Source organism: Haliotis cracherodii, unplaced genomic scaffold (assembly GCF_022045235.1).
Source record: "Haliotis cracherodii isolate W230 unplaced genomic scaffold, xgHalCrac1.p SCAF_4, whole genome shotgun sequence".
Lineage (NCBI taxonomy): Eukaryota > Metazoa > Mollusca > Gastropoda > Lepetellida > Haliotidae > Haliotis > Haliotis cracherodii.
The window spans coordinates 15,098,139-15,338,116 of record NW_027266297.1 but is presented as its reverse complement, the minus strand read 5'-3'; the positions used below and the strand labels follow the sequence as shown (position 1 = coordinate 15,338,116).

At 41.3% G+C, this 239,978-nt stretch overlaps 1 protein-coding gene across 7 annotated transcripts; it reads right to left on the bottom strand.

The window, feature by feature from the left end:
• Positions 1–3,820: 3,820 nt before the first annotated feature.
• Positions 3,821–198,935, bottom strand: LOC139479924 (receptor-type tyrosine-protein phosphatase mu-like). Of its 7 annotated transcripts, none has more exons than XM_071262856.1 (36): positions 198,370–198,935; positions 153,728–153,751; positions 105,178–105,336; positions 99,371–99,616; positions 96,375–96,512; positions 90,956–90,985; positions 89,641–89,931; positions 86,330–86,662; positions 85,195–85,286; positions 83,504–83,741; positions 80,210–80,433; positions 73,589–73,658; positions 63,826–63,932; positions 62,795–62,996; positions 62,454–62,544; positions 60,935–61,199; positions 60,509–60,551; positions 57,400–57,511; positions 56,289–56,389; positions 56,100–56,126; positions 54,201–54,382; positions 52,997–53,084; positions 50,670–50,746; positions 49,948–49,984; positions 49,081–49,178; positions 48,734–48,853; positions 46,152–46,300; positions 34,498–34,633; positions 25,607–25,756; positions 22,162–22,261; positions 21,810–21,883; positions 19,783–19,917; positions 15,077–15,208; positions 14,320–14,477; positions 7,829–7,964; positions 3,821–6,449 (listed from the first exon to the last, which is right to left on the bottom strand). In XM_071262856.1, the coding sequence occupies exons 1-36, from the start codon at positions 198,440–198,442 to the stop codon at positions 6,375–6,377; spliced, it is 4,713 nt and encodes a 1,570-aa protein (XP_071118957.1). In that variant the 5' UTR covers positions 198,443–198,935; the 3' UTR covers positions 3,821–6,374. The 7 variants fall into 7 exon arrangements, with proteins under 7 accessions (XP_071118957.1, XP_071118951.1, XP_071118954.1 ...); XM_071262850.1 differs by lacking the exon at positions 90,956–90,985 and adding an exon at positions 90,716–90,862; XM_071262853.1 differs by lacking the exon at positions 90,956–90,985 and adding an exon at positions 90,716–90,862 and having other exon boundaries at positions 54,201–54,337.
• Positions 198,936–239,978: the final 41,043 nt, after the last annotated feature.

Below are 239,978 nucleotides of genomic sequence, written 5' to 3'. Positions count from 1 at the left end.
CTGATCTCCTGATAGTGGTACATGTTCAATCCGAAACTTCAGGTAGGACTCCCTTGCCAAACGTGAATCACCCCTACGACTTGCCATACGATACATGTACAGTCAGTGAGTTGGGTTTAAGGCCGCTTTTAACAGTATTCCAGTTATATCACGGCGTGTCAGCTTAATGTGGGAGGAAAGCCCGGAGTTATGCAGGTCTCAGACGTTTACCACTTCGGTGAAACCCATGAGCACAGGTATGGTGCTGACAAACCTAGGGACATAATCGGGGCGAACCGGGTTCGAACCCACAATCGTAGGTTTCTGGCGTGCCCAAGGGACGCAACTCTGCACAGCGAATCGCGGCGCCTAAGACGACTGGGCCACCCGTGCCCCCTAACACATTAGAAACATCCTTGTTGTGGACTGCTTTCAGATGATCTGTATAAGCCTGACTTCCAGATACCGATTTGTCGCATGTGAGCACTGACGTCACTAATCAAGGTTGTATGGAAAACTGTCACAATCAATCATTGTCCAACAACGAGGAGTTTCGTCTACAGTTTGTTTTTGGATCGAACCCATGACCTCAACTTCTTTATAAGAGCATGGGTTGACTTTAACAGTATTGCCAACATCAATTTTGGGTTTGAACATTGGCACGACTTCAACCATGTGATATGTGTTTGCTTCTGTTGTAACCTTTCTCAATTTCACACGGTCATCGCGTTCACAAGACACAGCAGTGTGAATACAATCACGACAATGATCACCACAAGCAGGGGGCACAGATGATTTTGTTTTTCTGTCAACAAATGTTTTTCTATTAATTTCGTAACGATGGATTTGGGGATTGTTTTTCCAAGTTCAAAGTTTAGTACCAACCAATCAATTACCTTAAATGTGATGACGCCTCATTTATATATTTCGTTTTGGCATTGTATCTTATTTCCATGTCGCGTAATACCAATTTCATATCAATATCCACCTTCCATACATTCAACTAAATTTATGTGAATGTATATCTCCTTTTTTTTTTTACGTATTTGTCGCTTCCGTTCATGCGCAGTTGCAACACAATGGCGGCATATTGTGTCGGTGTTGTGTGCGACTGATAACTACATTTTGGTACGATGAGTGTTTTTTCTTTATTTTCATGGATGGTTAATGTCCGTCGATGTGCTGATCGTACAATCGGTATTTTGGGGTTCCGCTCACAAAACCGAAAACGTTCTCGTATAGCCCAATTGGGCTGTCCTCACATAGGCCGAATGGGCTTTTATAGCCCGTTTCGTAGGTGTTCCCAACCTGTATTACGTGCCTTCATCCGTTCACAAAGAACCCTTTCCTACGAAACTGTGCATTTTGTTTGCATATAAAACAAAAGAAACCTAAAATAAGTACCAATAATTTGGGTTATAAACCCGTAGTCTAACATTTAGTCCCAGTATTAAAGACAACTTATTTAAAAAAAATATATTACCAACATAAAAAGTAACATCCAAATGGAACCCAGAACGATGGTTATTTTCGCTGAGGCAATATAGACTTGCCAATTCATTCTAGACTTGAGTTGGATAAACTTTTCATAAATTCTCTTGGATCTGGGAGACAGACTTACCAGCCCCCTATCAACGGACATGGATGTTCTAGGATGTTACATACCCTTTTCATTAGACGTGACAATGGAAGAAACTATATCAACAATGCAGTTACAGAAAGTGTCAATAGTTCAATCACTGCTGTACTTACATTTCATAAAGAAGTACGATAGTTCCGAGAAATCCAGGCACAAGGAACACTGAACTATAAAATACAATGGACGAAATTCTATCCAAGGAAAGGATAGACCCCACATCATAGTCTCGTGCAAACTGCTTGCGCACAGCCTCGTGACTCATCCCGACACATGGTCGCATGCACAGTTCCCGCGCTTTCCACGCGGTGCTCGTGCGTTCGGGGAAATGTCATATTTCCTTCCAACTGTTGATTTTTATTGAGTTACTTACCTACATCAATACGTGTGACGCTTTATTACACAGACATAGACATTATATGAAATATATACCGGTTCTCTGATAGAAAAATGTCCGGCATATTAGAGTTCAATACTAAACGAAGTTTCCAAAGATTGTTGTAGGGAAATCTTATTTATCTCACTGTGCCCAGAGACCCGTGAAGATCCGGGGTAGAATAGGTCTTCAGCAACCCATGCTTGCCGTAAAAGGCGACTATGCTTGTCGTAAAGGCGACTAACGGGATCGGATGGTCAGGGTCGCTGACTTGGTTGATGTATGTCATTATATCCCAATTGCTTGGATCGATGCTCATGGTGTCAGTCACAGGATTGTCTCGTCCAGACTCGATTTTTTATAGTCCGCCGTCATATATAAATATAGGTATGGTATATTGCTGAGTGATTATATACTATTTCCCCAGTAACATATACAGAGGGAGGTTTTCTTGAAATGACACTTCAAATCCAAATTTCTCTCATGAACAATGTCGGAGAAGAAATTTAGTCATTTAAGCTATATGTTCTCAATTGATCGAAATCATTGTAAATGATGCCTAGAACCTCAGTGAGTATGGTTTTACGCCGATTTTAGCAATATTTCAGCACGGCGTGTGACACAAGAAATAGGCTTCATAAAGCCTAAGACGTGAATAGCACCCTGAATGAGGTAATGCGGTGCGGCGTAGAAACCTTGTTTGTTTCTTGACGGTTTCGTACACTTCTGTAGTTAGTTTATTTTAAAAAGTGTAAAAATAATCTATGAAACAACAAACCCAGTTTCGCGTATCTCCGAAGGCCACGCAATGCGCTGGGCAGAGTTCAGTCGACAATTTTACATTTGATCCGATTGTGATTTTCGATAAGTTAGCATCACACTTGTGCTAGTTTGAAATCTCATTAAAATCAGACCTTAGTTCTCGCTACCGCTAAACAAAGACCTAAAGACCATTTGGAGTCACGTAAGAACGACCTTTCATCCGACTAATCACAGCGTCGCTTACCAGATTATGAAAGTGACAGTCGGACTGTGATTTCTAATCATGCAGCCTCAAAAGCTTTAACATGGGGTATTCTGAACGATAGTTACGGGTTTAACGACTGAATCCATACCATCTAGACCATCTATTAGCCATTCCAGAATGTTCTTTTGATCAGGTTTCAAATTTGTAATCGAAAATTTATCAAAATATGTTTCGTAGCGTTGTCGCCAATTTGAAATTAGTGCCGTAAAGCACGAGAAAGCTGCCTTCTGATTGGTCACTCCATTGGTCGGTCAAAGTTCGCGCAAGGTCGGTCTGACTTGACCCGTCATGGGAAGTCCTCAGATCTTTGTTTAGCGGTAGCGAGAACTAAGATCTGATTTTAATGAGATTGGCTAGTCTGTTTAAAAAAAGTGATAATAGACAAAAAACCTGTATCATGTTATGCTTTTCGCCAACATTTAGCCGACAGCGATGTAACTGGAAAAACTGCTTAAAGCGTCCTTCAAACCTCCCTCACTCACCTCCATAGCAACGATGGTTACGTAATGACGTGATCGTGCATGGATTTACAGAGCCTGTGGAATGCCTTCAACTAGTCGCCCATCTGAGTTTATAATTAATAATTGTAAATGCAAGTAATAAATAAACGCTCAGTACAGCTTTGATAATACAAGCAGATGTGTGTATATTGGGTGCCAATGTGTGTCAAAGTCGTCTAAAATACATCTTCCGAAGTCGCGGTTCGAACATGCATTCCCAGCTCTTCACATTCCGTTCACCGTAACGCTACTTGCAGCAGTTACCTCCCTTTGACCACAAGACTCGTATTTAGGACAGGTACATTTATTTTAATATTGAAACATGTCATGGGAAATAACAGGCGATTAGGATTTGATAAAATAGTCAGCCTATATTCATATATCATGGCTGATTAATATCAATATACAGATACACGTGACTAGCACATTTAATGATCACATTTATACACTATAAGAAACTCACGTCAAATAATAATCTATACAGTACAAGTCACATAGGCAATAAATGAGTTGACTAGAGCATCGATCGTCAGCAGTGTCACGTCTCATGCAAATTGGAGATATTTGACGATTTTAATGATATACAGATATACTGTTCATTTTGGCGGATTAAATAAGTATTTATTCACAAAAACGCTGTTGTGATGTCAATACTTGATAGCATACACATTTTCATCCTCGGTTATCCAGGGTTTATTATATCCATCTGGTTAGGATATATACCCTGACCCATTCGCCACTATGGGCTTATTGACGTTAGGGGGCGGTCGGGTAGCCACGCGATTCGATTACCCATAGGTACAATGTGTGAAGCCCATTTCTGGTGTCCCCCCGCCGTGATATTGCTGGAATATTGCTAAAAGCGGCGCAAAACCATACTCACTCACTCATTGACCATGTCCATCTCTCTCATCCCTTACTTGGCACGGAATTTCTCTCGCTCATTAGAACAATTTGATTGGATGGCTATTTTTAGCATCGTGACGTCCGATTCTGATAGTGAACGGGTCCATGGAACATATCCTAATAGAGTGGATATATAATTCACTGCATAATCAAGGATGATACATTTAAAACAATTCATCGTCATATTTTAGTCAAGCGTGTACTAAAAAGATGAGTTGATTAAATAGCACTTACGGTTTCAACATGGTAAATGATATTGAAGTCAGGTACTGTACTATCTTCAATACAAATTTTCACTCCGTTTAAATAGAATACATTTCTTTCAAATGATTTTGAAAAGTTCTGATTTCGCATCACAAATTTTGTTTTTATTTCATCAAATGCCATTTATAGTTTTACATCATCAGAAGAGGATGATACGAATGAATAAATTAATGACTTTAGTAAATACCCCGACTGACTACGAATGAAGCACTCTTTCTATATCTAACAATCCCAGAGGCCACATGGCAAAGGCCCAACACTCTTATACCTTCATTCGGAACAAATCGGCATACTCCAGAAAATTTAAACCGTATGATGACTTTTCACCATCCATTTTAACAATTTCAACACACGTGAAATAGGCTGACAATATACCACAATGATGATGAAAGACGATGCAGTTCGTCAGATTTTCATATTAATATCTGGGTTAAAAATACAAACAAATCGTCTTGAAGTTGTAGAAGTGTGTCGTGATGCTCTCACGAAATAAACTAATGGAAGAACGTCAGTTTGAAAACATCGTCAATTCTCTTCATCTGTAAGAAGTGCTGCACGAAATGATCCGAATGAGGTTCTCTTCACAAACGCTGTTGACAGAACACTGGTTACTACAGCAAAGCCAAGGGAAGTAACCGCGATTGTTTTCATATCTTCGATACTGGCAACATGTTTATATACAGGTTCTTGGATTTCATTCAATTAATTGATCTACACAGCTCTACTGCCCATCTCATACAAGCAAACTATCACAAACACACGTCCAGAAAATAGGATTCATAACAGATGGTGGTTGACTAACGACTACTTTTCACTGTTGGCTCGATCCTCTGTTGGCTCCTCACTGAACCGAGGACGTCACAACCATTTCTCTCGCAATGATGTTATCTTGAAATATACTATTTTCCACAGCACCAATCAGCATCCAGTTTTCGTGTTCATTCATCATTTCAAACGTTTTCCATGATTCATGAAAATACTGTGTTGTAATCGAGTTGACACACTTGTCAGATTGTCTTGGTTTAATGGTGTCACCACAATTAATTATTAAATCAGATAAAATCATGAGGCGTTATATATAAGGAACAGTTAATAGTGTTGTCATGGAAACTATTTATGCACATCCGTGTGAATTTCGTTCCCTTTTCTTCCGTCCGACTTAAGCTCATGTTAGGTGTATGGAAACATTATTAATATTGATTTGTAGAAAATTTATGTAAGACTTTGCTGTGTGTTGATATTATTGTGCATTTCGACAAAGATGCCATGTAGTTTTTACACATTGTTTCATTATTCTGTAAAACTATTATTTGTGATGTATTGAATGAACATAGCACCTTATAATGGATTACCAGACAGTCTAGGCCTTGGCTAATATACTCTCTTTGGATTGAACTTTGAATACTCTACATCTCTTTCGAGGTAGAGAGTAAAGCCTCGTTTTCATATTCACTCGCCCGGATGTTAATAAAATGGCGTCCATGAACACGACCTAAACTTCTGACGCAGAGCAGAATTTTAAGACCACACTTTGTCTTTCAAACGGGCAACAATATTTGGACGGTTCCCCTCAAACCAAAAGATTTACATTTTCTTCCCGTTCACAGACTCCGATAACTGAACAAATCCTCTGCGCAGATGCGTAGACCGCTGGCTATGTTAGTGACTTCCGGTTTGGCAGTGACGTCATGAGAGAACGGAAGATGTTTCCGGAGATGTGAGGAAGTCCAGGACGATCTCGTGGCAGAATTTGTATTGTTCCTGTAACGAAATAAAAGTACACGTTTAAATGGCCGTTACAATGTAAAACGCCAACGTCAGAGAATAATCTTTCCGATTTTGAGAAATTGATCGGACCAACTCTTTGATCTGTCGGTCGCTGTAGCGCCATGTTGGTCACCACAAAGCTCAACACACCATTTTGGCGGCCCCGCATTGTTATACGACGCACTGTTGCCGTGTTGGGAGTACTGGCCAAAGGTTATTGCATTTGTTAACTTTTGCGACAGTAAGATCTCGTGTAGTCGCAAATGACTCACATAGATGTATTCGTAGACCTTCATGACAGCTGATACGAGTGAAACACCCTTTTTTATTAATATATTGTACATATACAGTTTAAAAATCAACACAACTATCGGGCATGTATTTTCTAAAAGTTAACTACCCGAGACGAAAACAGCCCGTCTTGGACGGTCGGGGAGGCAGGTATTTCCAACGCTGCTTTTGCAAGTAGTTTCTTGAGTTGTATCGATGTATGGAGATTTTAAAAGTAGTTCCTGTTATGTGACCTCATTTGCCACTTTCCTACCCAGAGTTCCATGCGACCAGCATAGACTCTTTAGACATAACATAGTCCATTCAAGATAATGAATATGTTTTTCATCAGTTTCATTTTTGACACATCTAGATAACATGTCAATAGAATGTTTAACTTTAATTGCGAAAATATCCTAAAACGTGAAAAACTATTTCCATTTGCGTAGTTATCCTTTGTTTATATTGGTTGTACGGCTCCACGTGCTGTCATCGAAGTCCTAGCTAGCGATTGGTCACATTGATGTAAAAATATATATTGTCATGCACTCACTGTTGCAGTTGTATCAGCATATCTATATAATTATGGAAAACAATACGTAAAGCGCCCCAAAATACTTGCATTAGGCTAATCTTTTCTGATTTCAGAATAAGAGAGTCTGGTCACGTGATATGCAAATTACCACTGCGGCGGAGTGTGCTCATTTGCATATTTATCGGACCGTGATAAGTTTATCGAGTTGGTAAATCGCACCTATACCACTATCTATGATGTAGTAAGTTTAGGTGATCCTGCATTGTAGTCACCAGGGGGCACGGGTTGCCCAGTCGTCTGAGGCGCCGTGATTCGCTGTGGAGAGTTGCGTCCCTTGGGCACGCCAGAAACCTATGATTGTGGGTTCGAATCCCGGTTCGCCACGATTAGGTTTCTAGTTTTGTCAGCACCATACCCGTGCTCGTGGGTTTCACCGAAGTGGTTAACGTCTGAGACCTGCATCACTTCGGGCTTCCCTCCCACATTAAGCTGACACGCCGCGATATAACTGGAATACTGTTAAAAGCGGCGTTAAACCCAACTCACTCACTTACCCAATTGCACTCACCATGTTGTCAATGAGCTGCGTCCTGTTCAGACGGAGCTGCTTGACTGCCTGGAAGACATCGACTTCCTTGTCTCTCTTCACTCTCTCCAGGATGCAGCTCACGGCACAGAAGAGACCAGCGCGACTCGCGCCGTTCCTGAAAACACCATCCTTGTTAATCGGGGGAATAGCAATCTCACTACCAACCCATACACGACCAATACTGGTCAAAATCACATTGTTGTCATACTAAATGTTATACATGAATACTGATATGGTGTAGATGACTTGTTGTATCCTGTGCCAACGTTCTGTCCTCTTTCTGCAGGATACCAAACGTACCATTACGTATCCCCTCCCAATAATTTCCGTTGGGTAACAAGTCCCCAGCACACCATGCTTGTGCAACAGCCGATTATCAGGAATTGTTGTCACAATGCATGAATGACATGGCTTCCATGAAAATGTCATCATTCATTACGATGACACGCGCGCGCGATCGCACACGCACTGGACATGTCCATTTACTGAAATCGTAGGTTTTCAACAAAAAAACAAAAGAAAATGATCATAAGTGACACCATTTAATAGTTTGTTGTTTTTTCGTGGGAGGTGGTGGGATTTTTGCAAGAGACAGGATATTATTCGGTCACTGCTTCAAATGTTATATTCTTGTTCCAACACATCTTTTCCCAGACATCAGACATGAGGACAGAGGACGATATCCTATCAAAACGGTTCTTAACATGGCTGAATCTGTATCCAAACCCTGGATCAGCGGTGCCCGTTCTACAAAGCGATCTTAGTCGCATGAACGTCGAAGGTCAATGTTAATGCATTGGAGTTACGATCGTCTTAGCGCTAAGATCGCTTTGAGAAACAGGGCCCTGGAAGTTAATGAACATTACTCATTGAGCAGAGGCGCCTATTCCAGGATCACCCTGTCGCCATCACCAGCATAAACATACAGACGTTTGTCAGATGAGACAGACCAATTCTCGTCCTTTTAAATCTCTTCTCAATTTGTAAACTATAGAAAATTCTACATCACATTTCATATTCTGATCAACTCTAATATTTGATGACTCAATACCCTTATTAATCGCTTCTTTTCAAAGTGACTCTGATTCATGTTGCTCCGCTATGCCATCCTGTGGTCTTCCATAACGAACAAATATGTTGATTCTCCAACTCCAGCTTTAACTTCTTAACATCTTGCAGCACGCACGCGTCGCGAGACATAAAGTGTCAGTGACTCAATACGCTCCAGAGGTTCAAATCTCAGACCGAAAATATTAAACCTCTGTGATGCAGTACGAAATCTTCATAATAATCCTTGGATACATAATGGCTAGCCTCCCTTAGTTTAATATGATAAAATTTTATTACATGTCATGGTTTATATAAATTGTTGCCAATCCGTCATCTAGGCATGAGTCACTGGATCCAAAGAAACATAACTCAGGACGCAATAAGCGTCCAGCATTGTCCTGAATCCCAACACATAATATTCTTACTGATTTACTGTTGGGAGGAAACCTTTAAAGGCATCGAGTAAAGAGGTTTCAACTAAAACACTTAAGCTATCTTTTCATGACCTTTTCTGGAGAGTGATTGGTATGATTAGCTTGCAAATGTATTGAACGTGCCTAATCAATTAATTATGTTAACACTATCATCGTAATAGCTTTATCTAGAACTGTACACAACATCCGTTCTGCTGCAAATGTGATAACGCCTATATTTTAAAATGGGACTTCGTAACATGGGATCTGTTTGTATTGCCCTGGGCCCACTTGCACAAAGCCATCTTAGCGCTAAGATTATCGTAAATCTATGTTAAAGTTTGGGAGGTACGATCATGTTAGCGCTAAGATCCTTTATGCAAGTGGGCCCTGGTGTCATACAGTTACGGCTGTCGTAACTCATATATTTTAACGTGAAATTCGTAGCTACGGTCTCTTTGGGAACATGGGCCCTTGGTCCAGTGCTACAAAGTAATTTTACGGATACAGTTGTCGTGGCTCTTATATTAACATGAACTTCGTAGCGCTAAGATCTCATTGTACTGCGACCCGTGAAGATCCGGATAGAATAGGTCTGAAGCAACCCATGCTTGCCGTAAAAAGCGGCTATGCTTGTCTAAGAGGCGAACGGGTGGTCAGGCTCGCTGACTTGGTTGAAGCATGTCATCGAATCCCAATTGCGTGGATCGATGCTCATGATATCAATCATTGAATTATCTGGTCCAGACTCAATTATTTACAGAGCGCCGTCATATAGACGGAATATTGCAGAGTGCGGCGTAAAACAAACAAACAAACAAACAAATCTTTGTACTGCCCTGTGTGTAGGGCTACGGCTGTCTTAACTCATCTACTTTAACGTGAACTTAAACGCTTCGATTTCTTTGTACTACCCGGCGACTTTGGCTTTCCTCCCATATCAATTTGACACGCAGTGACATAACTGAAATAAACGACATTCATACTCACCCACACACTCATACAAAACTAAACAAGCGGCTGGCTGATCAAATAGTAATCAATCTTTTTCAGATCTTAAATATTTCTGATTACCAAGCCCATATTAGTCCGAACATACATGCCATGGAATCACAAGACTTTTTTGAACGCATACTTATTAGGGTTACCTTTCTCCAGACTACTACTACTACTACTACTACTACTACTACTACTGCGACCACCACTACTACAAATTCTACTACTACCTGACCACCACCACTACTACTACTACAACTACGACCACCACTACTACAAATTCTACAACTACCGGACCACCACTCCTACTCCTACTACTACTACTGCGACCACCACTACTACAAATTCTACAACTACCGGACCACCACTCCTACTCCTACTACTACTACTGCGACCACCACTACTACAAATTCTACTACTACCGGGCCACCACTCCTACTCCTACTACTACTCCTACTACTACTACTGCGACCACCACTACTACAAATTCTACTACTACCGGGCCACCACCACTACTACTGCTACTACTACGACCGCCACTACTACACATTCTACTACTACCGGACCACCACTCCTACTCCTACTACTACTACTACTACTACTACTACTGCGACCACCACTACTACAAATTCTACTACTACCGGACCACCACTCCTACTCCTCCTCCTCCTACTACTACTACTACTACTGCGACCACCACTACTACAAATTCTACTACTACCGGACCACCACTCCTACTCCTACTACTACTACTACTACTACTACTGCGACCACCACTACTACAAATTCTACTACTACCGGACCACCACTCCTACTCCTCCTCCTACTACTACTACTACTACTGCGACCACCACTACTACAAATTCTACTACTACCGGACCACCACTCCTACTCCTACTCCTACTACTACTACTACTACTACTACTGCGACCACCACTACTACAAATTCTACTACTACCGGACCACCACCACTACTACTACTACTACTACTACTACTACGACCACCACTACTACAAATTCTACTACTACCGGACCACCACTCCTACTCCTCCTCCTACTACTACTACTACTACTGCGACCACCACTACTACAAATTCTACTACTACCGGACCACCACTCCTACTCCTACTACTACTACTACTACTACTACTACTGCGACCACCACTACTACAAATTCTACTACTACCGGACCACCACCACTACTATTACTACTACAAATTCTACTACTACCGAACCACCACCACTACTACTACTACTACTACTACTACTACTACTACTACTACTACTCATATTGCCCAAAATCCATAAACAAGGTGCATGCTCAACGTGCTGATATTTATTACCCCGGTCAATGGATCAGTGTGCACTCGATTTTCATTCTCATCTCCCCGGGGAGTATACGAAATGTACACGCATATTTGTACATTATTTATATTTGTATATTCCCCAGGGAGCTGAGAATGAAAATTGAGTGCACACTGAGTGCAAATTCAAACTGGTGCTTTGATCGGGGAAATCTTAATAATTTCATGTCCTTTGAACTTTCTGTGGAGCCCTTACTCTAGATAATTATCATTTTAAAAATAAATACACAACACATAATGATTATAGGCATTTTGAATCAAATCTTTAATTTGAGAATCTTGAAATAGAAATTAAGGTTTATTTTCGTAATTATCTAAAAGAAACAAGGATCATAATCTGATGACTCAGAACCATAGCTAGTCACACATTTAAATCCATCATGGTAACTTAACAAGAAACATCGCATGATTTTTGAAAAAAACAACACATTTCATGATGAAACCACTTTGATCATCAAAGTGGTTACCTCAGGATTTACTTAATGTTTTTGAATGCAGACAAAACACTCTCAAAAGCAAATGTGTCTCTTTAGTTTGACAAATAACTTACTGAATTTCTCATTCATCAAAAGTAATTTCCTCAATTTTGACAAATTTTGTAATTCCAAATTCAATCAGATGGGTTTTGGAATAAACCATCTCCTTAACTACAAGACATGTCGGAAATGGGTGCCTTGTCATAACGCTTTCCAGTTTAGAATTACATGGATTCCATCGCTTAATAACGGCAAAGGTTTTGTCAAAATTCTCAATCATAATTTGGATTGACGTGCATTTCAAACATTTGCGTTGTCACATGTTAATGACAAAAAAACCCGCGCTCCTTGCGCCGGAGTCATATAACACTTCGCCAAGTCGTGTTCTATACTACTCAATAAGGTTAAGGGCCACCCGATTATTTCATATTACTACAGTTAGTCTGTCGTGCTAGATACTCACACACAGGGCAGTACAAAGTGTGACGACAATCGTATCCTAAAATTGCTTTGTGGTACTGGGCTAATGGTTGAATGGACTATTCAACACGTAAACTAACATGGCAAACACACTTAGAGTAAATTAATACAGGTTCTGACCAAATCATCGCCTCCGTGGTCTAGTGGTAGAGCGTCCGCCCGGAGAGCGGAAGGTTCGGGGTTTTGATCCCCGGCCGCGTCATACCAAAAGACGTCAAAAGATGGAACTTGTTGTTACCCTGTCTGGTGCTCGGCATTAGGGGCTAAAACAAGGACTGGTCGGCTCGGAATCAGTATAGTGTGTCAGAGTGAGGTATTCATGTTGAACCGCGGCGTGGTATCTCATTGGGCTAGCACTATAAAATCGACATTAGTCCGGACTTGTACAAGCAGCCACACACACACACACATGCACGTACGCAAGCACGCTATATAATGAGTGAGCGAGTGAGTATGGTTTTACGCCGCTTTTAGCAATATTCCAGCAATATCACGGCGGGGAACACAAGAAATGGGTTCCACACATTGGCACGCTATATAAGTGCAATAATCTTGGACGCGACGTTAAACCCCATTTTACCTCACCTCACCCCACCTCAGACGAAATCGGGTTTCACAAGTGGTAAACGTCTGAGACCTGCATCACTGCGGGCGTTCCATCCACATTAGCTGACACACCGGATATAACTGGAATACTGTTAATAGCGGCGTTAAACCCACCTCACTCACTCACTTAATCAAAATCACTCTCTCTATTACAATTAAGAATTCGACATATACACCAATAACCAAACTGGGAGGATATTGTCATCTGCTCGCTTCGCCGTCTAGTGTACCGGGAACAAATGGCGGATTTCAAACATGTGTTTCGTCAAGTTATATTCTCTTCCTGAGGGGTGGGGTTTATGTCCCTACTAACTATATCAAGGTAGGGTTTTTCGCCATATGATATACTGCTACTGACAATTATTCTAACCCGTGTCCATATAATGTCCCTATTCTGTACCGCATAACGAACAATCTCCACATGGTAACGATTACACTGACGTGTGTCAGACATCTGAACATATTGATGGATAAAACAGCTGACACTAATGTAGTTTGGTTATTCAAGACAGACATTGTCACAGACTATTCCGATATACAGCCTTCCAGACAACTGCCCACAGGCAGAACAAGTTCTGATTAGTTTGTCCTTATCCAGACAGGTTCCAGTAATTTCATACATTCCTAACTCCAAAAAGCCCACACAAATGTATTGATGGTCCCCCGTTCCGTCCCGTCTCAAGGACATTCCACATTCCCCTTACAACTACTCCCAGACTGTTGTCGCCTGGTTCTCAAATATACTATTTTCCTACAAACAGTTCTAACAATGAGGCACGGTCTTTAATCAAATACAACATTCCTGACAACTTATCGTATAAATATAACCCTGACTATATTTTCTAATATTCATATGATTGTTTATACTAGTATACTACAGTCCAATAACTAATTTTTGGTGACGACATTTGACTCGATCTTGAACAAATATACACATTTCGTAACAACTACTCGCACGGAGTCAACCGTGAAATTCGGATCTCAGCACCGAGATGAACACATGTATAATACTTGTCTCACAACTAGTGACAACAAAGTTTGATATGAACCAAAATTTGGAATCTTTTAAAAACATTTATACTCACATGCAATGAATTGTTACTGGCTTATTCTCATACTGGTGCTGCCATCTCTCTACCATGTCCAGGAGCTCCAACAGAGCTATCTTGGAGCTGGGAACGTTCTGCCCCTCAGCCCACCTGTGGAAGTGGAATTGTCGGACAACTCGGGGGGAGTCAGACGGCTGCAACAAACACGGGGAGTTTTTTTACAAGAAACAATCTCTCTAGAACAATAACAATAATTAATCAAAACTACATATAAACAATGTCCGAATTACATCATATTTCTCGTGGTCGGTGTGTTCCGAATGAATCTCAATATTCATAAGGCTACGTCCCTCAACACCGAGTAAATTGTTAAGTAAGGAAGCTGCGATAATCGTAGCGCTTAAAAGCCGCTTATTGACAGCGTTCCTGGGGAAAAATATCTTATTCAAATTTCCGAGGTTCATTTCATTTCTCGTCGTTGGTGTGTTCCGAATGCTTGTTCCTCAAAGCAGAGTCTATGTTACTGTGTGGAACGTTCGAAAATCACGGCGCAAAATTACTTCGTGAAACGTGTTTTTCTAATTCAAACAATTATTAAATTTCATAATAAAAAAAACACACAAGTGGAGGCTAGTCGTCAATAATCATAAACCTTTCTATACAAATATACAAACCAATAATTGTTTGTTGGTAATAGTGTCACATTTGTGTTTTAACTATTTATTAAAAGTGGCTTACCAACAAAGTGAATCGCGCCATCCCTTTTTGCAGACGTCAACGTTGTAAGACTTACCATCTGTGTGTTGGTGATGGTGAAATCCCTGACAGTGACGGCAGGGTCAGACTTGATCTCGGCCGTCGTCTCCACGATGAAGGGTCCGTAGTTGTTACCGCAGGTGTCGAGAGTCCAGTACTGTTCGCACGTCTGGAAGACAGAGTAATATGTAGTACGAGGTCACTAAATGGATCTGGAGGTCAGGCTCTGTGATTGAAATGTCATCGTGACCCGGCGGCGTGGAAGCTTGCTCGTAATATCAATCACTGGATTTTATTGTGTCAGGAATAGATAAGGATACCTCGAAGACATTGCCTACTACAACTACAACTACAACTACAACTACTACTACTACTACTACTACGACCACCACTACTACAAAAATTCTACTACTACCGGACCACTACTACTACTACTACTACTACTACTACTACTACTACTACTACTACTACAGAAACCAATCATATTACATCAACAACATCCCGATCACTGGATTGTCTGGTCTAGGCGCCGTCATATAGCTGGAATAGTGCGGCGTTAAACAACAAACCAACCAACCAACATCAACACCATCCAACTACAGTGCGTGAGGAGTGAGCGAGTTCAGTTTAACGCACTCTGAACAGTATTCAGTAATAACACAACATGTCACCTTAGGAGGAAAATTGTAAGTGACGTAAGTTGTCATCGTTTACCGCATTTTTGAAACCTACGAGCACGTGGACGGTAAAACACCAAATAGAATAATCGAATCCAATCAAATTTGGGATTCTCACCGTCGATCAATATATCTTGGCAAACCTAAAGAAGCAATTCTGCAGAGGGAGATAGCGCCCTTCAGGTCAGTGCCCTCGCCTCCTACTACTGAGACAACTGACATTACTACAAAACAAAACCGCCTCCATGGTGTAGTGGATAGAGCGTCTGCCTGGAATGTCGGCGGTTCGGAGCTGAACGTCGTTAGTTCGATCCCCGGCCGCGTCATACCAAAAGACGTTAAAAAGATGGCACTTGTTGTTACCCTGCCTGGTGCTCGGCATTCAAGGGATAAAACAAGGACTCGTCGGCTCGGAGTCGAAAACTGAGTGTGGTATTCATGTTAAACCACGGCATGGTATCTCAATGGGCCAGCACTATAAAACCGACATTGTTACAAGCAGACATGCATACAAGTCGATATACTAGTGCAAAAATTTCTGACGCGAAGTTTACCCACCCACTACTACGAAAACAACGGCTTCTACAAGAACGACTACTGCCACAATTACCCTTCCAGTTATAACACTTCCCCTCTACTACAACAACTGCATATTCATGTGCAGTTGTCAAAGAATACACACGGACTCATTATTGAAGCTTGAAATGTTAATCAAGTGGACGAGACCAATTTATCAGTTTCTTAAAATCAACTCAGGCGAAACAGAAAGAGGATAGACGAAAAGTTTAATTGGATATTTTAGCGCTTATCGATTCATTTCAATTAACCACGATTTCTTTCACCAAGCCATGCTCAACGCGTGAAGGCCTGACAAGAAATATCAATAAACGGAAACTTGAAACGCAAAAAGCACATCTCATTTTTTTTATCCAATACCTTAATTCATTTAACAGCTGTTTGATATCAGGATAAATGTACTTGAACTAAATGCGTGTCTAACCCGAATATTGAAGTCCACATTATCAGCTAATGTGAAATGTTTGTCGATGGTCACGACGGCTCCTGTCTGGTCTGTAGAGATTGGTCTTAGTCACCATACTTAAAGAAACGCAAATTTACAATGCAAAGATCCCCGCAACAGGCTGAATCAGAGATAGTAAAAATCCAACTTTTAACAACTCCCATGATCGACAAAATAAACTGAAAAAGCCCTGACTCATCCCAAGCCAAAATTTCAAACAACTGTAGAGTAATTTGACCTCGTCTGACGTATTACAGAATGAAATGAGAGCGAAAAAGGCATGTTAATAAACTGCGTCCGATGATTGAAGCCAGTATAATTACATGAATATCTTAGTGTAATTAAAGCGGCGTGGTTGATAACCCCTTGCGGCGATGAGAGCCAGACAAACGAGCAGCAATACCCCTTGCAACCTTAGACTCATCTGTAAAATTCTGGTGTAAAACATTCAATATCAATGCCAACTCCCAGATTTTCTTCAAACATAACCTTTTCCACTTTCGAGATCGATCAAAATACCAGGCGATATTTCATACTTGCTGGGCTTTTTGTATTTGTTCTATGTCCGCATGTCGATGTTACGCTTAATTAATATCCCTGCACTTGCGCGCTTATAATCAATAAACACGGAGGTACATGACACCCTTGTCGGAGAGCCTACTCCAAATTGATATGTCTTGTTAGTGTGTGCAGTATGGCTGGCATATGTTATGAAACAGCGTGATTTTACACGATTTCTTGGTGTAAAAGAGCTGATAGATATGTTGGTTAAAGTTTCTCTCCATTTATTTGGGAAATGCTATTTTTAAATACATTTGAATAAACGTCAGCATAGGAAATGCATTACATCGATCTGAAATAAACACCGATTCGTTATGCGTAGCTTCTGTTAAGTGAATGTTGCTGAACGCCGATGTTAGCAATAGTTCAGGTACTTCATGGCTGCAATAAATAATAGAGTCTTGACATTGTGGTGTGAGTAGGAAGCATTGTTGTGAGGCGTTAGGAAACAAACACACTTTTTACGCAAATTCTGTGAGTGGCGGGTGCTACCGATAGAGCAGGTCACACTTACCCTTTTCGCGAACACCTAGCGTCATCACTGATTTTCAGTAATCCATTCATACAGTTTTCACCGCTATTTTCCCTTTTACGCTTAATGGAATCTGTAACGGCAGACAATTGAGACTGGTTATTCTCTGGCGTTGACGTTTTATATTTACGACCCGCACAGTCAGTGTTAAGTGACAAGCAAACGGCCAGATCACAGACTGTAATCACCAGATAATCATATGAATAGGCTGTTCCAAGCAATCTTCTGATACACTGAGTCATGTTTGATAAACTACTTTTATCAACACCACTGGGAGCTTATCCTGCCCAATGGTCGTGGCTTCATCTTCTCGAGGCAAGGGAGTTGTCTGACTTTAAAAGTCCAGTTTCCACCCTTGCCGAACTAGGTTGCAATTCCTGGGCTCGATCGTAATGCCACCAGTGGCTATTACGAGTTATGTCCCTTCTATGCCTCTCCTATGGACCAATCAGATTCCAGCTCACGCCTCACATGCATTTGCTTCAAACAAGACGGGTTTGCGCCCAGTCAAGACGATCTGATCGATAATCAAGATCAATATTGTGGTAAAACGGGTCTTACATTGCGAAGTGCATCAAATCACGTGAGCACCTTGTTTAAAAACATGAAACGATTTGGAAAACAGATGTTTACAACAAGTTAGCGGTGCACATTCTTTGCAAATCCTGCAAGCGACCGAAATCTGTATCACAGTTCGCGAATCGGATTTCGATTTCGTTGCGTGATTGTGATTGGACCATGCATAATCTTGTTAGTACAGCCAAATTGTAACTCGATGATACCAGCCCAGTTCGGCAAGGGATGAAACTCCATAATACCCACCTAGTTCGGCAAGGGTGGAAACTGGACGTCTATAGTCAGTTAACACCCTTGCCTCAGGAAGATGTCGTGGCTTATACATCCCGACATTGCGTTCATGAGGGGATATGTTTCTATAGGTCACATGGCAATCGGACAGCTGCATCAGAAAAAACAGTAATGAGAAACACTGGACTACAGCGCGAGTGACGCACCACACAATCTACATAGCCACTCTTTCAGCCAGGTCAACCTCAACGTTAGTCATTCCCAGTGACCTCCACAGAGTGTACCCGTCTTCCATTGTGACCACCCCGTTCTCATTCCACAATATTGGATTCTTGAGACATAATCCCCCGTCACATGCAAACACAATTTATTCATGGAGATGTTACTGTTTATGATTGACTTGGACTTTTTCGTTAAGAATTGAAATCACACCATTTTCACGTGTTCCTTATGAATAGGATTTCCTTTGAACTATGCTTCACCCTATCGCCCAAGCGGTACAAGGAATGGAACTCTCTATCGTTAAGGCCAATTGGCATGAATCTTTTTTTAAATGTTTGTTTACAAGAAAGAGATTATGTGAAGAAAATCAATTACCAACCGGGCGGAAATATTCGTTATGGAAATGAGCAATGACTGTTCAAACATTTTCCTGAATATGATTCATGGACAATAAAAAGTGAAATAATACATCGGTTTTCTTCCGAGAGAATTTATATTTTTTTTATTTTCAAAGTAATCAAAACTCTTTCGTCAAAGACGTAATTGGTGTCAGCACTTTGTTGGACTGTGTTTGCCATGAAATCTGATCCCTGTTTTCATAACATTCTCCGGCAAATGATCTTTTTTTCTATATTTGAAAGGCGAGAAGAATGAGTTTATTATATTGGACCTGTAGGGATAATTGAAATCCATTGTGCGTTTGAGTCAACGTATGTCCAGACAACCGTGAAATTAACTGTCAGAAAACTTCCTTTTTCGTTTTCTGACAATGGCGCCGAATCTGTTTGTTTAACGTTTTTTTTGTCTTGGATACAATTATCGTAGGTCTCACCGAAGTGGAAACAAATCTAAGACCAGCGGAGTAAAACCAAACTCACTCACTCACTCACTGAAGTGGTTTTTGAAATACATTGTACACGTACCTCATCCTTGTCATCAATCTCGTTCAACATGACGATGCAGAAGGAGTGATGGTCGTACACCAGCCTCCAGAAGTCGGCCACCGTGTTCGGGAGGGGCATCTGAGTGGTGATGAAGGCGTCCTTTTGACGGTAACCCTGGAAACAATTACATACACTTTTGTCATTTCTATCCGTAGTTTAATGACGATAAATTCACTCATATCAGTATTTGTATTGCAAAGTACTCATCACAAAATGTTTACAGAAAAATAGGGTGCCTTAAAGGGCATCTCCCAGCATCAGCCAAACGATTCCAGGGTGGCAACATTACAGGTCTAAAACCGTTTTGCAGAGGTAATTGTTTATTTGGGGTTCGAACCCATGACCAGTGTGTATAGCGAGGGGGATATGTACCGAACCAATACATGTATATTCATTTGGTTGAAAATCTATTCAAGGTAGCTTTGTTTTATTGTTGTTTTACATTGCAGTCACTAAAATACCAGCTAGACCAGCTATATCGGAGTGGTTTCTTGGTAATCGAGTCTGGACCAGTGATTGATATTATGAGCAACGAACGTACCATGCTGTACGGGTATGTGGCATCAATCAACAGGGTCACATGGCCTGACCACCTGATCCAATTAGTCGCTTCTAGCCACAGGCATTGTCATTAGGCACCAATTGCGACCCGGTATCTCTCACGAGGGTGTGGTGGTAAAATACAATAGCACCCAATACCCCCTTAACATCATCGGAACGAGTTGGTAGAGATGGGATGTTGTGAGGGTGGGGATGGGGTGGTAGAGATGGGGTGTTGTGAGGGTGGGGGTGGGGTGGTAGAGATGGGTTGTTGTGAGGGTGAGGGTGGGGTGGTAGAGATGGGTTGTTGTGAGGGTGGGGATGAGGTTGTTGAGATGGGTTGTTGTGAGGGTGGGGATGAGATGGTTGAGATGGGTTGTTGTGAGGGTGGGGATGAGGTTGTTGAGATGGGTTGTTGTGAGGGTGGGGATGAGGTTGTTGAGATGGGTTGTTGTGAGGGTGGGGGTGAGGTTGTTGAGATGGGTTGTTGTGAGGGTGAGGGTGGGGTGGTAGAGATGGGTTGTTGTGAGGGTGGGGATGAGGTTGTTGAGATGGGTTGTTGTGAGGGTGGGGATGAGGTTGTTGAGATGGGTTGTTGTGAGGGTGGGGATGAGGTTGTTGAGATGGGTTGTTGTGAGGGTGGGGGTGAGGTTGTTGAGATGGGTTGTTGTGAGGGTGAGGGTGGGGTGGTAGAGATGGGTTGTTGTGAGGGTGGGGATGAGGTTGTTGAGATGGGTTGTTGTGAGGGTGGGGATGAGGTTGTTGAGATGGGTTGTTGTGAGGGTGGGGATGAGGTTGTTGAGATTGGTTGTTGTGAGGGTGGGGGTGAGGTTGTTGAGATGGGTTGTTGTGAGGGTGGGGATGAGGTGGTAGAGATGGGTTGTTGTGAGGGTGGGGATGAGGTGGTAGAGATGGGGTGTTGTGAGGGTGGGGATGAGGGGGTAGAGATGGGTTGTTGTGAGGGTGGGGATGAGGTGGTACAGATGGGTTGTTGTGAGGGTGGGGATGAGGGGGTAGAGATGGGTTGTTGTGAGGGTGGGGGTGGGTGGTAGAGATGGGTTGTTGTGAGGGTGGGGATGAGGTGGTACAGATTGGTTGTTGTGAGGGTGGGGATGAGGTGGTAGAGATGGGTTGTTGTGAGGGTGGGGGTGGGTGGTAGAGATGGGTTGTTGTGAGGGTGGGGATGAGGTGGTACAGATGGGTTGTTGTGAGGGTGGGGATGAGGTGGTAGAGATGGGTTGTTGTGAGGGTGGGGATGAGGTTGTTGAGATGGGTTGTTGTGAGGGTGGGGATGAGGTGGTACAGATGGGTTGTTGTGAGGGTGGGGATGAGGTGGTAGAGATGGGTTGTTGTGAGGGTGGGGATGAGGTGGTACAGATGGGGTGTTGTGAGGGTGGGGATGAGGTGGTAGAGATGGGTTGTTGTGAGGGTGGGGGTGAAGTTGGATTAGTTATAATTGTACTCACGTTGATGTAGACAGCGTTGATGTAATCGTTGCTGCCATCACACGGAGTCATTAAGTAAGGTCGACACCGATTGGCTGAAACGGAATATGCATCTCGATAATGCTCAAATCAAATGTACTCTCAAAATGGCAAAAACAAAAGGACATGGGCACAATCTAAGATTAATGTGAATATGCTATTGGGATCGATGACATGAATCAACCAAGTCAGCGAGCCTGACCACCCGATCCCGACAAGCATAGTCGCCTTTTACGGCAAGCATGGGTTGCTGAAAACCTATTCTACCCCGGATCTTCACGGTTCACGGGTCGGATCATTGCGTACATTCACCACAAATGATCATAATAATTACCTGGCGTTATGTTTTTACACCTGTTTTTGAATATATTCTCAGGGCGCAGCGCTGTTGTCGTTTCATCACGTTCTATCGTCGTCGACAGAAGTTTCAAAATCTGAAAAGAGACATTAAGTTACAATGACCTTTCTATGAGTTTAAATTAAAATCGATAAATTTCTTGTCATTTTCACTCAATTTTGTCGACATTACTCTTTATTCACAACCTAATGGACAGGCCTGATTTGTATTCCACGTATACTTTACGTATAAAAGGACCACTACTAAAAAAACTTGACGTATAAAAGGACGACTACTAAAAAAACTTGACGTATAAAAGGGCGACTACTCAAAAAACTTGACGTATAAAAGGACGACTACTAAAAAACTTGACGTATAAAAGGACTACTAAAAAAACTTGACGTATAAAAAAGGACGACTACTAAACAAATTTGACGTATAAAAGGACGACTTCTAAAAAACCTTGACTTATAAAAGGACGACTACTAAAAAAACTTGACGTATAAAAGGACGACTACTAAAAACACTTTACGTATAAAAGGACGACTACTTATCGATCTCTGACAATACAAGATAGTTAATCGCTTTCTGTGATGTAGACGCTGCAATTCAGAAACCATTGCCACACGCTACAATGTGATGGACTACACCTATGCATTATACAATCCAAACGCTTCCTGTGACAAATCAGCCAAGAATTTGCAGCAACAAATTAAACCGAATCCTGAATCTTTGACAATGACAAACAGCTGGATTTTGTCAATAGAACTGGGGTAAAAAAAAGCCTCTCTGCAAATTGCTATTGTAGAATGGGCTCACTGAGCACATAGGATATTGGAAACTCCTCGAAAAAAGGACTTTCGAGTGCTATTACAGGCAGATGTGCCGTACTCGTTCCGACATCTTGGCGACTGAAGAATCTTTTTCCTCGTTTCGACTTATGTTCAAGAATTGTGTATCTTGTCTCCGTGCAGAATCCAAAGTGGTGGTTAATAGATAGTGCAGCAGATTGTACGTATACAAAAAAACGAAGAATCATTTGAAGTCTAATCTAACTGTCCCTTGAGCACGCCAGAAACCTATGATGTGGGTTCGAATCCCGGTTCTCTCCGAATATATTCTAGGTTTGTCAGCACCATACCCGTGCTCGTGGGTTTCACCGAAGTGGTAAACGTCTAAGACCTGCATCACTTCTGGCTTTCCTCCCACATTAAGCTGACACGCCGCGATATAACTGGAATACTGTTAAAAGCGGCGTTAAACCCAACTAACTCACTCATCCACGTTGAAACGGAACAAATGGCCACTGACTCCCTATATTACACATTGGAAGGGAAAAAAATGTCTGTCAATGTCTTCATTAAAAAAATGCCGCACAAAAAAACGCCGAGACCTGCCTTAAAGTGACATATTACCCTGTCTGGCGCTCGGTATTAAGGGGCTAAAACAAGGACTGGTCGGCTCGGAGCCAGTATACTGTGTCTGAGTGGGGTATTCATGTTCAACTGCGGCGTGGTATCTCAGTGTGCTAGCACTATAAATCGGCACACACACGCACATACACGTGCATGCACGTCGCTATATAAGTGCAATAATCTTGGACGCGACGTTAAACCCCATTTCACCTCACCTTAACAAGACAGATGACCGTATGTCTGCCTATCAACACATCCATAAGAGAGACTGCATTGAAACTAACACGTCCTTCATATGTGAGCACTATATTCACATGAACACGGTTTCATCTTAAACAGGCATTGATTAGGCTCGCTACTCCTAAAACATTTCTAAATCCTGCCTCTGTCCAATTTTGTGAAACATATTTCCCCTGAGGTTACGAAGATGACACTTAGTGACTGGTTTCATGAACAGCTTTCGGTATTCATTTGCGCCCTGATTTCATACCTTAGGCATTTATTGTCTGTGAAGTAGACATAAGACGGAACCTGGTATAAGTATATTTGGCTTTGCAGACAAATGTTCCAAAATGACAGTGACTTCTAGTACCAGTATATAAGTGATCACGGTCCTTCAAGGCCACCGTCTTCACTTTATGCAAGACCGCCTCCGTGGTCTAATGGTAGAGCGTCCGCCCGGAGAGCGGAATGTCCGGGGTTCGATCCCCAGCCGCGTCATACCAAAAGACGTTAAAAGATGGTACTTGTTGTTACCCTGTCTGGCGCTTGGCATTAAGGGGCTAAAACAAGGACTGGTCGGCTCGGAGTCAGTATACTGTGTCTGAGTGGGGTATTCATGTTAAACTGCGGCATGGTATCTCAGTGTGCTAGCACTATAAATCGGCATCAGTCCGGACTAGTACAAGCAGCCACACACACACACACACACACACACACACACACACACACGTGCATGCACGTTGCTATATAAGTGCAATAATCTAGGACGCGACGTTAAACCCCATTTCACATCACATCACCTCACCTCACTTTAAGCATGTACTTTAAGAACAAACCAAACTATATGATATATAAAGTAAGACAATCTTTTCGTTAGATGCATCAAAAACGTAAATCAATCATGCATCGTGTTGACAGGGCAATGCGACCCCTATGGAAGGTTGTACTCCTTTGGATGTTCATCTTTCTCTTTGATAAAAAAACGTATTGTAAACACACTCAGTGCACTTTTAATGTAATAATTGTAACTGAATTTCAAGTTGAAATGAAGAGCTTAAGAAATATTAAGTCGATTATAATTTTATCCTCGATAGCTTTGTTGAAGCCATATCTAGCTTATTAAACCCCGAGCGACGGATTGCCTTCCTTTTTACACACTGTCACAAGGAAAAAAGTTAAACCTGTCATCATTATTTTGATGGTATTAAGTCTTCAAAATCACTCACATCGGTTATTAAATCTGCTTAACTTATATTTGATACAATAGTGCAATGCATTAAGGCTTCGGTGAGTGGGTGCATGTTGTTTAAAGGCGCACTCATCAATATTCAAGCTTTAACTGTCGTTGTGAAAAACACGAGTTACCTCCCTTCGTTTTGTCAGAATACATATTTCTTACTTAAAATATGTGCAACAAAATGGGGCGATATGCATTAATGACTAATGATAGGTAATTATTCTGTGAATGGAGGTTCTGTGAAATATGTATGTGTAGATAATCGAATCTAGACGCGGCAAACCAGTGACTGAAAGTATGAGTGACATGGGAATGATGACATGTAGTCGACCCACTTAGCCTGCCGATCTATCTCCAATTGATGCAAAGCCCACTGGATGTCAGTCGTCTCAACTCAAACTTGTGTTGGTGGCTACGTTGAAGTTTGGGTTGAGCCGGAAGCAGGTTGTCGTAGAGGCTAGAGGTTTAGGTTTGTGAGATGTGGTTGGAGATGTGTAAGAATGTGTACGTAGGTGCAGGCGTTGTGGTGTGGTGTTTTTATACAGTAAACACAGGTGCAGCAACTTGCCTCAAACTGTTCCTCAATCTTCGTTTTGCCTATCTCCGAGTCGAACTGACACATGTCCGAATAGCTGTCGACGTAGTTGTGGCTGGTGACGGTGGTGTCGCCGCAGATAAGTGCCTCCAGCAAACAGTCGTACACGAAGATGTACTGTTCCTGGAAAAGCAAAGGTTGATGCTAAATGAATGTCAAAACTATATGTTGTAACCAAACTGAAGGTCCAGCTGGTGTCCTCAGAGTGTGTGACTGAGTTACCTTTAAACGTTTTATAAAATTAGATTACGAATATGTAAAATAGCGGCGTGTTAGCTTAATGTGGGGAAAAAACCCAATAGATGACACAGTTCGTAAACGTTATTACGTCAACGACATCATGCAGACAGGGGATCAAAATCAGCGTGATTACTCAATTCGAACGCATGACCAGCTCATCTTGGCACGACTAAGGGACGCAACAATGTACAGCGCGTTGCGACGCCTTATGTAAATGGGTCACCATAAGAAAGTAAAAATAATACATCCATAATGTTATTACAATTGGAATGAATAAAATGTAATGCTTCCTTGGTTAATATTAAGTAAACATAATACTTATATACTTAAGGCTGACAAGTATGTTTTTCCAACCACCATAAATTATTCATATAAGTCAAATATCAACGGTAACTATTAATTCCTTAAAACTGTTATAGTGTAGTTGACCCTGTCCGACGTCCAAGAGGATCAGTATGATCGCCAACTGTTTCAAGAATAAGTACAATTCTGTAAATGATGAGGGCGGTCGGGTAGCCTAGTGGTTAAAGCGTTCGCTCGTCACGCCGAAAATCAGGGTTCGATTCCCGACATGGGTACATTGTGTGAAGCTCATTTCTGGTGTCCCCCCGCCGTGATATTGCTGGAATATTGCTAAAAGCGGCGTATACCATACTCACTCACCTACTGTAAATGAAGAACACAGAAATATCGCAAACTGTTTTTTCCGGAACGCAAGACAGGGCCACATGAGACATCTAGACACAGCATGGCTTATCAAAGTTCTCAAACTTTCTTCCAAAGGAGAGAAAATTAAATTAGCATCGGAAGAAGTCCGAATCGTCAAAGCAATGAAATCTCTTCTCACACTAACAGTATCTCCTTTAAATTAGGATAATATCAATCATTGCAGGCTAACGTATATATTTTTGCGACTCCTCCGAAGACATAATCGTTGCTCCGGCCAAATGAAAGTGATGTTTTGACTGCGCCGTTGTCAACGCTCGGATCAGATGCCAAGAAGTAATTGAATTGTGTCTGAAAAGGTTCATGACTCAAGAAATCAATTCGTGCTTGTCTCTTGGACAATAACATTCATTATAGATTGCGATATAAGTCAAAGATTTTACAAGATTGGACAATTCCGCAAAAAGGTCATCGGAGACTATTTTTGATGGAACCATTCTCCGGAATGAGACCCTCGGGAACGGGTATTATTTACGCTCGGAACGCCTTGGTATTTTGTTCTGGCGCTATGCTCATGGCGCTGTAAGCCTAAATCGATGTCTGTCATTTCTGGAAATGAAAGCTCAAGTTTCTTTATATTTTCCACTGACGCCTACTTTAGCTTATTATCGATATAACTGATGAACATTTTAAGAATAAAGGTTGCCAGGGAGAAATAAGGGGTTGATGAAGTTATAAAATAGCATTGGTTCCCTGTAGAATGTCTCGCAAATAAACAATCTAATAACAATCAAATCTTTGCACTCGCTACCGCTGAACAAAGATCTTAGGACATCCCATTTCATGATCACGTCACAACGACCTTCGCGAACTTTGACCAATCTATGAAATGACTAACAAGTTGTCGACATTAACCAAGGTGTCTCCAGGTTTATGGTATTAGTTTCAAACTGACGACTACGCTTTGGAAACATTTTGACAAAGTTTCTCGATTAGAAAAAAACTGATTAAAACAAAATGTTGGATTGTCGAACAGATGACAGAGATTGTACAGCAGTACTTCCCGTGGGCTGTCGAGGTCTTTTCCGTGTCAGTGTTTGTCCCATGCATTGAAGCGAGAGACAGACGAAGATTTTGACGGAATCAGCCGTAAAACCCGTAACTGTCGTTCGGAATACCCCGTGTAAACCTTTTCGAGGTTGAATGATTAGAAAAAACACATTCCGACTGTCACTTTCCCGATCTGGAAAGAGACGTTGTGATTGGTCGGATGAAAGGTCATTCCGACGTGACCCGTAATGAGATGTCCTCAGATCTTTGAATAGCGGTAGCGAGAACCAAGATCTGGTTTATTGAGATTGGCAAATATATTAGATCACTTGACATTACCAAGTTAATGGTGGCATTTATCTGTAGGAGTATCCATATAGAGTTACAAATGTTCGTAATGTGACACGATGAAAAGGTGGCCCAGTGGCCTAATGCGCCAATGTTGGTCAATTATTCATGCCAAATCCGCTAATCGTGTGTTCGAATCTTTGATTCAGTCTGATAATGATACTGGGTCTGTCAGCACCATATCCGATCTCATGGGCGGTAAACATCGTTGAGCAAAACTTGAAGAGCCTTCAACTCACCCAAGTCATAGGACATGTCCCGGAATACAGAGCGCATATAACCACCAACAGAATCATCAGGATAGGACATATCCCGGAATACAGAGCGCATATAACCACCAACAGAATCATCAGGATAGGACATGTCCCGGAATACAGAGCGCATATAACCACCAACAGAATCATCAGGATAGGACATATCCCGGAATACAGAGCGCATATAACCACCAACAGAATCATCAGGATAGGACATATCCCGGAATACAGAGCGCATATAACCACCAACAGAATCATCAGGATAGGACATATCCCGGAATACAGAGCGCATATAACCACCAACAGAATCATCAGGATAGGACATGTCCCGGAATACAGAGCGCATATAACCACCAACAGAATCATCAGGATAGGACATATCCTCCTGATCTGGTGCAAATCGGAAACAGAGTTCGGCTACTTATATCCCACTGTTGGTTCATTGCAATTGAATACCTTCAGTTCAGCGAAGAAAAAGATAATTCTGGTCAGTATTTTCCAGTATCACCAAATCATCAAAAGGCACCACTTCATCACTAGGCCGCTCTGGATAGCAAGTTTCATCAAGATATATTCAGCGGTTAAGAAGTTCTGCTCGTGAAACGAGCACTACCCTCATTTTCAGTGAAGTCAAACTTGTGTTCATGAAAACATAAAAAATAAATATCCCAAATCATCTAGACTGTTTTGGAAAGCAAGCTCCAACAAGAAATATTCAACGGTTTAGGAGTATATCTCTCCGTTTTTCCTACCAGGATGATGAAAAGAACAATAGAATCAGTTGGAACTTTCAAACTCACGCAGTCTATAATGTCACATCGACTGAACTTTTTAACAGTGTTTACTGTTGCAAAAAATGTCTTTCTTTCGTGCAGGCACTTGTTTAATGAGAGTTACATATTCATCAACGAACCAAACCCTTTAACAATTAATGCTAAGCCCCTTACGCAAACGTGACATTCTTCGACTGATTTCTTTCGCATGACAGATCTTTACAAATGTAAAATAAAATACAAAGCACATTTTCAAGCGTAAGTAAGAGTTTCGAAAAGCAACAGCAATTTGAAAGTTCCATCTGAATGGCCGAACATCTAAATACATGACGCACGGTTACAAAACAACCAAAGGTCGACGTAAGATCATGGTTCATTGGAAATATCAGTCTTATAGCTACGAAATGACACGACATAACAGGTTTACTCCAGTAATATGAAAGAATCGGGTGGTCCTTAACTGTTTTTCTGTAGTAGTGTACATATCAAAGCCATCTCCATCAATTTCAGAGTAGAAGTCTACAGAGCCAAATATGTATTTTGAGAGAATTCAAGAGCACGACCAAAGAAGGTAAAATTAAATTATTGCAAAAATGGAACATGTGTGTGGAATACCTCAACTAAAGAATTAACAAATATCATTACATTTTGTTAAAAAATGGCCTTGTAATGGACAAATATAGATTATCTTAACATGGCTGCTGTTGTGGCCATATTGAAAATCAGATTCAAGCCTATTGTGGGTGATTGAGTATGGTTTTACGCCGTTTTTAGCAATCTTCCAGCAATATCACGGCGAGGGACACCAGAAATTGGCTTCACACATTGTACCCATGTCGGGATTCGAACCCGGGTCTTCAGCGTGACGATATGCGATTCCAGCTTCATTGGTCCATTGGCTTCTGAGGCGATGGTGTTGACAGTGGAAAGAAATGCATTTCGAGAGAATTTAGGAGCATGGCGAAAGTGCGAAGGGTTATGTTGCTGTGCTTAGAGTAGACATCGGGGACTGGAAAATGTTCTGTTGTAAATTGACACGATGTTTTAAGAAACCTTAAAGTTCTACAAATTGCAAAGCCATATTCTACACAAATTAAGTGAATTTATTTGTTTCTTCAAATCCTTTACATTAGATCCTACAAAAATGATTGTTAGTTGTGTGTTTTTCTCGATGTACGGGAGAATATAACGATTTCAGAACTTGACAACGTGTATTGTTTTCAAAGGCTGGAATAGTTAGATACTTTCTTGGCAGAAGTTATCTCGCAAACTAAAGTGTACAAACAATAAGGTGTTGTTGACTGAGCTGTTGTTTAGATTGTTTGTCTGTAAGCGCCATTGGATATTTTATCTGTTTTTCGTTTAGCGCCGCATTCTTCTACCAATATTAATAGCCTGTAAGCAGTCGAGTCTAGACCAGACAATTCAGTGATTGATATTATGTCCAACGACTTTCGCCGTCGGGGCTTTGGTACTTGACAAGTAATCAACCAAGTCAACCAGCTTGACCACGCGATCCATGAAGTCGTTGTAGATGTAGTCTAACCCGGCATGCCCACGGGGAAGTGGCATTAGCAGAGTTGGTACTCAAGTATAGTGAACCCCTGTCAACGCCCCAACTCACATTGCCCAGATTAGTGAGTGAGTGAGTTGGGTTTAACGCCGCTTTTAACAGTATTCCAGTTATATCGCGGCGTGTCAGCTTAATGTGTGAGGAAAAGCCCGAAGTGATGTAGGTCTCAGACGTTTACCACTTCGATGAGACCCACGAGCACGGGTATGGTGCTGACAAACCTAGAAATGTAATCGGGGCGAACCGGGATTCGAACCCACAATCATAGGTTTCTGGGTTGCCCAAGGGACGCAACTCTGCACAGCGAATCGCGGCGCCTTAGACGACAGGGCGACCCGCGCCCCCCTTGCCCAGATTAACACATTTCCGGATAAACAAAGCAAATAAACGGAGGACTGTGATGAATAGATTCAGACGTTCCAACTAACAGTGGCTTAAACGTCTGTGGAATTAGTGTCTATTCATCAATACAAATCGTCACCAAACACGCCAGGATGAGGGAATTTCCCCAAAGTAAATAAAAAATTGGACTGCAACATGCACTACTATTGAGCTGATATTGGACTACGACTGAGCTGATATTGGACTACTACTGAGCTGATATTGGACTGCAACATGCACTACTATTGAGCTGATATTGGCCTACTGTTGAGCTGATACTGGACTACTACTGAGCTGATATTGGACTACTATTGAGCTGATATTGGACTACTACTGAGCTGATAATGGACTACTACTGAGCTGATATTGGACTGCAACATGCACTACTATTGAGCTGATATTGGCCTACTGTTGAGCTGATATTGGACTACTACGGAGCTGATAATGGACTACTACTGAGCTGATATTGGACTGCAACATGCATTACTATTGAGCTGATATTGGCCTACTACTGAGCTGATATTGGCCTACTACTGAGCTGATATTGGACTACTACTGAGCTGATATTGGACTACTACTGAGCTGATATTGCACTACTACTGAGCTGATATTGGACTACTACTGAGCTGATATTGGACTACGGCTGTGATATATACAAACGGACATTCAACTGATATTAGACTGACACAAACACATTAAGAGTCGTTTCATCGTGTATTTATGATATGGTCATATCATGTAATTCTGAAACGGTTTAAGTTGCAATATATATGCAGGGCCAGTGATAGAGGACATGGCTATCTTGCATGATATGGTTATTAGAGATAACAGGTTACTTGAAGACTGACATTCTTGAAACCAACAACAATTTGTAATTCAGTATCGCGGCACTGAAGTGGTTTCACGACATTCTTGAAAAACATTGTATCAGATTCTGTCATAAAACATATCCTCATCGTCAAGTTGCATAACTTCAAAAAATCGTAACCTAGCAACAACATAAACAAGAGTGATGTGAAGCCCTACACCTTTCCAGCGCGTGTTTTATAGTTCAGTTTTTACGTTATTAAGCTACTTTATACAGCATGTTACATTGATATAACCATGCAACCTGGCACTGGCTTCCTAACAACATATTCTTTATCATGATATGCCGAGAGAGAAATTGGGTCCGGGTCCAAACGTCAATCGAACAGAGCTGAGCATAACGGCGTTAACATAAAGATTGTATGAGCGTAAACATAGTTAAACCGCTTGATGGTCATTAAGTGGGAATTTGATACATCACTAAAAATCTAATAAGAGGATGTAAATCACGACAGCTATCAGACTCCCGCGGTACTATTGGAATAAGAATACTTTGCCCGACGAGTAAATGTTGATTTTATTCTTCTAATATCATAAGGGCAGCAAGGTGAAGTCTCCCATATTCGTCCTCCTCTTTCCCTTTGTGTAATGCTGTTGTACTCCGTCTCTCTCTTCAGCTCGTCTGTCCATCTTCTTAAACACTTCTTCTCCAATGGATTAGGTGAGGTGAACTGAGGTTTAACGTCGCGTCCAAGATTTGTGCACTTATATAACGACGTGTGTGTGTGTGTGTGCGTGTGCGTGTGCGTGTGCGCGCGCTTGTAATAGTCCGGATTAATTCCGATTTATAGTGCTAGCCCACTCCAATGCATTAATTATTTCTTTCTCTTTTTCTTTTGTTGTGGACATCCCCTAACGGATTGTCTCCTCCTTTCGGAGAAAACAAATGTGTGTAGAGTAGTGACAGAAATAGCCTGTCCCTAACAAAGTCCAGCCCCCATCCCCTTCCACCTCCAATCAGAATATTAAAGGGCCGCTTTCTTATAACTGTTCCCCAATCTTCTGCTGACCCCCTCCCTCTAGTTCTCCCAACCCTCCCCCTCCTCTTCTCCCAACCCTCACCCCTCCTCTTCTCCCAACCCTCTCCTCTTTTCCCCTCTTCTTCTCACGGCCCTCTCCCCTCCTTCTCCCAACCCTCTCTCCTTCTTTTCTACCAACCCTCTCCCATCCTCTTCTCCAACCCTCTTCTCCCACTCCTCTTTTCCCAACCCTCTCCCTTCTCTTCTCCCAACCCCCTCCCCTTTTCCCACCCCCCCCCCCCCTCCTCTTCCCCCAACCCTATCCCTCCTCTTTTCACAACCCTCTCCTTCCTCTACTCCCAACCCTCTCCCTCCTCTAGTCCCATTCCTCTTCTCCCAACCCCCTCCCTCTTCTCCCACCCCTTCTCTCAACCCTCTCCCTCCTCTTCTCCACCCCCCCTTCTCCAAACCCTCTCCGTTCAACCCCCTCCCCTTCTCCCAACCCTCTCCCTCCTCTAGTCCCACTCCTCTTCTCCCAACCCCCTCCCCTTCTCCCATCCCTCTCCTTCCTCTTCTCCCAAACCTCTCCCCCATCTTTACTGTCTCCATCTCGCATATCCGCATCTTTATGTATTCTTTATATCATATTTTTCAACTAATCTCACAGCAGCAAACACACCACGTTGATAAGAACCTGATCATAATGATTCATAGCACAATAATTGTCCACGGGGCACATCATCACAGAAGTAATGTTCACGTGGGATAGCAATTCTCCCTATGACCACTCTTGCCTTAATTCATTGCGATAGACACTGACGTTGCCGCCATGATGTATTGAACTGACGGTGTTACTCACACAAACGAATGCAATAAACCATGCTATTGTGATACAGACGTGTAGAAGCAGCCAGAACGTTATATTGGGAGATGTTTCTTGCTAAACCAACACGACGTTGATGTAATACACGCTGCTGAAGTAGTCGATGTAAACGCCCAGCGTGTTTTGATCAGCGTCATAATGCGTGAGAATCCCCCTTATACTTAAAGAAAATAATACATCATCTGACGATCATATTACCTTGGAAACACAACCTCCAAATTAAACAAAAACAATGGCCGACTTAAGTTTAGTCATAGGCAGTCGGAGCCTTTTGATATCTGACTGGGATTTTAGCATCGCTGACACACAGTGCAGCAATATTGTGGAGGGGGTTAAACAAATGAATTTCACAAATACCACTCCGTCACCGGTCTTCCATATGAACCGACCCACCAGGAACAGACCAGTCGTTTTGCATTGAAACTAGTTCTGAAGCTCACCTTCATTCTTCTAGAAAATCTTGAAAATCCAAACAATGAGATATTATTCCGCATACAACATACTTACGGAATATCAAATTTTATCATAAAACATGCAAAAATAAATGAGTGAAGAAAGATATGACGAATCCAAGATGGCTGCCATGGAAGTCATGACTAAGTTCGTATGAGCAAGGTTTGGACATATCATTGCTTTGATCATCCATTCCAAGTTTCTGCATAATATGTGTGAAGCCCATTTGTGGTGTCCCCCCGCCGTGATATTTCTGGAATATTGCTAAAAGCGGCGTAAAACTATACTCACTCGTTCTGCATAATAAGACCATCTGGTTTCCGTCAGGATGTCTGAAAGTCCGCCGGACATGATACCACAACATTCGGTCAAGGTGAGCTACAATGATACTATCTAAAAATAAAACCGACAACTTACCAGAGTTTGGACCATATTGACCCTCTGTGCCCTCATCAACTTTACGAAGTTATGAACGTCGATTATGCCTTCTGATTTAGCCTTCTCCAGCTGCGTGTCAATGGCGATATATGTGCCTGTCCGGCCTACGCCAGCACTGAAATATACATAAGACATTGTTAGCAACGATATACAAACAACACTCAAATATAACCCCTTTAATCAGAACAGGATCACGAAAGTCGCCCGCTTCATTTGGTTGTGGAATAACGCAAGAAATACGATGTAGGTAACGCAGACATCACTAACATCATCCCGATTAAGGAGAACTGACTTTTTGAAGATTCTTGCTTCGTTCCATGATGTCTTAATTTTGAAATGTTAAGCGTCTCCTACTACGGGCGTGCAATAAAGCGGCTGTTCAATCAAAGAATTTCTCGTGTCATCAATTTTCATTGCAAGATACTTCGTTCTCAATGTCTTTTGATATTTGTCGCTTTGTGGTCTTCCATGGTTCATGCAATCAGTCAGTCACCAATTTGTAGGTATGTGACCCTTTGGTTTCCTTTAAGGCTCAAGATATAAAAGACTTGAGATGGAATGAGAAGATTAGATTGACCTTTTACATAAATATTGAAGTCTAGTATTCGTTTACCAAGTATGTACATATCTACTTTCGTGCAAATTGCTTTATAAACTGCTTGGCGGCGGTCGGGTAGCCTAGTGGTTAAAGCGTTGGCTCGTCACGCCGAAGACCCGGGTTCGATTTCCTACATTAGTACAATGTGTGAAGCCCATTATTTCTGGTGCCCCCCCCCCCCCCCCCCTCCCCGCCGTGATAAGGCCGGAATATTGCTAAAAGCGGCGTAAAACCATACTCACTATTTATTGTTTGAATTTCAATTTTCAAATTTAAATTAAATCAGGCCTCGTTTTCTCTGTGTGACTTTTGTGGATGGAATTCGAATATGGTGGTGTCAGAGACGGGGACAATAAATCTGCAAGACGGAATGGGATTGTTGTGGTGTGTTGGATAAAATAACATCTATTTGAAAACATTATCCTTGCTAGCCCACACATCGCTATATGCATTTAATAGAACCAGAGTTATGCCCATTTGTTGAATTAATGGATCTCATGTTGAGCCCAGGTTAGAATTTCAAGACACTGTGGCTTATAGAGCATGACAGACACCCAATTAGCCATAAATAGAGCTAAATGTGACCAGGGCTTAATATCAAACAAGATAGGGAGCAGCAGACATCCCTGGCGTACACACTTCATTTCAAAGGCTTGAAAATAGAAGGGTTTCTCTGACAATTATATTAAGGAAACATCATGGGTGCTTGAAATTTATTAAACAATGCCCTCGCAGCTCGTCTTTGTGTGAAACGGGCCAAATTAGGCTGACCAAAAACCAAATTAATGTTGAAGAGTTAATCATGTGAAACGTTGGAAATTCCTCAAAGGCGATTGCTGTTTGCGACCGAAGCCGTTCCCTTACAGGCTCTACAAATCGATAAACTGCAGCTGACACTAGGGTGTAACATCAATTATTTCATTAGGGCCGCGCCGGTCGAATTTTAGCTAAAAAGGCCAAGCTACTTCACGTTTGATTGAAATAATACTCGGTGATGAACATTTCCGCTTCTCGGGAGCTTTCTAAGGGAACAAAATACACTTGTTCGTAGCACAGAACCTCGCATGCGGATGGGCCTCAGCTATAACATCAAACATGATGTAATTCAAAACTCAAACATGGCATATGGCGTTTTGGAACCGGTAATTTATTTCTGGCGGACGTGAGGGTAATTTGCTGGAGTGGTAGTCAGTCTTTGCAAAATGTAGCTCACATGACAAACGGAGATGCCTTTTCTATAGTCTATGGACCTTGGTTCTCGGCATTAGAACTCACAGCTAGTTATCCGGGATTCGTCATCAAAGATAAGATTAGCTATGACTTGCGGTGAAAGATAATGCTCAATAAGAATACATCTTTGATCCTAAGCTCTCTGCTGTTTCGCGCACAATCGTTTGTTCATGCTGAAAATAAGGTCTGATTTGTGACAATATCATTAAAGGTTTGCACTGCAAAGGCAGCAAAGGTGAGCTCAAAAATGAAATATATTGTCAGATTAATAAGAAGCCATATCAATCTTGTATTTTCTAAAACGATTTTCTTTCCTGAATGCATATTTAATGCATCCCTTTTGATTATATAATTCATGAAGGATTAATTCGAGGAATTATTAACATTCCAAGCGTAGAAAATACCCTTCAAAAGAAAGAATGTTCTTTTAAACAGGCTTATCAAACTAATCTCTACATAATTTTCTCCCCTATCAACATGACAAATTACACATTCAATGTGTTTTTTCAAAGTTTTAGTCCCAAGTGGAAAATCATGTTATGGAAAGCTGCAAAGTAACATTTACGAAGGATTAAAAATTTGAAGTTGCAAACAGGGGACTAGAGTTATTGTATTACATGTTTTCAAGCATTGGCTCTGACTGTAATATCCGATATTGCATGTTTGCATTACATACATCACATACAAAACATCGATTTTTGCGGTGAAACAATATTTATAATGACAACATAATCCTTAGTTCCAAAGCGGGACTATTAGATGACGGTAGTACATTATGGGATGTATGCAATCCTTCACGAAGAGCGTGGATCCCCCATTACCAATATGCCACGGAATGTGATCGTGGCGATGTGTCAGATACACTGTGTTCGAGACTCTGTGTTCGAGACGCGTTTGTGTACGTTTAGGTTTCAAACGGGACAAAGCATTTGGAAGACGGAATGGGATTGTGGTGGTGTGTTAGAAACGACAAAAACATATTAGGCAGATGTAATTTAAACATGGGGCTGTGTTGGAAGGTAGGACAATAACTTGAGTAGATGGGATGTGATCGTGGTTGTGTATGCGACGAGGTTATTACTTGGGTAGATGTGATGTGATCGTGGTTGTGTATGCGAAGAAGTTATTACTTGGGTAGATGGGATGTGATCGTGGTGGTGTATTCGATAGGTCTTTAACTTGATTAGATGTGATGTGATCGTGGTGGTGTATTCGACGAGGTTATTACTTGGGTAGTGGTGTATTCAACGAGGTTATTACTTGGGTAGATGGGATGTGATCGTAGTGGTGTATTCAACGAGGTTATTACTTGGGTAGATGGGATGTGATCGTGGTGGTGTATTCGACGAGGTTATTACTTGGGTAGATGTGATGTGATCGTGGTGGTGTATTCGACGAGGTTATTACTTGGGAAGATGTGATGTGATCGTAGTGGTGTATTCAACGAGGTTATTACTTGGGTAGATGGGATGGGATCGTGGTGTTGTATTCAACGAAACGAGGTTATTACTTGGGTAGATGGGATGTGATCGTGGTGTTGTATTCAACGAGGTTATTACTTGGGTAGATGGGAAGTGATCGTAGTGGTGTATTCAACGAGGTTATTACTTGGGTAGATGTGATGTGATCGTGGTGTTGTATTCGACGAGGTAACTGACTTGGGTAGATGGGATGTGATTGTGGTGGTGCGTTAAAACGACGAAAATAACTCGGGGGAACACCCTAACATATTAATGTGATCACTCGAGTCATCAGAACCCCCAATCATCTGATACTTGTACATTAATGCAAATACTTGTAAGTCCACAGACATCATACATCAGTCGTTTATTTATTAGCTATTTGTTTTAATTTGCATTGTATCTCTAAGAATTATGTATCATTGACACTGTCGTGTTAAACTAAAACTGTGTAACTGTAGAATTGTATTGTGGTGACGTTCATTAAGCACGTTCATTGTTGCACTATGAGCCTGTGCTCTGAGAGTGGTCCCCAAGTTCCTTGACACATGTGCTGGGAAATGCCCCTGTTCAAGCCACATGCTTAGGCAATAATTCAGTTTGCAATAGATACCGCACCACGTGCTATTTCACGTGCCAATTGACCGAAAACATCCCGCTAACGAGACGCCAATTAGAAACGCCACGCCACAAGAGGGTTAAACTATTGCCGTAATTTAGTTACTCAAAATGAGCTTGGGAGGCAACTTCAATTTCACTGTCATAGTCATTTTGATGAAGCTCTTCCAGGACCATTATGATATTGATTTATAACGACACAAATACATTATTTGTTTGACAATGCAAATACATCTTATTTTAGTGCTAGTTGCTTTTCTTGCGAAAGGCATGTTTCTAAATCTTAAGAGACAAAGTTATTCCCAAGTGTTATGAAAGTCTTACATTAAATGTTTCCATTTGACAAATCAAAGAAATTGGTAAAGAAATCGATGAATGAAAACACACAAACGTTCAGCTACGTAGAAGAAAAAAGGGTTTACGGACTCGGAAGCAATTGTCCATTGCACATTCACAAATTACGTTTCGGTGTTTTACACCACACAATTCGACATGAACACGAAATAAATCTTGTCAATAACTTGCCCGTGACACGTTCATTTCTCGCCAACCAGTCTTCGCGTCATGAACACGAGGCATGGCGAGATCTATGTCATCTGAGGGCGGGTTCGCCGATCAGCAAATTAAGTCTGGAGAGAGCATGGCACCTTGCCTCATGCCATGCAATGAGTTATGTATTCTGTAAACACATTCCCGTTATCCGTGACCTCTGGAGTTGCTGACTAGACATTGTGACCGAACAAAGCACCCCTGGGTTTGACAGATAGTATTGATCATATTAGTACAATATTTGTACATGAAATATTTTTCCAGGATATGAGGAACGGTTTTTCAACATCGCCCTCAGAGCGTGGTACCACTAATGTCAAGAAATGAAATACGACCAAATTGGATCGAACTAAATTGACCAGATTAGAGAACCTAGGGCGCCACCGTAGGTCGACTTAGCGAGTCAGGACAGAAATTAATACACGTTTAAACATCGTTATTGGATCAAACATGCTATCAATGTGTTCTATGGATGCTGGATTTCTCTAAGCTAGGGGCAATAATACTGATTTGTACGAGAGCGTCCTGTTGTTGTACGGAAATGCCAATCTACTGTGACCTATTGATGCGTCTCTTGTGAGATACAATATTATCACAGCTACAATGACACATGATAAATTGTATGAATGAATGGTACTTTCAAGCAGGTATAGGGCTGTGATTAGAAGTATGATGTTGTGTAATCATTCGACTATTTGACATTAAGCTGCAGTGGAATGGCTCAGCGGTTAAGGTATCAACCCCACACGTTGCTACACAATTGTAGTGCATGTTGCTTTTAACATCGAGGCGTCGAACTGGGGACATGTTCCAATTGAAATAGAAAACATCAACCCGCAAGAACAAGCAGTCTCCTTCATCTGTGGGGACAAAAGAATGGATCACTGTAAATCAGTGATGACAGCAGGTTCTCGCGTAAGACGTTAGCATGTCCTGCTCTACTGGTAGCACATGCCTCTCACATAAACCCTCTTTAAAAGTATTTCACTGACAAATGTGGTGCGGTGGGGTGGCTTAGTGGTTAAAGCGTTCGGATCGGATTCGATGCCCGACATGGGTAAAATGTGTGAAGCCCATTTCTGGTATCCCCCGCCTTGATATTGCTGGAATATTGCTACAAGCGGCGTAAAACAATACTCACTCAATCACAAAAAAAGTGTGTCAAGGTTGTCAGAACTTATTGAAATAAATCGCACAGAACACATTTACAAACGTAATAATTACTATAGCGCCAATAATTGGTTTAGATTACACATTTATATGCAGACTAAAGACGAAGTGAATTTTCTTCCTTTGGTGGAGTGAGTATGGTTAATGCCGCTTTTAGCAATATCGCCTTGGCGCAAATCAGAAATGGGCTTCACATATTGCACCCATTTCACCATTAATTTTGTGCAAAACATTTAAATAACATTTCCTGACGTCATGACAGAAAATAGAAGGGTCTGGAGTCACCAACTGTCTTCTCCGCAGATTGCGTCGGCGGCTATCTCGATGTCAGCACTTCGCGTCTATAATTACGATCAAATCACGAATGTCTAAACATCAACACCGCGTATCTCTTACGTAAACCGAGTGACACCTATTAATGGATTAGCGTTCAATACATAGCTGTGATTGCGTTGTGTTATTTTAGGGCTGCAGTGTGCAACTTTTAGTGCACGTATATTTCGAAATAAGACAAAACCAAAACGTCACTTTTTTCAGCGTTAATCAAAACAAGTTTTGTTTGTTGTTTAACGCCGCACTCAGCAATCAGAATATTCCAGCTGTATGACGGAGGTCTGTAAATAATCGAGTTTAGAACAGACAATCCATTCATTGATATCATGAACATCGATCTAGGCAATTGGGATCGATGACATGCATCAACCTAGTAAGAAAGCCTGACCACCCGATCCCGTTAGTCGCCTCTTACGACAAGCATAGTCGCCTTTTACGACAAGCATGGATTGCTGAAGACCTATTCTACCCCGGATCTTCACGGGTCCAATAGACAGGCAGATATCGAGAAAAGTGAGTAAAATTGAGTAGAGTGAGCGTTAAATGTAATTATCACAAACGTACAGCAGGGAATTGAAAGAAAACAGAAAGGAAGACGAAAACCGTTTACTGGACGAACACACACGCCATCGATGAATTAATAACACCATCTCAAGAAGAAATACTGAAAAGTGAGACATTCAAACAGTTAACAAACATGACACCTAAGCACCTAAAGAACAATCTTTTGACAATACTGTGGATTAATGATGTGAAGCAAAGCGCCAGTGCAGTAGAACAGGCTAATAATTCGGATGACGAATGCAGCTAAAAACTTCGATCAATGACTAGTGCCAGAGCTGCCCATTCATCAAGTCCTACGCACGGTTATGATATTGGGATAGCAACGTCCAGTCAGTCTGGCCAGAGTCCCTTATAATGACGAGTCGGGCGGGAGTTTAACCCAATTAGATTAAGACTCCTGATAATCTTGTGAAGGGGCTGAGTGTTCATTTTGCCAGAAATATAACCGAATTTGGAAGCCAAAAAGAGATTACAGGATCACCCAGAATACTGCCCCATGTTGGGAGACGTTGACACGCTTCCATGGCACTGCTGGGTCATGGGCTCAGCTGATGTGATGCTTGATAGGAAAACATGAATTAACTCTCAAAGAACGTCTGGCGATAATTGTCAATAAAGCCCGAATAACATTTCCATGCTAGTTGGTGTTATCAAAGTCATCATTTAATGCATTGGTTCTTTTTCCATTCGATATTTCGTGTTCGGGTTCTAAATGAAGTTGAATGCTTCAAAGTTACAGGGGGCACGGGTGGCCAAGTCGTCTTAGGGGCCGCGATTCGCTGTGCAGAGTTGAGTCCCTCGGGCACGCCAGGAACCTGTGATTGTGGGATCGAATCCCGGTTCGCCCCGATTATGTTTCTAGGTTTGTCAGCTCGCGCTCGCTGGTTTCGCCGAACTGGTAAACGTCTGAGACCTGCATCACTGCGGGCTTTCCTCCCACATTAAGCTGACACGCCGTGATGTAACTGGAATACTGTTAATAGCGGCGTTAAACCCAACTCACTCACTCACTCAAAGTTACAGAAGACATATTTGAGTTATCTCCATTTCACCCTGACTCTATTTTGACGCTTTCACAACCTCGATTATCCAGAGCATTATATTTCAACTCTGTTATGGTAAACTACGGTTATAACGAACTAACAGGGGCCACATATTTTAGTTCGTTATAACCGTAGTTCATTATACGCATATACACATCATATATACAGTAAATGGCCGGGACCCCAAAAACAACAGTTCCTTATATCGCCTGTTCGTTACAAGCGTGTTCGTTATAAACGTAGTTTACTTTATATACTAAAAACCCATTCGATACCGAAGCTTCGTTTTGAACCCGAATGACACTAGGCTGAACATAGTCTTCAGATCAAATTGAACTGATTTGTTTATTGGGTGATCAGGCTCAGCTTTTTGAATCTGAGGCATACTATTGTGATTTGAAAACCTCTGATTGACCAATCAGAACCGACTATTTAATTACTAAGCACTGTAACTATTTTAAACATCATGATGATCTTACCATCTGTCACTGATTTTCACTGATCCATTCACTTATTTTTCACCGCTATTTTACCTTTTAAGCTCAATAAAATCTATTTCATCGGATAATCAAGACACTTATTTTCTAGCGTTGTAGTTTTACATACACATAGTGTCAAGACTAAAGCGTACGACAGTTGTGATCATACATAATAGGACATGTCGTTTGCATCCGGCATTACATTTTATACTCTATTTTTGCGTCAGTGGTTTCCAAAGGCTAATGTAACCTAAAATACCTATAAATTAGATTAAAACACATCTATACTAAATACTCTTTGTGGTCACCTGGTTCCCGATTTAGCAACGAATGTACGTCAAATCCAACAGAAATCGACATTCTGAACAGCAAAGACGTGTTTCTGTACGTCAATGTGCAAAATGAAAATGTCTCCGACAGCATGATAAAATGGTTGTCACATAATACTGAAACGTTATGGAAAACATAATGGGCTTGCTTGATTACGTCGTCTCCTTATCAAAATCCAAAACCGCCATGACACTCAAGTAAAAGACCATAAACAGCGAAGGAATGCGAACATCATAGTATAACACAAATCCAATTACAATAATTTAGCCCCCCCTCACTAAATATTCTCAAATGATATGCAAAACCATATTAGCCTGACAGTTCATATCACTGTTCGTGATAATTTACGGTTGTCATTAATAACGGTTTCCGGCAAATATGCAAATGAGCCTCTCCATCAAGTTCTGTCGGTGACATCAATGTCTCTAGACAAAGAAAAAGGACACCATTTTCATCAGTTATAAGAGTGCCCCCCTCCTCATAATACCTCTCTGACCAGCCTGGCGCTGATCTCATGAGGTCAAGTGACCTCTGGCCAGAACTGGACGCAGCAGTGTTGTTTCAGATGGGACCACCAGATAATTGGGTTACGTCTAAGTTCCTGTCAATCTCTGGTCAGAGCATTATGAGCGATAAAACATGCGCCACAACACACCCGCTGTCGCACTGAAACAATTCGAAGCATTTGGCACTGATCTAAGAGATACACAGACATCAACTACTGCCCCTTGGCAACCATTAAAGGGATACTATTTGAGTCTGGCTTCTTTTCTTGTAATGCTGGCAGATCAATGTTAGGGCTGTTTTTATTGATTGTAAAAAAATCCGCTAACATCTCCCTTACAAGCAGTTATACATGATGCACTAGAAAACAAGTGAGAAGTTTCAAAGTACTGGCAACAATGGGGTGCCTTGAAAGTAGGTTCGTGATATTTGGCAGTCTACCGGAAATAGTATACAGCTATTTTAGTGATAGTAACTATGCTCGGACTTGAAAACCTTGTATTCAGTCTTTTAAAAGTTAAACAGAGATACGAAGCGATAGGCGCAGCTGGAGAGTGATTTTACGACTTTCGAAAAGAGGGGAACAGCACTAGTCTGGTGAAATTACTTTATTTGATACAGAGACGGATATAGCTGTTGTCGGACATATATGCATTTGATGAACACAGTTTTAGTCTAGTAGTATAGTAGTCCTAGGAGATTTTCTTTTCTGCTTTTAGTAGACTGTGGAAAACGTTTTATCACTTTATTTATTCGACATAGCCATTGGACGGACACAATTGTTGCCTTGGCGTTTTTTTACTTTTCTTTTCAACTTTTTCTACTTTTCTGCTTTTAGCAGAGATGTCTTATGACATGTGAAAATGGTTTGGTCGCTTTATTTATTGACATTGGCATTGGATGGACGCTTTAGTCTTGACTGACACACGCCATACCTGGAAAGTCAGTTAACCCGGAGATAAGCAGGTCGAAAAATGCATTGTAGGCTTGACAAAACTAACTGAAGCTGTCTTCAAATTGTATACGTTGATAGTGATTATCACAGCAAAATCTATAATGCTGGCGTCTTGGTCTTATAGTGAGCTTTTAGCAATATTCAGAAATATCACGTCGGGGGACACCAGAAATGGGCTTCACACATTGTACCCATGTGGGGAATCGACCCCGGGCCTTTAGCGTGACGAGCGAACGCTTTAACCAAAAGACTCCCCAACAGCCCCCTAACTCTCACAGCATTACCTACACAATAACGGACTATATATTCCATCTGTACTACTCAATAGAAGTTAAAGAACATCCGATTCATTCATATTACTATAGTTAATCTGTCACGACATGACAGATTAACTATAGCAACATGAAAGCATCACGCGTTCTTTTCAGTAGTACACGTTAGCTGTGCAACGCGTGTAGAAGTAGAATATATTGTAAAATTTTCATAAAATGTCGAGAATAGTTTCAGGTTCATATAGTGTTCTTAGTCGTTTACACTGTAAACTTCTCATTGTAACATGAAGTTTAGGGATATTAAAGCGGTTTGTGCTTTGCGTCTAAATGCATGTATGTCAGATGTATATTTCGATAAACGCTTTTTGTTTTTAGGAATAAACCTTTCAGAAAATGAACGTATATCTACAGTGAATCCAACCTGACATATACATGTTTTTCCAGCTGGTCTTTAATTGATTTGTTTGGCATGAGAATTCGCTTTTTCTACAAAGTGTTTGTAATTGCCTCCTTACCGTTTGTTTCCATAGGAACAAACCACTTAGCAAACTTGCATTCTCTGCACGCCAAGAGTTAAACAGAGGGAGAGAAAGAGAATGAGTTGCACACATGGGGAATATGACAACGAAGGGAGTCACTATGTCATAGTTGGTGCGTCCATATTTTTTCCTTTGTCTTCAGCTACCCGTGGTTGTTGTTGGCGACTAACGGGATCGGGTGGTCAGGCTCGTTGGTATCCCGATTGCATAGACCAATGCTCATGTCAACCGCTGAGGCAGTTTAGTCCAGACTCGACTATTTGCAGCTGACCGCCGTTAAACAACAACAACCAAACACACTTGTACTTTAACATCGTGGTTTTGTCCTTTGGATTTGAGGTGCGTTGCACTGGTTTTGTGTTGTTGAACACGTGACTGACAAATTTGATAATCTCCACTCCCAACAATCTGATGAAGTCAAAAGATTAGGAAAGCTTTTGCATTTCCAAAACCAAACAGGTCTAATCTCATGCGCTCAAGCAGAATGACCAGAAACAATACAAGGCTATGATTACATCGTTTGGATAGGAGGATAAGAATCAAAGATCAACATTGTGTGACCATGGCCTTCAGTCATGACGGGCGCTTCAGGAAAGGCATATGTTCACCCGTTTCGCGAACATCGGTGTCGCATTTTTCTTAACCTTTTATTGAGTTCCTCCTTTCCTCTTCTTGCGACAGACAAACGAATAAACCGTTATGACCCAATAACCCGGGTTAGAATAGACCTCCAGCAACCCAACTTACGGAATGATCAATATATCAATCACTGGATTTTCTGGTCCCGACTCGATTATTTACAGACCGCCGTCATATAGCTGGAATATTGCCGAGTGCGGCGTTAAACAACAAACAAACAATCACAACTTTTAACGGATGCATAAGTTTCTTCTCCAGCAATACATTATTTCTAATATTCTTTGCGTTGAACATGTTACCCGGAGATATCATAAACAATGCCAATGGGGGAGATTTTTTAATGGTTTTACCTGCAGTGCACAATTACTGTTCCATTGTCAAGGCTGTCGTACGCCCGGATCTTCTGGCGGAACAACAACAAGGAATTGCCGAACTTTGGTACTCCGTGGTCTGGCCACGTGGTATAGTGGAACTGTTTAACGTATTTGGACTGGCTCTCCTGAAAAACAAATATTCATATTTAGTCAACAGTCATTAGAACTGCGTGACATCAATTTCGCACATCACTGAATTAAAAGTGGGTGAGTAAGGTTTTACGCCGCTTTTAACAATATTCCAGCAATATCACAGCAGGGGACACCAGCAATGGGCTTCACACATTGTACCAACTGAATTATAAGGACGAAGCTAGTTCACATAATCTTATGCCTCACATGAGAACAAGTGAGCAAGTCATAGATCAAACAACATTGTGCTTTGTTTAACGCCATTATACCAGCTCAATTTGTGAGGAAAGCCAAAACGTATGAAGGTCATAGACGTTTAGGACATTCAGAAATGCTAATGGGTGTGGAAGCAACAGATAAAGGATTTTTTTCAGCAGATCCTAAGGGAAGCACTCTCCATAGCGAGATACGGCGCATACAACACTAGGCCAGTCAGAGTTACACTAAATAGTCCTATCACTGAGATCGCTTTGTGGAACATGGCTCTAGGCTTTCTATCCACCAATCCTCTCCCCTGTTTAATTATCCTTGTATGATTTCGCATGGTGACTCCGTTAGTCAAACCTTTTTATGGCGAGCTTATGACAATAATACCAGACTGTATGTCAGAACGTAACTTTTAACACAATGATTACTCCCTTGTTTACGAATGCATGCCGGGAGATACCTCGGGCGACACTTCCGCTTTAGCGTGTACCCACGCAGCACAATGATGATTAAACAACCAGCATCAGGGCTATTACCACCCTCACCGTTGTTATTATAGGCCCGCGATACCACAAAGAGAAAATCAAACACTACATCCAAGGATGAGGACCAAATTAACCTTTCATAACGTAATGAAACTTTTTTGTGACTTTATTCTAAACACAAATAATGTGCATGCCGTTCAACTTAATTACAAAACCCATTCTGATTTCAAAAGTATTTGTTATGCGTGTGGAGTTTCAGAAATGACAAAACAATGAAACATTCGGGGTTCAACAAGCACGTCTTTGCTCCCGCTCTTCCCAGCATCATATCCGTTATATTTGACTTGAAATGGTTCAAATGTTAGGTTATGCAGCATAATGACATGGGATAATAGAAGTATTGTCTGACCTTAAACAATTTAATACAGTGAGTCACACTAAATTTTATTCTATGTTAAATCTGGAAGCTCTCTTGACCCATTCTATTTGCTTGCACAGTCAAGTCCTTAATGCATATAATTACATGCTGAAACACTAGGCACATTCATCCCCATTTATCATTCGCTGCATATGATTTGAGGTTAAAATTGAGTTTGAAGAAACGGTATAAAATTTCACCTAAATTATACAGTTATAAAATTATTTTAAGAGATAATTGATGAAGTTAGTCATACGCATTTAGCATGGTATTTTTGGGCATGGTATTCCGTCTCACAAGGGCATGAATGAAAGGCTAAATGGTTATGGATGGCACGGGTGGCCCACTTAGGCGTCGCAATTCGCTGTACAGAGTTGCGTCCCTTGGACACGACAGGAACCTATGATTGTGGGTTCGAAACCTGGTTCGCCCCGAATATGTTTCTAGGCTTGTCAGCGCATTACCCACAGTGGTAAACATCTGAGACTTGCATTGCTAAGCTAAAACGCCGTGATATAACTAGACTATTGTTCAAAGTAGCGTCAAAACGAACTCACTGACTCAGAAGTGATAATCAACTTTAGAGGTTGTAACACATTTATGATTTTTTGTCGATTTACTCAAGGGGCAGTTTTATACACGTGTGAGTATCGTATAAATGAACTGTCACAACACAAGACACCATATAACAATATATCATAGTCGCATCTCTGGGGACTTCGCTATTATACTTTACGCCAACACAATGTAACGTGTCTACATCCCTGTCCGAAAGAAACAACAGTAATTCCACAAGGACTGATTCCGTTGCCAAAAAAGTGATGACTCGTAGCTGGTTATTCGATTTAATCTGAAGTAAATTCTCATGTGAAAATGTACCCAATATCTGAATTATTAAACTTCATTTTCGTTCTTTTTGAGTACTGTCGGTTAATGTACACACGAACAAATACGCATTCCCTACAACACTAGTGTAAGGTCATTGTGACCTGTTAATTAAACGAAAAAGTACAAGATTGCTTCTAGACAGACAGTTCACGCCGCGTATCAACACGCTGATGTTCAAGTCGTTTTGTATCCAAATAAAAAACAAACATATGTTGTTGCCCGAGTGAGTTTCAAAGACCAACCATCGCGAAATTGTGAAATCGCGAAAAGACAAAAGAAAACTCTCATATACTTTTCTTTATTTGTACAAAAGTTCTGTAATTGATATTTCATGTAATCATGTAGCAAAACAAGACTGTACGCATTCATTGTTATAGGTTATGAGAATACCAGCAAGAACCTCAAATGATTAAAGTACCAAGGCTTACCTTAGACAGTAAGAACGTCCTGACAATAAAGTCCGGCAGTATATCGGTGCCAAGTAGCTGTACCGATATATTGCCATATTGCTCGCACCCATCGTCAGGCCAATACTGCTCACACTTTTTCTGAAAATAAAATACGAATTCAAAACAATGAAGAAAATTTATGCATCACAGTTAAGGACCATTATTTTCTATTTCAACTTTATACATACAGCGATAATGATGCAGAGATGAAGCTGTTTAGCACTCCAGGACATGTTAAAATGTATTTAGTACTATCGTGATTATTAGCATCAATATCATCACCATCATTATTACCATCACCATCATCATCATCATCATCATCTTACCTTCCCCGTCTCTGTAGCGTTGGTCAGCATGATGAGTGTTTTTGAATTTTCCTGCCACACCATCCTCCATATATCATTAATAGTTGGTTTTATTGGTCCTGTGGAGAAGAGTGAGTGAGTTAGTGAGGTAATGTTGTTTTACGCCGCAGTCGGCACTATGACATCATATCACGTGACTGAGTGCGCGATACTGGACCAGGAAACCAGGGACTGAAAGTAGGAGCACCGATCTCCGCCACTGGGCACTGACACAATCAGCCATGACACAGCGCCTCAATTTTAATGGTCTCAAGGAGAGCATGAGGTACAGGGTACCTGATTCCTAACATTATACCAGATATATACCAAATATTAATAACCGTCCTGAAAACTCACGTTCACAAGGCATGTTTTTTTTAACAATTGACTTGCCTTTGCATGTGTTTGTGACGGGTGCCATTGGTGGAACTGGATACGCTCACCTTTCCGCGAACACTTGCCATCATCACTATTTGATAATGATTCATAAACACATGCTTATGACGTGGTCCTAATCGTGCAATTAACTCTGCTTACAGCAGAAATATCTTTTCATCATATTGAGTGAATTTGATTTTACGCCGCTTTTAGCAATATTCCTGCAATACCATGGCGCGGGACACCTGAAATGGGCTTCACACATTGTACCCATGTCGGCAATCGAACCCGGGTCTTCGGCGTGACGAGCGAACGCTTTAACCACTGGCCAACCCGACCGCCCCCTTTTGATCATAGAAAAAAAATAGTTCACCTCTATTTTAATATTTCTTTGTCTATTACTTAGTCAGTAAAATCCATTTCTTAGAAAAATGAAATTCGTTTTGAGATGTGAAGAAAATATCAACCCACCTTGTGCTGCTATATATGCTCTGGGTTTGTGATACCCCTGCAAGACAAAACAAAATATATCACAAAGGTTATTTGGTAAAGCAACTGAGGGCATTTCACGTCATTGTTATTCGACCTTTGATAATACCTTTGGTATAAATAATCACCGTATTAAAATAAAAAACAGTTTAGTTACATCTTTTAAGCTTTATATAACCTTCTACCGAGACATATAAAGTGAAACACCCTTAATGGGGACAGTGCTATTCCATGTGAAATCTTCAAGATTAAGCTAGTTTTGTGTAAAGGTTGTGCTTTTTACTCAATCGGAAAAGAATTTTTTTGCAGTGAGGTTTGTTCGAATATTTCTTTTAATTGTCTTTTTAAAGTAATATAATAGCAGTCAGCTTTTGAAAGTCCAAGCTTACAGGTCGCAGAGCTCTGCCATTTTAATGGCACTATAATATACCTATATAGGATCTTAAATGGGAAGGTCCTTAAATTTGAACCCACACTTAGTAGATCCTGGTAGTTAAGGGACATAACTCTGAAGGGACTCTTGTGGTGCCCTAAATCACATGTGCCCTTTCAGTGTAATAAACCTGAAAATATACTACTCAAAAGAAGTAACAGATCACTCGATTCTTTCATATCACTATACTTCATCTGTCATGGCACGACAAATTTACTATAAGAATAGGAGTAGGAAATAAAGTGTGCGATCTATGTCCATAGATACTCACATCTATATAATTGGCATTGATATAGTCATCTGTTGGGTCGTCTCCTTCCAACTCCAAAACAACTCGAGAGTGATCATCTGGAAATAAGAGCTGAAGTTAAACGTGTGATCCAACAAGGTCTCCTTCCTACCCCAAAACAACTCGAGAATGATCATCTGGAAATCAGAGCTGAAGATAAACGTGTGATCCAACAATGTCTCCTTCCTACCCCAAAACAACTCGAGAATGATCATCTGGAAATCAGAGCTGAAGATAAACGTGTGATCCAACAATGTCTCCTTCCTACCCCAAAACAACTCGAGAGTGATAATCTGGAATTGAAAGCCGAAGCTAAACGTATGATCCTACAACGTCTGCTGACTTCATGTTTTTTTATAATTTATAGAGTCGAGACATATTCAGCTGACACATTGGGTAGTCAAGCTGGTCCTACACCTGATTTGACGACCGTGATTAACGATCAAAAGGGTCCTTGATGACACAAATGGTCCCTCTGGAACTGTACAAATCATTTTGTTTCCACCATGCTGACACACGACCCCCCCTCTCCGTGTCACTAATAATTAGGCTGTAAGATCAACTCTCCATAAATCTAAAACCAATTCAAATCAAATCTCCATGTTGCAACATCCGGGGAACAGAACACCTCCCAGCCATACCAATCAGTGGTGTGCACTGTCTAAAACACACGTTACAATTAACGCTATTGACCTCCTGGTTCTTAAGTATTTTTAGCAATCGAAATGAAATGAGCTTGTACTAAGCTTAAGAAAATTAGCCTCATTTTCCAAATATGGGCTATCTGTAGACTCATTGTCTGTACCATAATAGCCGATTCCAATATGTGTGTTGTTGTACGAGGTAAGGCGTAGCAAATCCGATACATCAGAAAATCACGGCAATAACGTTTTGGATTTCAACTATCCTTGTGTAGGTTAGCTTGTTTGTTGTTTAACGACTCGTCAGTATTCCAGCCGTATGGCGTCGGCCTGTAATTAATCGAGTCTGGACCAGACAATCAAGAGATTGACATCATTAGCATTGATCTACGCAATTGGGACCACAGTGGTGGTAACAGCCCGATCCCGCTAGTGGCCTCTTACCCCAAGCATAGGTTACTGGGTAGCTATTGTAGCCTGGGTCATGATGGGGGATTGCGTAATGTGAGTGAGTGATTGGTGAGTTGGGTTTAACACCGTTATTAACAGTGTTTCAGTTATGTCACGGCGTGTCAGCTTAGTATGAGAGGAAAGCCCAAAGTGATGCAGGTCTCAGACGTTTACGACCTTAGTGAAGCCAACGAGCATGGGTAAAGTGCTGACAAACCTAGAAACATAATCCGGGATTCGAACCCTCGATCATATCCGGCGTGCCCAAGGGACGCAACTCTACAAAGCAACTTGAAACTGTGCTTCTATAAAGGGGGTCATAAAGAACAATCATTTCACCATTAACAAGTTTCAAGAACACAAAGACAGCTAGACGTAGTTGTATATGTTGAAATGTCAAATAAAGATTTACAGAAAACCTATTGCCAACACCAGTCGGATCAAACAATATCTAACGTTACGTTACACAGGACCTGAGTCATCTTCTCTAGAACACATGCTAGATGATAGAGTCGGAATCATACAATCGACTCTTCTTTCAGCAGAGATGATTATGAATACAGAAAGGTTGTGTTGCTTTGATCCAGTATAAAGTTTAAACAAATCTCAAACACTATCAAAACTGATCAGCTTCTTTCACCTTCAAGACGTCTTGTCACGATAACAGAGTGAAGTTGTAGATGCATATACATCATATGCTTCACTCCATATGATCTACATGTTGCTGAATAATTACATTGTTGTTAATGTCAACTTATAACAAGTAAACAAGTCTCACATTCAATATACTAGTCTTACATTCAACATTCAAGTCTTACAATCAACATTCAAGTCTTCCAATCACATTCACGTCTCACATTCAACATTCATGTCTCACATTCAACATTCAAGTCTCACATTCAACATTCACGTCTCACATTCAACATTCATGTCTCACATTCAATATTCACGTCTCACATGCAACATTCATGTCTCACATTCAATATTCACGTCTCACATGCAACATTCACGTCTCACATTCAACATTCACGTCCCACATTCAACATTCAAGTCTTCCAATCAACACTCACGTCTCACATTCAACATTCAAGTCTCACATTCAACAATCACGTCCCACATCCAACATTCAAGTCTCACATTCAACAATCACGTCCCACATCCAACATTCAAGTCTCACATTCAACATTCACAGCAGAGGAACAATGACACAGAACTTACATGCTATAATGTTTCCATATCTATTTTTGGCCTTATTTTCCGTTCTTTTCGCAATCTCGCAGCCAGCAGTCAGCCCTGGGGGTATAAGCTGTAGGGAAAATCACAAATAAGATTGTTATTTCAATTCCGAGATTAAAAAAAGGTAGTTTCCATTTTAAAATATATTGTAAACTAAAACACTTCAGTTATAAGTATGTGATGGTGTTTCTTGTTACATGCAGCACTCAGCAAATATTTCAGCTACATGATGGCGGCCTGTAAGTAATCGTGTCTGGATCTAATGAACGAGTGGTTGATATTGTGAGCATGGACCACGCCGTCAAGCTGTAATGACAAGCATACCTCATCCATTAGGTCGCCACTTACGACAATCATAGACTGCTAGGGTACCTGAATCAGGACTACCCCTTGTTCAATGATATTACAGCTGTTTCAGTGTTCGGTTTGTACATCGGTTTGGCAAGTCTTAAAGAGCGCCATGACGGATAATATACAGCTTCAGAATTGGTTCAATAAACTTAAAGTCCTTGAAAAATAATTCCGAAGCTTCAGAAGTGGGTTTCAAAAACGCTACTAATTGAGGAATTGAACACCAAGCTTCATAATGGGTTTCACAAATTCTACTCGTTGTGAAACCGAACATGAAGCTTTACCAATGAATCATAACAAACACATGCTTATGACATCGACGGAATGTACAATGGACTTTCAGCAGATATTTATTCTCGATAACTGAATTGGTATTGTAGCTTTATATATATTCTACTGAATCAGAATCGTATAATGGACTTACTGCAGAGATGAGTTTACGATTATTGAACCGGTACTGTCGCTTTTATTTCATATTCAACTCAGTAGGGAATAAATTGCGCGGGTTCACAGGACAACGAACGAGGAACATTTCTTGAAATTGTATGGAATAATTCTGGTTTGGGTCCTTATAGATATTATAAATCTAAAATATGACAGCGGCATTACATTGTCATTTTTATTCTGAAAGAGGTCTTTATCGTCGAGGCCATAAAAAAACATTATTATTATGATTATACATATTTTCTGAATTTTAGATATATAAGGTCGGCGGATCTGTAAGTCAAGCAACATAATCCTTGTGGTCAGTCGTATGAACGTGCCACAACTTTTTTTAAACTTGTTTTTTTTGTACTTTTCCGTATTATTCGTTGGCATGTCAAGGTAGTGTTACCTTATATTCTCTTTTTAAGCCATCATAATCGTTTTCCTTGCTTGCCCGGATGTAGTCCCATAAATCCTCCACTTTGATTGGTGGAATCGTGATATTTCCGACATTTCCATATATGGGCTCAGACTCGAGATCGTTATCTATAGATGGAAGAATGAGAGGTTCTGCCTCAATGTTAATTGTACCTGAAATGAAACAAAATAAAATTATTCCAAAGAAACACAACTGCGTTATCACAACGACATGAATAGCCAGGAAACATGACCAACAGACAAAAAATATGTCTTAAACAACACATTCAAGTTTTTACATATTTTATTAATCTATCAATAGAAACATGATATCACGTTAATGAGTGGTTTGTCAAAATGTGAACGGAATAAACACAATTGATCGGTTAGATAAGAAAGGTAGATACAGAAAGTGCTTCAAGTGATGCTTAAGGAAAACGCAGGAACACACTAACAGAATAGAAGTTGAAAACAAGGCCATACATAAAGGTATAATAGACATAGGCAGATGTGTAGAACAAAATAGTGCTAGAATGGTGCGAGGATGACGAAAGTATGACGTCAATCATGACGTCACAGAAATAAGTGTACGAAGCTGCTTCAGCTAACTACTGTAACAAGTGAAATAGAAATGACACAAGTGCAGTGTTCTGAAAAAAGGATAATATCTTTCAATAGTTGAGAAGAAACGAAACCACCTCGTGTGATTTAGACAGTCTGATGGGTTTACCACCTTGACAAACACCCAAACAACCAGCGGATCCTGACACAGTGAAGGGTTGCAACTCTGCACAGCGCCCCATACAGTTGAGTCTTACCCACAGTTGCAATAACGTATCTGTAACTTTTGTATATAAGTCCAAAATATTCAACCCTAGGATAATAAAGAACTGAGCCAAATCCCCGAATTCGTAACCAGATAGGACTTAACGCAACGCTCCAGAGCGCACAACACTTCAGAGCACACAACACATAAAACCACACCGACACTTACCTAGACATAAACATGCGTCGGTGTCTCGGGAGGCGGAAGTCAATGAAAAATGTGCTTTAATTTTCAGTAGAAACAGGAGTACGGGCACACCACGCGACAGATCACAACATCATATTAACAAATTCAGAGTTAAAATAGTGTTAAACGTGTATCCGAGGATAAAGGGAATATATGATCAATATGCACAGCAACCCATTGTACGACGGAGACTGTCTCATGTGAAGAAAGACTTGTGCACTGGTCACAAAAGCAACATGAAGCCACAGTGTGCCAAAAAATGTTAAAGAGGAATCACTAAAAGCTTGTGATGAGCAGCATGGAGAAAATCGTTGTTTAAAAACTAACTTGAAAAAATGTTTAATGGCTTCCCTACATATGTAGCACCACAGAGTTCACTAAGGAATACATTATCACGGATATTAGATGAGAGAGAGGAACGAAAATATGAAGGTAAGATGACAACGTTTATTGTTTCAGAACAAATTCCTAAATCCAATAGTAACTTGATATGTGCACAAAAACATGAAATATAAAGACCTTATTTCACTCAATTATAAAAATGCAATTAAATCGGAATATCTTAAAAGGAAAGTTACTTGACACATACGTAAATATTATCATTGTTGATGTCTTGATCTATATTTGTATACACAGAAAGGAGCACATCACCAGCACATAGTCTGATTCTGTCAACAACTAATTGTTTTATTGCCTTATTAAAACTATGTGCCTTATTGTATGATTAATGCTTTATTAATGTAGAAAATGGACATGCACAAATATTGAAAACGAAGGTTTAATTGTTTGCGTAAACAAAATTGCATACTTGTGCAACTGAAGGTTAGCGCCACGAGGGTAGCACCAGAACATGAGGATATCTTGAAAAGAACAACTCACCCAGACTAAACTTAGTGTAGAAACCTCCTAGACGCATGAAAATAACAAGAATCGTTACAAGATGGCGCTGGATGTTAATAAACGCTATACTGGTTATGTGTTAATGGTATTGGTTGATGATATTTTATTATACCGTGTTAGAGTTGTTAGTTACTATAGATATTGAGAGCGTCACGTGACTGTACTGACCAATGGGAGTAGGCGGAGGGGACGTATCCGGTTCCGGTAAAATGGTTGGACCAAATGATGGCAGATCTGACTTCTCTCTCTCAGCTGACAGATGACGTTTTCTGGAAACAAAATTATATTTAGTCTTGTTTGTTTGTGTGTTTGCTTTATGAAGGCGGTCTGAAATAATCCGAGTCTGGACCAGACAATCCAGTGGTTGACGTCATGAGAATCGATCCACGCATATGGGATACGATGACATGCATCAACCAGGTCAGCGAGCCTGACAACCCGATCCAGTAGAAACAGCTTAGGACAAGGATAGTCGCCTTTTACGGCGAGCGTGGGTTGCTGAAGACCAATCTACCCCGAACTACACGTGTCTAATTTTAAGTATATCAGTTTATGTTAAAAACAGTAAATTAATGTTGTTCTCATTCACACAGGGATATCTTAACTCCATTTTACATAGGTTTGAAACAATGACTAGACTCGTAAATCATTATTAGATTAAATAAAACAAGGATAAAATACTCATATCCCGCGCCAATGGTCTGTTCTACCCGTCAATGGTAGATTTAAGCACCTGACTAAACACGCTGTCTGGGACTTGTTCTAAAGAGTCAATAACACTTTATCAAAAACTGATTAATTAGCTGCTAGCTGCCTGGGGTATTTAGTCATTTCATTAGACTGGTGTTACTGTGAGAAGGTCACTGGGAGCAGTGGCTATAATTTGGCAAAAAAATAAAAACATACATAAAAAGTAAACAGCTGTCAACTTGATTGATTTGTGAGGAAATACAACTTGCTCATCAAGAACCGACAATAAAAGATTCACAAAACTACTAAATACCAAAAGGCACCTGTTCATGAATAGATTGATTCATGTGCAAAATTTGATCAAGAAATATTGAACGTTCTTTGAGTTATGCTCCGGTAACAAAATGTGAAGACAGAGGGACGGGCTGACAGCATCTCTTCATATGTCCCTATCCTACTTCGTGGCGGGGTATAATTAAAGTAAACCTGAAGATCAATGAACGTACACAACTAGAAGAAATATTATACGAAACTAAAACTAAAATGACAAATAATGATACGAAACTATCATGTGGTATACGAAACTTACCTCCACACCAGCAACAGGACAGCGAATGTTATGATGAGGAGGATGAAGACGACGAGGACGCCGATGATGACGGGAACATGGCTGGTCTGCGGCGCTGTCTTAACGGGGCGAACTGAAACAGACACCTCCCAATCAGGACCCCTTTACAAGGCTAACTGCACAACGCACAATATTTGATCCTTAGGTTGTCATTTGTTGTCACAAACATGCTTATCAGATGACCTTAATTGTGAGTGAGTGTGTTGGGTTTAAAACCCACTTCGAATAGTATTTCAGTTATGTCACGGTGTGTCAGCTTTATGAGGGAAGAACGCCCGAGATGCAGGTCTCAGAGGTAAACCACTTCAGTAAATTCTACGGCTATAGTGTCGACGAACCTAGAAAAATCATCAGAGCGCACCCATATTCAAACTCCGTTAAACATTTCAGGCAATTCCGCAGACTAAATTGGGGTTACTTTCTAATGATTGTGGTATTAGGGAGTCTAAAGGACCCATGGCTAAGTCTATTTCGCGGGAAAAAAACAAATCCAATTTCATATACTATTACATTTTTCCTTTTTTTCCCTTGCCACATTTCCTTGTCAACACTGCTTATAAACCTACCACAGCTTCACTAATTAAGATTAGGCTTAAAGCATTTTTCATTACACAAACACTTTACATTTAATCAATAACTATTTAATATTATTCAAAAAGTTAACAGTAACAAATGTTGTTTGAATCTGTTAGTTGTATGGTTTTATTTTTATGATCCATCAAAGATTACGCGGCTGGGCAATACAATTAAACAGTATTTTTTCTGATTGTAGATAATGGCCCTCAAACTAAAAATCCACAAACAGAAATATAGAGTCACAATGCCCAGTAGTTCACATTAATTAGGAATAAACAATTTTATGACTCTTCAGCAATATTATGGTGTAATACTAAGTCAGGTTAGCTAAACATCAAAAATGTGTCGTCGAAATACTTTAAATTAATGTATCACCAGCATACTATCGCCTGTTCACCGTCAGCGTAACACCTAGTAGGTCACCCGAATTGGGAATAAATAACTGCATGACACTTTAACATTATTATGAGTGAGTGAGTATGGTTTTACGCCACTTTTAGCAATATTCCAGCAATATCACGGCGGGGGATACCAGAAATGGGCTTCACACATTGTACCCATGTCGGGAATCGAACCCGTGTTTTCGGCGTGACGAGCGAATGCTTTAACCACTAGGCTACCCGACCGTCCCAACATTATTATGACGATAAGGGGTTATGGGTGGCCCAGACGTCTAAGGTGCCGCGATTCGCTGTGCAGAGTTGCGTCCCTTGGGCAAGAAGCCTATGATGGTGGGTTCGAATCCCGGTTCGCCCCGATTATGTTTCTAGGTTTGTCAGCACCATACCGTGCTCGTGGGTTTCACCGAAGTGCTAAACGTCTAAGACCTGCATCACTTCGGGCTTTCCTCCCTCATTAAGCTGACACGCCGCGTTATGACTGGAATACTGTAAAAAGCGGCGTTTAACCCAACTCACTCACTCACTATTATGATGATAAAGTTTTACTGAACCAGGTGAGCGAGGTTACACACAACACGCCAGTATATACACGTACTACGATACCAACGTTCTGTAGCAAGTCTCGCAAGATTTAAATTTCCACCCAAAATAACTTTAATTTACCCTACGGATCGCAAACGAAATCAAAATTAAGTCAATCCGCGAACTGAGTACACGCAACCCAACCCAAACAACCACCGCTCCCATGTAGGGGAGCTTGCTTCCGTGGAGATAATAATCACGGGTTGTCAAATTTCGTCGTCCATCCCTTCTAGTCGCTGAACACAACGCTCTAACGCCTGTCTTGTGTGAGCCTCTTCGCCGTGAGGAATAAGGTACCATACTGTACGTCGCGGCGCTGCTATATGTGTCCTCGATACAATCACAGGCGGGTTGGAGCATGAAAAATGTGCTGAGGTCCCGCGGGTACAGTCGGGAAGAGTGATATGAGATCTGGATTACCGCGTTACTGTTTTTAAGTCGGAACCAAGGAATTGTGTCCAAAAAGGTCATGAGGTCAAGTGTCCGAGTTGATATTCGTTGATAGTTTGTAGTCAAAATGAGAAAGAACTTTTTCAAAACAGGTTGTTAAATCCCAAATAATCAATGTCTAATTATATTGGATTGGAAAACCTTCGATATATTTGAGTGTGTGAGTGAGTTGGGTTTTAACGCCACTTTTAACCGTATTCAAGTTATAAAAGGGCGTGTAAGCTTAGTGTGGATGGACTTAGACCTTTACCATTTTGATAAAACCTACGAGCACGGTTATGGTGCTGGCAAACCTGGAAACACAAACGGGGCGAACCGGGATTTGAACCCGCAATCATAGGGGTCTGACGTGTCCAAGGGACGCAACTCTTCACAGTAAATACAATTGCATTAAGAGAAAACGAGTGTTGGGACACGCCGCATTTAGTACTATTCCTGCAACTTCACGGGAGAGGACACCAGAAATGGGCTTAACATGTGTCGAATCGAACCGGGGTCTTTGGCGTGACCAGCCAACGATTTAACCACTAGGCTACCACACCGCCCTTAATCTATAAAGAGAAAAGAGTGTGTCCTTATACATTGAAAGACCTGTAAAAACTTTATTAAAACATATATATACATATATAGAAAATATATTTGCATGAAAGTGACCTATTTGGTTTGCTGTTTGGAGTATCTTGTATTCGAGGAGCGTCAAATACGCAGGAGTATTATCTGGACAATACCCGAGGCGAATAAACACAAATGCCATATCCCGAACAAACCTGGATCAGCGGGATAGCCTTGTGTTTAAAGGGTTCGCTCGTCATGCTGAAGGTCCGGGTTCGATTCTCCAATTGGGTCCAATGTGGGGAGTCTATTCTGGTATGTCCCGCCGTGATATTGCTATTGCGTATCATATTATCCCGATCGTTAGATTATTGCTCACACAGGAGCAATTATTATCAATCACAGGATTGTTTGGTCAAGACAAGATTATTTACCGCCCGCGGAGTGCGAAGAGCATGACTATATGGTACCGAAGAACAAACATAAACGGTTGGTACTTCCCAGCTTACCTAATACTGGTCTCTCAATCCTGGAGAATGTTTGTCTTTCGGTCTGAAAAAAAGCAATGGCAAAAGTGTCAAAAGCAAAAGACATCAAAAGCGAATACAATTTCCACACTACTTTATTGCGTCAAAAAGCAATAATTGTTTTTTTCAGTTTCTTTTGAGCACACTTTAAGTAACCTTTATCACCTTTAACAAGAAAATATACTGCTTAAAAAAGACATCAGAGTATTAAAAAGTTTCATCTTATCCAAAAAATCTTCTTCTTTTTTTAATATTGTTAAAACAAAATTTCTAACGGTGTTCGTTGAAACTGAATTGAATATCAATTTCCGATGACATCCCATGTTTTAATGCTGCTGATTTGCCCAATTTTAGTTGAGTATAAAATTTAAAATATTCGTAACGTATAATAGTGACAAGGTTACTCACTCCATCAACAACAGAGAAGGCCCCGAACCATATATTATAGGTCTGGTCCCGCTGTAAGGGAGCGTTGTAGAAACCGCCGTACGTGCTGTTGTCGCCGACGACGAACTTCCCATTGACGGCACCTCTTTCGAGCTGGGCGGCGACATACATCCGGGTTCCGTGTCGACTTGCCCGTTGGTAGTCGTCTTTGATGTTGAGATGTTGGGGCGTTGAACGTTCATGACGTAACTTCTCGTACAATAGCTCCACTATGAGGCGATAGAAGCTGTGGGCGACAGGGAAGGGTTGGATGAAAAGAGTTTGTTTACAGATATTTGACAGTAAATGGTGCTATATTAATTTCTCCATGATTGTGTATTACGCAATTAATCGGCCATACTGTCTTCTGTGGACCATCAATTATACCATGGACCTTTGGGCTACGTAAGTGCTGAATAAAGAATACAACTGGTCCCAGTAATGAATTTCTTTACCTTTACCTTAAGATGGAAAAGTTGAACTACATATGAGTAAGATATTTTTTCAACTTATATTTTAATATTATGAAGTCGCATTTTCAAATCAGTGCTGCTGATCAAACACTACAGTAATTACCATAATGTACTACTGTTATTACCATCATACACTATTATAATCACCACCATAAACTATCCTAATTACCATCATACACTATTGTAGTTACCATCGTACACTATTGTAATTACCATCATACACTATTGTTATTATCATCAAACACTACTGTTATTACCATCAAACACTATTGTAAATACCATCATACACTATTGTAATTTCCATCATACACTATTATAATCACCATCATACACAATGTAATTACCACCAAACACTATTGTAATTACCATCATATACTATTATAATTACCATCAAACACTATTGTAATTACCATCATTCACTATTGTAATTACCATCATACACTATTGTTATTATCATCAAACACTACTGTTATTACCATCAAACACTATTGTAAATACCATCATACACTATTGTAATTTCCATCATACACTATTATAATCACCATCATACACAATGTAATTACCACCAAACACTATTGTAATTACCATCATATACTATTATAATTACCATCAAACACTATTGTAATTACCATCATTCACTATTGTAATTACCATCATACACTATTGTTATTATCATCAAACACTACTGTTATTACCATCAAACACTATTGTAAATACCATCATACACTATTGTAATTTCCATCATACACTATTATAATCACCATCATACACAATGTAATTACCACCAAACACTATTGTAATTACCATCATATACTATTATAATTACCATCAAACACTATTGTAATTACCATCAAACACTATTGTAATTACAATAAAACATCATTGTAATTACCATCATTCACTATTGTAATTAATATCATACACTATTGTAATTACCATCAAACACTACTTTAATTTCAAAATAAACAGAAGATGTTCCATGGACAATGGTAAGTTCGATACTTGTGGTGAATGTCTGAGAGAATCACCTGACAGTTAGGTCCCCGGCATCACGGAGGTCAAGGGTCACGGTGTGGTCGGAGACTTCAACGATGATTGGCTCCAACGGTTTCTTGGGATCTGCAATGCATTATGGGCACAGTAACAAACTGTCATACAAATCCGGCCGTTTTGGAAAAGCTCGATCACTCATTTAACGCCCAACACATTCAACATACTGTAAAAACACTTACGCTTGTGGCATTAAAATCTATCTCAGAAAGATCATACATTCAAAAAATATATCTAATTGGCAATCCATGGACTAAATTGACCTCAGCGTCCCTTTTCTATCACAAAAGAAACGAGTTGTGTTTTAATGAAAGCTTACCTGGAGCATCTGTCCACACAACAACTCTAGCCTGAGCTCCTGACCCTTTGACCGTGCTGGCGTTAACTGTGCATGAGTACTGCGTGGCAGGACGTAGCCCCTCCATCTTGTATTCATACGTGTCCACGGGCAGTCTGATTTCCGCTTTGTCGTCGTCGTCGTAACTCCTCTTCGAGAGGGTTGTAATGGGCGTGCAGGACACCTGGGGTACAGATATTATGACATGGCGTTAGAAAGATTTTTAAAGGATGTTCCGTGTATTTTCTCAATCAACCTTACATCACGTAACACACACGTCTTATACATGAATTGTGGATTTCGATACTTGTTTTCGATTTGGTTTTCTGTTTGTTGTTTAACTCCGCACTCAGAAATGTTCCATTCATATATGGGGCTCTGTAAATAATTGAGTCTGGATCAGCCATTCCAGTGAATGACATCATGAACATCGATCCACGCAACTAGGATACGATGACATCAACCTAGTCACCGAGCCAGATCACCCGATCCATTTAGTCGCCTCTTACGACAATAATAAGTTGCTGGGGATCTATATTCTTACCCGGAATCCCCACATGCTAACGCATAGATGTTATTTTCTTTTTATAGGCATAGTTAATAGTTATATGTTGATGTATTGCATCGCAATTGTATGATCAATATTAATATCATTATCATACACGTAAAACCTTTAAACACATTTTCAAATATCAATTAACACAAAGTCAATTGATCATTCTAAGCACACATTACAACATTAAGGTTTAGACAAACATATAATGCCACACTAACCTTTTTATAAAAGATCAAACTTAACTTTTGACCGAGGTCTTACACAGACATGAAAGCTTAAGTAGAAGACGAGGAAACTCGCCTGCAGCGTTGTAAACGTTAATCGAAAAACAGCATAATGACGTAGCTTCCAACATCTCCATGAAACCAGTAAATAAACCAATTTCCTACTCTGGGACATACACCAACAGGACATCAAAGCCTGGGTCCTAAAAGCATTGACGTTTTAACACACTTACCGTGAAGTAGCGCAGCTCGCCATTAAAGTCAAGAGGCCGGTCCCACCTGAGGTGTATTGACGTCGTCGTACGTGACACGTTCCTCAAGACGCGCACAGGACCTGGAACTGAAGACGAGGAGACTGAGTGAAGTGGCGTTCTGCTTCACGAGAAACTTTTAAAGACTACTAACGCCGCTTTTTCAAATAGTCTGTAGCTTGTGAATTTGACCGAACGAAGGCTTTGATATCGCATCTACTTTAAATCGTGATTTCGGATGTCCGTTACACGATTCCATCTGAACAGGGCGTCTGATGTCAACAGTTAAACTTCATTAGTTCTGATTGCTCCCTCCATCCAGACGATTGGTTTGGGGACTGTCTATACATAGATATGATGAGATAATTTGAAAAGTTGTTAAAGTTCTCCATTTCACATTGAAGGGCATCGTCAGGTTTAATGGTGTTTCACCGCGGTTGGCGTGAGTGAGTGTGGTTTTACGCCGCTTTCACCAATATTCGAGAAATATCACGGCCGGGGACACCAGAAATCGGATTCACACATTGTACCAATATGGGGAACCGAACCCTGGTCTTCGGCTAGACGAAAGAACGCTTTAACCACTGGGCCACCCGACCGCACTACTGTGATCGGAAACAGCCTGACATCACTGCCAAAATGCAAGTTGATACATTCTCCGATTAACCTAAACAAATTGAACGTTCGGAGAATTGTCTAAAGTCTTATATGAATTCCCTAATACTGTTTGGCAGTTAACCAATAATTCCGAAGTTGATTTACGAGCAGTTATGAACATGGATTGACGAATGTCTGACCTCTCGTTGGTCCTAGGAGCAACCTTCTATCACCGAGCTTCATCTCACTTTGAACATCGCAATCATAAAAATACCTTCACATTCACGAGATACGCCACATCCGTTTCATGAGCATCTGATGTCATATTCAAAGTCATTCCTGAGTGAAGTCTTTTTTGTGTCTTATCCATTTAGTTTGGCCTCTATTTCCTTTCTTGTGACAGATCCGACATTGTTCACACATACGATATTGCGTTATTAATTTAAAACACAAAAAACATACCCGATCTGTTTAGGCAAAGAAACATTCTGGTATCTTCCGAATAAAGGTATATAACTTTTATAAGTTTAATATAGCTACGGTTATTCGGTATTCGTGCTATAATTGAGTGAGTAAGTGAGTATTCCAGTTATATCACGGCATGTCAGCTTAATGTGGGAGGAAAGCACGAAGTGATGCAGGTCTCAGACGTTTACCACTTCGGTGAAACCCACGAGCACGTGTATGGTGCTGACAAACCTAGAAACATAATCGGGGCGAACCGGGATTGGAACCCACGATCATAGGTTTCTGGCGTGCCCAACGGACGCAACACTGCACAGCGAGTCGCGGCGCCTTAGACGACTGGGCCACCCGTGCCCCCGACACTAAAAAGAGACTGACAGAGTCATATCTAGGAAATCTATCAATGTTTTTAAGCGAAAGTGCAATCATATGGGCCTGTCGCTTCCATAACAAAGCCTAGCAACATGATTTAGACCAGAGTGGTGCCAATACCACAGGCGCCAGTCGTGTTTTCACCAACACCTGCTAGAGACATATCGGTTTTCCATTACCGATCTCGCGAGGAAGGTGAGGAGTATTTGTGGTGCCAATTTTTCTTAACACCTATCGGCCTTTTTTTTGCCAAACTCACTTCGGATCTCAGACTTTGAGGTGGAAATTCTTCAGGGAGGCGCTGGGAAATAAACCCGTAGGACTATGTCTGTTACCATTATTCTATCAAAGCTTGTATAGTGAAAACTATGAGTCATTAACTGGTAGACTGGCCCTAAGTATTACCCAAATCTGACAGCTAATGACTTTGGTAGTTTTTGCATGTCAGCAGAGCCAAAACATTACGGGAGAAAATTCGTACATGGTGTATATCAAGTCACAGATTACTGACAGCACCGTTGGCAGTTTTGCTGTTGGTTTAATCAACACGGTGATGTAACTGACGGTTGCTTATAAGAATACTGGCCCACAACCGTTACATGAAACTCAATGTTGGAATAAATATCAGACTAATCTGATTTGCGAGTGAACGTTCGCGCCCGATTACAAATGAAAATGTAAATCTCAAAGTGATTCTGAAAGCACTAATAAGTCGACAGAGGTGGTGATTCGACGTGGATGCAAGGAGACAAGTTTTGAATTTGATAGAAAAACTATCACCCTATCGAACTGGTAGAAGTTTCAGCTCAGTTGAATTTTCTTGTCCAATGAAAGATCAAGATGCTTGATCACGTGGAGCATGTTTATTGCCAAACATGTGTACGACAGCCTGCAAATGGCATGGCTGCGTGCTTGAACGTGCTTTCTGTGAAAGTCGTAAAATAGTGAGCATGGTTTTACGCCGCTTTTAGCAATATTCCACCAAAATCAAGGCGGGGGATACCAGAAATGGGCTTCACACACTTTACCCATGTCGGGAATCGAACCCTCGTGACGAGCGAACGCTTTAACCATTAGGCTACCCGCCCGCCCCCGTAAAGGAGAACTGGAGATTATTGTACATTATTGGCAGAGTAATCTACAGCAAAAAGAATACTTTAGCACGTGCGCTTTTATATGTGAACAATGTTTTTGGTATGTTTATTTTCGCCTTAGAATTATTCATACCATATCGCAGTGTCTGCAAACAATGATATCTGGGATAAGCAAACCAGTGGTTGATAGCATAAGCAACGCCCAACGTCAGGTTACGCTGACACAAAGTGAATCATGTTACACAGCCCGGGCACCTGATTATGAGTCTTTACGAGCATGTAGTGAGTGAATACGGTTTTACGCCGCTTTTAGAAAGAGTCAAGCAATATGGCTGTAGACACCCGAAATGGGTTTCACACATTGTATCCATGTGGGAATCAAACCTGGGCCTTCGGCATGACGAGCGAGCGCTTTAACCACTAGGCTACCCAACCACCCGCATGTAGTACTGGGAACTTTGACTAACATTCGAGGCAGTCAGTCACTTATCTGCTATTACAAGCATGCTACATTTGGTATCTATTCGGAATCCACAAGGTCAGGCACATGTCCTGTCGACCTGTGACGATCCGGGGTAGAATAGGTCTTATCAAACCATGCTTGCCATAAAAGGCGACTATGCTTGTCGTAAAAGGCGACTAACGGGATCGGGTGGTCAGGCTCGCTGACTTGGTTGATGCATGTCATCGATCCCAATTGCGTAGATCGATGCTCATGATGTCAATCCCTGGATTATCCCGTCCAGACTCGATTATTTACAGACCGCCGTCATATAGTTGGACTATTGCTGAGTGCGGCGTTAAACAACAAACAAACAAACTCTTGATAAATTATTTACCCAGGGTATCCTAAGAAAACACCTATACTGGACTCCAAGGGGTGTTATAAATAACATTTGTCCATCTTTGAAATAAACAAGTTGACCTTTTCTACACTTTGCTCGTTTGCTGGCGTCAGCGTTTCGTTTTTTCAGTCGGTGTACTCAATTTAGTCTCATCAATGTTAAGGACTCCGAGATGAAACATCGATTCCCTTGTACTTGAACGGATATCACATAGATCTGTGTCGTTTCTATATTTACAATCATAGAAAGGTTAATATGCTTCTCATGTTAGCAATGGCATTGTCTAAGTCACATACAGAGTTGTTTCTTCAGGTGTATTACTTGAATCTGAAGTAGGATCTGTCGATCGTGGGTTTCGAATCCTGATACTCCCCGAAGATGAATTTATTGCACCAAACATATATCGTTAAAAACCATGTTACTGTATCGCGACAGCAGCGCTCCTATCGACGCCATTGTATGCTAACAACTCTAAGCTTGACTACGTCTGGTAGATCTTCAGCAACCCATTCTTGCCGTAAAAGGCGACTATGCTTGTCTAACGGGATCTAACTAACGGGATCGGGTGGTCAGGCTCACAGACTTGGACGATGCATGCAATCGTATCCCAATTGCGTACCCCGATGCTCGTGATTTCAATCACTGGATTGTCTGACCCAAACTCGAATATTTAAAGACCGCCGTCATATAGCTGGAATATTGCTGATTGCGGTGTTAAACAACAAACAAACAAACAAACAAACAAACAAACAAACAAACAAACTGCATAGTGATGACAGAACCCTCATCGACGCCAGGATGATAACAATACTGAGCTTGACAACAAATAACAGATCCCCGATCATCCTCAAAGCTTTGGCTGCGAATTGGTTCCGGGTATGTATGAAATAAAAGTTCGGGTGTTCTTTTAACTTCTTATGAGTAGTATAACGATATTTCGCTGTTTGGGTTGTAGACATAAATTTCATATAAACTTAAACGAAATGCAAATCAGCAAAATTGAATTAACATTAGTCATTTATTTACTCTTATAATTTAGACTAATTGCAAATATTGAGCAGGTACCATTGATCGAAAGTCCAAAATTCTGGCAATTCAAAATTCCAAGCAGTTTTTTCTTAAACACTGACTAGGATGCGCAAGGATCAAAATGAGCTGAAAGCCAGTGTTGTGAAGAAGAAAAAAATATACGTTTAATCCTTTTACGGAAAAAGACATATTGGCCGCTGCTAAATTTAAAACACGGAATTTCAATTTGAAATTAACCTGTCATATTTATCGAACTTGAATTAGGAGCATTAGATATTGGACATTCCGCGCATGCATTTATTGCCTGATGCGGATGGAGACTCCCGGTGATGGAGCAGGGGCAAGGACGCCGCCTTGGGAGAATCAACTTCAGGGAAAGCTATCTGCATCTGCCTTGTTTTAGAAGAAGATAATGAGGAGAAAATTCAATTTCAAATTGCACTGGATTGTTCAAATTGGTCGAAGGATGAAGGGGGGATTCAGTCAACATCAGACCGTCGTTTTTCAGGGGAAATGATTGAAAATTCGCGAAAATGGCGGAATAGGTCGCTGAAAGCGCTACAATTGAGACCAGTTAGATTGGTGTCATTCAAAATACATTTGACAATGATTAAAATGAAGAATTCAAAATCATGTTTGTTGAGAGTGGAACTGTTTACAAAACGTCATGCGATGGTCCTCAAATTACAATTTCTCACAGTCTAGAGGTGAACAACTTCAATTTCCTGAATCACTATCAGCGTCATCAAAAGGGAATAGATAAAACCGGAAAGAAATTCCAATTGGAGATTGTCTCACTTCCGGTACATCGTTTCGTGACATGATTACTAATTTCACGTTTTATTGACATTGTATTAAAAAGTTCTTGATCCTAAAACACACCGTTTGTAGTGTTTCACGCCAGTGTCCAATTTGTTCGTGTCAGTGACGCGTTCCTTGTGCAATTTCACTTCAAACACCTTTCATGGTAACGTCTTTATCCTCATCAGCCGAACTCTCCAAGTGTCACGACAGGCTATTTAAGGTGACAGCAAACCATTTTATGCACAAGAATGCGTTATTAACCCCCATCATGACGAAATTAACTACACAAGCCTTGGTTGTGTGACGCGATATTGTTCATGCTGAAATACTATCTTTCAGCTTCTGCCTCTCCTCGGTGTTCTCTTACTGGAAACTTCTTGCTTGTCTTATTATAAAAGTTCTTTAAAGTGGTGTTGCGTATCGCTGTCTTGTGATTCGATACAGAGCTGTTTTATTTGGTTGCGTTGTTAAAATAAAACAGGAGGTGTTTGGAGTTTTTGCCCCAACTCGCAAGAGAGATTCGTTTTGTTCTGTTTGTTGTTTAACGCCGCAATATCTAAATGTCGTTCCCAGTAAATAATGGAACCTGGGCCCGATAATCCAGTGGTTGATATTGTGAGCATTGTCCCACGAATTCGGAGTACGATGACACGCTCCATACCAAGTTACCAAGTCACCGAGCATGACCATTCGATCCACTTCGTCGCCTCTTCTGACATCATTGGTTGCTAGCGACCGATTCTAACCCGGAATTCCCAAGGGTGGAGTACACTGTGTAAGGCCCATTTCTGGTGCTACATGTGTGTCCTTTTTATTGGATAATAGGCGGGAGTGACCCAAAGTTGCGTCCCTTAGATTTGTCAGGATCCGTAACTGTGTCACTTGTGAATTTCCCCACACTAAGCTGACACATATGGGGATTCCTGGAAAGAATATAGGTCCCCAGAACCTAGGATTGTTGTATGAGGCAACTAACTGGGTCGGGTGGTCAGACTCGGTGACTTTGTTGATTGCATGCCATCAGGAAGTCAATCATTGGATTTTTAAGGTCAAGATTTGATAATTTACAGACCGCCGTCATAAATAGTGCTGAGTACAAACAAATAACACCCATTAAGCTAACAATCAGTGATGTACCCAAATAGTACACAAAGCGGCGTTAAACCCAACTCACTCACTCATTCGGAAGTGGATAAAAAGATACATGACAATACGTTATCTGGACAAAGTCAAGGCTGCTGAAACACCGCGAGCGTTGTTTTTATGCGACCGCCCCTTTATGTCCCGATAATGCATTGTAACGAGTTCTCTGTCGCACTTACAGAGCAGCCATAAATCACAGGGCGCATATACCCTGCCAATAACACTCAGTCCAATGAGGCAACTGTCTGCAGTCCATTTCCCGGATATACATATGCTCAACACGTGATCAAATGGCATTGGACAAGAGTGTTTAGTTGAGCTTCACTATCGTCTCGTCGGGTAACTGATTAATCAACGGAAATTTAAAGACGTGAAGCGCGTTTCAGGGTATTTAATAACTTAAGTGTATGATTTGTTTGTTTGATGTTTACTACTTTTAAGTGTTCACCACACGAAACTGAAGAAAACATTTATTGTTTTTGAACTTCGCTGCTTCGTTTTTCACAGTTTTGCCTTTCCTTTTTTCACACCGAAACACAAACATTCTCTAGGATTGAGAAAGCAGTATTAGGTAAACTGGAAAGTACAAATGAACAAAGTCCAACCATTTACTCTAGGGTTCTACATATTCATGCCATTCGCACACAATATTCCAGCTATATGACGTCGGTCTGTAAATAATCGAGTCTGTACCATACAATCCAGTATCGATCTATGCAATTGGGATCGATGACACGCATCAACCAAGTCAGCGAACCTGACCACCCGATCCCGTTAGTCGCCTCTTATCCTCTTATCACAAGCATAGTCTCTTTATACAGCAAGCATGGGTCGCTGAAGACGTATTCTACCCCGGATCTTCACGGGTCAATTAGGGATTCGAACCTACAATCATAGGTTTCTGGCACATAAAAGGGACACAACTCTGCATATTCACGTTACTCAGATGCACGCCTGTGTTTCAAGACTCTGTTGTAATCCTTTCTGTATTCAAGAGCAAAAACAACACACGCAATTTCCAAGTGAATGAGTACGCAGGGAGCTTGTTGCAAGTTTACATCCATTTCAAGACGGAGGTTTCACACATTGTACAGAATCGAAGACGATTTCACCACAAGGCTATACCCTCAGTGGCGCTTGCTGTCTTCTGTACTGACCCACGCCGTGTGTAAATTAGGGAAAATTAAACCCGACGAAATGGTTCGTGCAGTTGTGTGCCCTAAGTAACGAAATACCTGCAGCCATCATACTGGACATCAGCCTTTCTCAATACACGCTAATACGACACTCGCTGTAGATGTTCGTCTTTCAGCATCTTTCCGTCTCATTACAAAATCTACACGAATACAATGTACTTTCTCATTCGAGCTTGGGAACGGTGTAAGAATCTGAGTCGAAACGTCTGATGATTAAGCCAGAATCCATAAAGTAGGTATTTCTTATTGAATACAATACGGTCACGCATGAATTTTGTAGACTTAACAGTCAATCCGAACACCAGTAACGCATATTTCCACCCATCCCAACATCCATTTTCTTTTATCAATTTACTTCATTTTTAAGTTCCGGGTACATTCCCCTATTAACCCTAATCGCAAAATAAGACTATGTGGACCGGGTAGTCAGGCTGTGTGATTTTGCTGCCTGCGCGTTCTGGTGCGCACCGTCGCAATAGTCCTGTCAGAGTGAACATTGATTCACTCACTCACTCACTCACTATCTCAAACGCTGAGGACGAGTAATGAGTATGGCTCGACGCCCTGAACGGCATTTCAGTGTCAGTATATTGGCAGAAAGGCTAACTGTTAGATCTTAGAGGTTTACCACTATGCTGAAAATCCAATCACTGCTATAGTGCTGTCAAACCAAGGATCATAATCAGGGCGAATCTGGAACTGGAACCCACAATCATCGGATCTTTGTGCGACCAAGGGACGCAACTCTGCGCAGATAATCGTCGCTCTTAGACCACATTATTAACCGTTTTGCACATTAATCTAACTGAGTAGACAAGTAACTGATGAGTACCATCGTGGCTGAGTTCATTGCCCTGATAGCTTATTCCCGAGGGTGAGTATTGTTGCCACACTGTAACCATCCCTAAGTAGCCACCATGCTAGAAGCATAACCAACCATAATCACATGCTACAAGCCCGATTTCCCCGAGGTGCTCAGTCAATACAGGAAGATGAATAACACACGTCAGTGCTTCTTCTACTAAACAATTACTCTTCCCTGAGCATAAGAAACCCAAACTCCAATGAACTTTGTTACGATTCTAATCGTTAATGAATCAAAATCAGGATATTTCTGTTGTTGATATGAATTCACGTGTCTCAGCCTGGTTACCTGGCTATGCTGCGCTGGCGCTACACTGCCAGCGCAGCATAGCCAGGGAACCAGGCTGTCACGAGTCTCTGCGTTAGCGTAGTTTCGCTATTCAACCGGTTTTAATGCCAACATGAACTGGGAGCCGTGATGTGTTTGTTCTTATTGCGCTGTGACTGATTTAGATGGGCATTTCAGATACTAAATAGTCTATCCTTCCCCCGGTGCTGCGTTCTTCTTGTAATAAACACGTAGAAATAGGTGCCATGTCTAGGGAATCCAACGCGTCCTGATGGCAATAACACTTAAATGATTTTAATCTATTTTAGATTTTTTTACTATCTCTCCAACGAGTAGGACAAAATCTAAAAATATGTGAAATTCGAATCGGAGCTTCGTAGAGATTGGTCTTTAAGAACACGAGGCCATGCACGACATTTCTCAATGAATCGTTGTATCAGAGTAATGGAGATATAAATCAAATGCGATTAGCTTAAATAAAGTCAGAGTTAATGCAATTCAAGATAGATGAGATTTGATAATAGTGACCGAAGTGTTAATAAAAAAGGGTATATGTTCGTCGAAACAGCCGCATTTTTTGTCCGACAGGACATTTGAACTTTTGCGGTATTTGTAGCCGTCACTTTTGGCAAATGGAAACATCGGTAATGAAATACATGTATACTACTCCGGCTTCGATGGGGATGTTTTGCATCTTTCGACGATACACAAACCTGATAACTCAGGTGTATATCAAAAGGTGAGTAGTATGTACATAAAACATAGCATCAAATACAACAAACTATATTCCAGTGTGATTCAGGGTAGAATTAAACAACCCCTTGGATTTTGAATGAGTATGCTCAATATTGTTCAACGCTGCTTTGAACAGTATTCGAGTTATATCACGGCGTGTCAGCCTATCAACCACTTTGGTGAAACCCCGAGCAGGTTATGGTCCTGACCAAGGGTAATAATCAAGGCGACTTAAGGGATTCGGGCTCGCGAACATCGGATCCGGACGTGGCTAAGGGGCGCAACTCTGCAGAGTATTGAAGCTAGACTTACCACTCTCCTCTGTTCTCTCAGACAGGATGGGGCTTGCCTTCCCCGCTCCGGCGTTATTTACTGCCCGAACCTGCAAAATAAATAAACTGGCTTTACATTGAGTCGCAGTCAACATCTCGCAGTGCAATGAACCAGTAATATACCACTATCGGTGTGAACCGATATATAACCATGGCACTATAACCGACGTTAATTCGGGAGGTTAACCAGTGGTTGGTAGCATGACAACGTTTAGGCCACACACATCCAACCGATCCTTATCAATCAGCCCCTACTATAAGTAATGGGTACTCGGAAAATAACCGGAGACGGTTCCCAACGGTCGAATACGATAGCAAAATTCTGTGTGATGTGTATTCAAAATGGCATCACAGCGAATTCGAATTAATCTAATGTGCCTCCATTGCCCTAGGGATCTGGCCCCTTTTCACCAACCGGCCACAGCTCGAGGAATGTCGTAAGTCTATGTTAAAATATAGGATAATCGTAGCGCTAGGATCACTCTCTAAAATGTGACCCTGTTTCTGAAAGAGATTTCAGCCCGAAGGCAATCAATCGTAACCCCAATACGTTGACTTGCGATCGGTGTAGCGCTAAGATCGCTTAGTGAAACGAGGCTCTGGTACAATAGTATTTTCACTTTCATTACTGAGTTGCGTCGGTTGTTGAAATATGTTCAGTCGTGCATTGTAACGAACCCATGAGAAAAAATAGCAAAAACATAAAGTTTTTGGAACCATTTGCCCCTAACAGGGTTCCTGAATTGTATTTTACATTTTACGATGGTATTGGATTCTATGTCATGTTGTGTTTTCCAACTACAATTTGTTTACACCATTGGACCTCCTCGCCCATCATGGGTTTTTGCTTTCCATTGACAATCGCTTCTGCCCATGAGCTCCGAACATATTGCACCAAAGCAATAAAGCCTAAAATTGATTTCTGTCGCCAACTGTTGATGTAAATACCACTGTCGATAGCTAATAACAGTGTCTTCAGAGATAATTGAAAACATTTCACGTATTTCAGCTTCACAAATTCAACAGCAAAATTGTTTCATACAAAAAAGTCCCTACCTTTAATCCACAACTCTACCCTCTTCCTTAACTAAATTACCCGCGTTAAACAGATTAAAACATATTAAAAACATATAATCAAGGTCTATAAAATGATGTCTCTTTATATATTAAAAAAAGTTCCACATTTACAGATCACCCCCCCCCCCACACACACACCCCAACCTTTTCTGTCCAATATTTGTCGAATATTTGAATTCATAACACCAACTTCCATAAAAGAACAAAAACGTGTTCTCTGTCATGTTAACGGTTACCAAACCTATTTAAATTGCGCTTGCTTGGCGCCAAACGTCTCACTAATCCCTCAAGGCTTACACACCGACCAAAACATTGAGACGAAGTAGTGAGCGTTAGAAATAAATCGCACAGCTAATTCTTGAAATCGGGAATCATTCTTATTTCGCGACTTTCTGACTGCCCCCACAGCTTCTTCGAGCTTTCGAAGCTTGTGTATGTACGTGAAACAAGCGGTTGTAATCAAATTATGTCTCAGTCTGTTTAGAACTTGCCGACTCTGCTACCTCCCTGGATCAGTGTAAGGAGCTCGTGTTATATATCGTCAGTTTTTTCTCTCTGCTGCGACAAGGTGGTGTTAATTGAATGCCCCAAAGTCGGACCTGTGATCAGTTTCGTATACGTGGTAGACGGTTTTCATCGAATCACAATCACTTATTTATCTTGGAAGTCTATAAACCTGTCTGTCTAATCAGGAAATATATTTTGAGTGGAATAAAGAATAAAAGGCTTTAAAAAACGACTCCGTAAGGAATTAACTGTCCTGGTTGAGAGATCATACTTTGTCTGTTGTCTAATATTTTATGACCGTGTTTGAAATATTGATACAGATTAACGGCCGTGTCCTTGTGGGTAGTCTCTTTTATATTATCAGAATTGTTGTTGTTGTTTTTAAAATAAAAACATTAGATCAATGTAGTAGCGTTAAAAGACATAAGATGTTCTTTGTCTATGATTTACTCTTTCACTTTTTTTCTAACAGAAACCATTTCAAGTAATGTAACTTCTTATCCATCACCTATAAAATTACCCATATAGCAATGGCACCTGACAAAACTAGATGAGAAATATCAAAGTAACGAAGCCATATAAAGTATTGTATCATCAAAGCATTAAAAACATTTGGAAAAAAACGAATTGACAAAAGCGTTCAAATCTCGTTCCAAAACAATCGATCAAATGCCAAATATCGACAAACACGAACAAAAGCTGTTTATAAGGTTGTCACAAAATGAATGAACTATTACATACATATCACAACCATTGCACTGCCCGTTTTTTCTGACCAATCTCATCATAGGTAGGTTGTTGCGTTAGGTGAACATTTTAATCAACCAATCGGCGTTGAAGCTTATAAATTCTCGGTACAAGTGAACGAAGCATTCAGATTTCTGATTTCTGTATCAAGAAAACGAATATAATCGGAGTGTTCCGAATGCAAAAGAATAAAACCGCGATTTAATAGTGGTCTGGATATTTATACAACCTGCCGTTTCTGAACGCCATGGCATGTGCGTCTAAAAGAGTGATAGATCTAAAATACATAAGAATTCCTAATGCAAAAAAGCTACAACCTTTCATCTTCTACCATCAATCTGGTCTGATATCATTAATTCAATCACACGCCACCGGTATCACTTATGATATGTCATCGTAGTAATATTTGCATCTCTTCTAAAGCCCTCCCAAACCCCCGCATGTAGTGTGGTGGAGTAAATACAACAGTTCCAGCGTCAGCAAGCATAGGAAGGGGACAATTAGTACCCATCTCCCTACTTCCCCGTTATCCAAGCATCAGCACGATACACCCCAGGGCATAATTATGTCCCCTGTGTCCCACATCAAAGGAAACGCTAGGCAACTAACGATCTGGCTTATAGTCGAACATGTTCGATGACTGAAAAATACTTCGTTTCTTTTGACATGGGTCGGAGCCAGATATATTTAGGCTAAAATTATCTACAAAATATGTATTTATTTTTTATCAAACAGAGATGAATGTATGTGATGATATGGCACTTTTTGTTGTGACAAGTATTATCGAGATTTTATAGTGCTGTACTGGCGTGGTAAATATTTTTACTTCAAAGGTAGTTTTGAAATATACACTTTGATATGACAAAATGATGACAGGCTACTATATCTTCAAAAAGAAGTGTCAATTTTACGTTTTTGATATAAGAATATGTTCTTTTTAGACTTTGGTCCATTTCACCCCAAAATGGACTGACTTCATATCTTTATTGTTGCATGTGATGTGCTGTTCCAAGCAGTTTAAAGAAATTCAACGCAAATTTGAAACTGATAATGGTTTATAAGTGTTAATGTTAGTCATGTACATCCTGACAAACACGTCAAAAAAGGTTTGTTTGTTAAAAAGTGCTAAAATAAAAGTTTGAATGTTCTCTTGGAAGTGTTTGATCGTGCCTCTTCCTTAAGTATTTTATAAAAAATACATATATATCCACCATCGAATTGGATAAGATTTTTTAAGAAATTCATCCTCCACAAGCAAACTACATGGTCAATAAGATCAAATATGAAAACAAACAAAACGTATAAACTACGTCAAAAAGCTCAAAAACAGATAAAAGGGCGTGCTAAAAAAGCCATAGATGACTAAATTGAAAAATGACCGCAAGTGACTCAGACTTTGAGTCGCATGGTCATGGGCAATCAACTATACGGGAAATCAGATGTATTACAAAATAATTGCAACGCCGGAGAGGGAGGGGGTGCGTTTACTTGTTGTATTTGACTGAGCCTCTAGAGTGAGTTTTTTCTTCTGATCGATTTCAGTAAAGTTTATTGAATCCATTCAGGCTAAAGGCACCAAGGTCTGTCTGACAGGGCCAACTAGAATCTGACAGTGACTCAACCTTCTGTGCGACACGTGCATCGCATTTGGGAGGTGCATTCCACCTGAATCACCATGCTAATAGGATTTTGATATAGACTGATTAATTTGGATGTTCACTGCGTCGGACAAGAGTTATGCCATTTTACTGGGAATCTAACTCCACTGAGAATAATTGAATTTTACAAGATTAAGTGTTAGGAGTCTTGAAGACGCAACTTTTTCTTTGAAGATTGTGTTAGGCTTGAAACAGACTTTGTTCGTCGATGTTAGAAAGGGATGTTTGAATTTAAATATTTCAAAGGAATAACGACCTCAAGATTATTGGTCAAACAAAGCCTTTGGTATATAGCCGTATATTCGCATTGGTGTAATCTTGTATTGAGTACGGAGAAACCTTGTCAATTCGACCTCCTGTAAGTCGATATGTTGTGTACGACGATGTAACGTAATGTTTCCCGAACAATCCCTATTTCCAGTAGGGGCGGTCGGGTAGCCTAGTGGTTAAAGCGTTGGCTCGTCACGCCGAAGACCCGGGTTCGATTCCCGACATGGGTACAATGTGTGAAGCCCATTTCTGGTGTCCCCCGCCGTGATATTGCTGGAATATTGCTAAAAGCGGCGTAAAACCATACTCACTCACTCACGTCATCACACCAGTGCACAACGCGTCTTTTCATCTCCCAGTTATTACAAACATGCACATTCACCGCAACCATGAGTAAGATCAGTCTCCGGCAACGGAGCCAGACATATATACTGATGAAATCTGATCATTCCCTGTGTTATCCGTGCTGTGCGATGCAAGAATATATCTTGAACCTCTCGGTATTGTTCGAATGTCTGCTACGTCAGAGACATCCAGACAACTTTGTTGGTCCTGATGTTGAGTTAGTGTTCATGTCCATCTATTGATGTTCATTGGCTTGTGGCATCCGGCAGGATAACATCATGCAGAAAGCTTGTAATCAACATCGTCTTGTACTGATGTTAAGGTCTACTTCGTTGCATGAATGTCTATTAATTGTTATTTCTCTTGGTGAGTTGTCTCTTCAGATCACTTTCAATGGTGTCTGTCTGTTTGAAATGTAAACATTTCGTGTAGACAGATAATTAATTGCTATACTATCATTAAAGTTCGGCCATCGTTTCATGGTCATACCGTTGTTGCTAGGTAACTGATAAACAACATGGTTCTTTTTGTATTGATTGTACATTATCACATTTAGTTCCCAGACACATGTTTAGGATAAAAAGTGTAAAACTGCCAGTAAAACACAATTACGTTGTGTGTTTACTTGTATGTAGTGCAATACAGCGGAACCTTGTAAACACGGACCCTGTTTAACCGGTATCTGCCTTGATTTCATTTTGGTGTGGTTAGTTAGGTGAAATGGGGTTTAAGATTATTGCACTTATATGGGGACGTGTGTGTGTGTGTGTGTGTGTGTGTGTGTGTGTGTGTGTGTGTGTGTGTGTGTGTGTGAGCTTGTACTAGCCGGACTAAAGCCAGTTTAACATGAACACCCCACTCAGACACAGTAAATTGACTCCAAGCCGAACAGGCCATGTTTTACTCCCGTAATGCCAAGTTCCAGACAGGGTAACAGTAACCACATTTCAACGTCTTGTGGTATGACACGGCTTGGAATCGAACCACCGACCTTCCGCTCACCCGGCAGACGCTCTATCCACTAGGCCATTTGGAACGACTCCATCCATACATACAGCTCATCATTGCTACATGATTCGTTAATCCGGTTATTTCTTAATCTGGAAGCTTAAGGTTTGATCGTATATGTTCATATTGTTTACTGTTATATGGACACATTTCATGATTTCATCATGTTAGGTAAGTAGATTTTATGATACTTTCTGTTAATATTTATATTTTGTGAAACGGTATTTTCAGCCCTTTCCAACCTGGCTTAAAAAACACATTGACCATAGTACCCTAAAATGAGGATCGGGTGTTTACAATGTGGGACCTGGCTAATTGTGTGTAATGTAGTCCGACAACGCCAGGCGTTGCTCATGCTATCGACCACTACGACCATTGGTGTGCCTGTCCCCACCTGGTAATTTTACAGATCCCCGTACTACATGTGGAACAACAACTGGGTGCAAATAACACTCAGTTCCTCAATCCCCTAGAGGAATGGGGTGTGTTGTGTTGTGTTGTGTTGTGTTGTGGTGGTGTGGTGTGGTGTGGTGTGGTGTTGTGTTGTGTTGTGGTGTGGTGGTGTACTGTGGTGTGGTGTAGTGAGGTGTTAGTGAGTGAGTGAGTGAGTGAGTGAGTGAGTTGGGTTTAACGCCGCTTTTAACAGTATTCCAGTTATATCGCAGCGTGTCAGCTTAATGTGGGAGGAAAGCCCGAAGTGATGCAGGTCTCAGACGTTTACCACTTCGGTGAAACCCACGAGCACGGGTATGGTGCTGACAAACCTAGAAACATAATCGGGGCGAACCGGGATTGGAACCCACAATCATAGGTTTCTGGCGTGCCCAAGGGACGCAACTCTGCACAGCGAATCGCGGCGCCTTAGACGACTGGGCCACCCGTGCCCCCGTGGTGTTAGTGAGTTCGTAACCTGTAAAAACATATTGTACAGTGAAAAGAATCACAAAAACAACGTTAGTATCAACATGAAAAAAAATAAAACTATTCACCTGCACTTGGTATTCGGTGAACGGTTTGAGCCCCGTCAGCACAAACTCAACAAACTGAGTGGCTGCATAGTGCTCAATCCCGTTAGCGTTCGCCGACCCAGCCTCCCAGTACATGATCCTGTATGATGTCACGTTGCCGTTAGCCGGTTTAGGCCTGTTCCACGACAATGTTATACTTCGAATGTCGCGCTTGCGCACTGACAGGTGGGTTGGTGGACCAGGTACTGCAAAAAAAAGATAATTTAAAGAGTGAGTGAGTGAGTTTGGTTTAACGACGCTTTGAACAGCATTACAATTATGTCAGAGCGTGTCAGTTTGATGTGGGAGAAATTCCCCTTAATTAATGAAGACTATCGCGACACATGGGGATGAACTGAGAAAACGTTTTAAATTTGTTTTCAACAAAGCCGTGTTAGACGTAATAATTAATTAGTGAGTAAATGGACCATTACGCCGCTTTAAACAGTATTTTGATATCCCACTTATTTCACGGTGTCAGGTTAATGTGGGAGGAAAGCCCAAGGGAATGCAGGTCTCCGACGAATACCACTTTCGGGAAACCCACGAGCTTGGGTATGGCGCTGACAAACCAAGACACACAAATCATGGTGAATCTGGTTGGGTGGTTGGTTTGTTGTTTAACGCCGCACTCGGCAATATTCCATCTATATGAATGCGGTCTATAAATAATCGAGTCTGGACCTGACAATGATTGACATCCTGAGCATCGATCCACGCAATTGGGATCGATGACATGCATCAACCAACTCAGCGAGCCTGGCCACCCGAACCCGATAGTCGCCTCTTACGACAAGCAAAAACGCCTTTTACGGCAAGCATGGGTTGCTGAATACCTATTCTACCCCGGACATCTTCACCGGTCTGGTGAATCTGGGATTCGAACATATGAAAATAGGTTCCTGGTACGACTACGGGACGGAACTCTAGAATTACCGCGCCTTAGACGAAAGGGTCATCCGTGCTCCAAAAACATATTAACATATCCACAACTTCAATAATTCAGACGGTTTTTCAAGAACCAACAGAGTCGTTCGGATTATTAAAGTTAAACCGGTAATGTCCACACGGTAAAGAGATTGAATACATCGCATCGATGCGGCGAGTCCAGAAAGAAACACCCTTGCGTATTCATACGTATGAGGACGTATTCAGCAGGCGTACATGAACCTTAACAATGTTAAAGCATTATTTTATGCTGATGACAGCTTTGCAAGGGTGAAGTGAGGTGAGGTGAGGTGAGGTTAGGTGAACTGGGTTTTAACGTCGCGTTCAAGATAATTGCACTTATGAAGCGACGTGCATGCACGTGTGTGTACGGTGCTGCTTGTTCTAGTCCGAACTAATTTTATAGTGCTAGCCCACTGAGATACCATTCCCAGTTTCACATGAATACCCCCCTCAGGCAGAGTACACTGACTTCGAGCCGACCAGAATTTGCTTTAGCCCCTTATGCCGAGCGCCAGACAGGGTAGCGCTCAGCACGGGGTTAACTGGGCTAGGCAGTAAACAATGTACGAATTATTTATTGATCCAAAAGAATCATAACATTGTGGCGATGACACAGTTCCGCCGGTTGCGTGCGTTGTTCAATAATTTGATGGTACTAGATATACGAGAGCTGGAATAAAACAGCAGCATGGTGAAAAAAAGCCTTGCCAGTAGTTCACAATACGTCTCCACGGAATAATAAATATAAATAATTTGTTTGTATTTATCAAATCGATGTCGATGGGTATTGTGATACAGTCTTGTGACAATTAGTAAAAGGTAATGGCCTTTGTAGATCAGAGAGACTGAAAAAAATACAGTTCCTGGGGACTTTTTCAAAGCTGTGGTTCTGTCACACGCTTCTACGCACAAATCATAAAAGCTTAAATTACAGCACGGTTCGGTGCGTATGGATCATAAACGATTCTGATGAATCTTTTCATAATTCGCACACCAAACAAAGCAAAGTTCAAACTTTTGACAAAAAACAGCTTTTGTTCTGAGTTTGACTATCGATGCGTACGAAATACTATCATGCACTCGCACGTGCTTAATCTACCTGCCATGAGACGAAATTGACAAGGCTTTCAGTGCATACGCGCAGCACATTTCCATAATGAATAGCTGAAAGTATTGACATTGACAAGGCAGGATTATACTGCACATCAGGTGTGATCCTTTGAAGACACACAACGTGCCTTGACTGGAACCACGTGATCGATGACTCGACAGGGCACATATTTAAGATAAATATTTGTTTCATTTATTAACTTTAATTAATTTCGTTTTTTAAGAAGAAACAGGGTTCGTGATAGAACCATCTGATATTAACTTTCATACGATTGTTTCAGTCAACCATAAACCAGTTTGGAAACAGAACGAGATCATGACAATATGATTTTTTTAAAAGTTCAATGATTTTTTTCTCTTATGAGGTCACCTCGGTGCAAGAGAAATCGATAAGTTAAGTAAGAAACCCAATTTCATTATATCATTGATTGTGAATTGTAGAATATAAGCATATTTATAAATTCTGATTAAAGATATGTTCGTTAAAATATTTCTTTTTACAACACATACAAGTAAATTGGTTAATTATACATTTTATTGAAAAAATGCCATTTACGTCGGCATTCAATATCTGTTATGAAAGACAAAGTAGTTTCATTGTACAAAATCGATAAACAGAGCAAAATACCATTTTGTGTGTCCCTAATTTGACGTAATGCCGACACGCCCTTGATATTAATGGTTTATCGCGAAGCCTTGTCATCAATTATATAATAATAATACTCAGTTGGCATTGTTAGCTACCGATCAACTTCTTAGAAACAATTTTCGACATCGCAATAGTCCATTTAATAAGTGATTGAGAAATAATTAATATTTGTTACCGTACACACTGAAAAAATAAAAAAAAGAATAGTTCGGAAGACGTTCTTGGAGGAACATGTGAACTATTTTGTAAATCAAGCAAATATTAACCCTAGGGTAGAAACATCTCTTTTAACGGAGTTCATGATTTGATGTGTTCATGAAGAAATTATGAGTCTTCATCATCATCATCAATTTTGCTGTCATCATCATCATCATCATCATCATCACTGCTTTTGCTGTCGTCGTATATGACTCATAAATAAAACACTTAGCGCTCAGTATGGGCAATGTCAACACGAATTCACAGCATTTAATCCTATCTAAACAATCCATTTAACACAATCACTATTTGAATATTTCATGCGTGTGTCCCACATGTCAAGAACCACAGCTTGCCGGCGCACTTACATGTCTCGGGCGTTTTCAGGCATTGTCGTTCCGAATCCGGACTTACGAATCCTTTGTTGGTAACATAACGGACTTGAATGCAGTACTGAGTGAAGGGGCTAAGGTCCCGGATGACCATCATTCTCCCTTCACCCCCCGGGGTTGTCCACGTCTTGGTCGTCCCGTCCCCCTCAGGGCTGGTAACACGTACTTTGTATTCCTTCGCAAAATCACAATTGAGGTCCTCTGGGAGTGGGTCCTGTGTCACATAAAAAAAATATTATAAATAAAGTGTAGTTTTAATAATTAGGACAATTGCCTTTCCGTGTTCGATACGGTCGTGTAGTTACTGCATAATTATTTGAACACCTTTCCTTATTAGGCATGCGAGAGGTGAAAGGTAACAGATTGACCGCTATTGTTCGTAGGGTTTTATCTTCACGCAAAATAAACCCACGGGGACTGTTCATTTCAACGCCATGTTGTTAGATGCCTGGCTGTAAGACCCAAGTGAATACATTTGGGTTTTTTAATATTCACAAATTAATTTTTCATTTGTGGCATGCCATTTCCGTGAAGCACGTTAGTGAAAATGAAAGAAAAAATATCAAGACCTGGCTATACAATCACAAAAAGTCAACAACACCAACAAAACATGTTCCGAAAAATCAAAGGGTACAAAGGAAGCATTAGCGCAAACATTTTACATTTGTGATAGCGGCTGTTAACTTTGTTGACTTTACAATTATCTCCCTTTGTTAGTTGAAACGGTGAGTAATTTATTGAGTTGTAACTGAACTTCTCCCCTTAATGAATTTATTATTGATACTACCAAGCTCACAGTCAGTCAAATAACGAAATTAAATCAGTGCCACTCTGAGAGAATGAAAATGACATGGAACCCATCTGGTACAGTGCGAAGACTCAGAATGCCACCTGCAGATCAATTGTGCATGCTGGGTGACAACGTTTATCAAATCTAAACACGGTAATTAGTTAATGGGATGAAATCGTTATTGTCATCAATAACAGACCGCGGTTATAGCCACGGGGCAACGTATACATCACTTAAATCATATATTTTTTTTAATTATTGCAACTGAATCACTGCTTGATGTTAAACCGGGAAATACGTCGGTTGATTGGAGAAAAAATGCCTCTCAGGCAATGTATTGTAGAAACCTAGAACAAGTTCATAAATTGTGATGCGATATGTGATGGAGTGAGTGATCGAATGAGTTTAGTTTTGTTTTGGCTGCTTCTGGCAATATTCCAGTCATATATATCATTTCGAGGGCACACCAGAAATAGGCTTCAGATAATGTACCCATATAGGGAAACGAACCCATGCCTTCAGGTGACGAGCCAGCACTTTAACCATTACACTATCCCACCGCCTCTCGGTGTAAGTAGTATGTGAGTGAGTGAGATAGGTTTTATCGATGAAAGTACCAAAAATATATGAGGATCCTCATTAAAACATTCTTTTCCTTACCCTTCCAAATTCACCTCCCCACCAGCTCTCCTAATATTAATTATGTCCACAAAAATAGTTTTTTTCAGAACCCACCCAAGACTTTCTTATTGACGACCCATCCCTCAAGCCAGCTCCTAATTGACAAGATATGAAATCCCCACGTCATCTTCGTCACGTCATATCAATACCTCATTATGGAGGTGATGTACGTTCATATAGATTTCTGTATACTTACAATCCATTTGACGGTGATGACGGTTCTAGGGACTGTGTCGTTCACCTGTATCAGTGTCTTCACCTCCTGTAACGTGGGTCCAAGGCGGGGCTCTGAAACGCGGAGAGTACATTGAATATCACTATCATCATGACTGATTTGTCAGAGTAAATCTTTCTTTCAGAGGCATTTTTAACACTAACTTGCTACGACTCTCTTAATGGACATTGAAAATTACCTAGACGTATTAATAAGAAGGGAAGAAGGCACATACAGCTTTTGATAGCATAGTCAGTATCTAGTTGTTACGACTGCGTCAATAGTGACCGAGTTGGGTTTAACGCGTCTTTGAAAAAATATTCTAGTAATATCACAGCTTGGGAAGATGGGCGGTAAGAAGGTCTTTGGCGTTTACCACTTTGGTGAAACCCATGAACAATTTTAAGGATATGGTGCTGATGACTCTAGATACACAACCAGCACGAAGCCGGATTCGAACAAAAAGATCACAGGTCATTGATATGAATGACTAAAGGATATGGAATATGTCATAATTATGTTTAGGTTAAGAGACAGGCGAAGAAGAAGAACAAAGATGCAGCTATTTCACCCTTGCCCAGTTTGAACATTGTTAGAGGCTTTGAAAATATAAGCTACGCTATGTATTAACAGGTTACTATTATAATGAACTATTACAGGCTTGGTATACTTCAACATGTTTTGTTCTGTGGACTGTTTTACCTCCCACGGTCGCCATTTCATAGTACATGTACTTTCAATTCCTTCCTTTCACCTGACAGTTATCTTTATGTCGAACTCGGTTGTTTCGAAGTACTTTGTGTTAACCAGAGTATCATGTTTTCGTTATATTGCTTTCCAATTCTATCCAATTCATGCATAATGCTGACAACTTTCGTTATATCGAGCTAATGCCTGACTCTATGACTCTATCGTCCGTACATAATCGAGTCTGGACCAGACAATCTAGTGAAATTCATCATGAGCATCGATCTACACAATGGGGATACGATGACATGCATCAACCAAGTCAGCAAGCCCGACCACCCGATCAATCTCTTGGGATAAGCATGGGTTGCTGAAGACCAATTCTAACTCGAATCTTCACCTGTTCTATACGACTCAGTGACGCACCCACCTGCACATTTAGTGTTGACGTGTATTATAGGCCCGGGGGGTCCTTCCCCTCCCTCCGCTTTGTTCCTGGTGACCACGTAGATGGCGTACTTGGTATTGGGGGTCAGCTCCGTGATTGTGAAGGAACACATGTCCTCACAAAAAGTATGGTAGACCAGTCCGGTCATGGTGTACATCTTCTCTCCCTTGGCCTTGACATTGATGCTGTACCACAAGATGGGCCCGTCCCCCGTGTCCCCTGTCTTGTCGTTCCACTTATGCCACTGGATGGTGATGTTAGTGGCCTTCACGGACCCCTCCCTGACCTGCGGAGCCCGACTCAGACGCGGGGGTTCTGTCAAACCAAGAATTTATGAGTGATTACGTTTGCAACAGTTTTTGATTACGTTTGTGACAGTTTTTGATTATGAATGTAACAGTTTTTGATTACGTTTATAACAGATTTTAGCTTCTTCGATTGTCAGTTTTATGGCGCATGGGACCCAAACCCAAGGTGACGCTGGTTGGATGTATTTTTACCACCATGGTGAAACCAACCGGTATGGTGTTGACAGACCATACTTCATTATTGGGGATCCAAACCCACGATCAGCGGATCCTGGTCGGACGAAGGAAAGTAATTGTGCAGCAAATTGCGGCGTCTAAGGTTACTAGGTTATCCTAGTCCTGCACCATGACTGTGGAATATATTTATTTTATGAAAGAAAATCTAGAAACGAATACAAAGGCAAGTCTAGACATGTCTAGCTAGCTCTATTCCACAGCGAAGCGAATTTCTTTTGTTTCTTAAGAGAGCCAAGAAGGGTATTGTGTAATATGAGATTTCATAGACTAAATTTTAGTCTAAGGTTATCCGTGAGTCTTCATTTCATTTCAAAATTTGGATATGACATGAATACTTCACCGAATTATGAGCATATTCGTAAATTTAGTAAATAGGTCTAAGGATGTAATCAACAACATTTACAGGCACAGAGCTTTTGAGCATAACTGTGGTTGAGCGTGTGATCATTTCTGAACCTCTGAATTACAATGAGAATTTCATTTTTTATGACAAAAAAAGGTCTGTAAATGGTTATTTATATTTTCAACAAAACCATAAAACATTTCTGAATATTTTACTCCCGGTAAGGAGACTGTTATAACTTCGCCCTTTTCTCCACACTTGATCGGAAGCACCACAGAAGGCGCCGACACTAAACAGCTAATTAATCTATGAGGACATATTGACTGAAAGGTCGAGTTATGTGTCTGGATCCCATCGCGGCTCAGACAGTGTGCTGAGGAGGTTTTCTTTCCCACAAACCGGTGATTTAAATACAAAAGAGACCCTTAGTCAGCACGAGCTACATGGAATACCCATTACAAGCTTAACCCATGAGGACTTATATGTCGCCTGAGAATCTTACAACCTGACAATAGTTCGTTCCGAACTGTAACACCGGTCTGCTTTTTGTAGCCCCCGACATGTTTGTTGTTTACAGAAGCCGGGTAAAACCACGATATTTTTAAAACCTGACAGGGGCTCGTTTCGTTTTATTCCATCAGCCTTCCTTTTCACGTAACCCGGAAAGTGGACAAAACCATGACATTTTAACCTGATGCGAACAGCGCAAACAAGGGCATCTTCTTTGACTCCGAGACGCAAAGGTCAGTCTCGTTTGTAATGATCTTTTATCAATTAACAGCTTCCAAAGGGAAATCGACAACTAATGAAAGAAATCAATTGACACAAAATTACACACGACCTTCATTTTGGCAGGATCAATGAGGATGTGCAGGACATGAGAACAGGACGATCGTGAGATCAATCAAGCAACTGCAGCCAATGTGTGTACATCAATTAGGACCTCTAAGAGGATTTATTACATTCTGTTTGGCAAATGTCTTCTTTCCTTTCAACTAGGCACAATTTGACGTAATGAATATTCAGAAATATATAACCTTTCCTCGCATTATCAAGCTCTCAATACCTCGTGTTTATATTTTCCTAGATATCGAATAATGAAGACGTGATATTTACACAAATCTTTCAATTAGATATTAATCGATAAATCCCGGAGCGCTCTGTAAATATTTTTTCCCGAACCCTGCTGTAGGATTGTGCTTAATCTTGACAAGAAAAATATCTGTTGCCAATTATTCCATAAAACTAACATGATCCTGATAAATTTAGAACCTAAAATCCCAACTGATGTCCTTACATAAACTTCACGCGGTCGTTAACCTTTGTCTAACAACAACAGCTCATGGAATATTCCTAATACCCGGCTCTGTATTTCAGATGCCTATGCTGTCAGTAAATATTACCCGCCGGGCAAATGGTGTCATTATTAAACTCAACCATATCAACCGTTTCCGATATTTATTCAGACACCGCTGAAAGTTTAATTTGTGAAGTTCAGCATTAAAGAACATGATGTGAAAGTATATTTAACTTCCTTATCACACTGAAGACAATTTCATAGTGAAAACAAAGTCCTCGATTTTAATGAAATTTTAAAAATCTTATTTGTAAGATAATTCCATCGAGAAGACCTTTATCAGAACAAACAGAAAATCAATATCTAGCCATGCTACTCTAACCAAACCAGCCATTCTGGTGGCATGTGTTTCCCTTTTGCAATTATTAGTTCTGTGTCACGGAGCAATCAATAAGATTAGGGTATATCTGGCTTACTGGATGATTTTGGACAAATGTTTCTCAGAGAAATCTACAGCCACACGCTTTGATCTGACGGGAGTTCCCTGAACCTCGCCTGTCCCACGCAAAACAAGTATCAAGGAAAACCCGGCTTTACGGCAACACGTCGGGGACTTTGTACCAGAAATATTTCACCAATCTCTTAATAAATGACCATCATGTAGGATTATTTGAGAGGATGGCCAAAATGGTCATTCGCATGCGAAGCCTTGTTGCCATGGGAACAGGTATCTACGAGATTACTTCAAAGAACGATTTGTAGTTTTCTATTATCACATGTGTCATTCAGATCAGTGGGATTTACGAGAAGCCTCGCAACATGACAAGTAATAAATCGGTCTCCGAAGTGATATTTTTCTCAAATAAATCCGTAAGAATAAGACCGGGAGACAACCCGCTACATCTGTGATTGAAGTTCCACGTATCGTGTGATAAAGGTCATCCGTTCAAGCAAAGTTCCATTTCATCGAACGGGTTTTTTGGTGCCTGTGACCCCAATTCGCTTACACTTGGAAGTCATTACCTCCCAATTCCGCAGGTCAGTTTCAATCGTTAAAGTAATCATTAATTCCAATTCATCCATCCAAACCAAACCTTAAGGGGCTTACCGTAGACTTCGGCCAGGATGGTCATCGAAGTGGACCCTGCCGTTGCTTGGACAAAACACGTGTATCGTTCCCCTGTCATGATGTAGTTGACCTTGAAGAGGTTGATCCTGGTGTACTGGTACTGATCCAGGGTCTTAGACTCCAAGAGGGTGATTCTTTTACTGGAGGGACCTCTTAGCTGAATTTCACTCTCGAACGGGGTAGGGAAGGCAGCCACGGTACAATTAAAGACCGAGGGTTGCCCTGGATTCACGACCGTGTTCTCGAAGGCGACAATACGGGGAGCGGTTACTGGAAGTTAAAGTGGGTTTCGGATGTCAAAACACGTGTAAATATGTTCCAACGAATACAAATGTTAGAATTTGTCCAAATGCACAAAATGGTTCAAATTTGGCTTGAAATTAACGAATTAAAATGACATTTCAAACATGTAAATACGTAGTATTCAACAAGTTTTGTTGAGGAAATCTTGGTCCAAATGAGGAGAATTATTTCTTCACATAGTTTTATGCAAGCCAGATTTGAATTAGATGTCAGTGTTAGTGTGCGGAAACTAGCTATCATGCTTTATTGTTACGCAACATTCCGTGAATTTAAATGAAACATGGTTGAAGATGTCAGCAGCCGCCATATTGCTGAAACAAATGCGTCTACTACGAACAAAACATGGTGCAATTTGGTGCACAACTAGAAACCAAAACCATGCAGTTCCACCACAATTGTTTCAAAATACTAATTCCTGGTAATGAAAGTCGTATCAAGTTACCATCATAACAGATATTTGTCTCTTGAAATGTTCTTAGATTTCTTTAAACGCGGAAACAATGCATTTTATAGATTACTTTTTTTCACGATAAGAAGTTATAAAGACATTGCACAAAAAAAACCACCAAAAAAATCCAAATATATCTTTTGCGAAAATTTGTGAATATATCTATGAAATGTTGAATTTTGTTTTAGTAAAATCAAATGACATTCCAAAGGTCTAACAGAACAAAAACGAAAAACCACAGCTAAAAGCCGGCGACGTTTAGCGACAACAACGAAATGTTAGAATGACATGTTCGGAAGTTACCTGGTTCGCAAAGCGGAGGGTTAAAATATCCCTTCTTGCATTTGCAACTGGACTTAGGTCCAGTGAAGCGATCACAGTCCTTTTTATTTTTACACTGGCATTCCTTGGCGCAGGCCCACCCATACCTGTTGGCGGGGCAAGGAGTGGCTGAAATGTCAAACTCAGTCAATCAACACACCACGTCAAACTAGTCATGCGTTACATGCTGTGCCAAGGGGAGATAACTCTAAAGTGTCATACCCGTTTCCGGCATGGACCAAGTTCGCCTCCCTATAACCATTACTGTCATCCATTACTGGTGTATGAAACTAGGCATGCCCACATGAATGTCAAGTTTTAAGAAATAGGAACTATATAATACAGATGTTTGTATTCAACCAGTACACATCGTCACAGTATTCAGCAATATTTCAGCTTCATTTCATTACCCTGCATGATATGGCGGTTGAGCCATAGCTACGGGAACGATGTACCTCGGTATCAGTGTGACGTTGAATTCCAAGGTGGTTCCCCCTCCAAGATGTATCAACATCTAACACTCGTTGTAACCATCGAATCCACATATTTTACTTAATGGAACAACAGTAAGATCTGTCCGTACTGTTGTATTTTCGTTATTTCTAAACGAAAATCAATACATATTTACGTTAAAATAATTAACCAGTACTAATGCATACTGGTTAATGTACAACTTTAGAGCGAGTGAGTATGGTTTCACGCCGCTTTTAGCAATATTCCAGCAATATCACGGTGGGGCACACCAGAAATGGGCTTCACACATTGTACCCATGCCGGGAATCGAACCCGGGTTTTCGGTGTGACGATGTACAACTTGATTATTACAGGGACATTCTAACATCTGAATTTTCTAGCCCTCGGTTTTTTTCTGGCGAATCAGATTTGAAAATAGTTATGAAGTACAACCATAAATACTAATCAGTGAACGAATACCATTCTAGGTAAAGCGAATTGCTATTAGATAATACTCATGTATATTCAAGTGGTTCAGATAGCAGGATTGTCAGCATGTGCACTAAAGGGAGGGTATGCATCCACTAAGTGGTCTATATTCAGCAATCAAAACCTTTATCCGTCAATGGTATTTCTCTTTAACTTATTGGAAACTCACTCAAGTGTGTTCCTCATTAATGCAGTTTGTGTATGTGCATGTCCAATTCAAGTATCGCAGTCTAAGAAATCAATCAGCGAGTCCTTACACCTACAGCTGGAGATCGATCGTCTATAATCTCATTAATCAACTGTGCAAATCACGCAAGCGAGGTCAATAGACCCAAAGGAGCTAAGTCATATTTGGTGATTGATATTTTTGTGCGCCACTATAATCATGTATATATAGTCACTGAACCGTGGGTTCTTAATTAAAGATTATTTAGTAAGTGGTTCATGACAATTGATGTTATCTTCTATAAAATGTGTCGTACTTGACTGTTGCTATGTATAGCCGGACTGACGGCGCTCCCTGGAAGAGCAGTTCCATGTACACGTCGCGCGGTGACAACAGCTGAGTCAAGCATTTGTTTATACAATGTATTTTATAGGGCCCGCCCACTACGATATAACGCCACATGGATACCACATCCACATTATACTGACTGAGCCGACTAGTCCTTGATTTAACACATTAATTCTGAACGCCAGGCAGGGAAACATCAAGTACCGTCTTTTAACGTCTTTTTTGTTTAACCCTTCCAAGGGATCGAACCCCTGATCTTCACTTCTCCGAAGGAAGTTGAATACTATGCATATACCTCACTCGTTAACGTTTAGGCACACATAATTAGACATGGATTTTAGTGATGTTTCAGGAGAGGTACGTTTATTATGGTAGTTAGCTCACTGGGTATTATAGTTATATCACGGCGTGCCAGCATCCATAAAAGAGCAAAATGACGGAGGTCGTTGTTATATACCGCACAGGTATAATACTGACAGACGAAGATAACAATCAGGGCCAATCTGGAATTTGAACCGACGATCAGCGGATCCTAGCACGACTTAGGGACGCAATTCCACACCTCGATTTCCTGCTTCTTAGATGACCTGGTCATTTGTTTTTACAATTGGTAAACCTATCCTTCGTGAAAGTATGTCATATTACAGCGACAGACAAGAACTGAAAGTATGCCCCAATTATGCTCACTGGCGTTTCGTGAAGATCTGAGGTAGAAGAGGTCTTCAGCCTCCCTTGGTTGCCGTAAAAAGGCGACTGTGATTGTCGTAAGAGGCGACTAACGGGGCGTTAAACAAAAGACAAACAAAAATCAATGGCGTTTCAATCACAACACCCGTGCATGTGTGTGTCACCTGAATCTCTTTTGGCAAACGATCAGCGTCACTGTGGACAGTCCCACAAGACTGGATGTAACTTACACACATGTCCTGTTGGCGGCGTTAAACCGTACTAGCGCATTACTCCCGGGTACCCATGGTACGGAAGGGCAGACCAAAGCCTCCATAACACCTAGGGCTAAGTATTCCAGCGACCCATCTTGAGAACACTGAACTATTTTTAAAGCATTACGTAAGAATCATGTCGGACGCAACGTTTATTATCAAACGCATCGCGTGTTATCGGACGGGTGTGCGCGGTATAGATAAACGCAACCTTTTAAAAAGTATATTCACAGCATAAGGTTATCGGTGTCGGAGTAATTCTTTTAGAATAGCGATATGATTCATCACATGCACCTTAAAGTGTATTATCTGCTGCAGACATCTTTGACAGAAGGGATGAGGAAACGATCACTTCCAAAACGTTCCAGCAAAACATCCCCATAACGAGATATAGCATATAATTGATGCATTTATGACGTTAGAATCCAGAATATTTCATATGCTATGATTAACGAGATAAACAAGAGTTATATAGATATGGAAGCTGATATTCCCTAGTGTATATACCCAATTATGGAGTACGGAACGATATCGGGCCTGTCAGTGGATAATTCATCATACGTTGTGTGTCCAGGGTTAGATGTCGATATGGATGATAACAATAGCCAACAATTCCTTTGTTGTTTGACTCTAGCAAGAAGAAGGCAGAAAATAAATAAATGATAAATGAAATAAAGAAATTTTGAATAAGCAAGAGATAAATCATAGAATTGAGAGAGAGAGAGACAAACAAAAGAGAAAAGGAGCGACACAGACATACAATGAGAAAGAGAGACGAGAGAGATTTCGCGAGTGAGAGACGAGGGACAAAACAGAGAAAAGAAGAAAATCAAATGAAATCAAAAAGAAATCATAAACGCATAAAACACAAACCGAGATAAATATCCAAATATTTGTCATAATGCATAGCCATGTGCAAAATTCCAGTGTTGCATACAAACAGAGGGCATAGAACTATCAGCCAACAATAGTGCCACACGACCATCGAGGAAAGTGACTAAATATCCCTGTATCAACTACAGAACACCCAAGGGGCAACACAAATAACATGACTGATAGGCGATTGTACCATAACGGCCCCTTTAATATCATGGAACAACTGTGATAGGTCTATATACTCATTATTGGCTCGTAGAACCAGCTCTCCTCAAGAAGGGTCTACGCTATTGACCAACTCTCAAAGATAGATTAAAGCATAAATGTTTATAGAAGGCAATCACGATCTCTTAAACCGCCTTGGTTCGACTATTGTCACACAAGCAGTAATTTCCTACAGGTGGCATTAGTGTCCATCGCTTAATAGCGTGTACATCTGACCAGAGAGAAGGCTCGTGATGGGAGAGAACATGGCTTAATCAGAAATGTGCTTTCTTTACCATCTGAGAGACTGCGACTCGCGGAAACATCCTGTAAGGAAGGTCCCTTGAAGGATGCATTACTGGTGTCACTCTTGCGTAGACTAAACTGATTGACTAGTCTTTATCAACGTTCACAAGGTCTCGACAGCTCAATTATTGCCGAACGGGTCTAGAAGGATTCAATTTCTGTAAATTCCAATCCTGAAAAAGGTTGCTTTTGTGAAAGGACAATTTTACTTTTGGTATCAGGGCTGAGTAAATAGAATTATTCTTGTTCAGTAAATCTAAACAGTGACACAATACAGTGGAAGCTGCTGGAAGCTTGGCGGTGTGGAATTGGTGTTCGCGAGAGGTCTGTTCTGGTCTGGTTGGGGACAACGTACTGAACATCGATTATGTTGTATGGCTGATTTTATTTCATAAATACCTTGATAGCCTTGACTAAATCATCACCCCGATTATACTTGCATTAAAAACAATAATTTTGATAATTACAGGTCAACTATACGTTCGAAAATCGAAGAAAATTAGATTTGTAGCGAAGGAAAAATTTTACAGGAGCCTGGCATTTGCAGAAATTAACACAGTATTTCCCGAAACGAGATTTATGTATGGCAGGATTCTGTCCAGCGCTAGTTATATTCAATCAAAGACGATCATTTTCAATCACAATGAACAGCCTTGAGAATTATCCTAATTATGACTCAATAGAAGTGGAGAGAACGCAGGAATAATCACATTACAAAGAGTGATTTGTATCTTTACGAGCTTACGTCGGGGGTGAGTTAGAATGAAGTAGCCGATTCTCACACGTTCTGATCGGTAATATTATGCTACAGCAAGAGGTGGCTCCAATCTGAAGGACTATCTCATAATTTAGTCTTATCTGTGGCACCGTGTCAGGGCGCCTTATAATCAACCTGTGTTTTATTGCACGGCCTAATATAACGGGCGTCTCTCCCTGCCTGCATCGGTCCAGTTATCAACAATTCTTGTTGCCCTCTGAAAATATTTAGATTTAATTTTGTACATGATGTTCAAATCAAGACGAGTGGTACAAGTGGTAGAGCTATTTGTTCTTTGATTTAAATCTCTCCTATCATTTCTGTGAAACACGCTACAAATTGCGATTTTTTGTTTGAAATTTTCTCGAGTCTTCTGTAATCTTCTATGATTTAGAGTCAAGCTGTTGTCCTTTTTCATCATGGACCCACGAATATCCCGTAAAGAAGACACTTTTTGGACAAATTTTTCTGACATTTAAGTCAAACTAAATCAATCGATTTTCAATGTCTCTCTGTGGGCTTAAATTAACTGTTCCAAGGCTCTGGTGTTTTTCGTAATCCTGTTAAGGTTTTGGTAAATACTTTACAGATGTTGAGGATGGACGCACACATTGAATCAAAACTTGTTGTATTAGAATGAGATGTGTGCATGAAAAATTAAACTGGCATAAGTGGTCTTAAGGTTTGCAGGAAGCGACTTAATTACAATACTCAAGTTTAATTTTGTTTTAGAACACACGCCACGCGATATAAATACACATACTCATTCTTTAATGTGTTAATAAGGCCTCATATTGCAATATTTTCCTTGAAACTACACACGAACATCTTTCAAGAATCAGAAATGTACGTTCGAAACTCTCTGCAATTGAAAATACTTTTCTATATTATTATATTTATGAAATATAATCATTTAAGACATTGACATAAAATAAATATATAATATTTATTTAAACGTTTATTTAATTTGAGAACCACTGAACTTTGCTTTTGCTGTAAATCAATCTCTGGTTATAGGTGGCATGAATAGGTTTTAGCGCTGACTCTAGTTTCACTGATCCCTATGCAAGAAGACGCAAGCAGTGCGTTTGGTTCACTTACGTGTTTGACAGTCGTAACCAGTCCAACCAGCAGCGCAGCCGCTCTTACACATTCCCAGGATGCTATCACAGTTCTCCGAGTACTCCTTACAGTGGCATTCCTTCCCACAGTTGATGCCAAATCGGGCTGGGGGGCAATCTGAAGGAGAGAAAGCAAATTGATATTACGCTGCAGTGAGTTGGATAATAACCATTATGAGTTGAGTCGTTTCGAGGCCGGTTACGGAGAGCCAGAGGTCGATAGTGTGAACACCCATCAGCGTTTTAAATAGGTGTTACACTGAGGTGCTGCCTGGGGTTGTTGTCGAACGCTGATATGATAGTATGGGCGCTGATAAACGACAAACGTTCCACGGTAGGGTGTCACACATGGACGACCAGGGGGTTGGGGAATGTTGTCTTACACCGCAGTTGTGATGGATTAAGAAAAAGTGGCGGAAAGTGCGAGCAACTATCAACGTTTCGCAGGTGAAATGTGGCTTAACGTCGCGTCCAAGAATATTTCACTTATAAAGCAACGTGCACGACGTTGTGTGTGTGTGTGTGTGTGTGTGTGTGTGTGTGTGTGTGTGTGTGTGTGTGTGTGTGTGTGTGTCTGTTTGTACTAGTCCGGACTGATGCCCATTTTATAGTGCTAGCCCACTGAGATACCCTGCCACAGTTTAACATGAATACCCCACTCAAGACGCAGTATACTGACTCCGAACCGACCATTCCTTGTTTTATCCCCTAAATGCCGAACACCAGACAGGGTAACAACAAGTACCATTTTTTAACGTCTTTTTGTAAGACGCGGCCGGGGATCGACGCTCTACAGGCGGCCTCACAGGTGTTGAATCGATAAACGTTTCACGGTAGGACTCTGTTGGGAGTGGCAAATGTCTTTCATGCCGTAGTCAGCAATGGTCCAACAATGACAACAAATAGTCGAGCCCCGGTAAACCAATGGTTGATAGAATGAGCACCTTTCTACTCCCTTGGGCTACGATGACACACAATCAGTCAGTTCGACCATCACATCACTTGGCTCTAACTGCAAGTACCACCTATGATCAGCTGTCGGGAGTGACTTTCATTTTACGGTTATATTACATGCTTGTTGTTTTGTTAACGCTGCACTCAGCAACAGTCCAGTTATACGACGGCGAGTCTGAACCAGACATTCCAGTGATCGATATTGTGAACATCGACCCACACCCTCGGGGTACGATGACACGCAATCTACCAAGACACCAAGCCTGACCACCCGATCAATTCAGTCGCATCTTACGACCAGTAGAGGTTGCAGAGGATACAGCATCACCACGGGTGGTTCCACATCTGTGTCTGGACCAGACAGAGAAGTGTTAATTGCCTCGCCAACGATCCGCCGGGCTTCGATGACAGTAACCATTAGTCTCCCTGCAGTAACCAACATTGCCACATTCTACAAAGTGACCCCACCGCTTAGACCATTGTAAGTCTCATACTTAAAACACAACTTACTATCATCGTAACGCTAAAATCGCTTTGTGGACCGGTACCTAGAACCACGCTCTACATAGCGAACTTACGGCTGCGACTGTTAAATGCATGGCTGTGTTAAAGTCTGGTTGGAATCTGATGACATCTGTACGTCATTTTGCGAGGGTAACGAGACACATCACGGCATGAATTGTGTCAGCACACAGTATTTACTGTTATGTACTAAATATCAACTCAATCCGTTTTCAATATGTTTTGTGTGAGATATTTATGTGAGTGGGATCGGGAAACAGTGTTTTGTTTGTTGATTCGTTTTTTACGCCACACTCAGCAATATTCCAGAAATATGACGGCAGTCTGTAAATAATGGAATCTGGATCAGACAACCCAGTGATTGACAGCATAAGCATCGATCCACGCATTTGTGATACGATGATATCCATCAACCAAGTCAGCGAGCCTGACCACCCGATCCCGTTAGTCGCCTCTTACGACAATCATAGTCGGCTTTTACGGCAAGCATGGGTTGCTGAAGACCTCTTCTACCCAGGGAAACAGTGCCTCATACAGTCAATGCAACGTTTATCAAAGAACCATATCGTATCGATTGGGCTATTGCGAATACCGAATTGTCATTATCGAAGATCTGGATTTCTACGGTCGATAAAAACCGACGAAAAATCCCGAATATCACTTTCCCTCAAGTATATCGCACACAACTGTGCGTCCCTTGGGCGTGTCAGATCCCTGTTCGAATTCCTGTTCACCCTGATTATGTTTCTAGGTTTGTCAGTACCACACTCGCGCTCGTGAGTATCCCAAAAGTTGTAAGACCATTCCTGCATCGATTCAGGCTTTGCTCTTCATCATCAAGCTGATGCGCCATGATATAGCTGAAATACTGATGCGCCATGATATAGCTGAAATACTGATGCGCCATGATATAGCTGAAATACTGATGCGCCATGATATAGCTGAAATACTGTTCAAAGAGGCGCACAATAAAACTCAATACAGACCCTGAAAGCAAAATGGTAAAAACTCCAAAGCAAGTCCACAATACTTTGGCAAATCTCGATGTCTTTAGTTTCAGAACTGCATTGTCACACTGTTCTTTCAAAAACATAAAATACATGATCAATGTCCCGAAACCATTCTTAGACTTCTACAAAAGACGTTCTTATGACTTGCTGGTTTGATAAAACAGGGTTTTGAAATACGGGGATCTTTTTCCTGTTGGTTTCCAAGCAAAATAACCACGAGGACTCCTGCAGTGGGCTTCACGAATTGTACCCACATTTGGAATCGAACCTAGGTCTTAAACCACAAGGCTACCAAGCACCTGCATCATCACACTAGCAAGAAGTTCGAACTCGCTCACCCTGTTACCATACAACAAAGATTGTTTGATGTTACCCTTATGGCTGAGGCTGCTTAGGACTTTTCGCTGGGCGAGTATAGCGTATGAATACTTGCAAGGCAGTGGTGTTTTTAATTAACTTGTTAACATTGCAGAAGGTTGCTGGAACTTACTGCAGTTGTTGATGCTGCAGTACTGCCACCTAGCCCGGGGCTCTGTCGTGTAACACCAGGGCTGGGAGGAGTCGGCTGTGGTCCGGCAGAAGTTGTTGGGGAACACCCTGTCGGGGAAATCCCGTTGTGTGTAGCTGTGTTTCTGGGGAACTTGTTGGTCCCATCTCTGGCATGTGTAAAGTTTGGTGGTCATAGCCTTGGTCCCCATATAGTTTCTCTTCTGGCCATTATAGTAGCAGCTGTTGGCTGAAAAAATACATGAAGTCATGTAAATCGCAATTTTGCAACACTGCCATTTTGGAATCAGTTTGGGATCAAAGAATTTTGATGAAATCGTAATGTAATAGTATTTGGTATGTGACAATTAATGGCACTGACCCACAAATGGTATTTTTTAAATTTATTGTTATATTTAAAATTCTACTTTTTCTTATTTTGTTTTATTTTCTGACTTTTCAATTACAGTAAAGTACGGTTATAACGAACTCAAAGGGACTACTAATTTTAGTTCGTTATAACCGTAGTTGGTTATAAGTATATATACAGCATAACTACAGCAAATAGTTGGGACCAAAAAAGTAAGTTCGTTATATCCGTAAGTTCGTTATAATCGTGTTCGTTATAACCGTAGTTTACTGTATTTTTGGAAGTGAGGGGGAATTACAGTGATGTGAATGGTGCGAGCTCCTGGTGGAGCAGAACATACATTTACCTTACACATACACTTTTAACACCACTGGAAATAGGTAAACGAAGACAACACGAGCATATTCATATTTTAACTGCAAAACGTTAATCGTTCATACTATAACAATACAATTTGACCACTGGTATCAAATTGCACGTCTTACGCCCAGTGCCATCGAAACCTGGTGTCATCATCGAGTTTCAGTGGTTCATTCTTATAAGTTTCATCACTATTTCGCCTTTTACGTCCAGTGGGGTCTGTATCTGCGGGTAATGCGAGACCAATCATCTTCTGTCGTTGACGTTTTAGATTTATCATACATTACACCAAGTGAACTCAGTATTATTTTAAAACTCAATACAAGATATATAATTTCAAAATTACACTTTTAGAACGTTTCCTAACTCGCAACTGTCACATCGATCCCACCAGTAACACTTGAACCTGTTTCTTCTCCCGTTCCGTTTTAATACAATTCCTACATTCCCTTGTGAGCCCAAAATAAAAACGCCAGTCAGTGTTATCTAATTCTTATCACTCTTTTCACCTTTCCCACTTTAAGAAATTCCACCAAGATATTTCAATACATACCGTCAAGTAATGTGTTTTGACAAGTTCACGGCGGGTGATGAGAACCTTTTCCATAGAGTAGCACGTATGACTTCACATTATCTGTTCAAGTCTGACGTTTGAATGCTACCTAATCTGGGAAGTCTAAACGAAGTTAAATCAAAAATGGAACTCGCTTTAGACGTATTTGACAGTAAAGAGTACATTTTATGCCACCATTCGAAACTTGGGAATCAATAACTTTGGCGATGTGTACTTTGTTCCAATTATCTTGTCATCTTGGGGAATAATACACACAACAAAGGCAACAATTCACTTGCATCTTAATAATTACAAATTTGCATCTACTATCATAGTTAAAAAACCCATTTAATGTTTGTATGTTGTTTTACGTATCACACAGCAATATTCCAGCTATATGACGTCGATCTGTAAATAATCTGAGTCTGGAAAAGACAATCCAGTGATTGACATCATGAGCATCGATCTACGCCTTTGGGATACGATGGCATGCATCAACCAAGTCAGCGAGCCTGACCACCCGATCCCGTTAGACGCCTCTTACGACGAGTATACTCGCTTCTTTTGGCAAGCATGGGTTGCTGAAGACCTAGTCCGGATCTTCACGGGTCTCATTTAATGTAAATCCAAGGGTTCAAGGTTTCAATTTAAAAAAGAAACGAATGACAACTGCAGGATCGTCTCAAATATTGAATGTAGCGGGGCAGTTCAAAACATTTGATCTGTTTTAACGGTTTGAAATCCTGTGTCGAGCTGTACCATTGGAAATCCAAGATAATCCGTCACAGTTCGACACCTGGTATCAAGCTACACTACGAAATCAATTATCAGACTGAACAGTTCGAAATCCTGCATCTTGTGACATAGTTCGAAATACTGTTTCCAACTACACAGTTCGAAATGCTGCCTCTATTCGTATGTATTGGCCAAGTTCTTAATCCTAGAAATCCTATATTTAGCTGCATAGATTGAAATCCTGCGACCCAGTACGAAATCAAGTAAAACAATTCGAACTCCTGCAGCTAACGACCCAGTACGAAATCCCGAAGTTAACGACGCAGTTCGAAATGTGATCCATTCACACAGTTCACCACTATTTTGCCTTTAACGCCAAATGGAATCTGGTTTGACAGATACTCAAGACTTAATGTTCTCCTGCGATGACGTTATAGATTTACTGTAGCCTGTTAGTTTGAAGATGCGTATAACCGGGTATACACATGGACACTGTAATCATAGACCAAAGTTTGGTCAAGTGTGGACAATATTCATATATCTGAAATATTTCGTATCATCTATAACAACCGAAGTTGAGAACCTTAAGTAATACTGAAACTATGTTACATCATTAACTGTTACAAAAAGATTCTTCCTTTCTGGGCGTTCTAAAAGAAAAAAACATTAATACGAAATATCTGAAAGTTTCAGCTTCATTCATGAAATAGAAAAATTCCCTTTCCGCCAAAGTTGTTATACGACCAGGATGTGATGGAGAAACCAGAAGCTTCTAATCATTATTACCATGATTACCTGTTACAGAAACGTGATCTTTCAAGGTCTTGTTCAAAGAGAAACATTAATTTACTCAACTTTGAATCATTTTTCAATATTTACACGAATTCTTTCTTCACCTTCAAAAAACTTGGTCAGGAAGATCTTTAAAAAACGGTTCAATCCATCAAACGGTTCTTGAGCAAAAGGTGAAAATGTTGTTCATGTCGACCATGATGCATTGAACACACACGAATCTTCTTATAATCATTACCACTCGTAGAAAGTTGCAACTTTCTGTGGTTTCGGAGAAAAGAAGTTGAAACATTTTTCAAATTTTAACTATTTTCAAATTTTAATTTTCTTTAAATATTGATGTCCCCAAAAGAACGCGAGCCATGTATGGCCAGGAACATGAAAAAATGACATTCCGCTCAATCCATTATGAAACGTTTCGACAACTTGGAAAGTTCACAGACGCGTGTCGCCTCGACATAAAACTCCTATTGCAATTCTAGACAGTAAGGTAAAACACACATAGGTCAGATTTATCTTTCTGGAAATATTCGATACAATACATCACATATTCCACAGACAATGGCCGTTAAGATTCCTTGTTTTAGAGCAATCTCGCGGAAGACCATAATTACTTGCTTATTGCAATCATAAAACCTACCTATCACCGAAACAAGGATTTATACGATGTCTTTAAGATTCATCCCCAAATATTGACGGGCTCAGACAGGGATTTCGATCCGACGCAAGGGATTTGTCTACTCCTGGTGCCGGACAAGACGATTGCTCGAGCCACGCACATGAAACACAAGTTAACAATGTGCTTCAATTCTCTGCACAACATGTAACCTCCCACCGTGTTCTACCTAAGGGAAAGATCCCTTTCCACGTTTCTCTGGACTAAACACCAATGTGTTACAAACAATTTATTTGTCTTGAGTAATGTTGAAAGAAACGCGTCTGGGTTTGGGAGCCTGGTTACCACTAGAATGTTAAATCCGACGATTCTCCCGAGAGCCTCTTGCGTAACTTAGCCAATATCTGCCAAGAACAGTCATTCATCTAGCGCGTTGAGATGAGGACATATGACTTTGGGCTCTGCATGGGAACTTGATGAGGAGTGTTTTCCCTTGCGAGGGTCTAAGGGCAATTTGGCGTTTCTGGGGTAGTTTTTGAAAGGCGTTCCTCGTTGAAACTAATTTCCCAGGATTTGAAAGTTTGACATTGGCTTATTGAATTAAAGTTGTATTTGTATGGCCATGCTGGAATAATCTGTTGCATTTAAGTCCCTACTCTAGCTAGACTGAATTAATCAAATTACTCTTATAATGTACGCAAGAAGAATAGCTGTCGGAAGGGTGTCGGCTGACTTGAAAATACTGCCAGCTTGCATTTGGGACTTGTATGACGAGAGGATTGGGCTGACTCTAGCTAAGTTGAAATATTCACAATCGGGTTTATAGTTTTGTTAAAGGGAGTATGCTCAGACCAACAGACAGTTCAAGCAAGTTTGATTCAACGCCTTCAACGCCAGTGTCTCGATTATCCGCCGTCAACTAGTCAATCTAACAGTTAATGCACTCTGAACAAGATTGGCAATTTCCGATGAAAAGCGGGTACGGAAAGTTGCGAGGTTGGCCGATTGCAGATTCTGATTGCACTTATGACTACGAGACAACGTGATGGTTTACACACGGGCAACAATTACGTCTAGACCTACACTTGAAGTGGGCACACACCTTGGAACAAAGTCCCCTTTAAGACTAACTTTATTGGGCATTGGTGGCCCAGTCGTCTAAGGCGCCGCGATTCGCTGTGCAGAGTTGCGTCCCTTGGGCACGCCAGAAACCTATGATTGTGGGTTCGAATCACGGTTCGCCCCGATTATGTTTCTAGGTTTGTCAGCACCATACCCGTGATCGTGGGTTTCACCGAAGTGGAAAACGTCTGAGACCTGTATCACTTCGGGCTTTCCTCCCACATTAAGCTGACACGCCGTGATATAACTGGAATACAGTTGAAAGCGGCGTTAGACCATCTCACTCACTCACTTACTCACTCACTCACTCACTCACTCACTCACTGGTGTCATCACTAATTTTCAGTGAGCCATTCATATAATCTGCGACGCTATTTGCCTTTTACGTCCAAAGGAATCTGTTTCGTCGATTAATCAAGATTGGTTATTCTCTGGCGTTGACGTTTGATATATTTAATGGCATGAACTAATTTCTTGAAAACTTGATGTAATTATACTCGATGAATTAGGTTTTAGTGAACGCTATGATAGTTATGATAGTGAAGATGTTATGATAGTTTAATGGATGTGTCTGATGCCTGTCACTAGTGATACCATCTATCATAACTCGTGGGTTGCAAGAAGAATCAAAATCCTGTGATAATTCACACCGTGCATACCCATATTACGTGCTCACCACATACAGTGAAGTGATCACCGCTAAAACAAGTCAATGGTGCAATAACGTGTATTGTGATTTGTTTTATCCAAGATGGCGGATATTTCTGAGCGAAAACGTATATAACGAACAATGTACATAACGAACTGATTTCTCCGGCCCTTTGCAGTTCGTTATACCCATGTTCTTACTGTAGTTTCATCTACTGTGAATCCGCGACCAAACTTTTTTCTTTTCACAAGAAAACAACAAAGTTGTACGCCATCCCAAGTATTGCAAAGATAGACAGAAACTTGTCGATACCTCGTAAATTCTTGAACAGATCTGTAGGGGGTCACGCGAGATCTCGCGAGATCCACCAGATGCATAGTGATGGCAAATTACCCCAACCCTCTGTAATCCGAGATTAACGATGACCTTTCGTCTTTCGGACAAATCCAGCAAACTTTTATAAAATTTGATTTTGTGTCCAAATCGAGACACACTGAATTTCCTATATCTGTTGTGTCAGGCTCCTTCCCAGACATAAAATAACGTTTGGCCTTTAACCAGTCCTGCAGGTTAGGAAGGGGAATTGGTGAGTAAATAAACTCAAATCAACTTACTGAGCTGACATCCGGGCCCCCAGAAGCCTTCCCGGCATCCTCCTACGCAGTTGCCATGGACCTTGTCACAGACCTCGCTCCTCCTGCACCGACACCGGAAGCGACACTTGTAGCCAAAGAAGCCATCTTGACACCGGCTGTGGAGATCCTGAAGGCCGTCTGAAAACGGAAAGAGGGACATGTTAAAATGATAAATCAGTATGTGTTTACATTTTAGGGCACATATTTCACCGACGGATGAAAGTTTGTGTATTTTGCAAATTGGTTTATCATATTTTCAATTGAAAGATTTTATGTACCGCGTGAACCATACTTGTCCAATGGCTCAGGATGGTCTGATATTGCAAATATTCATTTCTCTACAGCAAATATTTTGTTTTGTTAGACAAATCCACGCATTCCGGGGGTTATACTGCTGATACTTTCGGGGCGCATTTAAAACCTTGGGGTTTTGCGTCTTAATTCAATGTTGACACTTGTCGAGTTGTGAGACAAGCTACCCCTGGCCATCAGAGTCAAATACATCGTCACATCTTAGAATAGTGTTGCCACATAATGTATCCCGAAATACAGCTACACGGGAATAGGCTGAACTTACGTCAACCTTAACCAGAAGTATACATGTAAGTATCTGTATCAATAATCTGTATTAATAATATGTATCAATCATCCCTTCATCACAAAGCACCACCACATTCGTGGTCTAATGGTAGGGCGTCTGCCTGGAGAGCGGAAGGACGTGTTTTGATCTCCGCCACGTCACGATAAAAGACGTTAAAATATGGTACTTGTTGTTACCCTGCCTGGCGCTCGGCATTAAGGGGCTAAAACCAGGACTGGTCGACTCGGAGTCAGCATATAACTGCTTCATGGTACCTCAGTGGGCTAACACTATAAAACTGTCATACGATCGGACTAGTACAAGTGCACGCACGCACGCGCACACACCCACACACCCCCCACACGTCCCCAATACATCCGTGCCTCTAGGTTTCAGTGCAGCAGCAGACCCTTTACAACGTACGCCAACTCCCCTCCCACTTGAAGCTGTCATTCCGTTAAATAACCGAAATACTATTGAAAGCGGCTTTAATCCCAAATAACTAAATCCCATTTATGTGAAGGAGCTTCGTTAAATACAGAAACATAAAAAACATTTAATGAAATTCAATTTTATGACATCCTTCTTCTTAAGTCGGTAGGAAGTCAGCACTTTATCTGTTTAACCATAAATATCTATTATTGAAAAAAGAAAAAACCTTGGCCATTTCGAGAAATAAAAGTGAGAAATAGTGCCGTTTATTTCACTATCCCTGCAAATCATTCGATATGAATCAGAACAGTTTGGGGTTTTCAATTCGCCATGACTCTTGGATAATCATCTATTCTGAATAGCACATAATAAAAATACAGTGAAAGTGTCGTTGATAGCGAAGTTCGTTGTCGATCACGAAGCTTAGTAGAAAATGATTGCATCGGAGTACCATGTAACCGTCGATATGGAAACGCCTTAGTCATACATTCGCACGTCTTGAGGAAAGAATGAGAAATTTTACAACTGAGAGTGCATTTAGTGAAAGTTTGCACTTCACTACCTCATTTCATTCACTTCTTATTCTTCAGTTTGGGATTTGGAAGCACGAACGCCTAACAGCACAACGCATACTCAGCTTCGTTTCCACTGTAAAAAGGGCCTATATCTCAGGCGGTCGATGAGGAAATCTGACAACGCAAACTAGCACTGCTAAGCAAACGTGACGGTAATAACCGAACATGGCCGCGATTACGCAAAACGTAAATCACCAAATCGTTCATCTCCATCCGATATTTTATTGAAATAGACGACATAAGGAATTAAGAATTCAACAGCTTAATACCCGACCTCTCGGGTTTATTTTCTTCTGAATATGAAACCGACCATTTATTCTTTCCAAGTCAGCTTATTGCATAGGTCTCTATTCAGCGTAAGTCCATTAACCGCCAGTTGGAGAGTGGTGGGGTATTTAAGGCAACTGGATAAACGACATCGGTCGTAAAATGTCCAAACATTGATTCCGTTTGATTTACAATTCCATCAATTTCATGTATTGTATTTCAAGTAATTGAGTCGAGACTCATATGCCCTGATGTTTAACTTAAGCACCGAACCCTTGGGTTTAGAGCCTGCTATTAAAGAACCAGCGTCAAACTCTTTGACCAATCATTCCAGCGAGACCACGGGAGCGGAAAATCCATGTTACCACAACCGTTGTGAATTGTAGATCAAGCCATGAAATGAATTTGTATCTCAAACAGAAAACATAAGCTTCGTTGACACACGTTAATCAATATCGCCATGGAATAAACTTGGAATTCATCGAACGATTCACACAAGGGAACCCGTTTTATTTCTCTGCAAAAAAAGACTGCTGTTATTTCGAATGGACCATTGCCAGGAACCCGAGCTATGCAAATAAGTGCGTGACGGGGTTGCAGGAGCGAGGCTTGTACAGAATATCTGCCAACCTTTCCATGCAACAATTAACATGCGTGTTTGCATGAATCATTTAGTTCGTAAACCAACATGACTGGTCGCATTTCACAATGGCAATCCACGACCAAATTGCTATTTGTGATATATAGTGTACGGCAATTTATATGGCACTGTCGGATGTAAGGACTAAGTATGGACGTAGATTATAACCATAATTACGTCACTGCGTTGCAAAAACACAGTGGCTTGACTCATTGAGTGAATTCATTTGTGTTAATTTCTCTGGCATAATGCGCGTGTGCCCCATCCCTTATTTAGCTGAACAAAATGTTGTAAATATTTCATATGAATGGTGATTTAAATAATCGTATTTCTAATGTATTGTTTCACTATCATGCTATATATTTTGACAAAATGTCATGTCCGGACGAGCTACACTTGTTGACAAATTGCCATGTCCGGACGAGCTACACTTGTTGACAAATTGGCATGTCCGGACGAGCTACACTTGTTGACAAATTGACATGTCTGGACGAGCTACACTTGTTAACAAATGGACATGTCCGAACGGGCTTCACTTGTTGACAAATTGACATGTCCGGACGAGCTACACTTGTTGACAAACTGACATGTCCGGACGAGCTACACTTGTTGACAAACTGACATGTCCGGACGAGCTACACTTGTTGACAAACAGACATGTCCGGACGGGCTTCACTTGTTGACAAATTGACATGTCCGGACGAGCTACACTTGTTGACAAACTGACATGTCCGGACGAGCTACACTTGTTGACAAACTGACATGTCCGGACGAGCTACAGTTGTTGACAAACAGACATGTCCGGACGGGCTTCACTTGTTGACAAACTGACATGTCCGGACGAGCTACACTTGTTGACAAATTGACATGTCCGGACGAGCTACACTTGTTGACAAATTGCCATGTCCGGACAAGCTGACATGTCGCGGCCATACGAGCTACAATTGACAAATTGACACTTTCAGGCTAGCTACACTTATTGAGAAAACGATTCGTCCAGGCGAGCTACACTTGATGTAATCAATCAACCAGGTTGATCTATTCCTGCCTACTTGACAGCTCGCGTGCTGGCCATCTTATGACTTGGGAGTTTTACGACGTTCTTTCATGCCACTATGGAGAGGAATGAAAACAGAAAATCGGTGTGAAAAGATGTCTCAGCTGAGATTGTTTCCTGAAATCAACTTTTACCGTGGTTTTATGATCATCCTGCTTCATGCCAGTTCACCTAGCCACGCATTTACTCTACCAGCCGTCAGCTAACGCCATATACACCGCTGCGAGGGGCACCAAGGGCAAACTCAGCAAACGCTGATAGACATTAAACCCGATTCCTTAAAATGCATTAAAAGTTAAAGTTACCTCAAGTAAAGTTTATGTTGTAAGACATCGATACTATGTCAGGTGATCATTTATCTGCTTAACTTTATGTAGGCGAGGAATAGGTCCATTAAGGGAATTGGTAGTAGAAACTCTCACTGAACAATTGTAAATTGCAGTTGGGTCAGCGTGGGAATTCAGCGTGGGCGAAATATGTCCTCAGCCTGTCTTGAGTAACGACTAACACGTGTCTTGAGGGGAGGACGTGTCCTCAGCATCAACTGGATGTCTTGCGAACCGACACAGACGCTTTCCGTCATATGGATCCAGTGCCCTACGCTTGTCTTGGGACCAGACACAGATGCTTTCCCTCGTGCGGATCCAGTGCCCTTCGCTTGTCCCGAGAACCGACACAGATGCTTTCCCTCGTGTGGATGCAGTGCCCTTCGCTTGTCTCGAGAACCGACACAGATGCTTTCCCTCGTGTGGATGCAGTGCCCTTTGCTTGTCTCGAGAACCGACACAGATGCTTTCCCTCGTGCAGATCCAGCGCCCTTCGCTTGTCTCGAGAACCGACATAGATGCTTTCCCTCGTGTGGATGCAGTGCCCTACCTTGTCTCGAGAACCGACACAGATGCTTTCCTTCGTGTGGATCCAGTGCCCTACGCTTGTCTCGAGAGCCGACACAGATGCTTTCCCTCGTGTGGATCCAGTGCCCTACGCTTGTCTCGAGAACCGACACATATGCTTTCCCGCGTGTGGATCCAGTGTCCTACACTTGTCTCGAGAACCAACACAGATGCTTTCCCTCGCGTGTAGATCCAGTGCCCTACGCTTGTCTCGAGAACAAAAAAAGATGCTTTCCCTCGTGTGGATCACGCACCCTACGCTTGTCTCGAGAACCAAAACAGATGCTTTCCCTCGTGTAGATGCAGTGCCCTACGCTTGACTCGAGAACCGACACAGATGCTTTCCCTCGTGTGGATCCAGTGTCCTACGCTTGTCTCGAGAACCGACACAGATGCTTTCCCTCGTGTGGATCCAGCACCCTACGCTTGTCTTGAGGCCCGACACAGATGCTTTCCCTCGTGTGGATCCAGTGTCCTACGCTTGTCTCGAGAACCGACACAGATGCTTTCCCTCGTGTAGATCCAGTGCCTACGCTTGTCTCGAGAACCAAAAAAGATGCTTTCCCTCGCGTGGATCCAGCACCCTACGCTTGTCTCGAGAACCAAAACAGATGCTTTCCCTCGTGTAGATCCAGTGCCCTACGCTTGACTCGAGAACCGACACAGATGCTTTCCCTCGTGTGGATCCAGTGTCCTACGCTTGTCTCGAGAACCGACACAGATGCTTTCCCTCGTGTGGATCCAGTGTCCTACGCTTGTCTCGAGAACCGACTCAGATGTTTTCCCTCGTGTGGATCCAGCACCCTACGCTTGTCTTGAGGCCCGACACAGATGCTTTCCCTCGTGTGGATCCAGTGTCCTACGCTTGTCTCGAGAACCGACACAGATGCTTTCCCTCGTGTAGATCCAGTGCCTACGCTTGTCTCGAGAACCAAAAAAGATGCTTTCCCTCGCGTGGATCCAGCACCCTACGCTTGTCTCGAGAACCAAAACAGATGCTTTCCCTCGTGTAGATCCTGTGCCCTACGCTTGTCTTTAGACCAGACACAGATGCTTTCCCTCGTGTGGATCAGCACCCTACGCTTGTCTCGAGAACCAAAACAGATGCTTTCCCTCGTGTTGATCTAGTGCCCTGCGCTTGTCTTGAGACCAGATATAGATACTTTCCCTCGTGTGGATCCAGCATCCAATGCTTGTCTTGAGAACCTACACAGATGCTTTCCCTCGTGTGGATCCAGCACCCTATGCTTGTTTTGAGAACCTACACAGTGGGTTCCCTGTACATATTCCCGGTTTGTTGTGAAAGATGACAGCAATGAGGACCGGCTGGTTTCAGTTCACCTGGCTGATATGTCGTCACGTGATGTCCCAGTGAAACTCGTAACTCAGTACATTAACCACGGGTTGACGTGGCCCAGAACCGATATTTTCGCAGGCCGTCATTAGAAAGTCGTTAAAAAGGAAGCGAAAGCAACAAAGACATAACCAACGTGTACTCCTACAGTTTAAGTGTAAGATAGATTTTATGCCCCCGATATCTCACTCAAAACACCATGGCACCACACATTGTACGAATGTCGTGAATAGAAACCTTATTCGGCATGCTGGCCGAACGTGTTAAGCACTAAGCTTCAAAACTGCTGGTTCCATCAAAGACGTGATATCCGGCATGCTGGCCGAACGTGTTAAGCACTAAGCTACAAAACTGCTGGCACTATCAAATACGTGATATCCGGCATGCTGACCGAACGTGTTAAGCACTTAGGTACAAAACTGCTGCACTATCAAAGACGTGATATCCGGCATGCTGACCGAACGTGTTAAGCACTGAGGTACAAAACTGCTGGCACTATCAAAGACGTGATATCCGGCATGCTGGCCGAACGTGTTAAGCACTAAGCTACAAAACTGCTGACACTATCAAAGACGTGATATCCGGCATGCTGACCGAACGTGTTAAGCACTAAGCTACAAAACTGCTCGCACTATCAAAGACGTGGCATCATGGGACAGCGTAGGTCCCCGTCCAGTTTAGTATACATAAACTCGTCTGATTTTTTTTACCGATCGCATCCTACCATTAAGCATTGGTGGTGAAATCAACGGACAAGGGCAGTTCCATTCCTGGTAGTGAATCCCACTGAACTGGAATCTGAGGAACCTGCGGTCGGAGGGATGGATCGGTATACGCAGGAAGGCATCCCGCAGATCAAGACTGATCAAGGAATCGAACGCCTTTACGCTGGTTCTGTGTAGTCTCAACGTGGTGAGGTGGAAGTAGGGTGGACGCTTCAGGTAACGTTCGTTGAACACAGAGAGATTGTGTATCATTCACATCTTGTCTGAGCCCTTCTTGGGTACCAGGAAGTTGTGGAAATAAAACCTGGTGTTAACGCTGGTGTGTGTACAATCTCAACGGCTCTCTTTACCAACAGAATGTCTATGTTGGCTTTTAATAGCTGATGTTGCTTTCTTGGATAATTCCAAGGAAGTGGGGCCGTGGTCAACGGTGGAAGTACCTCTACGGCTAGTTGATAACCGTGACGTAGTACGTTGAGAACGTAATCGTCCTTGGGGATGCTCCAGTTCTTCCAAAATCGATCCAGTCACCACATCTCTTATAGCATTGAGATGAATATTGGATTTGGAATTGACTAGTTTTACGAGTTCACGTGACTATGACTGCGACCCTTATATCAGTGTTTCTCAATAGAAAGTGTGCACCAAATTTCCATTAACCATAAACAATAGTCTACGTCATATTATACGAACTACAATGTTTGAAAAGGAATTTGTTGGTATGCGCTTCAGTCAGTATCACTAATTCAAAGCTGTCCGAGGTATATTGTAGGTAACGGAAAATAGCGAGTGGATCCGAATGGTTATTTCCTTGGTTTCTACGGACGCCCTTGCATTGGGAAATACTTCAGCAACCCATGCTTGCCGTAAAAGGTGACTATGCTTGTCGTAAGACGCGACGAACAGGATCGGGTGGTCAGGCTCGCTGACTTGGTTGATGCATGTCATCGTATCCCAGTTGCGTGGATCGATGCTCATGATATCAAGTACTGGATTGTCTGGTCCAGACTCGATTATTTACAGACCGCCGTCATATAGCTGGAATATTGGTGAGTGTGGCGTTAAACAAACAAACAAACAAATAGCATTGGGAAATAATCCAGGGCGCCGACATAATTCATGCCAGAGTAGGATTCATCAATCTCACATTCCAGATCTACAATTGGTTCCAGCAGATGTCCTCATCATAGGCCCACCTGTCCCGAGTAATTATTCTCAAGGAGTAATCAACATGAAACGGAACGACGGTGGTGATCAAGGAACACACACATTCCTTGTGAAACGATCACACTGCCCAAACAGCTGGAATATATGAGAACACAAGAACAAGAACGTTTTCTTAACATTTTGTGTTAAATTATTGAGGGTTCTTGTCAGCTTGGCATCGACAACGTTCAGTGCTGACTTGTACCGCCAGTTCCCCTATATTCCATGTGTCCGCTTTTTAAACCCCATTCGAATACTCGATAATTGACTGCGGATGTTTTTGCCATCCTCGAGAAGAAACACAATTGGTTTTATTATGAGGAAACAGAGTAAAACATGCCTTAAAAGACGTTCATTAATATCGTTGTGCAACCAACGTTGTTTGATGTTCGCAACGAAGCCATATGTCACAGTCGAATTAACCTCGAGCTGTGCTTTTTAACGGCATTAAACTCGGGTCTTATGGATAATGTTTGAAATTGGAACGACCTCAACAGGCAATGCACTACGTGAACAGTTGGCTCCTATTAACATGTTTGTCGTTTTCCATTGCTCTGTGTGTTCTAACATCGAAGAAAACTGTCTTAACAATCAGTAATAGGATTGGAAGAGAGAGAAATGGAAGACAGTTATAAACACATAAAAGGTACGCTTGGCTCGAAGCAGCAAAATCAACTGAAGCAAGACATTTCAATCACTACCTAAAACGCAAACATCCGTTATATCGAGATTTAACTTCTCGAAGTAACCTAACAGTCATAACCAGCGTTTACTGGCTCATGGGAATCAAGCTCGGAGAATACAACCTTTTGGAAAAGAAGTGGTGCCTGTGAAGAAAACAACTTAATATACAATATATCAGCTTATCTAAAAACCAAGGAAAACCAACTATTCCAGTCTACAGAATCAGTACTGCGTGTATAATTTATTGGTGTTGAGTGTGTTTATTCCTTACAGAATCGCTTGTGGTGTTTCACAAAGTCCGTATGCTTCAGAAAGTGGCGTCAGGCTGTAGGTCCAGGTTTGATTCCCCACATGGGTACAATGTGTGAAGCAGTTTCTGGTGTCCCTGCTTTGACATTGCTGGAATATTTGCTAAAAGCGGCGAAATACCACACTCACTCATTCATAAAGTGGGGCACGCACCCCTGTATCCACGCGTAGACAATAGATATATCGCTTGTCTCGATAGTTCTGATTAACGCAACAACGTTGTTTCGACTTTCGACTAAAATTCAAAACATCCGTTATCTCGAAGAATTATACATTTGTTCCACACGTCCGCTACACAGGCCTCGAAGCAATGGCTACCTCGAATACTTACGTAATTCTCCACCCAGTTCGACATCACAGTTTCTCTATCGAGAATTAGAAAGGTGATCCAAAAATACTACTAATCTATCAAAGGAACTGGATGTTACATAATCCACATATATGCAAACACAGACGTATTCATCAATCTATGAATGTTTCAGTTAACTGAAATTATAGACCATAATGTCTGCACAAGATGCCTACAAAGCCATTACCATACGTCAAGAGTCTGCAGTGAACAACAGGTCGCTGGTTCGTAAAGAAACTTAGAAGCCCCTTTTGCATTTTGATGACAATGATAACATCTCAAATAGACTGCTAATATGATAAACTGACTGAAAACCCGGTACACACATTAAAGATTCAGCCTTTGCCAATAATTGCTCTATCATAAGCCATTTGCGGAGTCTGTTTATCAATGATTCCATTCTCCAAGAGCGTTACGGTCAGTAGTCGCGCGCACTTGATGCCATTCAGTCAAATGGTCCCAGAAGACGTTTTTTGAAAACTACATTCCTTTTAATCAATCAAAAATGCCATCTCAGTGAAAATCGATCTCTAAACTAATATATTTCAAGAACACGGCGGGTACAATTGAAAAATAACATCCATAAAATTAATAATGGTAGCCAACAAAATAGACATATATTTTGAAAATTCTCCTTAAATTCAACAATGAAACATGCATCATTTGGAATTCATTCTACCTTCCAGTCACATCCTCATCAGCGTAGTCAAGATAAATTACCTTTTGCATCTTAACTACTAAACAAAATCATTCAATTTTACATTTCGGGAGTTTGAGCTTGTAACAGCTAACCCTGAATAATCAGTCTAAATCAAATTTATATTCGCAAACAACCTTAAACTCAAAAGCATCCGTATCAACTTCTGCCGCCTGTTGCGCACATTCTCAATCATGTTTCTCCTCTTGTAAACCCCCCATCGATCAGTGGGCCCGGGAGGGAGCGGAGGACGGGGCTGGGGGGACCCGTATGGGCAAACGAGGTTATGCCAGGTCCTGTGACTCACCCAGGGGAAAAGCTGGTCGATCTACACGTGGCACCTAAACGACCCATGTTTTCATCAAAAGAGCAAGTCCGAACAAGTTGGGATCAATCTGAATGCAATGCAAAATCGGTCTGCTTGTGATTTGATCCCAGTTCAAGATCACTGATGACCTGACTTGATCTATTCGCTGGGTGATGATATCTGATGAACCAGTGATGCAGAGATACAGATTTTACAACACAAAAAACATGATTTGCCTAACACGAAGTTTCTGTGACACAAGTACTTTTAGGAAGTAGGGATAATCACCACCAATATATAGAAATGGTGAAGTCCCATTCCTTGACACCGTCAGACTAAGACCAAGCTATCTGTGATGTGTTCATTGGACATGTCAAGGTCTACTGGTACTACAGCATGTAGTTTTCGTCAAAAACAACGTTTTAGGTTCTAGAAACGTCCATTCAACAGTATAATAAATAAGTTGTTATCCATAAATCTCTGTCTGCTTTGTCAACCATCAACTTCTACGAAATGCCTATCACACAGTTCATGCATTTATTGTACTAATGAAATGCTTGTTCTTTTCATATCCACATACAATAAACTACGGTTATAACGAACACGCTTATAACGAACTGAAGGACATAACGAACTTATTTGTTAGCCCCGACCATGTGTTTCATATATGCTGTATATATGCCTGTAACGAACTACGGTTATTACGAACTAAAATGGGTGGTCCCTTTGAGTTCGTTATAGCCGTAGTTTACTGTACTTTGAACCGATACGAATAGTTCGAACTGTATAATAACCTTAGCTGCAGTATCCATTTAAACAATAGTCTCTCTTTCAGATCCAGCTATTTCATTCAACTACATATTCCCATTGTCACTCCCGGTTCACCTCCAGCATCCGACGCTTACCCTCTGGAGCATAGACAGAATTGGGGGTAGCCCAGTGAATATAAATCGTTCGTGCTTTACGCCAAAGACCCAGGTTTGATTCCCTAGATAGATGTATTGTGTGAAACCAATTTCGGGTGTCCCCGCCGTGATGTTGCCTAAACATTGCTAAAACCGGCGTAAAATCATACTCACTTTGCCGCGACCCCGCCGTGATATTGCTTGATACAGCTATAAACTTAAGAGCATATTCACACACTCGGAAATATGAAGACACTTGGGTTCCTTTAAGGAATTCTTCTACTCAACTGTATGAACATCGTTAGTTCAGGGAAATCATAATAATCGAGGAAAATGCCTTCCAATACCATTTGTAGAGGATGAACGCACTGTGGCAAAGTCACCGAAGTTCACGAAAAATATGGGTATTTCAGCACTGTAGACTACATGTGTCAATTAGAAATGAGACATATATATAACTGTGACTGTCTTGTAATTATGCTGTCTACATAGGTCTCTTCCTTGTTAAGCTCTCTTCGATCAATACTTATTTGTTTCTATCGCGGAGAGAGGCAGACTGATTTACGTTCAAGTGGAGGCGAAATAACAGGAAGGTTTTGAGACTGAGAAAGTTGATCAGTTAACGCATGAGGTACAGGAATAATTAGAACTCTTCAACACTAAGATTAGTTTGTCCAGTTGACCTTTGGTTGGAATGTCAGAAAGACTCGTTGACCGCTGTGATGACATGCAATCACGTCCACAGAATGTTCTCGATTACCATGCAACTAACCATGAGGGTTCCAGCTATTGGTAGGCCAAGCCTTCTGACATCAGTTCTTGCTATCAAAGGGATTGATGTAAGTGATCAATTCTAGCTGACTGCTGGCATGACCTAATAGAGGACATCCGTGATGAATACTGAAGAGCTGGATATGCAGAAAAGTTACGGAAAATTATCCAGACCCCAGGGTAATAGCCGGAGAAATTGCGATTTAATGGAAACGTGCGGTTGCCCGCAAGATGGCTATCGCTTCACAGCGTACGCGAAGGAACATGAGGTCGTCACTTCATTATAGTAGTACAGATTTGATTGAGGAAGCGGGCAATCCTGTAACGTAATTACAGAAATCAATGGTGCAGTTGTTCAATACATTGAGAAGGCAGACGAAGATATGTGAAGCCCATGTCTATACATGCCGCGATACGTCAACACATCATCAGACATGGATACGTCCTACCCCACAGTGTAATCAGCCAGAGAGATAACAACTGCGGTTTAGCCTTTTTGAAATTGGCAGCTGAAATGTCAATTTGTTTATTTCATCCAATACATTTCTATACTTTACTGATAACACTCTGTGAGTAGATGTTTTTGTTTCGTGAGTATTTCTATGACTTTTCTGAATATGTTTTAGGACTACAAACGAAAGCGAAAGAAAATCCAATCAGATATTGAAAGTTGTTAAGTCAAACTGACAGGTGTCACTTTTTCCAACTTCAAAAACGTATCAAATACGTCAGTCAAAAATACATAACAACCTGGTCAATATCACGATGAAAGAAACATGCCCAAACACATGCGATTGTTTTGAACAAAAATCAAAGTTATTTATAATTACCATTCCACTTAATCTAATGAGATACTGAATTCATTCTGTTATTAAACGAAATCCGTTGAGAAATCCACCCCCTACACTGATGACAGAAGTTAGAAACACTGCGGAAATTAAGATTGAAAGCTAATACGATATTCCACCCAAATTCTGTCAAAAAAAGTCGCAAAGTTTTCAAAAGACATCCCGCAAAGAACCATGCGTAGCGAATTTTCCGAATAATTTTCCAATCATCAGCAAATTATGATTCGAAACGGATGCAATTTTTCGACGCTCTAACGAAATCCGATTATGTCCCCTTGCGCCTAGATTAGATTTCTATTGAGTCGAGTCGCACGTATTGATTAAAATGCCTCAAGTCCAAATCTTAAAGAATTTACCATTGTCCAGAACCAGTCAGTTGCACTCGTTCATCTCGCCTCGATAGTGTTTGGTCCGGACTCCGAATTAGGCTAAAGTTGCACGTTTAGGAAAAGACGACCGGGCCCTCATTTCAATGAGTCTATATAATTGACGGAAAACCAAGGGGCGATGGATTAACACCATCATAGACGATTTAAATGAATATTTCAACGTGTTAGGGCTTGCCCCATTTTTAGCGACTGCTTAATGGCATCTAAGACGGCATAAGAAGCAACGGTCTCGCTTAGGCCAAGACTAATCGATCTACCTGAAAACATTCAAAGCTTGTTTTAGCCTCTTGGGATACGAGAAAAGAAGGTAAACGAATTCTTGGAGCAACTGTAAGTGAAATTTGGATAATGTGTGAGGAAACAATTCAATAAACAGAATTTATCTAATTTTGTTCCCAATGTTTTCGACCATTTTCATGGAATGCTCAATCGAATGAATCTCTCTTTTTCTGCTTGAAAGAATGATTGATTACCACGAACAAAGCAATTGAAGCAGAATGAATGTGTGTTACGTTTTTCGTAACATTTGCAAGAGATTAATTCTTGTTTTTATATAATTAGTAAGTGAAAAGTGTAACCCTACTTTCAGAAATACCGTTAAAGTGCCGCTGTAGGGCGCGCTAGGATTAGGCTTCACACATTTGAAACCAAATTGAGTGGGAACTAAAATTTCAATCCGAGTTCTCTCATGACCCATGTAACGTGTCTATACCTTCACGTTAGGTACTAAAATAGTTTGGTTTTTTTGCAAACGGTTCAAATGGACGGCATGCAATCGTTTCCTGGTAACGCATAATCATCATGTTTCAGTGGTTTTTTATGTATAAACTGAATGTGGAAACAACACCACGTCTGATAGTGAGTGAGTGACCGAGACTGATATAACGCCGGTTAGAATAGTATTTCAGATATATCGCCTTGATGTGGGATCAGAGCCTCCAACTTGTGTTAGAGAGTATGAACTAGTTCATACTGCTAACACACACATTCCACATGTACATTTAAATACTTCCAGTAGGACCCGTGAGGATCAGATTAGAATAGGTCTTCAGCAAACAATGTTTTTCATAAAAGGCGTAGATCGATGCTCGTGAAGTCAATCACTGGATTGTCTGGTCAAGATGCGATTATTTTCCAGACCGTCGTCACATAGCTGGAATACTGCTGAGCGCGGCGTTAAACAACAAACCAAACAAACATAAAATACGATTATGCTTATCGTATGAAAACGGGATCAGGTGGTCAGGCTCGCTGACTTGGTTGATGCAGGTCATCGTATCCCAAATTAATGGATCGATGCTCATGATGTCATTCACTGGATTGTCACGTACAGACTCGATTATTTACAGATCGCCGTCATACACCTGGCGTTAAATTAACAATCAAACAAAAACCTTAACCAACCAACAAACAAACAAGTTCTAGTGGTGTGTACAAATGGATTAACTTTTAGGATTAGACCGCCTCCGTGGTCTAGTGGTAGAGCATCCGCCCGGAGAGCGGAAGGTCCGGGGTTCGATCACCGGCCGCGGTATACCAAAAGACGTTAAAACATGGTACTTGTTGTTACCCTGTCTGGCGCTCGACATTAAGGGGATAAAACAAGGACTGGTCGGCTAGGAGTCAGTATACTATGTCTGAGTGGGGAATTCATGTTAAACTGCGGCATGGTATCTTAGTGAGCTAGCACTATAAATCGGCATCAGTCCGGACTAGTACAAGCAGACACACACACACACGCACGTTGCTATATAAGTGCAATAATCTTGGACGCGACGTTAAACCCCATTTCACCTCACCTTTTAGGATTACCCCTCTAAACAGTTAAGTAGTATATGATGCAACTTAAGCCCCTACATAATCATAAACCTCCAAACGAATAACCAAATTGTCATGACGTATGACATCCTATTTGTACAAAAGCAGTATCTTAGGCACCATTTGAAACCTCCCCTTGCCTAAGGCCTAAATCAGGTCGCACACCCTAACAGGGCCCCTTTTGTATCGCGTGACAACGCACGTCCTGACACGAGAGGACGGTGCGGCACAGTTTCCTTAGAAGCATCTTTTTGGCCGATGGTGAAGGTGGTCAAGTGGACTTAATCAGTGAATTCGACCACTCGGACAAATTAATATGGTCGCCCCCACATGATGTCCTCAGAGTGATAAACACAACAGGAAGACGTCTAGTGCATGGACACGTGGTCCTTCAAGACATCGACGTTACGCAGAACAGGTCCCTGCTAATTAGGATTGATGCTGACAATTGGAAATTCATTTGATGTCGGTCCTTCAAGTCTGCAATGATCTCTTTCTACAGTGGTCAGTTTTTCTCATGTACTTGAGGGTTGAAGAGGAAAAGAGATGAAAATCTACAAAATGAAACCACCAAACATATTGCGGGAACAGCAATGGTTGTTAGCCAGGTAATTTCATGTTAACCCTATAATGATATGGTAAAGGTCGCCTTATATAATTAGAAATGCCGGGTTAAAATAGGTACCCTGGAAGCCATGCTTCCAGAGGGGCGGTCGGGTAGCCTAGTGGTTAAAGCGTTCGCTCGTCACGCCGAAGACCCGGGTTCGATTCCCGACACGGGTACAATGTGTGAAGCCCATTTCTGGTGTCCCCCGCCGTGATATTGCTGGAATATTGCTAAAAGTAGCGTAAAACCATACTCACTCACTCACTCACTCACTCACCATGCTTCCAGATGGATCGGGTTTTCGGTGACTTGATTGATTTAATCTATTAATTACGTGTAATCGTACGCTCGTCACGCCAAAGACCCGGGTTTAATTCCTGCATGGGTACAATGTGTAAAGCTCTTTTCTGGTGTCCCTCTCCGTGATGTTGCTGGAATATTGCTACGGTTGAGTATTGAGTGAGTATGGTTTTACGCCGCTATTAGCAATATTTCAGCCAAAAATGGGCTTCACACATTGTACCCGTGTGGGCAATCGAACCCGGGTCTTCGCCGTGACAAGCGAACGTTTTAACCACTCAGCTACCCCATCTCCCCGAAGGTCTAAGAAAGTATGCCCCTTCCTGAAATGACCTCGTGGTTGGACACATATTCTTTTCAAGATATCCTTACTCAGTGATCTAAAAACCAACCCATGAACCTGCCATTCTCTTTGCCACATGGATAGGCGGAGGCACTGAAACTTCACCTTTGTTATACATAGACAATAGGACCGCCACCGTGGTCTAGTGGTAGAGCGTCCGCCCGGAGAGCAGAAGGTCCGGGGTTCGATCCTCGGCCGCGTCATACAAAAAGACGTTAAAACATGGTACTTGTTGTATTGCTCGGCATTAAAGTGCTAAAACAAGGACTGGTCGTCTCGGAGTCAGTATACTGTGTCTGAGTGGGGTATCCATGTTAAACTGCGGCATGATATCTCAGTATGCTAGCACTATAAATCGGCATCAGTCCGGACTAGTACAAGCAGCCACACACACACACATACACGTGCATGCACGTCGCTATATAAGCGCAATAATCTTGGACGCGACGTTAAACCCAATTTCACCTCACCTCACATAGACACTTAGTATAATCATCACCGAAAATGTGCATATTCTGATAAAAAGAGGACTTTAAGTTTACCCTGTGTGGATTTTGGTTCAGAATAAGTCCAAAAGACCTCAGGTTTTTGTACGTACCGTTAAAAAGTGGGAACATGGTGGAAGACTAGCTCATGCTATCACTACTGGTGTGCCAGCCCAGTCTCCATTACTTAACTGGAATCAAATAGTCCACGCTTTTGATACATGTTTATCCCAAATTACTTTTTCTCATAACCAGCCTTATCATTAAAAAATCTTGATAAAAGTAGGTTTCGCTTAAGCCGGTTTTTCATAATCTCAAATTTCGTGATAACAAAAGTTGAGTGCATTCATTGTAAATTGCAACGGCCATTACGCTTCTGATCCCATACACTTCAGTCGTTAAGATGTGCTAAAGCCCAGATTACGAGAATGTTTTTCTCTCTTCGTAATGCTTCAGAAGTTACAAGAGCCGACGTAATCGATTTTCATCTCATGGGATATCAATAAGTTTCACCATCATCGGCAGGTAATGATCTGATTCGTGATGTCCTAGATCAAAATTTCACAAGAGGCCAAAGGGTTATCTCCCTTTTTAGATTGCATCTCGGCGACCCTTTGATGTGAGGGTATGTCCGGAATCCTTGTTCGTTTCTGTCAGTCATCAACAGGATCCGATCTCTATGAGTAATCCGGGTCAGAGGTTAGGCTCAGTGAAGCATGGCGATTATTAGAATTCAGATGCTTCAGCATCCCAATGGACGAAATCAGACCATGGGACCTGAACGAAGAGCCAGTTCTAAGCTCATCAATCTTTTATTTGATAAAACCTTTCCCGTGTAGGTGTATACTAAAAAGACACAGCTATTAGTCATATGATTCGCATCAATGTTTATTATGTCCACTCAAGAGAAACGCCATCAACTGACTATTGATTTGCAGGTAGTCACGGGTCGCGTTGGTGCATACCACTCGATAAATGCGCGCTTGCAATAAAGTGACACAGGTGGCTTACGGTGTTTGCATGAAGTCACTTATCAGTCATTAGTGGCCACTGGTGCACTAGGTATGATTCAGATAATGATCTACGTACAGTCACCAAGGCGAATCGGGATAGCAACCATGCGTCTAAGACCGAATAACGTTTGCTCACCATCGCACACAATGGTGATGTCACGAATAAAAGTATTCACAATGAAACATTAACAAAATATCATAACAAAACACACACCAAAAAACAACAACAAAAAACAGTGATGATGATGATGATGATGATGGTGGCGGTGGTGGTGGTGATGATGATGACGGTGAAGATGATAATCACGATAATGGTGATGATGATGATGATGATGATGGTGGCGGTGGTGGTGGTGACGATGACGGTGAAGATGATAATCACGATAATGGTGATACTGATGATGATGATGATGATGATGATGATGATGATGATGGGGATATTGATGATGATGACGATGATGGGGATAATGATGATAATGATGACGACGACGACGAGTTTCACACAAACACATTTACCGCTAAGCAATCTGTACTTCCAACACTTAAGTCAGCAACAGCTCGACGAGAAACAAATCAAATCTCCCAAGAAAGAGTAATATCCCAATTTGCAAGCTTTATCTCAGAGGCTGTGCCGTAGCGTAATTTGCACTCCAAATTAATACACTATGTATCGCCGGCAATAAACAAAGCCTACAGACAACCCCCCTGGTCCACCGTACAAGTAATTGCACCCAGAGAGATATTAACCAGTCTGCTATTTTTCCGTGCTTTGTCAGGAATATATATAACTTGATCCAATACCATAAGAGAATCTAATTATTTCCGTATAAAGAACCCCATACTTAAGACTGAGATATACGTCTATCTGCGTGAATTAAGCTTTAATGCCTATACAATGGTAATTGGTGACCCTGATCCGCGTGTTCCGATCTTATAATAAGACAGCGTCTGCCAATATGCTGGCCGAATGACCAGAGATCACAATATTGATGTCTCCCCGGACCCAGCCAGCCCATGAAATCAAAATTTATTGAAGGAGTAAATAATAAGAATGCAGGAGCCAGTCGGGAAGCTGGGCAGAAAGAGTCTGTGGGCACGTCAAGCGATCAATGCTGATGACTACAGATTGATGGAGAAGAGGGTGTCTAGCTCTGTATATCACGGCGTGTGTAGTTTGGCAGTTAGTCACTGCGAACAGGTCCCTAATGACCGATATAAAGATATTGTTTGAAACGCATATTTAATCAATATTTGTTTTTCCTTTCAGAATAATAATTTGTCACTGCTTGAAGTATGTATGCACAGAAGTGAATAATAATCATGTAAAATGTAATTTGATGCCAAGGACAAGAAAAAACCCATCGGCTTATCTAACATATCGAAACATCCGACTTCGTGTTAAGCAGAATCAAATAGTGATAGATAAATAAGAAGGATCTGCTTGCACCATAAAGATACCTCGTCTAAAGTCGAATATCCAGTAAATGGAATTCGAGTTAGCGCTGTTTCGTTGTTAATCTATAATAATATGATGTGAACTTTCAAACACTTTGGAAAGACCTATAATTATATTTCTGTAACTGAAGTTCCAACATTATAAGAACATGAAATCTCCCTTGACCCAACGATTCCCAATAATTCCATTGTTTCGCGTATATAAGGTGCCATTATTGCCCTGCTAATGAACTACAACTTTCCACTACTCCTACCACTTCTGTGTTGTACCGATGTAGCTCTACATTCAATTAATGAAGACCCCGATAAGCATTGCAAATATAGCCTGCTACTTTAACACATGTTGACATGACACTGATATGAACACCTGTATCCCGATCTACATCCTAGAATTAGCTCTCTGATGTATATGTATGTAACCTACTTATATACATAATATTACATCTTACTTTATGTATAAGTATGTAACATCTACTGAAATGAATAGAAAAATATATCTTAAAATGCCCTGCTAGTTTACTGGGGTTGACAAGCCAGGGCAATTGTACCACTGCAATAGTATTGCCATCGAGCCATGGCTAATTGCGATCTATATATAGCTCTTTCGTTCCATCCCTATAGTGGACAGATACCGCGGTATTCATATTGGGCTTTCAAGATTTCGCGGCTACACAAGCTGTTTCCAGATATTTACATGTCCATTGTGCAGCATGACGTGTGTTACTGATTATTGATATTTCGACAAGAATATATAACAATAGGCCATTTTGTAAAACATATGATCAGAATATGGATATGAATAGGTTGTGTACAGCGTGGTATCTACCCACAGAACACACACTCCTGATAAAGGTTGAAAAACAAACAAGCACCATTCGACACGACTAAATATCGACGATGCCACAGATGTTCGCGAAACAGACAAGAGTTAGTCAAAGAATAAATATTTGCAAATGTGTATAACACCTGAGTAAGTTCATGTTATGTTTAATATCAATATTGAATAAATATAAGCGTATAGAAACTGGCATGTTTCAGGTTATTCATGCAACGTTATGGAACATTAATATTTTCATTTTGCGTGTTCATTTTAAAGAAGTAAATGTTCAATTTGCACTATTTTGTGATTTTGCAAGAAACATCATTTCTCAATACATTAATCATTATAAACTATTTCGACAAATTACTGATCTAAGAATAGGCAGACTGACGAATTAATTTGCAAGTAAAACAAATCCAGTTATACAATCTGTATATTATTTTGATAATTTTATGATGTATAATCCTATCAACTTTCAAAACTGGCCAAGACACGAACTGGCATCCAAACAGAAAAGTTCCTTGTCCTTTGTCATCTTATCATCTCAAGCGATGTGGTATAACTAGTCTGTATTACGTTCAATGTACATCATTTACACAAGGATCCATTTCATTACCTTTGGTAACGTTGACGTCGTAAATCAACAAAATCATTCAAAGCTGCATTGACTCTTATAAAAAATCACACACTGCCCAACCCACCAATGCGAATAACGAAAGTACAAGTCTATTGTAACAATAGGCTTTGATCACCTCGTTTACACTGGGCATGCTCAGCAAACACAAATTCCTTCAGGACCATTCAATCAAGGTCAATGCCAGCGCGACCTTCAGATTGCATTTCCTGAGAATTGGCCTCCCTTCACCATCCATTCACTCACAATTACTTACAGTAATGTCCTTTATGGGCAGTGTAATGAGAAGAGATTGTGACAGTCAATCAGAGGATGTCCCTGGGGATTTCAGCCAATCAAAAAGATTCTGGATATCGCTCCATCTCCCAACAGAGGTCGTATAATGGCTTAACCATACCTACCTACAGTTAAGGGACCCTGGTTGGAGAACAGTAACATTTAACTCTGACCATCTTGGGAATTAAGATGTGCCAAATGTAAAAAGTCCATCGCAATAAGATCTTCCCCAGGCTTCCATTAAAGTACAATGTCCATTAAAGCGGACATGATTAACTTTAGGGGTCTAAATGTTTCCATATATCCAACAAAAGGGGATATATATTTTCCATGTCAATGGATCACAGGAAACAGCAAGAGCATTAAATGAAAAAGTATCCTTTGTGTTTCAAGCATTTGTACTTCAATGGTGTTGCCTCAAGAGACCCAGCTCTATAAGGCACTACTTCTCACAGCAATTGTATTGTTTAGTTAAAGAAAGACGTGGCATTGTGTAACTCTTGAAAAAAATATTGATCAGACGCTGCATTGAACTACTCCCAGTTTTCTTATGTCTTTCACATAAGAAACCATCGTTAACAGCGACATCGGCGTCGACATACACGTTAATACGACATCCTAAATCATCATCAGAAAATTGAGTCTTCCACGCGCCAAAAGAGATCACGTCCTTAAGGAGCCTTGATACCTGCCCTGGGAATTGCAAAATTGATGTTTATAAGCGAAGCATAGCCCCGGAAGAAGCTAAGCGATCTATTACCTTACTTTGCTGGGGAAACGACCGGGTTCTTTAAACAATTATGGATTAAATGTGCAAAGTTATTCAGAGGTGGGAAACGTGAGACAGAAAATGTGCAATCCAAATTGATCACGAATGCAACTTCAAAGAAGCGGAGTTTCACACTAAGTAAAACTATTCCAGCTAACTGTTTCTTCACCGCCTTTTAGGGACGAAATTACGTCTCCAATGAGCCTTGTTTATCAAAGCTTCTCTTCTAGACAATGGTGTTACTCCTTTTACATAGTTCAAGCCCTTTTTATGGCTCTGGAGAGCAAAGATGGCAGATATCTGGTACTAGAAGGGTAAACTGATGACGTTCGTGAAGAGAAACTGTCCAAGGCGCCATGTGTATTGTTATGGAATAAAGCATGAATGTTCACGCGTGCGTCATTTTGTTTCGCTATCGCGACTTCCCTGGTGAGTCAGTTTAATAGATCGCAAGCAGCAGTATGAAACATGAAACATGACTACGAAACATCTAGACTGGATTATTTAAAACAAAACGTCGGGGCGGTCGGGTAGCCTAGTGGTTAAAGCGTTCGCTCGTCACGCCGAAGACCCGGGTTCGATTCCCGACATGGGTACAAAGTGTGAAGCCCATTTCTGGTGTCCCCCGCCGTGATATTGCTGAAAATTGCTAAAAGCGGCGTAAAACCATACTCACTCACTCACTAATACAAAACGTCAACGCCAGATAATAACCATATTCACCGAAACAGATTCCATTGGGCGTTAAAGGCAAATAACGTTGAAACGAATATGAATGGATCACTAAAATTCAGTGATGACACCAGGTGTTCGCCAATAAGAGTGAGCATGCCCTACCCTACCCGGGGCACCCGCCACTCCAGTTTCCATAAAAACGGAAGTGAGTTTTATTGTTGCCTGACGCCGCTTTTTAAACAATTGCATGAGAACTTATTGTTTCTTTCAATATGGCAATATACACGTAGGGCTTAGCCTTAATGGCTTAGATGTTGCAAAGGCGGCGTAAAATAAAACTCACTCCTTCACCTGGTTCATTTTGTACCTACTTGAGGAACATGCTGTCATTGGCCAATTGTAGTGAGAGAGATACAATAGCAATACAACCCGATAAAGAACTTTATTCAGTTTTTCCAAACATACAAAAATCGATGTAAAAGAAACAAACGTTATTCAGCACTACGAGATATGAAAAACCTACTGCTACCGTATACACCCATATTAATAAAAAACTTCACCGAGATGAATCTGCATGACAATACCTCATTAAAACACATCCGTCTGGACGGTCTAGTTCCATCGACAATCTAGAGTCGCCCTACATCTGTAGAACAATGTCTAAATAAATATTAACCATGCCGAAACGGCCCAACCCATCCACACGTGTTCAATATGGATCCAAGCTGAAATCAACGTTGGAAGATCGACGGAATTGACCCTTGGTCGTGACTTACGTCATATTGAACAATGATCAAAGAATACCGACCTGTTTCCTACAACAAACAGACCATGCATATTTCAGACACAAAATTACCGTCTCTGTTTTTTCTAACTCCAGTTTGTCCCAGCAGACGTTAGCGTGAGACTGATGAATATTTTATGACCCGCTTGCTACAACCTACATCATTGGCTTCAACACCTTAGGTCGTATGTGATGTTGGTGTTCGTTTTCTTTGAGGCCTCTGGTGCTCAGAGGACACACTCAATAATGAAATGGACACAGAAAAAGACAAGTACGCAATGTTCTACGATGACGTGTTTGTATTGAATTGTTAAACACACAGCTGAATTGTTGAATTATTTTTCATATTTTGGTTACAATGCACGCACCAATAGGTTCTCTGCTAAGTACGTGTATTCTTGCTTTTAATATAAATGGCTTAGGCATATGTTTAGTGGGCGAGTTTTGGCGGCTTGTAGCAGTATGTCAGTTATATCAATGCGTGCTAGCTAGACGTATACGAGGAGGCAACATTGGCGCAGAAACAAATGGCCAAAGATGATACCAGACTTGCAGAAGTCTCTGAGGCAATAATTATTAGTTTCAGTCATGTAAATAATTAGAACAAGTTGTTCCTATGAGAGAGTGGTGTCCTTGTACTGTCCACATACCTCGACTTGACTATGAGGAAGATAGAATTACTACACATCCATGGACTTTTCTTCAATACAACCTTGGAGCAAGGTTCAGATGATACTAACTAACAGATCAAAGTCACACACACATACACACTCTCTCATCTACACACACACATACACACGCACAGACACACACACCAACACTCATATATACACACACACACACGCACGCACACACACATACACACTTATATATATACAATCACACACGCGCGCGCACGCACGCATACACACACAGATACAGAAAGAGAAAGCACGCATGCACGCACGCACGCACACACTTCGTGCCACACAGTGTCTCCCGTAAGGCACAGAGATGCTACCGTGCTACCGTGTAGAACTATAGTATGGATTTACGGTCAAGCTTGTGACTCAAAATACTTCCATGTTCCAATATATTCCAGTTCCGTCGTATCATGCAGTGATATATTCCAGTATGCAGTATGAAGCATTGACCGTAACGCCTTGCAATGTAGAAATATATTCAAGGCGTGATGACACACACCAACTTATGCAATGCTGTAAATCGAAATACACACTCTCGCCGGCAGTTCGGCTCAGGGGAAATTGCATATCATAGCATGGTATCTGGCAAAATCATTGCCATTTAATGGATTTCTCAAGAGTTTAGGAGCGGTGTTTGTGGACGATTATATGGTAAAGTCCCTATAGCACATGACGCGCCTTAATGTACTTGTTCAATACAAGTTTTACAATCTTACAACCACGAGGGAGACCACTGCACTTTATATGATAAATAAAGATTGGGATGTTACTTTTCATGTTTTATTGAAATATTCCTTTATTCTCGGCCAATTTGATACAACAGTATCGTCTAGACAATCATCATGATCATTATGATTACCATATCAGTAATAAAACATTCAATGACACACTCATCTGTCAAAACAGAATAATGTCTTTGCGAAAGGTGAGTGAGTATGGTTTTACGCCGCTTTTAGCAATATTCCAGCAAAATCACGGCGGGGGATAACAGAAATGGGCTTCACACACTGAACCCATGTCGGGAATCGAACCCAGGTCTTTGGCGTGACGAGCGAACGCTTTAACCACTGGGCTGCCCACGTTTGTTTGTTTGTTTGTTTTTTAACGCCGATCTCAGCAATATTCCAGCTATATGACGGCGGTCAGTAAATAATCGAGACTGGATCAGACTATCAAGTGATTGATATCATGAGCATCGATCCACCCAATTGGGATACAAGCCCACGTAGTATACGTTTTTGTATTTGTGTTGTTTCTACAATAAACGGACGGATGGTTGTTGATATAATGTTCGCCCGCCCCGTCAGTGACCGGGTTTGAATCCTGATATAATTTCTTTTCCAATTCCTAGCGCCCCGGACCGTCGCATCAATGTTGCTAAACGGGAATTTGATTCTATTCAACAGTTGGCAATTTCCTTGCCATGACTACTGCCGAGATGAAGTAATTAAATTCCTTGGCTAGAATCATCGATATCCATGGCTTATCGAATATCACTTTGTCAAGTGGTCTTAGACTGTCTGAGAACTTGACGTGCCATTGCAACACAAATGCAAGGGCACCGAGACTGAATACATCTTAACCACTGATACAATACTAGATCTGTTCATAGGTGTCGGCTTTTGTTCTTAACGCTACAGATATTTAGCTCAAACGTAACTAGTTTGATCTTATTTTTCACTGTTATTGGCGAATAACTAAAGCGGCACCACTCAAAAAGACATCTACACGCTTATTGTCGAGTGATTGGTGCTTGCAAGAATTTACTTTGTTACCACGTCCTCATTGCTTTGGCGTGCGAGTGGGTCAGAAATTGGTTTAACGCCGCTTTGAACAGTATTTCAGTTATATCACTTATCAGCCGGATGTGTGAGGAATCCCAATGTGATGCAGGTCTTTCACGTTAACTACTATAAGTGAAATCCTCGAGGAAACGTAGCAACATCCAGGGCTATTCTGGGATTCGAACAAACGATCATGAATTTCCGGCACGCCTAAGGGACGCAACTCTCCACAGCGAATTGCAGCGCCTTTGAAGACTGGGCCACCCTTGTACCCGCTTTGACATATAGATTCAATATCTGCAAACATATAGCACAGCATTTATTCCATGGCTTCAGTATCTTGATTCCTCTTATTATACAGATATCGACATTTTTAATGAGAAATAATTGTTTCAGTTGAAATGCTTTCTAATTAAAATCACGTAAACATTAATGTATGCTTTTTAGTCATCGTTTAGGGGCAGTCAGGAAGCCTAGTGGTTAAAGCGTTCGCTCGTCACGCCGAAGACCCGGGTTCGATTCCCGACATGGGTACAATGTGTGAAGCCCATTCCTGGTGTCCCCCGCCGTGATATTGCTGGAATATTGCTAAAAGCGGCGTAAAACCAAATTCACTCACTAGATGGTGTTCATGTACCGTTGCACTACACCCGATGTCCTAATTGTTATATCAAATTAGTGACCGTACATGACTCACTCTGCACAACGTTCACGTTTGAACCCCACATGTCATGTGGCAGGCAAACGAACTAACTGCTTCATCAAGGCATGGATTTGAACCCACACATCATCCATAGCAGGTAACCGACCAACCACTAGACCAAAAATGGATTCGAATACGAATATGATCTATGGCTGGCAAAAGCACAAACCGCTACATCAATGCATGGATTTGAACCCGCACATGGCCCATAGTAGGTCAACGCACTGGCAACTACATGACCCTGCCTTCTAATTTCAGAGAAGAATTTATCAAACATTCCCGACAGAAAGTGATATCTGATTACGAATGATAAAATCTACCTCTTCATGAATTGGTATGAATCACGGAAAGAAGCCATTAGTTCTAATCAAACACGTGTTCACATCAAGCCGGCTGTCATAGGAGGAAGTTCATTATTTTCGGAGATTCGGAGTCCCATCAGATCATGATACTGGTGTCTACACAACCTTTCCAACATATAGCTGGACTCGGCACTATTTACCCAGCCTGATCAATAAACATGCAACAATTTCCTTTGCAATTAGATAATAGCTCATCTGGCTGCTGTGGACAGAGACGGGGCAGTTGCATCTCCGGATGCAGTTGCCCACAGAAACCCAGATTGATGGATACTCGCGACACTGTACAAACACTGTGACATTTATACAGTAAACTTGTGGCATTTCGTCAGCGATAGTGGTGTCCCTGTACATGTTGTGACTTTTACACTGACAGCAATACGAGATGTGAAGACCGTGCATGCACTTTGGAATTAATGTCTTCGCCGATGTAAGCAAAGCTTTTTTTAGCCTGTAATGACAGAAAATAAATATCAGAGCAATGACTCAGAACCATGTCTGGGCATATAGATCTGGTTTATGGACTTGGAAAACCCTTTCAAATGTATTCTGTTGGGAAAAAATACTTCATTTCCACAGAGCCAGAGCCACGTTGCGTGCGAAAAACACATTACACATTTTTGGTTGAAACTGCCTGATTTTGTATGATAAATCAATTTTTATTGTCTATGTACAAATGAATCGTTTGACTCGCTGGTCGTAAAAGATACACTGGGCACTAAAAGAAAGCGTGAATATGATAAAAGCATATGCATAGGTTATATTTATTCTTTTTGTTTATTCAACTTCTAAGTAATGCCAATCAAACAATTCAACCGTCGTCTACATGGAGACGTGACAATCAACACCATCCAGTCTTGCTTGACAAAGGTATCTATACCGAAACGTCGCCTTTACAGTATTAAAGAAGTTGTTATCCATAAATTGTGTCTGCTTTGTCATCCGTCAACTTCTAAGTAATGCCTATCAAACAATTCAAGGTTGAAATGATTTCAATTGTCAACAGTGTACAGTACTGGTCTATATAGTGGTCGATCCACATCTTATCGGTTTTCATGATCATGAATATTGATACATAAAAATATAACATTTGTCGTTTCGTGGGTAGACATACTTGTGACCTCATCGTGTTTCAAATGGGTTAATTAGATAATAAAGGTTCTGAAATGACTTGTACATATACCAAGTATCTTCTAAGTAGCATTACGCCAAACACGTATCCTCGGTCTGTTCTATTGCTTATTAAGAAGACACTGGAGGTGGTGTAGCAGTGTGGTTAAAGCGTCCGCTCGTAATGCTGAAACACCGATTTCATTTCTCCATATGAGTACAAAGCGCATAGCCCATTTCTAGTGTCCCCCGCTGTGATGTCGCTGGAAAATATTGCAAAAAGCGCTGCAAAACTCAACTCACTCAGACGGACCGATCGTTTTACCACGGAGGGAATACTTGCCTATAGTAACATCTTCTTGTAGATTGCTGTGAAAGTCTATGTGTAAAGTCGATGGAGCACTGTACGTACATGGAACATAGCGTCAGTTATACGCCAGGGGACCGGGTTTTGAAACTGCAATGTCTGTTTAGTGTTTTGGGAATATTCGTTGACAAATGAATGCGGGTTTTTTCGAAGCGGGTCCGCATCACTGACCACGCCCACAACCTGATAATACCTATGCTGTTGATAATACCTGTGATGCTGACAATACCTGAGTTGCCGACAATACCTATGCTGTAGACTATACCTATGCTGTTGACAATACCTGTGTGACGGACAATACCTGTGTTGCTGACAATACCTATGCTGTTGACAATACCTGCGAGCATAGGTAGGGTACTGCCTGGGTAAAGTCATACCGTGGGAGGGGTATTGTTCTGGCAATGCGACAAGAACCGGTTCGAATCGTCGAAGGATATCTTGTCGACGTCAGCATGATGTTTCAACTTAAAGTACGGAAATGAAAAAAACCTGTTTTTCTCAGTTTAAAAATCGACACAAAGTGTTACGTAGCTGTAAATACGAAATGACAAAACAACTCGAATAGTACTAGTCTAGATTTGCTAGTTTGATCTCAGTGAACAATACAAAATGTACTTTACAGGAGGTAATTTGTCGGCACTTTCAACATTCAAAAATAAAACTAAGTCCAAACTGACATAGCAGAAACAGACTATAGGCATTATGCACCTGTTCTCACCTGTCGTCAAGGTGTCATAGGTCACCTTGATCTACTAACACCTGGTTATGCCCTGTTTCACAATAGTCTGTTTTATTCACATTTTTACACACTTTTACGTGTAAAAAGGAATAAAAACATTTGATACGCTGTATTTGTGCCACGGCCCAATTAGTACTAATTTAGTTGTTTGAATATTTACATATTTTGTATTTTAACTGCATTTATTTAAGATCTGAGGTCGAAAAAACAGGTTTTTTTTCATTTCCGTGAGTACTTTAGTCTGCCACACAGTCCCTGTACCATACTATTTTCCCTTCCACCAAGACTAACATTTAGTCTCTGAAATCGTATATTACACAATATCCTTCTTGACTCTAAAAATAAAAATAAATTCCCTATGCTGATTGCTGTGGAATAGAGCTAGCTTGAGCTGGCTAGACTTGCTTTTGTATACGTTTCTAGATTATTTTTTTTCATAAAATAAATATATTCCACGGTCATGGTACAGGACTACCTCCCACCCAGCCCTTACCATAACGCCAGAGTTCTAAATGAAGCAAGTCTGGATTTCCCACAGGTTCTGAATGTCAATGTCCTTTTCAAATTAAATGCAACTGCTGGTTTCTATCAAAAGTATATATTTTCAGAGACTAAGCGCTTGTCTACAAAAGTCTGTGATGCGTGTATTCTGGAGATAAGGCTACGTGTTCAGAGGGTAGTTACCATGGCCCAGACACAGCACAAGAAGCACGCAGCCCGTCCCGTTAACAAATACAGGGCATCTTTCAGAAGCAACAAAGAACATTCCAACAACCAGAGCATGCATGCCATAGATTCTGGTTGCTGGTTTTACCATTGTACAGAGGATGTTCCTTATGGGGAGAGAGACCGTCGCCAGATGGTCCACCACGTGACCAGACAGAGTAAGACTTTAACATGCACACCCCTTCTCCATCTTCTGCCATAGACAAATGGCTAATCATAACCCTGCATACTGCTCTTTTAGAAGAGCGTTTTTTAGGCACCTGGTCTTGAAGAATATCAAGAATATACCGTATGAGAACATACTGAGTTTTTAGGTAACGGTGTAATAAAATATACAGTTTCTATTGATAGTATTACTATCGTCTATACTTGAGGAAGAGGCAAGCTGTGGCACGTTACATAAACGTGTCACTACGGGCACCTCGACACTCCGGACCCATTATTACAACCATCTGGACAGTCCGCACCCCCGTTACTTCGGACATCCAAATCTATTACTGTGGCAGTCTCAACAGTTCTTACTCCCTCATTACGGACACCTCCTCAATCCAGTTCCGTTCTAGGGCTGCCATAATAGTCCATACCGCCTATTACGGACAACGTGTAAGTCCAGTTCTTATCTCGATAGCCCATACGGACACCTTGTAAGTCTGGTTCGTAACTACGGCTATCTCGATAGCCCAGACCGACTATTACGGACACCCACCCTGTAAGTCCAGTTCGTTACTACGGCGTTTTCGACAATAAACGCAATGAAACCGAACTAGACCCAAATCCCGATTACCCAGTCTGCCTCACTCTTCACACAGGGCTGTAGACCAGGAGCAAAACATGAGAACCCCACCTTTCAAATCTACCATGAAATTGAAAGAACACATTTCTCCTAAACACTGAGGTCAACCAGAGGTCGACGGAAGGTACAAAGTGTTCTACGAACACCTCATCCTCCCAGGCTCGTCCCCGCAAGCTCCATCACCGTGGCGCAGTTGTTCTACAGCGTGCAGCCGTATAAGCACACCTACTCCAAGTAGCTGTCTCGTGTTTCAACCCTGTGTTGAGAGACACGCAAACATGCTCCACGGGTCCATTTGGCCACAGGGTGTGAATGTTGGGTTAATGAACGTGCAGGTGCGCACAAGAGCATATGCGTTTACTCTCAATTAGCTTACCAATGCCTTGTCATTTGAACCTTAACCTAAACGCCTCATGTTTCGTACCAGTATATGGTAACGCAGTACGAACGTGTATCCACTGTCTTGTTCTACTGAGGTAAGTCCTAGTCCTATCTGGATGATAAAACGACAGTCCTGCCAGCTCTATGGGTATCAGTACCCGTGAAGATCCGGGGTAGAATAGGTCTTCGGCAACCCATGCTTGCCGTACTCGGCAACCCATGCAACCAAGATGCGACAAACGGGATCGGGTGGTCAGGCTCGCTGACTTGGTTGAATGAAGCACGTCATCGTATCCCAATTGCCTGGATCGATGCTCATGATATCAATCAATGGATTGTCTGGTCCAGACTCGATTATTTACAGCCAGCCATCATATAGGTTATTACTGAGTGCAGCGTTAAACAACAAATAAACAAACAATCTATGGGCATTAGGAAAAATAATTTTAGAGGAGAGAAATGCATTGTGTAATAAAAGATTTAATAGACTATGTGATAGTCTCATCCTATCATAGTCACAACTATCATGATTAGACTTACATCTAGTTTCTGAAATGAACATATTTTACAGATAAAAAAGTTGTTAAATAATAGTTATGAAATATAATATAAAAGGAGCCTAGAGACTCTCTCCATTTTCAGATACTGAAGTAATCTAGACTTGCCAAATAGTATAGACTTGTATGGACTGTATTTGACATATTTGTTTCAGGGTCTGTTTGACAAACTACGTTAAGGGGTATGGAGCAAGTATCACTGTCTCATTATTGCAATAGTTTCTTCATATATCATTGCCAACATTACTACGTATATCATTGCCAACATTGTTATTTTTACTACCATTGCCAACATTACTACATATATCATTGCCAACATTGTTATTTTTGCTACCATTGCTTACATTACTACGTATATCATTGCCTACATTGTTATTTTTACTACCATTGCCAATATTACTACGTATATCATTGCCACCATTGCCATTTTTACTACCATTGCCAACATAACTACGTATATCATTGCCAACATTGCTATTATTACTACCATTGACAACATTACTACGTATATCATTGCCACCATTGTTATTTTTACTACCATTTCCAACATTACTACATATATCATTGCCACCATTGCCATTTTTACTACCATTGCCAACATTACTACGTATATCATTGCCAACATTATTTCTTTTATTACCATTGACAACATTACTACGTATATCATTGCCAACATTGCCATTTTTGCTATTGCCACCATTGCCAGCATTACCATCTTTAACATCCTTCCAAACACTGGCATTACCTAAACATATCCATATTTGCTAACGAGCATATAAAACTAGTAACAGTTTAGGCGTCACATTCATAAACTAGCAACTGAGAAGTCAGCAGTTTCTTCAGAAGCAACAAGACAAGTCTGCCACCAAGGAGACCTTTCATCGACATTTTCAAGGCTAATTTGTGTATTCACATAGCTTTCACTGATTGGTGAAACTTGTTTGACGTGTAAGCCCTCAAGTACAGTTCTTACACAATTCAATGGTTGAACAATATTAGATGTCCTACCACTTTTACGTGATCCTTCTGTCAAGACCAGAGACCTGTGTTGATAAATGACGGACCACATCGACTTCCAATACATACACCAGTCGCCACGGGGTACTTTCAAGTGCCAATAAAAGCACGCATGTCATTCTAGTGAAAGCACCTTTCTGTAAATGGTTCGATAGCAACTTAATGAAATAAACTGGCTGAGGAAAAGCCCGAGTCCTCTTCATCTTGACTTTCCTTGGTGTATGGAACAAGTGCTCCACTGGGAGAGAAGGAAGTACTTTTAAAGAGAAGAAATTAGATTGGATACACCTAAGTGCTCTAATCTAGGAAATGGGCAATGTATGTTCATCTCAATCGCAGCGTGAGGAGTATAGACACAGTTGGAACCTAGGTATGGAAAGGATATCCTCTCTAGACTTTTTGGAGTTGGAAGGATTCCATGTCAATTTACAGCTGTCTTGGGCCATGTCTCTTCTCATTACTGGACAATTTAGCTGTGATAGTCCCCGACTTTGAGTCTAGAAGTCTGATTGTGAAAGACATTGATGACTGGTTGCGTCTGGAAGTTTCGAAAATTTAACACTGTCCCGGCCGAGGGCCGTCTGAGCATTGACCTAACAAGCCAATAATGCCTGCTTTAACCGTGTCTGCCAAAGATAACCTTTTTCGTATTTGAAAAAAATACTTTTATAATGTATTTGATTATAGGACTGTTTGAAATGATGGCATTAAAATCTGCGGGTGTCTATGATTACACACGGTGGTAATTAAGAAAAATGGGCCACCATTAAAATGATTTCAAATAAACATACATTAAGGGGATTTGACACGAATGAAATATGACCGAATGAAGGGGATGCTCTACTTCCTTCGCAACAAATTGCATGCATTAGTTCTGGATGGGGGACAATGCTGATGAAGTGCAGTCTGGATGCGTTGGCCTGCTGGCTTTTTATCACACTCCTTCCAAAATCACCCGACTGAATCATTCCATATTAGAGAGCCAAATCAGTGTTTTGTCATTTCAAATTACTTTAATTTGAACAGTGATGAACAGCAAATGACACATGGAAACAATGCATTGACAAACCAGAGAGGCTGAGGCTTCGTCATCGCTTCCCATGGTGAAATAATTGAGAAGGGCAATAGCATTTGACATGGAGTTAGGGGAAATTATATGGCCGGAACTGTTCAACAAATCTCGTGATGGACGAGTATAGAGTGGGTAGAGACAGGGCCAGCTGTTGGGCAGGATGGGGTAATATGTGTGAAGGATCCAAGTGGGGACTTGCATGGGTGGGTGTGGTGTCGGGGAGGGGTCGGGATTGAAGGGCAGTGTGGTCGAAGCTGAAGCATGTGGGCGGGTTTCACTTGTGGGATTGGATCTGAAGGAGTGATGCGGTTGGATCTGAGGATTTGATTTTGATTTTGATTTTGGTCTGAAGGGTGGTGGGTTTCGAGGCCTGAAGGGTGGTGGGTGTCGGGGCCTGAAGGGTGGTGGGTTTCGGGGCCTGAAGGGTGGTGGGTGTCGGGGGCTGAAGGGTGGTGGGTGTCAGGGCCTGAAGGGTGGTGGGTGTCGGGGCCTGAAGGGTGGTGGGTGTCGGGGCCTGAAGGGTGGTGGGTGTCGGGGCCTGAAGGGTGGTGGGTGTCGGGGCCTGAAGGGTGGTGGGTGTCGGGGTGTCGTGGCCTGAAGGGTGGTGGGTGTCGGGGGCTGAAGGGTGGTGGGTGTCGGGGGCTGAAGGGTGGTGGGTGTCAGGGCCTGAAGGGTGGTGGGTGTCGGGGCCTGAAGGGTGGTGGGTGTCGGGGCCTGAAGGGTGGTGGGTGTCGGGGCCTGAAGGGTGGTGGGTGTCGGGGCCTGAAGGGTGGTGGGTGTCGGGGTGTCGTGGCCTGAAGGGTGGTGGGTGTCGGGGGCTGAAGGGTGGTGGGTGTCGGGGCCTGAAGGGTGGTGGGTGTCGGGGCCTGAAGGGTGGTGGGTGTCGGGGGCTGAAGGGTGGTGGGTGTCGGGGGCTGAAGGGTGGTGGGTTTCGGGCCTGAAGGGTGGTGGGTGTCGGGGCCTGAAGGGTGGTTGGTGTAGGGGCCTGAAGGGTGGTTGGTTTCGAGGCCTGAAGGATGGTGGGTTTTTGGGGCTGAAGGGTGGTGGGTGTCGGGGGCTGAAGGGTCATGGGTTTTTGGGGCTGAAGGGTGGTGGGTGTCGGGATTGAAGGGCAGTGTGGTCGAAGCTGAAGCATGTGGGCGGGTTTCACTTGTGGGATTGGATCTGAAGGGGTGATGCGGTTGGATCTGAGGATTTGATTTTGATTTTGATTTTGGTCTGAAGGGTGGTGGGTTTCGAGGCCTGAAGGGTGGTGGGTGTCGGGGCCTGAAGGGTGGTGGGTTTCGGGGCCTGAAGGGTGGTGGGTGTCGGGGGCTGAAGGGTGGTGGGTGTCAGGGCCTGAAGGGTGGTGGGTGTCGGGGCCTGAAGGGTGGTGGGTGTCGGGGCCTGAAGGGTGGTGGGTGTCGGGGCCTGAAGGGTGGTGGGTGTCGGGGTGTCGTGGCCTGAAGGGTGGTGGGTGTCGGGGGCTGAAGGGTGGTGGGTGTCGGGGCCTGAAGGGTGGTGGGTGTCGGGGCCTGAAGGGTGGTGGGTGTCGGGGGCTGAAGGGTGGTGGGTGTCGGGGGCTGAAGGGTGGTGGGTTTCGGGCCTGAAGGGTGGTGGGTGTCGGGGCCTGAAGGGTGGTTGGTGTAGGGGCCTGAAGGGTGGTTGGTTTCGAGGCCTGAAGGATGGTGGGTTTTTGGGGCTGAAGGGTGGTGGGTGTCGGGGGCTGAAGGGTCATGGGTTTTTGGGGCTGAAGGGTGGTGGGTGTCGGGGGCTGAAGGGTGGTGGGTGTCGGGGGCCGAAGGGTGGTGGGTGTCGGGGCCCTAAGGGTGGTGGGTTTCGAGGCCTGAAGGGTGGTGGGTGTCGGGGCCTGAAGGGTGGTGGGTGTCGGGGCCTGAAGGGTGGTGGGTGTCGGGGCCTGAAGGGTAGTGGGTGTCGGGGCCCTAAGGGTGGTGGGTGTCGGGGCCTGAAGGGTGGTGGGTGTCGGGGGCTGAAGGGTGGTGGGTGTCGGGGGCCGAAGGGTGGTGGGTGTCGGGGCCTGAAGGGTGATGGGTGTCGGGGCCTGAAGGGTGGTGGGTGTCGGGGGCTGAAGGGTGGTGGGTTTCGGGCCTGAAGGGTGGTGGGTGTCGGGGCCTGAAGGGTGGTTGGTGTAGGGGCCTGAAGGGTGGTTGGTTTCGAGGCCTGAAGGATGGTGGGTTTTTGGGGCTGAAGGGTGGTGGGTGTCGGGGGCTGAAGGGTGGTGGGTTTCGGGCCTGAAGGGTGGTGGGTGTCGGGGCCTGAAGGGTGGTTGGTTTCGAGGCCTGAAGGATGGTGGGTTTTGGGGGCTGAAGGGTGGTGGGTGTCGGGGGCTGAAGGGTGGTGGGTTTCGGGCCTGAAGGGTGGTGGTCGTCGGGGCCTGAAGGGTGGTTGGTGTAGGGGCCTGAAGGGTGGTTGGTTTCGAGGCCTGAAGGATGGTGGGTTTTTGGGGCTGAAAGGTGGTGGGTGTCGGGGGCTGAAGGTTGGTGGGTGTCGGGGGCTGAAGGGTGGTGGGTGTCGGGGCCTGAAGGGTGGTGGGTGTCGGGGCCTGAAGGGTGGTGGGTGTCGGGGCCTGAAGGGTGGTGTGTGTCGGTGCCTGAAGGGTGGTGGGTGTCGGGCCTGAAGGGTGGTGGGTGTCGGGGCCTGAAGGGTGGTTGGTGTAGGGGCCTGAAGGGTGGTTGGTTTCGAGGCCTGAAGGATGGTGGGTTTTTGGGGCTGAAGGGTGGTGGGTTTCGGGCCTGAAGGGTGGTTGGTGTCGGGGCCTGAAGGGTGGTTGGTTTCGAGGCCTGAAGGATGGTGGTTTTTTGGGGCTGAAGGGTGGTGGGTTTTTGGGGCTGAAGGGTGGTTGGTGTCGGGGCCTGAAGGGTGGTTGGTTTCGAGGCCTGAAGGATAGTGGGTTTTTGGGGCTGAAGGGTGTGGGTTTCGGGGGCTGAAAGGTGGTTGGTGTCGGGGCATGAAGGGAGATTGGTTTCAGGACCTTAAGAGAGGTTGATTTGGGGGCCTGAAGGGTGGTAGATTTCAGGGCCTTAAGAGAGGTTGATTTTGGGGCCTGAAGGGTGGTGGACTTCGGGGCCTGAAGGTGGAGTGTTTGGGTATAAAGATTGTTGGTTGGGTGTGTGTATTGGGTGGGGTCTGGTTTTAATCGGACTGGCGGATGGGGTTTGATCTGGTAACAAGGAGGAATAGATAGTGATACTATTGGGTGTTATCCAATAAACATAAGAGGTGATGATAGGTTGCCGTTTTCATTACGCTAAAAACTCATGACTTTACTCCAGTAAAATATGTCAACAATATAGTTTTGAGATACATGCGTAGTGAAACAAACAACAGTGTCTGTCGGAGAGTAGAGTAGAGGTTGCAGAGTGCTAACGACACCCACATTCGAATGACTAGCTGATGCCAAAAAAAAGTCCCGTCCTAATGTTATTACACAATGTGGAATAAAGGTGTATTGCTATTTAGCAGGTCATCTCTTCAGGGGTGAGTAATAATATAGTTTAGCTAACTGTAGTCCTTAATTACCCCCAAGACAAGGCTCGATGTGTTAACAAACGTAATAAAAGATACACAATGGATAATCGATACTGGAAAAGATGGCCAAATTATAGAAACGTGTAGCGTTCCATTTTTTTCACAACAGGATAGGAATAATACTATACCTTGACAAGGATCATCTTAATGGGGTAGCATCATGAGTCTTCTCATCTGTCAAAGATCATCGCATGTTCTTGTCCTTAATAAATCAATTTTCTCATTTTCCCTCCCAACTCAGAGAAAAGATCCCCCGCAAGAGGTCGGACATTTGTAAACTGGTAATTAAATTTGACTCTAACATGCTTTGTTCTTTGGGGACAATGCAGAGTGTTTCAAAGTGTCTCCATATTCTTAAATTTGGGAGCTATTCAACATTGAAAGATGCTCATTAAAGATGTATAATTTTTCAATCTGAATGCATAAAACGGATAATGTCTAAAGAATTGACATGCAGCAAAGTCTCCCCAATTACATGCTATTTGATTGGGCATATCAAACAATAGCCTTCCTCTGAAAAGTGGCCATCTTGTTAAAGTCGGTAAACCTCCTCCAGCGTTGACTAAATCAATCTAATGACCCCCCTCGAATTTTTTGCTTGGCAGTTTTCTTTGTTGTTCCTGCGTAACCTTATGAATATCAATGAGTTATGGGTCACAAACAGCGTGTATCGGAGGCTTAATTGCTCGTTACCAGGATTATTTCATGTGTCAAAGCTTTTTAGGGGACGTGTATCTTGGATTGGATGTCGTTTTTCACACATTCATTCACAGGAAGATTATCAAAACTGCATAAATTCCCCCACGTCATAACAGGTTTGAGGCAGCTAGTTGACGTGTTGTAACTTTACACGTAAAATCCGAGCACAAAAGATATAAAAGGGTTAAAAAAAATAACAAACGGATCTGGATTTTTTACATTTTTACATCATTCAACGAATGACACATTTACTTTTGCTAAAAAAATAGACTAAATGTGAAACGTCTTTGATATTTAGAAAAGAAAGAATTTTTGTTTTGATTTTACATTCTTCAATCATTCAATGTAATTGCAGCTTCGGAAGTGACGCTACTTTTGTAGATCATTAACGTACTGAGCTCAATGAAACCACGAAAGGCAAACTACTACATTAAAAGCAGTGACAAAAACCCACAAGGTAATGGGAAAAGAAAGAACTTCCATTGAAGTTCCATCTTCACAACAGCTCACTTTTAAATGATTTTATCCCCCAATAAACAGATCGTCATCTGCGTGGCCAAGAAACAAGACACGGCTCTTAGCTTTGGTATCGAGTTACGAATTCTAAACAATGCGAGCAACACACGCTTTCCCTTCCCTGTCACTGGCGTTAATGGCAGATTCCGTCTTTCTGTGCCTCATCGATTTCATTGCCTGATTTTCACCTCTAAAGCCCCCGTGCTAATTGTAAAACATTTTTTTCGTTATGTCAGGTCATGAATTTAGACGTTTTTCGGTGTACAAGATCAGCGGTCGATTGTGACCATCCATAACTCCTTTCAACAGCTCTGCTGTCTACATAATTTCCAGTTGACTTTTTATATGGTTGCTGCTGCTGGTGGTAATTGACGGTGCCGAAAACGGTGGATGAAATAATACTGGTTTAATACAATTTATAGGGGCTATTCCTCCTCTTTGATAAAGAGAAGGGAGCTACTGCATTTCTATGAAAACTTGCACATATATTACCTTGAGGGATGATTACTCTTAAAAACCTTTGATGAATTCCTTTGAAAAGCTCATCAGTGTCAGTTAAGCTTCACGACTTGTATTCGTTTTAAATATTTTCATCTGGATTTCAGAACAATTAGGGTATTTCAGTGCTTTATCAAGCTGAACATTCAACAGACGGTTGTCATTTGGATTGAAATGTAACTGGTTCATAAGGTATATTGAATCATGGTTCTAGGACTCCTGCAATATACCATTCGGCACTTTGGGCTTTATGACCTCGAAGGAACCTAAGCGGTTGTGCTATTCGTCTCGAACTAAATGGACATCTTTTTGAAGATCCCATTGAAGTTCGACTTCATGGATATATCTGAGAAAAATAAAACTGCAGTGGGACAGAACTTTAGACAATGCTAAAAATTATTACCGATGTGAATTAATTACCAGAGGGAGTTTAATGCAGGTTTTGGTGGGTACGTTATATCATGCGGCTTGATGTTGAGAAAGGCTAGATATAGGTTGAGGTGTTGAGGAAAGGGGGTTTATCATCGCGTTCAAAATTAATGAATAGTGACGTGCGTGCGCGTGTGTGGGGTTGCTAGTACTCGTCCGGACTAATACCGGTTTTAAAGTGCAACCCCACTCTTACGATGCTGCAGTGTTAACATGAATGCCCCACTCATACACAGTATACTGAATCCGAGCCGACCACTCCTTGTTTTAGCCCCTTGATGCCGAGCGCCAGGCAGGGTAACAACAAGTACCATATTTTAACGTCTTTTGACGCGATCGGGAATCGAACCCCGGACCTTCCACTCTCCGGGCGGACGCTCTACAACTAGACCACGGAGGCGGTCGCTAGAAATTGGGATTTAGACTTAATTATTAGTCACCAACACAACCTTTATCTTTGTCAAACCTAACCAAAGGCAGTGGCGAAGAAAGACAACCCAAGATCAACCCAAGATGTGCAGACAAGTCATGTTTGGTTGTCATTTACGAATAAGGTCAACGAAATCCTACTTCAAAACGAAAGAGTCAACAAGAGAGTCCAGACACTTTGATTTAGTTAGTTCCTCAAGGTGGTCTCCCCTTGAGCTAATGAGCACCCTTATCCCCAACAATCTAGATGTAGATCCCCCATCATCAAACAGTCATTCCTACTTTGATAGCGCCATGTCCCCTGGCTAAGATACTGACGATCTAAAACAGTACCATTGAGATATAGAGGCAATATCTTAATACCTCATTACAAGAGGGACCAACTGAGCGAGTCTTCCTCAGAGGGCCAAAGCTTTAGTCTCACCAGAGAACACGAAAATCAATTGGAAGGATTATCGTTCGGGCTTCGAAATGATACACTGCAGGATTAAATACGTTTTAACTTTTGAGGAAGTGCTTGGGGGTAGAATTGGCCATCACGTTTTGCCAAAACAGCTTTACGGTTTCCTTATGGTTTGAGGACTATATTGATATGCTATACTCTGTGTTCCAGCTGTTCAGAAGGGTGAATAGTGTTGCACGCCAATGCGAGCAATGTTCCAGCTATATCACGGCGTCCTGTAAATAGTCGAGCCTGGGGCTTATAAACCAGGGCTCAATAGTGTCAGCAACATTCCAAGAACACACCATCCTGTCACAGATCCTGATCCCTGATCCCCATGGCAAAACCCCTTCCATAATCATACCAATCTCTGCTGAAAGGTGTGAAGCCCATGGTATTGCCGGGATAATGGTAAAAGCGGCGTAAAATCATACTCACTCACTCTACTAAAAGGAGAGTTCATTGTACGATTCAGACCACATCATGAACATGTGTTCATGTATCACTATCAAGTGGTGATAAAACTAGGCATTCGCAAAAAGGTGAGCGTATCCTGCCCCACAAGTGCACCCGACACAAATACATGCAAAGGGAAGTCAAATGTTCAGCTGAAAATACACGGAAACCCATGGAGATCACTACTGATGCGTCAAACTTGGAAATTTCCTCCACGGGGATGTTCTTCTCTGCTTTTCTTTTGGTCAGATGGACGTGGGTTCTATTGGGGGAAAATTGTTTGAGTGAGTGAGTGAGTTGGGTTTAACGCCGCTTTTAACATTATTCCAGTTATATCACGGCGTGTCAGCTTAATGTGGGAGGAAAGCCCGAAGTGATGCAGGTCTCAGACGTTTACCACTTCGGTGAAACCCACGAGCACGGTATGGTGCTGACAAACCTAGAAACATAATCGGGGCGAACCGGAATTCGAACCCAGAATCATAGGTTTCTGGCGTGCCCAAGGGACGCAACTCTTCACAGCGAATCGCGGCGTCTTAGACGACTGGGCCACCCGTGCCCCCGGAAACTGTTTGAACATTTCATAGTTTTTGTTCGCCCATCGAAACTCAGTATCGAAGGCAAATGTATTGAGCGTCATGGTAAACGACATAAACTTTTCAAACATAAGTGTACATACACCAGAGATGCACAACATTACGTACCATTAATAATTAATATAGTTCAACATAGTTGCGCGTCTATCGTAAACGCATGGGAGTAAATTTCATATGAATGATTCATGATGTTTCAGTGCACCCGATGCCAAGTTTCCGACAGGACCCGTTACATAACCACGTGACACGGACATCATTAACTGATTCTCACTTTCACAACCTTCACCTGCCTGTCACCAGATCCTCGGCTCCAAACCACTGCCACACAACCCTAAATATCCCATAACTGAATATCAAACAAGACTCAATAGCCCTAGCAATCATTGTGCCTTCTCTTTTGTGTGGTCAAATAATCAATCAGACGTTGACACCTCCAATGAAATATTAAGAACGCATTTCCCTAGATGGTTGATCTTCTGTCATGAACGACCTATGATGTGTTCAAGGATGCTCGCCGGGAGCACTGGAATCAATTGTCACGTACTGATAGTATCAGAATTGGAACGATTCGGTGTATTACTGGTTCATGCTCTTGCTGATACTATCAAAAGTCCTGTATCTTTGTGTGTAATGATGCAATCGATCCTACGTGTTACCTTATGGGTGTTTTATTGTGTTTTATGTGATTGGGTTTTGCTTTTAGTGATGACATGAAATACTAACCTCGTATACAACAATTCCAGTGGGGTGCCATGCTCTAGGGCGATGTAAGAGCTACAGTGTAAATATAGGATCGAGGGCGTATTCTCTCATACAGAAAACATGGGGTGTATTGAACATGGTTTCAGCTAAGTGGTAAATGAATGTATTCCCTGTGAGGTCGGGGTGGGATACATGATAATAAACTGCTCTGAATAATGTTTTATCGGTTTTTTTCAACACCTGCATTTTTTTATTTCTCAGAAGGGACACTAATGTTTCTTTGAGAACACGTGGACCTTTCATTCAATTGAAATGTTTCTTATATCAAAGACTGGAGTTTCTAATGTCGTATTTTCTTCATTTTCCCCATATTGTTCCCTTGGGAATTCCAAGCCACTAAGCTCCTTTGCAAAACCGCTTGATTCCTAACTTCCAGGAGGTATCATATTTTGGGATAAAAACATAAATAATGGTTTGCAATTCAGTATTACGAGCAGTTGACGTTGGGTACCATTTTTCTTGAAGAGGTGCTTAAACCTTGTCTCACGTTTGACTCCACCACTACCATAACAGTTGATAAAAGAAGTTGTTTTTTTAGGAAATCTGCCCTTGAAGGCAAAGGCACTTATGTGCATATTCCTTCTTCCGACATAAAATTCTCCTTTCAGAATTGATCAATGAAATAAATCTGTCTGAAAATGCCCATTTACTGTATTAAAAAGATCGATCAGGAGACTTTTTTACGAAAGTCCAACGATGGAAGTTTGAGAAAACCGATAATATTTGTCAAGCCTGTCGACACATATTGATTAGGGTAGTGAAGACAGCATCAGTGGCGAAGAAATTGCTTCCCCGAAGCCAGGGATATCACAGTGGCCACTTTGCCATTGGAACCTTGGGGTGCAACCATAGCAGAATAACGTGAAATAGTTCCTGTACATTGACATCCGCCTCCATAGATTGATGTAGCTCCCTAAACAAGTCGTGTTGATGACCACCTAGCGTGAAGAGATTTACAAATTAACACTACAAATCGTCCCATTATCGCTGCACCCTTATAGGGGGTTTTATGTCTTTGGTTTAATGTGTGGAAAATTTGGTCTGAGGAGTCGTTCTGGTAGAAATCACTAATGGTGGTTCGTGAAAAGAAACCCCCAATACCGCTAATGGTATTTGTTTATAGTACACTGAAACCCAACTAGTCCAGAAACCCGGAAACCCGGCCTACCATATAGAGTCAAGGGGTGTAACTATGTTGATATGACTCGTTAATCCGTACGGTTTAACTGTACGGTTTAACTGTACAGTCCGGATAAACGGATTTCTAACTGTATTTGCAAATATTCTACTCAAAAGGAGTTCAAAACCACCCATTTCTTTCATACTTCTCAAAGGAGAACTTCCGTTTTTCTCCGTATGATTATAGATACTCTGACCTGCCCTGACAGATTAACTATAGTGATAGGACATACATGTAACTTTTTTTGGGTAGTATAGTCTTAACACATTTATTTTCATCCAACATTACCTTGTGCTTAATAACGTAACTGGATTTGGGTGACGGTGATTTCGATAGGTTGCGTTAGATAGTGTTTGATTGCGTTGCGTTTTATTATGACAGATTTCGTTGGGTTAGGTTGGATTGTGTTTTGATTGCGTTGCGTTTTATCAAGACAGTTTGTGTTGGGTTAGGTTGGATAGTGTTTGATTGCGTTGCGTTTTATCATGACAGATTGCGTTGGGTTACGTTGGATTGTGTTTTGATTGGGTTGGATTGTGATGTTTACTATATAACGCATAATTGGAAAGATAAAATAAAACCGGATTTGGGTGACTTTGATTGTGACGGTATTTGTTTCCCACTTAATCGGAAGGATGAAAATATACAAAAAACATTTGTGAAATCCCTAGAAGACGTTGTATTAACAGTAGTAAAAGTAGTCCTGCACATGAAAACCGATTATGATCAATATATATATATATATATATATATATATATATATATATATATATATATATATATATATATATATATATATATATATATATTTGCACCAACCTTATGAAAGATTTGAAACCAAAAATACAAAATATAACTTCCCATTGTTCAAGAATTGTCAGTTTTTAAGGTAAAAAGTTTAATTTTGAAAGACTCATTTCGTTGTTCCTGCACAAACAAATCCTTAGAAGTCTATTTAACATTTAATTAAAATGTAACTTACACTGTGAACATATCTAATTTTAATTTTATTGTGTCCCTTGCACTTTCAAATGTAAATGGATTTCAAATTTTATCATTATCGTTTTGAACGAGAAATATACATTAGCCTGAGTTTCCTTGAATGTTTGGATTCCAGTCCGGTGCCTTTAACTGGGTAAGCAGCTTAAATGCACTACATTCATTAATGGGGAAATCAAATTATGTTTGTTCGGTACACGCTTAGGGGATAACGTAACAATGAAGCCTGATTCGTAGGTACTATTCCCCAGGTAATGAACATACAATAAATCCACAAATAACAATGTTGTATTATATATCACGAAAAAAACATCACGCTATAAGCTCGGTCAAACACCCTTGAGGCAAAAAAACAGAAACATGTAATCAAATGTTGGCCAACAAAAACGTTCATAAATAGCCTCTAAGCCCAATCAGCGTGACTGATAACATTTGTGGTACCACAGCCCGGTAAAATTGTAAATAGCTTGGAAGCAGGATGTCGTAATAAGGAGATTGACGTTTATTTGTTGCGACCCAGCCCTAGGACCGACTGATGAGCCATAAAACTTAATGACCCTATGAGTTACAGGATTATGAATATCATTTTGACCAATCAGAAGATGCACCTGCTGTTACTCCGATTCAAAATGGCGGCGGTGAGTCAACAGCTTCCCTAGTTTCGTATTCCAAATTTTAACCACGTCTCCATGCGATAAGACCTGCCATGATGGCAAAACCTGTTGAGATTTTCTGCATGGAATGAAACGTCACTCAAAGGCATTCATGTGTTGGAAGACCTCCTTCAGATACCATTGTAATGAGACCGATCCATTTCAACAGCAGACTATATTTTACGCCAAGTGTCTGCAATTGTACTAAATGTCAAGCTGCAAATGTATTCAATGCATGTTAAACGTACTTGATTGGAATTGAAATACAGAGATAATGTAACAGAATCCAATATGTCAAACCAAAGTCTTTCCAGTTGTTCATGAGTATCATATCGAAGTCGAAGAGCTTAAACACCGCACGTTAATTACGAGAACAAAGGGTGATTCTAACAGCGCATGTTTGACCACCGAACACCTGGTGTTATCACTGTATCGTACAGGGGTTCATGTGTGGAGAATTTGTTTAAATTATCCATTTTTAGACCATGTTCTTTTCTCGTTACAGTGATACCCATATAAAAAGCAAAGAAAGTATACACTTGAAAATTGGATTTGACCAACAAATTACAAACGTTTCAAAACACTTATACTTGGCTGAAACAGTCATCGAAACACCGCAGGCTTAAGGCCCTAAACACAACTTGATACCCGTATCAAATAAATCCCCATCGAATAACGTTTTTTGTTTGTTTCATTTTTAACCACTATCAAACATGGTTGTACACTTCTTTTGCTTTGCGAGGCTGTTTATAACCTTGAAGCTTCACCTTTTTGATCTAACGAATTGAATGTATTTGTACTTGAGCATTGCACATATTTAATTCAATGAACATTTTGTTCCTTTATAAAATGTTCTTCATCTAGTACATACAAAGCAGCTGCCTAGGCATAGGGGAGGATTAGCTTTGTTTGGATGCTAGAAAATAGGGAGCACATCAACACAAACATGGGGGAAGGGTGTTTATTTGCATGATTGCATAATCTTCTATACAACCATACATCGTCTTACAAAATACGAACTTAGAATGAGTTAGTGAGTTGGGCGTAATGCCGCTTTGAACAGTATTCCAGTTATATCAAGGCGTGTCAGCTTAATGTGGGAGGGAAGCCCGAAGTGATGCAGGTCTCAGACGTTAACCACTTCGGTGAAACCCACGGGCACGGGTATGGTGCTGACAAACCTAGAAACATAAACAGAGCAAACCGGGATTCCAACCTCAAGATCACAGGTTTCTGGAGTGACCAAGGGAGAGTGAAATATTTCTACAAAGCATTACATTGTACATTGTTTTCAAAGGTAATTTAGTAAAACCACAATGATAAACACGTATGTGACATTTAACGTCAAAGAAAAAAGGTCAGAAAATTCTGTTTGATATTTCATCATGGCTTGTTTAAAAATATGACATCCATATAATAATGTTTCAGAGACAGATGGATGTCCCTGGCAGAAAAAGAGATAACATTTTGACATTTGTGTTTTCACAAAAAAAACGTAACAAGCTTTCATATATAAACAAGGGAGTTCGGAGATCAACTGCATAATATTTGACAGGATAGGATGATACAATGATTAAATGACCTGGTGTTTTTTTCACAACGATAACATTACAGATCAACACGTACATGGATCGATGTGAGGTAGAAGATCAACATGTGTTTGATCATACCGTGTTTTTTAGTCTGTTTACCTTGCATGATTTAGGTTTTTATCATTTTCAGTTTTTTAATAGGAATTGATCCCTACCCGTGCTCGTGGGTTTCACCGAAGTGGTAAACGTCTGAGACCTGCATCACTTCGGGCTTTCCTCCCACATTAAGCTGACACGCCGTGATATAACTGGAATATTATTAAAAGCGGCGTTAAACCCAACTCACTTACTCACTCACTACTGTGATGATGGGAATACATTTAGCCTGAATACACACCGAGCAGGTTTACGGCAGGATTTACCCTTTCCGCGAACACCTGGTGCCATCCCTGATTTTCAGTGATCCATTTATATATATTATTGCCTTTAACCCACAACGGAATCTGTTTCGGCAGAAAATCAAGACTGGTTATTCTCTGGCGTTGACTTTTTATATTTTGGATATCGGAAGAATATGCATGTACAACTACCTTTTTATTTATATATTTTCGTTATGTTTGATCTGAGTTTTTAAAAAACACCATGTCTCTGACATTCTCATGGTATTTCAAACTAAAAAATACAATAACATCCCGACCTCATTTTAATGTTTCGACTTTAATGTAAATCAAATGTTTATCAAAATATATAATACGTAATCGATTACCTACAGGATGACATAGGTAGAATTAATATGCTTAAAAAAACTCATGGGGGCTGCAAGTACATTATCAATAAACGCAATACATTTATTATGACTGAAATTATTTTCATAACAGAATCAATAAGGGCTCATAAGATAAATATATTTCATAATTGAATTTGTCTATTGATGTCCATCTTACATTTTTTATGCAGTTTAAAAAACACAAACAACTCTGAAGGACTACTTGATGTTTATACAAGACTGCAACGAAAACACTTTACTCAAAATCGTGTATTTGCAAAATGTGAATTCATTTCTTAGAGTGTCGAAAAATAAATATTTACTCTTGTTTGATTCAAGTTTGAGTTACCCAAAGTCCCCTTATATAAATATTACTTCGCATATTGGACGTACTCCTGAATAGAGTTATTGATTAATTACACGCGAAATATGAGTAATAAAACGAAGTTCGTGTAATCAACACTCCTTTACGTTGTCAATGACCAGATTTACTCATCACCGTCGTAGTAAATTGCTTATTGCAATCAATATCTCGTGTCAAATCGATCTATTTCATTAATGGAGCTCAACTCAAGAGAACCATATTCACGCTGGTAGACACAGCTTGACGGTCTGTGAAAGTAGTATTTCTGTCACTGCGGGCGGATGTCGTGTACATAAAATTATATGAATCCTGTATCGGCTTACAAAGCCACTGTGCATGTCTTAAAAACGCACGGAAATATATTTTCTAATAATAGATCTTATGTAATCAATAGCACGAACAAACGTGCACCATAACCTTCATAAGACTATGTGAATTGAAATGTATTTGTCTAAATAATATAATTATTTTGGTTATTATTATTATTACTATTACAATTGCAACGATAATTGAAATAGAACCTCCTGTAAAGACGCAACTAAATTTAGATTACACTTATTTTATATTTAATAATATTTGCTTGAATAATGTAAGAATTTATGTGATTTGACTAAATATATTCCGAGACAAAATACCTAAATGTTGGAATGGAAAATAACTGTTTACACATCGGATTAAGAGATGGGTCTTCATACAAGCTATAACGTGCCTGATATCACATTACTGTATGAGACCGTGTGTGTCATAATAACAATAGTTTAAACATTGCACAAGTACTCTTTTTGGAGCACTCTCAACATACATGTAGAACAACAGAGACACCGAGCTTTGCCACAAAACACACACAGAACATTGACAACGCGCGAAATGAGACTTACATACGTGACTCTACAGCAAAAGGAAATAACAGAAATATAGTGCTTAATGACAAATGGCGACACAATTTTAGCTTACGGGACCACTTTTACAAAAGACGGCATGTGTTGTTTTCATATGAATATAATATATACACTTTGTTAAAGATGGTTACCTGTAAAATATGCCTGTACGTATATAGGAATCGGACAATAATTGTATGTATGTGTTGCAGGTGCATTGCAAACAACGTCACAAAACACCATGGCAATAAAAGGCAATTGCATGTAAAAGGTTCAGACATTCGTCCTTGAAACAGTGACCCCAACACCACCATACAGCGCATGAGCGGAAGTGACGTGTAAGAAAGGAAAAGGAAGTGTGAAATATAAAGCATATGTATAGCGATAAGGAAGATGAATTGAAATAGGAAAGAAATATAAAGGCCAAGCCCCGCCGTCAAATGACAGGAAACATGGAGATATAAACAGATTGTGGCGATGGAGAACCGAGAGGACAAGAACATGAGCTTTGGCAAAACAGACACCAGCTTGGCATTCTACTTACCGAATCTTTTACTGTCATAATTAACTGGAAAAGACAAATATACACGTTCATATCGTAATCAGTGAAATATTGTAAGCATGAAAGAAGATCTTACACACTGTGGCCTCATTGTTCGAAACAGCTGCAAAAAAACACATCTTGTTTCAAAATGGTGTACGTGTTTGGCAGTTCTGTGCAGGGTATTAAGTGTGACATATTCATCGGCGTGACTCATATTGGATTTATGATAATTGAAATAATTATTGCCCCTCGTTGAGTTCTGAAGTATAATTATCTACTGTATAAGTATACGAGTAGCATATGTATTGATCACGTTATAAAGAGCCAGAAATAATGTGTTCCCGTCAGACACAGTTAATATACTTCACCAGATTATCTAAACAAATGTCATTAACATATAAAAGACCGTTCAGCTGTTTGAACAAGCATGTATACCACATGTGTTCCCGTGTTTTTTTTATAGAACAATTGATTTGCCTTTGCATGTGTTTGTGATGGGTGCAACCAGTGAGGCAGGGTAGGCGCACTTTTTTGCGAATACCTGGTATCATCACTATTTGTTAATGATTCAGAAACACACGCTCGTGATATAGCGAATCGTACAATCGACTGTTTTTTGGCAGTGATTTCTTATGGACATGGAAAGGGTTTGGTCGGTGTTATTTACGTAGCGCTGTGTATTGTAATCTCCCGAAAAGACAAACGGTGACAGAATAACGTTATCGCTGTCATTCTATGTTAACAATTGTCAGAAATGGCAGGTCTTTTGTTTCACTAACACATAGACCCCGAAATAATATGTTTCAGGTAAAACAATTTACATTCCATATAGGAACCTTTGAGTATTGAGAAACTCTGCTACATAGAGTGAGTGAGTTGGGTTTAACGCCGCTATTAACACTATTCCAGTTATATCGCGGCGTGTCAGCTTAATGTGGGAGGAAAGCCCGACGTGATGCAGGTCTCAGACGTTTACCACTTCGGTGAAACCCACGAGCACGGGTATGGCGCTGACAAACCTAGAAACATAATCGGGGCGAACCAGGATTCGAACCCACAATCATAGGTTTCTGGCGTGCCCAAGGGACGCAACTCTGCACAGCGAATTGCGGCACCTTAGACGACTGGGCCACCCGTGGCCCCCTTCTACCTAGAACTGAGAAGGGGATATGTATGGGTTGCTGGAGCTGAAATGGGCGTGGGAATGGAAGCGGGGTTATTATTTTATTGGTAACAAACGAACATATTTCAAAACAATGTAACAGAAGGGATTATAAAAAATGTCCCTCGATATCAACAGTTCATCTGAAGCTAAGAGCAAAAACAGATGTTAAAGAGACAAGGCTGATGGCTTGGCTCTTCATCTCCTCACACCTTTATCCCTGGGAGAGGTCCTGATTAGAAAGCTATCTCCAGTAGCATCGCTTCTCTTAATTTGGCTTAGTTAACACGCGAATTGCTTGCTAGGACTTTCGGTGTGGAGCTGTACAATTACTGTGCAAATGACGCTATCGCTGCAACCCATCGGTCAATGCTACCTTCAACACAACAGGAGACGCTCAATGGTTTAATTACGCTCAGGGCACTGGGCGTGAATACAGACAATGGTTTCCTGGTAGTAGAAATATGCCTGGAGAATGAAGCTGTGAGTCATAGCAAGTCAGTGTAAATAATGGTACAGCCATTTACATACACCGTTTTATGTGACAGCGTGTCAGGGCTGGATGGCTGGCTGGCTGGCTGGCTGTGTCTCCTCACGTTGTGACTGGTCTATGGGGAAGCGAACCCTAATGCTTAGCATGATGAGTGAGTGAGTGAGTGAGTATGGTTTTACACCGCTTTTTGCAATATTCCAGCAATATCACGGCGGGGGACACCACAAATGGGCTTCACACATTGTACCAATGTTGGGAATCGAACCCGGGTCTTCGGCGTGACGAGCGAACGCTTTACCCACTAGGCTACCCGACCGCCCCTGCATGATGAGTGAACACACGTTCCTGTTGGCGATACTTGCATTGATTAGTCCTATACCCCATTTTATATATGTTATCAAACAGAAGACGCTGGGGATCCCATCAAACGGAAACACCACTTGAATTTGTTATCGGACTGAAAACGTTTATCAGATTGATGGGCAAATCTACCACCACCCCATCATGGTTGCCATGGTATCCAATTACCTAAAATTAGCATCTCTCATGCACATAATATCCGTGATAAGCGCAATTATCTACAGCAAACTCGCCCTGACATGCACGCACTTGGTAAAGTGTAAACACATTCTTTCCTAAAACTGCTTCATTTTCATGACATAAAGAGACAATACATACATGTTTTTTCATTTTTAAGATTCGACATTAAACATAAATAATGAAGCATTATCTATGTCATTTCCTTTGAACCGTGAAGATCCGTATGAATTGTCTTCAGCATCCCATGCTTGTCGTAAGAGACGACTATGCTTGTCGAAAAAGGCGACTAACGGAATCGGGTGGTCAGGCTCGGTGACTTGGTTGATGCTTTGTTTGTTGTTTAACGCCGCACTCAGCTATATTCAAGCTATATGAAGGCGGTGTGTAATTAATCGAGTCGTGACCAGCAATCCAGGAATTGATGTCAAAAGCATGGATTCACGCAATTGGGATACGATGACATGCATCAACCAAGTCAGCAAGCCAGACCACCCGATCCCGTTAGTCGCCTCTTACGACAAGCATAGTCGCCTTTTACGGCAAGCAAGTGTTGCTGAAGACCTATCCTAACCCGGATCTTCACGGGTACTTGGTTGATGAATGTCATCATATCCCAATTCCACAGATTGATTATTTACAGACCGGCGTCATATAGCTGGAATATTGCTGGACAAACTATTTCCTTTGAAATCTGGCCTATGTGTTGAATTTCCCTTTGTATTATTCATACGTACATGTACATACAACATCAAGTAAACACGCGCCATATGCAATGGTCCATGGGCAGAACAACCATTGTGGTAAATTAACCCTTGAGAATTTCGGGAGCCGGAAGCTTGAAATAAGTAAAGTGGACCACTAATATTTGCATAAAATTGCCATGCTATTGCAATTTCTTCCTTGGGTGATGGATCGATCCAAATCAATCATATAGCACCTGTTATCTTCTGGTCTCGTTACTCAGAAAAACACCTGCTTAGTAATATAACGTGATAGAAATATCACGTGATCAGTCAAACTAGCCATGAAAAATAATATATCCAGTTTAACATTAAAAAAAACAATCTTAGTCGCACAACAAAGCACCAACTGCGGCTATGAGCTTAGATATCTCGAATACACCTAACACTTTCTGAGTCATCAGTTTCTCCGTTTGAAACTGTAGAAGGGAATGTTATGAAACGAGTTACCATCTGATATTAATTTAATAAAAAATATCAAATTAAAGTCTGTAATATTCAGTAGTGCATTTCGAGTGTATTTCTCTACAAAATATACATCAAACATATTTCATACTGCGATTAACGAAAGTTGATTTCATGAACCACAGGTAATTTTTTTAATATTATAAATGCAAAAACAGATATCCTTGATTTATTCGACTGTCAGAAGACTGCCAATGTTTGTAAACCTCAGAGAATCTTATTGAGAAGATCGATGTCTCTATTAACAGGCAAATTAGAAAATCTGAGTGATCGATTCCTTCTGGAACTGACTGTTGCCCCTGGACACCAGAGAACTTGACAGAGATTGAATTCAAGATGAAATATATGACACAAGCTTTAAGGTGAGTGGGTTCCATGTCTTGTTAAGACACGTACATTTCCATTGCAAGATTGTTTGAATGAGTTATGAGTATGACAGGAACACATTGAATCCTTACTTGATACGTAACATAATGAAAATGCTCTAGCTGGCGGTGATAGAGTGCATAGATTACTTCCTGATTATTGTACATTTCATCATTGATTGGAATGTCCATAAAGGTTAAAGGTTGTCAGTTTCATTATCGGTAATATTTGCCTTTTTTCTTTCTTACAAAGACAGCATAAGCTCGTCGTAACAGAACACCGAAAAGGGGTAGATATTAAGCAACCGTGATGAAATACTTATCAGTCATTTTCCCAACATTTATTCTCACTATTTCAATTAAATTCTTTTTAAGGGCCCTCTTTGTAACGTAAAGCATGCATCTACCCGTTCTTGGTTTATTAAAAGCGGTAAATAAATGAGACCGGTGTGTGTGAGTGAGTGAGTGAGTTTGGTTTAACGTCGCTTTGAACAGTATTAGTTACATCACGGCGTGTCTGCTTTTCGTTGGGGGAAAGCCCGAAGTTATGCAGGTCCATATTTCTCCACTTGGTGAAACACACGAGCATGGTGTGGTGCTGACAAACCTAAAATCGTAATCGGAACAAGCCCAACGTAATGTAGGTCAAAGACCTTCATCACTTTCGTGAAACACACGAGTTCCGGAATGGTGCTGGCAAACCAAGAAACATAATCGGGGCGATTCGGGGATTCCAGCCTATGTCAATAGGTTTCTGCCACGCATAAGGGACGCAACTCTGTACAGACAGGGTCCAAATCAACTCATTCACTCATATCGGCCACCACACACTGTAGTATTGATAAAGTCCGTTTTTTCAAGCAACAACACATGTTTCTTCTCTCTAAAAAGAGACACTGTCTAACATAGGCTGTCTAACGTGGTTACAAAAAAATTTACTAATTAGGCGAGCTTTAAAAAACTGTCATCAGACCTTTAACCTGCGCCGTCTTCACTGCATACCAGCGATGCTGCCTTTAACGTTCATTCGCAGATCAATGCTGGCAATGGAATCATTCAAAAATAACGCTCAAAGCCTGAAGGTAAACGTTTCTGGTAAAAATAATTAGCCGCATAATTTCATGGAATATTGATTATACACAAGGTCGACCGAAAGTCATACCACAAACACCATATCATTGCTAGCAGAAACTGCCCTTTTCATAACCCCTCTCCAGAATGCAGTAATTAAAGAGTGCAACTGGAGTACCTCTGGGCGGTATATTACCCCTATTCTTATTTTCATCGGAGACGACCACAACCGATATGTATGCCTGGTCCTTGTCAAGCATGCGTGCCCTGCAGTGGACACTGTCCAGAGGACGAGGTGACCGCTCATTAATATCATTGCACCCAAGGGACGCTGCAGATGACCAAAGTATTCATAATCTGTCTGTGGACCTTATTAATGATGCATGAATACACACAGGAACTTGATGGATGGCGAGAGGAATGATTAAGTCATAGCAGGGGGTAATAGAAGCGTTACCTTGCATAGAAAACGGCGTTAAATTTAGCTTCTGCAAATACTATTCATAGGGTTGTGACTGGTGACTGAAACTCATGATTTCCATCTTCAGACGGTGCGACTGTATGTTGCAATCGGAAACCAAGACGCAAACCAAAGGGTATGTCAGACACTGTGCTTCCATAGTTAATAAGCAACAGAAAGAGCTTTGTATGGCTTTTGTGGACATTTAATACCAAATGTCATCCAGTTAATCATTCGCATAATCTTTTTTGATCGCTGTATTGATTTACTGTTGGGATATAACTATTTGTAAGTATATAAGTACTTAAGTATATAAGTATACTAAAATGATGTGATGTCATGACGACCGAGTGTTACGTTACTATGAAACTGTTTCAAATTATGCAAAATAATGTGAGTGAGTATGGTTTTACGCCGCTTTTTGCAACATTCCAGCAATATCATGAACTTCACACGTTGTACCCATGTGGGGAATCGAACCTGGGTCTTCGACGTGAAGAAGAAAGGAACTTCCTAGTCTTTATTATCGTGTAGAAGAGATCTGTCGTTATATTGTTAGCCTCTTCGTACCAACCCCTACACCGCATACACACTAGGTTTTTCACAAACATTCTTAACTCTTGATATGCGGAAAGGGTATTCCGCACTTAAGTATTCATGTCACGTGATACTTCAGGTCTTCCAGTTTGGGTTTCGTTCGATGGTTATCTTTTACGAATGCAGCATATCACAAAACCATATTTTTCCAAACAACAATTCCCAAGTTCATCTTAATGTATCTAATATGTAACTGCCACTTAACCATTACAACGACCCTTAAAAGCTGTAATGCATCATACAAAACAATCTCCAATTACTGCCACAATACATTACAAATGTTTGGTTTTATACCATATTGAGATTGCGGAACATATTACAACTTGTTTCACACCACCTTCGCCTCCGTCAATGTCAAACTCAGCTGAACATGGGTTGTTTTCAAAAATAAACATAGCCTGTGTACGACCATCTTGATAAAAAATGATGGTCACTCTGGAACATAAAGGTTGTCAGAGAAGTAATCTATGTCACGATGCTAACGGTAACTCGGTGCTATTGGTCCCGCTGTGCAGGCTTGAACACTGTCAAGAGATGGCATCTGGTCACACCACCACTCAGGTCTTAAAGGTGTGTGTGTGTGTGTGTGTGTGTGTGTGTGTGTGTGTGTGTGTGTGTGTGTGTGTGTGTGTGTCTGTGTCTGTGTCTGTGTGTGTGTGTGTGTGTGTGTGTGTGTGTGTGTGTGTGTGTGTGTATGTGTGTGTGTGTGTGAGAGAGAGTTGTTTTACGCCGCACTCAGCAATATTCCATCTATATGACGGCGTTTTGTAAATATTTGAGTCGGGACAAGACAATTCAGTGATTAGCTAGCGCTAAACAAAAATCTGAGGACATCCCATAGCGGTTAAGCGTCAGAACCAACTTTTTTCCGACCAATCAGAGCGTCGCTTTCCAGATCAGGAAAGTGATAGTCGGAACGCGTTTTGTAATCTCGAAATGTTTAACACGGGGAATTCCGAACGGCAGTTACGGGCGTTACGACTAAATCTATACAATCTAGGCCATCTATTGCAAATCAAGAATTTCTTTTGTTCACATTTTTAATCGAGAATATTTTTCTAGTAGTCGCCCGTTTGAAACTAGTGCACGAGAAAGCTGCCTTCTGATCAGCTAATGTCGACTTTTTGTCAGTCATTCCATTGGTCGGTAGAAGTTCGCGAAAGGTCGTTCTGACGTGACCTGTAATGGGATGTCTTCAGATCCTTGTTTAGTGGCAGAGATTGTTCATTTAACACGAGACATACATTTTTCTTGAAATAGTAACCTTTTACAGAAATATCGATTTCAAAATTACACATCACATATGAAAGAGATACTTCAAAACAGAAATATATTTCTTTTCAAAACATTAATACGTAATACACGAATAATTAAAACCTGATAATGTATTGATCTCGGAATCTTATTCACTAAACCCCACCCAATATTGTTTTGTTGATGTCCAGAGTAGCAATTATTCTAAACTTATTATTCACAAAAGTGAAATGGGATCGGCAACGAATCATACAACTAAGATTGCCCTCTCCCATGTCAAATACGAACCATCTCTTTCTCAACGACATGACATCATCGTCAACTTGTTTCATTTAAGTAATTTAAAAAATACAATAAAATACATCAACGTACGGGAACAGTATCAGAACGCCCAGAGTAGAAGGAATTTGATGATTTTGAAATCTAAGATTTATCATCCTCTATTACTCGGGGTCATATTATCATTCTCCATTTTGTTGTGATTAAAGCCCAGATCCTTGTGTTATCATAGCTTCGTGTCCGGAGTGACGTCACACCTCCATCACAGAATTTCTCTCGCTCGGGAGAGCAATTTCATTGGACGGATATTTTTAGGTGTCGTGCCTTTCGTATCGGGTTTAAAACGAAGGAATGGTAGCGATTAGATAATAGATGGAATAATCGAGAATATATATTATTGGCTCAATATTATCTTTATAGAACAATACAATACTTAAACATATGGAAATTGTTGAGAATTCTCATCAGTACCTCATCCAATCAGAAATAACGTTTGAAGGAGTAAATATCGAACAAGGGAGACAAACCACATCCATTTGTTATTCCTCACGTCTGTATGTGGCACTGACAAATGTTTGCAATTTCTTCTACGTCCATATATAGCATATTCCGATAGGAAACCATTTGAGGCAAATTGGTAAATTTGCCCTACGTGCATTGAATTCATGTGTAAATGCACGCACAGTGGTTTAGATTGAAATGACATGTCTGTAATGATCAAGGTGCTGTGTCTGTTTGCCGTTCGATCTGGCTGTATGTACACAGATCTATTGTTAGATAAAATCGGTTGACATTGACATTTATTGAAATGGACGACTTTCATGATTTGATGTTTCATAACACTGACATAGAAAATGGAGACTTTCACTTCTATGCTACTAAAGACATTGAGCACGCTACAAGCGGTAATGGGTTGGAGGTTATATTTCAGAAAGCAATATGGAAAGCAAAAGAATGATAAATACGTTCGTAGAATACATCGGAGATGAACAATTATAACCACGAAATTAATTACAGTAGAACACGAACAGAAACGGCCATACATGTTTATTACATCATGAAATGTTTCTAGTGGTGGGGGGATAAAATAGGTTGCTTGACGACGCGGAGCGTATTGTCGTTAGATTCCATCGGAATACTGACCAAGCGAATCCAATTAAGAGTCCGTGGTATAGATTGTGTTGTAATCTGATAGATATGGAGCCTCTACTTGAACACAATGTCAGATCGAGCATGATTTAATCACCATTTGATTGATTCTTCACGCTTTTACGACTTTCCAACATCCGGACTTCCGGTATATGCCGGAGAAACAAGATGGCGACGACCTACGGTTGGTGAAGCGACCATTGCACCGACGTGACCACTTATTTTCCGCTGTCTTGAACATATGGTTGCTCTTGAAAACCGGTAATGATAGACGCGAGGCTATTTGTCAAGCTGATCGGTGTGACAAACGAATTAGTCAGACAAATGAGTAAATTAAGTTGAAAATGTAGGCTAAGAGTAATATTTCATGTGACAAGACGAGATGCGAGGTTCCTCAAAATTTGACAGAAGGAATGTTGATCTTAAACTTTATTTGAATCTTCAAAAAGACAAATATTCTCAACTGCGTGATGTCTTTAGGTGGTAGGTTCGTTAATTGTATTTTATTGGCGAATTATAATTTTAACATGACGTTAAAATGTCGAATTGTTAGATTAATGGTATGATGGTGTTTAATTTCAGAGATTTATGCGAAAGACAACGCGAAGGAGTAATGTGATCGGTTTAAAAGGTTAAAACACTAGTTCAGGCTTGACATGTATGTCTTCCCTTTATGTTATTGTCGCGTAGAGGGCCGAGTGACTACATCTTGCAAACCTCGTGGCGTATTTTTCCTATCGTGATATCTTCTCATTAACAAGAATGTGGGCTCGGGTCTAAGAAATCATTCTTGCTGGCGAATTGAGGTTAAAAACCTGCATTGCAAATTTTTTCCTGCAGAAAAGCAGCGATTATGGGAGGACACTCCTTGGAAAGGGTTCTAATTGGAATGAAATTACAGTAAGCAGGTTCGAAAGCTGTCAAGAATGGCGTGTTCATGTCCGTCGTTTTCTATCACTACACTGCCTGTTCAAGCAGGCTCAATAATCATCTTCACATTCCTTCAAATCACACTCTTAAACTCATTTTGTTCTTATGCAAACAGCATTAGTCGATCTATTAACTAATTCCACTACATCGATTACGCTTATTTTAAAAACAGGAAATGTCTTCTAACGAATGAAGAATGACAGCTTTTTCATGGATATTTAACAGTTTCAGTATTTTCCACCAATGTTGTCCTAGTTTTTCTAATTCAAATAACCTCTGGTTCTGGCATATGACAAAATAGACATTTTAACATATATGATACTGACATGTTTGATTTTGACATTGTATGGCATAAACAAAATTCGGCAGCTAAAAGATTCACCATCTTAGATACGTTCAGTTTAATTCGTGTGGTAAATATAATTCAACTATACCAATGTGTGATTTTGTGCGTGTTTTAATGTAAACTTAATATTACAGATATTTTTTTAAAATATTACGGATAAAGAATGCATCATAAAATTTCAAAGTTTAAGATGCATTCCCCTTTACATTGTGCATGTTTTTATTTTTTTTAGGAATAGATGCATTGACTTTATGAATCATGACAAAAAAAATGGACAAGGAATGTCTGCCCAGATGACTCAATTGCTATTATTCCCATCGTTCATATAAAACATACAATGTAATTCAGTACTTTTGTCTCCGGCCACATAAAAGAACGTCATGTCTACGACATTTCCCGCAAAAACCAAGTCGCATGTTTAAAGAGTGAGCACATGGGCCCCTGGTTACTTTTGATCTTTTAATATGAAGTCTCATATTTATAGTCTAAAAACACCGTTTTCCGTTTCAGTGCTGGGAAAGCTTTTCAGTCTACCGGGACTGGCAGCGGCTTTAATCATCATGTCAAGATAATTTGCCCGCATTGCTGTTCAGTTCGTTCTTAGTGTGGGAGACCTGGTCTACCGAGAATTAGAAAATCAAACGGCCGAATCGAATAAAATATTCCAGATTAATATAAGGATAATGTGATTTTGTGCAATTACCATCAGAAAATTGTTTGATTGACATCTTTGTACGCACGTACTCGGCCTTCCTGAAATCATTCGTGTGCAGTTAAACTATGCATATGAGCCATGTTCATTTCCTGGTGCTAGTCGTGCAAGAAACGTGCAAGGGGTTTATTGTAACAGTTATCGACTGGAGAAGTGCGAGCTTTACTCCGGATTCGGAAAAGATCGAGCATGGGTTTTCGTATGGATCTAGTTGTATCCAAATTGTACCAAAAACGAAATATGATCAATCACAGGTTTGAAACGTGAAGCAATTACAGATAATGTGAGATTCATTCCACCAATGAAGACCAAAATTCAATCCCCATTACCTTTTTTACATCACACAATTCCATATCTCCAAAATGAGGACACTTGCAAAATCCCCGGTGTTGAACGTAAAAACAAACCTCTGTTACGGAATAAAACGTGTGTCGCGAAGCACGTTAAAAGCCCAAAGGAGAAATTGAATTTCCATTCCCTATAAAAGCAGTGATGCTTGCGAAAAAGCCCACTGTTCGGGACTGTTTCATTTCAATGTGTCCATAACTGTTACATCTCATCGATTGTAATGTCCCTTATAAGCTAGTCCCTTTGCTGCATGTTCATTTGATAAGAGACAGTGGTCATATTAAGTGCAAAATGATTTAAACACGTTTAAAAATCTTCTCATCAAACCCGATCACAATGACAGTAACTGAATATGGACGACCTGGGACCAGAAATGGCTTGAGATGTTCCCCATGTCAGTACTCACTACATGTGCATTTCAGACTGCGTCTGTGTTTGATATACGAGACGCCAAAGAAAGAACAATAGTGTTAAGTCCATTCCCACACGCCGTAATGCATTCAACAGAATTTTGTCATTATGAGAATTGCTACAGCGCGTGTTGATGTCAGATGCTTTGATGACTCGTACGTCACATCTTTGGGAAAAACCTTTCAAAGTGAAGGCTTGGATCACAATCCATACATTAAATACTACTTTATTACAACCGAAGTTGATTGTTGGCATATTTCACATTTTCTTCATCATCAGAAACAAAAATTGGTGTATTCAAAAACAACCCTAACAATGTCACCGACATGAAGTCACCTATTGTGTAGAGGGGTGAGTGACTCGTGTTTTACGCCGCGTTTAACATTAACAAACAATATATATGATTATGATGCTGTTATTAGATCAAACGGTCATAACAAAAACTGACATTGAGAACAAACTGTCATGTCCTCCATTCAGTCTCCAATGAGTAGCAAGTGAAGGATCCGTGAAGATCCGGGGTAGAATAGGTCTTCAGCAACCCATGATTGCCGTAATAGGCGAATTTGCTTGTCGTAAGAGGCGACTCACGGGATCGGGTGGTCAGGCTCGCTGACTTGGTTGATGCATGTCATCGTGTCCAAATTCGGTATACCGATGCTCATGCTATCAATCACTGGACTGTTTTGTCCAGACTGGATTATTTACAGACCGCCGTCACATATTGAATATTGTGCGCCGTTAAACAACAAATAAACAAAGCAAGGGAAGACAGGGGGACTCCAAAATTGGGTTTCACGCACTGTACCATACTTTAACTACTAGACTATCGCAAGTGTACAGTGGAACCTTTGATGATTAAGACAATGCGGATGCAACGAAAATGGACGTACACTATATATAAAGCGAACCTACTCAATGGTGGTCATCTGCGACTGAAGACTAAACACGATAATGTTTTAAATAGTTTCCTGTTTCGATAGTCTTGTTTCCGGCGGAGAATTTTCAGATCACAAAGATGACCGTTTGATCAGTATGTTAAATTCAGTCATCAAACATGATTATTAAAAAGGTCACATCCAAATGCGTAAATATCATTGCACGCAGGTGTTCATATCTCTGGAATTGTTTGCTGTACGTATCCCTGCCAACACACAGATTTATTTGTCAGTCTCCCTCACAGACCCCAGAGCGTATATTTAATAGAACAATCGTCCTCATTTCATTTTCGTCACCTTTTCAACTCTAGCAGCCCCTCCCAGCACTGACATTCAGAGACTCGATGTCTCCTTCATAGAATTATGTTCATTTAACCTTCTACATACCTTTATTTCGGGAACTTATGTGTTAGTCTAACGGTCCGTTTTCTTGCACTGTCTTATACTATCTTATACTAAATACCGGTGAAGATCCGGGGTTAGAATAGGTCTTCAGCAACCCATGCTTGCCGTAAAAGTCGACTATGCTTGTCGTAAGAGGCGACTAACGGGATCGGGTGGTCGGGCTCGCTGACCCGGTTGATGCATGTCCTCGAATCCCAGTTGGGTAGATCGATGCTCATGATGTGAATCACTGGATTGTCTGGTCCCGACTCGATTATTTACAGACCGCCGACATATTGCTGAATGCGGCGTTAAACAACACAGAAACACAAAATCTTATGCTAAAATTATATTGAATTTCTATTTTAGACATATCGTAATCAGCGAGAGACGCGAACGCAACCTGTGACGTATTTGTGTGCAACAGCTTGTTCTTATTATACTCAAATTACGGCCCAACTTGATCCCAACCCATGTGCTGACATTCCATTCTATGCCATGTAAACTACCACTCGGTTCCCTGCAAATGCCTCCATCAACACCTACAGGAACTGTCTACGAATGTCAGCATCTCACAGGAACTAAAACATCCTCATCCCGCCCGCTGACGTATCTCCCGACTAACGAGCTACCGGCGAGTCTAAATTCATTTCAACTTTTGACCGGAGATGTTTCCTGAGAGAGGTTTTAGCCACTGCCGCATACTTCGTTAACGGTTCACTCATCAGTGTTGTAGAGTGCCGTGTCAAATGTATAACTTTAATGTTGGGGCAATGGGTATGAGCAATTTACATGTAAAAGTGAGTAAGTTGGGCTTAACGCCACATTGAAGCCGATAGGGCGAGTCATCTTTGTGGAAACCCAAGAGTGATGGAGGTCCTCGCGTTTACCACTCAGCTGCAGCAACGCAAACATAGGATACGGACATGGTGTAGACTACCATGTCCGTATCCTATGTTTGCTGCAGCCAAGTCCCCGAAATAAAGTTGTGTATGTGGTTAAATGCGAATAATACTATATGGAACCTACGGGTATTAAGGAAATCTCAAGTCTCCCAATCTCAGGAGTAACTACCATCTAGTTTCTGAAATGAAAATATTTTACAGAGGAATCACTTGTTAAATTATCTTAATAAAATATGACAAAAAGGAGGCCAGACACTCTCTTCATTTTCAGAAATGAAACTGGGTAATCTAGACTTGCTAACTATTATAGACTGGAGATATATTGGATATATTTGTTTCAGGGTCTGTGTGACAGGTTGTTACAGGAGCTGAAAACGGAGCTACAGACTGTGAGGACTAAGAAGGTGGGTATCCAGGTCAATGTTTTGTAAAATATATTTTCTGGGGTCAGTAAGATTTGTTTGTTTGTTTGTTTGTTGTTTAACGCCGCACTCTGCAATACTCCAGCTATATGACGGCGGTCTGTAAATTATCGAGTCTGGCGCAGACAATCCAGTGATTCACATCATGAGCATCGATCCATGCAATTGGGATCGATGACATGCATCAACCAAGTCAGCGAGCCTGACCACCTGATCCCGTTAGTCGCCTCTTACGACAAGCATGGTCGCCTTTTACGACAGGCATGGGTTGCTGAAGACCCATTCCACCCCGGATCTTCACGGGTCGGGTCTGTAAGAAACGATTGCGTTGTGCTGCTGATAAACCAAGGACCATAATCAGCATCTGGGATTCGCACTCACAGCGGATCCTGGCGCAACTAAGTGACGCAACTTTTCACGGCGCCTTAGACGACCTGGTCAGATGATACAGTAACATGCTGTATACAGTTGAACCTGGTTCCTCCGTACTTCTTCAAGTTTGAACAACCTTTCAGGCGATTATTTTATTGAAGAAATATTTAACGCTTAAGAAACGTAAATTCTTTATTGAGCAAAACGATCTATCTGGTCAGTTTGATACCAAACTGTTCAATTTAAGGAGATGCTGATTTAGTTTGATAAAACCTGACCAAGTAACAATGATAGTCTAGATTAAAGTTGGTCAATGCTTCATGATATTGTCTCGAGCTAAGTTATCGATACTGTAAGATGTCGTGTGAAAAAATACACCTCTTTCAAAATGTAATTAATCTAAACCATCAGTACTAGAATGAGCTCAGTAATATAATTACAGCTGACAAATTCATTGTCGAATCATCGCATGAAGACGTGCTATTGGATAGATGTAAGATAAATGAAATATGTATTACTGCGGACTAAATTTGTTGACCAATGATACGTGTCCGGTATATGAAGTTTCCGGACTAGCGATGTTCGCACTGAAAGGTGTCATGATAAATACTATGTATACAGTTGTAAGAGGTGTTATATACGGAAATAGCTCGAGTGAACACAGCTGACAGTACATTGTAACCAGATGCTTTAAACAGGATCAATAGTACGGAACTTAAAAGCCTCGACGCAAGAGACAGTAACCAAGTACTTTATACAATAAATCTTTATTTGTTTATAAATAGAGACATTACTTGAACAGAAGGGCCACTCGGTGTTGTAATCACAAATGTAAATTTCTGGACACTCGGTCGGCAAAGGATCGTATTACACAATGGTCGCGTCAATCACGTCACGTGATCAAGAAGAAAAGCCAAGTATGCCCTGGCGGGTGTCAGGTTACATCTCAAGTAAGGCGCTGTGTCTTTCTCCACAGGGGGCCAGTGACACGTGATAGGCTTTCTCCGGGTCCAAATATTTTGACAAGATATTGACTTTCTATCACAATTAAAGATGTTATCACTTTTCTCTAAACAGAAGGTAATTGCAGTTCAAAAACGTTGTGGTTTGTCTTTCAGCCGACCATGTTAATTGAAAAGAAACAGGCGGGTTGAGCTGACAACTGCAGATAGCGCGCCAAGTATTTTCTCGATATACTGTCAGAGCCTTGTGAACGTTTTGTCAGCTTAAACACATTTAGAATTGGATGGACTCTCTTGTTCATCGCAATGTGCTTGCATAGAAGTAATCATATTGCACATGTATGGCTTATACCATGTATGTGGATTACCAACGGGGATTAAAAGATCCTTAAATACATATTTTCAATATTTTTCAAAAACACCACATTCCGTATCCGGGGGTTCAAAAAGTTGAATCTGGGTGGTTCAAAAAGCTGAACCGAGATTGATTATGATGGCTTGGTGAATTGATACCTCCAAAATGAGGCATGCATTACGCGATGAATCAACGAAGCATAATTAATGGCATAATTCAACTCCAAACACGTTTCATGTTCAAGGGAGGCACAAAATCAAGTGAAAAGCTCAGCTAATTCACACGTGTGTTTAATGGCCAATTTACCACCCACAATACGACTAATTGTTGGTGTCGGTGAGGGTCAGCTGGTAACACAGCGTGGGGTACAAGCTGGGATATTGAGGGAGTGGGTAGGGTGGGGTGAATGATTGTTTAAATACAGGGGGTAGGGCGTCCGACGTTTTAACACGTGCTCCGAACACGTCTGTGATTTTCACTTCCTAACACCTGTTATTATCCCGAATGTGTTGAAAATATAATTTTATCTGCCAATTAATCTTCATTTTTCAACATAAGAGCTCGTGTGTCGTGACATCGCGACCTTTGAAGGGCACATGGTGATAAATTGACCCATCGGTACAAAAGTCAATTACACACATTATCTGTCCCCTCTCTGTCCCTGCTTCTGGCCCAGTAGGGGGTAGAGTTGGAAGAGGGGGTGGGGGCGGTTGTCTTGCAGGGGGCAGATCCTCCACCTGGCCTAGCGGATGTCTCATTGTTGTAGAAGTGCTGAGAGTCAAATGCTGTTGAGTTCACTCCCGTGGTTGACAAGTGGGATTGGGGCAGACAGAGTGACTGCAGTTGGCGGTATTGTCTTGTAGTGTGTGTCATTGAGGTGACGAGTTATGTTGTGTGCCATGGAGGTCACGAGTTATGTTGTGTGTGTCATGGAGGTTACGAGTTATATTGTGTGTGTCATTGAGGTCATGAGTTATGTTTTGTGTCATGGAGGTCACATGTTTTGTTGTGTGCGGCATGGAGGTCACGAGTTATATTGTGTGTCATTGAGGTCACGAGTTATGTTTTGTGTCATGGAGGTCATGAGTTTTGTTGTGTGTGGCATGGAGGTTACAAGTCATGTCGTGTGTGACATGGAGGTCACAAGTGATATCGTGTGCCGTGGAGGTCACGAGTTATATTGTGTGCCGTGGAGGTCACGAGTTATATTGTGTGCCGTGGAGATCACGAGGTTATTGATTGTTGTGTGTCATGGAGGTCACGAGTTTTGTTGTTTCTCATCCATTTGTATAACTCCCTCCTATATTTGCGTGCTGTAGGGCGACAGAATAACATGACAGGATTAAACGTATTGTTTGTGGGGGTAATTGAAAGGACTGTCATATTTTTCTGTTGAAGAATTGGCACCGTCAGATTTGTAAATACACAGAGAAAGGTCACAGCGTATGGTTGGCGAACAGACATCGTGAGTGCACTCATGGATGAACTATGGCATATAACATAACCCAGGGTGTATAAATGTTCTCAATCCCAAACCTCATAACAATGCATCACCTGGTATGAAACCAGTTGTGTGAAGATGTGCTGCGATAGGGATCCAAGCCAAGTAAACAACCCCGACGGGATCCTAATACAGATTGGTTTCCCCGAAGCCACTCCTGAAATATCCCCCCACCCCACCCCTCAAACAACCTTTTTTCTTAACCTACATCCACATGCATCCTGCCTTTTAAACCATGTAATATGGTCGTTCCGATTTACACACACACACACACCCTATCCCACGCAACAAAATAAACACCCATTCCAACAGTCTCATGGAACCATATGTCTCTCACGATACCCACCTCACCCCCACCCCACCCTCATAGCACCATCCTCCCTGCCCCCAAGACACCCCCTCACTCCCAACACAATAGCACTGTACCCCCAACACAAGTCGGAGGACTATACAAACAAACCAACATGAACTCTGACATTCTACCACACAAACATTGGCCCTGTCGACATACCGAGCCCGGCTGCTATGGCTTCCAGACAGTTATCTGGGCCACGAATTCACCCGTGGGCGCCGTCTCCACGAAGAGAACTAAGCATTGCGACTCCCGTGATTCCACGCTCGACGCTGCCTTACGGAAGACGTACACGTAGCCACTCGGTTTATGGCATGGACACAAACTTGTCCAAGCATCTTTTTATTTTTGTTTTATTTCTGTTGACATTTTAAATAATGTTGCGCTCGGCTAAGGACGATTCTGTGCCACCGTCAGCGATATTTAAGCGTGGCCTGTACATAATCGAGTTTTGGCAGGGAAAACATGTGGTTGATAGCATGACATGCATGGATACATATACATGGGATCTATCTTGCCACTGAATATACGTGTTATTATCCACTTAGTATTACACTTGACTAGCTGTTGGACAGCTTTAGCCATGCTACAAGGATACTGTTTAGCTGAGAGCGACAACACGGTAGATATCAAAGGGAAACACTAGACGGGAGCCCAGTCCACCATAAGGACATCTGCAGCTTTGGAACAGAAAGGGGGAGGTCCCCGAGTTAGATTTGACATTCACTTTGCGAACATACAGCTACTGCTAAATGTCACACGTGTTTCTGCCATGTGGTCGAACCATATATTCGCAGGCTTTTAGTTCTCAACCCTTATTCCATTTCTTTAAATTGATACCTGATGTGTAAATATGTCTTTTGTGTAATGACATTGAGCGTCTATCGCCCATCAAGCTATTTATCCCGGTATGTGTGTAATTAACTGAATAATTAGGCGTAGCGAGTCGCAATGTTCTTCAACCATCTGTTCAAAACGAGGAAGTGAATTTGGTTTAAATTATCACCAGAACGGAAAGATGAGATAAGAAGGTTAAGAACGCCCTGTTGGAAAGTCAGACAGAAGAAGGGAAGAACTCGGTGACTAGTTGCCATAACATTCCTCTACAGAAAAACATTCTGTTTTTTAGAGTAATTTGAGACCCTTCGTCGGGTTGTTCCGGTGAAAAAAACGATTAAAATGTCAGAGTGTAAGGCTGAATCCCCATCTCTAACCGCCGCTGCTGCTGATTCCGTACAACTTATGTCATTGTACATGGCATTTAAACTTGAAGATTTGAAAGCGCCACTTACAGCAAAACTAGGTTATTCTGGAGAACAGGAATTTCAGTGACTTATTCATAACAACTTGAATGAGGGAGTTGGTGGCAGCTTGGACAATATTTCAGTTACTTAACGTTGTTTGTGAACACAAGAGCAGGAAATGGTGATGACGAATCAAGATCATGAGAATCGAACCCACGAAAGTAGCCCCTACAGTGAAAAGCAGCACCTAAAACCTCTTGCATTCATTACAGATTAATTCACGTTAATGAAAATAAGATATATACTACTCAAAAGAAGTTAAGGAACATGCGATTCTTTCATATTACTATAAATAATCGGTGTTCTTTACTTCTTTTGAGTAGTATATCAGCGCGTTAAAAAAGAGCATGGATTACGTTTGTGTGTCTGAAGTGAGACCTATTCCGCTAAACACTGGAATTGAAAGACAAACGTCAACCGCGTCCATCAATGTCACGTTTGAGGTTCACAATGTAAAAATACGTCTATTTTCAGCCTACTCTCACAAACGCGTTGCTGGTTTGAGGTTTATTCCCAATTACCCCCCAACCATTTCCAGATTAGTCAAATTACGACCTTATTATGACTGATGGCGGCTCTTTCACGCTGTTTGGACCAGTCCTGGTGGTAAACTACAAGAGGGGATCCCTGCCGTGGGAGCATACCTCCACCAGCTCGTATTGGGAGCTGCCTCTTGATAAAGACACGTGAAATCGCCTTGACCATTCTCTACGGACCAGCGGCCATCAATTTAACCCTGTTTACCCAGCACTTGTCATTGACGAACGCACGCCCCTTTGTGGGTTTGCTTGGAGAGATCACTTTCCAGTTTAATTATCCATATTTTCTACACAAATACTCATAATTTTCATATCCACGGAAACATGTTCAACGGACAACTTTAACCAAACAAAATGGTGACCTTCTTTCACGCGGGCTAGCGGCCACGCGGCGATTCTCCAAGCACAATATTTGATCACGTGAAATTCATTGCCTGTTTTGGCGCATGCCCTTAGAGACAAGCCAGTCCACAGGCGTCCGGATAAATTTATGATTTTCCTGTTTGACAAAACTACTCTGTAAAACTTCAAACAAAATTGAGGGGTCTTGCATCCTTGGGATTTGACTGAGGAGGATGTCGATGAGTTGTGATGATGGCGACAGTAGTGAAGGAGAAAGTGGCTGGTAGATAACGATATAATTCATCAGGAAATTGAGCCTAGTTGTGGTACTTCCTACAAACAACGTTCATTAAGCAAATGCTTTCATTTCCGGTGCAGCTTCGTGATAATTTCATGTTGCTGTTGGTCTTAGTTGCAGGTCCTCCATTAATGAAGGTCACTCGAGAGGTCATGCCGGGACACTTGAGAGTCAGTAATTATGCATCCGTCAAATTAACAACGAAATTGCTTTGTCACAGTCCAACCTCAAACACTTGTCGGGAAATGATTTTGAGTACATGGCTGTAAACCGTGAATGATTTTATTTCCAGGAATGTGTTTTTGAGGAATATTGGTACCATTGAAAATTTTCACCGTAAAGATCCGGGGTAGAATAGGTCTTCAGCAACCCATGTTTGCCGTTAAAGGCGACTATGCTTGTTCGTAAAAGATGACAATGCTTGTCTTAAGAGGCGACTAACGGGATCGGGGCGACAGGCTCGCTGACCAACCAGCGTCCAATAAAACGTCGTAACGTGATACACGACTGTAATCTTCAAGTACATCATTGCTATCAAATTTAACCCGAATCTACACTTACGCCATTACACCCCGGTGTATAAATCATTGAGATAACATCCCGTCTAATAGACGTAAACTAATACTATTTATCATGAGCGCCGGTGTCGTCTTGCGCTTGAAACACCAGTTCTTAGCGAGACAGATGATGGAGTGGTACAGTGACAATTCCCGAACCGAGCACTCGCGGGTGTTTAAGTACAATAAATAACATATGACCTTTGTCAGAAGATTCGCAAATATATCGCTTGTAGCACGAAAACTGGACGAAATATGTCCGACTTTACGTGCAACGATTCTTTTATTACAAAGAGTTATGCTTCTTGAGAAGAGATACATTGCAATAAGGAGATAAGGGTTTAGTTTATGGTTTTGGAACTGTCGTCCTTTCGATGACACTGATCGTGCAGTGTTGATGGCATCATTGGTAAACAATTGCATGATTATATCTTAGTCCTGAGTAGGCAGATACAACACGTGAATTCTTTAAGAGGCTTGTAAATAACGGTAATGAGTAACGACAGTTTGCGTAATGGTGGAAAGTCTGCAATCTGAACAATCATTATGACTGATTTAAGATTTTTTACATATTTGAGGAACATTTGGGTATAATATTAGTCATGTACACTCAAATACACAGGCGCTTCTAGCGAGATATGTCTTGACCAAAAGTATACGTTTGGGAGGCATCGTAGATACTTTTGGAATGAGGGCTTCTTTAATTCGGTGCCATACTATTTTCGGAGTACACAAGTGCCTCTTTAGGTGACAACGTACTCTGTCTCCACGACCCAAGAGGATACAAATAAAACCGAGTCCAAATGAAGTCTAGATTTCCTCTGGCAAAGGAAATAAAGCATTGTTCTTGGCTCAGTTTGGATGATATTTTTTTATTAAAAAATCACTATTTCTGGCACTAACTGTCACTCCAGTGACAAGTCTTCCCCACATCGGATACAATAGGCGACACCTAATTCTGGTAATGTAGACCGAGGGTTATGGATAACAACTGCTTTATTATACTGTGATAGCGACGTTTCGGCATGGAACCTTGTACCGTTGCGTCGTAAAGCAAGGTGTATTTTCTGGTGTCCCACTCCGTGACACTGCTGGAACAGCTTCGAAAAAACACAATCACTCACTAACTGGAGTGACACATAACATATTACTAACTCAACCCCGACATAAGCTTACATCAAATACGCTGAGTCTTATAGTCCGTGCTCATTCCATCACATGAGGGTAACATGATATAGTGGTCAGTTTTGGTCAAGCTCTTCATGGTCATCGGTCCTGACTCCTCATCCATCACGCCCCAGTATACTACACTCGTTATAACGAACGTACATGGTCATAAAAGCTGCGACTTTATAACGAGGTCTGATTGTCGTACACAGATAGTCGCCGACAGCAGCGTGTGATATATCACCGGCAGTAGTATGGTTCGTGCCATCATTGAACTATTAGAACTCAGCGCTATCAACTACTATCACCAACAGTCAGACACGAGGCTCTGGAACATTCATCATAGTTCAAGTCAACGGAGAACGTTCAATACGGCTGCTACGGGGACGTCTAGCTAACGCGAGCAAGCAGCTGCGAGAACGAACGACGGTGAGGTGAAGTGAAATGGGGTTTAACGTCGCGTCCAAGATTATTGCACTTATATAGCGACGTGCATGCACGTGTATGTGTGTGTCTGTGGCTGATTGTACTAGTCCGGACTGATGCCGATTTATAGTGCTTGCACAGAGATACCATGCCGCAGTTTAACATGAACACCCCACTCAAACACAGTATACTGACTCCGAGCCGACCAGTCCTTGTTTTAGCCCCTTGATGCCGAGCGCCAGACAGGGTAACAACAAGTACCATCTTTTAACGCCTTTTGGTATGACGCGGCTGGGGATCGAAACCCCGGACCTTCCGCTCTCCGGGCGGACGCTCTACCATTAGACCACGGAGGCGGTCCAGAGAAACGAACGACGACATTCATCTATCAGCATTTCTAAATTTGAAAAGCGGTAGATGTTCATATGTAATTAAGTACTACCTCGATCATTTACTAAGATACCACAAACTCGGATACCTCAAGGGCTAATTTAGTTTTTTTCTTTTATCGAAAAATAGCTATTATTATCTGGAAGTACATCGCAAAAGAGTACGGGAATGAATCATGCATGATCTACATCAACATTCCAACTCGGACGGTGGCCCAACGTGTATAATATACAGTAAATGACTTCAAGTTCCCGTGAGAAGGAGACACGCGCATGTCTCTAAGGCAATAATTATTACTTTAAATCATAATTTCTAGATTATATCTATAACAAAAACAAGTTGTCCCTTTAAAGGACTGGCGTCCTTATACTGTCCGCGTATCTAGACTTGCCTATGATAAGGATAGAATCACAATTTATCTATGGACTTATCATTCAGTGCAGACTTGGAGCAAGGCTACGTGAGAATCGTAAAATGTATTTAGGTGTCATTATGTCGAGATATGAGTTTCGATATTGGGCTGCAGTACCGATAGGAAATCGGCTGGATCCATGACGTTTTGTATGCTTATACGATATATCGAGATGACGAGTCCGAATTAAAAGGTTTCGCTATATACTAGACAGAATCAAGGGTCATATTCTGGACAGGTCCTGACTTGATGAAGGGTTTATGTTTTGAATGCACTGTCTAGACCAAGAAAACGTGTTAAACGATGAACCCAATACAAAATGTCAACACCACAGAACAGTCTCGAGTATCTGTCGAAACAGAATAATTTTTTGCGTAAAGGGCAAACTAGTGAATATTTTGAAAATCACCGCAAATGATGAAAATGTTCTCGAAAAGGGTAAGAAATCGAACCCAGATATATCCCACACGTGAACAATCTTTCGCTCTAGGATTTGAGTTATTTCTACACGAATGGAGTGCGTTCATCTTGAATATGTTGACGTTGACGTCAGAGAGTCGATACGTATACGTACTGAGCTGTACGCAGACAACGAGCACATCGATATGCTGAATCAAACACATCAATAAGTTGTAATCAGACATCGAATATATCAGTATGTTGACATGCTAGTTAGGTTGAGAAAAGCAATTCGTCGTGCTTGTCATTTTAAGCAACCTCCACCGAGTGATTCACAAATGTACATTCAGAGATGCATTCATTACGTTGGCTGTTCGATATGATAGCTATCTGACTTTCAGTCTGATGAGCAGAACTGTACGTGCTTGTGCGTATTACTCGACTGATTTAATATACGTGGGGGACAGACACAGATCTGATAGGGCTTCCCACAGCACCCATTTTATTATTTTTGTGTCTTCAAAGAAAGAAACTGGAATTCTAATGCTCACATTTACATATAAAAGACATTTCGTTCTTGTAATGTTTGCATAAACGAACACTATATCATGCCCAATGGATATGCAGATGTTACATGTTTTCCATTTGGATTTATCATCTGGTACTTTTTTTTAATTAAGCCCTGTGTGACGTAAAATACGGCAGATATAACAGTATTGGTTCTGTGGAAAGACAAATCACCTTTCGGAGGAACACATACTCTGACAGTCTATTGTCATTGATCGGTCAAGGGGTATTGGCCTTTCACACGGTATATACTTCACTAAATTGAAAATATTTTAATATCTTATAAATATCTGTTTTTTAGAACCAATGCTAATATACTGAGGGAACAAAATAAGGGAACATATATAATATTTGCAGCATGGTGTTAACTGTATGGTTCACACTGCTCCAGATCTACAGGGGCGGTGGGGTGGTCTCGTGGTTAACGCGTTAACTCGTCACGTCGGTGATCCGGGTTCGATTCCTCACATAGGTACAATGTGTGAAGCCCATTGTTGGTGTCTCCTGTCGTGATATCGCAGGAATATTGACAAAAGCGGCGTAAAAATCATACTCACTCACTCCTTATCTACAAATAAAGTCACTGAAGGAATACTTGGTATATGTGTTTTCTCAACATTGCCGAAAAATCTCTTGTAGTCTAGAAATATCATGCCAAGCCCATGTTAACCTTCGTATCCGTTCCTTCTTTATTCCATCAGTATATGCTAAGTCTGTTTTACCATAACCACCCACACATGAAAAGTCTTTGCTGGTGCCATATAGACCTAATGGTGATATTCCGAATTGCAGAACAGCAACATTGGGCTTTGTCGATGGATGTTCGGCGTAATTTTTCAGAGGTCGAGATAACCAAAGCGCCCTTTTTGGCCAAAAAGGATCTCTGCATAATTTCATAATTGTGCAAAACCTTCAGAAAATGGGAAAAAACGTAAAATGATCTGTCCATATGAACGTGTATGAATGTGTCAAATGAGAACAAGACATTGTTCATTTCAACAATTGCATGATGGGACAACACAAAATGCATAGATAAAGATACAATGTGTCAAAACCACTGGTTTCGGGGAGCGTTTTCTAAAATTTGACCAAAGAGTTAATCTTTGAGCAAAGCTGTTTTTCATAGCATGTAGGTGATGTAGATAAAAACAGCATACACATACGATACATTGTTGAGTCATGTACTTGCTCACACTAAAATGTTCATAAGAAGTTCGCCAAAAGGATTCTTTTCACTAATTGAAGCCGTGTTGACGTGTTTGATCATGTCAGAAATCCAAAACTTGCAATTTTTAGCAAAAACAAAAAAAGAGACTAGATCAGCTTTTTTAAAATCTGTCAATTTTCAAATCAATATTTGCCAAAAAAATCGACATGTCCAGAGGCCCCCAAAAGGCCTTTATCTTGCTTCGTCCTTTCTTTTGCTATTGTGTTATAGCTTCAATAGGAACTATATTACAAGATGTATTTGCACGCGAATAAATAGAACATCTCCGATGCATATTCCCAATCAGACTCATCAGGTCTATAAGAGCTGGAAACAAACACAGCACACAAAGCTTGCGAAATGAATTTCTTTGTGCCCAGTAATTGATAATCGTCGACAGGTGTCGCTGTTTTATCAAACTGGGTTCTGCACTGACGCAGCACAAGCGGGTCAATGAGTCAAACAAGCATACGGTCTGTTGCTGACGTATTCACAACTGATAGTTTATGATTCCAAAGGGTTGGATGACATGATTGTTAGCCTATCTGCTCCGTGGGCAGCGGTGCGAGTGTTTGAATACCATAACAATAGAACACGTGGTCGTGGCGATAAATTCATTTCTTACAGTGTTATAGTTTCAGTAGACTAACATCTAGTCTCTGAAATGAACATATCGTACAGAAAAAACAGGTGTTCAGTTATCTTAATAAAAATAAAATAAAAGGGAGCCCAGAGACTTTCTTCATTTTCGGATACTGCAGTAATCTGGACTTGCCAAACATTATAGACTTGCATGGGCTGTATTTGATATATATTTGTATCAGGGTCTGTAAGACAGACTATAGTTTCATGTTCGACCATTCAAAATAATTAATATGAGAAAAATGTTTTAACACATCTTCGATGATTACGTAACCATGAAATATGAAAATATGTATTTCATGAACGCTATACTTAATTTTAATTTCAAAGAATTAAATATTTCAGATACGCTGAACATTGTTAACAGGTCTAATCAGAATATCGTGAGACTATGTACCTTTATAGCTCAGACACATTGCTAATATATCTAGTCAACACTGGTATTCCGCTTGTCTCGAACTATGGGTAATTCGAATTATGTTCGATGGTCTCCATGACTTCGAGTTAACGGGGTTTTACATAAACGTATAGGAGAGATAGGGCATATTGACAGAAGGACGAACACTAACATTAGATAATAGATATTTAAGTTTGAAATACATATAATCGTGTTTTATCAACTGTTTGTTTTATATGTAAGGTGCAAGGGGTACTGTAATATTATATATTTATGAAACCCTTTATTTGTTATATCGGGGGCACGTAGGCCCAGTCGTCTAAGGCGCAGCGATTTGCTGTGCAGAGTTGCGTCCCTTTGGTACGCCAGAAACCTATGATCGTGGGTTCGAATCCCGGTTTGCTCTGTTTATGTTTCTGGGTTTGTCAGCACCATACCCGTGCTCGTGGGTTTCACCGTAGTGGTAAACGTCTAAGACCTGCATCACCTCGGGCTTTCCTCCCACATTAAGCTGACACACCGCGATATAACTGGAATACTGTTAAAAGCGGCGTTAAACCCAAACTCACTCACTCACTATTTGTTATATCAGAAGAGTTTTAATAATTACCGTTGCTAGAATGCAGGTATCCTACATTGCGAACGTACCAAACACACGCGTTCACCTTGCAATGCAATGCAATTCACCAGATATCATTAAAAGCAAAGCGTGTCTGTGAAACAATACAGAGCAATTAACTATGCAATAATGGCTCTCGTAAATAGAAGTAAGTAGGGACCCGGTTTAAAAACCCACAAATCAACATACATGTTTACTGTGTACGCTAATTACAGGAAACATTAGATCGATTGTATTCCGAATGAAATGGTCTGCTTTAATTTGCTCATTGCTTTTGCACTGGCGGTATACTGCGCACTAGGGTTACGTAAACACGTCGAAAACCCAGTCAACTCAATTAAATCATAGTCACATGTTCCGAACATTATGTCACCACCACGTTTCCAATGTCGAGGACACGTATTCAAGATCACGTCGCTTTGAAGTTGACCTTGACCTCTGACGTTTTTCACATTTGTTTTCAAGTGCATATTTTACCGTTAGGGTATGTGCGCCACAAACCAAATCCACCGACCTGGGTTAGCTTCAGAAGCATGAGTCATTCAACTAATGGCAAGCAGAGGGGCGAATGAAAATAAGTCGACCTCTTTAATGTGGGCTTGTTCAATCTACATCTGTATCCTGCCTGCGCTATATATAGCCGGGCGCTCCATCAGTAGCTACAAAGAGATGGGCTTGATATATGCCGACACTCCACCCAACACCTGTTTGGTACATGTACCAGAAGTTCCAGCTCTCAGGAAAACAATAGGACTTGGCACAAGAAGCATGCCATTTACCAACATGCATTTTGTGGCATTTGAGCCGATAATCATGTGCGCAGTAGAAAGGAATCTATTTACCAATATTTTTTTGTATCATTGCAGATGAATTTAATATTCTGAATTTGATGTACTTTATATCGAATACGGTTGTATATAATTGGTTCTGGCTTGATAGGAAATAATGTTAATGAGAAATAGATATTATGCGCGTTAACACTGTAACAAACAACGGGACTCACCTGCAGCCAGAACAGTCCTTCGCCAATCTCATTAAAATCAGATTTTAGTTTTCGCTATCGTTAGCGGTAGCGAGAACTAAGATCTGATTTTAATGAGATTGAGTCCTTCGTCAACTGCGGTAGGTCAACGTCAGCTGCGGTAGGATGAGTTCGTGGTGTGACTACTACAGCTTCAGCCACTACAACTATCAATTCTGCTATTGAGTGAGTAGGCAATATTCAAGCCATATCACGATGGGGACGCAAGAAGTAGGCTTCACAAATAATATCCATGTCGGAATCGAACCTGGGTCTTCGGCGTGACGAGCGAACGGTTTAACCACTGGACCACCGACCTAATCATGCTACTAGTCGCAGGTGAAAAAACATGGACATTGTCTGTAATAGGACACTTTCACACACACACTCACTCCCATCCCCTAACCTACTCACTCATAACAAAAGCAACAACTATCGCCGCCATCTCTACCACACATACCACGACGTGCCCGTCCCTTCTTCAGACACAGCTATTACAACCGCATCAAACACAACCATGTTAAAACAGATGTTTAAAAGATCTAAAAGAAGGAGATTGAAGGTGAGACGGAGGATCCTGGCGGTGCTTAAGCCGTGATAAAAGTAAAGAAGAGACGCCATGATTCTAGCCTCGGTTTGACCTGAAAGAACCGGAAGTAGCGCCAACGATTGCACACCTTTCAACGCGCCTTCTTCACAGTGATTGATGGCTCACTTCACGTCAGCAGAGGGATAATATTGTGTCATGTTCTATTTTATGATGACAGAAAGAATTGTTCGAGGCGTTAAAATTAGCACTGGTGGGTTGTAGAGAGGGCAAACTTTTTCTAAAACACAATTAATTTAGTATCCAGCGAAGCGCACAAAGATAACAGACGCGAGACGACTAAAACCAGTGTAGGAAATGGCCGCATTAGGCTTCAACTTCACACGCTGAGTCAATAGAAATAAACCGGTTTTTTCGACAGATAACTGAGCAAGATCGTTACGGAAAACGATCATAACCATATAATGACGTCACAAGACAAGTCCGTGTCTCGTTATGTTGAGAAACGCTTCAATTACAGTGACTTCATATCAAAAATAATTTCAACCCGAAAGGTCACAAGAAAATGTCAGCTCGCGGAATCTTCAGGCGCAGCAGAATCGATGTGTCTGCTGGCGCTTCCTCAACGCAAGCCAGCATGTATATCATAACACAACAAGATCCACGAGGCGTCCAGTTCTTTTGTACACTGCCAATTAAGTGACGAAGAAGTGCCAGGATAATTAGTTTGAGTTTGTCCCGGCGCGTCCTCGTGGCTTGAAGTCGTCGAGGCGAGACCCGGTGATTTTTAGTCGGGATGGGACACATGAAAGATTCCTGGTCGCACAGAACGGAGGTGTCGGTGACTCAGGGCTGTTTTCACTGCCTCCCAAGACGTGGCTGAGCATAACGAGGGGCTTCCTCTGTGTGGCTGGCGGGGTCCCACGACCGTACTGATGTTTCGACACCGCCAGACGCAGGGCGATGAGTGGATATTCGTTAGTATGCTATGTATTATCTAAGACACATGGTCATGCTACAGATTGTTTGGTGTTGAATTAGTCGCAATCGCAGGACGTTTCTACGATGTTCTTGGTTAGACCCGTTAACTGAGAGGCCCGTGTTATTTAACGCCTAGTCATCAACCGTACGCTTATACTACTCAAAAGAAGTTAAGGAACACTGATTCCTTCATATTATTATAGTTTATCTGTCATGCAATAAGATGAACCGGTGTGATATAAAAGAATCGGGTGGTCCTTAACTTCTCTTGAGAAGTATACATCACGGCTTGTCCAAAATAGTCTGTCTTAGTAAACCAGTGACTGAGAGCATGAGCAACGATACACACAATAGGGTCACGCTGACACGAAATCTGTAAAGCCTCTGTTGCCTTTTCGACAAGTATTGGTTACTGGGGATGAAGCATGGCTCCGTTCTCCCACTGATGTACTGGTAAGAGTTTCAGAGGCATAAACTTTATCTGCTAGTTGTTTAACGCCACACTCAGGCATATTCCAGCAAGATGGGCGTGGTCTGTAAATAATGTGTAAAAATACAGTGATTGACATCATGAGCATCGATCCATGCAAATGAATACAAATCAACCAAGTCACCGAGCCTGACTACCCCAAAAGACGTTGTATGCCATTCATCAATCCCAAGCAAAGAAAAATATTTGGTTTGAATATATCATGTAAAACAAGAACTCTTCAGAGCTAAATGGGCCCAATTACAGCATAATTATATTTGATTGCGGGTCTGGGTAATTTCAGATGTCTGGTAGAATGAAGTTTGAGAGCTCTGTCAATACAACTGTCCATCAAGCAACAGCATCGCGATTCCTAATTCAATCAGTGCTAACATATGCGCTTTCTATACTCAACGAATGTCAACTGGTTCGAAAAAACTTTCCCAAGTGGTCCTAATAAGCTAATATGTCAAAAAAACCTGTGAATCTTTGAGACACTGGCGATGCTAAAATAGTGTTACATGGTAGTTACACAATCGATACCAGGACCTCCACATAGATGAGCGGCTTACACCTCCAAGTCCCTTGTAAGCCCCGGCAGATCGTATTATAGTTACTGAAAGTGCTCAAAGATTCGATCGATGAGATTGGGTTACTTAACCAAATCAAAGTCGTGATCTATTTGATCTGAACAGCGAGTATCGGCAATGTATTAAGTCTAGTCATTATATAAGTGATTGCCTCACTGCTTACAAGAATCAAAACGTTTCACTTATCGAGACGTTTGTGGGGAAATTGAGGCGAGATCGATGAAGCTCGTTGTTCTTTGATAAAGAAAGTTGACGAGGTGGAGAAGATGACGACGGGGGTATTGATAGGTAGGGCAGATGAAATACACTTGGGGGGAGGGGGTGGAGCTTAGGATGATGAGGTGGAAAATAGGAGACTGGTGATGATGATAGCGTATAGACTGTACAAAATGAAAAATGGGTTTATGAAGATTAGAAACGAAGGGTCTCGGTAAGATAAACATGACGAGCTCGCTAAGTGCATGGGCGGGTGGGAAGGGCGACGGGTTTCGATTGCGACATAAACTGAAGGTTCTGAGTGCGATAAAATGGAATTTATGAAGCTATTGAGAGAATCGAGCTGATGAGACAAGCATTTTGATGATGCATACAATGTGTATAAAGCCTTAAGGGGTGTCAAAAAGGACAGAATACGAATTGGGTAGGAAAATATAAGATGGGATTTGATGGTTTGATAGGACTGGTGATTGAGTTGCAGAGAACAGTGATGCGAGTTGTGGTGGTGCAGTTATAGACTGATGATCTGAGATGAAATAGATTCAGAATTTGTGGAACTGGATTGTGTAATTTCTGACAGGTCTGATGAATTCTGACACTGAACTCTCCCCTATAAGGAGTTGTTTAATGAAAGGGAACAGAGCTCTGACGGACTCAGAAGACATTAGGGGAACATAATGCAAACGACTTGATTGAAAAACTGAACCGCAAGAATCGGTCATCACGTGCCATTACAACAAACTCGTCAAACATGACACATTGACAAGTACTAATAAATAATCGGGTGTTCTTTTGAGTAGTATAGATGGTATGATGTGGTATGGTGTGGTATGTATGGTATGGTATGGTGTGGTGTGGTGAGGTATTGTATGGTATGGTCCGGTACAGACAGATATGGTATGGTATGGTATGGTATGGTATGGTGTGGTCTGGTACAGTATGGTATGGTATGGTATTGTGTGGTATGGTATGGTATGGTATGACCCGGTCCAGTACAGACAGATATGGTATCGTATGGTATGGTCCGGTACAGTCAGATATGTAATGGTATGGTATGGCATAGTATGGTACGTGTAGTATGGTTTGGATGAAAGGTATGGTTTATATCACAGGTATATATTGTATAATTGAATGATATATGGTTTGGATCTATGGTATGTATGGATGGGTATGGTATGCAATGGATTAATGGCACATTCTGGTTTGGATCTATGGTATAGTATGAATTCATAGTATAGTATGGCTTGGTTATATTATATTATTCATGTTAGACATACACGTCTTGATGTATTATTGCATATAAGCAGGTAAATATGGATCTAGGTATAGGTATATGTGTGCAGGTATCATGCTTCACGAGCCCCTGTAGTCATCACTACTTGACACTGATTCATAGACGCATGCCCATGATATAGTCTGAATAGTACAATAGGTTCTACTTTAAGATGGATGTCTTGTGGTGAATGACAGGATTATAGTCGCTTGTATTTTTAATGTCAGTAAGTAAGTAATGAATTTTTTATCTACTTTTACCGACAGTTTCTAAAAAATTAAAATGTATCATAAGACAAAACGCATTTGTGTTTTAAGCACGTGCCACGTGAATAAATAAATAGTCTTTTATCTTCTATTTTAACTGCCTAGCTAACCCAACAAACTATGGTGGTCTGGCTTACTGATTTGGTTGATGCATATCATCGTATCCCAATTGCGTAGATCGATGCTCATGATGTCAACCATTGGATTGTCTGACTGGATTAATTACAGAACATCATCATAATGCAGCGTTAAACCAAACTAACTATGCCATGTTCTCCAGTGACTTAGGATAATAGTCATAGAGCTTCACGTTCTCACCAAGTCATCGGTAGAGAGAAAACGTGTAGACTTGCAAGTCCAAATCCAAAGATGGCATACTCGTAAATACACGCACTGACGCTGAAACCTAAACCTGATCCAAAAGCAGCTTCAAAGAAAGAACCTCGACAAGGTGATGGATGAACTAGGAGCGATCGTTCCTACCACTACCAAAAGACCAAACGTAAACAGTGATCAATCAATCTCAAAATTCAATATTTGTACACGTGACTGTCCAAACCTGGACATTCGGCAGATACTTACGAACTGTGGGCTACATAGGGAGGGGTACGGTTCAGCTGTCTGTGAGTGTGTATCTCGGCTAATGATGTTGGGCTGCATCTGTTGTGTTGTATCTGGCGTTCTTCCAGATAACAGACATATTGCTTCCAGAAAACCGACACATTGCTAAATATATATGTGGATTCCTGCAGTTGATGAAAAGTCCATCATCGATGAGTTGGACAGAGGTTTAGTCACCTGGGTCGTGTTTCACATAATCATCTCTAGGCTACGATCGCTCTGTGGAACGGGACCAAGGTCGTGTGTCAGCGTGACGCTTTTGTGTTTCAGGGGGCACGGATAGCCATATTGTTTAAAACATGAACATGTGTTAATTTGTTTTGTACGTTTGTTCTTTAACGCCTCACTCAGCCATATTCCAGCTGTAAGATGATCTCTGTAAATAATCGAGTCTAGACCAGACAAGCCAGTGATTGACATCAATCCATGTACTTGGGATACGAAGACTAAATCGTTTAAGGAAATTGTAGAATACAGTTGCTTTAATTTAACTGTTATGACTGAAATATTATCATACGCATGTGGGGGACACGGGTGGCCCAGTCGTCTAAGGCGCCGCGATTCGTAGAGCAGAGTTGCGTCCCTTGGGCACGCCAGAAACCTATGATTGTTTGAGGGTTCGAACCCTCGTTCGCCCCGATTATGTTTCTAGGTTTGTCAGCACCATACCCGTGCTCGTGGGTTTCCCCGAAATGGTAAACGTCTGAGACCTGCATCACTTCGGGCTTTCCTCCCACATTAAGCTGACACGCCGCGATATAACTGGAATACTGTTAAAAGCGGCGTTAAACCCAACTCACTCATACGCATGTCTTGTGTAGCATGGTGGGTTAGTGAATGTTTATAACGCATATTACAGGAGATTGCTTTTGAACGAATCTGGTCCGGTACATCAGTTAATAGCATGAAAAAACGATCCATGCATCGTATACTTGGGGCACTATCAGCCTGATCAGACAGTGTGGCATACCACAAAACAGTCCTTTACTCTTGGCCCAATCATTTTAAGATAATATAACTTAAACAAAATATGGTCGTTTCAAAGCGAAAGAAATGGGACTGTCGTTTCATTTGATGCGCTTCGGAAACACGGACATAAACGTTGTTGTTTTTCACGGATTTGAAAAAAAGGTCTTTGCAACTTAAAAATATGGTTGTTTTGAATCCAAAGAATTCGCGTATCATTTGATGCACTTCAGAAGAAATGATATGAGCATTTGGCTGTTTTTCCATGTCTAATAAAACAAAAAGGTCTTCTAAACACTGTATTATTATTGATAAAACCATTACAACATATACACGTTGAACACATGGCAAATCTTTACACTGTGATCGAACTATGATCTCCGGTTATTGGCAAAAGATCAGTTGCTAGCGTAAGAGAAGACCAAACATGAATTAAAAGTTCAACGACATAAACATTAACGATTTAGCTGGAAGACAATGCCCATTAAGACAATGGGACACAATGCAATGGGCAATAAAGGGTGAATGAAACCGAGAAAAAATGGATGCCATCATCAAACACGAGCTGGCGGCCATATGCTCACAGAGTTATTGCATCCTTCTGTTCAAGGTCACTGAGGGTCAAGATCCCGTTGAGAGTATCGTGAACGCAATATTCAAGATGTGACCCGTATGTTGCTTACACGCAGGACGCAGTATGTTTACACTGAGTACATGAAGACTGTTTACTGAGAACAGCGTCTGTTAATGTGAAAACTGTGTAACTGTTATGCCAACTATAAACGCGGTCTGAAACTATTCCGCGAAGTAAATCCCTGCCAGGGTTGAAGAATACGGTGGCGAGTGATTAGCAAACTTGTCATTTTTGTTACTGCCAGCGGGAATTCGCGCATTCGTCTCATATTAAGGTTATTTGTGTTTATAAAATGAATATATTGCAGGATTAATCATTCAAATATACTTTGTGTCCCATCCATTACAAATTACAAAATGTTTTTGAAGGTATATAAGTAAGGTTTGTGCTAACAATTTTGTCACACGTCAACGACAGAGCATGATTCGGCTCGACGATGACCCGGAACAGATTTCATTGAGCGTTTCCAAAGGCAAACGACTGGTGAAAATAATATAAATGGACCCTGAAATTCAGTGATGACACCAGGTATTCGTGGTTAAATAATAAGCAATTAAATAATCTCAAATATATACAAAGTAGGCGTTTGAGGTAGCGTGAAATTTACTGAACCCAGTCGACCCGTGAAGATCCCGGGTAGAATAGGTCTTCGGCAACCCATGCTTGCCATAAAAGGTGACTATGCTTGTCGTAAGAGGCGACTAACGGGATCGGGTGTTCAGGCTCGCTGACTTGGTTGATGCATGTCATCGTATCCCAATTGCGTGGATTGATGCTCATGATGTCAATCACTAGATTGTCTGGTCCAGACTCGATTATTTACAGACCCTAGTCATATAGCTGGAATATTGCTGAGTGCGGCAACAAACAACACACAAACAAACAACGACTGAATCCAATCCAAGAAGATGCAGTTCTTGTCGACAAAAGAACAATAACGCGGACGGAAGAATGTTATGTGAAATGTGTCGAAACTGTTCGCTGTGTAGTATCGTTACCGGGTCATGAAAATATATAGATATAGATATGTAATCTACTAGTTCCAGAACACATGTTATGATAGTCTGAAAGACTCTGACTGTTGAGTGTAATCCTCTTCGCCCACACCAACCAAACTGACACGAAGACCCCCGTGTCCATTCACTTTCACCTGGTGGTACCGAACCCAATAGCTCAAATTACCACCACTACCATGAGCTTAGCCTCGTGTTCTTGCCTTTTTAGTCCCCATCCAAACAAATCCCTTTCCAATTGCTTCTACAAACCCCAATCGGCAGTCCGCTAAATCAATTTGGCCTACAAAGTTGGTGTGATAACTCGTTGGAATCAATGGCCATTCTCGCGCGCTGCATTTCATTGCTCGGTGTGGGGCTGGCTTGACAGTCCTCTGGCGTGGCGTAACAGGATACCTGATTAATTTGCTTTCTGTAATTGTTTTCTCACTGGTTGGTATTGATAGAGTGTCTCACATTTTAACATTGATGAAGTTCTTAAAGTATACATGAGCAGTCTACAGTGTGGATAGCTGAGTACCAAACAGTTTGTAGCAGCTTGTAACAGTGACATATATATTCGATAAACAAACATGGCTTGTCATCTATCACGTTGTCTAAAAAACGTGGGAAAGGAATAATAGTTGGATGTCTTGATCTCTAACTTAAAAACCTCTAAGAACATTGGCTAAAACGTTTGGCATTTTTACAGACTATCGTCTAGAAGGAGGGGAAAAGTAAGCTCACGGGTTTGTCTGATACAGAGTGGAACCCAAGTTGAACGTCGAGTAGTGGAACAATTACTGGTCATGGCTTAAATATAAAACGTCATCGCCAGATACCATCCAGTATCGATTGTCCGACGAAATATGCCATTGGGCGTACAAGGAAAAATAGCGCTGGAAAATTAAATGGTTGATCATTGCAATTCATTGATGACACCAGGTGTTTGCGAAAAAGAATATCGATGTAACAAAACACAGTTCATTGGAGTGAGTACGTTTGAACAAGGATAATTAATGAGGTGAACCTAGGATTCGAACCCATGATTTACGTCCTCTCGAAATGAAGCTAGCTAACATTACTGCACCAGTACCAAAGGTTCAAGGTCATCAAACCAATTGGAACGTCACAACGTCAAAGTCATTTGCTAACCAATTGGAACGTCACGCCGTCAAGGTCATTTGCAAATCATTTGGAACGTCACATCGTCAAGGGCTTGCAAATAATTTGGAACGTAACGCAATTCCATTTAATTATTTTTGTTTTGTTTAGACCTATTTTTAACCGAAGGTTTAGTATGTCACAACCATAAAAAATACTAGTCAAGGCTCGGCGTCATTATGGAAATAATTACATGGTATTTACTACACTAATGGATTTCCAATGATCTTTGGCATTAGGTAATGGCGCATTTCTCCTTGTGCAGTGTATATAATATTAGTTGAGAGTACAACCGACAGTAATTATGCCACTGTTGACCTTCACAAGGATTATATTTATTATCGACACTTTAGTTTATAACATTCTGGAATACATATTCACGAACCTACCGTGAGATAACCATTTCTTGGAATATGTATGTGAATAAAGACCATACAGTTAGTGTGCAAACCTCGATCCTCCATTATCCAGTGTACTACATCTCCATTCTATTTTGTTTGTTATAAATACCATTGACACATTCGCTACCATAGCTTCGTGTCCAGCCCGACTCGAATAGTACGACACTTAATTGGAAGTTCAATCAAATTACTGTCACGAGGGGGGGGGGGGGGGGAATTGTGTATTAGGTTTGAGATAGGAATTATGGGATGGTGACGTCACTTCCGGTAAAAGAAGAAATTGTGGCGAATGGGTCCAGGGTAAATAGTATAATAGAATGGAACATAATACCCAGGATAACCGAGGATGGGAAACATCTGGACGAATTGGTGGTGGTGGTGGGGGGGATACTTTGTCATTGCCTTGAAACTGGGGATTGGGAGGGGTGGGGGTTGGGGGGGGGGGGGGGGGGGGGGGTGGGTGGGGCGTGGTGGGGGTCAGTAACGGTAGACATCAACCTGAAACGTTTGCCAGGCTGAATAGATAGCATGTGATCACATACACAATGTGAGGGGGCGGTAGGTTAGCCTAGTGGTTAAAGCGTTCGCTCGTCACGCCGAAGCCCGGATTCAGTTCCCCACATGGGTACAATGTGTGAAGCCCATTTCTGGTGTCCCCGCCGTGATATTCCTATAATATTGCTAAAAGCGGCGTAAAACCATACTCACTCACATATAAGAACACCCTCTAAAAGGTCTGAAAATCTACCAGACCTGAGGATACCTTCAACATAAGTCGCAATACCTAGGGCAAGGGGGCTTGTGGCAATGTTTATACCTGGGTCACGTTGGTACCCCGAGTCAAACTGAGTGCGCTTCATCTTGCCTAGGTAGCGTGGTGGTGCTCATGCTTTCACTCACTAGTTTGTCTGTTTCAGACCCGATTATTTACAGGCGGTCTTTACATAGCTAGAATATATCTGACGGGGGTATTCAAACAACATTCATTCATTCATCCAGTCAGAAATATGAGTTCAGAATACATCTGTTTTCAATTCGCAATCTGTAGCAAATCCGAAGTGTTTGGTGTAGAGATTGCTTCCATTGCCTGAGGTGCTGGGTCGGACTGAATGAGACCTTTGGTCATATACGACCACGTGGGTGGATAAGAGGCCTCACCATCTGTCTCGAAACACGGGAAACACTGCACGTACAAATGAAAAGTTGTTCACCTATTTCTTCCCAGACCAGACCACGGGGTAAGACCGTCGGCCAAACCTATTGAAATAACTCCACGATATCAATCAAGCGTTATCAAAGTAGGCAATCTTCTACACGATGTGACAAGTACCTTTAAGAGAGAGGAAGCGATGCAGAGAGTGTTGATACGTAGTGTCTATTTCACATCGATCAATACAAACCGAAAGCACCATCTGGCGTTCCGATTTCTTTTAATCACGCTACCTACACTTTCCATATGGTCAGACAATTTCTTCTAATGTACTCCTCTTAAACTTTTATATCCAATTCCATTTTACCTTAACAAGATGGGAAATTTAGCGCCGAAAGTCAATACAACGGTGTTATGGTGGGCGTATAGCATCGATAAAAGGTGATGTAGATTTCACATCCAATGAAATATACATGCCGGTGTTATCGCATCGCATTTGGTGGATTTAAGAGACAATTACCAAATATAACTTCTGTTATAGGAGATGACAAACATGGCACGTAGGACTCAGATGGTCTGTATTGATCTAGATAATGGTCTAACGTTTAAAGAGCACCGTTATCTGACGAATATATGGCGTGTGCAAATACTCCCTAACAGTCATACGCAAATATTTTCCGCGGCACGTCATCTTTGATTTGCACTTTTATAGTGAGTAATAGATTTAACAGCATGCCTTTGTTGAAATGATTCGGATGCTAAGTCGGGGAGGCTGAGTAGAAAACCTAGCCCATATCGAGGAAAAGTACCGTTAGATTGTCGACACTGTGGAGGTGTTGTAAAGCATGATTAGGCATTAAAAGATGGGACCCGGATGCACTTATTCAATTTCATACATTGGGGTGTTTATTTTCAAAAGAAAAAAATGAAAAAGGGTAAATTTTAAGCTGAAAGACTAGCAAAACATTTGGAAGTTATAATGAGTTCCGAAAGTTTGGAAGTGTGACAAAAATGAGTCCACTTGTTTCAATAACACATTTTACATGAAATTGTAAACTTTTTTGTAACTTTTGTGTCAAATACCTCAAATCCCAAATTTGCTTTTAACTAATCGATTTTAGACTCATAAAGATCAAATTTAACAGAAATTTATGAGCTTTTGAAAAAAAAGTTTAATTAAACATCTATCACATTAAACCAAATGATTATTAAAACTCCGCTGCTCAAATATTGACCTATCCTAATGAAATTACAAGATTTTAAGAGAAGAGATTTTAAATCACGCTGTCATTTGTCCACCATTCTCTGTGTTAACACACCATGATAATGACAACACGAGATTTTACAAAACCCTCTTGTTGTAACCTTACAACTTCTGTCTTGAAGCGAAACGCCAATCGGATGAATTAATCATCTGTAAATAGGGGACCACCCCTCCCTCACAGAATCTGTCTAACAAATGCCAGTGAAATATTTAATTCGACCCGTCGCAACTTCTAATTATTGTCTCTATTGTGTGTTATTCTGACCAATGCTGTCACTTCCACCGCAGATTTTATTTTCCGATTGACCAAAACGCGGGCGGTTTCTTGTCCGAACTGAGAAAATGCAATTTGCCGAAATGACTGCTCCCCGTCGTTAGGCAATCTACTTTAATGGCGGCTCATCCTTCAGAAGAGGTGTTGTGATTGTTAGCGCGTGTTGATCAGTTTTAATCACGAGCTTTCAAACACACTCAGTTGCCTTGATAAACTGGCAGCGGATTAGAAGCATCAAGACCCGGTAATGACAAACCTAAGACTCGCGTCCCCTCGACTTCACCCTCTCCCCCAGCCCAATACCACCCCCACACCCTCCAACCCACCGCATCCCCCACAATCAAGACTTGTTCAATCACAAGAAATCGACACATCAAACAAATCTGCCTAATGATATGACGATATTTTTTGCCTAGCAAGGTTACTATACCTCTGTCGATAGTAATCTTGTTAGTTTGAAGGTATTGTTACATTTCTTCAGAAAACCTTAAATCAGTCCTTTTGCGAATCTGATTGCTGAAGAATTAATCAATAACCACCTGCTCAGATGTACAGAGGACCGTTCAAGTGGATGTACAACTGAAAGTGCATTGCGTAATTGGCCCAAAACACTACACATTCTACATGGATCTAATTTAGTGGAGAGCTTTTCGGTGTCGTTTTACCACAGCAAATACAATTCTCAATAAACATGATCATATTTTTTACGTGGATACTTGTATCATGAAATGAAACCCTTCGGGAGGCTAATATTCATTTGTGTGTAATACAACAGGCAATTCAGCGCCATATACAACAACATAAAGTGCCATGTATTCTTTGGCAATGGCAGTAGAGAGCCTTCAACTTCAGCTTTCGAATTTCAGTTTGCTTTTTGTGTAGATGAATATCGAGAAAAACAAAAAATAATCTGTCAAATGAAATATATCGGCAGGAAACAATATTGTACAAGTTTCATATATCGGCATAATTAGCTATGTTTAAAAAAATACGAAACGTCATTCTTGTAATTGTTGTCAATGTCCTTATTCTTCATCCGGTTATTTGGCTGAAATATTGCATAGGTCGATGCTCATTATATCAATCACTGGATTGTCTGGTCCCAACTCGATTATTTACAGACCGTCATAACGATGTTATATTGTAATCCATACAGCATTAATACTGCTGAGTTCTAAAAGAGTGACTGGGTGTGGCTGTAAGCCGCTTGCAACAATATTCCAGCAGAATCACGACGGGGGAAACTAGAAGGGGCTTCACATATTGGATCCATGTGGGGAATCGAAATCAGGGCTTCGACGTGAAGTGCGAATGCTATCACCCAAGGCCAACCAATCACAGGACTTATAAAAGAACTATCAAAGAATTATCAAAGAACTGTCAAAGAATATCAACCTAGCTGAGTTTAATCACCACGCACGAGTACAGCAGTTCCATACGCGACATGGTCTGTAATGAAGAATCAATGCTCTCTCCAACACAGCTGATACCTGCTGTGCCTCCGTTGACATCGATAGGTAACATGTTCTTGTGGTATGTAACCCGATACCTACCAGATCATTGTAACATGATGTAACTGTTATGTTACACACTTCACGTCCTGTGATGACACGAGATTACACAGCTGTGATGATAGAATTATTTCGCATGTAACATGTAGCAATGTAATTGCACAACAGACAAATATGTGATTAAACCAGGCCGAAGTCTTGTATAGAGTTGTCCGACCTCTTAGCTTGAAGTCGTATACACGTTTCTATATGAGTTAAATTCCCTATTATAACGTGATAGATGATAAAATATCCTTACATTAACTGAAGTAAAATTACAAAGTGGAGATAAAATTAAAGCCAACGAGACAGCAGAATTGGATGGAAAATATGCTCGACTGCTCTTGGGTACCGTTACACGTCTGCAATGTATCATTTTCAATAGACACACGTCCTTGTCATACCATTGTGCCAGACAGCGCGATAAACAGACTCGCTTCACTGTCAGTGTTTTATAAAGTGTCCGTTATTGAGAGGGAGATTAAACTTACAGTACATTAGGATATAGACTTGCACAGGTCTCTAAGGCAAAACTTATTAGTTTAAATAATAATTTCAAGATACTATTAATAATAAGAACAAGTTGTCCCTATTGCACAAATCTCTAAGGCAATAATTATTTGTTTAAATAATAATTTCTAGATGATATAAATATGTTTAAACATGTTGTTCCTAAAGTGACTTCATCCTTTACTGTCCCTTATCTATACTTGCCTATTTTAATTACTCTACACCAACGGACTTATCATTAGGTACGGGGCGGTCGGGTAACTAGTGGTTAAAGCGTTCGCTCGTCACGCCGAAGACCCGGGTTCGATTCCCGACATGGGTACAATGTGTGAAGCCCATTTCTGGTGTCCCCCGCCGTGCTATTGCTGTAGTATTGCTAAAAGCGGCGTAAAACCATACTCACTCACTATCATTAGGTACAGCCTCGGAGCAAGGCTAATGTAGGATACTACAACTGTATTATTGATACCAGAGTGAGTGAGTGAATTGGGTTCGTCGTCACTATCTACAGGGGAAATATTCCAGCGTTTTCATGTCACATATGGTGGAAGGGAAGCTGGGTTCTTGGTGGGACGAGCGAACGCTGCTATAACCAAGCTGTCCTAATCGATAATAAATCTAAGGGACTGAAGGCACTAGTTGTAAACGCCAAATTCAACACGATGTTTCTGTTTCCCATTGGGTAAAACTAACCCTCTACAGTTCAAATGGACTTTGAGATGTTTTACAAAATGGTACCTGCAGAAATTACTTCTAAGCACGCGGGACAAATAATTACAGGACCATCTTCCACACATCCCGAACTTCCTGGAATGTTTTGGAAACATCTACACGTTACATTAATATCATTTGGATAAATATCTAAGACACCGCCGAGATCTGTTAAGCAGCTGGTGAAGTTCGTGCAATCTATTCAACTACTGCATGGCCGAGTTAAATGTTTACATTGATTCAGCAATATTGCAGCTGCAGCCATATTACATCAGATAACTATGGCCAGGGAACAGTAACTAAACACATCATAGGTTATCGATTTGGTTTCCTTATGTGGACGTGAGTGTGTCACTTTGTAAATGAAAACAAACCTGTTCGTCAGTCAGTAGCCATACCGAATCATTTAGTTTATTAAGCTTTTATATGGAAATGTATAGTATTTAATCAGTTTTATCGATCTTAGCTAGCTAGGTCTCTAGTTCATTCTCGTTAAATCTAGATTTAAAGAAACAATCCTATATGTGTATATGTGATATAGCCTAGAACTGCTGATTATCTGTTATCTGCTCATGTGTAATATACAATCATAGAACAGGCGTACTATTGTTCTACACGCACAATCGCGTTCTACACGACGTAACATCTGTATTTCGCATTCAAATCCTCCAACATTCCACAGGAAGAAACTCGACCCTTTGAGCGCGTTGATCTGGGCATGTTAATGTTAAATAAACACGCCAGGAATTGCAGAAACGTCTTCAAGCTATTGTCCCTGAATTCAAATCATTTTCAACATTAAAGTTTAAACTGGGTGATGGGGTACTGTCGTCCACCCCAGGGACGCGCGATATAAGGTAACCAGCCAACCTCGACACACCCTGAGGAGCCTTATAAATACCAGAGAAACATCGCGTAATGATAGAGCTGTGTGCTTCAGATAGAGCCCATCACAGTGTAACTGATCTACCTACTCTAGAAACGGGACGTATCTCATTTGACAAACGTGAACACATGTTGATATAAAGTAGACATCCGTCACTCGGAGCTACCTATGTTAACATCAGTTTGTATTTTTTAAGAGCTTATTTCACATCGCTACTTATACAAACGTCTCCGGCTTGTCCTCTTAAAAGGAATGTTGAAACGATGGCCATAGAGCCCGCGGAATTCCTTTCTTTAAAATAAATCTGGTTTTGGTTTCACAAGATACATATATTCCAGTCGAACATGTTACTATACATACGACTCGGGGGAAAGGATATAGGATCCGCGGCGTGTGGGTTTATGACTCAACACTTATGTTCGACAGCGAGTCTCAGAACACAGGCCATAACGCTATCGATATAGAGCGCAACAAGTGACTCGTGGTTACAAGGCTATACCACTCATCGCCCGGCATCAACACATACGAAAACACAATCTTCCTATACCAGGAAGACAGGGTCATAAGTATGGAACCTAACAACTAAACCGTTTACCACATGATAGATCACACCAAGCAAGCAGACTGTGGATCATGTTTTGCTTGGGACTATGTCAAACTACGAGGGCGTGAGAACCGGTGCCGGGACGACTTAGGAAGTTCTTCATTGTCTAGGAATGTAAGAATGTTTGAGAAAGAAATATCTTTCAATGTGGGATCAAAAACGATTTCAAAATAACAGATTTTGTTTAACCATTATTACTTATCTGGATGTGTGCACGAGAAGACCTATACATGTACAGGCCTTAAGAACTCGAGACCACGATGCCAGATTTGTCCGGTGACGCGACCTAATCCGCTGACGTGATCCATGGTGGCATGGATGCGGAGACGCCTGAGCGGAGGTGGGTGTAAAGACTTGGAAAATACGAATTACACGGCTTGAGGGGGTATGTGGCGAAACAATATAGCTCATAGCACTGAGAGTGAATCACGCACGAGTTTCCTATCATGTTCACGTTCAAAATCTATTACTTCCGCTAACACCTATTACCACCGCATCCCAATACGTCACTCAAAGCCAATACTCTCGACCCTCTGGATTTATTCCAAGTATTACCCAGCTTGTTACAGTGGCTGTTTTCAAGGGGGAGAAACGGTAAAAGAGAACTATAACACCCCTCCACAGCTTCAAGAACTCGGAACATATGCCATAGACCTATTTTGGTCTTCAGCGAAGCCGGTGAGAGGAGACAAGCGTCCGACCCTCTAAGTTAGCAACAGGCATCAAGCTTTGCAAACTTCCCAAACTAGACCTTGTGTTATAGTGTTACTTACTAGATTCGACGATCCATACTTGTAAGACAGCTAAGCACAATATCCAGAGTATAATCCAATCAAGGGAAATCATGTTCACTGTTCATTCTCTAGTGAAACTACACCAAGGCGCTCGCAGTTTCCATAATGCCAGATCCACAGTGCTAGACGGCCTAAACTTTCTTCTACAGATCCAATTTCAAAAGCTGCTTGCCTCGAGGGGTACTGTGCTCACCCTCTGCGCATGCTCGGTAACACTCCGATTTCGTCGGGGGCCATGTGTGGCACCGGCTGTGAGCAATGCGGTCTGTATAATCCAGAGATAATCCAAATGATGTAATATCTACACCTACACAAAAACAGTACCCATCTTATCAGCTGGCTGGTGTTTTACACAGGTCGTTAACGAAGTCACTGGTAGATTAACGAAGTAACGCCCGCCCCCTGAGAGTTCGAAACAAAGTACTCCTCTCCCTTCGCCTGGGGCTAGTTTCCCCTGGGTCAGGCTTTCTCGGGACATACACGGTAAAGAGACAGCCGTTGAATCAAAATGACGGGCGAGCGCTGACTGATGCGTGCCGCTGTGTCCAGCGATACAGCGCGACTGACAGTAGGCTAGCGTTCTATCGAATAGTCAGTCACATTGCCGTCCACAATGCGCTCTTATCCCCACCCCTGGCACAGCGCGGGAGGCGATTTATTTCGACTCTTAGTTTACAGTATTTCGCTGGCTTTGAAAATGGGGGTTCAATAATAACGTCCTATCATAACGCGGTCATTAGGGCATCAAAGAAAACACGTGCATCAAACAATACACGCGCACCACGTGCTTATTAGAGGACTTGGCCGTGAGTGAAGCGCATCCAATATCATATCTGGAAATGAATGCACTAATATTTACCGTCCACACACTCGCAAGTCTTCGAGTTCATGCTGTCCAACTTGGCTTTGAATTACTGGTGTTCAAACAGGCGAAGCATGAGAGGCTTTGAGGCTTTTGAGTACAATGCATACGCTCTCGTGCAATCATTCAACCACAACATGCAATTCAACAACATAATTCAATAAAAACATCGATATCAACGCGGCACTTTGATTTTAATGAAATACAAATTTGAACTAACCCGACAGTATACGAGCTACATTAAACGTGAAGTGATAATCCCATTAAAATGCTTTGAAATTAACAAAATAACCATTATAAAAATGATTGGTATGTTTGAAATTTACATCCTAAAATTATTATTTTTATAAATTATCCATATAATTCAACAATAGTTTTATAAACTAGGTTTAATATGAAAGATCAAAGAATAATAGCGTCACTAATATTTATTATTTTTGTGTATCAGTATCAGTATGGCAATCTGCTACTTAAGCGTTATTAAAATGATATTATCAATATGCTCACCGTTCCCCTAGTGATGTATTTCTACAATTGGCATTGTTATTGCTAATGACACTGATTCCCCGTGGGGATTCCAGGCTAGAATTGTCCCAGTAGCATATGTTTAGCGTAAGAGGCGACTAAATGGATCGGGTGGTCAGACACGGTGGCTCTTGCATTGTGTGTCATCGTGCCTCGATGGCGTGGTTCGATGCTCGTCCACACGACTTGTGTGTTTTTCGTTTAAAGGGGGCGGTCGGGTAGCCTAGTGGTTAAAGCGTTCGCTCGTCACGCCGAAGACCCGGGTTCGAATCCCGACATGGGTACAATGTGTGAAGCCCATTTCTGGTGTCCCCCGCTGGAATATTGCTAAAAGCGGCGTAAACCAAAATCACTCACTCACTCGTTTAAAGGCGCCATGACCTAGATGGTCTATAACTGACTGCACCGTCAATGATATACTAATATCTAGTGTCTGAAATGAACATATTTTACATAAAAAAACAGTTTTTAACTTATAGTTATAAAATATAATAAAAAAGGAGCCCAGAGACTTTCTTCATTAATCTAGACTTTCCAAACATTATAGACTCTCATGGGCTGTATTGGATATATTTGTGTCAGGGTCTGTGTGACAGACTACGTTGATAATAATCACCCATTCTCTCATTTGTGTCACGGCTGTAGGCCCGTGGTCAGTAGAGCGTCTTCTCAACAGGAACAAAGCCCTGATCGATTCATGTGGAGATCGTATTCCTAGCATCCTCAACCACACCGTTAATGTTTAGTTGTTGTTGTTGTTGTTGTTGTTGTTTGTTTAACGTCGCACAGAAATATTCCAGCTTCTTCACAGCGGGATGTTCATCACTGAATCCCGACCAAACCAATGCTTGATATCATGAGCAACGTCCCATGCCGTCGGGGTACGATGCCACACAAGCCAGGTCTAACAACCCAAGGCATTGTGTCGCTCCGTGTGACAAGCATGGTAGCCTATTCTAACAAGGAATTCCAACGGATGACATCGTGAATCTAAAGTTATTAAATACAACGTTATAAGTACTTGACTTGACGCTACTTAGCTTTGACCCCTGAACTCTTCAGACGAATGAATGTTGTTTTATGCCTCAGTCATTAATATCACGGTTTCTAACGACGGCCTGTACAAGATCGGGAATACTTTCCAGAGATTGATAGCCAGAGCAACGACCAATGACGTCAGGTTACGGTGACACCGTGGCCACGTCATCCATTGTATCCACGTGATAATCATTTACAGTTGTGCCCCAGGACAAGAGTTTGTTTATAGTTTAACGCCGCACTCAACAATATTTCAGCTATATGACGGCGGTCTTAAAATGATCGAGTCTGGACCAGACAGTACAGTGATTGACATCATGAGCTTTGATCCACACAATTGGTATACGATGACATGCATCAAACACGTCAGTACACCTGACCACCCGATCCAGTTAGTCGCATCTTACGACAAGCATAGTCGATTTTTATGGCAAGCATGGGATTCGACCCCGGGTCTTCATTGAAGATGTAGTCAGACCCGGAATTCCTGTTTGATTCTAAAACTAGACTTCAAAATGCTGCAAACACAAACGTCAACGCCAGATCCAAGAGATCATATTACAAATGAATCCAACTCTGGTCTAGAATGATTTGGCAAGTCTAGATTGCCTCAGTTACAAGTAATAAAATTAAGCATGTTCTGGGCTCAATTCAGATATTAGTTTTTATATTTTGTAGATATATTTTTTGTTATACAAGATAACTGTATTTCTGGGACAACATGTCTGGCCAGAGGATAATCGGTCTCAATTATCGGCCGAGATTGATTCCTTATGGCCTAAAATATGAAATATAGATAGTTTAGTTTCCACTTTGTTGGACCCCCTCAGGCAGTAAAATCCTTGCTACATTACAGCGGCCTGTGTATAATAAAGTCTGGACCAGTAGAACCAGTGGTTAATAGAATGAACAACGATCTACGCGATGACACATTATCAGCCCGGTCACACATTAGAAAGAGCCGACCTCCAATCAACTCTTCCTCGCGACAAACGTTGAGTACTGAAACAAATTTGACGACAATATCCCAAAGGGAACATGAAAAGGGATTTCAACTCTTGCGACAATTATTTTAAAGTAGACTAACACTTATTCTATGAAAACATTTCTTTAAAATAATTGTACTTTTTTAACAGAACCATTCCTCCTCTACTGTGTTCATATGAATCAAGGAAACTAGACTTGGTTTAGTTGGATCTTTAGTTACAAAATAATATACATACATCTAACACTAACTGCGATTACTACTTTTAAAACGATCGAATTTAAAGTAATAGTCTAAAACCGACTAACATCAATTTTCATTGTTTTAAATTAAATAATCCGACATTGTTGAACTAAAATTTATATTTTACTTAATATCAAGATTGAGATACAGTTTTCGAGAAAATTACAGAAATGATACTGTGATATAAAGGATTTTGCAATAAGGAGGATTTATGAATAGTAACAGCACAGTCACACTGTCGGGGAAGCAATATTAAATTTGGCCTAGTTTTCACAACAAAGGCGTTGTGAAACGGACAAGAGGCCCAAATCAGTGAAACCCCCTTTGTCCATGTGTTCGAGTCAACGATTAGGCATTTCCTTCAGCCGGTTGCGACGGACATGCGTGTTACACTTGTGAAGATTCCGTTATCCTCCGGCCGAGCGCCGAGGCGATTGATTAATTAAAATCTCAACCTCGAGAACACTCTTTTACACAAATTAGAGCTTCTTCATAAAATCTCGCTGAATAATTAATCGGAAATGATGTCATTATGAAAGATAACAGTTTCAAATTTTGTTACTTTATTTCTTGGTGTGACCTTGGGGGACGGAGAGTCGTGATAATATTTTTTTGTAAAATACAAAGGAATTCGATACACTGATGTTTTTCTGTAGAGTATAGGTGTGTGAAGATGTATTTCGTGATAGGTCATTCATCCCACATTACATGTTGATATCGCCGTACGTGGGCTTGAATTGCATGCTTTATCACTAAAAGTTTTATTTTCGGCTCTCCTCAGTTCGAATCTCATTATCTCGAGCGACAAAACCGATCATTAATGAACCCCTTGTTTCGACTTATTGTTACTCCTCCGTGGTACAGTGGTAAAGGCACGTAACTTGACGTGCAAGATTTCGTTCGCTCTACGTATTCAGCTCAGGTTGCGTAGGTCACGAGTTCGAATCCAAATACTTTTCAAGACACCCATGATATCAAGCGAACAATATAGTATTTGTGGTAAAAACCTGAGAATGTTTTATTTATACTTTACCTCATGCATAACTATATTCAAGGAACTGTTTGTTAGACTATTGGAGCGTCGGTAGACTAACCCTAAGTCTCTTTCTGGTTCTGGTTTGTTGTTGAACGCCGCACTCAGCAATATTCCAGCTATCTGCGAGTCTGGACCAGACAATCCAGTGATTAATATTATGAGCATCGATCCACGCAATTGGGATTGATGACGTAAAATAACCAAGTCAGCAAGCCTGACCACCCGATCCCGTTAGTCGCCTTTTACGACAAGCATAGTCGCTTTTTACGGCAAGCATGGGTTGCTGAAGACCTGTTCTACCCCGGAATCTTCAAGTCTCTGAAAATATGTGTAATTTTGATAGAAACAAACTACATTTGACCTGAAAAGGTGCTCCTGTGACCTGTGGAAACGCTGGACCTGCTTCATGTAGGATTGTAACTTAGGGTGAGGGCTGGGCGGAAGGAAAGATAATATTATATGGTTAAGGGGTTGTGGGGGGTGGCAAGGGGGCAAACCCACGAGCAAGGGTATGGTGTTGACATGGTTGACATTTGTGATTCATACCAACAATCTTAGGACGCAACTCTGCACAATTAGTGAGTGAGTTGGGTTTAACGCCGCTTTTAACAGTTTTCCAGTTATATCACGGTGTGTCAGCTTAACGTGGGAGGAAAGCCAGAAGTGATGCAGGACGTTTACCACTTCGGTGAAACCCACGAGCACGGGTATGGTGCTGACAAACCTTGAAACATAAACCGGGATTCGAACCCACAATCGTCGGTTTCTGGCGTGCCCAAGGGAGGCAACTCTGCAAAGCGAATTACAACGTCTTAGACGAATGTGCCTCCAGTGTCCCTCTCTGCACAGTGAATTGTTACTAGCAGTAGTAGTAGTAGTAGTAGTAGTAGTAGTAGTAGTAGTAGTTACTTTTTTTCTTCTTTTTTTTTGTCAGTAGTAGTAGTAGTAGTTACTTTTTTTCTTCTTTTTTTTGTCAGTAGTAGTAGTAGTAGTAGTAGTAGTAGTGGTGGTGGTGGTAGTAGTAGTAGGGGTAGTAGTACATGTGAAAATGCATTAATATTATCTCAGGGCATGTACATTGTTTCAGCCTTACAAATATTATTCCTGACATACATGTACCTGTTGATGTATACCTACTGTTATACTACATCGCCCTTTACCTTGTTTCAGCTAATGCAGCTACGCATACAAGGCATGTATAAGGCAGTCCAACATTATATATGTACTTCGAGGGCTGGTCAAAAAGGTTCTGAGCCTAACAAACACAACAAACAATTGTGAAAATGTTTTACAATTTTTTTTCATCATAACCTTCCTGCCTTTCAATATACTTCTCATATCGATAGTGAAGCTTTTTAATTCCAGTTAGAAAGAAGTTTTCTGAAGTCAAACTGAAAAACCCATCCACGGCAGCTTTGAGGTCATGGTTGTCGCCATAGCGCTTTCCACGAAGATGTTCTTTCAGTTTAGGTAACAGGTGGAAATCTGGTGGGTCTGGAGGAGGAGAGTACGAGAGGTGCGAGAAGAGGCATTGTCATGAAGGAGTAGAGCTCCAACAGTCAGCATTCCTCACCGCTTTTCTTTGATATAATCTCTCAGGCGATGAAGCCAATCACCGGTAATCGGTAATTAACAAGGATCACACCCTTTTCATCCCATTATACAGTGGCCATAACTTTCTTCACAGATCTTGAAGACTTAAATTTCCAGACGTCCAGACCTACATGTATGGTCATCAAGGCTTGTTATCCCAGCTTTAAACATAGCTGCCCAACAGTGGAATAGCTAGGGCACGTATCCCCATACACTTGTAACATGCGGTCATGAATTTCTTGGGGATGCGGTCATGAATTTCTTTCCTCTAAAGTAAATAACCTGATGACTGCTCGGTACTCGTTCTTTTCCGTTTCTGTGTCGATTTGGACCCCTATCACGTTCAAGTGACTGTCACTAATATACAAACGGCCTCAACAGACCAAATACACTTTGCAATGAACAACTCAAATAATGTACGACATTGACTAGTTAACTTTGTTATGGCCCATAATGTTAATCAGAACTAGAACCTTTTGACCAGCATTAAAAGATATGTGTAGAGACATGTTCATGCAATCCATCTCTGTCTCTCTCTCTGTTCTCTCTCTCTGTCTGTCTTTCTCTCTGTCTCTCTCGGGGCGGTCGGGTAGCCTAGTGGTTAAAGCGTTCGCTCGTCACGCCGAAGACCCGGGTTCGATTCCCGACATGGGTACAATGTGTGAAGCCCATTTCTGGTGTCCCCCGCCGTGATATTGCTGGAATATTGCTAAAAGCGGCGTAAAACCATAATCACTCACTCACTCTGTTTGTCTGTCTCTCTCTCTGTCTCGCTCTTTCTCTCTTCTCTCACTCTCAGGTGTATCCAGTGATAGTGGTTGCAGCAGCAACCAGTAACAGTAGTGGTTGTCGGATGTGCAATGGGAAAGGTTGAAACATTTGGAATTCCAACGTAATGACGCACATCTTATAACACATGAAACCTTTGTGTACAACAACTGTTTGTAACGACACACGCCTCATCGGTTTACACATGAGACTTGCAGACACATCATAGCATTATTTGGTGTCGACTTGTCCTCGTGGCGGTCATGGTGACTCTGTTCCCGATCTGTCCTAAAGAGTCTGTACCACGTGATGTCAGAGCACGTTCGTTTACTTTAATATAACCAGATGGCACCACTTGAACACAAAAAGTCGGCCAAATCTGACTTCAAACCCCAGCCATCAACAGATAATTCTTTGCATGGCACAACATCATCCGGAACATGTGACAATACATTTCATCTAAATTGAGCGCGTATCTCAGTGATACTTAAGTTAATTGGAACGTAAATCGGTTCCAAGGTAGGCAGCGGACAATTCTGTCCCCAATCTTATCAGTATCTCTCTCAAATCATAAATGTTGACAATAAAACCTTTTTTGCAGTAATGGTTATTTTGATTGAGCACGTTGACAAACAGAACTGAGCTAATTTCCTCCCAATCCACCGCTTCAAGCTCAAGGGGCTTTTAACCCCTCCTCATAATGCATAGCCCACGAGCAACGCTGGAATTGGCCAGCTTGCATTGATTTTAGGGGTCACTCTTTGAGCTACGCGTAACAGCAAAGACGCAAACGATCTTAACAGTTTAATGTTCGGGTGAATTTTACCCTTGCTTGAAACTGATCGAACCAGGGTTCTTAGAACTGGTCTTAAAACACAACCTCGAGTCTTTTGTCTTGGAATTTCTGACTGCGTTCTGGCGCTAATGTCAATGACGCTTTCATCGCTGATGTTGTCACCATGAATTATTGTAGTCATGATAGGCGGTGCGGAGTTTGGAATTAGAATTCAAAATTATGGTAATCTATCATCATAATGGCTTGTTTTGAAATCACTTCCAAACGCCCGTAATGATGAATGATTGTTGCGCCAATAGAAGCTGTCATCATTAACAGAATATCCAGTGTAGTATTAACCAGGCATTTCGGTACGAACTGCTACCCAAGCCTCGTTTCACAAAGAGCTCTAGCTACGACTATCGTAAATCTATTCTAAAGCATTGGCGTAAGATGGTCGAAGCGTAACGATGTAGGATGAAGGCCCGGTATTATATGATCGCCACACAAAGCACGTACAGAATGTAGCAACAGATTTGATAATAAGGCTGCGGGGAGGACAAGCTTGACTCATTCCAAATTAACATCGAAGTGCAGGATACTGTCCATTTGTACAATGGAAGATGAATTCAGCCATGAGAGCACAACCCAATACAGTAACTGTTGGGGAGTCGTTTGCATCGTGCTCCCAGACTATTGGACATGACATTCAGGTCCAAAGAAGGAACGCTTAAGTTCAGTCTCGTATGTCTCACGTCCGTGTACTAATACTATACGTCTTAATAGGTTGTGTGAATAATAATTGACTTTTAAAGAAGCACCTGTGTTCACAAAGTCCTACGGTGACATCATGCGGAATCAATGTCAGTTAGAAAAAGAGTGTCAAATTAGATTTCAGCATCGTGCCTGGCTCCGTTACTGTCAGCAGAATGTGCAGGGCTGTGTGGGAGCGAGTGTAGGTCGATATACCGAAGTCGATACAACGAACAGTCTGGTCTTCATACTCGAATAGTGAGGTGGGTTTAAGGCCGCTGTGAACAGTATTTCAGTTACATCACGGCTATCAGCTTAATGTGGGGGGAAGCATGAAGTGATGTAGGTCTTCGGTGTTTGCAACCTTGGTGAAACCAACGAGCACGGGTATCAAATTTAAAAGGTATCAAATCAACCAATAACATAGCTTACAATTTAAACATTCATCAGTAGGTTGTGAACGAATCCGTTCCACAACAATATTCAACATAGCCGAGTTACATATAACGACATAATTGACTATGAATAATTTCTGGCTTTGAAATTGGTACGTGTATTTCATGTGAAGAAGACATTAGAAAACCCCCAAAGTAACGTGACAGTTATTAGCGTGTGTCGTTAATATGATAAAATAGCACGAGTCGGCATTATCCGGACTGCTGACAGTGAGTTATATGGCACGCCCTGTGTAGCCCTGACCTAATTACCCCTGGTATAGGTGGCCCCCTCAACTCAGCTAATGGAATGGGTAAATGGATGGAATGGGAGTATCCAGCTAATAGTTAGCACTGACCTTAAAACCTTGACAGACTAAGGCCACGAAAAGTTATTGTCACCTTTTCAAAAATGAGTATTACCAGATCACCCGGTTTATATTTTACTTCATTGTAGGATGAACAATGAATTTTATTATTCTAACGTGGAATAGCGCTGTCATTCATTCACAAGAATGGCAAGAAACATCTTCGTATAAATTTCTGACAGCGATGTAATTCACAGATTAAATACCGTTTCCTACCGAAAACAAACCCCAAATTATTGATCGCCTTGAAACAGACATAAGTAACATGAGTAATTTGCCCCAAAGTATTAGTATATGGCAGCACTCCTTGAAATAACCATCAACATAACCTCGATCGCTACTGTGTCGCTTCCGCGTCGTGTTCCGCTCGCGTCCGGTGCCTTACAAGATGGCGATTATGCCGCGATTCTGTCGCGATCTGGTCGGGCAGTTATCTTGGCGCGGTCTAGAGGATATCATTTTTTAATCGTGGTGTATGCCTTGGGAAGATAAGGGGAAGAGTGGGTGAGTGAGTAGGTGAGTGAGTGAGTGGGTGAGTGAGTGAGTGAGTGAATTATGTTTACGCCGCTTTGTACAGGATGTCATGTGTACAGCTGGATGGGGAGGAGGAGCCAAGTGACGAGGGACGTGGACGTTTACCACTGCATAAACGGGATGAGTTAGTCTGTCACACAGACCCTGAAACAAATATATCCAATACAGCCCTTGCAAGTCTATAATAATTGGCAAGTCTAAATTACTGCCGTATCTCTGAAAATGAAGAAAGTATCTCGACTGCTTTTTATTATATTTCATAACTAAAATTTAACAACTGTTCATTTCAGAAAGTCAGTCTAGGAATGGGTCTGACCATGGAACATTCACTGTACTGTTCCATGGCTAGTATAGTCATTTTTCATGACTTGAGTGTGTATTATTCAGTGAGTACTGTTCCATGCCTCGGAGAGCACCATTCTATAAACAAGCTCTCTGCATGTACATACACCAAGTTTTCTGCATTAGGGATACCACACTCTGATTGGTGTGTTTGTGTCTTTAGGAGTATAGTGTCTCAGAGGGAATTATTTGTTCGCGCTTGTCAGCGTATTGATTTACAATAATCAAGCCATTATTACGCGTGAATAAATGGCATTCATTTTATTACTACATTCAATATTGAAATTAGTGTGACCTGTATATTGATGTGATACTGAGAAGGAAATACATGTGACGAACAGATAGACATCAGCGGTGTCGCCTTTGTATAATATTGAATCGACAAATGCTTCATTTATTGTTTGTAATATGTTGTCATTCTGTTGTTAACATTAATATATACGATAATTATACGGTTTCAACATAGCTGGTAACAACGGGTCGTGATTAATGATCGCTCCTGGCTGTGAGAATTGCCACGCTTACCGCCGTATGCTATTGGAATCTAATTATACGTATTTGTCGGTTACAGTCATTTGATAATAATAATAATAATAATAATAATAATAATAATAATAATAATAATAATAATAATAATAATCAGGCTGTGATAATGCTGATTGTGATGATAGTTATAATTCTAATGATATGTCCAGCATATGCTCAAAGCGCTACATTATTACCAAGGTCAATTGATCAGTGTGTACTCAAATTTTAATCTCAGCTCCCTGGGGGTTGTACAACCAAAACTGCATTACGAGGCGCTGGAACATGTGTTTCAGTGTTTGGCCGGACCGAACCCCGAGTCACCCACTGTCACCCATGCACCTACTCTCCGACGCTGCTCCGCTTCGCCTGATTTGTGACCTGTGTGCAGTATAAGGGACCACGTGCCACCACCTATACAAATAGTCCCCTCACACAGTTCATGAATTATATATAATAATACTTAATGATTATGTAAATATTCAATCAAAAACAATTATGTATTATGTAAGAATGTATAGACTACAAATAATATTACGGTTGGTTATGAGAGTCAAAATAGTGTAGTTTTCAATAACAGCAATACCCTTTAATGAATTTATATATACAATAAACTACGTTTATATCGAACATCTTTATAACGAACTGACGGATATGACGAACTGTTTTAGGGTGCCGTCCATTTGCTGTATGTATGCTGTATATATGCTTATAACGAACTACGGTTAAAAAAATTAGCGGTCCCTTTGAGTTCGTTCTAACCATAGTTTAGTACTACTAAAAAAGGTTTAGGACCACCCGATTCTTTCATATCACTATTGTTAATCTGTTGTGCCATGTCTAAGGGTCGGCGAAAAAGCAGTCGCGACGACGGTTCTCATCGTTGCGCATTGGGGGGCACGGGTGGCCCAGTCGTCTAAGGCGCCGCAATTCGCTGTGCAGTGTTGCGTCCCTTGGACACGCCAGAAACCTATGATTGTGGGTTCGAATCCCGGTTCGCCCCGATTATGTTTCTAGGTTTGTCAGCACCATACCCGTGCTCGTTGCTTTCACCGAAGAGGTAAACGTCTGAGACCTTCACACCATATCATTACTGAAACAAATAATAACTGTTTAAGCCTGCGTAAAGCTCACTCACTCATTTGAAAACATAATATGGTGCTGACAAACCCACAAACATAATCGGGGCGATCCGTTGTTTTCATAATATTCAGTTGGAACGATCCCCTGGATCTAACAACATCATGTACTCTCACATGTTTAACCCTTGATATCAAGATTCATCTAAAGCAACGCCTCGTGTCAACCGAAATTAACGTGCGGTAGAGCTTAAAAGTGGTTAAAATTAGTTTCGGCTTATCCGACTATACGTGATATCCGACAGTACCGGAAATCCAACTATACTTGATACCCAGCTGTGCGTGATATTCAACTGTACGCGTGTGAAGCCAATTTCTGGTGTCCCACGCCGTGATATTGCTTGAATATTGATAACAGCGGCGTGAAACGATACTCTGTCACTGCGACTGTACGGGATATCCAACTATACGGGATATCCGACTGTGCGTGATATTAAATTCCAATCAGGAACGAATAATTGCAACACAGATGTGTTCAACAGACGCTATTATTTACAGACCGCCGTGATATAGGTAGAACATTGTTGACTGCGTCGAGAAACACCATTCACTCATTCGTTCTCCAGAGTTTTCGATGCAACTGCAAAACGACGTAATTGCGTTTTTATCATTTGGCACTCGTGTTTTAAATAAAGTAATATCAATCCCTTCCCGATAATTGATATCTGTCGCCAAGCGCTTGACAAACACACTTAACTATGACTGTTGATATTTCTCATATCCAAATCCACGGGCGACAAATTGTAATTATGAGATAATTATATGTTGTTAGACAATATCCCAACACTCACCATGGACCCTGCATACATGGATGATTATGCATCGTCGTATATTTCAGTTGTTTTATTTTTATTTTCTCAGAATGTTACATATCGTAGTCTTTTTTCAAATATTCTACTCAACAAAACTACCATAATGTTGGTCATAAACGGTTGGATATTTACGGAAACAAAATGACGCCCTACGTATGGAAGCGATTGTTTGATTGATAAGAAAACATTGGTTATGCTCTTAAATAGAGACGTGAGAAAGCTCAGCGGTTAAAGTGTTGATTCGGGAGGCAGACGATCGTGGTTCGATTCCTCACATGGGTAGGGGGCACGGGTGGCCCAGTTGTCTAAACCGCTGTGCAGAGTTGCGTCCCTTGGGCACGCCAGAAACCTATGATTGTGGGTTCGAATCCCGGTTCGCCCCGATTATGTTTCTAGGTTTGTCAGCAGCATACCCGTGCTCGTGGGTTTCACCGAGGTCGTAAACGTCTGAGAGCTGCATCACTTCGGGCTTTCCTCCCACATTAAGCTGACACACCGCGATATAACTGGAATACTGTTAAAACCGGCCTTAAACCCAACTGACTCACTCCTCACATGGGTACAATATGTGAATGTTGCGAAACACCAGGTGCGAAATCTGCTCTATCGGAAACGCTCGTAAAATTTCCAACATCATAACGACGGCAAGGTGAGATGATATGGGGTTAAATGTCGCGTTCAAGATTATTGCACTTGAAAAGCGACGCGCATGAAGGTGTGTGTGCGTGTGGCTGCTTGTACTAGTCCGGACTGATGCCGATTTTAAAGTGGCACCCCACTGAGATACCATGCCGCAGTTTAACATGAATACCCCACTCCGACACAGCACACTGACTTCAAACCACCAGAGGGCACGGGTGGCCCTGTCGTCTAAGGCGCCGCGATTCGCTGTGCAGAGTTGCGTCCCTTGCGTACGCCAGAAACCTATGATTGTGGGTTCGAATCCCGGTTCGCCCCGATTATGTTTCTAGGTTTGTCAGCACCATACCCGTGCTCGTGGGTTTCACCGAAGTGGTAAACGTCTGAGACCTGCATCACTTCGGGCTTTCCTCCCACATTAAGCTGACACGACGCGATATAACTGAAATATTGTTAAAACCGGCGTTAAACCCAACTCACTCACTCACTCCAAGCCACCATTTCTTGTTTTAGCCCCTTAATGCCGAGCGCCAGACAGGATAACAGCAAGCACCATCTTTAAACGTCTCTTGGACCATAGTATGACGCGCCCGTGGATCGAACCGACGACGATCTGCTCTCCGGGCACAGGCTCTATCCACTTGACCACAGAGGCGGTCACTTCATTACGACGCTAAAACAGGACGCAAAACCATGTTCACCCATGTTTTTGGCAACCCGTATGTCTCGAACTCAAGATAACACGATATATTTTTATGATCCAAAAACCTTTAACTGGCTGTAAATGTTCAACAGTTGTGTGTTCATAAAACACGGAGGAACACATGCACACACATGTACATTACATGTACATTTCAACCTTACCCTGCCTGTAACAACAAAATGTCCATTTCGTCACTACGCTTACTGCGTCTAGACTTGTTCATCAGCGTGTATTTCAGGCCAGCTGCAACCCATGTTATTTCCTGTATTTGAGGGTAGGTAATAAACTCCATATAGAAAAATATTGACTTTCAACTCAGTCCGTGGTCTAAGGCAAAATTTGTCCAAGCTGTGTTTATTTCAAGAAAATCTGACTCAATTTGCCGATAGAATACCACGTGTGGGAATTTCTGACAATAAAGCTAACGAGATGACTACGGAAACGGCAGACTGTAGAGTTTTGGTTGTGATAACGATATTCACGTAACGCGTGGTCAGTGACCCAATGGCATTCCAGTTCCGGAATAGTCTATCAAAGTGATCCTGGCGGATAACACCCTGTCTTACTTAACGTTAGAGCCTGAACCGAATATGGTTCACGATTCAAGAATGGTGTGAAAAGAAAGAGCATTAGAAATAGTGAGAGAAAGAGCAGGGAGAGAGAGTGGATATATCTATCTGAACAGAGAGAGAGAGAGAGAGAGAGAGAGAGGGGAGAGAGAGAGAGAGAGAGAGAGAGAGAGAGAGAAAGAGAGAGAGAGAGAGAGAGAGAGATTAATGATGACGAGAAAAGAGGCAGGTACCGGAGAGAAAGCCATACTCGATCAGAGCAAAGAGATAGGGACAGAAGAGACAAAAAGAAAGAGCGAGTGAGACACATAATGACGAGAGAGAGAGAGAGAGAAAGAGAGACATTAAGGAAATAGAGAGAGAGATAGAGTGTAGTGTGAGACACATTAAGGAAAGAGAGAGGGAGTGTGTAGAGTGAGACACATTAAGGAGAGAGAGAGTGAGTGTGTAGAGTGAGACACATTAAGGAAAGAGAGAGGGAGTGTGTAGAGTGAGACACATTAAGGAAAGAGAGAGTGAGTGTGTAGAGTGAGACACATTAAGGAGAGAGAGAGTGAGTGTGTAGAGTGAGACACATTAAGGAGAGAGAGAGTGAGTGTGTAGAGTGAGACACATTAAGGAGAGAGAGAGTGAGTGTGTAGAGTGAGACACATTAAGGAAAGAGAGAGGGAGTGTGTAGAGTGAGACACATTAAGGAAAGAGAGAGTGAGTGTGTAGAGTGAGACACATTAAGGAAAGAGAGAGGGAGTGTGTAGAGTGAGACACATTAAGGAAAGAGAGAACGAGTGTGTAGAGTGAGACACATTAAGGAAAGAGAGAGGGAGTGTGTAGAGTGAGACACATTAAGGAAAGAGAGAGGGAGTGTGTAGAGTGAGACACATTAAGGAAAGAGAGAGTGAGTGTGTAGAGTGAGACACACGAACACATGAAGGGAGAGAGCGAGAGATAGAGAGAGAGAGAAGAAAGAGACAGAGAGAGGGACAGACAGAGAGAAAGAGAGAGAGAGAGAGAGAGAGAGAGATAAAGATAGACGGACAGAGAGAGAAGCGCCGAGGAGCTTGAGACCGCTGTCAGATCACCTAGCTTGTTAGCTCGGTGAATTTATGACTCTGTCTTTCGAGAGTCGTAGCTTCTATCGTATTATTTCTTAACCCAAGAAGGATGACTCGCGTCTAAAATGGTAGCACTTGAGTTTCTCTTTACAGGAGGGGTGCATTGAATTCTAAGTCGCTTTCAGTGATCGACTAATTTTTTAGCAACATGTTAATGAGAGAAAGTCATAGTTTAATACGTTTAACTTTATGGTACCCGATTAACTACATCATTGCCGAAAGTATAACTTTTTTCAAATGCAAATAAATGTATTTGGGAGTTTCGCAAACCTGGACCACCACACCCATACACCACTCTCACCTCCAAGGGGCGGTCGGGTAGCCTAGTGGTTAAAGCGTTCACTCGTCACGCCGAAGACCCGGGTTCGATTCCCGACATGGGTACAATGTGTGAAGCCCATTTCTGGTGTCCCCCGCCGTACTGCTAAAAGCGGCATAAAACCATAAACAACCACCCGCCCGCCCCTCCGCCCCCTCCGCCCCCTCGCTCCCTCCCTCACTCACATCCCCGTTCTTCTGGATCCATGTTTCAAAGACAAAAAGTTTATTGTGGTTTTTAGCTTTTCAGTCACCGCCGAAAATGAATTAAAGCCTCATCAAAATGTCCCATTTTAGTGACATAAAAAGGAAAAGAAAAATTCTGATTTCCCCCGGGTACCAAGTTCCTAACGGTTCCTGTCTGAGAACAGCAATTGTTTTCAGCCTAATGCATGGTAAATGTGTGTCTAAACCTCCCACAGGCAGCTGCGAATCGCCACGATAGACCCAGTAAACATGCACTGTGTGGAGTCGTGTATAGTTTCCCGAGAATTTGAAAGAACGAAATGATGAACCTACTCATTTCCGTGCCACTCTGGAGCGGGGAGCGCGTTTAACGCCGCTTTAAACAGTAGCTCAGCTACATCACTGCATGCCAGCTTGATGTGGGAGCTAAGCCCACACCGATGTGTCACTTTGTCACCACTGCTTACCATTTCGGTGGAACCCACAAGCGTGTATGGAACCAAGGATCATGCTAACAATACAAGGGGACACTTTGACTCGAACCCATGGCCATCGGATCCCGACACAACTAAGGGACGCAACTCGTGTTCAGTGGAGTGGAGGTAATTGAGGGATTGGTGTGATGGAACCAAGGATCATGCTAACATAACAACGGGACTCTTTGACTCGAACCCACGGTCATCGGATCCCGACACAACTAAGGGACGCAACTCGTGCTCTGTGGAGGGAAGGTAATTGAGGGATTGGTGTGATGGAACCAAGGATCATGCCAACAAAACAAGGGGACTCTTTGACTCGAGCCCGTGGTCATCGGATCCCGACACGACTAATGGACGCAACTCGTGTTCAGTGGAGGGGAGGGAATTGAGGGATTGGTGTGATGGAACCAAGGATCATGCTAACAAAACAAGGGGACTCTTTGACTCGAACCCGTGGTCATCGGATCCCGACACGACTAATGGACGCAACTCGTGTTCAGTGGAGGGGAGGTAATTGAGGGATTGGTGTGATGGAACCAAGGATCATGCCAACAAAACAAGGGGACTCTTTGACTCGAACCCGTGGTCATCGGATCCCGACACGACTAAGGGACGCAACTCGTGCTCAGTGGAGGGGAGGTAATTGAGGGCTGGGGTGTTCCTATGGGCTTTCACGAACGAACACATGTAGTCGCGCGGTGACATTAACAAGATTTCATAGAAACAGAAACATTTGACAGAATTTAGCTTGACGGATCGGAAAGTTTTTTTGTTCATTGCTTCCTTGTTTATTAAATGTATCCAGCTGCAGGTCTTGCCACAGACGAGATTTTCCGATATGCATCCGATATAAGAGAAGAGAACGTCAGCAGTGACGGTACTCGTAGACGTTTACCATTTTCAAGGAACCCTCGAGAATGCCTATGATGCCAACAGATCAACCATAGTAATGAATATCCAGCACAGATCTCGCCATAGACGAGATATGCATCTTTCGAATAGACGCTGAAAACTTCAAGAGAAGAGAAAGTCGAAAGTGAAAGTAGAAAGTTACTACTTTCAAGAACCTAATGACTACAGCTGTTTGTTAAACCTCGAAATAGCGTGCCGAAATTCGATGACTCAGGGGAGATAATTTTTATAATCTTTCTTGACGAATTGGTTGTCACTGATTCGTTTGTCACCGTCGAATTTAAGAAATGTTTTCTTTGCAGAAAAAGTGTTAAGAATCAGTTTTTCATCGTGACAACAATCACAAATCACCTGAAAAGAAAAACTTTCTTGAAGGAATTAATCCATTTTCCAGCCAACCGCTTAACAAGAAGCCGATGTCCCGTCCCTTTCAGGCTTAACACAAACAGATCCATCTCGGGTGATTGAGAATAATGATCATCGCCATCATGGCGATAGTGATGATAATAATAATTCAAACTTTCCACATGAGAAAAGTGAATTGATGGTGTTTATGATGATGGTTATGCATATATCAGGATCAGAATCTTATGGCATGAGATGACGTGGCTGTGGAAGTTAGCGCTGTTTGCCATTATAACAAGAACGGCAAAAAGTAAAATGGTGATTATCAACGTGATGATAAAGTAAATATTTGTTTGTTTGTGGTTTGTGAGCGGCCTGTATATAATCGAGTCTGGGCCAGACAATCCAGTGATTGGCCGTCGGGGAACGATCCACGAAGTCGCCTCTTGTGACCAGCAAGTGTTGCTGGGGACACACTTGGGTTGACAATTATAGGTTTTAGTTGTAAAATAAATAAATAAATAAATAAATAAATAAATAAATAAATAAATAAATAAATAAATAAATAAATAAAATGAGTACTGGTGTCAGGTTGTGATGATGGTGATGATGATGATGATGATGATGATGATGATGATGATGATGATGAAGTTACAAATGATATTATGTCCCTCCTTAACTTCTTTATTTCTATCAAAGTTTAAACCTTACGTCATAACTATGCTGTCTTTGAACAACTAACATGCGTGTGCAGCATACCCATATTGATCCATCATAACTTGATTTGTGAAATCATTATGTTAGCTCTAATATTGATTCGTGATAATCATATAAAATTTCATCATGAAATCCCATGTTTACATGCACCGCCGACTTCTCTCAAGCGATGATGGTCTTACATTACATCTACGCTGTATGGGAGTTACAAACCTGCATAACAGTCAGTACACACTTGTCAATTAAGGTTTCATTTCAGTGAAATCAACTTGTCAGTTCTAATGCATCGATACATAAGAATAATAATGTAATCAATATCATTCCTTCTCTGTGTTTTCTGTATCGACATAGGTCTCTCGTCATTCCAATGTATTCGTTCAACCAAGGATGCTAATGTTTGGCTATCAACCTCAATGAGTACAAAGTAATGGATGGATGGTTGATTTGAATTAGAGATGCAATCTATCTGTTTAATTTCAATCAATGCCACTCAACAAGAAGACGATCCATATTTCCGATGTGTGATTCAGTGACTGGGCTCGGATTACAGAGGAAAGGGCAGATAACTGCCTGCTATGCCTAATATGCTAACAATATCTCGTCGGTTTGTAAATTTCTAGTCTGTTTGTTTGTTTGTTTAACGCCGCACCCAGCAATATTTCAGCTATACGACGGCGGTCTGTAAATAATCTAATCTGGACCAGCCAATCTAGTGATTGATATCATGAGCATTGATCTACGCAACTCGGATGGTTTGACATGCTGTGGGGTGACGTCAGAAGGCAATCTCTCCGCCGGCTGATCTAGTGTGACATCATACCCAGACGATGGAGATAGATCCTCTGATTTAATCCTCGGTTTGCCTCGTCCCAGCTTAATGCACCATGTTGGGTGCCTAAGACGCAAACCCAATCCACTCACTCACTCATAGACACAACTTCGTTCCTGTATTATTCAGGGTAGCACAGTGACCGGCTTCTGTTACCCTCATGTGCACAATATGTGAAGCCTATTTCTGGTGTCCGCCTCCGTGATATTACTGGAATATTGCGGCGTAAAACTATAATCACTCACTCAATCAAACACTCAGTGCAAAATAGTTTGTTTTTTGTACTCTTCCCCCATTACTTCGCCGAGTCATTTGTTTTTTTCGCCTCAGTATCATAAGTGGCCTATTATGGTATCATCACTAGTTGATAGTGATTCATAACCACATGGCCATGATTTAGTCGGAAACGTAAAATGGACTATAGAATGGTTTTGGAAAAAGATTTTGTCGCTGTTATTTAGAAAACCCCGATAGGGCAGCGATCAACGCGGGGAACCAGTCAAAAAAAGAGAAGCACTTTGGCTGATGTCAGATTTCAATAAGACATTTTTGTAATTAAGTCGTATTTCTTGCACATTACTGTTATGTTTGTACCTTAAAGAAAATTTTATAAAATAGTTTACAGCGTTTTTAAAAAACCCGTCAATATAGTTATAAAATAGTTTTGAAAACATTTGAAAACCTCTTGGAAATCATAAATTTTATTTCGGCCAGTGTACCGTTAAGTGTTGTAAGAGTTGACAAAATGAAGGATGGTGTCTGATTGCGTGTCGTCATATACCGCCGTTGTTCATGATGTCAACCACTCGTTTTTCAAACCTCGATTATTTACATGCAATGATAAAGATGGGTTTAAAATAACGTATATTTGTTAATTTCTTATATCGGCGTGTAGTGTATATTGATACAAAAAAATAAAACCGTCAATGATGTCGATTCTGTGTTTTTTCCTGTGTCAATATTGTAATTGATTTATCTATAATGATACTACAATCACTGTTCTTGCCACAGTGAACATTTTCCCTCTTCTCTTTCAATTTATTTTTCTCTATTCGTGAAAAAACCTCACTTCTGCATTGGCTTTGAAGTTGACATCAATGCAGATAGCTCTTCCATGTCTGAAACACATTTCAATCAATTTCATTTTTGTGATTGACAAGATACCGTATAAATGATTGATGGATATTGATCAGCCCTATCAGCAATGTCAATGATAGGGAAACAGACAGGTTTGTAAAGAGACACAATACCATATGTTATGCATAAATGTTCTATTTTTCTTTATGTTTGAAGAAACAAAACTCGACTTCAAAGATAACTGACTGCAACCGTAATAACATAAATACCATCACAGTACGACCAAGCAGATCCAATTAAAGTTTCATCCCGGGGGCAAATTTTAAAAATGTAACCAAACAGAGGCTGATCCATCGAAACTCCTTATTTCAATAAAATGGCAGTATCGAATTTCCCTTTTAATTGCTGTATTTAAAAGATGTTCATAAAAAACTTAAGCCTCCTATGAATCACACTGGCAACGAAAAAACCCTTCTCCATTGTTGGTTGCGAACCATTGATGGCGGTTTACCCTCACGCGAAGCCGACAGGGAATGACTTAAATTAGAATTAATTAGGGACTGATTTCTGTTTGCCCCCAGAATGAAGTGAGTAAGAAATAATTGTGAATCTTTAGCCGGACTCTCGCGTCACAGCAGGACAGGGTGGTTGATCTCAACCGACAGAGGCAACACTGGGTGACTTTGAAACTGAGATCAAACTTGCTGACAAAACGCGTGCCCATCTTCAATCAACCAATCACGATTCTTCCTTTTCAGAAATGTATGGAAGACTATGCACGTCGTCATGAAACCCAATCTCTATTGTTTCTCGCTCTAATCGATATTTTTGGGTCCCATTCATAATCTGATATCCATGATTGCAAGATTTATTTTGATGATATTTATCATTTCCTGAATTAGGAGTCATCTGATAGTATTGGATGAAACGTGCAATGCGTTAGATATGATATGGAATATGTTTCAGGGAAATGCATGCAATACAGGCGTCGACTATATGCATGGAATGATATTCGTACAGACGTATTATTTTACCGACACACTTAAAGGATCCTTAAAATCAAATTAAAATGTCCGATATTCGCTTTTCACACTGACAATAACATTTCTAACAATCGCTTGGGGATTCGATTGGGTGAGTTATTATTTTAGTATGTTTTGTTGTATCATTATAACTATAATAATTACTCTCACAGTTAAAGTTAAAGACCCGTGTGAAACTGTTGCTATCGAGACACAAGGTACATCTTGGCCCTTGGGGCAATAGAATGAATCATTATCCGCTATGATTCGTCCTTTAGATATATCATTACGAGTCCTTAACTACCAACTATCAGATTGAGTGAGCGAGTGAGTGAGTGAATATGGTTTTACGCCGCTTTTAGTAATATTCCATCAACATCACGAAATGGGCTTCATACATTGTACCCATATTGGGAATCGAACCCTGGCCTTTGGCGAGACGAACGAACGCTTTAACCACTAGGCTACCCCACCGCCCCGATAACTATTAGAATCAAGCATAGACACAAGCATACAATGTGGAACTATCCAAGTGTTAAAAAGCCATCGTGGGCGAAGTGTTGTGTGCTGTCTTGGTGAGTGAGTGAGTGTGTTGGGTTTAACGCCGCCTTGATCAGTACTTTAGTACCAACAGTTTGATGTTGGTGGTGGTGGGGTGAAATAAGGTTTAACGTCGCATTCAAAATTATTGCACTTATTTAGGAGGCGGTCGTTTGATGTTGGAGGGAATCCAGAAAGGATGCATATCGTAGACGTTTACGAGTGTGGTGAAACCAACGACAGTGCCATATGTTCCCGTGTTTGTTCACTTGACTTGCCTTTGCATGTGTTTGTGACGGGTGCCACCGATTGAGCAAGATAGGTTCACCTTTTCGCGAAAACCTGGAATCGTAACATGAATATGATAGTCGGAATTGTACAATGCACTTTCAGATGAAATTTCTTAAGAATATGGAAAATTCAAGGATTTTAGAGCTTTTATTTTTTTATAATTATCACTGCTGTTTTGCCTTTTACGCCCAATGGAATCTGTTTCGTTGGATAATTGAGTCTGGTTATTCTCGGGGGGTGACATTTTATATTTCCATGACAACCAAGCATCATAATCATAGCGAATCTGAAATTCGAACTGACAACCATCGGATCTCAACCCTTGGAGCGAGGTTTTTGCCCACTCTGTACATCCAGAATCTAAAAAATTTCCAAACAATATTTTCTTTCATAGATAATGCTTTCCCTATTCACCACCTATTAGGGGTGGATTGAAGAGTGTGTTTGTGGGATGCGCTGTCCCGAACAAGTCTTTGTTCCAGAACACCGTGCCATGACATTAACCAGATTCCATAGAAACAGAAACATGTGACGGGCATTAGCCCGACAGATGAGAGAGCTTTTCGACTGTCCATTGGGAAGAAATTCCCTTCCTTGTTTAATAAATTTATTCAGCTGCAGATCTCGCACCACACAAGATGAGCCGATATGCATCTTTCGAATCGATGCGGAACACTTTTAAGAAAATTTTAACAATTCCAGGACGGCGTCAACATCCAGACTACATTTGGGGCTGAGCTCACCCCATCCACTTGGGTTAGAATACATTGAAAGGATCGGATTTGTCCTGTTTCGTGACTTTATTTGAAGAATGTGAATCAAATTTAACAGCATTCCCCTTAATTGAAGACGTTTGTTTTAAATTCATTTCATTCTTTGAAGTTCGGAAAAAAACCTTTTAGATCAGATGTGATTTGCGTGTGGCACAATTTCCCCCAAAGTGTTATATATCTTATGTTCAAACCAAAGTCAAGTTGAAAATTCCCATTCCATTTTCACATACAAACACACCAAATAACAGCATATTGCAGCACGAGGCCACCGGCAAATACAACGAATCCTGAGTATGCTGGAAACCATCTATTTGTGTTCGGGCCTTGGGCGTTTTATTCATATTTTATTCATTATAACAATACCGCGAATGTGCTTTGATAGTAATTCATAAACACATGCTCATGATATAGTCGGAATTGTACAATCGACTCTGCTTCTTGCAGAGATTTCTATTGGATATGGAATGGATTTTGTCGCTTTATTTAATTATTTATGTTGCGCTAATATTCAAAACCTCATTTGCTGACACGCAAAAGATATATTTGGACGTTGAACGCGCACCAAACGCCACACGTTGCAATGGTGGCCTTAATATCAAGACTTGTTCCTGTGTCTTTGCGCTGCGGCACTTGTTCCAAGCCGTATCAGATACAGATCAGATCTTTTCGAAATCAATTCCGATTCTCCTATTTTTAGTTGATACCTGACGGATCATACACCTGGTCCTCATTAGTTGACTCCAGCGAAATGCATGGGTCCTGGACCTGTGAAGATCCGGGTTTGAATAGGTCTTCAGCAACCCATGCCGGTCGACTAACGGAATCAGGCTGGCTGACTTGGTCGATGCATGTCATCGTATCCCAGTAGTGTGGATCGATGCTGGTGTCAATCAATGGATTGTCTGGCCAAGACAACAAACAACAAACAAACAAACAAAATATAGGGTACTGAGGACCTAGCTTGATCCGGAATATCCATATGAATGTTGAGCTTAGGGTTGAGCGTGAGGGTTTCCGCTGGGGTAAGGTAGCGCGAATCACCCTCTTACACCACTCCATCCTACACCACCCCTCACCCCCACCCACCACCCCCACCCAAGAGCAGTGTAGCAATAAGCACGGAAACCTCGTTCGTCATCTACAATCCATTACAGATGAAAATAACTTTACTGTCCCGGTAGAATCCTTATTGACCCAAGGAGAACTCGTCACTCGAACTACTGATAACTCGCTAAAGTCTTTGGCCATACGTGTTAGTATAAGCATAATAATAATCATATTTTAGGTGCATCATTTCCAGATAGGGTATTGCCGATGTGGCGTAAAGCATAAACTTACTCACTCACTCACTCCAGAGTGTTTTTTAACGAACATTATCTCGAGACACTGACACTTTAATAAGATATCCATTCATATATTTTGCTACAAATAACGTTTCTCGCCATCGTGCGAGCCACAGAGATTAATTCTAAAAATATTATTCAGTGAGAACTCGTCACTCGAACTACTGATAACTCGCTAAAGTCTTTGGCCATACGTGTTAGTATAAGCATAATAATAATCATATTTTAGGTGCATCATTTCCAGATAGGGTATTGCCGATGTGGCGTAAAGCATAAACTTACTCACTCACTCACTCCAGAGTGTTTTTTAACGAACATTATCTCGAGACACTGACACTTTAATAAGATATCCATTCATATATTTTGCTACAAATAACGTTTCTCGCCATCGTGCGAGCCACAGAGATTAATTCTAAAAATATTATTCAGTGCAATCAATAAATTATGGTTTTTGTGCGGTAAAGATACTGTTTCAATATAACTTCCATGAATATTAAGAACATCCAAGTTTCGCAAAACATTATTCCGCCATAGTTGGTGAAACACTTACGACCAACTGAGAAAAAAGTGTAAAAACCTTGTAACATGGTCATTTTGTAAAATGTCTGATGAGTAATTATTCTTTTCATGGCCTTCCTTCCCCACAACAACGTTCGAGATACTGACAACCGTATGAACAAACGGTTGGTGTAGAAAACGCTCATCGCTGGAACTGCATTATTGAGTAAAGGTGAGATTTCCGCGCCAGGGAAAAGTACAGATCGATGCCAAAACAGCTGGCGACATCATCAATAATACACGCCGACCATCTCAATACCTATTAGAAGAATTTACCTTACTATTACTGGGGGCTACACAGGAGTCATTATGTCTGAATCTATACAAATAGACATTGCTGAGGCATACCATTACTTTCTGGATACTGGTGATTACCTTGTCAAGAAGAATTAAATACAACGGTCTTCTGACTATTTACTAAGGTTGTTTAAATCAAGCAAATTTCCATTGGGTATAAATGTTGATGATTTGCGGAAAATTGGAGGGAGTTTCTGTAGGGTTTAGGTACCTAATGTTCAGTGTATATCAATTATAGGCACGAAAATAGTTGAACTTGGAAATAAAACATTTCCGTGTTACTTGGCGTCTGTAAAAGACGTCGTGTCACACACTGAGAAATATATAAGAACAACCTCATGCATACTTCTATAAATATGAAAAATAAGGGTATTTCGTTTGTTGTTTTATAATACCTCGACACACTTTTGCACTTCAGTCACATCTCATTTTAGGCAATTAAGACATTCTTGATCTATACTTGATCATTTTCATGGGAAGAGACCACAATTGCGAACTATTTGCAAATGGAAAGTAAATTGCTCAACGAAAAGCTATTGCTGTGCTTACGTTGCACAAAATGTGTCCGACCTGAGAGGTGAAAAGTGTGTACTTTGCGAGAACGTAGAACCATTCCTAATATATCATGATGGAAAATCGATTTTCTCTTTCTGTTTGAGTGGGTACTTTGTTGTATTAATAATCACTTAATTGTCTGGTTCAGACTCGAGTATTTACAGACAGTCGTCATATAGTTGGAATATTGCTGATTGTGGCGTTAAACAACCAACCAACAAACAAACAAATTAAAAGATTTTATGGTCTCAGTTATGACAGTCAGTTGAGAATCGAACCCCGGACAGGAAAACTCTGTTTTAATCATAATGAGACTTTATCTAAAATTCATCAGAAGTTTGACGTCTTCTTTGTTACCGCTATCCTCACAATCTGAATGCAAAACTGAAACAATTCTATATAACACTGTCTGAAAGAATTAATCAAACTGACCCTCCAACAAGAATACGTCTTATTGGTCTATCGTCGTTGGAACGATGCTACCATGATGAAGCGTCGCAATGACGTACACGCGGACAAAGACATGAGATATTGGTCATGCAACTGTGCGACCATCAGACACTGTGCCATAGATTTGACCACAAAGCGGACTAAAGGAAAAATAGTTCTGTTTTGTAACAGCGTTAAAACATGAAATCAATGCAGCTGTCAGTTCCTTTTGCCAAGATGACAATAAAAATATAAGCGACAAAACCCATTCCATATTCAGAAGACTTCTCTGCCAAAAGCAGAGTCGACTGTAAGATTCCAGCTGTATCATGACCATGTGTTTATGCATCAGAACCAAACAGTGATGATACCAGGTGTTCGCGAAAAGGTGAGCGTATTCTTCACCACCGGTGGCACCCGTCACAAACACATGCAAAGGCAAGTTAATTGTTCACCTGAAGAACACGGGAACATATGGCATAAGCCGAAAAATGGGAATTGCATCAGACATCACTTTTGTCACTGTTGTTTCCAATCTGGAAATGTAGTTGATGTCCTAAAACAAACATTGACATCAAACCATTCGTGACAACTCGTGTCAAGCAGAACAGGGTCTTTTGTAAATTACGGAGAGACACGAGTTGTTACGAATGGACATCAAACATGCTGGAGGGAATGCCGATGATACTACCGTCGGTCGACTACATACAAGTTTTGGTTCACGTGGACTCAAACTCTCTGAACATGATGCGTGAACATCAGGTTTTTTGTGGGTGAAGATTTCACCTTTGGACCATGCTCGTTGAGTGAGTGAGTATGGTTTTACGCCGCTTTTAGCAATATTCCAGCATTATCACAGCGGGGGACGCCAGAAATGGGCTTCACACATTGTACCCATGTCGGGAATCGAACCCGGGTCTTCGGCGTGACGAGCGCTTTAACCACTAGGCTACCCGACCGATCCCGCATGCTCGTTGAAAAAACTTATATACATATGTCCCTCATAATTCCTGATTCATAAGCATATCCAAAGGGCAGGGCCTTGGGGATATGGTTTATTTTAAAAAAAAATTAAATAACATGTTGACTTATATGGTGATCAAAGGAACCGCTCATCTGTTGTCTATTTCCATCTCAATAACAGAACACTGATAACAGCAAGACATTCATCATTCAACGACAGCCAATATGAGACTCACCATCAGAAGCTTAAAGGCATCCGCAGGGAAACAGTGATACCAGACCATTGTCTGTGACATTAAATAACCATCTGCTGTGTATTATTAACTTCCTGACGTGAAACAAAAAAGACATGTATATGTTACAGTCAATGTGTAAAATGACTGTAATTTCACCGAGGCAATTTCAAAATGCCAAAATGGTTCAATCATTTCACAGTTATTTTTACGACAGATTGACTTAAAGTTATAAAGAAGTTCAAAACGGCGTAAAAACATCGCAATAGACTTCTTATGCTAAGATTAGAAGCCAAAAAAATACATAGATTAACTTTCGGGTTTTTTGATCCTATCATTTTCAGTCATTTTGTGATGGAATATAGCATAAACACGTTTCGAGTTTATAATTATGATATAATAGGAAAAATAATTGTTAAATGATCGAAATATTTTGGCGTTTTGAAAATTGCCAAAGTTGAAATTGCAGTCATTTTACACATTGACTGTAACGTTTTCAAGTCAGTGGGAACGGGCGCTTGATCAGAAACAAGAAAATGTTTAGGCTCAGAATAGACCGTGGTGTGGACCTAGTTGCCCTGGATGTGATTAAGAAACGGGGTCCAGGCTGAGAATAACGTAAAGTAAATATCGCCACACGTTCACTCTTTTGTCATTACCGCGAGTCTGGAGGTGTTACCATGGATGTCAACATATGTAGGGTCGGAACTGATTTCCTTGACTTAAACTGGGAAGTGATGGTGAGGTGAGGTGAAATTGTATTTAACGTCGCGTCCAAGATTATTGCACTTATATAGCGACGTGCATGTGTGTGTGTGGCTGCTTGTACTAGTCCGGACTGATGCCGATTTATAGTGCTGGCTCACTGAGATACCATGCCGCAGTTTAACATGAATATCCCACTCAGACACAGTATACTGACTCCGAGCCGACCAGTCCTTGTTTTAGCCCCTTAATGCCGAGGGCCAGACAGGGTAACAACAAGTACCATCTTTTAACGTATTTTGGTATGACGCGCCCGGGGATCGAACCCCGGACCTTCAGCTCTCCGTGCGGACGCTCTACCATTAGACCATGGAGGAGGTCGTGATCTGATGGACCTGATCGATCGATACAGTGTTACGTGTGTGCCGGACCGGGCCGGTGTTGTGAGTGAATGTTGTTTAACGCCCCACTATTCTCTGTTCAACCTACATAATCGAGTCTGGGTAAGACAAACCTGTGGTTGACATTATGAAAATCGATCGGGACACAGTAACATGAAATCAATAATTTCTTATATTCTGACCCAACCCCCCCCCCCCCCCCCCCCCCCTCTCCCACACACACACCCCGGTCGGCTTTGACATGCAAATGATCATGAGTAACTAGAGACTATGTCCTTGGGTCCCATGTGAATGTTGGGTTTAGGGTGCGGCCATATACGGAGGGGCAGGCCTCAGCAGTAGTTTATCAATAACGACCACTGCCGCGCCCATGAGTGTAATTGATATAGTGGGACGCTCTGCTACTTTTCTCCTGGCAGCGGTCAAAATGCACGGCACATGCGCAGACCCTCTTATCTGAGGCCTTCCGTAGTCTTGTAAACAATCTTACTCAATATACAGTATATGACCTCTGGGTGCGGGTAGGGGCGTCGCTGTTTCCACTGGGGCAAGATCGCGAGAATTACTCCCTTAATGAAAACTAGAGTTCATAATAAGTCAATATATATGAATTAGGTATATATACACCAATTAAACCCATCGAACTATGAATAAGACATAACCCAATGGATACTGCCACCCCCTCAACGCTGTGGTCAATCACGACCGTCGAACATAATGGTCGTCGGTAGACTGACCGGAAATTGCCACCTTGTTGACGAGTGCATTAAGAAACCTGTCAAAGAAGCCTGTAAAAAGGCCGGCCAGATTCCAGTGACACGTGTTTCAGTCAACACGTTCCCTGACAGGGGACAATAAACAGCTCACCTCCGTTTGCGCTGAAGTGCAATAAGCTTCATTATCGTGGAAGAAAAATAGTTTTCTATTTTCAAACGTTACGATGGACGACGTTGTTTTGAAGAGAGTGATATCGGAGATTATGTGGGTAATAATAAGTGTCGTGTTTGTATATTAATCTTTCTTTTGACATTTTATGGATTTATGTTTGTGAGAACTGTTCTAAACCGAATCCAATGTTTTCGACTGTTGAGCAGTGTCTCTAGATCCATGGTTACCAGGCATATTGTTGTGTTTGTTTTTGATATTGTGTTCACGTTATACTCGAATTTTGTTATCCTCAGAAAATCCTAATCTGTCTTACAGACCCTGATGCAAATATATCAAATACAGCCCATGCAAGTCCATAATGTTTGGCAAGTCTAGATTTCTGCAGTGTCAGGGTCTGAAAATGAAGAAAGTCTCTGGGCTCCTTTTTATTATTTTTTTATTAAGAGAATTTAACAACTATTTTTTTATGTACGATATGTTCATTTCAGAGACTATATGTTAGTCTAACTTCCATCCAGGTGGCCACATGTGATGAAAAATGCATGTTTGACGATGACACAACTTTGTAATTATAAAGGGAGTGGGGCTTGGAGCTTGGCGACACGCTGTTTCACACGGCATTGCTGCACATTGAACCGCTGACTACGAGTCTCAGTGTTATCGAAGTGAGCGAATGGATGTTCAAACACACACAGAGTGTACAACGTGGGGTTGTTCTTTCAATACTGTCTCTAAAAGTGAAAGGTCAGCTGATGTGGTTTATACTCACATTTGGGGCGCCACGATTTGCTGTTGCATCCCTTGGGCACGCCAGAAACCTATGGTTGTGGGTTCGAATCCCGGTTCGCCCCGATTATGTTTCTAGGTTTTTCAGCACCATTGCCGTGCTCGTGGGTTTCACCGAAGTGGTAAACGTCTGAGACCTGCATAACTTCGGGCTTTCCTCCAACATTAAGGTTACACGCCGCGATATAACTGGAATATTGTTAAAAGCGGCGTTAAACCCAACTCACTCACTCATACGCACATCCTGACGAGTCGGTGAGTGAATGTTGTTTTGCACTGCAGTCCACAAATGTCAAGTTACCAGGTCAAAATAGAGTCTAGGCTCCGTTTCACAAAGTGATCATAGACTGTCGTCTGTGTTAAAAAATGGGAGTTATGATCTCCTTAGCGCTAAGATCGCTTTGTTAAACCGGGCCCTAGGCCATGCAATCACGTGATTGATAGCATGAGCGTCGACCACCGCCGTTGGGGAACGATGACACATATTCAGCCAAGACACACATTGTAACTCAAGTCTCGTGTTATTGATAACATACATGTATATGGATCTTAAGTGGGATAGTAGATGAGTTGGGGTGTACGAGTGGCCCAGTCGTCTTTGGTATCGCAATTCGCTGTGCAGAGTTGCGTCCCTTTGGCACGCCAGAAGCCTATGAACACTCTGCAGTATTCCAGCTATATGACGGCGGTCTGTAAGAAATCGAGTCTGGACCAGACAATCCAGTGATTGACAACATGAGCATCGATCCACGCAGTTGGGATACGATGACATGCATTAACCAAGTCAGCGAGCCTCACCGTCCGATCCCGCTAGTCGCCTCTAACAACATGCATAGTCACCTTTTACGGCAGGCATGGTTAGCTGAAAACCTATTCTACCCCGGAATCTTCATGGGAGGAGACAAGCATGGGCTGCTGAAGAACTTTTCTACCCCGGATCTTCATGGGAGGAGACAAGCATGGGCTACTGAAGAACTTTTCTACCCCGGATCTTCATGGGAGGAGACAAGCATGGGCTACTGAAGAACTTTTCTACCCCGGATCTTCATGGGAGGAGACAAGCATGGGCTGCTGAAGAACTTTTCTACCCCGGATCTTCCCTGGTCGCCATAACCTCGGTTGACTCGATCACTCGATTGTTAATCATCGAACGCAAGTATTGATTAAACGTATGGCGGCCATTCAATGCACGTTCCCATCGTGCATGAAACGTTTTTCGTCAATTCCCGTGCTTTGCTGAAATGCACTCTATCAGGAGCATGTTTGAAAGATTGGTGAGAGAATTAGGTTTAACACCTTCCGAGTGAGTGAGTGTGATTAACGCCACTTTGAACAACATTTCAGTTTAATTCGACGTGTCAGATTTACGTGGGAGAAAAGCCCAAGGTGATGCAGGTTTTACCGTTATGGCTTTCATGAAACTTGCAGGTTTTACCGTTATGGCTTTCATGAAATACTCGACCGCGGTAAGGTGCTGACAAACCCAGAAACATTATCGCGTCCAATCTGGATTTCGACCCCACGATCGTAGGATTCTGGCACGTATGGTGGAAAATCCTAAAGATCACAGGATTCTGGGAAAGAATAAATGTATTTTACGCCGACTTCAACGCTATTGCGTGTCAGCGTTCATTGATGAAGGTCGTAGACGTTAGACACATAGGTGAAACCCACGGGTATTGTGCTGACAAACCTAGAACCAATGAGAAGGTGAGGTGAGGTGAGGTGAGGTGACGATCAACGTCGCGTTCAAGATTAGTACACGTATATTGCCACGTAGGTGCAGAAAACACAGTCAGTACTACTCTGTATGAATATACAAAACTATTTGACCAAGGAGTTGGACCAGGTTGAGCTGTGTTGGATCACGTCTCACATAGATATTCATGGAAATGAAAAAGCAGACGTACTTCCGAAGCTGTCTCTAGACAAAGCGGAGATACAGCCTATTCCATTCAGCAAACGAGAGATAAAAAGCAAAATCAAAGCCTCTATAGCCCGAAAATCGTAAGCCCAATGTTACGCAAGTAAGATCGGCAGATGGCTACACAAAATTCAACCCAAAATCACAAAAAGACATACTCATACTCAAACGAAAGGAGAGTTGAAGTAGCCATCTCACGCCTCAGACTCAGTCACAAAAAGTATTTTGACAATGTATGGCCACACAGTGCACTGACTCCGAGCCTACCTGTCCTTGTTTGTTCCCCTTAATGCCGAGCGTCAGTCAGGGAAACAACAAGCACCATCTTTTAACGTCTTTTGATGTGACATGGCCGGGGATCGAACCCCAGACCTTCCCCTCTCCAGGCACACGCTGTTATCACTACACCACGGGGGCGGTCCGGTATGGGTAGTGTCTTAGCAATATATGACTGTGTTACAGTTTTATTGACGTTGGAGAAAAAGCCCAAAGTGGCGTTGTTCGTAGACTTTCACCTCTTTGGTAAAACCATAGCCGCTAATCTGGGATTCGAACTCACGGCCAGGTGATCCTGAACTCGCCACACCGAGTTCCGGCGCCTCACGACAGTGTTTCTGTTCAGACTAAAGTCCTGTACCCCGACGAATCCTGCCTGCCTCGCTACTCTCCGGTCTGTGCCCTATTAACAAACCGACTTTAGCGCTACGACCCCCGTAAATCCCATTCTTCAAAATAGACAAACAAAGACGTAGCGGTAAAGTCGGCTTTTGAAATGAGGCCCAGGCTGTAAACGGTAAAAACAACATGTTACAAAGAAATTCAATTTCATTTCAACGTATATGATGTTATTTTATTCAACAGAAGAGGTATAAAAATAAATTAAAAAACAAAGAACAAACATAGCCCGGGTCGAGACCATTCTTTGCATCGCGTGATGAACGTTCCTGCACAAAGCTGTAGGAAGTGAGAACTTTAGAAGCGACGTCAGTTTCTATGACCACTTCTCACTTAATCAAGTGATATGTCATCGCCATGTCCTAGCAAGTGCTTTAGATGCTTTAGATGCCATCTAGTTAACACTCTGCTCAAAGCACACGTCACCACACCCACTGAACAGTTATTTGAAGAAGGACGCGACACTTGTGGGTTTATGATACAACTTCATATTGAGGCTGTCATACTGCATTCAGTCTAACGACTAGCTACAGATTCTACTTATTAGTAAGCCATGATAAGTTGAGTCGTGACCTGACAATTAACCCCGTATGACTATGTCCGCCCACTGGCGCGTACCATTGTGAAAAAAGGGGTAGCGGGTGGTCCGCGAATTGTAGTACGATGGATATGTTCGTGTCCTGTCTCGGCAAACAACGGGGGACACGGGTGGCCCAGTCGTCTAAGTTGAGTATCTTTGGCACCTCAGAAACCTATGAACGTGAGTTCGAATCCCGGTTCGATCCGATTATGGTTCTTGGTATGTCAGCACAATACCCTTGCTCGTTGGTTTCACAAAACTGGTTGTTGGTTGGTTGGTTGGTTGGTTGGTTGGTTTATTGTTTAACGGAGCACCAAGCAATATTCAAGCTATATGACGGCGGTCTGTAAATAATCCAGTCTGGACCAGCAGACAATCCAGTGATTAATATCATGAGCATCAACCCACGCAATTGGGATTGATGACCGTGCATCAACCAAGCCAGCGAGCCTGACCACCTGATCCCGTTAGTCGCCTTTTACGACAAGCATAGTCGCTTTTACGGCAAGCATGGGTTGCTGAAGACCTATTCTACCCCGTATCTTCACGGGTCTCACCAAACTGGTAAACACCGAAGATCTGCACCACTTCTGGCTTTCCTCCCACAGTAAACTCATATGCCATGATGTAACTTGAATGTTAAACCCAACTCTCTACCTCCCGACACTGATTATGATTTTGTTCAAGGAGTGGTAACGATTTTGAAGGCTGTAAAATTATCTGAGAAAGGATTTTGATATGTTGAACCCCTCCCTTTCAAATATGTTGGATCCGCCCTTGACAGATATTAATTAACGGTAAAACCGGAAGAGCCCGGGAAGGTCACATGAAAACCTCCATCTCAACCGCTTTTGCAGTGATTTCTTTCGCTTCAGATTTTAATGAACTTTTTGAATGAACGATTTTCAATTTTCTTAACGCGTACTGTTAAATTCCACGGCATCCATACTCTGTTTACATAAAAGTGACGTATCGCTGGGTTAATTGATATCGATTAGGTGTGCACACATCCGACCGTATGAAAACACAAAATACGGATTAATAAATTTTATAAGTTTGAAAAGTTTTGCCACAAAATGTGTTTGCTTGTTCATTAAACTCAATTAGAACATGCCATATCTATTGTTTTGTTGAAAAACGACATCAGCGGAAACGTCAACTGGAATCAATGACGACGCACAAAAAGAACAGGTTATGAAAACAAAGTCAATTTCAGTTCAGTGGCATAAAATCCAGAACCTCCATTTAAAAATCCGATTTTAAACGTGTTGAACGCAGCATCAATTGATGATTAAACACGTCAATCAAAAGCAGCAGTGAAATGTCAATATCAGAAATCTCATACACCTCTCGCTATTGTTAGCTCATCAATTATTGACATCGAAATGCATTGTGCGATGTCTCCTCCAATCCTGTCAATCAATTATAATATCCAGGTGCGTCACCGCTGAGCAACAGAAGAAATCCGATACTCTGCACGGGCCTAATACCACAATGCACGTGCAGCACGTGCGAAACTTCAAAGGCAAGGCTCGTGCAAAACGTGGCTGACTCACACAGGTAGCGTGGCGTTCCGAGAATTTAGTCACGCTTCGGTTAAGTTAATGGCTGTTTTAACCCTTTGGTGCTCTCGGCAACATCTGTTTGAAATATAAGGCACCTTTTTCGAAACAAGTGAACACTGAAGTTACGTTGTTTAACATAAACATCTAATGACATTTATGTGTGCTGGCTGCAAAAAGTAAGAGGTATATTATTTCAACCCAGCTGTTCAAACTAAAAAGTAGCTTAGAGAAGAAAACTAAATAATGTTGTTTAGTGTGAATGACGACAAGTTACCATTGGGTTTATTTTATAATCGTCATAAACGACCAGTCGGTTTAATTTCGCACAGATTAGAACTGACACAAAAAAAGGCGACCAGTGAAGATCTGGGGTAGAATAGATCTTAAGCAACCCATACTTGCCGTAAAAGACGACTATGCTTGTCGTAAGTGGCGACTAACGGGATCGGGTGGTCAGGCTCGCCGACTTGGTTGATGCATGTCATCGTATTCCAATTGCGTAGATCCATGTTCATGATGTAAATCACTGGATTGTGTGGTCCAGACTCGATTATTAACAGACCGACGTCATATAGCTGGAATATTGCTGAGTGCGGCGTTAAACAACAAACAAACAAGGCGTTGTCATGCAAATATGTGTGACAAATGTAAATATTGATAAATATGAAAACTATGAATGTTTATGTATCATGTTTTTTTCAGCTATTCGGTGTAGAGCGTGTCCATATAATAAATTAATTACATTTACATGTTAATGCAAGCTATATTTCGTGGCCATGTGTGTATATGTTTTATTCATTATGTCAATTTCCATTTTTTAAAAACCCAATCGATTCACACACAATCTTGTGCAAACCATTTCCTCATAAACGCGTGTTTTATGAAACAGGTTTGATATTATCAATTAGATTTATTGAAACGGAAACTCGTAAAGTTCAAATCTGGTCCAAGTTGATTTATTCAAAAACCAATGCATTAGCATTTTATCAAACACGTGCCTTTTCGACCATAGCACAAACGTAATTGAAGTTCTAAATATATACCCATTATGAATATAACACCGGAATTGTCTTCTTAAAAAACCCAAACTACTTTTATATTGACACAAAAATTGCATGGGTTAACTCCGTCAAAATACTTTATGCACCCGTCATTGAATTGTCCCACGTGGTCTAATACGCATGCGCAGTTGAGTTGATAGCCATGAGGTCATATGAGGGCAACGTTAATCAAGAATACAAGTCGATACCTTTTGTCTGACCGAAAAATTAGGTCGATCCAATTACAACGTGTATCCCTATTGCGGATTACACACAAAGAGACCAACAGCCGAAGGAACGGAAATAATTCATTGACAGTCTGATTATATGATTGTATAACACGCGTGTTCACTAGAATGTTGCGGTTTCATGTTGAAACATTGAAACTGGTTGGACAATGAATATTTGATTAAAATCCTGGAACTGACAAGAAAATATTAAATTTTAATAATATGAATGAATCATTTCCTAAGACTAGAGATATTAATCACTGGGGTTTGTTTAAGAGAATATTAGCCAGAAGAAAATTGGAAGCTAAATTTGCGCGGGTTTTTTGGTTTAGAGGCTTATTCTTGTTCAGAAATTGAATTTTTGTTGCTAAAAGGAAGAAAGCTGAAAGAGGCAGTCAGACAAATTTGTTTGCACTCCATCAAGTGATTTTACCGGTCAATAATCTTTGTTTGAACAAAACATTAAAGAGCTTGGAAATAAAACAGCATTTTCCATTTCGTGGCATTAAAAGACTTTGCGTCTCACCTGAAATGATTTCCTTGTTGCTTTTAGACAAAAAATATTTAAAAATTAAAATAATTAAAGAAAAACAGTTCCTTTGAAGTGGTAATTCTTTCGATTAAGGTGCTCGGATAAATTTTTAACCACATTTTTAAACCAATGACCAGTAAGATGATTAACCCGAGAACAAAGATACATCTTTAAGAGGCTTTATTGGGAATGGAAAATGATGACTATTGTATCGCAAAGCTTCAGTGGTCATTACTTTTACTAATTTAAAAAGTAATTTTGGTAATTTCAAACAGGTGTATTAACGTGTTTGATAAAAAAAACGTTGAATAAAGAAATGGTCCAGCTTCACATGGGTCGGTGGGGTGTCCTCGTGATTAAAGCGTTCGGAAATCAAGCCGAAGGCCCGGATTGGATTCCCCACATGGGTAGAATTGTTAAGCCAATTTCTGTTATCGCCCGCCGTGATACTGCGGGAATATACCTCAAAGGGGCGTAAAAAAACACTAACTCACTCACGCACTTACCAAAAGTGCTCAAAACAGCGTGATACTCATTCACTCACGAAACGCCCAGTCTTTCGTTTGTTTGTTTCATGTTGTTTAACGCCGCACTCAGCAATATTCCAGCTGTATGACGGCGGTCTGTAAATACATGTAATCGAGTCTTGACAAGCGATTGACATCATGAGCATCGATCCACGCCACAGGGATACGATGACATGCATCATCAAGTCAGCGAACCTGACCATCCGATCCCGTTAGTCGCCTCTTACAAGAAGCATAGTCACCTTTTACGGCAAGCATGGGTTGCTGAAGACCTATTCTACCCCAGATCTTCACGGGCCCCGTTTCCAATGAGTGATCTTGGTGTATGTATGACACAGGCCGACGTGTTAAAGCTTGAATATTACTGTTTGCGTTCGATTTCAAAACCCTGAACGACCAGGTGAACCCGTGTTGGTCAAGGTATAACCCAAGTTAAACTTGGTTGACCAATGTTAGCACATGTTAACAGATTTACGTCATCCTTCGGTTGACCTAAGATACCCATACCTACTGGGCCCCTGGGGTGCGGTACTCTGGTTTAATAGCAGCCTCCGATTGTCGTCATCGGTTAGGAAAATTAGTTTCATTATTGATTATGATTAAAATGATTATCATTTTAATGAATATAATTAACCAAGTATCGATGGAATATGTGTATTCTGATATGCGTCAGGTAAATTTAACTTTCGATTGTTAATGCGTTTACATACTTTTGAATCAATAATGCAACGTTGATGATAATTTTGCATCTTTTGTATGTTCTAAGAGTTATTTTGAATGAATTACTTGTTTTGGGCTACATTTTTATTTTATTGCGGGAGATATTTTTTAAAAAAGATAATTTTATCTTTGGGTTTAAATGTTTAGAGCCAGGTTCCATGACGGTCGGAATATGATGACACAAGCACCGAGCTGAGCACCGGCCTAATTTAGTTGCCTCTTGCGACAAACAGTTAGGTTTTGGGCTCAGATATTAGGCTCACAGTTTCCGTAAAGCTTCCATATAAAAAAATTCGCCGAACAGTAAAAGGCGGAGACATTTCCTGTTTTTCAACGTAGAAACAAAATCTCGGGCAACACTTTGCAGTGTTTTTTTTCAAACCGGTTTAATATTTGCAGTTAAATTTACACCACCAGATAGGAAATTTGATATTCTCCATCTCAGCGTAATTTTATAGCCAGAGGTAGATCAGTGCCGCGTCAGCGCTATTCTCGCACAACCTTCACTTTTCCGATCAAAAGAAAATGTGCGTCAGAAGGAGAAACTCGGCATTCCGCGGGTTAAAGAGGCACAACAGATCCAGTAGCATGAACATAAAACATCAATACTTTGTTGAGATTTATTTTGTTTCGTTTAAAGATATGTTAAGAAGTGGCTCTGATCACTGTTATGAAGATTTATGAATTATGAAGTGCATGTGCTCATGAACTCCCAGCATTATTCTTCTGCTGTGAACGTGAGTTCGAATCCCGGTTCGATCCGATTATGGTTCTTGGTATGTCAGCACAATACCCTTGCTCGTTGGTTTCACAAAACTGGTTGTTGGTTGGTTGGTTGGTTGGTTGGTTGGTTTATTGTTTAACGGAGCACCAAGCAATATTCAAGCTATATGACGGCGGTCTGTAAATAATCCAGTCTGGACCAGACAATCCAGTGATTAATATCATGAGCATCAACCCACGCAATTGGGATTGATGACCGTGCATCAACCAAGCCAGCGAGCCTGACCACCTGATCCCGTTAGTCGCCTTTTACGACAAGCATAGTCGCTTTTACGGCAAGCATGGGTTGCTGAAGACCTATTCTACCCCGTATCTTCACGGGTCTCACCAAACTGGTAAACACCGAAGATCTGCACCACTTCTGGCTTTCCTCCCACAGTAAACTCATATGCCATGATGTAACTTGAATGTTAAACCCAACTCTCTACCTCCCGACACTGATTATGATTTTGTTCAAGGAGTGGTAACGATTTTGAAGGCTGTAAAATTATCTGAGAAAGGATTTTGATATGTTGAACCCCTCCCTTTCAAATATGTTGGATCCGCCCTTGACAGATATTAATTAACGGTAAAACCGGAAGAGCCCGGGAAGGTCACATGAAAACCTCCATCTCAACCGCTTTTGCAGTGATTTCTTTCGCTTCAGATTTTAATGAACTTTTTGAATGAACGATTTTCAATTTTCTTAACGCGTACTGTTAAATTCCACGGCATCCATACTCTGTTTACATAAAAGTGACGTATCGCTGGGTTAATTGATATCGATTAGGTGTGCACACATCCGACCGTATGAAAACACAAAATACGGATTAATAAATTTTATAAGTTTGAAAAGTTTTGCCACAAAATGTGTTTGCTTGTTCATTAAACTCAATTAGAACATGCCATATCTATTGTTTTGTTGAAAAACGACATCAGCGGAAACGTCAACTGGAATCAATGACGACGCACAAAAAGAACAGGTTATGAAAACAAAGTCAATTTCAGTTCAGTGGCATAAAATCCAGAACCTCCATTTAAAAATCCGATTTTAAACGTGTTGAACGCAGCATCAATTGATGATTAAACACGTCAATCAAAAGCAGCAGTGAAATGTCAATATCAGAAATCTCATACACCTCTCGCTATTGTTAGCTCATCAATTATTGACATCGAAATGCATTGTGCGATGTCTCCTCCAATCCTGTCAATCAATTATAATATCCAGGTGCGTCACCGCTGAGCAACAGAAGAAATCCGATACTCTGCACGGGCCTAATACCACAATGCACGTGCAGCACGTGCGAAACTTCAAAGGCAAGGCTCGTGCAAAACGTGGCTGACTCACACAGGTAGCGTGGCGTTCCGAGAATTTAGTCACGCTTCGGTTAAGTTAATGGCTGTTTTAACCCTTTGGTGCTCTCGGCAACATCTGTTTGAAATATAAGGCACCTTTTTCGAAACAAGTGAACACTGAAGTTACGTTGTTTAACATAAACATCTAATGACATTTATGTGTGCTGGCTGCAAAAAGTAAGAGGTATATTATTTCAACCCAGCTGTTCAAACTAAAAAGTAGCTTAGAGAAGAAAACTAAATAATGTTGTTTAGTGTGAATGACGACAAGTTACCATTGGGTTTATTTTATAATCGTCATAAACGACCAGTCGGTTTAATTTCGCACAGATTAGAACTGACACAAAAAAAGGCGACCAGTGAAGATCTGGGGTAGAATAGATCTTAAGCAACCCATACTTGCCGTAAAAGACGACTATGCTTGTCGTAAGTGGCGACTAACGGGATCGGGTGGTCAGGCTCGCCGACTTGGTTGATGCATGTCATCGTATTCCAATTGCGTAGATCCATGTTCATGATGTAAATCACTGGATTGTGTGGTCCAGACTCGATTATTAACAGACCGACGTCATATAGCTGGAATATTGCTGAGTGCGGCGTTAAACAACAAACAAACAAGGCGTTGTCATGCAAATATGTGTGACAAATGTAAATATTGATAAATATGAAAACTATGAATGTTTATGTATCATGTTTTTTTCAGCTATTCGGTGTAGAGCGTGTCCATATAATAAATTAATTACATTTACATGTTAATGCAAGCTATATTTCGTGGCCATGTGTGTATATGTTTTATTCATTATGTCAATTTCCATTTTTTAAAAACCCAATCGATTCACACACAATCTTGTGCAAACCATTTCCTCATAAACGCGTGTTTTATGAAACAGGTTTGATATTATCAATTAGATTTATTGAAACGGAAACTCGTAAAGTTCAAATCTGGTCCAAGTTGATTTATTCAAAAACCAATGCATTAGCATTTTATCAAACACGTGCCTTTTCGACCATAGCACAAACGTAATTGAAGTTCTAAATATATACCCATTATGAATATAACACCGGAATTGTCTTCTTAAAAAACCCAAACTACTTTTATATTGACACAAAAATTGCATGGGTTAACTCCGTCAAAATACTTTATGCACCCGTCATTGAATTGTCCCACGTGGTCTAATACGCATGCGCAGTTGAGTTGATAGCCATGAGGTCATATGAGGGCAACGTTAATCAAGAATACAAGTCGATACCTTTTGTCTGACCGAAAAATTAGGT

Coding starts and splice junctions, on each gene's coding strand:
- LOC139479924 (XM_071262850.1), bottom strand. CDS start 198,442: ATGATTTCCCTTGATTGGATTATACTCTGGATATTGTGCTTAGCTGTC. Junction 15,209..19,782: donor AGATTGATGACAAGGATGAG/GTACGTGTACAA, acceptor TCTGTCTTCCAG/ACGTGCGAACAGTACTGGAC. Junction 14,478..15,076: donor CCATCACCAACACACAGATG/GTAAGTCTTACA, acceptor TGTTTGTTGCAG/CCGTCTGACTCCCCCCGAGT.